The sequence below is a fragment of the Pituophis catenifer genome, unplaced genomic scaffold (assembly GCF_029215685.1).
Source record: "Pituophis catenifer annectens isolate HBS135680 unplaced genomic scaffold, rPitCat1.0.hap2 SCAF_6, whole genome shotgun sequence".
Classification (NCBI taxonomy): domain Eukaryota; kingdom Metazoa; phylum Chordata; class Lepidosauria; order Squamata; family Colubridae; genus Pituophis; species Pituophis catenifer.
Window position 1 is genome coordinate 13,354,248 of NW_027256886.1, and position 288,358 is coordinate 13,642,605.

General features: G+C 40.2%; 1 long non-coding RNA gene across 1 annotated transcript; it reads right to left on the reverse strand.

Annotated features, from left to right (window-relative positions):
* Positions 1–24,908: 24,908 nt before the first annotated feature.
* On the reverse strand, positions 24,909–184,807 carry LOC139318598 (uncharacterized). Its single transcript, XR_011600520.1, has 3 exons — positions 184,743–184,807; positions 183,155–183,336; positions 24,909–25,108 (listed from the first exon to the last, which is right to left on the reverse strand). It is a non-coding gene; the product is annotated as an uncharacterized lncRNA (long non-coding RNA).
* Between the last annotated feature and the right edge of the window lie 103,551 nt (positions 184,808–288,358).

The following is a 288,358-nucleotide window of genomic DNA, read 5'->3' on the forward strand; positions in this document are numbered from 1 at the left end:
GACTCGGTCCAAGGCCCCACCAGCCGCCTGATCCCAGGCGGCTACCAGGTCCTCGGCCGAGTCATGTGCTAGATCCTCAGGAAATGGCCCAAGCTCCATCTGGAACCTATCAGCATCCATCAGGCGCCTGGGGCGGATCCATCTAATTAATAAAGCTTAAGAAAATTGTCAGATTCTGATGCATGTTTTACATAATGTATTGTAGGTGGAAGAGCACACAATGTGCCTTTTAATCATACATTATTGTTTAAGATAATTAATCAGGCTTTTTGGAGTTTAATAAAGGAAATGAGTCATTGATGAGAAATTGGGACAACATGATTTTGGACATAAAAAAGGGAGCAGGTAGAAATGCTGATTAGTAGAGGAGACATAAGCTGCCCAGAGTCACTCTGAACAGCAAAATGGGAAGCATATAAATTTAATTTTAAAAAAATTAATGAGTCAGAAGAAAGAATTTCATGAAATCTTGAATGTGTCAAGGCAAAGGAATGGAAGCTTCACTTTTACTGAACAGCTATTACTCAGCATAGAACAGGGGTCGGCAACCTTAAACACTGAAAGAGCCACAAAGGTCCTAACTGGAAGTCCCCCATTCAATTCTGGAGTGACCAGAAGTCCAGTTCCCCCACCATAGAGTCTCCTCCTAGCACGGCATCCTTTTTCCTCTACCTGTCCTAACTGAAAGCCCTATCAATTGTGAAGCCAACCGGCAACAAGGAACCACAGCAGAGGGATGAAAGAGCCACATGCAGCTCCAGAGCCACAGGTTGCTGACCCCTGGCCTAGAGGTTTGGGGTGAATATCACAGAATGGAAAATTTAATTCTGGAGAATAAATTGACTACATTTCAGGAAGCATTGAGAAAAAGGCAAAATAGCATAAAATGCCTCTGGAAGGCTCTCTTCTTAAGCAAGGGATTCATTTATTAGGTAGATAATGACTCCAAGCTTTCATGACAGTCTCATGAATAAGTTTACCCAAATAAAAGCTTGCAAAGAGCTTGGGGAACTAATTAGGATCAAGCAGTTCCTGAGATGCCCAGTTCAAAGTCCAACTAAACATACAATATACGTACTGAGCCATCCGATAAGAAATATCACCAACCATCTGAACCACAGAGGTCTCCAATGAACAATGAAACCCAATAAACTGAGAAAGAAAGACTGTCAAGCCTGAATTTGATTGGGGTGTGGGGTTGCTTGTATCCTTGGACATCCTAGCGCTAATTCAGCTTGACACAGTTTGGAACTGGAGGGGGATGGAGCCTTCAGTCAAAACATCATTCCTAACTGATGAGTCAGCCACATTCCACCGTCTGGCTGACCGGAGAAGGAGGAGAGATGTCGCTGAGCAACCAGCTCTCATCCTGGTTGGACAATGTGACCAATGTTTCGGAAACTTGAGAAACTGAAAACTTATATTGAAGTGAAAAGCCCGGGAACATAAGCACTGGCTTTTCACCAGTTAGTGCCAATATGATATATCTAAATAAATGTGTACTTTGAGAAACAGGAATGCCTCTGAGTTCAATTTATGATGGATACATTACTTGGAACCTGACAACATCTGGAATTTGTAAGGCTGATCCTTATCTAAGTTATAGTTGCAATCGCGTAGGTTTAACAAGGACTCTTCCGTTTTTAATTGCTCCTTGGAAGGAAGAAATATATAGGAGGGAAAGCCACATCTTCATTTTGTAAAGCAAGATGGTCTCGGTATGTTTGTAGGTACCCTGAGAGCTTATGCACCAGAGACAAATTCCTTGTGTGTCAATCACATGTTAAAGAATATTGTATTGTATTATATTGTCTCTTTGGTAGGTAAAAGAACAAAATCAGACTTTGCTCCTAGAACCTCTTCTCTTTCTCACCAGAAACAGACACAGGCTTAGACTCAATATATTAACTTATGCTTGGCTTAGCTATAGTTTACTGAATGAACCACAACTGTCTGTGTAGATAAGACATAAATTCTCAAATACAATTGGCTGAGTTACATAACTTGCAACTCTGAAACAAACAAATAACCTTATGGCTTAGTGCAACGTGCAGTCCAGGTCAAAGAGTTTCTCCATCTTTTGCCCTTTATATGCTGTTGTCTACTTAAGCTATTCTTCATGAGAAGGGCATTTTCTGACTTAATGGAGCATTTGAATTGTATAAAAGGACCATTTCTCCTATGAGTCCATCTTCGACACGCCTGCAGAGCAGGCGCCATCATACTTTTCCCAACACTGTGTTAAGATAAGAAATTCTCTTAGTTCACATTATCTCCATCAATCAGAGAGATAGCCAGAGGTAAGACCAGAGAAAGATAGAAAATCTTGTAAGGCAAAGAAAAGGGAAGAAGCATGTATATTTATATCCTTACATTTGCACCAAATAATATCAGTTTAGGGCGAAATTGCTGTGATAAACAAAAATAATGCTTTAAACATGAAAATATGCAGTGTGCATGGTAAGAAAATGTAAATATAGTACAAGTTAATATTTCAAAAGTTCTTAGCGTGCATTGCCATATTCTATAGAAGCTATTTCAGCTTGCTGATTCTTCTTTTGTGTGCATTCTGTCCATTAAACATAAAACCTCTGCACTTATTTTCATTTATCAAACATTACACACCTTTAACCTATAAGTTTGTAAGCAAACCCGTTGCTTTCATTTAAAAAAAAAAATATATACCAAAGGATTTCCCTTTTCTATGAAGGAAACAGATGTTGGGAAAGTCTGATTGATTGACAGGTTGATTATATTCATCTATCTATCTGCCTATCTATCTATCATATATTGGCATACTGTTCTTCCAAATAAGTATAAATATGAATAATAATGCTTTAAAATAGACTGTATTGATCACAGCCTAATGTAAGGATTTTACTACATTACAAAACAGACATTGCTAAATTTCACAAAGCCATGATAAAAACAACCCAAATTCTAAGTTTCCACGGTCATACCGCCCATGGTGATGTGATTTAATTTTATGATGGTTTTACTGAAAAGCAGCATTTACTTCCAGTTTCTGGCAAAACCATTTCCATAGGGAACCACTGGTTTACTTAATGACCCTAGTGCTCATTTAATAATCACAACAAAAGGTTGTAAAATCAGGTTAGTCTTGTGACTGATTCATTTATACCATTACAAGTTTCAACTATGACGGACAAGCTTCGTTACAGTCATAACTCAAAATCTACCTGTCTGTAAAGAAGATGTTGACACATCAACTTGCAACAGCTTGGCAGTCTTCCTGGGTAATATAAATGCTTCCATTTGCCCAGCCTTGAAGCATGACCTCTCCTTCTTAATCTTGCTTTAGGAAGAATCTAAAATTCCACGTCTATATCCTGATATATATATTTTTTTTAAGGATTATGTACAGTATTGTATTCAGTGGTGGATTCCTCCCAGTTCTGCCCGGTTCCATCGAGCCGGTAGCGGTGACGATATGACATCACCGAACCGGTTCTGCCCCCCCCCGGGTTATTTTTATCTTTTATTTGGCCCCACCCCCAATCTATTGCTGCCTCCTGAGTCCCAGCTGATCGGCTAGAAGGAAAAAAAAACTGTTTAAACTCTTGTTGTGGGGCTTCAAAGGGCCGCCCTACAGCTGATCAGTGTTAAAAGGCAGTGTGGTGGTAGACCAGTGCCTCCAAAAACAAATGAGTAGACCAGTACAGCTATGCAAGCAGTTAAAAGCCTGGTAGACCAGTACCTCTGCTAAATCCTAAAGAATTGTCACATGACCATCAAGCCACGCCCACAAAATAAGCCACGCCCACAGAACCGGTAGTAAAAAAATTTAGAACCTACCCTGATTGTAATGAATGGCTTCTGAATTTTGACCTCTTGGAAATGTGTTCTATGGTATTACTTTTATATTAGGGTTGGGGTGTCAGCTTTATTTTTGTGGTTAATGATAGGATTTTGCTGCTAAGGTTTCGCTTTCTATTATAAAACCACCACGAGTTTGTTTTTATTGGGACTGAGTGAGTTATAAATGTGACAAATAAATAAATAAAAATAAATTATAGCATCGGTTAGCAAAACCAAGAATTACTAAGGCTCTAAAATGTTTATGCTATTTTATTGATTTTATAAAGGTTTTTATGTTGCTTTGAACTTGGTAGAGGATTATAACAGCATATAATCCATTTTCTGTCCTCTCCATCATCTTTATTTCATTCTTTCTCTTGTTATACTACAATACCAGAATTATTGCTGTACGGTTTCTCCCCCCCCCCAACTCTCTTTCTCCAATATATATATATATATATATATTTGGCTCCCTTGGTCTATTTTGGTCAAATTTCACTTCTCTTCCCCATGCTGCATGTTATCCAAGCAGACACTTTTACGAGGAGTGAAATTTAGCCAAGCAAATGGGGTACTGCAAAAGAATGATCATCAGCAATATTCAAGAAGGTGAGGACACTGAAAGGCAGGAAGTAATTTAGGCTATGATAGTAGAAGAAGAAAAATAAATAACCCAATAGGCAATTTCTTGTTGATTATGAGCAAAGCCTTCCTGTAATGAGATCAGTTATTCAATGTAATAATGTCTCAAAGGAATGCTGAAAACCCATTTCTTCAGACTCTTACAAGGAGAATAAAGGAAGTGATCAAAATTATGCCGGAAAGGATAGAAGTAACCAAATGAAGCTTGAGCATTTTAACTTCCTCCTTCCCTATGATGCTCATTTGAAAGTGATTCCTGATGCTCTCCTTTTAGACTGCGTGAGGACTCCCCTGATGTTAGATTCTCACTGTAATCTGATTTTGTTATTTGTTTATTAAATTTATATACTTCTCATTTCACTATCAAGCAACACTGGGTGGCTTACAATACAGGCAGTCCTTAACTTACGACCACAATTGAACCCAATATGTCAGAGTGCACATAGTGTGACTGTGTGAGACAACCCAGGAGCAAATACAGTAAACAGAGGTTTGTATTTAAATAGAATATATACATACACATACTTTAGTCAGACCTCAAACAAACAGCAATCAGCAATTACAGCATGGAAGCACACACTGAGAGAGATACGCCCCAACAGGGCCTCTTCTTATTACAGGCTCTTAAAGTGATATCAGCTCAAAAACCTTGCTGACTCATTCCCAGTATTACATCATTGTAGCAGCTGGTCAGCTCTTAAATCATTACCCTGACACAAAACTTCTATTGTTAAATGAATTTTGCCCCATTTGACAACTTTCTTGCCATGGTTGTTAAGGGAATCAGTGTAGCTATTAAGTTAGTAACACGGTTCTTCAGTGAATCTGGCTTCCCCATTGACTTTGCTTGTCAGAAGGTCACAAAAGGTGATCACAAGAAATTGGGACACTGCAACCATCTGTTGTGACCTAGGCTTATTAAGTCATTACAATACACAATTAGTCCCAAAAAAACCCTATTTTATTGTAACAGCTGAGAATTACGTTCATATCCAGCTGAGTACCAATTAGTTGCAAAACAAATCCTTTGAAAGAAGTCCTTCGGGATAATCACCAATCTTTATCTTTGCCAAAGGCCTTACTTAGCAAAGCCCCATGAAGTTCAGAAACAAACAAGAGATGTCAACTGGAAACAGAGTTAGCAACGTTGTTTTCCTACAAAAAGCCCAAGTGCCTTTGTTTCTCTTTTAAGCCTTATGGGAGGGGCCAATCATCTTCTGGCCTTATTCCCGAGTTGTCCCTTTTGCTTTAGCTGCTCTTACCTTCTGGCAGCTCTGCGCATGCGTGCACCTGTTCCTCTGCCTCTCTGCTGTCCGACTCTGAGTCCGCGCATCACTCCCAGATGGCCCTGGCCTCATCTCTGCCTCCGACGCAGAGCCCTCATCTAGGCCTTCCCCAGATTCCAGGACTGGCCCATGTTCCTCCCCAGCCTCCTCACTGTCCAACTCCACTGTCAGCTCCGCAGGCTGCTGGCGGACCACAACACTGTTATAAATATGAGTCAGTTGTCAAGCATTTGAATTTTGATCCCATGACTATGGGGATGCTTTAAGGTCATAAGAATGGAAAATGGTCATAAGCCACTTTTTCGATGCTGTCATAACTTCCCAATGGTCACTAAATGAACTTTTGTAAGTCGAGGACTGACTGAAACAAGAAATAAGCCAGCCACAATATCAGCCTACTCTTCTTCATGAGCTATCTTGCCTCTTCTTTCTCCATCCCTATTATCAACTTGTTTTTATTTAGTCTTTTAATTTGGGCAGCCAGTTGACTAAGACAAATACCACTCCCCAACTCCCCCAGGAGATGGAAGGAAAGGTAATGACAAAAGATTATCTGACAGTGAACCTTTCCAGAGTTTCTATGAGTCTACAATATTAATAATGCAATAACTCTCACATGTATTTTTTTCTTCTTCTGGGTTTCTCAGGGCATGTGCGTGTTTCCTGTCGCTCTCATTTAAATTGTCAGCTCTTCTTCTTTTTGGCAGAGACTGCCTCTACAGTACATTTCTTGCTTTCAGCAGCTCTTTCAAAGAAAGCTCAGCATGTGTCTTTTCTCTCCCCCCCTCACATTTTTTTTATTTTTTTACAATCCTGCATTGTCATAAATATTTTGAACAAATGTTCCAGAAGGCTCCCTAGAGCACCAAGGAAGATAATTCACACCAACCTGGAGTGTGTAGGGGTTTTTTTTTCTCTCCCTTCATTATTCCATTCCATAACTATCTCTGGATTTCAAAAAGGAAACTCAATTAAGAGGAAGTAGATATATGAAAGGCAATCAATTATATTAACCACAATTGCAACTTGAGGATATCAAAGGGCAGATAGTAATTTAAAAGAAAAGAAAAAAATGAATGCGACATTAAAAAAAAAATTGTAGTGATGTTTGTTTTTTTTTCTGGGCCCTAAACTCTATAAATTTAATTTCTGCTGTATCCAGTTTAAGGATGAGAATGGTTAAGTGCTTGCTTTTTGGAATACACAGAGCTGTTCCAGATAACAGGGATAAGCACCTTTTCAGTGGTCAGAACCCATATCCTATGGTAACAGTGGATGTATTAATGGCATCTAGATCATTGCCACGGTGGCGCAGTGGTTACAGTGCAGTACTTCAGGCTACTTCTGCTGACTACCTGCAATTTGGCAGTTCAAATCTCAAGGTTGACTCAGCCTTCCATCCTTCTGAGGTGGGTAAAATGAGGACCCAAAATTTTGGAATACACAGCGGGCATTCCCTCTGTGGGGGCTATATGTTGACTCTGTAAACTGCTTAGAAGGGCTGTAAAGCACTGTAAAGCGGTATATAAGTCTAAGTGCTAGTGCTAGTGCTTATTGCTATTGCAGAGAAAATGTGTGCTTTGTGCTGTTCAGGGGAGTTAAAAACAGACTTCAACTAAACCCTAGTAAGACTGAATAAGAGCTGCGATGGTGCAGTAGTTAGACTGCAGTATGGCAGACTAATTCTGTCAACTGCCGGCAGTTCTATTTTCACCGCTTCAAGGTTGACTCAGTCTTCTATCCTGCCAAGGTCGGTAAAATGAGGACCCAGATTTTTGAGAACAATATGATAACTTTGTAAACTGCTTAGAGAGGGCTGTAAACCAAAGTGAAGCAGTATGTAAGACTAAGCTCTATTGCTATTGCTGAGTAGCTTTGGATTTTGAGCCTCTTTGCTTCTGGGACTTAACCATCTTTGGTACTGGATGGGGTTGCACTGCCCCAAAAAGACCCTGTGCACAATCTGCAGGCCCTTGTAGAATTATGACTCCTCCTCAAGGATCAGGTGTCTTTCATGGAAAAGACATTGGAGGCAACATATGACAAGTTCTACAAGGCAATATCTCATATTCATCATATTCACTTGAACAATCACCTATCCAACAAAATGAAATTTAATGTGGAGAAAGGCAAGGTTTTACACCTAGGCAGAAAAAACCAAAGGTACAAGTACATATTAGGCAAGACCTAGCTCAAAAACAGTAACTGTGAGAGGAACCTTGGAGCCCTAGTGGACAATCACTTAAACATGAGTCAGCAGTGTTCGGCAGCAGCCAAAAAAGCTAATACAATCCTAGGTTGTATAAACAGAGACCTAGAATCAAAATCACATGAAGTATTAGTACCACTTTATAAGGCTTAGTAAGACCACACGTGGAATACTGCATTTAGTTTTGGTCACCACATTATGAAAAAGATGCTGAGATTTTGGAAAAATACAAAGAAGAGCAACTAAGATGATTAAAGACCTGGAGACTAAAACATATGAAGAACGGTTGCAGGATTTGGGTTCGGATAGTTTAGAGAAAAGAAGGACTAGGAGGGACATGACAGCAGTATTCTAGTATTTGATAGGCTGCCACAAAGAGGAGGGAGTCAACTTATTTTTCAAAGCACCAGACAGCAGGAGAAGAAACAATGGGTGGAAACTAATGAAGGAGAGTAGCAACCTGGAATTAAGGAGAAACTTCTTAACAGTGAGGACAATTCCCCAGTGGAACAGCTTGCCTTCAGATGTTGTGGGTGCTTCATCACTGGAAGTTTTTAAGAAGAGACTGGACAGTCAGTGGTATAGGATCCCCTGCTTGAACAGGGGGCTGGACTAGAAGACCTCCAAGGTCCCTCTATTCTGATTCTGATCATAAAGTTACAAATTGTGCATAAGCAAGGACTCTGTAGCTCTGGGGTTGCAATCTGTACAGAAGAGGTTTGCAATATCCTCTGTGAAAGCTATCTGAGATATCGCCATACTTAATCATAGAACCAATGTCTACGGTAAATGTCATGGGGTGTGGAGAAGAGGTTCTTGAAACAAGCAGCACACAGCACACAAGGTTTCCCTCTTAACCATATCATTTCCTCCCCTTATTTGTAGCCCTGTAGGATAGAAAAATGTCAGTTTCTCTGAGAGCTTTACTTTCACAGCTAAATAGCTCTGTAAATGGCATCCAGCTAAAGCAAATAAACAAACATCTTCAGATCTCCCTCCCTTCTGTTGTCTGCCATAAAAATGTTGGAATGCAATAAAAATCACTTTATGATTGCAACTGCTCTGCAATTAAGTATTTTCCTGCCTGCAACGTAATTCCCACCCCACCCCCAAGAAGTATATGTATCTAAAACAAGCATGTGAAATCTATGGCTCATGGGTTGCATACGGCCTTGGACAGCTAGCAATGTGGCCCTACAAAATTGTAAACTTTTATTATGTATTTTTATATATTAACTATTAGATATTTTACATGTGGCCCAAGACAATTTCTCTTTACTCAATGTGCCTTAGGCAAGCTAAAAGGTAGTACACCCATAATCTATACCAACATTTCTTAACCTCAACAGATGTGTAGACTTCAACTCCCAGAATTCCCTAGCCAGCTGTGCTAATAACCTAACTTACTATTATGTAGGCTGCTATACTAAACTACACTTGATCAAGAACTTCAAACAAGGTTAGTTGGCAACACTTCAAGGCTAGCAGAATGTTGACCTTTGAATTCTCTTCTCCTTTAGGAATTCTGGGCAGGAAAGAGTGTGGGACCTCTTCCATCTTTGGAATTTTTCCCAATTAGGTTTATCAGTTACAAGTGTAGCTTGTACCTCTGCCGCATTTGACAAAATGCCACACTGGGTTTGACTGTGTCATTCTGTTCCCACAAAGGTCATACCCATTGTCATTAACTCTATGTGGCCCTAATCTTAGGTACTGCCCATGATGGTGAGCCCCCCCCCCAAATAGTGACAAATTGACCAATAAGAAAAGCATGATTTTCTGTATTTTTTTTAAAAAAAAATAAGAAACTTTTTTAAAAAGCTGGTATGTAACCCATAAATAAACTTAATACACTTGGAATGGGAATTTGTGTGGGGGGGGGATGCTGAGAATTAGATCCTCCTCCTATATTCAAAGAAGGTAAAATCCCATTTTGTTATTCTATTAACCCCCACTTCCATTTTGATCACCAAAGTTGCTTAACTCTGGTGTAGTGGTTCAACTGCTGGATTTCAACAGGAAAAACCTGGTTGGAATCTTAATTCAGCCATGACATTCTCAGTGTGATTTTGGGCTAATCGTTTGTACTTTACCCTTTCCTTAGCTTTCAGGAACTAGGATGAAATAAAATGGAGATTAAGCACACTACCCTAATATCCTTCAAAGAAGACATTGATTCCTAATGTAATGAATGATAAAACAGTGAACTGCAGCTTCTCTTTTTTGAGCATATCTTTGATATGTGCAATAACAGTTTGCCTAGTTTTCCTTTTATCAAAATCTTCAAAGAAATTACTGAAACTGTAAGACATATGCAAGGTGAATTGTGGAAATTAAGAGAAGCTGCAACAAACTAGGTTCTCATTGCAAAGTGGATAGCTAAATGTCTACGGAGATTCTCAGTCATCCAGGTCATGGTTGTCCCAAAACTGCTTTTTCAAGAGGCAACTGGACTTTCTGGTTTTTCTTTGAAGATGTTTCGCTTCTCATCCAAGAAACTTCATGAGCTCATCCAAAAAGGTTCTTCAGCTCTGCCTCTTGCCTCTTGAAAAAACACTTTTAGGTTCCCATTGATATGAACTGTATCTGTGAATACATAGATACATTTAAATATACAAATCAATTGTTTGAGGAAAGGCACAATGTATTGATATGAGGTCCTTGGTGTTCTCTGAGCTTGATTGATTCCTTGCAAATGTTTCATTATCCAACTAGGTAATGAATCATCAATGCAATAAGAGAATGGGGTTTGCTCTCTTTTTATAGATTAATGGCTTGCCCTGTCAGCGTTGGAGTGAGTGTTCTTGGTGGCTCCTTCATTAGGCTGCTGTTTACTATTAGCTTGTATGTCTGACTTGGTAGTTCCTTGATTGGGGTGTTGTTTATTGCTTGCTTGCTTGATATGATATTGGGCTAGCCATCTCCCAGACCTTTCTCTGTAGTCTATGATCCATTGCCTGGTGGCTTGTAATGGATGGGTGCCTTTGCTCTAAATGCCTCCAAATATCCTAGATTGAAATAGGCAAGAGTTCAATCATCATTTATCAGCCCAGGAATGGAGACTTATGTCAGGTCTTCCTCGCTAGTGGCAGAAAAGACCTTCAGAAGAGAGTGATTGTCAGTGCAATTTGCAGGCTAAGAGGAGCTTCATATGGTGACCTGATAAATCACCTTGCTGTATGGCTTATAAGTTTCCCCTTGGAACATCAGTCATTAGGAATGATCTATCTAAAGCTACCATCTTTCACAAGCTGTTCATCATCATAAAGATACTTCTGTCATTGTGATGGTTCCTTTTTGACCACAGACCATTGGCCATCTAGTATCATTATTGTCAAGTTTTAACAACACTGGTGCTAGTTACCATAAAGCAAGCATTCCCTAACAGCTGGAGAAAGGAAAATCGTAACATTTATTTTACCAGGTAAGAGTTATCAAGTTTTAAATCCTGCAGCCAGTCAGGGTAGAGGGGAGATATCATTGCTTTGGTAAAGAAAATATTATGTACAAAACAGTTAATTTTGAGTTACAATTGATACCAAACCTAACAAATTTTATTTTCATGGTTCTGAGAGCTTCCAAGACTTGACGTTACTAACCTCATATTTCTATTATTTTGTATGTCACTGTTTTCAAAATGATTGATATTTTTAATATACCCAGCATATATACGTTGTTATTTATTTTGTTCATATACAGGTTTTTGTTTTCCTTTTCCTACCATACAGACAAAAAACAGGGATCGTATCTATGCATGCAACAGAATTAGAATTATATAATTATAATTATAACAGAATTATAAGAATTAGGACTAGAAAAACATAGTGAACAATTTGTAGTTTTAAATTTCAAGTGAACAATCCTATTTTAATATTCAGTTACAGACATTAATTCTTACATGCACAATGTTTAGCTTAGGCTTTTAGGTAGCAATAACTGTTTTGGCAAAATATTGGTTTATTTATTAGATCTATGGAGTCACTCACCTTAAAGACTCTGGTTCATGTACCATAACAACAACAAAAAAGAAATAAAAAATAAACCAAATAGAGAACTACACACACACACACACACACACACACACACACATTATAAAATGGTGATCACAGTAAGAAAACACAAAAACAATCCAAAAGGCAAATCCACTCAAGTGGACCAAAAACTTGGGGGAAAGTTGGGTCTTAATGGCTTTTCTAAAGATGAGAAAAGTTGGGGCCTGTTGGAAAAAGTTGGAAGCTACCCCCACCCCCCCAAAGCATGCTTCCTAGGTCCCTAGAGTTTAAAAGAGGGAATCTTTTACTATGGTAATGTGTGGGGCAGGTTGAGAGAAGACAGTCACATAATTAACCTAGTCCTATGCCTATGTTGGATCATCATCTCTGATCACATCTATAAATCTCAGAATTAGTACACCTCATGAAGTAGTTGTGTTCCATGGAGAGGACAAACTGTGCCCACAACTACACATTCTGCTCTGTTCTAGAACAACTGAAGTTTCTGGATGGCCTTCAAAAGCGGCCCCCAAAGCATCAACAGCAATCATAACAGATTAGACTAAACATACAAAGCTACATCTCAATTTAAACATAGCCAAACTGAGTTTCAAATAATAAAGTAAACTTAATAGAGTCAACCCAGACAAAAAGAAAAGAAAAGAAAGAGTATCTGCAGGACCAGGAGTGTGAAGGCATTTATATATATATATATTAGGAGCCACAACTGCTTGAACTACTGAAGGTAGTGAATGAGATCAAGAGCCTGTTTGGTATAGTGGTTACAGACATCCAACTAAAAGCAGAGAGACCTTGAGTTTTAGCTCTGCCTTCGGCACAAAGTCAGCTGGAGGACATTGGGTGCCTCCATCTCTCTCAGCCCAAATATCAAATGCTGTCATCAAGAGTCAAGATTGACTTAAAGGCACACAAAAAAGAGTGGGTACAATCAAAGCTAAAAATAATTGATGGCACTTATCTAGCGCACTCCAAAAAAACTGGGTAAACCATAAAAAAACCACCCCACTTACTTTAATTAGTGCTTACATTAAAATGTAATTACATTAATTCAATTAGATTAATTAACTGAATTGTAGGGCAATTATTCTGTATCTTCCACTTCTGCCCCATCAAAAAATTAGGCCCAAAATTTTGGTTAGCAGTGGGTGGCACATATAGACCTACCTTAGATGATATATTCCTTGTGTAAGTGATTTGAATCTCTATTATTTATCTTGACCTTTCTACCTCACCGTTACCTACCCATGTAACTTCTAAGCAGAAGAAAGTGATCATGGAGGAAAGCCTATTATCATTCAATGTCTCCTTTGAAAATAACTGATCAAATTGGTTGAAATTCCCATTTTTATTGCTTGATGAATTTTTCCCCTTATGAGATTGAAACCTTTCAAATATCCAGTATTATACTTTGGGGCATGGGAGCAGAAGAGCATTCCCAAAGGATCAATGTTGTCACTACTGATATCTGTAAAAGTCATGCCTTCAAAACCTGTGCTGAATATTACAAAATCCATTTAGATTTTAGTTTAAAGGGAATTAAGGAATACCTCAGGAGGATAAGGACTGGATGGAGGGTTTCTCTGAATTTTACTGCCCAGCTAAAGGCTAAAAGGGGAAAAACATTTTACAGCTGGATGACCAAGATCAAATAATGTGGCAGGTCTAATTAAGCACACAGCTTCTTTTATTGACATTTGATCAGAATGCTAATTGAGATTTCATGCAAAAATAACTGGAGTGAAAATGGGGAAGGAAAATTAGAAACTCAGCTGGATTTCCTGCCATAGGTTTTTTTTTTTTTAAAAAAAAAAGCTTGCATTTTTTAATCTTTTATTTTCTGAAACTTGGATATCAATAAATGTCTCTTTTTAGATTGACTGATTTATTAAAATTGATACCCTACCCAGTTCCTATGACTTCAGGCAACTAGTAGGGAAATAAAAATACCAAGATTTTTAAAAAAAACAAAACAAAACATAATTCAAATATACATTTAAGAGTTAACGTGACCCATGCCACAAGAATTATACCCTACCAAAAAAAAAAATATATCTACTTTTTCATGGCATTACAAACATTAGGAACATAGAGCTGTCAACCGGGAACAATCAGGACCAAATGTTAAATTCCAATTAAGAAGATTTATTGCTCAAGCCTTTACACAAGAATCTAGTCAACTAATGGTCAGCACTAAATTGGTATTAGATAAGAGTTAATTCAAGGAAGACTGAATTTGGATTGCTTGTTAGTTCATGGAAACTCCAGATTGATCCCTCTTTTGACTCCAGCCTCATCCCCTTCTCCTACATCAACCTATATAATTTCAAGAAACCTACCTCTGAAAGGATTTCTTCTAAATCATCCCCTCCCCCTTAATCTGCTATAAACTGAGGCTGATCAAACTAAACATTGGTAATCTTAATCTAAACCATGTTGAGATTTATGGATTAAAATAAATACTTTTTATTACCCCTAGAAACAAGCAAGTCAGAGTAGTGGTGTCAAAATGTTAACACAGTTCTAATCACTTTGTAGTGATAACTTCGTAGGAGCTGGAGTTTCCTTATAGTTTCTGCCCATCACAGTCATAACCTTATGACAGTTATACGTTGGGTCACCCCCATGGCTGACTCAATTTTACAACCTTTTTTGTAGTCATTGTTAAGAAATGCATTAAATTTTGCTGAAAATCGGAAGTAAAACCCATTTTTGGCAAAAAAATTATTGTAAAAATTGGTTATGGATCATGGGATGTTGCAAATAGCCCTAAATGTTGCCTGAATGCCAAGAACCCCAAATGAAGTCAGGTGAACATGGGGAGGCAGCCCATGTTGGAAACTTGAATTTAAGTTATAAGTACTCCCAGGGAGGTGTTAAGAGCAAATTTACTTTAATCAATTCCAATGACCACAAATTTTAAAAAAGGGAGGATAGGGGCTTGGTTTCGTTTTGTTGTTTTGTTTTGTTATATCATTTTTTTCAGAATTCAACTTCCAGATTTTGCAAAGCACCCTTCAGCTGAAAGTCCAGGAGCTTAAGAGAATGAATTTCTACAAAAATTACTTTTCCATAGAGAGAAAAAGCTATCACTCCAAATGCTTGTCCCATTTCTTCAGAATACCAACAGCAGAGTTAAAAAAACAGAAAGATGTGGGCAACATCAGGCCTGGAGATTGGGAAAGGAGCATCCAGTCCCGGGTGAAATCCAGCACGTTCTGACAGGTTCTGGAGAACCGGTAGCGGAAATTTTACGCGGTTCAGAGAACCGGCAAATACCACCTCTGGCTGGCCCCAGAGTGGGGTGGGAATGGAGATTTTTCAATATCCTTCTCCTAGGAGTGGGGAGGGAATGGAGATTTTGCAGTATCCTTCCCCTGGAGTGGGGTGGGAATGGAGATTTTGCTGTATCCTTCCCACCACACCCATCAAGCTACACCCACCAAGCCACACCACACCCACCAAGCCACGCCCACAGAATCGGTAGTAAAGAATTTGGATTTCATCACTGGTCCAGTCCCATTTTCATAAAGATCCAGGCTTCTTTACATGATACATTTTTTCAACATCTGTTCTAAAACGTTCCAAATATAAAAGATACCATCAGAGGAGAAAAAAAGAAAGAAAATATTACAATAATAAGATATCTTGCTCCCAAAAAAGTGGGAGTCACTGTTATTGGTAAGATTTACAGGTCACAATTACACAACAGAAACAAATGTGTGTGTGTGTGTGTGTGGGTGGGTGGGTGGGTGGGTGGGTGGGAGTGCATTTGGGGATTGTTATATGTGTTGGACCTAGCCTTTGGGTGTTAAGTGAATTTCGTTGTATGGGTATACTGTGTATATGTGTACACTGTGTACAATGACAATAAAGTTATTATTATCAGGACTTCTTATTTATTTATTAAATTTATATGCTGCCCATCTCCCCAATAGGGCAATTTTTTGGGGCAACATATAAATTTGGGGAGGGGGAGAAATAAGAAGAAATCTATATGGGAAAAAGTTTTGAATTTTTGTTGTATTTTGGGGAAGTTTTGCTACCTTTTGTACTTGGAGAGATGAGATTGTGGAGCTGAATAAAGGTTGCTTATTTACTATGGGAATGTAAATGATCCTGGGAGTTATTATTCATACTGAATAGTCAGTAATAAGGGCTGAACAGTTTTCAGCAAGGAGAAGGAAATAGAAGAGGAGGAGGAGGAGGAGGAGGAGGAGGAGGAGGAGGAGGAGGAGGAGGAGGAGGAGGAGGAGGAGGAGGAGGAGGAGGAGGAAAAAGAAGTAATAACCCCGTGTAGGCCTATATCCAATCTGCAGGTATTGTGGATCAGGTGACTCTACTTTAAAATATGAACTCATTAAATTACTTCCCTCTTCACAGTCTACTCACACAATTTTCTATAAATCAGATTGCTCCGCTGGAATTTAAAGTACCAAACCATTGACAGGATAATATCTCCAGGTATGCAAGGCGTCAACACAACTTATTTCTGTCCTAATGATAACAGATTTCAATGTGTTTAATATCCCTGAGGTAACGAAAGGGACACTTTGAAGAAATTAATTCCTCAGCCGTTTGTATTCATTCACTGCATTACATTATAGATATCAGACTGGTCATCTGGCGGCAACTCAGCAGCGCTCCTCCATAGTGTCATGTATTTCCATGTAATTTATTTCTTAGAACTAATGACAGGCCTTCTTAAAAGCACATTTTAAAAGGGTGGGTTGGGGATCTTAAACATGCTGTGCACTCAGACAATGAGACAATGATCAATGCAGCAAAGTCTGTGTAATAAATAGTGTGCCATGCCCCTTACCAAAGGTTACACCGCAGTATTTTCACATAGTGATGAAAAGGCAGAGGTATTTTATATATCTATAATCTTTATATATTTATATATATATATACAGAGAGAGAGGGAGACAGAGGGAGAGGGGGAGAGGGAGAGGGGGAGGGAGAGAGAGAGATTTTGTCACGTTTGTTAAATCAATGCCAGAAAACTTCAGAGCTCTTAATTTCACTTTTAACAACAGCAACAACGGAACAATGCTTTTATGCATCCCATTTTGTCTATCCAAAGCTTGATGTGAAATTCCATCTTTCTTATCCAAATCTGAAAATCTCATGGGTGTACTAAGGATTACATTTCTCCCACTTATTTGCTCAAATAGTCTAGCTACCTTAATGCAGGGAAAGACTGGGGTGATGGAAGCAGTCTTTCGGTACTTGAGAGGTTGGAATGGAACGGAATGGAACGGAATGGAATGGAATGGAATGGAATGGAATTGATGCAATGCAATGCAATGCAATGCAATGCAATGCAATGCAATGCAATGCAATGCAATGCAATGCAATGCAATGCAATAGAACAGAACAGAACAGAACAGAACAGAACAGAACAGAACAGAACAGAACAGAACAAAAGAGTTGGAAGGGACCTTGGAGGTCTTCTAGTCCAACCCCGTTTAGGCAGGAAACCCTACACCTCTTCAGACAAATGGTTATCCAACATCTTCTTAAAGACTTCCAGTGTTGGAGCCTTTGCAACTTCTGGAGGCAAGTTGTTCCACTGATTAATTGTTCTAACTGTCAGGAAATTTCTCCTTAGTTCTAAGTTGCTTCTCTCCTTGATTAGTTTCCACCCATTGCTTCTTGTCCTGCCCTCAGGTAGTCACAGAAAAAAGGGGGTTGATTTATTCTCCAAAGCACCTAAAGGCAGGACAAGAAGCAATGGGTGGAAGCTGTCAGAGGGAGATCAACCTGAAAATAAGAAGGAATTTTCTGGCATTGGGAAGTATTAATCAGTGGAACAGTTTGCCTCCTGAAGTTGTGGCTGTTCTAACATTAGAGGTTTGTAGGAAGAAATTGGACAGTCATTTGTTACTAAAACAGGTTACTAAATTAACAACAGCAGTGATTCACTTAACAGCTGTGAAATGGTTGTAAATTGTAAAATGGAGCAAAATTCACTTAACAACTGTCTCAGTTAGCAACAGAAATTTTAGGCTTAATGGTGGTCGTAAGTCGAGGATTACCTGTATATTTTCCCAGTTGTGAACTCAAGGAATAGAGGTCAACCAACTTCTGTCCACCCAGCTGCAGAACTTTTGTTCTATTCCAGATGTCCCTCTAGGAGTCAATGAAGATTGAAACAGAAGCAGTTGTCTATTTAATCTCTGGAGACATTCCAGGAACAGTAACAACAGAATCCACAGATGGCAGAAATTCACTGAGAACATTTTTTTTATGAAGGGTTTAAATTGCCTTTGAGCCTCTCTCATCTTAGATGTTAGTGCATGATAATTGTCTTCATGGAAAATAAAGAGGGGGAGATCTGAAAAATGAATTAGCATTCTAGATAATGTCAGTTTTCCACTGGCTTTACAAATGCAGCTGAAGCCTAGCGACTTCTTTCCTAAAGAAAAATTCCCTAAAACAGAGAATAGGTAACCAACAAGCCTTTAGCTTAGCTTTATATGATACTCAGACTAATTTAAAAGCACTCTGCAAAAGATTAGTGCAGGCTTATGGTAAGATCCACTCTTGTGTTTTTTCAAGCTTGCTGCTTTAAAGGGAGGGAGAGAAGGATGGTAAAAACGAAGCATGAGGAACAAGGCCAGAGAGAGAGAAAAAAAGAATGGGTAACCATTAGTACGTATCCCCCCAAAGTGATCCTCTCCAATCACTGTGTCCTCTGGGCTTACTCATTCCTTATTTCAACCTTGACCATCCTGAGGAGAGATTATGCTTCAAGGAATGGACATTAGTATGCAGCCAGTTTGATGTAGTGGTTAAGGTGCTAGTCTAGAAACCAGGAGTTGGTGAGTTCTAGTCCCATCTTAGACATGAAAGATGGCTGTGTGATTTGGGCCAATCAACAGGGGACTGTGAGTTCTAGTCCTGTTTTAGGCATGAAAGTCGGCTGGGCCAGTCATTCTCTCTCGGTCCAACCTACCTCACAGCATTGTTGTGGTGGGGCAAATCGGTAGAGGAAAGAGTGTTAGGTATATTCACCACCTTGAGTTGCCTGTAAAGTAATAAAGGCAGGATAAAAACCTGATAAAAAAATAAATAAGATTGTCCCTGCCTTAAAAAGCAGCATCTGGTGAAAGGAGGATAATGAGGCCTGGTAGATATGGAATTTAACTCTCAGAATCAAGCTGGAGCTACTGATCTGAGGGGCAATTTTGTAGATTTAAACTCATGATATCATACTTTGGAGCCATTTGCAGAACAGACTAAGTCACTGTCAATTAGCTTCAGATACAATTGGAACTGTACCTTATATCACCTCTATACCTAATTATCACTAATCAATGGACGATATTACTCAGTGCACTAAAATAGGTATAACACAATGAAATTCTGCTGCATTTTTATTGTAGGCCTCTCTGAAGATTTGGGGTTTGAAGGACATCAATAAACTCTTCTTTTCTAAATAATCCAAGTAATTCTCTTTCTTTTTTTCTTTTTTTTAAGGAACTAATGCTGGGATTGTACAATCATCTATAGCTCTACTGAATGTAAATTCACCCATGATTATATGGTTTGATGATTCAATAATATTATTTTGATACAAGCAAGCTGCCCTAACTGAGTCTGGGGCATCATATACACTTGTGAAACAATGAATGGATGAATTAAGGTGAAGAGTGACTAAAACAGCTACTTTACCTCCATTTACATGATCTATTGGACAAAAAGTTGAAGAGTTTAGTTCAGTAGATTAAAAAAAAAAAAACTATTTCCAGATTCAGGGCTGTCCAGGAAGGACTTATTCCAGTCTTGCTCAAAGTACCATATGAGAATTACAAATAATCCTTGATTTATAACTGTTGGATGAGAAACGAAACCTCTTCAAAGAACAACCAGAAAGTCCAGTGGCCTCTTGAAAAAACACCTTTGGGTCAACCATGACCTGGATGACTGAGAATCTCCATAGACATTTAGTCTTTGACTGATTACCAGAATTGAAATCAGAATTCCAGTTGCTAAGCAAGCCAGTTGTTCAGTGAGTCGCACTGAACTTTACAACCTTTTTTAGCCATAGTTGTTAACTGAATCATGCAGTTGCTAAGCAAATCCAGCTTCCTCCATTGACTTTGCTTGTTGGAAATCAGCTGGGAAGATCGCAAATGGTGATCATGTGACCCTGGGATGCAGCCACCATCATAAATACATGCCAGGTTCCAAGCACCCAGATTTTGATCACGTGACTCTGCAGATGCAGTAATGGCTGTAAGAGTGAAGACCTGTTGTAAATCACTTTTTTCAGTGCCATTGTAACTTTAAATGGTTAGCAAATAAATGGTTATAAATCCGTAGATGACTCTGGGCAGCTCTCAATTAAAACATAATAGAAACAATAAAAACAATCAGAATTAAAAACAACAAAAATACTTTTCCTGAGTATTTCTTATGTAGGTTAAATATTGCTGCAGCCACAGAAAATTACTTGATAGGGTACATGAGGAGTTTTGAATGAAGCCCTGGCTTACATATTTGGACCTCTGCTCCACACCATCAAGGAAGTTATAAGAATTGATCTTACATATTCATATCTGGTCCTGAGGATGGAAGCAATCATCCATGCATCAAAGATTCCTTGGCCATTAAAAGAAAATGCCAAGAAATAGCCACAAGGCTTCCAAGACAGAAGAACTGAAGCCAACCCTTGATAAAAAGAAAAAAATCTTTTCCCCACGTACCAGCACAGTGGCAGCTAAAAGAGTACAATCAGGGGTGGGCTGCTGGGGGTTTGCAAGGGTTTGGGAGAACTTCTAGCTAAGATTCTGTGCAGTTCGGAGAACCCCCAATCCCACTCCTGGGGGTTCTCCACTGCCCCTCCCAGGAGTCCCCACGCAGTCCATTTTGGATGCAGGGTGCACGGATGCTCGGGGAGAGCAAAAAATGGGCCTACCAGAAGTTTGGGGAGAAATGGGCCTGTTTCTTGCCTCCAGAGGGCCTGGGTAGGCTGTTTTCGCCCTCCCGGAGGCTTGAACGAAGCCACCGGAGCCCGGGGAGGGAAAAAACACCCTCCCCCCCCCGGTGGTGCAGGAGTCTGACTAGGCCATGCCCACCATGGCCATGCCCACCCAGCAACTAGGCAGAGAACCCCTTGCTAAAATTTTTGAAGCCCACCCCTGAGTACAACGTTTCTAAACTTCTAGGGCACCCTGAACATTTTATTCATTTTATAATATATATATATATTACATATATACATATATATACATATATATATACATACATACATACATATATACATACATACATACATACATATACACACACACATATATATACATATATATATATATATAATATGTTTTTTTCTTCTAGCCAGGTTTTCCCTATGTAACCAAGGTTTTTCTGCTACGTGGTTACGTAGGGAAAACCTGGCTAGAGGAAAAACACACATAAACCCTACGAAGAAGTAAGAAAATATATATATATATATATATATATCTTTTAAAAATCCCTCAGATCTGGGCTGTATCTAAAATGTATTTTTAAAAAATAACCCAGATCTGGGTTGTTTGCAAAGCTGCCAGAATAATGTACAATAAAAAGTAAAGAGCAAGATATATATTAAAACACACAAGACTAATCTGAGAATAATCAAAGCGGAGTTCGTAATTCAACAGAGCAACATTAACTTCAGCTCTGTAGACATTCTGACTTGAAAACAGCCTGATCTTGGTTTACCTAATTATTTATTACATTTTTTTAGAGCACTGAATAACTGAAGAGTCCTAGATAAGTGCAGAGATTTAAAAAAAAAACAGAAGAAAACCAAGATAGCAAGTGTGTGATAAAACCAGAAGCGGAAATAAATTAAGGTATTATAAAATAAAGCTGCAATTAAAACAAGCAACAAGAACAAAAGATGCTAGGAATCTAACACGATCTTTAAAACCTTGGGTAAATTAAATGTCAAGGCTTTCCAGGGATGGGGGAATGTTTCAATTTTATGTTTCCATGGATCCTGAATGTTTGCAAACCACCACAAAGCAGAAATCAGAGTTCTAGTAAATATGGTAAACAAACAAATGTTTAAAAGATGTTTTCTACTCTGAATGTCCCTGGCATAGAAATAACATAGTGGTCAGCTAAACTTCTCTGAAGACAGACAACATGTTACTACTGAAAATGTGTTCTCTCCTGCGACCCGCTGTCTCCCCTCTATTGCTGGGGGAAACCTGTTGGATATCGAAGAATCAATTGATTTCAATCAAAGATCAGCCAAGATTATATAAATCCAAGTAAATAGATCTGGAAGGAGATACTCCTTTAGATTAGAGATCACTGCTCAAAGCAGAATCAATTTTCACCATCCCCAAACCAATAGCCATCATTTATTTAATTTATATGCCCACCCATCTCATTGTCGGGAGATTCATTTTAATGAATTCATTGTGAAAATACAGCCATGAGTGTGTTGTGCTAGTCACACTGGTTCCTTGTTTTCTTACAGGTGCAATTCAAGGTGCTAGTTATGCTAGGGTTATGCTAGACCAATTTTAGAGTATTGTTCAACTGTTTGGAATCCCCACATCTGATATCAGTACAATCAAGCGGGTTCAGAAGTACTTTATGGGAGAAGTCTTGCACTTTTCTGTACACAGTAGAATTCCTTATGCTACTAGACTCAAAATTCTTGGTTTGAATAACTTGGAACTGTGTCTCTTGTGGTCAGACTTAGGTATTGCATAAAAAATTATATGTAGTAATGTTTTACCTGTAAATGACTTTTTCTGTTTTAATTGCAATAATGCACACACAAACAACTGCTTTAAACTCAATGTAAATCATTCTAAACTTGACTGTAAAAAATATGATTTTTGTAATAGAGTTGTCAAAGTCTGGAATGCCCTACCTGATTCAGTTGTCTCAGCTACAAATTTTCACAGTTTTAGTCACAAATTGACTTCCGTGGACCTTATTTCAACTTAAGTGGTCAGTAGAGGGGCTGTGCATAAGTGCACTAACGTGCCTATCGTCCCTGTCATTGTATTTTTATTCTCTTATTCTTGTTCTCGTTTTTGTTTGACAAATTCAAACAAACAAACAAACAAACAAATAAATAAATAAATATCACATTTAAAGCCATACATGGCACAGGACCAGGTTATTGACAAAACCACCTCTCCCTGAGAATATTCTGGTAGGGTAGGAATTCTCCAGGCCTCTTCCCTGGAATTTTGTCATCTAGTGTGACCTCGGAAGCAGAGATGGTATTCAGCAGGTTTTGGCCAGTTCTGGAGAACCGGTAGTGGAAATTTTGAGTAGTTCGGAGAACCAGTAAATACCACCTCTGACTGGCTCCACCCTCATCTATTCTCTGCCTCCCGAGTTCCAGCTGTTTGGGAGGAAATGGGGATTTTGCAGTAACCTTCCCCTGGAGTGGGGAGGGAATGGGGATTTTGCAGTATCCTTCCCTTTCCATGCCCACCAAGCCATGCCATGCCACGCCCATCAAGCCACGTCCACAGAAACGGTAGTAAAAAATTTTGAATCCCACCACTCCTCGGAAGTATGCCTTTTTTCATGACTTGGATGAGCCCCTTCCCTTCTAGCCTTTCAAAAGGCCATTAAGATCTGGCTTTTTACTGACGCTCTGGAATTATATAGGTAGAAAGTATGGAAAGAGGGTAGTTTAACCTTCTGTGGGACACCCCAAGGGGAAGGATGATGGTGCATGTTTTGCTGTTTTTTATTATTGTTTTATTTATTGGGGGAGTTTTTTAGTTGTTATGAGCCGCCCAGAGTCGCTTAAGATGGGCAGCCATATAAATCGTTTCAATAAATCAATAATTAGATGAGGAAAGGCAGCAAGATTTCACTCTGGAGCACTGACTGCCTAACAAGCTAGAATCTGGCTTCTCATCTACCATCCTGAACACATGTTTAATTGTCCCGTTTCAAAATTAAAACTGTATCTATTCTGCTCATTGAGTTCTAACAGAATCCAATCCAAGACTTTGCATCGTCTAAGACCTTCTCTTGATTCTGTGGTCTTCCCCTTGATTATGTGAAGATGCTCTTTTGCTGTTCTGATTCCACAGCTGTGTATTCCCCAACTACTGCTGCTCTAAATCTATTTTACTTGCCCCATTCATCAAATATCAGAGATCCTTGTGCAGCTAAGTCATGTCCATCGATCTCCGAGTAGCAGTTAGCCTCCTGGGTCAAATGAGAAATGAAAATAAATCAAAGAGGGTGACTTTCCTGCAGCCAGCAATAACAGTTTAACAATCCCTTGAATCCCTTGAATTTTATCCCAGTAAGTATTTACTGATCTTAAGCTATGGTACAAAGACTTCTGAAACACCAGTAAATATTATAGTGCATGGAAGGCAGCCATCAGCTTTGGGTAATAAGCATATTCTGCAGTGGACAAAACTGTGAGGAAGGGAGCCAAAGTGATTCAGTCGAAGACTGTAGTATGCAAGAACTTCATGTTACTGTTCCAGTGGATATTTAATTAAGCACTGAGACAGAAAAGCAAAGCAGTTTCCAAATAAACCAACGACATAAAAATTCCGTCTTTCACATGTGTTCAGTACTTATTCTCCTCCTCCTTTTTTGCAGCCCAGTTCAGTTGCCAGCCTGAGAGCAATTCTATCTGAATGGTTTTAAAAAAAATAAAATAAAATAAAATGAGAAGGATATCTATGACAAGGATAGGTAACATTTCTGGCAGAGCTTCCTTAGTCTGCCTGCGAGTCACTTATGTTATCTGCTTGCCAGCTTTTAGGAACAAAATGTTGGACAAGAAAGGCCCTTTGTCCAAACTGTCCCAAATGCAAGCGGGTTTTTTTAATGACTGGCGGTAGATTGCATTAGCTTTTCACTTGAATTTTTGTGTACACACATTTCATTGCAATTCTCATGCAAAAGAGTGCTTTTATTATTATTTTTGCTCATGCATACATGACTAGCTTAAAGGCTTTTGAGATGAGGAAGATGGATTAGCTGACAGTCATTTGTCTCTTCTCTATAAATGAGCTAAATAAACAAGGGCCCACTGTGATGACCTTCAACTTGGAAATATCCGATCCCTAGCTGGCTTCATCTCATCAGATGTTTAAAAAATCATGGAAAGAAGGCCGGAACTGTTTCTCCTGGGTATTCTGGAAAGGAAAATGCAGAAAAGTATACAATATATCATATTGCACATACTAACGGCAAGTAGAATTGTGATAGCACAACATTGGAAACAACCATACACCCCTCCAGATCAAATCATAATTAAAAAAAATATACGAATGTGCAGAGATGGACAGATTATCTATGGAAATGAAGGAGAGGGAGGACACCGAGTACTATTTAATATGGAATAAATAGTATTCCTGGCTGGAGAGTAAACATAAAATTTAAGGGATGTTTTTGTTATGAGATTGAATTGTAAATAGAAATCAAGATAATTTAGATAAAGATATAAGTTTAAGATAGAGATATTTAGAAGTAGAATAGTGTAAAGAGGTTAAATAGGTTAGAGATACTGATGCAGAAAAGTTGTTATTAGTATTGAAATTTTGATATGTTTGTTTTTGATTGTTTATATTTTTTGTTTTGTGTGTGTGTATTTTTTTCCTTGCTTTTTTGTGTATTATGTTTCTTTTTGTACTCCGTATTTTAATCTTTGGAAATTTAATTTTTTTTTTTTTAAAGAATCATGGTGTTTTGTTTTTTTTCAAATCAGCATCTGCCCGAAACTCCTATTTGCTTCCCTTTTGAGCTAGAAACAGAGTTACAACTAGATAACAAAAAATTTCCCTCACTTAACTCAACTGATGGTATTCATTGCTAACAGTCATTCCTGGAAAAAACATTAAAGCTAAGCTAAGAAACAAGCAGCAAATCCCAAACCAGCCAATCTCCAGAGTGCTAAACACAAGGCAATAAACTACCTTTTTAATATAATTACCGTTTTGTTTTGTCTGACATCCAAGCGAATAATTAGAATAGCCACATGTCTGTAGTCGCTACAATCAATTTAGGAATGTAAGACATTATGCCTGATATGACTGTTGCCAAACATTTTCAGATTAAAGTAGTGTTCTTACTACCATTTCAAATAAATTGTCTTTTCACTCCCCTTCCCAAGAAATTAAGCTGAGAAAATTTACCTGAAAAAAACACAGTCTTAAAAGCAAACCATTGTGAAAGAAGATTTTGCAATATCTCCTTGCTCCCAATAAAACGCCTGCAGTATTTGTCATCATGCAGGAAAAGAAAAGTCAATAGCAGGAGAATGAGAAAGGGAGAAAACTATATCAAGGATAAAAAATGAGAAGTCTTAAAAAGCATAGATCTGGGAAACAGAAGGAATATGTAAATGATGACAAGAGCCCAAAAGCAATGAAAAATGCTTGAGAAAACCAAATTGAAAAATGAGCATCAAATAGCACTGAGGATTTGAGTTAATATCAAAGAACATTTTAGGCATAATTATATACTGAACAACTGGCAATGAGAAAGGAAAGTGATGGAGTATAAAAGAACAGGAAGGCTCTTTTTAGCAATTACTTTTGCACCCGTCTTTAAAAAGGGAATAGGGCAGCTGTTTTTTTTTTTTTTTTGGGGGGGGGGAGGGTTGCTTAAAGTATGCAACAGGTTGAGAGATATGAATGAAGGATGGGAGAACAGGAGGGGCTGAAATCCAGAGAGCAGAATGCATACAAGCTTTTGCTCAGCATTCCAGTTGCTAGTTTGCTTATGACCAGTGGTGGATTGCTCCCAGTTCTGTCCAGTTCTATAGAACCAGTAGTAAAATCGGCGGGAGGCTTCACCCACTCGCTTGGATGTCATAAATGATGATCTGCGCATGCACAGAAGCTTCTGTGCATGCGCGCACGGCCCCGTTGAGAACCGGTAGTAAAGGTAAGTAGACCCCACCCCTGCTTACGACTCTTTGGAACGCTGCAATTCTCAGAGAAAATGGTTGCTGCAGAAGCCATACACTCAGTTTTCATCGGATGAGGTCTTCCTCACTGGGTAGTACATAGAGTATTACCAACTTCGTAGAAGACACAAAGATACGGGGCACAAGAAAAACTTTAGAGGAGTTCATCAAGGTTCAGGAGATTTTGACAAGCTTTGACAATTGGCTGAAACCAGCATAATGTAATTCATTGGGGACAAATGCAAGGCCTCACACTTGTGAAAGAAACATCTAAGTATAGGATCCACCCTGACTGCTTTTTTGAAGGACAGATACTGAAGCTGAAGCTCAAATATTTTGATCACCTAATGAGAACAGAGGATTCATTGGAAAAGATCCTGTTGGGAACGATTAGAGGCAAAAGGAGAAGGGGACAGTAGAGGATGAGATGGTTAGATAATGCCATTGACACAACGAACATGAATTTGGCAAACAATGAATTTGGGAGACAGTGGAGGACAGGGCGGCCTTGATGTGCTATGGTCCATGGAGTCATGAAGAGTTGGACATGAGTTAGCAACTGAACAACAAGAACAACATAGGATGCAAAAAGAATTTTGTGGATCACAAGCTGAATATGGGCCAACTATGTGATGCAGCTGCCACATAAAATGTGATCTTAGCCCGTATCAATAAAAGCATTTTATCAAGATCGCTTTTTTTGTTATTATTCATTAATCAAAATGCACCTAGAATATGGGATCCAGCTCTTGCACTGATAAACTGGAACATATCCAGAGGACAGCAGCCAAGATGACAGACGCCCTGGGAGAAATATTTATCAGGAGACATTGATAAGATTATAAGAAGTCACAGATATGTATTCAGGTAACAAGATCTGTACTGTAAGGCAGGGTAAAATTGTTCAGAGTTATTTCAATAGAAAGGGCAAGAAACAATGGGTAAAGAATTAGGGTTTTTTTAATGGACATCAGCAAGAATTTCCTAATGATAAGAGCTGTATAACAATGAAACAGGCTGCCTTATTGAATACCTCTCACTGGAGGTATTTAAACAGAGAGAGGATGGCTTTTTGTTGGGGATGCATTGGGTAGGAATTAGATTAGATAAGTGTTTTTCAACAATATGGACTTCAGCTTCCATGTTGGCTGAGGAATTCTGAGAGAAGTCCACTTTAAATCCATTGCTAAAGTTGAGAAACACTGGATCAAATCCAGGGGTGAAATGCTACCGGATCGGACTGGATCAGTCGATCCGGTAGCGATGATAGCCGGTAGTTTGGAGAACCAGTAGCAATGGCAGCTGGAGGCTCCGCCCACCCGTCCACCCGCTCACCTGCCTCATTCCCCAAATTTGGGGAATGCACCATTCCCCGACTCCAGCCTTGCCACAGAGCCGCTGCCTGCTCGCCCTTCGCCACGCGGTGTATCCTACTGCTCACCTTTGAGTTGCTCTGGTCCACGCATCGGCTACGCAAGCGCACACCCAATCTGCCGCTGATGAGTGAATTAAATAAATGGTGTGCGCTTGCACAGCTGGCGCATGGACCGGAGAGGCGATAGTGGCAGCTCATTCAAGAAGGAGAGTGAGTGACTCTGGTAACTTTTGGGCACTTGCCTTCCCTGACAGCCGCGGGAGAAAGGTGAGCAGTAGGATACACCGCGTGGTGAAGGACGAGCAGGCAGTGGCTCCGTGGCAAGGCTGGAGTTGGGGAATGGTGCATTTCCTGACTCCGGGGAATGGGGCAGGTGGGCGGAGCCACGGGAGAAAGGTAAGGACACGCTGCTTGGCGATGAGAGAGCGGGCAGCGGCTCCGGGGCAAGGCTGGTATCGGGGAATGGTACATTCCCCGACTTGGTTGAGGCAGGCGGCAAGCAGGCGGTGGCCCCAGGGAATGGCACATCCCTGGTCCCTGGCCCCCGACCCAAAGCGAAGAGAGAGCGGGTGGCGAGTGGGAGGCAGAATAGAAATTTAAAAAGTTTTCCTACCGGATTCTGTGGGCATGGCTTGGTGGGAGGGGGGCTTGTGACTGAGTGGGCGTGGCTGTGAGTGACATTGAGTTGGCCATGCCCACTCAGTCACAGGACACCCCCCCACCAAGCCACGCCCACAGAACCGGTAGGAAAAAATTTTAGATTTCACCCCTGATCAAGTCCCTTCCACTGTTTACATTCTATGATTCTATGAATACCTAAACTCAGTCAACTGATTAAAAGAAAGAAGCTGGAGAGAAAGAATGACTCCTTATGCACAGTCACTCAGGCACTCGTCACTTCCCGCCTGGACTACTGCAATGCTCTCTACATGGGGCTCCCCTTGAAGAGCACCCGTAGGCTCCAACTGGTGCAGAATGCGGCCGCGTGGGCGATTATGGGAGTGATGGGGCGCTCCCATGTGACACCCCTCCAGCGCAAGCTGCATTGGCTTCCAGTGGTCTTCCGGGTGTGCTTCAAGGTGTTGGTTACCACCTTTAAAGCGCTCCATGGCATAGGGCCTGGGTACCGCCTTCTGCTGCCGATAGCCTCCCACCGGCCAGTTCGCTCCCACAGAGAGGCACTCCTCAGGGTGCTGTCAACCAGGCAATGTCGGCTGGCAACCTCCAGGGGTAGGGCCTTCTCTGTGGCAGCACCTCCCCTCTGGAACAACCTGCCCCTGGAGATACGTAGGATACCAGATCTCCGTGCTTTTCGCCGTGCCCTCAAAACTTTTCTATTTCATCAAGCTGGGCTGGTGTAACCCCGCCCCCTTAGATATTTTTAATTGTGAATGTATTTTAGTCGGGAAGTTTTAAATTTTGGGCCAAAATTTGTTTAATTCTTTTAAAATTTAAAATTTTGTATTGGGATGTTTTTTATTCTAGGCTGTGCACCGCCCTGAGTCTAGCAGGAGAAGGGCAGTATAAAAATTTAATAAAATAAATAAATAAATAAATGAAAAAGAAAGCCCATTCTCTAATTTATATTCTAGTTGCTTGCCATGTCAGTGTTGGTGGGAGTGGTCTTAAAGGTTCTTTGTAAGCAAGCAGCCCAAAGAACCTCCAAGACCACTCCCCACCAACACTGACAGGGTAAGTAACTAGAATATAAATTGCAAGCAAACCCCATGATGTTGTTACCTAGTTTGGGTAATAAAGTGTCTGTAAGAAAACAACCAACTCAGAAAGCACCAAGATCCCCTCATTATAAACTAAAGGTGTCAACATCCAAGGTACCTTAGAACAGGGGTCTCCCATAGGTCGGATGCATCACACACTGGCCATGCCCACCCCTGGTTTAGTGCAGGGAGGGAAAAGTTGTGATATGTCACATTACGATAACGTATCATTGCAAGTTTGACACCCCAGCCTTAGAAGTTATTCCTTACTCAAGCACCTCTAGACTAGAAATTGAAATTAGATCACCATTCTGGTCATTATCAAGTCAAAAGGCTATAGGAACTGATGAAATACTGTCAGGTAAAAACAATTAGACCCAAACACAAAGAGTTCAATCAGGTGTTTTATTGCTCATGCCTATAACACAGGAATCTTCTCAGATTGGTGATCTGCATCTGGGTCAGATTAGTTAAGGTTCAGTGGCATTCAAGCAGGTGGGGTGGATCAGATCTTATCTTTTTATGCGTGTAAGGATTCCAGACTAATTCCCCATTTCACTTCTCGCCCTGGATTAGCCAGTCTCTCTCTGACACTCACTGAAATATGACAAGCAACAGAAGAGGAATCAGTCAAGGTCATAAAAAACCTTAAAGCTATACCAGCAAATATGGAGAACAACACAGTGGCCAACAGATCAGAAGAGGTTAATTTACATCCCAATATCAAAAACCAGAGACTTGACAGAGTGTGCAAACTATCCTACCATATCCTTATTTTCACATGCTAGCAAAATAATACTTAGGATCATCCAACACAGATTAGAGCTTTATGTGGAAAAAGAGATGCCAGATGTTCGAGCTGGCTTTAGAAAAGAGACATAATTGCTGATGCACGCTGGATAATTGAGAAAGCCAACGAATATCAAAAAGGAAGTCACTATGTGCTTCATTGAATATATAAAGGTCTTTGATTGTGTTGATCATATCAAGCGGTAGAATATTCTTCAAAAAAAATGGGAATCCCAGCGAGTCTCATTGTCCATATGAGAAACATATATGTCGATATTAGTTTCGACAGAACATGGTGAAACATACTGGCTCCAGTTTGATAAAGGATTATGTGAAGGTTAATTACTCATTTATTCAGTCTATATGCTGAATATATATTAAGGGAAGCTGGATTGAAAGAAGATGAGTATGGTTTTAAAATTGGAAGAAGAAACATCAATAATCTATGCTATACCCTGATTGACGAAAATGCAAAGGATCTGCAAGCTCTGGTAACAAAAGTAAAGAAGCAGAGTGAAAAAAAATGGGACTAATATAAAAACCAAACTAATGACAAAGGATAGAAGTAGGCTTAGAATTAGCAATGAAGATATTGAAGTGGTGGATGGCATTTGCATTTTAGGATCAACCACCAAAAGTAAATGAATAGGCAGTCAAAAAATATGCTACAGATTTGGTACAGCAGCCATGAAAATCTTGGAAAAGACATTCAAATACCCTGATGTCTCTAGAGTAGGGGTTCACAACCAGGGGGTGAGAGCACCCCCTGGGGATGCAAGAAAATATTCCAGGGGGTGTGAAAACTTGGGCTTAGAAGTTTCAAAATTATTGTGTATATGTATAATTATATGCATATAATTATTTTTAAGGGGTGCGAGAATATATCAGAAGCATTCTAGGGGTGCAGGATATAGAAAAGTTTGGGACCCCCTGCTCTATGCCTACAAAGATCAAAACCATACAAATTATGGTATTCCCTGTGATACCCTATGGAAGTGAAAGTTGGATTTTGAACAAGCAGGATAGAAAGAATATTGATGCTTTGAACATTGGTATTGGAGAAGACTGCTGATAATGCCGTAGGCAAGCAAGTAACAATAGCAATAGCAATAGACTTATATACCACTTCACAGAGTTTCACAGACCGCTCTAAGCAGTTTACAGAGTCAGCATATTGCTCCCAACAATTTGGTTTTATTTATTTTATTCATCAAATTTATTGGCCGCCTATCTTACCATGTGATAACTCTGATACAGGGGTGTCAAACTCAATTTCATTGAGGGCCCCATCAGGGTTGTGTTTGACCTTGGGGGGTCTGGGGGGGGCACGGCCGGGTGAGCATGGGCAACTTGATGTCACTCGTTGAGGCTCTGTTTTCTTCTGCAACGGCCTCCTGCAGCCCTCTACCAGCGAAAATGGAGTCCGTGGAGGCTGCACGCAGCCCGCCCAGGCTCTGTTTTGGGCCACAATGGCCTCCTGCAGTTCTTTGCCAGAGAAAATGGAGCCTGGGGAGGCAGCACACATTTTTGCTGGCAAAGGCACCATGGGCCGGTCCTTCGCTGTTTCCAGGGTGGCCCCGCGGGCCAGCTCTAAGCACCCCATGGGACGGATCCAGCCTACGGGCCTTGAGTTTGACATCCCTGCTCTAGTAATTCCCTCCCCACTCCAGGGGAAGGATACTGAAAATCTCCATTCCCACCCCACTCTGGGGCCAGCCAGAGGTGGTATTTACCGGTTCTCCGAATTACTCAAATTTTCCGCTACCGGTTCTCCAGAACCTGTTAGAACCTGCTGAACAGCACCCCTGGCAAGAACAATATAATAAAGCTAAATAAAGGGCAAATGTGTTAACTGAAATAATGGCAGACATTCAAACTATCAGATATATAGTTAGTTACAAGCTCAAGATGGCATCTAGAGGTAAACTGCAAATATTCAAATTTGGTTTTGTTAGCTTGATAGAAGGCTTCAAGTATCATTTGACACTATTGTTATAGCATCTTACCCAACCATCTTTAATGGAAATTTTAAAAACCTCTATTACTGATATATATTAGCATATCAATAATTTAAGCAACACTATAAATCACTGGGGAGGACATGGTTTTGGACTGTCTAAATTGTTAGGTTAAAGAAACAGATCAGATAAATCCTGAAGACCTTTTGAGGAAAATGATCTTCAATAATTGATATGAAGGTCAGAAAAATATTTCCAAGGACACATGAGTAAATATATTGAAGCAATTCACAAATATAGAAAGCTTTGTAAACAGCAGTAAAATCTACAAAATCATTTGAGATCTTTGTGTTAAAGTACCAATAGTCTTTGAAGGGGAAAAACAACCTGTTTCTTTCCAGAACTTCTTTATATGTTTATATTTTTAAATAACATCAACAAAGATTGGCTTTAGATTTCTTCAACAATGGCTGGATGATGCTATTAACACTCTATACATCACTATTTGTAGGAGAAGACTCAACAGAGGTAGACTCAAGAGAGGAATTAGCCTGGAATCATTATATTCCCACAAGCGAACTAAGTCTGACCCCCGTTGAATTCTGTTAATTCTTATTGTATCTACTACCAATTTAATGCTGACCATTAGTTGACTATATTTTTGTATGTAGACATGAGCAATAAATAAGCTTAAATGAATCTTATTGTACAGACTTGATTTTTCATGCCTGACTTTGGTAGAAAAGTATAGGGGAACTTATAGGTTTAATGTTTTAATTTCATGCTATCATGACATTTGTTAGAGTTACTTGCAGATGATAGGTAGGTAGGTAGGTAGGTAGGTAGGTAGGTAAGTAAGTAGATAGATAGATAGATAGATAGATAGATAGATAGATAGATAGATAGATAGATAGATGATAGACAGGCAGATAATATAGATATTAAATTTTTATGCTGCCCATCTCACTACCTAAAGATGTCCCTGCTAAGAAGATGGCAGGATGAAAAATTATGTACCTAAGTTACAGGAAGGCAAATTTTGATTAAATGGTAAGAGAAAAACAAAATGGTAAACAACAACACAATGTATTCATATGTCTACCGAGTGGACTCTCTCGCAAACTTAGTAACTTTTAAAATTGAATCTAAGCACTACGAAATAACAGCTGCTCTGTTCTGCCAATTTGGGAGCCTTAGGCTGCTGTCTGGGAGGTTTGGTGTTCGAGAAGTACGGGTCTTAATCTTATTTGAATTTACTTGAACTTGAACTTATGATTCTCTTTCCAATGTGCTCTTTGCTCTCCCAATCTAGTATAAAACCTGAGATTGATTAGAATGTAATGAACTCGGGGAATTCTGGAATTCTGAATTAGATTGAAGAATTGATCCTTCACAAACAGTATTGTGTTAATCAGGATCATTGCAACTGGATAAGCAAACAATTAAATTTTGCTTAGGTTTATCAGGTGGCTGAATTCTGCTAGGCTATGATTCGCTGCTGTAATTGTGGTTTGAGAAGAATGTTCTTCTTGGTTACGCACAACAGAAAATTAAGACAGTTGTTATTGAGCTAAATTGAAGACTGGGAAAAACAAGTGTTGTCACGTTGGAGGAACAGGAAGGATACATGACGAAGGTCAGCTACAAAACAATGCAAATTTACACATTATGGTTAAAGGCAGGATTTGCTGTTTTCTCACCCATTAGCTTTGTGACCTCATCACATAGACAAATCTAATTGGTTACAAGATGATATGATAATCCCTGAGTGGTAGCTGGCATTCTCAGGAGGAATTTTCTAAGTTTAGCATCCATACATATAGCTTTTGCACTACTTCATTTGTACCAAAAACTGAAGCCAGAGAAAGAACATTGCAAATAGGAGTAAACAAATGCATAAAGCAAAGAAACAAAATCAACCCTAAAAGACCTTGTTGTTGTTGTTTCCAATTGTTTTTGTAGGGAAATAGCTGGCACATCCCTACAAAAACATTTTGCTTTCCCACATTTGGAATTCATCAGTCATTCTGACAGGGTGCCATTCTTCAAAGTAATTTGAATGAATATATGAGTTTTAGATTTTGGGGGAAAAAATGCATTAAAGGGCTCTTCAGAGAATATAGAATGCATTGTTTGTTGTTCTGTTTGGGCAATACGAACAATCAATGTAGATATCTGTATCAGTGGTGAAATCTAAAATTTGTTACTACTGGTTCTGTGGGCGTGGCTTGGGGAGGTTAATGTGACTGGGTGGGCGTGGCCAACTTTTTTTTTTCTTTTAAAACCATTTTTTCTACAACCTCTTCGGGGAAGAGGTGGTAAAAAAATGCTTTTAAAAGCCTCTGACGATCCTAGCTGAGCCGCGCGATCATCAGAGGCTTTTTAAACATTTTTTCTGCCAAAGAGATTGTAGAAAAAAATGCTTTAAAAAAAAAAAGCCTCTGATAATCGCGTGGCTCAGCTGGGCATGCGGGGGGGGGGCAGGGATTTTTGCTACCGGTTCTCCAAACCACCCGCCTCCATCGCTACAGGATCGGGCGATCCAGTCCAAACCGGGAGCATTTCATCCCTGGTCTGTATCTGTTTTGCCAAGACAGATAACCAAAGTATGGATGAAATCAAAGTTGGGGGAAGGGTGCATGTGCCCTGAAATGCAAAGCTGCCTATCCTATGTTTTCTTTTCCATTCATTTATCTCGAGCATGGGTCATTTTTTAGACAATCCAAATGGCCTTCTGTGCACATGAAAAACAGTCCAGAGGGACAATTTATGAGGATTGATCTTTGGATTACATTCCATCAAGTCCCTGATAGCAGTCACATAAGTAAATATTCTCCATGGTGATCTGTTCCCAACCTGGTCTTTTTGATCTTCCAATGGTGACCTTGTTGCCATTGTAACTGAGTCTATCCATCTTGCTGCTAATCATCCTCTTTTTCTCTTTCCTTCTTCCTTTCCCAAAATAAGAGCCTTCTCCAGAAAGCTGGGTCTTTTCATAATGTGCCTGAAATAGGATAATTTGAACCTGCTCATTTTGTGCCTCAAGTGAAAACAGATATCTGGTGATACTGGAGATTTTGCAGTATCCTTCCCCTGGAGTGGGATGGGAATGGAGATTTTGAAGTATCCTTCCCCTGGAGTGGGAAGGGAATGGGGATTTTGCAGTATCCTTCCCCTGGAGTGGGAAGGGAATGGGGATTTTGCAGTATCCTTCCCCTGGAGTGGGATGGGAATGGAGATTTTGCAGTATCCTTCCCCTGGAGTGGGATGGGAATGGAGATTTTGCAGTATCCTTCCCCTGGAGTGGGAAGGGAATGGGGATTTTGCAGTATCCTTCCCCTGGAGTGGGATGGGAATGGAGATTATGCAGTATCCTTCCCCTGGAGTGGGATGGGAATGGAGATTATGCAGTATTATGCCACGCCCACCAAGCCACACCACGCCCACCAAGCCACACCCACAGAACCGGTAGTAAAAAAAAATTGAATTCCACCACTGGTTCTTGTTTTATTTGCCATCTTACATGACAAAAAAATAAATAAATAAAATCTGGAGATCTCTCTTGCACACCATTTTTCAACCCAAGTACTCCAATAAAAGCATCAATCTATTTTTTTTTTTAAAGGACCAACATATTGTGGCTGTAAAAAATCTGAATGGCAGGAAAGAGATACAGAAAACGGAGCTCTTTTCAACTACCCAGCAATCATCAGCATTTTCGCAGCCCAGATAGGGTCACCCTAAAGAAAAATGGCAAAAGATTCATTTTCAAATACCATACCACATAAATAAAGTAACAAAATAGTGCCAACCATTTTTCCTGACCAATAAGGCCATGTAGAAAGGTCTATCTATCCTTTTTAAAAAAAGGATAGGAAAGAATATGTAACAATGACACTTCCTATGTCACTGCAATATCAACAGCCTTATTGTGATTTATATCACCCAAGTCCTAGATCCAATTTTCTTTTAAATTTAGGACTGTGCTATCTTTTAAGCATACTTACATCTTATGTGATAGTGATGTGCAAATTGTAATGAATCAGTCAGTGGGGTTTTTTTAAAAAAAAACAAAAACAAAATCTCACAAACACACACGCACATGACATGCACACAAAAGGTTAAGTTAGTAACTCAGTCCTTCGGCAGATTTATTGCAGAAAAGATATCTGGCTGTTTGCATCATAAAAATACTTTTTTCCCCTCCTTGAAAACTGATAAAGAAAGCAATATATGAGTACATGGGGCCATTTCTGTCACTGCGTTAATGCACAATGATTTATAATATGTATTCTGATTTGACTCATCCTTATTAAAGCTAAAATGGAATCAACTGGGGAAATTAATAAGGCTTTTAAAACAGATGCCTGGATACCATCCAGGAGTTACTTTTCTTTTAGAATATTTCATCACCACTTCTCAGTATAATGGGTTGGAAATGGTCTATTTTACACAAGAATTCCACCACCTTTTCTCTCTCTTCGTGTAGCTCACATGCCTGGAAACAAATGAAGATCTTTCTGTTACAAACACTTTAGAGTACCCACTGTAATATAGATATTTAATCCTATGAAATGTGGAACATGTTCCCATAAATCCTTATTCAATTAATTTAAAAGGATTTACATGTCTCCGAAGTGATATTTTCCTTTATGAATATCTTTATTTTTTTTTTAAATCATGGTTTTTGTGAATATGAACAGCTTTATGCTAACCCTGGACTACCGCACCTAGAACATTCTACGTGCACCTAGAACATTCTAGGCACCTAGAATATTCTAGAACATTCACCCTACTGAATGTTGCATACTGGCAACATTCACCCTACATTTCTGACAGTCTTATCCATTTAAGAGGCGCCGTGGCTCAGTGGCTTAAAAGACACTGGAGTAGGTCTATACTCTGGTGGTTCGAGTCCTAAGACCACGTGATGAGGTGAGCTCCCATCACTTGCCTCAGCTCCTGCCATCCTCGCAGTTTGAAAGCAAGTAGGTAAATAGGTACTATTTTGGTGGGAAGGTAGCAGCGTTTCGTGTTTTGCTGTATGCTTTGCACTGCAGTGTGATGTCATGCTGTTCACATCACCATGGAAACATCTTTGAACAGCACTGGTTCAATAGTTTAAAGAAACAGAGATGAGCACCTCCCCTAAACTCCAGTATGACTAGCAGAGTAAAACCCGCAGGGACTCCTTTTATTCATTTAAAGCAGTTTATGTACAGATCAGAGGTGGGTTTCAGCAGGTTTTGGCCAGTTCTGGAGAACCGGTAGTGGAAATTTTGAGTAGTTCGGAGAACCGGTAGTAAAAATTTTGACTGGCCCCACCCCCATCTATTCTCTGCCTCCCAAGTCCCAGCTGATCAGGAGGAAATGGAGATTTTGCAGTAACCTTCCCCTACCACGCCCACCAAGCCACGCCCACCAAGCCACACCCACAGAATCGGTAGTAAAAAAATTTGAAACCCACCATTGGTACTGATCCACTGATTTATCATTTCTATCTTAAACCATTTCTGCTTTTCTGATTTACAAGTGTCTTCTAAAGTCATCCACAGATTGTTATGCCAATTTAAGAATCATAAACACAGGCTTTATATCCTTTCCACAGTGGTGGGGTGATGTTATGAAGATGATACAAGTTGCTAGTGTAGAAATGACAAGAGTGAGAATTTGAATTCATTGTATGCAACTTCTTGTCATGTTGGACATTGGGATAGTATTCCTTCCCAGATCACTTTCTATCTATTGAAAATCAGTGAGACTCTCTTTCATCATTTATCTGAGCAAAACTACTTTTTATTTTACTTTTATTTATTTATTTTACTTTTTCATTTTAAAGTATTTTTGTGGGGGGGGATCTCATTTTTCTAATTCTACTAGCCATGCAAAGGAATGGCTTAGGGCCGGGGTATTTGCGAGACCGCCTTCTGCCACCGATAGCCTCCCACCGACTGGTTCGCTCACACAGAGAGGGCCTCCTCAGGGTACCGTCGACCAGGCAGTGCCGGCTGGCGACCCCCAGGGGGAGAGCCTTCTCTGTGGCAGCACCTGCCCTCTGGAATGACCTGCCCCCTGAGATACGCACGATATCAGACCTCCGGACTTTTCATCGGGCCCTGAAGACACACTTGTTCCATCTAGCTGGGTTGGCTTGATCCCATCCTCTTAGTTTTTTAATCGAAATTCAGTTTTAATTGGGTTGTTTTAAAGTTGGGCCAAAATTATTTAATTGTTTTTTAAAATGTTTTTAAATTTTATATGCTATGTTTTATCCTGGCTGTACACCGCCCTGAGTCCCGCAGGAGAAGGGCGGTATAGAAATATAATAAAATAAATAAATAAATAAAATAAATAAAATGCAATAAAACTAGTGGTATTCACAGGAATCCATGCTCATGAGTAAGGGAGTAAGTCAGTGGCGGGATTCAGCAGGTTCTGTCCGTTTCGGGCAAACTGGTAGCGGCGACTGCGGTAGGCTCCGCCCACCCACCCGGACATAACGACGTCTTATTTAGCCACATTTTTGAGGTCGTGCGCATGCGCAAAAGGCGTGCACACTCATATTTGCAAACTGGTAGGGAAAGTAAGTGAATCCCACCTCTGGAATAAGTGATGGGGCTTATTCCCAAATTAGTAAGTATTGAAATTTTGTCTAAAACACATGTTTAAGACTGAAATACTAAATACTGAAATATTTTGGCTATAAGATCCACTCAATATCGGTTAAATTTGCAAAGGACTACAATAAACACATTTATTAGATGCAGTATGTTTCATGGGGTTGCACTATTATAACAGTTTAAATTTTAAAATAGCCTAACCTGGGAAGGATTTAAAGAAGGAGAAATACTGAATGTAGAAAAAATAAAGCAAAAGCCGTAACGATTTTATATAGGACTCAGGGTTTACAAGCATGTTAGAGTGGAATCACAATTTTTGTTTGTTTGTTTTTCTAAAGCAGATCAGGATTGCTCAGCCAAGTAAGAATCCTGTCAAAACGTGTTTGCACTTGCCTGGATAAGGCCATAGAAGGTCTACACAGACCAGTGTTTTTCAAATGGTGTTTACAAAACAAAAACAAAAAACAGAATTAAAAGATGGACAATATGGCCATTCATTTATTAGTTCTGTTTTTTGCATAGTTTTAATATTTTATTAAAACATCAATATTAATTTTAAAATATTAATATTAAAATATTAAATAGGGGCACGGTGGTTCAGTGGCTAAGACGCTGACCTTGTCGATCGAAAGGTAAACAGTTCAGCGGTTCGAATCCCTAGTGCCGCATAATGGGGTGAGCTCCTGTTAGTTATCCCAGCTTCTGCCAACCTAGCAGTTCGAAAGCACGTAAATAATGCAAGTAGAAAAATAGGGACCACTTTTGGTGGGAAGGTAACAGCATTCTGTGCGCCTTTGGCTTTTACTCATGCCAGCCACATGACCACAGAGACATCTTCAGACACCACTGGCTCTTCAGCTTTGAAATGGAGATGAGCACCACCCCCTAGAGTCGGGAACGACTAGCACATATGTGCAAAGGGAACTTTTACCTTTTACCTTAATATTTTAATATATTTTGATTCTTTTTCTATTTGTTTTATAATCTGCAAACTGCCAGAATTGCCTTACAGGGAAGATGGACAGCATAAAAATTTAACAAATAGATAAAAAAAGAAATATGACAACTTTAAGATGTATGAGCTTCAACTTCTAAAATGCTGGTTGCGGAATTCTGGGAATTGGAACTTTGCAAAGATCAAACTTGCCAAGTTTGAAAAACATCAGCACAGACAAAGCAAAAATCAAAGGCCAGAGTAACGTTTGAGAGATGGGTAAATTAGTCCAGTCACCTGTCAAAACCAGCCACCAATGTCAGTACAGTATTATTGTGAATGGTGAATTAATTTCCTTCTGGCTGATGACTTTTAGCATGGCATGTACTACTATATGTTAATCAGGAGGGACTGTAAAATGATATGTGTGAAGTATAGTATTTTTATCCATTATTTCAAACTTCTAATCTTCCAATATTAAAAAAAATGGGGGGGATTATTGGGTGGCAACAGAAGAACTAGACAAATCAATCTTCTGGCAGTGCTGATAAAAGATGAAATCAAGAATGTATTGTGAAAGGTACAAATCTTTTGGTAAGTTGCGTATTCATTTCTTGCCTAGTACTGGCCCCAATGAAATCATTACTGTTATGAAAGGGTGGGAATGTTCACACAGATTCATTTATCATTCTAGATAGCTACTTTATCCCAGTGTTCGAAAACCAAAGGAATGCATATTGAAATTCAATAATTTTTCCATCTTAACCCAGGATTTAATGAGCATAACTTCTACAGCAGACAGGAAAATAAAAGGAACAAATGTTTTGTTCTTTCAGCACAATTGATTTGTAAACTTATAAGGAAACAGAAGTCTGATGTTCAATAAGCTTGATGGTTCAGGGACCCTGAGCACCCCTTGGAGATGTAGTTATGAAATCAATTCCCCATTTGCTAAACAGGCATATATTAAGCAAGATGTACATTTCTTATATGCAAAAACTCCTCTTGTAATTCAGTTTTTTATACCTGAATTTTCATCTCATCTTTTCACAGCAAAGAAAGAGTATTTTTCAATGGCACTATTTAATTTGTAAAATTTATGTAGGTATCTTTTCAATAGAAAGCAATGCACAATTAATTTTAAAAAAATATGGAAGTCAAAATGATTGCATGTCAAAGCACAGTTATTAAAATTCTCCTGCAAAATTAGCAAAAATCAATCTTTAGTTCTCACTTGAGGCACAAATGCCCAGGTTCAAATTATCACTTTGGGACACACTACTCAAAGATCCAACACCTTTGAGAAGTCCATTATGCTGGGAAAGATAGAAAAAGATGAAAAGGACAACTAGTAGCAAGATGGATGGATTCTATTATAGTAGCAATGGGTGCACCCCTAGAAGAACTGAAGGGCCAGGTTAGGGACAAATGACCCTGGAAAAGGTCCTTCCATAAAGTCTTGACTTAGCAGAACATAATCAATCAAATATCTATGAGACATTTCTTAAAAGCTCTCCAAAGCACTAATATTTACCCAGAAGAAAATTTCACAATGTTCAGTAGGATTTATTTTTTCTGAGTATCTTGCATATATTGATTATTGCCACTTGATAGTGTTATCCTAGGATTTTTAGGTCTCTGGAGATTCTCAGTCATCCAGATCATAGTTATCCAAAAGGTACTTTTTCAAGCTGAAGAAGCTTCTTGGATGAGAAGTGAAATATCTTCAAGGAAAAACATAGAAAGGCCAGTTGCCTCTTGAAAAAGCACCTTTGAGACAACTATGATTTTTATGTTTAACATCTATATGAAGCCACTGGGTGAGATCATTAGTGGCTTCGGGGTGAGATATCATCAATATGCTGATGATTTCCACCCCAGACCATCCCAGAGATGCCCTTTCCATGATGTCCCGTTGCCTGGAGGCGGTGCGGGCCTGGATGGGTAGAAACAGACTCAGACTCAACCCCTCCAAGAGTGAGTGGCTGTGGATGCCACTCTCGGGTTTCAGAGACCCCATCACTTTTGATGGGTGGGGAAAAACTTGCCCCCATTGATAGGGCTCCCAACTTGGGTGTCCTCCTGGATGCTTGGCTGTCCCTAGAAGACCACCTGATGGCCATGAGCAGAGGGGCCTTCGCACAGGTTCGCCTGGTGTACCAGTTGTGACCTTTTCTTAACCGAGATGACCTTCGCACTGTCACTCATGCCCTGGTTACTTCCCGCTTGGATTACTGCAATTCCCTCTACATGGGCCTGCCCCTGAGATACACCCGGAGACTCCAGCTGATCCAGAATGTAGCCGCACGGGTTGTTATGGGAGCCCCTCGTTACTCCCATATAACACCTCTCCTGCGTGAGCTGCACTGGTTACCAGTGGTTCTCCAGGTCTGCTTCAAGGTGCTGGTTCTCACCTATAAGTCACCTACATGACTTAGGTCCGGGATATTTGCAGGACCTTCTCCTGCCTGCCTCTCACCGTCCTGTTCGCTCACATAGGGCTGCTCTCCTCAGGGTTCCGACAGCGAGCCAATGTCGTCTGGCGGCGCCCAGGGGTAGGGCGTTCTCTGTGGGTGCTCCCACACTCTGGAATGAGTTGCCTACTGAGCTCTGGATGGCTCCTGATCTCCGCTCCTTCCGTCGGGACCTGAAGACTTGGCTGTTCAAGCAAATAGGCTGACTCTGATTCTGGGTTTTATTATTTATTAGTTAATTTGGTTTAAAATGGGATTTTGTTGTACATGTTTTTAACTTGTGTTCGCCGCCCTGAGTCCTTCTGGAGAAGGGCAGTATATAAATACATCAAATAAATAAATGTTGACGTAAATTCCATTTTGTTCACTGATGCTTTCTCCCAGACATTGTCAGAGGACTGCAACCAGTCTCTAAAATCACCTCTGTTATCTGTTTATTTTATTAATTTTATAAAACACAGACTCTGAATACAAATTAAGATGGGTAGACCAATAGAACACATTGGTCTATCCTCCTTATAGTCAAATCAAGACAGGAGCAAAACAATCCAACTATGAAATGTGACAGCAGCATTAAAATTGGAGTGCGACAAAACATCACACACAGGGGAGAAATCCAGCAGGTTCTAACAGGTTCTGGAGAACCAACCGGTAGTGGAAATTTTGAATAGTTCGGAGAACTGGCAAATACCACCTCTGGCTGGCCCCAGAGTGGGGTGGGAATGGATTTTGCAATATCCTTCCCCTGGCATGCCCACCAAGCCACACCCACAGAACCGGTAGGGAAAAATTTTGAAATTCACCCCTGATCACACAGTATAATAATCCAATGACTTGACAGCAGAGCAACAAAACAGTCAATCTTACTTCCTTGGCGTGGACATTTGCAGATGGGAAGTAAAGTTTGACACCAGAGGGTTTGCTTAGAAGACCAACGGGACGGCAAATCACTTACAGGACCGCAGGCATAGTTCACAGAAGTTTCCCCATTTGCTTGTAACTACACCACAGTAATATCCAGGCAATACGTACTTATTTTCTCCTTTGTCCCCATCAAACAGCATTTATCTTGTCCTCAGCCCATGAGTGAAACATCTTTAAGTCATCCTCAACTGTCCCGGTGTTAAAGTAACATTTTTCCCTTATCCCAACACTGTCCAAGATAGTTTCAAGGTGAGCAAAATCTGTTAGATTTGTCACCTGTCTGGCAATGATGGGGAACACAAACAACTGAAGGACAACAGGGATAGCAAATGTCTTGCACACATATTGCTTCCTGCCAAAAGAAGTAGGCAGGAAGTCCCTCAGCTCAGCAGTGTCAAAAAGCTGTATGCCACTCTCTCCTCCCTTATTGCTGTCAGGATAAGCTGAAACTAAAATTGCCATAATGCTCCATCAACATGGAAATTATAATCCAGAGACAACCAAAAAGTAATAGTGATTTCTCTTAATATGATTGCAATAGGAAGCATAGTTACAGTCATTCGACCAGCTTGGCATTTCTAGGCACAAATTATGAATATTCTCTTTGATTGATATTTTCAGTAGAAAAGAACTGTGATTTATTTCCTTAAACTTTTTATAAAGCTTTTACATGCCACTTGTACATGTAGACATATAGATCAATTCTATTCCATTTCTGTTTTAATTTGTACTGTTTTTTTTTTAAAAAAAAACCTGCATATTTCAAAACACAGTTTGCACAATGAAGGCATTTATTCTTCTAGGTATGTTTTGTATGTAGATCCATTGCTTAGATATACAGCGATAGAGATGCATAAAAATGTAAAGATAAACCTGATCAGTATATTTAGAAAGTGCCTTAGTAGCAAAGGTGGGTTTCAGCAAGTTCTGACCAGTTCTGGAGAACCGGTAGCAGAAATTTTGAGTAGTTCGGAGAACCGGTAGTAAAAGTTCTGACTGGCCCCACTCCCATCTATTCTCTGCCTACCAAATCCCAGCTGATCGGGAGGAAATGGGGATTTTGCAGTAATCTTCCCCTGGATTGGGGAGGGAATGGAGATTTTACAGTATCCTTCCTCTGGAGTGGGGTGGGAATGGGCATTTTACATTTTATCCTTCCCCTGCCACGCCCACCAAGCCATGCCATGCCCACCAAGCCACACCCACAGAACAGGTAGTAAAAAAATTTGAAACCCACCACTGCTTAGTAGTATCTCAGTGGTTCTCCATTTTGCTGTCCTACAGAACCAAGTTGACGTAATGATTAATGTGCTGGATTAGGATTTAGAAGAGGTGAGTTCTAGTCCTCCTTTAGGTATGGATTCCAGCTGGATGACTTTGGACCACACATTCTCTCTCAGAAAAACCCACCTCACTGGGTGCCTGGTTTTTGGGGGGAAACAAAGAGGAAACATTACATGCACTGTATTATTCTAGGGGGGGGAAATCAAAGGTGAATTATAAATAAATAAAATAAAATAATAAAAAACAAAACAGAGTAAAATTCTAAGGGGAAATCTGAAACTTGTATTTCCAGTGATCTGGGAGCTAATGGTTGTGTTACCTGGCCTGGAGATGTAGGGACATATTTGAGCAAATATGGAATGATTGTGCTGGTTTGTGTTGTTTTCACCTCAGCTCTAAACTTATGTCCACGTTGTCATGTTTTTTGTTTTAATGCTGCTTTTAATTATTTAATTATTTTAATTATTCTTAGCCCACCCTCCCTCACGAATTTGAGATGGGTTGTAATATATATCAAATGAATGAATGAATTATAGAATCAACATTCAATAGTCTTCCTGTGACAAGACTTAGCACCTTCATTATTGTCTAATTAAAACAAAAATCAGAATGTTCAAGGCAAAATTGGAAACAAACAGGTGCATTTTTTTCCTTTTCCTTGTAATTAAAAATACGACCTTATAAAAATATTTATCCTATCTTTATTGTATTTATAAATAACTCAAAATGGTCATTCTGTTTTCCCCACAAAAATAATCCTGTGAGGTGAGTTCAGTTGAGAGACAGTGACTGTCACAGCTGCTTTCATGTCTAAGGTGTACTAGATTCACAATTCCCTGGCAACTGGTCCAAAGTCATCCAGTCAGCTTTTATGCCTAAAGTGGGACTAGAACTCACAGTCACCCGGTGATCAGTCCAAAGTAATTCACCTGGCTTATCCCTAAAATGGAATTAGAACTCACAGTCTCTTGGTTTCTAGCCTGGTGCCTTAGCCACTAGACCAGGGGTGTCAAACTCGATTTCATTGAGGGCCATATCAGGGTTGTGTTTGACCTTGGGAGGCTGGGGTGGGCGTGACCAGGGTGGGTGTGGCCAGTTCAATGTCACTCGTGTTGGGGGCCCTATGGTGGCCCGAGTAATCTGCCAGCGAAAAGCGGCTCCTGAGCTCCATTTCGGCTGTGACGGCCTCTTGCAACCCTCTGCCAGTGAAAACGGAGCTTGGGAGGGCCCCATGCAGCCCTCCTGAGCAACTTTTTCACTGGCAGAGACACCACGGTCTGATCCCTCACTGTTTACAGGGTGGCCCCGCAGGCCAGATCTAAGGACCCCATGAGCAAGATCCGGCCCGCAGGCCTTGAATTTGACATCCCTGCACTAGACTAAGCTGTCTTCAACTTTTTTAAAAATTTCATTATGATGATTTCTTAAGGGTAGGCTCCACATTTCAGGCAGAAATATCACTCCCGGAACAGCCATATATTCTCCAAGCAGAGACCGAATATTCCAGTCAGGCCTGAGAATAAATGGGGACACGAGAGAAGCTGTGGAGAGAAGGGTTAGCCCAGCCAATCTGCAAAAATAAAAATAACTCGGAGTGTTTTATGTGTGCAAGGAGTCAACTGTGCCTACCACTTTCCTCCTTCAAGGAAGACCAAGCTCCATTCTTGTTCAGTATGTAAATGTTAGTTACAGTCTAATGAGATTCTTACAAAATATCCTATTAAAACTAAAGGCCTTGTGAGAAGATGGCACTTAAGACATGTTGCTTATCTTTTCCCCATCAGGGATCCTTTGTGCTTTCTGATGTGTCGCTGGGCTAAATCATCTAGCAGCATACAAATTATCAGGTTGCTTATCAGCACTTCAAAGGGATTAGCACCTGAAATTTAAAAGTATCTCCTTACACTCTCTGCAGCAGTTCACAAAGAGCTCCTTAGCCAAAATGGATACCAAACTTGCCCCATGGATAAGAGAACTGAAATGAACACTCAGGTCTAATTGACTCTTTTTTGCAAAAGAAGAACAGCTAACTAGGTGGGCTTGTGCAAAAGAGGTGAGGGAGGGAAAAAAAATAGTAAAAAGATGCATGATAGGTTTTTTTTCCTTAAGAAAATAGCCTGAGTGAAATCAATAAGCACTCCCAGCTGCTATATCTAACTAAATTAGACCTTCCCTAACCTGGAGCCCTTTAAATCGTCCTATGACAATTTTAATCAATTCCACCAGCATAACTAAATATATGGGAGGCATACTTCAAAATATTCACTACATGGTATTAGCAATTTTTTAAAGGGCCTGAATGCTACAATTTGTAGAGTGTGGTCTATGACTTAGATACAATTTTATGCAGAGGATAGGTATGCACATCTCTAAACCTGTGTCAATATTATTAAAATATTGATCAAATGAATTTATTTCCCCCACCCTTAATCACAAAGTGGCCAAATAATTGGACAACCAGCACTCTACTCCATAAAATCTTGCTGTAGATCTTAAGTGTTATTTTTATCTCCTTTCTTTAGGTTGCTGCTGTTCTTTATGTGGCCAAAAAAATAATAGGGTGCAGACAGATCTGAGAATTTGCAGAAACTCAAAGTACGTTTAGAAGATCTTTAATTGGAGGAGCCCATTAAAGAGAAACACTGTAGTGGGATGACTAGGCTCAAAACCCACCTTAGCCATTAACTCAGTCCATGATTTGAAGCTACCGCATTTATATTATCTCATCCCAACATACCTTGTAATAAAGACATAGAATTTGGGGAGACCTCCATGTATGCAGAGCTCAGCATACAGAAGAAAGACAAAGTACCGGTATAAATTATTGATGACTATGTGCCATCAATGTTGACTATTAGTGACTGCAATGATAGACCTTCTCCAGAATTATCGTACCTCAATTTGGCCCTTCAGATCTTCCATTGCTGCGCTCATTGCTATGCCAATCAATTCCATCCATCTTGTGCTGGTTGTTAACTTTTCTTCCCTTCTACCTTTCCTAGCACTCTGGACTTAGGGAAGCTGTCTTCATGTACTTTGAGCCAAACATTATAATTTGGGAATATTCATTTGTATCTTGAGTGAAGACATTAATTTGTTCTGTGGTCCATTTATTTCCTTGGCAATTGTGGTGAAGGAAAAACATGAGACTAACTGTGAGTAAGCCACAGCTCCAGAATATATGTGCCTACAAACTCAGTATCTATGGAGATTCTCAGTCATCCAGGTCATGGTTGTCTCAAAGGTGCCTTTCCAAAAGGCAAGTGGACTTCCTTGGCTTTTTCCTTGAAAATGTTTCACTTCTCATACAAGAATCTTCTTCGGTTCTTCAGAACTGAAAAAGCTTCTTGGATGAGAAGTGAAACATTTTCACTGAAAGACCAGTTGTGTTTTGGAAAAGCACCATACAGACTCAGTACTTTACTAATCATAAAGGCTGTTCTGAACAAAGGGCAGATATGGATGTTGGAGAAGTAGATTGAAGGTGATAGCATATGCCAGAGGACAACAAAGAGATGCCAGCTGGAATTAGCCTTATTAGCCCTGTATTAACTGCCTCACTCATCCCTATATGCTGCTTGGTTGAAACTCAGCTCATTGCCCTGGATGGCAGAGAGAACAGAACTAGTTTTTTGAAGTAGAAAACCTTAGAGAGAAGGAAGTGGTTAGAGATTACACAAGGAATACTCACACCTAAAGCTTGAAAGACTTATTGAGACTATTGAGGTAAGAGCAGCAGAATAATACTATACAGAACACTCTTCATACTATACATAAATGACCTTTGTGATCATATTATAAGTAACTGCGTTCTCTTCACCAATGATGTAAAACTATTTAACACCACCAACAATGCTTCTACCCTTCAAAAAGACCTTGATTTTATGTTGGAATGATCAAAAAATTGGCAACTCCAAATCAACCAACAAATGCTCTGTCTTACACATTGGCAAAAAGAATCAGAACACAAAATACAAGCTGAGTGGACACGAACTTGTAGATGACCCTCACTCTGTCAAGTACTCATATCAAATGATCTAACTGCCAAAGCCCACTGTAACAACATTGCCAAAAAGGCATTAAGGATTGTAAACCTAATCTCATGTAGCTTCTTCTCCGGTAATATTACACTACTAACCAGAGCATACAAAACATTTGCTAGACCAATTCTCGAATAAAAGCTCATCTGTCTGGAATCCGCATTGCATATCAGACATTAATACAATTGAATGTGTCCAGAAATATTTCACAAGAAGAGTCCTCCACTCCTCTGCTTGCAAAAAAATGCCTTATGCCACCAGACTCCAAATTTTGGCCTTAGACAACTTAGAACTACGCCGACTTCAGTCTGACCTAAGCATAGTACATAAAATCATCTGCTACAATGTCCTACCTGTCAATGACTACTTTAGCTTCAGCTGCAACAATACACAAGCACACAATAGATACAAACTTAAAGTGAACCGCTCCAAACTCGATTGCAGAAAATATGACTTCAGCAACAGAATGGTCAATGCCTGGAATGCACTACCTGACTCTGTGGTTTCATCCCAAAACCCCCCAAATTTTAACCTTAAAATGGCTACTGTTGACTTCACCCCACTCCTAAGAGGTCTGTAAGGGGCATGCATAAGCGCATCAGCGTGCCTACCGTCCCTGTCCTAATGTTCCCTTTATTTGTATTCATTTTATGTATTCAATTCATGCTTATACTTATATATATTATCTAATACGTAATCGACAAATAAAATAAATAAATAAATAAATAAAAATAAGCCTGCTATTGCCAAACGTATTCCTTGATTTGATTTTTATTATGAGTTCTTGGTTTGGACTATTGGGATTCCAATAGTTGGCCACCAGTTTCTGAATGCTCAAGCATATAGGAGAATAAACTTTAGCACCTAAAAAGCTTCAGCGTAACACATATATTGTTTTCTGTGAAATAAATTAATGAAATGAAGTATTGCATGCATTAGGTGTTGATGGTAACTTGCTAAAATATACTGCTAGTATTACATTTATTTCATTAATATATAATGGAGCTAATACACTGCTTTTCTAAACACATTATTTTTAAAATCCCCGAGACTACATCATGATCTATTCAGATTGAATAAGTTCCTTTGGAATTAATATCTTAAGTTAAATCATGATCACAGTCTTGAATTTTATGGCATTACTCCATTAAAAACATATAACAAATTTTAAATGCATCTTGGAAAGGAACAGCAGTGCACAATAATAAAACAAGAGAAATGGAAAGGAATGTATTGAAACATTGATTAGCAATACCCATAAAACCCTCTCAGTTGTTACTCAACCACTTGTCTATGTTTAACTCGTTATTCTTTACAAAGGTTATTTTCCTCTCTGTTTGTTAAGAGACAAATTTAAATTTCCCACAGCCATTGCCCTTTTAAAATCTAGACTAACACCTACACTTAAATTCTATACTTTTCAAAGGCATTAAAATCTTTTCAGTGCGGTAACTATGCAATGAACCATCTTATTTTCTATAGTAGCAACCAAAATGATAGAGAAGCCCAAAAAAGGAACTGAGAGTTGAATTTGTGTAGCAAGTCACAGTGACAGCTGGGGAAAATGGAGAAGTGATTTATAGCATCCTAAAGAAAAAAAAATGCTGCCTTCACAAATTGAGTATCTTCACATTACAGTACATTTACTCTGAAAATAAGCAATGGTATTAGCAATACTTATTCAGTCTCCCTATCTTTATAGTGTAGGATAAGAGCCATGTTAGATGATGCTGGTAAAAAAAAAAATCTGGAGTGCTACTAGCCTCTTTCTGATTTACTTTCTACCTATCTTGATAACTACTGTAATTCTGCAAGTACCAAGTTCAGGTGTGAGTTGGGAGGAAATCTCACTCCAGTGGCCAAAGCCAACTCTCCATTAAAAAGCAACTTGGCCAGGTTCGTAGTGGAGTCTTTGCTTTCTTTGCTTGCTTGGCAGTCACAAAGTTATAAGTTAACATAAATATCAAAATGCATCACTTGACTCATTTCTTCTGTTCTTTAACAAAGAGGAGAAATAATTGGCTTTAAAAAGACATCAATCTTCATAAGCCTGCTGTATGTCAGAATCTATTCTTGTCTATGGATGGAGGACTTGGGGGTACCCTCCAAATATGGTGGAATGATGGTGCTTCGTCTGGATTTTTCTGGAAAATTAAAACTGGTTTCCCAAATCCTCTGAGGCCACTCAGCATTCATTGGGGAGGAATCACAGTAAGTGCCACTTTATATATCATCCTCCATCATCATCATGAATCCTCAATATCATCGCTAGGCAGCAGTGAAATGCACTTACCTTCGGTACCAGTTCGGAAATGTGAGTGTGCACATGCACACATGTGGTAGCGACTGTTCTGTGCATGCACAGAGCCTTCTGCGCATGCGCAGAGGGTAAAAAATGGGACGTAATGACATCCCGGCGACTGGGCGGAGCCTCCCACCACCGGCCCTACCGGTTCATGCGAGCCGGATAGATCCGGCCAGATTGCACCTCTGTCGCAAGGGTGTCTAACTGTCTAAGAAGAATTTTCCTGACAGTTAGAACAATTAATAAGTGGAATGACTTGCCTCCAGAAGTTGTGAATGCTCCAACACTGACAGTTTTTAATAAGAGATTGGACAACCATTTGTCTGAAATGGTATAGGGCAGGGGTGTCAAACTCAGGGCCCAAGGGCTGGATATGGCCTGCGGGATTCTTAGATCTGGCCCATGGGGCCAAAGCAGCAAAGGACTGGCCCACAGTGCTTCTGCCAGAGAAAATGGAGCTCAGGCGGGCCACACACACAGTCTCCCCGAGCTCCATTTTCATTGGCAGAGGGCTGCAGGAGGCCATCATGGTCAAAAACAGAGTCTTGACAAGTGATGTCGAGCTGGCCATGCCCACCCCAGCCATGTCCACCCACCCAGGGCCCCCCAAAGTCAAGCACAACCCTGATGCGGCCCTCAATGAAATCGAGTTTGACACCCCTGGTATAGGGCTTCCTGCCTGAGCAGGGGGTTGGACTAGAAGACCTCCAAAGTCCCTTCCAACTTTGTCATTCTTTCTGTTCTTCTGATGCTTACATTCATGCCAGGTCTGTAAAATGACTGAAATGGTTGGACTGCAAAGATGGAAATGTCATTCCAGTAACTAATTAATATTGAAAGACCATTTTAAGGCCCGTCTTGCTTAAATAAGGGATACCCAGAGAGATCTGCACATGCCTTAGTATTCTCCATATTCCCTGTTCCAGACTTGACTTTGAGAGATGCACTTTCATATTTGCAAGCATCTGTTAATGTAGATAATAAAGATAGTGCTAGTATTCCTTGTTGGGCTTCTTGTGTGAACTATCTCAGAAATTTGAGAAATGGTGAGAATGTGGTTTCAAAATCTAAAAAGTGCCCCCATTTCAAAGAAAGTTGTTGATCCCAGAACTAGATACTTTCAGAAAGTTTTGTAAACTAGATACTTTCAGAAAGTTTTGTAAACCCAAGGCACTGTTACCATGGGTCTATGTTGCACGTGAACTTTCTGCTCACATCCTGATTTTATTTATTTTGATTGATCCCAAAGATTTAAAGGTTAGTGAATTCACTTTTCAGTAATTGTGACCATGGCAACGTTCTGTAACCTCTCAAAGGCTAAGGCAAAGAGAGGGGAGAGAGAGAGAGAGATTACTGCTAACTGAAGCCAGAGCTTTTTGTACAAAAATACACAGCTGTACCCTTGGTTAATTTCAAGTTTCATTGTTCATTGCATGTTTGGGGCAAAGTGACCATTCATCATAAATTCTTTATTTAATTCTCAAACGTCTTTGTGATGGCAAAGGTAACATGACCTGCACATTTTTCTATTGCATGCTATGACTTTGTTTCAGTTGCTTTAGATTTCTGTTTGCACCCTCATCACATCTAGTATTATTAATTTGGTTTTTATTACTACATGTCTGATAAAATAATAATAGGAAAAAATACAGATCGCCACTCAACAAATGACCGGAAAGGCAGCCTATTCTCGGAAACCTGAAGCAGCCTAGGCTTTCAGAGACGTGATTGCCAATATCGAAGTTCCAGATGCCAGAGTCAGCGTATGCAATAATTTTGACAAATGTGATCTCAACCTATCTGAAGAACAGCAGGCTGAAGAAGACAAATGCCACCCAAAGAAGGGGAAATCCAGGTCATGCTATCAAATTACACACACACACACACACACACACACACACACACACACACACACACACACGATTCATAGTTATTGACATCTGGGCTCAGAGAAACAAGAGGATTCAAAATCTAGAACAAACTCAGTGGATAAATTAAAACATCACTTGCCTCCCAAGCCACGCTTCATTATAAAAGTACGAAATTTGGTACCAAGAGATGGCAAGAAAAAAATAGGATGTTCATATCTCTTTTATGCCACCACATGATTATCTACATTTTTGTGACTCAGATAGCTTTCCATATATGTATATGTCATCCCAACAGTACTGTTTTATGCCTAAGGAGATCTAATCATGTAATAGGACTGCATTACTATTATCCTTCTCTCCTTTCCTATTGCCTACTCCTATTGGTATCTTATTGGTATCACTTGTTAGTTGTATCTTATGATTCATGATTGTATCTCATGATTTATGATTTATCACTTTGCTGCTTATGCAAAGTGAGAGCTTATGCCCTGGAGACAAACTCCCTGGTATGTCCAGTCACACATGGCCAATAAAGAATAAAGAAAAATGTATGTGCCTATGTGCATGTCTGTATATACAGACCAGTCAGAAACCATTCAAAAAAGTTGTAATAAATTAATCACCAGTTGAACACTGATTAAAACAAATTACCTGTAAAATAAGCAATAGCAATAGCACTTACAGTATATACTGCTTCACAGTGCTTTTTACAGCCCTTTCTAAGTGATTTACAGAGTCAGCATATTGCCACCAACAATCTGGGTCTTCATTTTACAGACCTCAAGGAAGGACGGCTGAGTCAACCTTGAGCCTGGTGAGATTCGAACTGCCAAACTGCCAGCAGCTGGCAAACAGCAGAAATAGCCTGCAGTACTGCATTTTAACCACTATGCCACCGCAGCTCAAATAAGGCACTTATTTGTGAAGTTAATGGCTCTCCATCAGTATATACAAACTCAAACTGTACTGAAGCTACCCTTTTACCAGCGGTGAAAGCTAGCTGGATCTATCCGGCTTGCACGGACCAGTAGCACTGATGGCAGGAGGCTTCGTCCACCTGCCGGGATGTCATTATGTCCCGTTTTTGACCCTCTGTGCATGTGCAGAAGTCTCTGTGCATGCGCAGACAAGGCACGCGAGCTCACACTCCCGAACCAGTAGTGAAGGTAAGTGCATTTCACTGCTGCCTTTTACACACATACACATTGTGTATAAGAATAAGAATATAAGAATACAAAAACTCTCAGATGCCTTCCTCTCTCTTTCCAACAGACATTTAAAAAAAAAAAACAATAAAGAAAAGGAATACAAGACAGGTGAGAAAAGCTAACTACACAAACAAGTGAACGAAAGAAAAGAGAATTTGCAATGGAATAGGAGAGGTGAAGAAGTCACTGTCATATCTCCAGTTTCACTAAGACTGAAGACGTCAGGGGTTCAACCATGCAGCAGCCTTAATATGCTTTCTTCCTATTGTTAAGTCAGGGAGAAAACACGTTGATATAAAAAGAGGTCCCTTCACAGCCTACATTTCATTATGCCTCAAGAATGAGGCTGGCAATGTTACTGCTCTCATACAATTAAAACAGGTGGCAGTTTCAAAGCAACAATTGGTTACACCTTGGGAGGGCCAAGATTGAGAATTGGACAGGGAAGGATCTGGCAGACTTGCTGAAGACTTGTTGTGATCCACTAGTTTGTTTAATAATTACTAATCGTAGGAGAAATGGTGCATTTAGGAAGAAGGCTTCTGTTCGTCCTTGGAAAACTTAAATTAGGAGTTGAATTTCTTCTCTTCTACACTGAAAGTTCAAGGGAAAATGGATGTTCACTTGTGATATCTGTTAAAAAGATTCTGAGCGTGAAAGAGGGGGTCTTAAAATGCCTAATTTAAGATTATATTATGAGGCAGCGGTCTTATCACAAATCAGTGATTGGTTTAATTTAACTGAGGGGAGAATTTTGAATTTAGAAGGTTATGATTTGTTATATGGATGGCATGCCTATTTGTTATATGACAAAAAAGTGGATAAAGTATTTAAGGTTCATATATTAAGAAATGCTTTGTTAAGGGTTTGGAAAAAATATCAATATAAGTTAAATTATAAGATACCTTTATGGGCAAATCCTAGACATGCAATAGAAAATATAAGTATAGAACAAAAACAGGAGGTGATTACATATAAAGAGCTTCTTATTATGGAAAGGGGGGTAATGTATTTGAAATCTTTAGATATACTGAGAGAAGAAGGTATAATTTATACATGGTTTCAGTATGGGCAACTTCAAGCTAGATGGAAGGAAGATCAAAAAATTGGCTTTGTGCAAAATGAGGAGAATTTGGTAAAACAAATTAGAGATCAAAAACAAATGCATATTAAAAGGTTGTATAATGCTTTATTGGAAATAGATTCTGAGACGGAATTGGTTAAAGATTGTATGATTAAATGGGCACAAAATTTTCAAGAGCCAGTAATGATGGAAACTTGGGAAAAGATTTGGATTAGAAATGTGAAATTTACACAAGCACAAAATTTAAGAGAAAATTTTTATAAAATGTTTTATAGATGGCATTTAGATCCTAAAAAATTATCATGTATGTATTCTAATGTGCAAGCTAAATGTTGGAGATGTGACTGTGATGATGCAACTTATTATCATATATGGTGGACTTGTAGAAAAATCAAAGCATTTTGGATAAAGATTTGGTGGGTGATGCAGAATATTCTTAAAAAGAGACTGAAATTTACTCCACAGTTGTTCTTACTGGGTATAACTACGGACTGTACAGTTGCAGAGACTAAATTGATTCTGAACTTGATAACAGCAGCAAGATTGTTGGTAGCACAATACTGGAAGAAGGACTTTTTGCCTACTATTGATGACTGGATATTGAAAGTAACTAATTTAGCTGAAATGGCTAAAATTTCAGCATATCTGAAGGATCACACACAAGAAAGGTACATACAGGACTGGAGAAGATGGATTGATTATATACAAAATAAGTATCAGACCAAAAAATATCAAATAGCTTATGAATGATTTCTTTTATTTGTATAAGCGTTATATAAGTGACATTAGAAGTATTATGTTTAAGAAATAGGATTTTATATATGGGGGGTTAAGAATTTTTTTTTATATAGGGATGTTAGTTTAATGATTGGTTATGCAATTTAGATTATTGTTAAAGATCAATAGAAATACCTTGTGTTCTGCTCTGGGAAGTTGGGGAGGGGGAGGGGGGGGTTGGGGGGGTTGTGGGGGGTTGTGGGGAAAATATGTTTGTTTTTAAAACTTTTTCAATAAAAAAAAAAAAAAGATTCTGAGCCACCTAAATTGCACCGGAAACATCTTCTGTCCAATGATTTTAGTTTTTTCTGCCCTAGGTGGAAGATAAGCATTCAAAAACAAGACATGTTCTGAAACCACATTTTTCCCCTGGGGGAAAAATGTTGCTGGATGTGTTTTTGCTTTCAGCTTACATATGGGAATATCTCTTGTGAGAGACCTGCATTTGGTGTCTGAGGTTGATATTCCCTTGGCCAAATCATGTACACAAAAAGAAAAAAACAGCTATTCAGAAGAATTGTCAAGGCACGGCACATTTAGCCAAACAGACACACAGCCCTGTGACCAGATGGGAGGAGTAATCAAAAAATTGGAACCCAGCAGATCATTAATCTCTGGAAGATCCTCCTCTATGTGCCATGCGTTGTCCAATTGTGAGATCTACTGCAATGCCTGAGAAAACACTACACCTTAGATTAATATCAGCCCTGACAATGAAATGAAGCCTGTGTCACTGGATAGGTCATTAAGAAATGGTAAGTGAATGTCTTCACCATGTGGAAAGGAAGATGTATGGATGTGTCCTTTAGAGCCTTCCATCCATAGAAACCACATATTTTCACAGATTCTCAATCTGTGTCAGTGTTCTGACCCAGCCTTAGCAGAAGCAAGAAACAGATTCCTGGTCACGATAAAGCCCTCTTTATTTACCTCTTGTGAATTAATGGCATTCACCCACCAAAAAGTCCAGGCAATAGTCCTTCAAAGAGTTAACTGCAATAACAGACCTTATCAGTTCCTTGCCATAATTGCAAGGCTGTGAGCTTCCAGCCAAAAGGCTGCAAATTAAGTTCTGGCAAGCAGTCTTTGTGAAATGAAACGCAATGAGCAAAATCTTCAGAAATACGAACTGTTGTCTTCTACAACCACCACTCCCCTTTCCTTCTATTTATTCCCCAGCCAGGGAGGGGCCATTCAGCATCCACATGTTCTTTCTTCCCGAGTCGACTGTTGCTCTCCAGTGTTCACCTCTCTTAACTGCTCTGTGCATACGTGCATCTGGAACAGGCCCCAGCTGTTCTTCCTCCTCATTCATATCAGCCTCCAAAGGCAGCTGCCTCTCCGGTGGCTGGGAAATGTCGGAAGGCCCTGGCTCTATCTCTGTGTCCGATGCAAAGCATCCAACAGAGCCTTCCCCAGACTCCAGAACTGGCCCAAGTTCCTCCCCAAGTTCCTCATCGTCCGAGTCTGCCGTCAGTTCTGCTGGCAGCTGGCGGGCCACAATACAAAGCTAAAGCTTTTCCTTTCTGAAAGCTGCTTCTTCTGGTTTGCGAATGTAAATGGCCTCTTATCTTTCAGGTAAATATGTTAAAATCCAGATGGATTTTCCAAGGGTCAATTCAGAATTCATGTATCTATAGCTTCCATTGCATCTTTGGCCAACCAGTAGCATCAGTGGGAGATTGTCGGTGACCAATTTCAGAGAGATAAGATCTCCTGCAGAAGAATGGGATTACACATACAGCCCTATTTCCATTGGAGACCAAGAAGCTTTGAGCTGATCAACAACCAAGAAAATAAGCCCTGCTGAATGTCTCCATTCTTCTCTCTAGACCTGCAGCTCCACAGAGCTCTAGATGGCAGGTTCAGCAGGAGTGTTCAAGCCGACATAAAGACATCCAACTGACTGCTCGGAAACTTGAGAGGCTGGAAAATAGCAACTGTAAACAAATCAGTAGAAGATTAACATTGTGCAGCATCCCCCTCCGTGTTGTTACAAAGCCTTCATTTTGTACTAATAGAGTATTATTATAAAGTGGAATACTCAGATGCCACTGTAGGAAAATACCAGCTAACTTCAAGCTGTTGCCTGCGCAGCAATTAATCTTTTGAAGAAAATAACCACTTCCACGGTTTCTCAAGAATGAGAAGCCTAAAGGCAGGAAGAGGACAACACCTGTAGAGAAATATAAGACATAGATGGAGAGAAAGGAGAAGGAGGAAAATAAGAAAGGAAGGGAGAGATTTGGTTGTGTTATTAGTGAGTAGGAATGATGTGCAACATTAGTGTCAGCATTCCAAAGGACTTTTGCCCTTTTGAAGAAAGTTAGCACCCACCCCCTCCTAGAAGAATGAAATGTTTTAGGAAATATTAAAAAGACAGAATATTTCCCCTAAAAGAGAAATAGAATTCTTATTGGAGACAGAAACTCAGCTCCCTGAAGCTCCCTGCCCTCACTAGATATTTGGTGCCCATTGAGGATTATCTATCAGCACAGCTCACCACATGGCACAACCAAGCCCCTTCATTATATCAGCCCAAGGTTCAACCAACCTTAATTCAGACAACCTCAGCTGTGACCCCTGCATAGCCCCCTGGGAGTCTGACAGCCAACAGAATACATGTCCTTGCCACAGGAACAGGAAGCTCAAGTTCAAAGCCCAAGGGAGGGTATAAATAACACTCACTCTTCACTCCGTGTGATCAGAATCACACGTGCTTGGAGGTTCTGCTTCACCACTAAACCATTTTTCCAAGCAGCCTCCATGTTTCCAGTCTCTTTCTCCCCACTTGGAACTGAACCCAGATGGACATTTCTTCCAACATCCTTTAAATGTTTTTTGTACCTTGTGGACTCCTGACATTTGCCTCTACTAGACAAGACTTTTGGCAAGGTTTTGGGATTTTTTTTTTTTTCAGAAATGGTTTGCATTGCTTTTTTCCTAAATCCAAGAAACTCACTCAGCTTCCTTTGTATCTAAGGAAAGGCAAGAACTCAGTGTCTCTTGGTTTCTAGTCTTTCCCAATCTCAGCAACTTTAAGACGTGTGGACTTCAATTCCCAGAATTCTCTAGCCAGCAGCTGCTGGATGGGGAATTCCGGGAGTTGAAGTGCACACATCTTAAAGGTTGTCAAACCTGAGAAAGATTGACCCTAGAGATTCTTAGTCATCAGGGTCATAGTTGTCCCAAAAGTATTTTTTTCCAATCGGCAACTGGGCTTTGTTTTTGTTTTTCCTTGAAGACATTTCGCTTCTCATCCAAGAAGCTTCATGTATCAGAAAGCTTCATGTATCATGTGTCTTATTGATAAAATATACTCAATTCTGAACAAGGTGATAATATTTTCTCTGCTAGTATGTCTGTTTACAGCGTCCTATAATTCATCTGAAGCAGTGGTGGGTTGTCCCTGGTTTGGACCGGTTCGCAAGAACCGGTAGTAAAACCGGTGGGAGGCTCCGCCCACTCCCCCGGATGTTGTCATCAGCAATCTGCGCATGCACAACGATCCCGTTGCGAACTGGTAGTAAAGGTAAGTAGAACCCACCCCTGATCTGAAGTCAACTGAAGTGTGTGTGTATATATCAACTACCAACCGAAAGGTCTTCTGTTTTTATGGGAAGGCAGCTTCAAATTTGAGTTTTTAAAGTAATCCAATATTTCCCCCCATTTTGAGGCCAGAAAAAGAAACAGAAATAATACACTATATTAAATAGGCTAGACATGATGGCAGCAGTCTTATCTAGAATGGAAGGCAAACCTAGGCAATTAAGAACTGAAATATAGTTTTGGCTTTGCTATCTGCCTTATAGTTAAGAGAAGCGAGGAACACTATGTTTTAAGAGGATTGGCTTTGGAAAATGCCATTATTATTATTATTAACTCGCTGTACTGAACAAATGCTGGACAGAAGAAAACATTCATTGTTCTTATTTAGTGAAAACGAATAATTTTTTTGCAGCTGCATACATGGAGATCGCTAAAAAAAAAGTTGCACTGACACCAACATTTTTTTTTTTAGATAAAATAAACCATTTGTGATATACCATCTTAGCTGGCCAGAGTGCAACTTAATTTATATTCAAACACACTGTAGCGCCCATGAGATTACAGCAAGGAGACTGTTACTGTGTAGAATGACTTCACTTTGCAGAATGTGAATTACAAAGAAAACAAACATGCTTGGGATATTATGATTCGTTGTAAAAGCTTATAAGTAATTGCCACCCTATCCTTAGACTCCAAGTTTGCTACAAATTCAATGTAAACTGCATCAAAAACAACTGGAAAAGCATAGCCTGCAAACTGATTTTGAAAATGAGCAATGCTTAGCAAAGACTATGAATTCTTTCACCTAAATTAAATCAGTCTCTTTTACGCACTCTGATGAAATTCTTCAGAAAATGCTGTCACGTTTAATTCCTGCTTTCTCTTCCGCTTTCTCTTTTTCTTCTACAGTTTCCTGAGCAGGATATTTAAAATTAAAATCTATCTCTATTTCAGCAACGGTATTGTGGGAAGCCCCCCATCCCAGAAGAATGAAATGTTTTGGGAAATTAATATTATATTTCTCTAAAGGAGAAATGGAGAAACATGTTTTTAGAGGCAGAAAGCAGCCCCAAGTTTTCCTTAATAGCCCACAGCAGATGCCAGCACTTAAGAGATTAAGATCTTATTGAAAGAGGAAGAAACTATCTAAATAGCTCTATTCATAAGCAAAGCAAATACTGCAGGCAGAAATCCATTCAAGGCAGGATATTTTGAAACGCCTTGCAGCAAAGTTTGACAGCTAACAAAGGCAGAATGGTAGGATTAGAACAAGTAGCCTCTCACCCAAGATCCAACACAGAACCAAAGCCATTAGCCACAATAGGAATTGCCCAACACCCTTTCAGAACACAAGCCCCTTCATTGTACAACCCCCAGAACAGTTCAAACTTCAAAGTCACAGAAACCTATAAAAATCCATCCACAAATTCAACCATTTGTTCAGCTGACCCAGAACCACTATCTTCGTGGTTCTGTTCAATAAACTTCCTTTCCAATCAGCCTCCATTTTGTTTCCAGCTTCCTTCTCCCAGCTTGGAACTGAACCAGATGGATTTCCCTTTCAACAGTATAAACACACTTCAATTAGTAGAAGCACAGATTTCAGGCCTTTGAATATTCTCAGTGCTTGGAAGGTGTACCTGTCCCCAATTTGGATGGCTAAAATCACATTCACAGAGTCCTTAAGCTTGGTATCGCCTAGCCCCGTGATGGTGAACCTATGGCATGTGTGCCGGAAGTGGCACGCAGAGCCATTTTTCCAGGCACGCGAGATGTCGCCCAACTCAACTGCAGCTGCGCATGCGTGCGTGCCCCAGCTGGTGTTTGGGCCTCTGGTATGCATGTGTGCAATTCAGGGGACCCAGCTGGTCTTCAGACTTTCCTGTGCATGCACATGAGAGGACTGGTGCACAGCACGCACATGCACAGATGGCATTTGCAGGTGTGCACTGCGTGTGCAAAAACCATGTGCATGCGCAGATGGTGCGATTGCATGTGCAGCGCACAGTGGGGACGCGCACAAAAGTTCTGCGCATGTGCAGATCATGCAGTTGTGTGTGCAACACATAGGGGAGAAGCCGCACGTTAGCACAAATGGCACGTGGGTGCGCAAAGCACAGGAAGCACGGATCTGTTTGGCACTTGGTGAGTAAAAGGTTTGCCACCACTGGCCTAGCAGCATGAACCAATCATGGCCATTTAATGACAAATGGGACCAGAGTACTTCAGGGACCACCACAGCCCAATCACATCAGCCCGACAGATCAGATCTGGCAGAAAAGGAAGGTTGTGAGTCTCATCAACAAAGAAATGTCATTCAACATGACCCAGGAGGAGCCTTTTCTGCTGAAGCACCTACATACCCACCCTCAAGGTAAGATCCATCCTTTCTCCACGTGAGTTTCTTTTCAACAGTTTGAAGAGTGTCAACATGTATCAGGCATTCACTCCATTAAATCACTTCTAGTTGTGCAGTTTTACAAGACTGATCCAGTCTTGTAAAGTCACACAGTAAAAGGTTCTGTATTGAGGATGTTTCACTGACCCAAGATTTAGTTCTAGGAAGTGGAAGTTAGATTCCATTATGTATTTCACCCATTGAAACATAAATTAAAAATCAAATCAATAAACGTTACATTGGACCTTAAAATTAGCCTAATCCAAAACAGGAAAAAAGAACAGTTATAAAAAGAATCTACCATACAAATTAGAAAGAAAGAAAAAAATAACGTAGCCCAAGAAACCATTAAAACGAGACAGCTGATGTGAGAAAAATGTTGGGCAAGTTTTGATTTTAATTACTAGGAGTTTGAGGCTGTGCCGGACAACCTTCACATTTCATCTATAGTTTATCTCCAAGCTTTCAAATTATATATTCTTTCTACTCCTCCTCAAGCCTTATAAAATTCTATCCGTGGCAAAAAGGGAAAACTGTAACATGCATGAACAAAGGTGATAAGTACCCTTCAGGTCCTGCCTTAGCCATGAAACCCATTAAGCCATTTTTCCAAGCAGCCTTGGGCCAATCCCTTTCTCTCAGCCCAATCCACCTCACAGGGGGAAATTGTGGGGAAATTTTGTTGTGTGGACACATTCACCACCTTGAGTGATTTGTAAAAATAATGAAGGTGGGATACAAATAAATAAATAAATGCACAGTCTGCTGAACATAGTTAACAATGCTTCACGTAAACAGGAAATACTGTGCTAGGTACTTTATTTTTAGGGGTCTCCAACCCACGGGCCGCGGCCCACTCAGAACCAGGCTGTGGAAGTGGCGGAGCTGCGTGCAAGCACTCGTCCACCACGCACACAGAACCATCCACTCCTTCCCCCTCCCGCCAGTCCTCAAAGCCGGAAAGGTTGTAGACTGCTATCTTATTGCACAAATAAAAATGTAAAAATATTCAGCCAAGTGATTATAGCCTAGTCCAACAACCACAGAGCAGAGGGTTTGAGGTTATAATGCACAGCCCCAGCTTCATAATTAGAATATTATAGCATCTTTAGAAACCTAAGTACCTAGCTACAAATCATTTCTTTGCTCCTGCATTGCTTCTTATTGGCAGCTGTCCTAATTCACCTACATGATCTACATCCATCTCCTTGAAATTACAGGGACTAGACTTCAATAGTTATAGCGAGGAGGAGCCATCTAATGAAGCAAACTCCATCTTCTTGGATAGATGGAAGAAGCTGTGCTTAACTGTCTGAGACTGATGAGATAGTGGAGAATATCTCCATGAGGTGAGGCAGTAGCTCCAATAACAGCAACAACAAAACTAGGACCCCAAATTTACAACCTGTAGAGATTATATCTGATTCTGTTCTTTAATATCACAATAACTTAAAATATTTTATTTCCATTGTTCTTGAATGCTGTTGTTAAATTCAGCACTGAAGGAAAGTCTAAAGCAATATTCTCCAACCATATTTCTCCTTACATGTTGGGACAACTCCAAAATTTCAAAGCAAGTGAGTATTTAGGGAACATTTTAGACCCAGAATACCTGGAAAACACTAGGTTGGGGAATGCTAGTTGAAAGAGTACTGACTTTTTTTTTTTTTTTTTGCTATATCATAAATACTGATGCTCAAATTGATCCATCTGATTCCATGAATACATTTTTGGAACTGTTAATATTTGGTGCACTATGGGCCTCTGCCCTTTCCAAACTCTCTGCTGAATTAACTGGAGAAGATTCTTGGAAGTTTCCTTCAATTACGTTGATACTATCTTTGTCAACAGTTCTCAATACATTACCTTCTTTATTCAGGAAATATGTTTACTATAGCTGATTTAATTTATTACTCTTCTCCTGGACTTCTTCCACATACACATCAATCACAATTTCTGCCCCACTTCTGGCTGAAGGCTAATACATTCTCAAAGGATGAAGAGGGGCTTCCATCCATTAAGGAACATTAAACTCTTTTGTCAAGTCCCACAGTACCAATCAGCTGCCAGATGATAGGTCCATTCACAATATTTGAAACAGCTAAAGTTTGTAAAAGTGCCATCTGTCACTTATATCTGCAGCTGGAGAACTCATTAGAGTTTACCAAGCCCTGTTTTTTTCCTACAATTCTGACTCATCCATCTTGGCTTGCATAGATTCACCAAATAAAATCTATAAATGAAATCTATTTATTTGGAAATGTTGGTACCTCTTTATCTGGAAGCACTTTTGTGTGGAGTCCTTGCTCTCTAAGCTTGGTTATCTTCTCACAGACATTTCATTACCCTGCTAGTTAACATTGTCAGTGCTAGTGGTAGTGAGGTTTGCTCTCTGTCTACATACAAATTGCTTGCCCTGTCAGTGTTGGTAGGGGTTGTTGTTTTTTCTTTGATAGTTCCTTGTTTAGGTTGTCGATTAGTGCTTGATTGTTTGTGTGGTGTTGCTCCTGATGTTAATCCCTGCATACACTGATTAATAGTGAAGTGGTGGTCTTTTTAAAGCTTGTCTCTTTTGAATGATGTTTAAATGTTGTTTATCTCTATGTGCCTGTTGATAGCTGATTTGTCTGAGTGCCAGGCTTCCAGGAATTCCCTAGCATTTTCACAAGGGAAGAAGAAAATAACAACACACAACTTTTCACTGGATATTCACATCAGCAGAGGAAATGGCAGCAAAATCTATTGAAAAACCACCCACGCTAAACAAGTACTCCACTGCCAAAGTTATAATCTAACTTCCCACAAGAGAAGCTGTGTAAGAATATTATTTAGTCAAGCCCAACCACGCTGCTGTAGCCCAGAAAAAGGAACAGACTGTCATCTTCCAATGAAATTGTTATCCACACAATTTCATCAAAAAGTGCCTGACCACTTAAACCAGTACAGCATAATCAACACAAACTATGAAAAGGATAGCACTGCCATACATCAAAAATATCTCAGAAACCACCAACAGACTATTACAACTACATATCATTAACCAACTAAACCCTCCAAAACATTGTAAGTAAACCAAAAGACCCAGCAGCCCCAGAAGAAAAAACAGGAGTCATACAGTGTACAGGAGTCATACAGTGTACAGACTGCAGCAGACATTACATAGACAAAGGGCAGAAGACGAGGAGAATGTATCCATGAACACCAACTAGTAGTCAGAAGATATGATGAAAACATCTTAATAACACATGGACAGACTAGCTATACTTTCAATTGGGAAACTGGGTTTCTTCGGCACTGGGATGATATTAGAGCATTTGAAGCAAGAAGGAACATAGCACATCTCCAGTGATTTATTAAAGATGCGGATGAAGATGGGGGCCAGTTGGTCAGCACAGGATTTTAAGCAAGGAGGAGTTATCTTGTCTGGGCCTGGTGCTTTTCCTGGCTTTCGTTTGTGAAATAGACCTTGCGCCTCATTTTCTGTAATCACCAGAGGTGGTGGGCCCAATGGGATGGGGTCAGTTGTAGGAGGCTTGGCTGTTGTTGGTGTGTCTGTGACGGGGATTGTGGAGATAGGTGGCAGTAGTTTTCTCTCAAACATACAGTAAAACACATTCAGGTCATCTGCCAGTTGTTGATTTCCTTCAGCATGGGAAGGAACAGTGGTGAAATCTTTATTTTTTTACTACCGGTTCTGTGGGTGTGGCTTGGTGGGCGTGTGTGGTTTGGTGGGCATGGCAGGGGAAGGATACTGCAAAATCTCCATTCCCACCCCACTCCAGGGGAAGGATACTGCAAAATCCCCATTCCCACCCCACTCTGGGGCCAGCCAGAGGTGATATTTGCTGATTCTCCGAACTGCTCAAAATTTCCGCTACCGGTTCTCCAGAACCTGTCAGAACCTGATGGATTTCATCCCTGGGAAGGAGGTTTGCTGTAACCGGTGATATTTTTAAAAGTTTTCCACATATTGATATTGGAGATATTCAAACAGTGAAGACTTACACATAGAGAATAGCTATGTTTTGATTAATATTTTTGTACAGGAATTCCTTAGACGTTCCTGACAATTCCTTTGCTTCTGGAAAGTAGGAAGTAAGTTCATTGGCTAGCAAAGGCAGCCAGAACTAGTCAAACCCTGTTCTTACTCCGATTCCCTCCCTCCAAACTTCATGGGAAATGAACAACTTGCCGATTCAGATGTTTCTCATATTACAAACCATCTTTAAGAACTAGAGAAGTAGTTTGGCATCATCTAGAGTCTCTGGGGTCGCTCTTATGTTCCTAAATCAATTACTTTTGTAATTGTCAAATTAAAATTAATTGCAACTCAAATGCTCCATTATATCAACCGGCTCTAAATTTCCTGCCATATTCCAGATTCACAGCTGGAGAAAACAGGCAATTGAGTCGCTATTAGCATTCTGAACACGGTTACTGTTTCAGTTGTTTGTTTTCAAATAATCTAATCTGTGTTATCTTTTGCTGGTTATGAACTCCAAAGCTTCGCTTACATCGATTAACATAGCCGATTGCCCTCCTGTCAGGCTTTTATGAGGTTTTTCCTCCACTCTCTGTGTAACAATATAGGTTTGTATTGGGGCTCCAACTGTATACACACTCTTATTTGGAATTCACCAGTGTGTTCTACTTTATTAGCTCAATTTGTCTTCATTGTTATCCTGCTCTGTTGACCAATAACGTATATAGCACCATCTGGTACATAAGCACTAATGAGAATACTTGGGGCATCATTCATTAGTGGATTGGACATTTACAGCTGTGTGGGTAGAAGCGGGACGCAAAGGGGTCCCTATGCCCCCGTTTTAAAACTCACCAAAGACTTCTTATTTGGTAAAATAATCAATATCTTTAACTAGAAATGAGAAATTCCCAAGTCTATTAAGATTGCTGGTAGAATTATAATTCTAAACCTACTATGGGTAAGGTTTCATGCTTGATACCCAGCACAAAACCTTCAAGAATATATTAGGTATGAGGCAGGGGTGGGTTCCACTTACCTTTACTACCGGTTCACAACGGGAGTGCGCACACATGCGCAGATCATCAGTGATGATGTCGGGGCGGGTGGGCGGAGCCTCCCACCACCATTACTACAGGTTCGCAAGAACCAGACTGAACCGGGAGCAACCCACCACTGGTATGTGGACTAGTTCAATTAAAACCACAAATTCCAGGTAGTAACATGTTGTTGTTGTTGTTGTTGTAGTTATTCATGGAAAGGATCTAGCACAGGTCTAAAGACAGAGGACCGTCTGTTCCAGGAGCTAAAAAGACTTTAAAACTCATTGTTTATTCTTTCATATTCAATATAAACCAAGGGAAAGAGAAGTGATTTAAAAAATGTACACTGGAAGGTAAATTATGGGAAAATATTCGTTTGTTCCTTGAGCAAACTCTGGCAGACAGCTGAGGTCTGGGGAATCTGGTGTTCTATGGTCTATGGAGTCATGAAGATTTAGCACTCAACAACAACAAAAATATGTTTGTCCATGTTTAGATGCCATCATTTTTATTTCCCTCATACCTGTCTTCAGACCACAGTTTTTGCGGTCATTCAACCTTCCTCTCGTCATCTACAGTATAATTGTTCTGGCCATATTTTTCATAAAGGTAGTCCTTAACTGTTCGAAGTTAGAATGGTATTGAAAAAAGTGTCTCAGAATCATTTTTCGCACATATGAACGTTGCAGCATCCCTATGGTCACATGATCAAAATTCAGGCGCTTGGAACCCTTTTCATGTTTGTGACAGTTGCAGAATCCTGGGGTCCTGTCATCACCTATGAAACCTTCTGACATGCAGAGTCAATGGGGAAGCCAGATTCACTTAAAAACCATGTTACTAACTTAACAACTGTAGCGATTCACTTAACAATTATGGCCAGAAAGGTGGTAAAATTGGGCAAAACTCTTGCTTAGCAACAGAAATTTTGGGTTCAGATGTGGCCGTAATCGAAAACTATCTGTACTTGGTTTATTTTGTTTGATAGGGTTAGGCTTATTTTATGGTTTAATTTCTCAGATATTTTTATTCCAATTATGGAATAATTTATTTCAATTATGCAGACATTTTTGGTATAATTATAGAAAGAATTGCATAATCTGTTGTCATTTTTTTAAAAAAAATTATTGAATTGTTAAAATAAACTTTTTTCCCAGAAGCAAAAAGTACTATACAGTTTTCCTATAACAGCACCTCTGACCATCCATGACTGAAAGTAGAATTGAATATGTTTAATTTTAATTATTTATGTCCCACTTCCTATTCTTCTCAGTGCTTGGCAAAGATGCCAGTTTTTTTGCATTTGTTTTCAATGATTTGGGTGTATGATTTCTGATTAAATGACTAGGACATTACTGGATGCAAACTTTTTCAATTAGTAACTTGAGAATAAAGTGGAAAACAGCTTCTTTCACAGAAGAAGAAAAAAAATGAAAAATTGTAAAACAATTATCAGACATTTTTAAGTAAGAATCACCCCCAAAATGTCAATTTCTCATGGGGGAAAAAAAACAAGTGTAAATTTTTCACCTTAAAAGTTCCAGGTACGTCTGTTTTCAATGATGAAAAAGAAACCCAATTCCTACTAGTATTGTACAAACACCTTCTACGGATGGGAAGATCTTAGTTATTAGAGAAGGACCCACAACAATCGGTGTCCAGTACTACTTCTAGTCCAATGAATGATTAAGGTTGAATAGGTTGAACATCAGGACCTCTTGTGATTAAATCTCTTTGTTAAAACTATGTCTTCCTTATGATGATTGCAGTTTTAATTTTCCTGATTTCCCCAAAAGTTAGCTGCTAACTTTGAAATCACAACTCTCAGGCTACGTGGAATCTGCTTCCTATGCACATCTCTCATTAAGATATTCAGGAGTTTTTCTAGTTATGATTAATATTTGGACAGTATCTTGAGCTGTAGTTACACAGTATTTTTAAGAAAATAAATCAGTCCTGAAACCTGACTGAGAAAAGATACATGGAGAGATGAACAATGAAGATATCATGCTTAACTCTTAAGGGACAAGGGGTGGGAGAACATAATGCTACAATCCTATCATACATTTCAAGAGACAGTTTCCACTTCCAAGATTAAAATTTTGACAAGCACTGATGTTTCTTTTTCTTCTTCTACTACTTTTATTTTAGAGTCTTGATTTGTACAGCTGACAAACTGTCACCAGCACCATAGGGACATTCTGTCCTACAGTTGTAAGATCACTCTCTGCATTTCAGTGCCTGTGGAGGAGGAGGAGGAGGAGGAGGAGGAGGAGGAGGAGGAGGAGGAGGAGGAGGAGGAGAAGGAGAAGAAGAAGAAGAAGAAGAAGAAGAAGAAGAAGAAGAAGAAGAAGAAGAAGAAGAAGAAGAAGAAGAAGAAGAAGAAGAAGAAGAAGAAGAAGAAGAAGAAGAAGAAGAAATAGTAGTAGTGGTATTGGCTGAGTCAGAAACATAGAGTAGCATTTTTATTTGGGATATACTTATATTTAATAAACAGGAAAAATTCAATCCATCCCTTTATTTTCTTCTATAGAATTAAATGTCTTTCTATTTATTGGGATAGTATATTTTTCCGCTGACCATGGATGATTTGCAGATTGGGGTGAGAGTGGAAGGAAAGATAGGAAACTCTGATTTAATTCACATCAAAATGTAAAATGCCCCCTTTTGGGGGTCAAATCCAGTAATAGCATACTACATTGTGATCTACAATGCTTCCATAATTCCAACTTCCCATGACAGATAACATCATTCACTTTTAAGACCAGGGCACCACCTATAGCTGACTACAATTATCTATACTGATAACCTCTGGAAGGATCAGTGAAGTATATTACCTGTGAGATAGCCAATTAAGGATTGAAACTGCAGTTCCTCCCCAGTAGAAGATGGCTAACTGATAGAACATTTTAACTGGATCCACTCACTGTATTCAGCCATGGATTGTTTTAATGATGGCTTGTTAAATTAAGTCTTACATTGTTTCAATTACATAAGGAACCTGCCCCACTTTACATCGAGGGGGGATGTGTAGAGAGAGTTTCCTCCTTTAAATTCCTGGAAGTCCATCTCAGCGAAGATCTCACCTGGAAAAACAACATGATCCAGGTGGCCAAGAAGGCCCAACAGAGACTCCATTTCCTTAGGGTCTTGCATGAAAATAGGGTGGAACCACAACTGATGACCTCCTTTTACCAATCCACAATAGAAAGTGTCCTCACTTACTGCATCACAATATGGCATGCCGGTTTGACAGCCACAGATAAAAAAACATTACAGAGGGTGGTGAGCACAGCACAAAACATCGTGGGCTGTCCCCTGATACCACTAGATGAGATCGCTAGGCCTCACTGTCTTAGAAGAGTGAGGAAAATTTTCAGGGACGACTCTCACCTTGGTCACCACTTCTTTACTCTCCTACCATCGGGAAGGAGATATAGAAGCATAGCCAGCAGCACAAACAGGCTGAAGAACAGTTTTTATCCATGGGCTGTCAGACTCCTGAATGTGGAATAACATCATAACTATGTAGTATGATGAACTTGCAAGGCCGGCGCAACGTGTAACATTTAATAAAATAGGTGCAATAGGACTGGGTCCTATTGCACCTATTTTATTAATATGATTTATTGAGTTAGGAATTTTCTGCCTTCACTGTGAGTTGTATTGTGTTGGGGGGGGGTGCACTGAGGGAGCTCAACCAACCTCATTGTACATATGTTGTGCACTGACAATGAAGATTTGAAATTGAAATAACAATTGAATACAAATTGTAACGTGGACTTTCAATACTACAATGTAGTTTTAAGAGACAGTCCTTCAGGTGTTCATCCAAGAGTACATTTTGCTGCCTTCTTCATGCCAAATATCTTGCTTTTGATGATGATATTATTGAATTATTCTGTTTTATTCTCTTTCCTGCCTGTCTCTGTAGTGTTAATTACATTGTTTTAAATTATGTTCTTTTTTCCCCCTTTGTCTTTCTTGTGGGAGGTATATCTATTTTAAAAACAAACCAGAGACAGATGGGGGGGGAGGGAAGGAGGGAGGGAGGGAGAGGGAGAGGGAGAGAGAGAGATCTATTTAAAGCTCGACTGGCTACCTACAATTCCAAGGACATGCATGAGATGCTGGGCACGAAATCTTATTATCATTAGCTTTCAAATGGCAGAGAAGAAAATTCGCCAAGTGAGTCCAAATTTAATTTCCATTCTCCTTCCTTGGAAATGAATATCTCATCTTCCTTTCTTACAAGCAGTGAAGTGTTCTTCGAAGCCCAAGGACTGTATTTTTGAATTCTAGAAATGAACTTTAAACTTTCTGATACTGCTAAAATCATCTATCTTGCCCGAGAATAGTAAGGAGGTCAAGAATAGTAGCTCCTCCATTTATTACTGCAAAAAAATTACATAGAAGCACACATACGTAATCCGCATGACTATGTCAATTCTATGAATAGCCAGGTGAGTATCTCTTATTGATCACTGAGATTGCTGAGGATTTTTCAGTAAAGACAGCCTGATTAACATAGCCCTATTAGCTTTCCTAGAAATCTCTTTTGCAGATGATAATAAAAAAAGATTTACTCCCTCTTACAGCTTCTTTTTATGATGTGGGTGGAGAATCTGATGTTGACTGAGGTTCTGGGTCACTAACTAAACTTATTACAAAGTCCCATTGCAATTGCTGTTTCTCTTTTCAGAACTATTTCTCAGCAAATAATAAGGAGCATTTAGCCATTGCTTTCACCATCTCCAAATGGTGAAAATTTCCCTTGAAGTATCTTGGGGTTTTCTGTTAATATTTGGCATTTAAAGACTACCAGAGTGGAATTACAATGAAGCAATATTACAACAGAATAGAAAAGGCTAATGTTTTCATTTGTTGCTTTCATTAACACAGAACAATGAGGTTAACTAACCAGTTGTAATGTCTAGATAAAAACAGAATAACAGAGTTGGAAGGGACATTGGAGGTCTTTTAGCCCAATCCTCTGCTTAAGCAGGTGACCCTATACCAGTGATAGCTAACCTTTTTGCTGCCGTGTGCCAAAAGCGGGGGTAGTGGGGGGGAATTGTGCGCACACGTGCCCACTCCCATAATTCAATGCGCCCTGTCCCCCACACCCATGAGCATGTGACCCCCCCACTCTCCCCGCTTTTGGCACGCGATGGCACAGTGGGGACAGTAGGCCATTTTTTTGTCCTCCCCAGGGTCCAGAGCCTTTCTAGGAGCCTGGGGAGGGTGAAAACAGCCTTGCCCACTCCCTTGGAGGCCCTCCGGAAACAGCCCATTTCCCGACTTCCGGTGGGCCAGGAAGGCCCGAAAATCAGCTGGCCAGCGCACACATGCGTGCTGGACTGAGGTAGGGCAACACTCGCATGCCCACAGATATGACTCCGTGTGCCACCTGTACCATTTCAGACATGGTTATCCAATCTCTTCTTAAAAACCTCCAGAGATGGAGCACCCACAACTTCTGGAGACAAGTCATTCCACTGATTAATTGCTCTGTCAGTAAATTTCTCCTTAGTTCTAGGTTGGTTCTCTCCTTGATTAGTTTCCACTCATTGCTTCTTGTCCTGCCCTCAGGTGCTTTGGAGAATAGGTTGGCCCCTTCTTCTTTGTGGCAGCCCCTCAGATATTGGAACATTGCTATCATGTCACCCCTAGTTCCTTTTTCATTAAACTAGATGTATCCAACTCCTGCAACCGTTCTTGATATGTTTTAGCCTCCAGTCTATTTAAAAATGAAAATTTTTGTTACCAGCAGTTATTGATTTGCTAAACATTTTAGTTGTACAATGTTATGGAGTCTAGAGCTATTAAATAGACTGTTGATTGCCATCCCTGGCTCACTTCAATTTCTTCTAGTATAGTCTCTTTGTGCTCATCGGTTACTGTATTTATCAACATTTTCTCTCTTAATTATATTTTAAAGTGGAAAAAATTTGAAACAATTAGCTAAATATAACACAGAAGATCAGTCTTGTCCAAGGTGGTTTGTTTAGCATATGTCATTTTCAGGAATCTAATGAAGTGACAGGCACATCACACAAGATAGCAGGTTACATTTATCAAAAGCAAACCAGCACTTAATTTTACTCATTATTTAATTTAAAACAGTGAAGCGAGATCTGTACCGCTAAATTCTGCAGCATGTTTATTTTGCTCTCCTTATTCCTGAAAACTCAAGAGATCTTCACGAAAATGGAATAATAATCAAGTACAGTACAAAGGTACTGGTAATAATGAAAAGCAATTTTGATTTCACTCAGAGATTTGTTACAGTCAGGAATCCTGCAATTTGCCATTTTTACTCCAACTTTCTATAACCAAACAATAACAGCTGAAACAAATGACTTTTTTTTAATGAAGGAGAGAATCAGTTTTCTGGCAGTCCTCAACTTACAATTATTTATTAGTGACTGTTCAAAATTACAATGGTGCTGAACAAAGGGACTTACACCTGTACCCAATGTTACGGATACTTTAGCATCCCTACAGTCATGTGATCACAATTTAAGCACTTGGCAATCTGCCCATCCTTATAACTGATCACAAGGTCTACTACTGCTCTACCTGCCTATCTTTCCTCACTGGATCCCTTGGTCCTACTTCTTGCCCAGGTGGATCCCACAGGCCTCGGGCCCACCTCTCATCCAGTTTAATTTCACAGCCTTGGGCCTCCTCCCTGACCCATCATGCCTTGTTCCATTTATTCTTTTAAGATCGCCTTTCAGAAAGAGTGCCCAGGCCATGCAACATATGGTCTTTTACGGAGGCCACCTCTGGAAGTGGCCCACTATTTTCACAATCTCTCAGAGGGCTGTGATTTTCCTAATTCTGTGACCTTCTGAGAGATGGTGCAAATGGTACATGCCTCCAAAATGACATGAGGTGGCTTTGCAGGAAGGCCTTGGATCACATCATCTGGGCACTCTTTTGGAAGAATTTTCTTCAGAAGAAATAATTGGAGCAAGGTGGGCTGGGCCGGGGGGAGGGGGGTTCAGGCCCAAGATTGTGAGACCCAGTGGGGCAGGAAACTATGTAAGGGGTGCCAAAGGGAGTGGAGGAGGCCCTGGGAGGTTTGACATAGGCCTCATCTGAGCTGGGCAGGTTCTGCGGTATAGGCACAGCTCCCCACCTACTCTCTGAGACATCTTATGCTCCACTTAAAGACCACAATGGGGAGAGACAGAATTTAGGGTTGTTAAATGAGGTGATCATCTAGATGGCTCAATTGAAAACAGGATTGATTTATGACCATAATTTTGGGCTCAACCGTGGTCATAAGTCAAAGCTTTCCTGTCAGGTACTAAGAATCAGAAGCACATGTTAAGTTCCAGTTAATCAGATTTATTGCTCATAGCTATACACAAGACTCTAGTCAACTAACAGTCAGCACTAAGTTAGCATTAGATAAGAGTTAAAAGAACTTAAGAGGGGTTGGACTTAGACCACTTGTGGAAACATAATGATTCCAAGCTGATTCCTCTCTTGACTCCATCCCCAGTCTCTGCCTGTTCTTCTCCTACACATCCTGGATATATAACATTAAGTTGATCATCTGACCTACATTTCACACAACAGAGTGAATTTTTAGTAGCATGAGGCCAACTTCTGATTTCCTAAAACATGACAAGACCCTAATGTGAAATCCAATCATTTTCTAATTGATTCTTATTTTTATACCAGTCACCACAGGAGTTTCTGACCGGCCCACAAAATACCAAAGTTCCAAAAGATAATTCAAAAAGTATATATAAAAATACATTGCTTCAGGGGTTAAAGTGATATCCCATTTTCAGTTTTCCAGTTTGGGTAGAAAGGTCATGCAAGCTTTATCTGGATTGCTCTCATAGTCATTGTTAATAGAAATTATTATTAAAGCAAATAAATACTGGTGTTTTGGAATTGAAGGCCATGAAATGGGTCCATGGATGTTAATCTAGAGGAATTTAAAGTGGGGTAAGAATTCACATATGCCTCTCTTAACTCATTTAATGAAGTGCAATATAAGAAAAATTCCATCATGACATTGAACTGGGATTAAACGTACAGAATGGTTAAAGCTAAAGCTGAAAGATAAGCACACATATTGCATTCTAACAAAATCATCTCCTGGAGGACTGCTGTGAATGTGATTTAGCACTGCTGTGGTTTGGTGTGTGTGGCAAATATCTCCAACAAATGGCATCTCTGGAAGGTTGAGAATATATCACACAAAAGCTGCTTGAGTTTTTGGCACAAGATATTTCACATGGGCTGGGATCGCCCATTGAAAAAGGCTGCATTCCTAATATCAACCACTTTAGTTATGGGCCAAAAATAAAACCTCTGAAGCCTAGCTTAAGGCTGGACAGATTTATGAAACAGCCCTTCAAATAACCCTATTCCAAACCATTCCAGATTTCATACATTGAGAGTACTTACACTGAGCTTAGAAAAGACTTGAGTAATCAATGCAACTGACCTGCGGTGTTAAAAAAACAAAGCCAAACCTGATTTCTAACCCCAGTGAAATATATGACAATGAAATAACATTAAATAGTCCTGACAATTTATGACTGGTGTTACAGGGTATGTCTGAGGATGTGAAGGATTTTATTGAACAAGATGGGGCAAAACAACATTGCTGGTTTTTTGTTTTGTTTTGTTTTTTTAAATTGAAAATACCGATAGCAAACACAGCAGAAGCTGTTTTATTTCCAGCTTTGCTTTGCAACCACAATTTGCAGCTTTTAGCTGCTCTCATAGCAATTGACGTCGTATAGCATCACTTTGGAAGAGTGGTGTGAATTACCTGGCCTTTGACTAATGGGTCAGGTCTGATGTGGGATTATGTGGCGAGCATATGACCTCCCACTTGAGTTACTAGATGTTTCAGTGCATCCTGCGGAAAAGGCTACTCGTGTTTTTTTCAGTGGCATACGGATATATTTTATCTAAAGACCCTTCGTTTTATGGCAGGATACATCAGGCAGCAATTTTAATAAATGTCAATCGTTTCTCTGTTAATACGGCATTTTCACATTGACTACAGTTCCTAGAGTATTACAGCCAAGCCCCCAAAGGGGAGGGAAATGTCAAACTCTGCACTGTTTTAGCTTCTGCCTATGTAGGCAAGTATGAATGTGGAATCCTTGGTGCTCTCTGAACTTGCTTGTTTTCTTGCAGATGTGTCATTACCAGGGGTGGGTTCTACTTACCTTTACTACCAGTTCGCATCATGCCCACGCTCTTCTGCACATGCGCAGAAGCTTCTGTGCATGCGCAGATCACCTATGATGACGTCCAGGTCAGTGGGCGGAAGCTCCTGCCGGTTTTACTACCGGTCCTTGCGAATGAGTCCGAACCAGGGGCAACCCATCACTGGTCATTACCCTAACTAGGTAACATCATCAGTGCTAGTAAGCAGTGGGGTTTACTCTCAGTTTGTATTCTGGTATCTCTCCTGTTTGTGTGGGTAGGGGCGGTCTTAGAGATTCTTTGGTCGGGCTGTTTATTGGTGGCTCTTTGGCAGTTTCTTGATTGGGGTATTGCTTACTTGATTGTTTATTTATTTATTTATTTATTTATTTATTTATTTATTTATTTATTTATTTATTTATTTTGTATACCGCCCTTCTCCCAGAGGGGACTCAGGGAGGTGAACAGCCAAAATTAAAAAACATACAAATACAAAAGTTAAGATAATTAAAAAAGAATTAAATCATAGCTTCCCAATTTAAAACCCCCAAATCCATAAAATTTAAAATCCCAATTAAAAACCATTTAGGCTAGGCCGGCTTGGTGGAATAAAAACGTCTTCAGGGCTTTATGGAAGGTCCGGAGGTCCGGGATCAATCGTATTCCAGGAGGCAGCTCGTTCCACAGGGTGGGTGCCCCCACAGAGAAGGCTCTCCCCCTGGGGGCAGCCAGCTGACATTGCCTGACCGACGGCACCCTGAGGAGGCCCTCTCTGTGAGAGCGAATTGGCCGGTGGGAGGTTATCGGTAGCAGCAGGCGGTCTCGCAAATATCCTGGCCCTAAGCCATGGAGCGCTTTAAACACCTTAAAGCGTTGTTGGTGTGAAGTTGACCTTGGAGTTAATCTATGCTGATCTGAGTGCTGATTACTGGTGGAGAGGTGCTTTTGGACAGGTTGATTGTCTCTTTTACATAGTCCAGGGGTGTCAAACTCAAGGCCCAGGGGCCGGATCCTGTCCATGGGGTACTTAAATCTGGCCTGCAGGTCCACCCTGCAAACAGCGAAGGACTGGGCTGCAGTGCCTCTGCCAGCGAAAACAGAGCTCAAGAGGGCTGCATGTTTTGCTGGCAAAGGGTTGCAGGAGGCCGTTGCAGCCAAAAACGGAGCTCGGGAGCCCGTTTGCACTGGCATAGCACTTGGGCCACCACAGGCACCACTGACATGAGTGACAGCAAGCTGGCCACCCTGGCCACGCCCACTCAGCTCCCAGAGGTCAAACACAACCCTGATGCGGCCCTCAATGAAATTGAGTTTGACATCCCTGGCATAGTTATAGATGTCTATTATGTCTATGATTGTGAAAATCATTTGAGCCAGTTTGATCTAGTGGTTAAGATGCCAGGAGACCGTGAGTTCTAGTCCCGCCTTAGCCATGAAAACCAGCTGGGTGACTTTGGGCCAACCCAGCTCATAGGGTGGTTGTTATGGGGAAAGTAGGAGGAGGAAGATGCGTTGGATATGTTTTGCCACCTTGAGTTAAATAGCATTAGCACTTAGACTTAAATACCACTTCATAGGGCTTTACAGCCCACTCTAAGTGGTTTACAGAGTCAGTATATTGCCCCCAACAATCTGGGTCCTCATTTTACTGACCTTGGAAGGATGGAAGGCTGAGTCAACCTTGAGCCAGTGAGACCCAAACTGCCAAACTGCTGGCAGCTGGTGATCAGCAGAAGTAGCCTGAAATACTGCATTTCTAAAAATAATAATGGAAGGAAATAAAATAATAAAATAAATAATAAAATAAAATAATAAAAATAAAATAAAATAATAAAAAATAAATTAAATAAAATTAAATTAAAAAATTAAAAAATAAAATATATAAAAAATAAAATAAATAAAAATAAAAGCGACCATCTAAAAGTATGAAGGCACTGAAAAAAAGTGACTTACAACAATTCCTCGCACTTACAACTGTCACAGCACTCTCCATAGTCATGTGACCAAAATTGGGTGCTTGGCAACTAGCATATATTTACAATGTTGACACATCCCAGGATCTTGTGATTGCCGTTTGTGACTTTTCCAACTGACTTCTGACAAGCAAAAATCAATGGGGGAAGCTGGATTTGCTGAACGACTGTCCGATTCACTTAACAACTGTGTTAAAAAAAGAACTTCATAAAATTAGATGAGACTCGTTTAACAACCAGAATGGAAATTCCGGACCCAATTGTGGTTATAAATTGAGGACTATTGGTAACTGCACCATTCATTTCAGATCAAAACTGTTGATGTTATGAAAAGTGACACTTTCATTATTAATCGGCCAGCTAAACGATTTGTCATATGTTTTGTTGTTAGAATAAAAATGTCACATTCGCTGTACAAACAAGTGGCAGAAAAGAGGAATATGTAAAGATTAAGTTCTATAAGTAGATATATAAAAATGTAAACAATAAACAAGCAATATTATTGAATTCATGAAAAGAAAGGTCACAGGTAGTCCACATAATAAGACCTGCTATTGCTCAAAGCTGCCGCAATTATGGCTGCTGGTATTCATAATTACTAGGTGTCATGAAGCAAAATCAACACGGAGGGTGTGAAAACAGCAAGACCTTTAAGGGGGGGAAAAAGGGCATGCCTCTGAGTCAGAACTCTGAAGATTTTGGTCTTGTGAACATGATGGTTGCCTGTTCAAATCAGGTATGATTCATTGCCAGAATCACAAATTGACTTCATCACAGAGGGTGTCCCAAATATGACACTATAAGCACCGAGGAAGGTAGAAATAACCGTAGAAAGATTTCACCGTCGCTCCGTTTTGCATACTGTGAAAAATATGAATATTTCACATCCTGAGATAAAGACAGTTGGCGGGTTGCCCACAAAAGCAGTCTTGTATCTGTCAGTCTCCCAAAGCTACATGAATGCAATGTTGCTATAGCATTCCCTCATCTGCTTTTGCTGATTTACACAACAGAAATGCATGGCGCACCGCTTTTTTCTTCTCTTCTTTTCTGATATCTTTACAGACAGAAAAGAGCACCTTTGACCTTTCAAATGACAGGAGCATATCATGAATAACCTTGGCTCCAGTCCAGCTGATTGACCCTTGGCTGTTCTTCAAACTTTCTGGCATCAAGAAGTGTATCCTAAGCCACCGCTTAAAAATGGCTGGTTTAAGACAGAAGACTCCATTTTTTATTTTCCTGAAGGTGGCAGCTCATAATGAAGACACAACCTGTTAGTTTTCCCTTCGGCCTCTTCTGAGTCTCTCTGGAATTCTCTCATCCTGAAGTAACAGAGTAACTTGCGGTTGGGTAGGCAGTTTGAACAAGCCTGGAGATCCCTCCTAGCCATGCTTTCCCTGCTGAAGGTAGAGCAGAGAAATCAAAATATATCTGAGAGTGCTGCTAACCCCATTATATTACCTGCCTTCAATGCTTTGACATACAAGGGAGTTAGGATGGAGGAAACACTGTGATCGCCAACCTTCCCACTCCCCCTCAAATGTCTTCCCTGCTACATGTCAAATTCACATAAAACCTAGTATGTTAGAAAAGGTCAGTGAGTACAGCTCCTGTGCCTGAAAGAGTCAGAGTTAAGTTTAATTTCAAAAGAAACACGATGTCAAGTAAAGAAAGGTGGAAAAAGATGGATTGTGCAGCTGGGCATGAATGAAGAAGAAGGCTGCAGCTTCCAGAGCTATTCAAATATATTAAAAGGGGATGTGCATGAAATGGAAAGAAATGTTTGGTTTCAAACCACCCCATTTTTGGAAGTTTTGGCAAAGCGGATGGACCATCACCATTCAACGAAACCCAAATTTAGATTGTTTTGATTGGTCCAAGTTTCAGGTGTTAGAAAAGATGACTAAATAAAGGCTACCCAAACTGGCCAGTTTGATCTAATGGTTAAACTACCAGGCTAGAAATCAGGAGACTGTAAGTTCAAGTCCTACCTCTGACATGAAAGCTGGCTGGGTGACATTGGGCCAACCAGCAGGAGACTATGAGCTCTACTCCTGCCTTAGGCATGAAAACCAGCTGAGTGTCAGGAGCAAATAACCAGAAGCATTCATTTATTTCAAAGCACAGAAGAGTTTATTACTTCTACTTATGCACAAGAATCCATTCAACTGATGGTCAAAGCTGAATTGGTGCTAGATAAGGGTCAACAGAGTTCATGTGGGGGGATGGATATGGGTCTCTTGTGGCAACGCAAGGACTCCAAACTGATGACATGTTTAATTCTGCCTTCCAACTCAACCTACTCTTCCCCTGCAGAGAGGTGACTTTGCACCGATCACCAAGAGACAGTGAGTTCTATCCCAGCCTCAAGCCTGAAAGCCAGCTGGGTGAGTTTGGCCCAGTCACCAATGAATTCTAGTCTCACCTCAGGCATGAGATCTGGCTAGGTGACTTTGCTCCAGTCAGTTTCTCTCAGCCCAACTCAACTCGCAGGGTTGTTGTGGGGAAAATAGGAGAAGGAGTAGGAGAAGTATTAGCCACCTTGAGTTATTTATAATATATAAATAAATAAATTTAAATAAATAAATTAAATAAATAAATAAATAAATAAATACATACATACATACATTTTATTTATTTTTATTTTATTTTATTTTATTTTGAATTTGTATACCGCCCTTCTCCCTGAGGACTCAGGGCGGTGAACAGCCAAATAAAAACATCAAATACAAATATTAAAATACAGTTAAATATATATATATAGATAGATTTGGCCCCATTAATTAAAACGATAAACAAAACAATTAAAAACACTTTAAAAGAATTAGGCCAGCCCGGCTTGTTGGAAAAAGAAGGTTTTAAGGGCACGGCGGAAGGCACTGAGGTCATGGATTCTCCTTATCTCTGGGGGCAACTGATTCCAGAGGGTGGGTGCCCCCACAGAGAAGGCCCTCCCCCTGGGGGTCACCTGCCTGCATTGTTTGGCTGATGGCACCCCGAGGAGGCCCTCTCTGTGGGAGTGCACGGGTCGATGGGAGGTCGTCGGTGGCAGCAGGCGGTCTCAAAGATAGCTAGGCCCTATGCCATGCATACATACATACATACATTTTCACCCTTGCTATAAAGTAACATGGTGCAGCAGCTGAAATGGAGGGTAGAGAGACCCAGAATTGTGAGGGTTTTTTCCCCTGTTATGGAACTCACTGGATATTCCTGAGTGTCTCACTATCTTTCATCTCTACCTCAGTGAGTTGTTGCTTTTGTACAGAAAAAGTAGGAAAAGAAAAGGAACCATGTATGCTATTTAGAACTCTTAAAATAACCCCTGGATGGGATACTATTTTATGATGTAGCTTTTCATTCTCGGCAGCTAGTTTTGTTTTGATTCAATGTCTAATTTTGGAGGTTTTAAGGTTTGATACTGTGATTTCTGTTTAAACTTTGTGGGTTGCTCAGAGTTGCTATAGAAAGGTGGTATCCATATAGATGCAGATAAATGAATTAATAAATGAAATAAATAAATGAAAGCCAGGATATAAATCTAATAAAACTAATAAACAAAAGCTAGGAAAGTATAATCTTTTTTTTAAAAAAAAAGATATCTGATCTTTCAGTATTTGTTTGGAACAAATGGATGATTCCCAGAGATGAGTAATTTGAACAGTACTTTACACAAGAGCACAGAATCCATCTCCCAGATCATGCTCCTATAACATTAGCATTGGGAAGTACCATTTTTTGCTTTAAAAATGCAATAAAATTTGTGTGTTGAGACATAATACATTTATTTATTATTATTTATTTATTAATTTAATTTGTATACCGCCCTTCTCCCAGAAGGGACTCAGGGCAGTGAACAGCCAAAATTAAAAAACATACAAATACAAAAGTTAAGATAATTAAAAAATTAGTAAATTTATTTACTAAAACTCCAAGGCAAAACAAGAGTCGGGACAACTGAATGGAGCTGATCGTTTACTGCCCTTCCTGATGCCATGAGGAGTTTGCAGCAGAAAGTTAAGATCAATCCTATCAATTAATCTCTGAAAAATCAGCTGCCCAAAGAACTGGAGCCAACCATCAGCATTTTACCTGTACAACTTCATATACAGTATTTACATTTTCTTAATGCAAGTCTTCTATTCTTATATCTATCTTGGCCAAAACATACTTAAATTGACCAATATATTATGCAAGACAGCAGCACCGCTCAGCTTTAAATGGATAAAAGCAATTTTTCAACGGAACCCAAAGCAACACCATAGTTTTGTAGAGTGTGGCAATCTATGGAAATCAATTGAAAAACAAAAGAACTTCAAGTCACCCAAATGCTAAAGATCTTGCTCTGAATTCAGATCACAAATGAGGAAATTTGAAAATGTGCTCTCTTCAAGGTGGTCATAACAATCGAATTAAAATGGAAATCTATCAGGCATGGCATACTGTACATTTACATGACATATGTAGAGCCAAAATTAATATGATGGTGACCCTGCAATTACACTCACTCAGATGACTTCTTATAAGGTGGAACAATGGAAAGATTTTGGTCTCAGGTGAAATATGATAGTGAAAGACAAAACAAAATATACGTATTTATTCATCATTGCTTTTGAATCAATTATCTGGATGGATAAATTAATGAGATAAAGTGGAAGCATATATAAAGCATAGAGTAGAATTTTATTTAGTCTATATATATCTTTGGTTAATTTATAAAAGCTTAAACATCCAGACTACCAGGCAGGTTGTGTTCTGCCCCAGCTACAGATCCCAAAGAACACAGCACACACAAAGTTTGTACAAAACTTAATTAACTAAAATAACTCAGTCTTTTTCAAAACAAAGGCTGTTAGTAAACTTTCTTAACAGCCTACAAGAAACCAAAGATAAAGTAATCACAATCTTACTAAGGTTGGCAGAAAGCCCAGAAGCAATTTGCAGAGAATCCAGACGTGAAGTAGAGTGAACTAAAGTTGTTCCCTACAACTTGCTTCAGTCAGCATTCCTCCTTAAATAGGCTAAGGGAATGGCCAATTAGCCCCAAGCCTTACTCTCGAGACCTCCTCCTGAGGAGCCACTCCTGCCTTTTGGCAGCTCTTCACACCTGTGCACCAAGAAGAGGCTCCTCCTCTTCATCCTCTTCACTTAAAGGAGCTTCTGGAGGTTCTGAAGGCCCTGGCTGAATCCCTGCCTCTGGCACCACATCTTCTCCAGCCTCCTCATTGTCTGACTCGAGTGCCAGCTGCACAGGCTGCTGGCGCAGCACCACACCAGCCTCCTCGCTGTCAGAATCAGCTACAATCCACACAGGCCGCTGATAGGCCACAACAGGTTGATTATCCTTTAAATAATACACTTATTACTTTCCTATAAATTCTGATTTAGTGGACCTCGGTTTAGTGGAGAAAATCAGTCTGTACTCTGTAAGTTTCTGTGTATGGACATTTTTGTGCAATTGCCAATTTAGACATGCATAAAATAAGAATATAAAACGCCATTTGGATTTAATGGACACCCATCTTTTCCATTAAATCAAGTTTGCTGTTCTTGAATCCTGCCAAAGGATTTCCCCTCCACTCCATGCCCAGGGAGGTAGGACTTCTGCAGCAGGCTGGAAAAACAAGCTCGGATCTTCATGATTCCTTTCTCTGACCCAGGAGTTCCCATCTGCACATTGAGGGAAAATGTCTGTGCCCCTTCAGCGAGCAGATCTTTCATTCCATCTCTTGAACAACCACAACTGGGAGAGTTGGGATTGCAATCATTGAGCAAAGCAGTCATTTGGGCATCTCATTTAATGACTGCTTTGTTCAATAAACAAAGTTCTGATCCCAATAATGGCCGTAAGTTGAGGACTAAAGGTAAAGGTAAAGATTCCCCTCGCACATATGTGCTAGTCATTCCCAACTCTAGGGGGTGGTGCTCATCTCCGTTTCTAAGCCAAAGAGCCAGGGCTGTCCGAAGATGTCTCCATGATCATGTGGCCAGCATGACTCAATGCCAAAGGCACATGGAACACTGTTACCTTCCCACCAAAGGTGGTTCCTATTTTTCTACTTGCATTTTTTACGTGCTTTCGAACTGCTAGGTTGGCAGAAGCTGGGGCAAGTAATGGGAGCTCACTCCGTTACACAGCACTAGGGACTCGAACCACCGAACTGCAGACTTTTCTGATCGACAAGCTCAGTGTCTTAGCCACTGAGCCACCGCATCCCCTTTAAGTTGAGGACTACCAGTATTTAATACCGAATTGATTTTGTTTAGTCTTTCTCCTAAACAGAACATTAATGAAGCAGCACAGAATCTGGCAGTGTGATTGTTCATAATCAACAGCTACATTGCTAAACAATCAAGATTTACCAAAGAGCTCAAAGCATCAGATAAGGAACTCTATAATTAAATGGAAAAGAGCTTTGCGTGCAGTTATTTCTGAGATTTGCCGTACATATATTAGACACAGGTATTGACTTATCTTATACGAGTTACAAGGCCAACCCTTGATTACTGATATTTAGCCCAACATATGATTACACTTTACAAGTTTATATCTATCTATCTATCTATCTATCTATCTATCTATCTATCTATCTATCTATCTATCTATCTATCTATTATCTATCATCTATCTATCTATCTATCTATCTATCTATCTATCTATCTATCTATTATCTATCTATCTATCTATCATCTATCTATCTATCTATCTATCTATCTATCTATCTATCTATCTATCTCTATCTAGTATCTATCTATCGATCCTATCTATCTATCTATCTATCTATCTATCTATCTATCTATCTATCATCTATCTATCTATCCTATCTACCGTATTTTCCGGTGTATAAGACGACTGGGCGTATAAGACGATCCCCTACTTTTCCTGTTAAAATATAGGGTTTGGGCTATACTCACTGTATAAGACTACCCCTCTTCCAACGCACACCAAATAAAAATTTAAAAATATCAGATTTGATTTCAATATGGTATTTCATACCAGGTTTTTTTCCTGTCACCCTGTCCTGTCACCCATGCAGCCTTGATGAGATTGGCACAGCTTCCCCTCAATGTTGTTAGCACTCCCGTAGCGTCATCGGTCAGCGCCGGCAACTCAGATTTGGGAAGCTGTGCCGATCTCGTCAAGGCTGCATGCCGCTGAATGCTGGACCCATCTGGTTGCTGAGTGGAGCTTCCCCCAGGCATCCAGGTGGATATTACCAACGCTCTGACTTCCCCAGCTGACCCCCAGTGATGGCAAGCCCCAGCTGTCTGGGGAAATGCCCACCTTTGAGTGATTTTTTAAAAAACTTGTTTCCCCCTAGCTTTAAATTAGGATACTAGATGGACAGGCTTTGGGTTGGAAATTATGTCCATGTTTGGTAGTATGTTTACATATTGTTGGTCTTTTATCTTGTGAAGAGACCCAACATTCTGGTCTAGGGTACATATAATAGATTTTTGCAATTGAGTTCCCTATAAATGAGAGGATCAGTGGAAATAAGGTTAGTTTTATTTAATAGGTAACAAAGGCTAATAAAGAGCATTCTAAATATAGTTTATTATTACCTAAACTAGGTTGTTTTATTTCACTGCAATGAAGAAGGTGAAACTAGTTTGCTGGGTTGAACATGTACTGTTTAATGTTGTGCTGGCTGGGGATTATATGAATTGAAATCAAAACACACCTGGAGGATTCAAGTTTGGAACATGCAATTGTAGAAAGTTACTCTCAGTGAAGGTCATCCCTAACTCTAGAAATGTGCATTTGAACGGCTTCTTTTGGAGCTACAATGCCTTTTTTCTCTTGCGGGATGGGCAAAGTTTTACGGAGTGCCTTATTTGGCGATGTGCTATATGAGCAATTGGATAACATTCTCCATACGGTCCTTTTTTTAAAGTACAGCGAGGTAGGCTGGAAGAGCCGAGGAGGACTTGCATGCACGATCGCCTCCCCAAAGTGCCCCACAGCAAGAAGGTCGAAACTGAAGCGAGGCATTTATCTGCTTTTGGTGAAGGCGCTTAGAACCGCTTCTAACGTGGAAGTTTGGAAGCTGGTTCCTTCAACGGATTTTGTTCCCCAATGTATTTCCCCAAGAAATTCTCAGCCTCCAGCCGAAGGGGGGGGGGTTGACTTTGAAACTGGATCCCCTCCTGCGTCTTCGCTTCTGCACTGGCCGATGCCGTGACGAACTTAAAAGAGGTTTAATGAACTACGGCCAAGTCACGGCCTTCCCTTTTGACAGGGGATTTTTTTTCCGGGGGGGGGGGGCGGGGAGAGTGGGAAGAAGCAGCTCCCTGAATAAAACAGATCTGCAGCATCGACAAGCCTGCAGAGAAGTTTGCACCAGAGTGGCAGAGCACTGGGTTAGTTGCCCTTTGCCGAAAGGGAATTGCGCCGGAATGTGACCAAAGAAGAGGCCCTGCAACTGATGAAAAACCCAGGCAAGCCCCCGCGGGAGAATAACTTTTCTTCCCTCGCCGCTGGGCCAGTTGGCGGGCAGAGGCCGGTCCGGCTCCTTTGCATATCCGACCCTGCAGGTTTCAGTAGAGGCTGCGAATAGGCGCGTGAGCTCGTCCTCCCTTCCCCCCTCCCTCCCGCGGCCCCGCTCCTTTCTTCCTGCGGCTCCGGGTCTGCTGCCTGCTGTCACGAAGAACCCGACTAGCTGCAGCTGGGCAGCAGCCGGGGAGGAACAGGAGGGGGCGGAGGAGCCGGGAGCAGCAGACGCAGCCTCCGCGCGCAGGAGTCAGACTGAAGGGAGGAGGAGGCGGAGGCAGCTGCTCTGCGAAAGGCAGCCCTCCGCCCTGGGGTGGGTGAGATGAAGGGGCTTTCGGAGGGAAGGTGGCGGGCAGAGGCCGGTCCGGCTCCTTTGCACATCCGACCCTGCAGGTTTCAGTAGAGGCTGCGAATAGGCGCGCGAGGGGCTGGGCAGGAAGCTTGTCCTCCCTTCCCCCCTCCCTCCCGCAGCCCCACTCCTTTCTTCCCGTGGCTCCGGGTCTGCTGCCTGCTGTCACGAAAAGCCAGGCTAGCTGCAGCCGGGGAGGAACGGGAGGGGGCGGAGGAGCCGGGAGCAGCAGACGCAGCCTCCGTGCGCAGGAGTCAGACTGAAGGGAGGAGGAGGCAGAGGCAGCTGCTCTGTGAAAGGCAGCCCTCCGCCCTGGGGCGGGTGAGATGAAGGGGCTTTCGGAGGGAAGGTGAGTGCGGACAGCCTGGCGGGCTTCTCCAGCCTTTGCCTGGTGGCTGTCGCTCCCCACCAAGACAGACAGGAGTTGCTACTCCAGGACGACGACCTAGACAGCTAGCAACTAAGTGTCGGGCAAACCGATGACGCTATGGGAGTGCCGACAACATTAAGGGAAAGCTGTGCCGATCTCATCAAGGCTGCATGCCGCTGAATGCTTGACCCAGCTGGTTGCTGCGCGGAGCTTCCCCCACCATCCCAGGCATCCAGGTGGATATTACCGATGCTCTGACTTCCCCAGCTGACCCCCAGTGATGGCGAGCCCCAGCTGTCTGGGGAAGTCGGAGCGTCAGTAATATCCACCTGGATGCCTGGGATGGTGGGGGAAGCTCCGCGCAGCAACCAGCTGGGTCAAGCATTCAGCGGCATGCAGCCTTGACGAGATCGGCCCCTCAAAGTTGTCAGCGCTCCCGTAGCGTCATCGGTCAGCGACGGCAACTCAGATTCGGGTTAGAAATCTCTAGCAATGACTAGAGATGGTAGTAGCCGCTCTTACCGCTTCCATCAGTCTGTCAAGGTAGATATTGTAGGCTTATACCCGGCGTATAAGACGACCCCCGACTTTTGAGAAGATTTTCCTGTGTTAAAAAGTCGTCTTATACGCCGGAAAATACGGTATCTATCTAGCTAGCTAGCTAGCTAGCTAGCTAGCTAGCTATCATCTATCTATCTATCTATCTATCTATCTATCTATCTATCTATCTATCTATCTATCTATATCTTAGAATTTTTCAATCCAGTAAAGAAAACAAAAAGATAGTAACCAAAAAAGAATTGAAAAAAAAAATACAGTTATAACTTCTGCGCCTCTTTATTATGTAATTATCATTTTATTATTTTCCCAATCCCTTTTTGGATATAATCTCCAAATAAATAAGTCATCACCTTGCTCAACAAAAAGCCCATATAAGGTTTCCAGTCTTTCAAAAATGTTTTTGTCATGTTCCCCTTCCCCGCCCTAGCTAAACTGGTCGGGTTCACCATTTTGGCAAGTTCAATTACTTTTCTAATCCAGTCTTCCACTATAGGTATTTCGTTGCTTTTCTAATTTTGTGCACATGATAATCTTGCTGCAATTGCCATATATAATATAAATTTCCCATGTTTCTTTTCTAGTTCCATAAAACCCAGTAGGAATAATTCTGGTTTCATTGTGACGTTAATATATATTATCATAGACCGGAATAAATACTACTTCATCTACTGAATTCTGATGGTGGTGATTCCTTTCCCCCATCATTCAGTTGCTGCTGAATATGTGACTAGCCAAGATTTCTCTTTCTGTTCCCTAAAAAAATCACCTTTGATAGTTTCATCCAAAGATAGGTAAGTTGCCTGAAGAACCTCAATGCAGTAAACAATGCACATGGTCCTTTAAAGTCCTGAATGGCATGGATCCAGGTTTTTTGAGGAACTGTCTCATTCCAATGGGACTGACCCACCCTACTTGTGCCAGCAGAAGAGGCGTGTTGCAGGACCTGTCAGTCAAGGAATTTCAGCTAGTGGGGTCCCAAGGAAAGAGCCTTTTCTGCCATGGCTCTTGCCCTTTAGTCTATTCAACCCTTCCTTGACATGAGATCTGTTCCCACTCTTCTGACCTTCCATAAGATCCTGAAGACCTGGCTCTACTAGATGGCCTAGTGCCTCAATAGGACTGTCAGCCCTGGAGGCCATCTTTTTCTTTGGATTTTCAGGACTGCTACATTTAGTGCTGTGGGAAACTGGGAGGGGGGATTGCATGGAGTAGTGGAGATATGTAGCCATAATAACATTCCTTTTTCTGAGAGGCAAGGACATTCGACCTGTACCTGGAGTGGCATGATTGGGAGGCATCTCCAGTTGGGACGGTGCAACAATTGGACCATGTGGTGGACATGTGGGTGCAGGGGAAGGGACTTGGACTTTCTTTTGGGTGGGGAAAACCTGGAAGCTTTCAGATTCGGGTTTCCCCAGATGTGCCAATATGACATCTCTAATAAAATGGAACTTTGAGGCATGTCTAACCTCGGAGTCTTCTTTTGTTGGGGGTGTTACTTGGAACCCTGACAGGGACAGTATCATGCTGAAGCTGGTTGACAGTTTAAGAGAAAATCCCCTCTCCCTCCTCTACAACCTGTTCCCTTCCCTTTCTATCTTTTAACCATGGTTTTACTCTTGATTGTAATTCTATTTTATTGTCTGTAGAAATATTTTTGTTTTATGATTTCATAGCTTTTAATATTGTAAGCCGCCCAGAGTCAACTCGAGTCAATATAGGTGGAAAATAAATGTATAAATAAATAAATAAAACAAATAGTATCCACCAACAATAACATAGAACATAGAATCCTAGGGCTGGAAGGGATTTCAGAGGTCTTCTAATCCAACCCCCTGTTCAAGTTCTTATACCACCCTGGTCAAATGGTTGTCTAGTCTTGAACTCTGTATTAGTGTAGATTTCAGGGGTAAATTACCAAAATAACGGAATAACAGAGTTGGAAGGGACCTTAGAGGTCTTCTAGACTAGACCAACCTCCTGCTGAAGCAGGAAACCTTATACCATTATATCACATGGTTATCCAATCTCTTCTTTAAAACCTCTAGTGTTTGAGCAACCACAACTTCTGGAGGCAAGTCGCTCCACTGATTAATTGTTCTAACTGTCAAGAAATTTTCCCCTTCGTTCTAGATTGGTTCTTTCCTTTCAATAACCTTTCAATAATATGCACCATATACTCTGAAACAATCACATTGCATGGAGAATTACTATCAGCCACCAAACTCCAAGAAAGCAATACTCTTTCTGCTGAGACCATTCCTTCAATGCCATCCCTTCTTGACTGAAACACACATAACTGAATAACTGCCAAGTCCAACAGGAAGCAGGAGAATTTTACTGTCTGTTAAGCACATGCTGCTGAACATGAAGCTTTTTCTACACGCATTTCAAATTTGTCCAAAGAAGGTTTTTCATAATGAAAAAGTAAGCTGTCTTTTTAATGTCCTGGTACAAGTTGAGCTGGGCTCTTTTAGAATTAAAAGCAACGTGACACTTGCAGTCTGATGTTGCTGACGACCTTGGTAAAGCAATGAATACAAATGAGGGATAGGAAGCTGGACTTTTTAACTCCTTCCGAGCTTTGCCAAACTGTAAACTAGAAGAGATTTGTGGAAGACCATTTCCCCCTCAAGTTAATTCTTTTATTGGATCATAAAATACAAATAACGCATTATGGAATACAGATAACAACTGAGTACAGTGGCATTTATAAAATAGGAACTAGAAATTGTTAGCACTGCAATAATTTAGATAAACGTTTAAAGATGAGGGAAAAAGTTGGTACCAATGTTAAAATGTAATGAACATAAAGTTGCTTAAAATGTTCAATTATTGCTAAGCATGACATTTTATAAACGGATATAAAAAGCTCTGCATTATTTCTTGACAAATGTTTCGATCTTTGAGGTTAATACTTAATATTCAAGTCTCTACTGTATCATTTATAAATTTTAAAAGAGAGGAAGAAAATGGGGAAAAAAGAGATGAAAAAAGAATAGATAGAGATTAAATCCCAACTACCTCCTTTCTTTATAATCTGACTACTGTTCAGATTATTTTTATTAACCTTAAAAACCATACAGTAAGTATTTGCATTTGCCTTGCCAGGTGATGAAAACTTACGTGTTTTTTTATATATGCTGTTTTGTTTCCCCATTGCTGTATATTCTCCAGATTAAATTGCAATCAAATGTTGTTGGTTTTGCAACTTTCTTCCAATGTTGGACAAAGTTAATTCTCATGGTCATGAGCATGTGTAAATTATGGTGTTTCTGTTAATATATTCTGGGATTGTATCAAGTAAAAAATAATGTGATTTTTCACTTCAAATTTAATTTCTAACTTCACAGGATGATGCTACATATGTCTTTTTAAAGCTTTTGAGGGATTTTTTTTTTAACCATACTCACTACATGTGATAAAATGTTCCTTCTGTTTCATGGCATTTTCATCATTTGTTACTGTGTGATTTGTCTGTCTTCTAAATTATTGAGTTGTTGTACCATCTGTTAAACATTTTACACCAGGTTTCAATTACAACTTTTGAGTTCATTTTTTAGATTTGGTCCATCATTCTTCCCCTTGTGATGGTGGTGACTGTTTTGCATTTTATCATGTAGTTTTTAACTTGATCTGCCTCTGTATCATACCTGAGTAGGAACTTATATATGCATCCTAACAGACAGCATTGATTTTATATAGATTTTAAATTCTGTCATTTTTGTTATTGTCCCTCCCTCATTCTTATCCTTCCAACAATTTTCAGTATATCAACCATACTGTATTATGGCCTTTACTGAGTAATTCTTATTATGTCTTTAATTTATTCAAGGAGCCTGGGTGAACCATATCTGCATATAAAACTTCATTTTTCTTACTGTAATTATCTCCAAAAGGGGAAGCACTTAGAGATGAAGTTAACAGTGAAATTTGCTAGGTTATTATTTTTCTTATGGGATTTCATACTTCTATCAAACTTGATTTAATAATATAACCTTTAAAATGTTTGTCCTCTTGTATGTTTCTTATCACATATCTATGGAATCTACTGGCATCTAGACCAGGTCCTGCCATTATTGTCATTTTACAATTTGGAATTTTATTCATTCTGTGAACCATTTGTTTTGAGGATACAATTTAAATTTTGGAAGAGCAAGATCATCTCTGTCTTTTGAAACATGTTAATTTTTAAATTTAACTCCAGATCTTTTCCTACTCCATACAGGTTTACTGATAATTTCTAGCCATTCTTATAAGGCTTTCTCTGAGATTTCAAGACAACTTGATGAGTTTAAATAGACGTACTGAGGCAGAACCACTAATAGATCTGATTTACTCAGACTTTACAGCTGATTATAACAATAAACTCTGCATTACACTATCAGAGACTAAAGCTTTGATCCATTTTTATTTGAATAGGAATGTAGAGTTGAAATGAAGTTTTTTAAAAAATGGTTTATTTATCCTACAAGCCACCCTCAATTCCAACAATTTTTGAATCAAGTGGAATCAAGCCTTGGGTTGCTGCTTGTCAATGATTCCTACTTCGATTAATTTTCTAAATTAACTTTACTTGCACATAGTCTGGCAATCTGGCAAAAACAGCTTATATCTACAGAGAGCCTGTGGTTCAGCTTGGAGGTATTTCCCCTTCATCTTTCTACTAGGGAAAGGAAAAGCCACATGATTCTTGTGAAATTCTGGCATTGCAATTAACCCAATTCCAAAAGGCTATCCTTATTAAAAAAAAAAAAAAACAAACACCCAAATTAACTCAGTTATCGAGTAGATAAAGCATCCAAGGTCAATCCCAACGAGACCTTCAAGATACCGAAAGAGAATAGGAGAAAATTACTAAAACCAGTCAGATCGATGTTTGGTCTCAGAGAGTTCTTTATCACTTGTATCTTGGAATATCTCTGATCAGAATAATAAGAGAAATATATAATGTTGCACTTGTTGATAGATTAACTAAATGTGAAAGAACTAATTTGGAGGCAACATGGATAAGTTCTTGTACTCCAACCAGGTTCAACAAATTCATTTGATTTTTAGCAAGCAATGGGAATAATAAGGGTTCAAAAACCTAAACCATGATTCAACCATGAATGTGTACAAGCAAGTCATTATGAGTATATGAGTATGAATAACTACTCATCGTTACTACTCATAGAATAACTATGCCCTGTACAGAAGCAACTCTCATACTAGAAATTCTCAAGATTTATTGTCAGAAAGGTGTCAATATAAAGAACTAATTCTAAGGAGGAAAAGTTAACCAAACTAAAGCAATTAATTATGATGATAAAATCTAATGACTCTCATACCTTTTGGCAGAAGATAATGCAAAACCTGTCAAGAAATCTAGAATGCCATGTATCTATAGCGGCCTGAGTAGCTTATTTCTAACCATTATAAGCACAGACTGATTATGCCAATGTTCTACCAGACCTAAATACAAAAATGTGAGCAAGTCGGCCAACAGTATTTATTAGAGACATAAGGCAATCAATAGACCAAATGAAAATCCATAAAGGCCCCAGTAATGATATTGTACTGCCAAGATCTTCAAAAATAAGCGTAATTTGTGGGCACCTGTACTGGCAGCTCTGTTTACTTATATTGAAAATATTGTTCACATTCGAAAAGAATATGGCTATCTTTGTCCCAATTTATTCAAAGATTTTTACAAAGAGGCTCCAAATTCTTATCAGGTTTATAGTATGGAATACAGTTTGCAAAATGAATGCCAAACACTTACATGAGAAACTTTATGACTGAATAAAAGATAATATTTTAGAGCAGTGCAGCAAGCAAGATTTAGGTAGGTAGAACTTCAGTGGCTCAAGCAATGATTTTATATCATTCAGTAGAGAAATATAACTATGGTTTTAAAATTCCATTTCATAGAACCTTTATAGATGTGAAATCGGTCTTTGATTCAGTCTTCAGAGAGAAATTGATAGCCACTACTAGAGATCAAGAATTCTTACCACTGATAAATACATTCTATAATAACACTGGCATAAAAGTTCAACATGATTCCCATGGCCAAGTACTTGATCCAATTTCTATAACTCAAGTAATAAAAAAAGGAAGTCTCCCTGGTCCATTATTCTTCAACCTCTCCAAAACTAAGTTTCAGAGCATCTTAGTCAGCTGTTGACCAATAATTGAGATAAAGCAAAACTTAGCTGCTTCTTCAACGATAGTCCTTACAAATAGGAACTTCCCCTTTATTAAATGGGTGGCATGGTAGCAAAAGTGGTTAAGATGCTGGGCTTCTCAGCTGGAAAGCCAGCAGCCCCGGTTCGAGAACCGAGTGACACATAACGGGATGAGCTCCCGTCCTTGCTACAGCTCTTGCCAACCTAGCAATTTGAAAGCATGCAAATGCAAGTAGATAAATAGATACCACTTTGGTGAGAAGGTAACAATATTCCACAACTTCATGCTGGCCATATGACTGCAGAAATGTCTTTTGACAGTGCTGGCTCAATGGCCTTGAAATGGAGATGAGCACTTCCTGCTATAGTTGGCAATGACTAGCAAAGTAAAATCCGCAGGGACTCCTTTACCTTTACCTTTTATCTTTGTTAAATATTTAGTGACTATAGCAAGAGTAGTAGCAGTAATAAACATTCCTTCAGGTTATTAGTCAATGAGATCATACATTAGTAAAAGCACAGATAATTAAAAGAAAAGGTAAAAACAAAAATAACTGAAGGTCACAACCTGAACTTCAAGCAGTGATGATTTCCTGTTTTCTCTGGAATGCCATTTTTAAAAAAGAATACACAGGCATGGTTATTGCCAAATTATTGCCTTCTGGTATATTTTGTGAAATCCACCTACCTGTTTATGCACATGATTTGTGATAGGCAAGAAAGAGATTAATAATACAATGCAATTGAAGCAGTGGCCTATCCAGTGTAAATAGTCAAAATATAGTTAAGGTTTCTTGAGGACTCCTGGATCTTGAAGAAAAAACTTCCTATTTACAAGGTTAGATCATCTGATTGTTATCTTTTCAGAACAGAAGATGAAACTATGTAATAACAGTCCCCTCATTAGACTTTCGTGCATCCCTATTTTCATTACCATGGTGCATACAAAAGCTTCAATTACACTTTCTATGCATAGGTAGGCATTTTTACTCAATCTTTTGACTAAATGAAAAAATTAAAATGGAACAAAGATTGTATTTAAATTCCTTTTCTTTAGAAAAGATACCAACAGAAATGATAAAATCAATGAATAATAAGGTAAAAGTAAATGATTTTCACTCATGTTGAATCACCTAGATTCAAAAAGTTAGCAATAAAAAAAAGAAAAATGCAATCAAAAAGCTTTTAATCAATAGAAGCACTTGCTGAGTAAAGATACTTCTATAGTTAAACAGAACTTGACCCTTGGATGACAGCAGTTTATAACTTGACATTTTTTTTTACTTTGCACAAATGTATACTAATCAAGCATATGTTATCTTCCTAGCAACAATAAAGAATGGAACATGCATGAGTTAAAATATTTCTACAAGAAATAGTATTTTAATCCTCATGGATAGTGTTACTGTGATTCTTGAATTTTCCTGTATTATAGCTTCACTAAACACCTGCCATTGTAACTTCATAAAATACACTTCTTTTACTTTTCTTTAACTGGGCTAAACAGGGTATCATAGGGCAAAACCTTTTCAACCAGGTTACCTCAAATAAGCCAATTTACAGAATGCTGGGACCCAATGCCCTGACGTCTTCCCACAAGTCAATGGGGAAACCTGAGAAGCTTGCAGTAGAAAGCCAATGGGGAACCTTGTAGGGAAGGTCAAAAGTTGTTTGGGTAAGTCTCCCTATCTCATGTAATCTCGGCCAAAAGATGGCCTAACAAGTTATGCGTTGCCTAATGCATATTAACAGCGAGGAAGACTTTACTGTGGTCAGGACAGGAAGACCCTGTGAAAAATCGAGGATATTTCAGTATTTGAAGAAGCTCAACAACTGAAGGGTTGGATAGACCAGATGCAATCCTAACTCTAGCATGAGGATCTGTAGTTATAAGTAATGCAGTAAGTAAGTCCACCAAAAATTAGATTTATAAATAGACCGTATGAGGTTTCCCAAACAGATCCCTGCCAGAGCAACCTACCAAAGAAAGGGAACAATGGCAGGTAACCCCATGAAGGTGTCTATCAGCAGAGAATGGCTTCCAGTAGCTGAGAAGTTGGGAGAGGCCATGGAAGCTTCTTGCAGACGGAAACCTCAAAATAAGGTCCTATTAAGTCTTAGTCATGGCTAGTCTCAGCTCACAGCACTAGCAATAGCACTTAGACTTATATACTGCTTCACAGTGTTTTACAGGCCTCTCTAAGTGGTTTACAGAGTCAGCATATTGCTCCCAACAATCTGGGGTCCTCATTTTACCCACCTCAGAAGGATGGAAGGCTGAGCCAACCTTGAGCCTGGTGAGATTTGAACCCAAATTGCAGGCAGCTGGCAGTCAGCAGAAATAGCCTGCAGTACTGCACTCTAACCACTGCACCACGGTGGCTCACCATAGCTCATAGGAAACTATTCTGGTTTATAAAGAGACTATTGTAGAGGGATCCTGCTAGTAAACAAGAGGAAAGCAACCTGAAGAAAGAATATTGCAACTTTCTATAATTAAGATGCCCAATTCATGGACTTTTTCACCCCACTTCCCTGTACTTGGTATGATCCTAAGCTGAATTTTACAATACTTGCCATCCAAATACTATGCTAGATCAAACAGAGCTGAACATTGATGTTCAAATTACAATTAGCAACAATAAAACCATAGAAGTCTGAGGGAAGCAAACTCATTCAGGTGTTTTTTTTAATGAACTCTAGTTAAATGTGGGTCTGACTCAGTGGTGGGATTCAAGTAATTTAACAACCAGTTCTCTGCCCTAATGATTTCTTCCAACAACCAGTTTGCCAAACTGCTCAAAAAATTAACAACCGGTTCTCCCGAAATGGTGCGAACTGGCTGAATCCCATCACTGGTCTGACTTCTGTAGGGTTCCCACTTTTGTTTTACTTCTTATCCAGATGGCAAAAAGAAATAATCAATGCAAAATTGATGGTATGAATGCCATTTATTATAAATTTTCATTTAAGCTTGTCTGCATTAGAGGAGGAGGAGGAGGAAGAGGAAGAGAGGAGAAGGAAGAGGAGGAGGAGAAGAAGGAGGAAGAGAGGAGGAGGAAGAGGAGGAGGAGGAGGAGAAGGAGAAGCAGAAGCAGAAGAAACAGAAGAAGTGGAAGTGGAGGAGGATGAGGAGGAAGAGGAGGAGGAGGAGGAGCTGGAGGAGGGAGGAGGATCCACTAGGCATGGGGGAGAAGCAATAATTGAAATCCTTTGTATCCAAACAAAGTTAAATGTGTTGACAAAGGCTGATGATAGTTTTTGAGTTCTGTTAAAAGGTTAAATAATAACTGTCAAATTAAAAAAAGAAAGAATGGAGGAGTCACTAGGAAAGTTTTTCCACTTCAAAGACTGCATTATATACAGAAAAAGACTGAAAGAAGCGTACAATAAAATTTGTTCAAAAGCATGACAGTGTTCCTTCCCTGTTTGATACACTTACTTGCTGTACAGTAGGATATAAAAGTATAAAAAAGATTGCCGTGGTTGGGCAGTCAAGTATGTAATTGCTAAAGCCAAATAGCACTTAGGGTAGAGGTGGGTTTTTTTTTCCAAGGGGGGGAAAGGGATATTTACCTCTACAGGGTTGCCTGATTGCTAAGAGAAGGGCCTAAAACCTAAACAACAAAATGGACTCTGAATTTATTCTAACGCTAAATCTAGGCAACCGGTTTAAAAAAATAATAATAATAATTGCAATTGTTGAGTGCAAGGGAAAAATTGAAAAAGAACAACTACAAAAAAATAGTTGTTCTTACACAAGAGGCAGGTGCTGGTTTTCTGGTGATTGGGTGAAAAAAAATCCTCTGTTTTTACTAACTTAGATCAAAACTAGCTAGATCAAAATCTAGCTATTTTGCCGCTCTTATCGCGTCATCAGATAACCGCCCAGCCACCCTGTTTAGGGTGACCCGCTCCCTCCTCCATCTGGGAGCGCGGGAGGACCCCTTGCAGGGCCGAGCTGAGGATTTTGTACAGTATCTGGATGATAAAATAACTCAGATTCGGGAAGACTTGGCCGCCGACTGGGTTAGTTCAGACGAGATGACTGAGGCAGGCCTTGAGAGTGTTATCTGGGAGGAGTTCGATCCTGTGGCTCCCGAGGACGTGGACAGGATCTTGGGGCGGCTGAACGCAACCACATGTTTATTGGACCCGTGTCCCTCCTGGTTGGTGCTGGCTTCCCGGGAGGTTACACGAGGCTGGCTCCAGGGGATTATTAACGCTTCTTTGAGCGAGGGTGTCCTGCCGGCCGCCTTGAAAGAGGCGGTGGTGAGGCCTCTCCTCAAGAAGCCATCCCTGGATCCAGCTGTTTTGGCTAACTATCGTCCAGTCTCCAACCTTCGCTTTATTGCGAAGGTTGTTGAGAGTGTGGTGGCGCGACAGCTTCCCCAGTACCTGGATGAAGCTGTCTATCTGGATCCGCTCCAGTCCGGCTTCAGACCTGGGTACAGCACGGAAACGGCATTGGTCGCGTTGGTGGATGATCTCTGGAGGGCCCGGGATAGGGGTTCTTCCTCTATCCTGGTCCTATTAGACCTCTCAGCGGCTTTTGATACCATCGACCATGGTATCATGTTGCGCCGGCTGGAGGGATTGGGAGTGGGGGGCACCGTTTTGCGGTGGTTCTCCTCCTATCTCTCCGACCGGTCGCAATCCGTGTTGACAGGGGGGCAGCGGTCGACCCCAAGGCGCCTTGTTTGTGGGGTGCCGCAAGGGTCGGTCCTCTCGCCCCTCCTGTTCAACATTTATGTGAAGCCGCTGGGTGAGATCATCCGTGGTTTTGGGGTGGAGTTCCATCAGTACGCTGATGATACTCAGCTGTACATTTCCACCCCAGACCATCCCAATGATGCCTTGGAAGTGATGTCCCAGTGCCTGGAGGCTGTGCGGGTCTGGATGGGGAGAAACAGGCTTCGACTCAACCCTTCCAAGACCGAGTGGCTGTGGCTGCCGGCGTCCCGGTATAGCCAGCTGACGCCATCGCTGGCTATTGGGGGCGAATCATTGGCCCCCACGGAGAGGGCCCGCAACTTGGGTGTCCTCCTGGATGCGCGGCTGTCTTTAGAAGGGCATATGACAGCCGTGGCTAGGGGGGCTTTTTGTCAGGTTCGCCTGATACGCCAGTTGCGCCCCTTTCTGGACCGGGACGCCCTACGCACGGTCACTCAAGCACTCGTCACTTCTCGTCTGGACTATTGTAACGCTCTCTACATGGGGCTCCCCTTGGGGTACACCCGGAGGCTCCAACTGGTGCAGAATGCGGCTGCGCGGGGGATTATGGGAGCGACGGGGCGCTCCCATGTGACTCCTCTCCTGCGCGAGCTGCATTGGCTTCCGGTGGACTTCTGGGTGCGCTTCAAGGTGTTGGTGATCACCTTTAAAGCGCTCCATGGCTTAGGGCCAGGGTACTTACGGGACCGCCTTCTGCCACCAGTAGCCTCCCACCGGCCGGTTCGCTCCCACAGAGAGGGCCTCCTCAGGGTGCCGTCGGCCAGACAATGCCGGCTGACGACCCCCAGGAGGAGAGCCTTCTCTGTGGTGGCACCTACCCTATGGGACAATCTACCCCCAGAGATACGAGTGATCTCCGACCTTCGGATTTTTCGTCGGGCCCTAAAAACTCATTTTTTCCAGTTAGCCGGTCTGTCTTGATTTTAGGGTTAGTTTTAAAATTTTAATATTGATTTTAATTGACAAGTTTTAAATTATGGGCCAAATTTATAAATTATTTTAACTTTATTTTTTAACTGTGATGTTTTGTATAGATGTTTTTATCTTGGCTGTTCACCGCCCTGAGTCCGAAAGGAGAAGGGCAGTATAGAAATTTGAATAAATAAATAAATAATAAATAAATAAATAAAACGGAAGTATTTTCTGAAGAAAACCTCAACCCTTGTTGACTGTAAGATGGGACTTTCAACCCAGAAAAAGAATCATTGTCTTAGCAATGGCTAGCAAAGAAGAAAGCCTTTTTGGAAGCCTCCAGTGATGGAGGACTCACAACTTCTGAAGGCATGTTGTTCCATTGGGTTGGTGTCCCTATTCACTACAGGACTACCTGTAGTTCAAATGGTGATGGAAGTTAATGGTAATGCTAGATCAGGAGGTGTCAAACTCACGTCGTTGTCATCATCTGATGTATCACAACTTTTTTCCCCTTCACTAAAATGGGAGTGGGGATGGCCAACGTGTGATGCATCCGGTCCGCAGGCTGCAAGTTTGATACCCCTGTGTTCTGACCTAGGCTTCCCCAAACCACGAAGCAGACTCCTTGTCCTGACAAAAACCCCTTTTTATTAAGTTACTGTGAATTCTTCTCATTCACATCCAGCAAAGTCTTTCAAGGGTGAATTTACAGTCACAGACCTTGTCTGGCTTGGGGAGCTGCCAGGCCAATATCTTCAAAACAAAAGAGTCACGAACCAATTAAGTGAACTAATTGTCTCCTGCAAACTCCACTCCCCTTTTGGTCCTCTTTTATTCCCTCTGGGAGGGCCCATTCATCGTCCACCTGTGGCCTTACTCCCAAGTCAATACTTGTTCTTTAGCTGTTCCCTTCATCTGGCAACTCTGTGCATGCGTACACTGGGAACAGGCTCCAGCTGTTTGTCTGCCTCACTGATGTCTGACTCAGAAGGCAACTGATAACTGGGATACGGCCCTGGCCCCCTCTCTGCCTCCAACGCAGAGCCCTCATCAGAGCCTTCCCCAGACTCCAGGACTGGCCCATGTTCCTCCCCAACTTCCTCATTGTCTGAATCTTCTGCCAGCTCCGCTGGCTGCTGGCGGGCCACAACACCCTGTGCTAGATGGATGATTGTGAAGACCAGGATTGGATATGAGCAGAAAAGTCTCCTCACAGTTTATGAAAGCTATGATACCTGGCTAAGGATGTGAGATGTGAGATACCAGGGATGGTGATCAATTCTTAATCAGTGGGCAATTTATACCGTACGTTTTAAATGAACTACGGCTCCAGAGCCCCTTATTCCCACCTTCTAGAATCTATTTTGACCGTAGTTTCTGAAAACTCTTGGCCCAATTTCTCCCCGTTTGAGGCAGGAAACACACCAATTATAACACAAGTCCTATAATAAGCCTTAAAAAGGTAAAACTCTTCCCAATTCTTACCTAAAATGATTATCCTTCCCACTGTGGTTCCTTGCCATTAAAAGGTTGCCTACTGCTAGCTCAGATGAAAGGCTGCTTGGGTTCAAAGTAATTTCAGGGTTCTAAGTTAATGACCTTGAAGAAGTGAATTGTTGAAAAAAAATGGGCATAAAAATAATAACAGGGAGGTCCTGTTAAGTTTTCATCTCCTGCATAAGAGCAAAAAAAATTGAAATTATTCAATTTCAATTCAGAAAAATCCTAACTCCTGTGTAATAAATTGCTGTCTATTCTAATCGTGGTTAATTTACAATCCAGGATAAAACTTGCTTTGACTCATGGCTTCCCAAATTTATTCTACATATATAACAGGGAATTTTATTCTACAGTGGAAAAGGTGGGGGGAATGCCTCCAACTCTCAAATAACTGGTTTGTGCAAGACTATAACAGCTAACCCTAGCCAACTGAAGTTTTATTAAGCTGCAATTAACTATTTATAGGGATACCTACTTTAAGCAGTATTTGGGAAGGGTTGTAATAGCATGAGATGTGTTTTCCATTCAGTCAGATTCTCAGAGACTGCCTGGGCAAGTTCTTGCAGTTTTTTTGGCAAGGTTTTTTTGGAAGTGGTTTGCCATTGCCTCCTTCCTAGGGCTGAGAGAAAATGACTGGCCAAGTTCACATAGCTTGCCAGGTTCATAAGGCAAGATTTGAACTCAGGGTCTCCAAGTTTCTAAAATGATGCCTTAACCAATACACCAAACTGGCTCTCTAATAGCGAATACCAAAATATAAATTTAATAACTGTCATTTAATGCAACATATTTTTATTAATTGCATCATTTATAATAATGGTACAGAAATCAATGCAGTCTCTTTGACAAAACAAAGCATTTAATGATGAAGTTCAAGGGGCACAAACTTCTTCCCACAACTTAAAAGAAAATTGGAAAGGAAGCAAATTAAAAACATTATTTTGTTGAGATTACAAATAGGCTGAAAGATTTGATGATGAATAACACTACATTCCTTTTATTTCCTTTTGTTTCCAAAGAACAATATGCTCTCTCAATAAAAAAGGAAATTGCCTTGAAGTTTAACGCTTATGAAAGAAGAAATGGAAAAACACTAAATACTGCTCTTAATTGTTTTTTTTTTCCTTTGCCTTGGTAAATTCCTCACTATTCCAAAAAATTATTAAAGTTCTAAATCTAAAAGTTTAACACACTGTCATCTTGATCATTTGCCAACATATAACTGCAAAAGTAAGTAGGATATATTACTGTTAATAAATTTATCATTTGATATCTTATACATCATGTAGCAAAGCTGGATGAAAATTTTGTAGCCAACGCTTCTTCTTTGCAAGGTAGAGTTTTTTGGGTTGTTGCTGGACTTCAAGGAATACATGAGCTTGGCCAGTTTCATGACATCATTGGAGTTGATAAGACCATCATCCTTGTGAAGATGCTTCTGGTCTACCACTAGTTAGTTCTAGTGCTCCTAGCAACTTCCTGGTGACAAGGTAGTTATAATCTCAGAGATGTTGGAAAATTCAGACTGGTGGTCCTAGGGGACTTCAGTATTCATTCTGGGCCCAATTAGGGTAGCTCAAGATTTCATGATTATTATGATCAATCTGACAGATTTGGCAGATTATATTATGGAGTGTTTATTTAAAATAATGTGGAGGTCTTGATATTGGGGGAAAAATGGTTGCGTGATCTTTAGATTTGTGATGGCAAATTTTCCCCGAAAGGATAAAAGAAGATGTTCTGGACAACAGAATGACAACAATAGCCTCTGAATTATCCTGCTGAACGTATAGGACTCTCAGTACCTTTGTGTATTCCTGATCATAGTATCCTCCTGGACTGGTTATTTTGGATGGCTGTAGGAAGCATTCTTCACTAGTATTACTTGCTATCTTTAGGACTGGTCAAGAGAATGGATTTGGATTCTTTTGTTTGGCCCTAGCTTCTGGGATGTGGTGCAAGTAGTCTTTGACTTACAACTGGTCATTTATCAATCATTTAAAGATTGTTGTCGTTAGTTGTGAAGTCGTGTCCGACCCATCGTGACCCCATGGACAACATTCCTCCAGGCCTTCCTGTCCTCTACCGTCCTCTGGAGTCCATTTAAGCTCATGCCTACTGTTTCAATGACTCCATCCAGCCACCTCATTCTCTGTTGTCCCATTCTTCTTTTGCCCTCAATCTTTCCCAGCATTAGGCTCTTCTCCAGTGAGTCCTTCCTTCTCATTAGGTGGCCAAAATATTTGAGTTCATTTAAAGTTACAACCTATCTAAAAAATGGGACTTACAGCTTAGATCGTTATAAAATCAGGCAGTCATATTTTGCAGATGTTACGAGTTATGACCATAATTGGCAAGCTCCTTTAGTCGTAATTCAAGGACTACCTGTATTTTGTAGGGGACCATTCAGGTACCTTCACTGTTAGATTGACATGAAGCAATTTGAATGAGATCTTCAGGAAGTTTGCAACTGGGCACACTATGAGGTATCCAAAACATCCATTAAATACTTTTAATGGCTAATCCTAATGGCTTAGGATTCCAATATTTGATGAAGTGATTCTCCTCAAAATAATTAAAGAGAGGAAATTCAACTTAATATTATATATTTTGAAGAAGCATGTTGTGCAATACACAAAAAAAGGCCCTTCCTTTTTTGTGGCAATCTTGCTATGGAATGCTTTTTCTCCCTCAGACATTTATCAGCAAGTTCTCCTTTCTTTCAAAGAAGGTAGCAACAAAGGCAGGGGGTTCATGATCTTTTTAATCATGTATTTTTAATTCCACAACTGGAAGCTGTGACGGAGTTGTATGCAACATAATGTCACACAAACTTCCTTCCATACAACTTGAAGCTGTATTCTGTGCTGCAAGCGATGATTGATTAAATTTGAGAAGAGGTTTATATGAGATAATTTTGCCTGAAAATTCAAGCCACCTTGGCTCCATTTCTTCTCTGCAATACCAATGGCTTCCTTTCAACTCTGGATGGCATCTGCTGTGTTAATATCTGGTTTGCAAAACATTGTGGACAGCTAGATTATTATTAATCCCTTGAGAATAGATATTTAATTTCAGATGCTTCTTGGAACTATCTGGATTTTTTTTAAATTAGGAATTTGAGGGTTCTTTGTTTTCCAAAGAACAAGGCAGAGAACAATGTTTTATTGTAGCATGCACCTTCCCCAACAATAGGCTGTTGCCCTGGGTTAACTCCACCCTTGTAGCAGTGGTGGATTTCAAATTTTTATACTATGGGTTCTGTGGGCCTGGCTTGGTGGGTGTGGTGTGGCTTGGTGGGTGTGGCTTGGTGGGTGTCGCAGGGGAAGGATGCTGCAAAATCCCCATTCCCTCCCTACTCCTGGGGGAAGGATATTGCAAAATTTTCATTCCCACCCCACTCTGGGGCCAACCAGAGGTGGTATTTGCCGGTTCTCCGAACTACTCAAAATTTCCCATACTGGTTCTCCAGAACCGGTCAGAACCTGCTGGATTTCACCCCGTCTTGTGGGCTTTACAGATTGATGTGGCTCAGTTTTTATAGCAGGTAAAACTTCTAAAGTTTGTACAGGGTTGAACAATCTTGTATCCTTCCAAATGTTCTTGTATCTTTTGGGATTAGATGCTGCAGTATCTCAACATGGTGGCTCTTTTTCTGGTTACTGCCAAGCTTCAAACTCTTCAGCAGTGTTGTTATTGAGCACCTAACCCAAGCTCTCAATACAAGCTCCAGACTGGAATCACACCAAGATATGCTGCTTGTCGAAACTCATTTTCCTGATAGCTGACTGACAGATCTCTGGCTTGCCTGCAATGGTTATAATTGTCAAGGTATCTCTTCTTGCTTTCTTGTCTTCTTGCTGTCTTCTCCTTACCTCTTTTTCTCCTCTACAGCCATGGCTATGACTGAGGTATTTCCCTCAACAAACTGGCAGAGTGGTGATGATGATGGTATAGTAGTGATGGGATAAATGAACGTATTCTTCTCAGGTTACTGAAGCTGTAAAATGTTATGGCCTTTTAGGGAAAGAGATGAGCTAAGCCTAGCCTTGGGAAAGTAGGAATGGAAGGTTATTTCTACCTGGCTGCAGTCACCTTAACTCTAACCCTAACCTTAGGACAGACACTTCCCTCAGCTTCATTTCCTCACAAAGAATAGGGAATCTTCTGGATGAAGAACATGTCTTTGACCAGTTACCCAAAGCGTCTTCTTTTTTTTTTTCAAGGAGGAGGTGCTTTTGAGTCAGTCTTAACTCTTGACAACTGACTGGACAAGTCCCTGCATTTTTCTTGGCAAGATTTCTACCAGTGAATGGACAGAGACAGAACTGTTCTTTTTCCTGTATACAGGTGGTCCTCAATTTAAGACCACAACTGAGCCCAAAATTTCCTGCCTTGCTAGGCAAGACAGTTGTTAAGTGAGTTTTGCTCCATTTTATGACCTTTCTTGTTACAGTTGTTTTGTAATTTGCATTGCCCACTTCTTAGGGCTGAGAAAGAGTGTTATACATTTGAACCTATGAATTAAAAAGAACAAAATAAAAATAAATATTTGACCTTTACAGGGAGGAGTCATAAAATATGGGTGTGGTTGGCTGAAGAAGTCTCATAAGACAGAAATAGTACTATCCCAGTCTCCCATAAGTCTCAGAACAGACAACACAAAATGCCTGATAAAGCCTGAAAGTGGTGATTTGAGATATCACCCCACTATGGCTACATAAACATCTTGAGTTACATAGGAAAAAACCCTGACTAAAAAAGTATTATACATTTGAGCCTATGAATTAAAAAGAACAATATATATATATATATATATATATATATATATATATATATATATATATATATATATATAATGTGTGTGTGTGTGTGTGTGTGTGTGTGTGTGTGTGTATATGTATATGTATATGTATATGTATATGTATATGTATATGTATATGTATATGTATATGTATATGTATATGTATATACACACAAACAATAGAATTACAGTACATTGTATTTAACAATATAGGTATAAATCAGGGGTATCAAACTGAAGGCCCGGGGGCCGGATCTGGCCCACGGGGTGCTTAGATCTGGCCCTTGGGAACGCCCTGGAAACAGCAAAGGACCAGCCCGCAGTGCCTCTGCCAGTGAAAATGGAGCTCATGAGGGCTGTGGGCAGCCCTCCCAAGCTCTGTTTTCGGTGGAAGGAGGCCATCACAGGTTAAAATGGAGCTCAGGAGCCCGTTTTTACTGGCAGAGCGCTTGGGCCACCAGAGGCATCCCTGACACAAGTGACCCACCCTGGCCAATACCAAACCCCCAAACACAACCCTGATACAGCCCTCAATGAAATCGAGTTTGGCACCCGTGGTATAAATATTGTATATGTAAATGTACAATCATGCACAATTTTATCTAGTTCAAACCACCTGAAACTGCCTTATACTAAACCATTCAACTGAATGCATCTTACAAACAGATTAATCTGCCCATCAGTTTCTCCTTTTTTTCATTTATGTTTCTGATGATCTAAATTCCTTTCCACATCAGTTTATGCTTTAAAAAGCCCATGCCAAAAATATATACTTTATTTTCCATGCATATTTCCATTAATACTTTCATTGCAATCACTTTTATCAGGGAGCTTTGTCAGAGAAACTAAAAAAAAAAACAAAACCTGAATATCTGATTCGGTTCACGCATTTGTTTAAGAAATTTACATTATAGAAAATCATGTTACATTTCTAACCAGAATGCATTTTCTCCTCTATCCCAAGGCCAAAGCCTCAGGTAGAAGCCCTCATAAATTACTACAAGAGAAAAAAGAAACAAAATATATTCTCCGTTTTTAAAATTGTAAGAAAAAATAAATTAATTAACATTCATTTGAAGAAAACAAAGTTACTTCTTTTGGTCAGAGGGACTCTAAAGTAGCAAATAATAGAGCCATTTCAATTCATCTATGTATCAGAATTTATTTTTCTAGCGCAATGGCCAGTAATGCTATTAGATCTATTAGGCAATGCCCTCATTATGGCTTATTAATACTGAATTTCTGAACTGCTTCTATAATAGACATCTGCAAAATTCTGTGCTCCTGTCACAAAACATTCAGATGTTCTCTTCTTTTTTTTTTCTGGGATCCATCACTACAACTATTGCAGGGATGCCTGAAATTTTCCAGAAATGAATCCACGATTGAAACACTATGAACCATCTTCCCTGGTGCATTTCGAGACAAAAATGAATTATTCTTCAGAACAATAGAACATTTCATGATGGAACACGAGAGTCTTGAGCGCAAGTACTATTAATTCCGCATCTATCTTTCCGGTATGGCCTATGCATGTAATATATTACAAATCAAGGTGAAATGTGGACTCACTGCAAGAGACCGTAATGGAAAAAAAATTCCTCAAATGCTTTACACTAGGGGTGTCAAACTTCATTGAGGGCTGCATCAGAATTGTGTTTGACCTCTGAGTAGGTTGTGGCCAAGGTGGGCATAGCCATCTCAATGTCACTCATGTCGGGGGAACCTGTGGTGGCCAAGTGCTAAGGCGGGACTTCCCTCAGACCCTCCCTCCCTCTTATTAAAATATCCTTCCTTCCTTCCTTCCTTCCTTCCTTCCTTCCTTCCTTCCTTCCTTCCTTCCTTTCCTTTCCTTTCCTTCCCTCCCTCCTTTCCTTCCTTCCTTCCTTTCCTTCCTTTTCATTCTTTCTTTTTCTTTCCCATCTTTCCTTGTTTTTCTTTGACTTTCCTCTGTCCCTTTCTCCTTTCCTGTCCCTTCTTGGATGCACAAATGCAAAAGGGGAAACATTTGTCCTTTTGTTTTGCTTTTAGTTTGTTTTGCTAGCCTCTGGCAACGTAAATGGAGCCTGGGATGGCTGGCTGCTCTGTTTTCACTAGCAGATGGTTGCAGGAGGCCGTCACGGCCGAAAATGCAGCCCTCCCGAGCACCATTTTTGCTGGCAGAAGCATCGCAGGCCAGTCCTTTCCTGTTTCCAGGGCAGCTCCATGGGCCAGATGTGAACATCCGGGATCCGGCCCATGGCCTTGAGTTTGACACCCCTGCTTTACACCAAGTCAAATCACAAGATTAGATCATCTTGTTCAACATTGCCTCATCTGCATGGAAACTGTTTTTCAATGTATCAGAACCACAGCTTTTGTAGCTGGGCTTTTGTACTCCTCGATTTACGACCATGTTTAGGGACCATTTGAAGTTACAATGGTGATGAAAACAGTGATATGCAGCCAATCCTCACACTCATGACAACCACAGCATCCCCACGGCCCATCAGCCTGATGGAAATATGGTGCTTGGCATCTGGCATGTATTTACAATGGTTGTTGCAGTGTCCAAGGTTATATGGTCACTATTTGGGACCATCCCAACTGGCTTCTGACAAGCAAAGTCAATGGGGGGAAGCCAGTTTTGCTTACCGACTGCAGAATTCACTTAACTTCAAGGTTTTGGTTACCACCTTTAGAACGCTCCATGGCTCAGGACCAGGTTATTTACGAGACCGTCTTCTGCCACCAGTAGCCTCTCACCGACCAGTTCGCTCCCATAGAGAGGGGCTCCTCCGGGTGCCATCGGCCAAACAATGTCGACTGGTGGCCCCCAGGGGGAGATCCTTCTCTGTGGGGGCACCTGCCATCTGGAACGAGCTCCCCCCGGAGATACAGAGGATCCAAGACTTACGCATCTTCCGCCGCGCCCTAAAAACGTTTTTATTCCAACAGACTGGTCTGGCCTAACTCTCCCTTTTAAATTGGGTTTTAAATGTTTTTAGATAAATTGGATGTCTTAAATTTGTTTTTTGAGCCCAAATTATTTAATCTATTTTTAATAGTTTTTAACTTTTGTATGTTCTTTGTATTTTTATCTTGGCTGTTCACCGCCCTGAGTCCTCTGGGAGTAGGGTGGTATACAAATATGATAAAATAAATAAATAAATAAATAAATAAATAAATAAATAAATAAATAAATAAATAAATAATAAAACAACTGCAGCGATTTGCTTAACAACCATGGCAAAAGTCATAAAATCAGAGGTGACTCACTTTAACAGCCACTTTGCTTAACCACAGAAATTATGGTCCCAATTGTGGTTGTAAGACGAGGACTACCTATATTACTCAGAAATACCTGCAATTGAACTTGCTATCTTTTGCACATGTAAGCCAGCTGTGTATCAAAATTTCTCCATACAAGTAAAGAAAGCAGCACATTCTCCTTTTTTTTGCTGGGGCAGCCTTTATTCCTTGGAGAATGCAGGACTGAATTCTTCAATAAAACCAATAAACGCTGTGTCAGGTTTCAAGGTCATCTCAAATAAATTGCATTTCAAACAAAGTCTTTGATGAAAAACTCCCATTTATTAAGCACGACATTCTAACTCTGACTCCATCATAGCCAACACTGACTTCCTGACCCAAAACCCTCCCTTTCCTTTCCCCACTCCTCTGCACTCATTGGCCATCTTCCAAGTCACTCTACCCCTAATCTACTGCTCCAGCTCAAAGGAATTTCTGCCCTCCCATCCTGTCTCCTAGGGGATATTATCTCCAGGGAAAATAAGTAGGTGAAAAGTCAAACGTCCCTTTCCAGATGCCTCCTCTTCTCCTTCTTATGTCAGGACTAGAGTAAATGCAGCTTGAAGTGCTGACACGCTGGCTCATCCAGTCAAAAGCAGTTTGAACAATAAATCCCTTTTGTCTTCATGGAATAAAACAAACAATTTTTTACTATGCATTTTTTCCATCTTAAAATCCAAGTGTTCTGCTAAGTACTAATAAAGGAGAATGTTTGTAGCTCAGGGTTGACCTGAAGGGTCCTTGGTGCTCTTTTCTTGCAGTGCTTGACTAGCACTGATGATGTTACCTAGTTTGGGTAATGAAACATCTGCAAGAAAACAAGCAAACTCAGAGACCACCAAGGACCCCTCATGTTCTGTTAAGTATTACAATATATTCTTTGGACATAGTTGAGAAATGCATATTTACTTAAAAAGACATGTTCTAGCACAATTAAGATCTAGGAGAGTTAATCCAACCAGGAGTATTGCATTGAATGTTTTTATACAAGGCATCCTTATTTTTCATTGAAATCACTCATCAAGCTCTACTTTCAATAACGTGAAAGGTTAGTGTAATGAATAAATCTATTGATCTAAACAAAGGTCCAAGGTGGTGTTTCATGTGTTTCCCTGAAGCTTTTTGACACTGTTTTCATGTGGGTTTTGTGCGTCTGTTTGCTCCTCTCTCCTCATTCCTTTTCATTTTATGTTATGTTTCATTCCCTTTCCTTTCACATTACTTATCTTTATAAGTCATTATGGGAACTTTTGTTTTATACATGCATATATGCATGCATACATACATACATACATACATACATACATACATGCATACATACATACATAAAAGGTAAAGGTTCCGTCGCACATGCTTGCTAGTTGTTTCTGGCTCTAGGGGGCAATGCTCATCTCTGTTTCAAAGCTGAAGAGCCATCACTGTCCGAAAACATCTCCTTGGTCATGTGGCCAGCATGACTAAACACTGAAGGTGCATGGAGCGCTGTTACCTTCCCACCAAAGTAGTCCCTATTTTTCTTAATTGTTGTTGTTGTTGTTGTTAGTTGCAAAGTCATGTCTGACCCATCGCGACCCCATGGACAATGTTCCTCCAGGCCTTTCTGTCCTCTACCATCCTCTGGAGTCCATTTAAGCTCATGCAACTGCTTCAGTGACTCCATCCAGCCACCTCGTTCTCCGCCTTCTTCTTTTGCCCTCAATCTTTCCCAGCATTAGGCTCTTTTCCAGTGAGTCCTTCCTTCTTATTAAGTGGCCAAAGTATTTGAGTTTCCTCTTCAGGATCTGGCCTTCTAAAGTACAGTCAGGGTTGATCTCCTCTAGGACTGACTGGTTGGATCGCCTTGCAGTCCAAGGGACTCACAGGAGTCTTCTCCAGCACCATAGTTCAAAGTTTATATATGTATATGTGTATGTGTATGTGTATGTGTATGTGTATGTGTATGTGTATGTGTATGTGTATGTGTATGCCTTTTGACAGCTCTCCGTGCCTGTGCATCAAGAAGAGGCTCCTCCTCTTTGTCCTCTTCACTTAAAGGAGCTTCTGGAGGTTCTGAAGGCCCTGGCTGAATCCCTGCCAACAACTTAGTTGTTCTTCAGCAGAAATAGCTATCTGGGTCTCCCAGGAAGCAACACAGAGTTGCAGTTTGTCAGCAGAAAAAGGACCCAAGAACTTGTGAATGAGATTTCACAGAACCTAGGGCTGAAGAACAACTAAGTTTACATAGGTAAAACCTGGCTAGAGAGAATATGCACATAAAAGCCTATGAAAAAAGAAAAAAGATACATTATGCCTTTACAGGGAGGATAATTGGGAAGTGGGTGTGGCCCACCGAGGACGCCTTAAGAGGCAGAAATATATATATATATATATATATACATATATAGTTAGCGCCAACAGACTTTTTAAAAGATAATTAAGCTTTCTGTCTTTCTGGAAGTGGCTTAAAGCAGTTGAATATTATTTACTTTATTGTAGGCATAATAAGCAACCTCTTTCAGTTATTTTGATCATGGTATCTGGGACTGGAATTTAAGCTTGACCTAGGAACTAAGGCAGTAGGTTTAATCTAGGAGCTGCTGGGAGACAGAGATAGGAAAACAGCTTTGCAGGGGCAGTGATTACTACAAACTGACATTCCTAATTTTCTGAAAATAGGAAGGCTGCCACCTCATTAGAGGGAACAGTGTGTTATTAGTCTCTTGGCCCGTATCAGCTGTGGAAAATGCCGCACGCATTTCTCTGAGACCAGCTGAGAAATGCTGAAAAATAGGCTGTCAGAACATGATTTCATGACAGAAGGAAAAAGAAAGATTTGTGACGTTCCCAAGACGAGAACCTGATGTGGAAGGTATTGTCCTGTGCAGCAGCCCCACACAGTACAGAGTTAGCTGATGCTGTAAGACATCAGTTTTACCACCATTTTTAATTTAATTAAAAATTAAATTACACTTTTTTAATTTACAGTTCAACTTCAGGCTCCTTGTTAATACTGTTATGTTCAATGCTAAGCCCCCTCCAATTCTACCAAGATCACAAACATTTAACAATATCAAAGTTTTTAGCTTAATCATTCTTTTCCTTTGCTATTCTTTCAAAATCCCAATACTTATCTTCCAGTCAGCAGCAGGGAACTAATCCCCTTCTTCTATTCCCTAGGGTTGTAATCACAGAATCAATGCCAGAGAGAATTAATATTTTTTTTTCACAGTTCCTTTCAACCCACTGGAAGAGTTCTGATTTTGTCCCTGAATGAGTTTGGTTGTCTTAGTCCTTTCTTTTCTTTTTTTTTTGCAATTAACCAGCTGAGCTGTGTATATTTAGGTTGGAAGATTAATTGTTGGAGTTTGACAACTGTAATAATATATGAGAAAGAACATGAGAGACAAACATGAAGATACACTGCCTGGGGAATGGTCAGATAAGAGAGGGCATATTGTAGCCTGCAGTTGGATAGTGGGTAGAATAAGAGGTTCAGAAGATACACAAGTTTCTCGGGCTACAAAGGAGACAGCAGGAGAATTATACTTTCGGACTTGCAGAATTCTGTTAATGTAGTATTGGAAGAAATGTCCATCTGGGTTCAGTTCCAAGTGGGGAGAAAGACATTGGAAACATGGTGGCTGATTGGAAAAGACGGTTTTTAATGGTGGACAGGACCACATGGTTTGAGATCCTGGGCAAAAAGGCACATGGGTGTTTGAGAGAGAAAGATTTATATCCTCTGTTGGGCTTTGAATTTGAGCTTGAATTCTGATTGGTTGTCAGACTCCCTTGGGACCACGAAGGGGTAACTTGGTAGGTTGTCTTTTGAGTCCCAGACTTGGTTGAGCCTTGCTGGGTGATGCAATCTCCCCAGGTGCCATGTGGTGAGTTCTGTTGCTAGATGGGTAGATGGGCTAATCCTATCTTTGCTGGATCTTGGGTGAGGATATTTGTTTATGAATAGACCTAGCTATCTCTTTATCTCTTAAGTGCTGACATCTGTTGTGGGCTATTGAGGAGGGTGAGGGCTATTAATTGTGAGTCTACCTTAAAAAACATGTTTCTCCATTTCTCATCCAGGGAGGTATAATATTCTGCCTTTTTAATATTTCCTAGAATATTTTTCTAGGAGAGGAGTAGGTGCTAACTTCTTATAGTAGCTTTACAATAGAGTAGAAAGAGCTCATTAAAAAACGTATTTCCTGACTGGCCTACCAGGTTGCAAGTTTGAAAACGCAATTCTCCCACTGTCTTCTTTATAGCCTAAGAATTTAGGGAGAATCTCTTCTGAGTCTCTTGCCCTGCTAAGAATTCAGCCGTGGGCTCTGCCCTTTCTTATCTGACCATTCGCCCAGTCTTTCCCAAATAGTATTTCAGCAGTACAGAGAAGGTTGCATCTTTCACTTCTAACAATACAATTACCTATTTCTCTCACTCCCCCCCCCCGCCCTTCGTTCAAAACTGCTGTATTATCATTAGGCAGTAGTGGTGGCATGGGCATATAAGAAATGAAGCTTTAGCATTCTTACTGTTAATTGGCATGTCATAAACCTTGCTTCAATTTCACCTGAAGGATGACTTGCAAACGGAATGAATGTGAAACGAATTCCCTTGTTGCATCAGTGTGCACACTGCCCCTTTTAGAAAAGCCACTAATCTTAAAGATGCATTGTCTATTAGTGCCTACAACCCACATTATCTAATTAGTCATGATGTATCATCCATCATGGTACAATCGTCTTTACAGGACCAGCAAGAAAGGACTAGTGAGAGAGAGAGGGAGAGAGAGGGAGAGGGAGGGAGGGAGGGAGGGAGGGAGGGAGGGAGGGAGAGAGAGAGAGAGAGAGAGAGAGAGAGAGAGAGAGAGAGAGAGAGAGAAAGAAACCCAGATATTGATAGGATTAAAAGTTAGTCACCTTCTGAAATTCACAGCTCATATGTAATGGGGTTGTCTAGCACCTCCCCAGTTTTGGATTTGTTTGTTTATTTTAAGGACAACCAAAGGTTTGGGAATGAGCAAAGCAAGTAGCCATGGCAACCAAGAGTTCTCAAAATTCATTATGTCTTCATGCTAGAGAGAGTTTAATTTTCTTTGTGTTCCTACTGAAAGAATCCTACACTGCTTTAATTGGTCGTTAATAATTACAGCAACAGTGGTAGAGCTGTGCTGCTAATTAGTTAAAAAATATCAATTAAGTAAATGATGGATTCCAAAGGTTTAGAAATGCTGGTTGAAGATTAAATGGCATGGATTGAATAGCCAGAAACTGGCCTGGGTAAGCTTTTATCAGTTGTTTCAGACCTTGCTGAGTTATGAAGGACCATGTATCCCATCCTCATGGCTAATGGTAGATTCTTCATGGCATTGAGATTGGAAATCCGCATTTCCATAAGGCAATCAATCAGGAAGATCATTAACGGGACACAAAACCTCGTCTATGCTGACAACTTTACAGACCAATAACATGATTGATTTTGCCTGGGTAGACATAGAAATAGGATGCAAGTTTGCGGGTGGGGGTGGAAAGGTCTTTAGGCAGTGTCCATCACAAGCAAATGAACTGCAGCCAAGATCTTTCATCACTCTGCCACCAATGCAACTGGCCCAAGGCCTGCCAAGAGTCTAACCTTGATGCTTGCTAGTTTTCTACCCTAAAAGATGGATGTCCCAGCATGTCTGCCGCTGGGACAGATCATGCAAAACCAAAAGGTCATTCTTTCAAGGATCTCCAGCTAAGACTTTGCTGCCATGAAGGTAGGCCCACTGACAGTGCAAATCCCGATTACAAATAGGGGAGAAACTTAATTCCTTTTTGAACAGAACGAGGTAAAGAGGAGGAATGAAATTACTCCATATTTTTTACATTGAATTTAATTCTGTATTGGGGAATCTATCTTGGAGAGTGAACAACAGAGACAGTCCCTGTCTTATGACCACAGTTGGGATCAGAATTTCAATTGCTAAGCAAGGCAGTTATTAAGTGAGTCGTGCCCAATTTTAACACTTTTTTTTTTTTTGGCCACAATTGTTAAACGAATCACTGCGGTTAAATGAATCATGTGGTCATTAAGTAAACCTGGTTTCCCGTTGACTGCTAATCAGAAGCTGGCTAGGAATGTCGCAAAAGACTGTTGTGACTCAGGTCCAAGTAGTTAGTATTAAATACAAACAGTTCTAAAACAAACAGGCTTTATTAGAACAGCTGAGAAGTAACTCATTCTCAGCGTAGTCCAAACTAAATTAAAGCAAATTCTTCAAAACACCATTCCACAGTTTATCACCTGACCTTGGGATAATTAGGCAAACTGCCAAAAGCTTCTCTTGGCAAAAGTTCAGAAGCAGAGGACGCTGAGCAAGATAAGAACCAAGTTTATCAACATTGTTTTCCGGCAAAGAGGCCAAGAGTCGTTGCTAGTCTTTTAAGTCTTATGGGAGGGGCCAATCATCTCTTGGCCTTACTCCCGAGTCATCCTTTCTGCTTTATCTGCTCCTGCCTTCTGGCAGCTCTTCTCATACGTGCACTAGGAACAGGCTCCTCCTGTTCCTCTGCCTCTCTACTGTCAGCCCCTGGAGGCTCCGGAGTCCACACATCACTCCCTGATAGCCCTGGCCCCATCTCTGCCTCCGACACAGAGCCCAGCCTCCAGGACTGGCCCATGTTCTTCCCCAGCCTCATTGTTGTCCAACTCCACTGCCAGCTCCGCAGGCTGCTGGCGAACCACAACATTTTTTTTTAATTTGATTTATATGCCGCCCTTCTACGGAGACTCAGGGTGGCTTACAATGCGTTAAGCAATAGCCTTCATACTTTTGTATATTTATACAAAGTCAGCTTATTGCCCCCACAAACTGGATCCTTAATTTACCTACCTTAGAAAGGATGGAAGGCTGAGTCAACCTTGAGCCTGGGGAGATTCGAACTAGCAGTAATTGCAGGCAGCTGAATGATAATAACAGGCTATTAGTCTGCTGCGCCACCAGGCTCTTCAATGACCATCACATGACCTTGGGTTGCTGCAACCACTGCAAACACATGCCAGTTGACCCAAATTTTGATCACATGACTGTGGGGATGCTGTGAGGATTGTCAAAAGTCACTTTTTTTCAAAAAGTGTAACTTTGAACGGTCGCTAAATGAATGATTATAATATATTATACTACCTGTATATTTGTTGCCTTTGAACCAATACCTGTAGCTTTTTGTTAAAGTGAAGATGCTGGAGGAGCGATGCTTTGAGCAAAATTCATGTTCCTCAGGCAGTTATCCAAGCAGCCAGGATCCAGTAGTAAGTATAAGAGAAAAACTTAATCTAGAATCTAGAACACTAGTCCTATGATAAACAATGGAGCTGTGGTGGTGCAGTGGTTAGAATGCAGTATTGCAGGCTTCCTCTGCCCACTGACAGGAGCTCGAACTTGACTCGCTCAAGGTTGTCTCAACCTTCCATCCTTCAGAGGTCAGTAAAATGAGGACCCAGATTGTTGGGGGCAATAGGATGATTCTGTAAACTGCTTAGAGAATGCTGTAAAGCACTATGAAGCAGTATATAAGTCTTATTGCTATTGCTATAAACATAGAGGGTGTCTATGTGTGTCTGTGTTTTTTTAATTTACATGAGCTTTTTTTTTCTTCAGAAAATAAGGTAAAGGTAAAGGTTCCCCTCGCAAATATGTGCTAGTCATTCCCGACTCTAGGGGGCAGTGCTCATCTCCGTTTCAAAACCGAAGAGCCAGCGCTGTCTGAAGACGTCTCCGTGGTCATGTGGCTGGCATGACTAAACTCCAAAGGCGCACGGAACACTGTTACCTTCCCACCAAAGGTGGTCCCTATTTTTCTACTTGCATTTTGTACGTGCTTTCAAACTGCTAGGTTGGCAGAAGCTGAGACAAGTAACCGGAGCTCACCCCATTACGCGGGTACTAGGGATTTGAACTGCTGAACTGCCGACCTTTCGATCGACAAGCTCAGCATCTTAGCCACTGAGCCACCACGTCCCTTTTTTAGAAAGTACCCTAGCAATAATTTCATCTGTAATGTTCTTTATTTTGAAATAGCAATAGCACTTAGACTTATATACTGCTTCACAATGTTTTACAGCCCTAAGTGGTTTACAGAGTCAGCATATTGCCCCCAACAATCAGAGTCCTCATTTTACTGACCTCGGAAGGATGGAAGGCTGAGTCAACCTTGAGCCGGTCAGGATCGAACTCCAGGAGTGAGCAGTGAGTTAGTCTGCATTATGGCACAATGGTTAGAATGCAGTAGATTTCCTTACACTTTTTTTTAGAGCCAAAAGCTGAGTAGTAGTCTCCGACTTACAAACACTATTGAGAACGGAAGTGTGTTGTTAAGCGAGGTTATTAAATGAATCATGCCTGATTTTACAAGCTCTCGCTGTAATCATTCAGTGAATCACATGATTGTTAAGCAAATGCAGCTTTCCCCACTGGCTTCGCTTATCAGAAGTCAGCTGGGAAAGTCACAAATGGTGGTTGCAGCTATCGTAAATATGCTAGTGGCCAAGCAAATTAGTTGCTGAATTTTTATCATGGAGGGAGGGGGGATGCTGCAGTGGTTGTAAGGGTGATGGCTGGTTTTCAGCACTATTGTAACTTCAAATGGTCATAAGTTGAGAACTACTTGTATCAAAATTTAAGAACAATTCTAGTGCCTCAAATCCACAAGTTAGTCTGGGAATCAGGTCTACTTGTCTTACAGGGGAATTGAACAAAATTTGATTGCCAGCATTATTTATGTTTTGCTCTTATGTGAATCTGAATGATGTAAACATCCTTAGAAAATGGGTAATAAATAGTCCCCTATTTCAAAACAATTCCTGACCTCATGTCAGTCTCTTGGCCAAGAGCCCATCCTGTGAGTTCTCTTGCCTTCATATCACTTTCTTTCAAACTGGTGTTTCAAACAGACATCGGACTATCTCTCATTATAGCTTAACTTATACAAAATCCATACACTTTTCAACATTCCCATTTATTTCTTGTTTCATTCTTTCCTCTACTCTCTCTACTGATTTATTATCTGTGACTGTAAATTTAGATTGCAAATTTCCTGAAACATAAACTTGTAACTTTCTTGTATTGCTTTAACATACTATGTGAGCCCAGATTTGTTGGGCATCTGGAAGCATACAAATTAGATAGATGGATGGATGGATGGATGGATAGATAGATAGATAGATAGATAGATAGATGATAGATAGATAGATGATAGATAGATAGATAGATAGATAGATAGATATAGATAGATAAATAGACAGATGATAGACAGACAGACAGACAGACAGATAGATAGACAGATGATAGACAGACAGAAAGACAGAGATAGATAGATAGATAGATAGATAGATAGATAGATAGATAGATAGATAGATAGATAGATAGACAGACAGACAGACAGACAGACAGACAGACAGACAGACAGACAGACAGACAGACCAAGGTGGATAGATAGATAGATAGATAGATAGATAGATAGATAGATAGATAGATAGAATCATAAGAGAGACAGAAAGAGAAAAGATTAATAGATGATAGAGAGATGATAAATATAGATGATAGACAAGCAGGCAGGCAGACATAGCGAGATAGAGATGCTGCTACTGCTGATGCAACATGATCTTGTATCTTCTCATGTTTGAAGATCTATTTTCCCATTTCCTAAATCAGTCCCGAACTGAACTATTTTTTATCTATCTATTGCTAAAATCCACTTGCCCAATATTTCATAACCTTAATCCTTCAACTAACAACTGCAGGAGAGGCTATAATTTATATTTTTAAGCAATATTGCATAAAGTCCATAAAGATAACTCGGGGGGTCATAGTGGGAAAGAGTTGGGGTACGAGTTGGGAATCTTATTCATACCATACTCTGAGGTTTATCAACCTCCAGATTTTGGATTTATGATGTGATTTTTTTGCAAGGCAATCAGAGAAGTTGCTGTTTAACTTTTCTTTCTTCTGCCCAATTTAGGGATCAATCCCATCGGGACATATCACAACAAAAACATGTTCAGTGAAGATAACTAAATTTAATTACACTGAGACATGTGTTTGAGGTATTTTTATTGCTGGGAAGAAAATTTTGCAACCATGTAAAATCTTACTCCTGATGCCAAGGAGTTAATAAAAAAGCTATTACAATGTATTAGTAGTTTTAATTTTTTGCCCAGGAAGCATGTAAATACTTTTGTTCTATTTATAACATCGTCCAATTTTTAATTATTTTTCTTCCAGTTTTTGTTCCAAAGTTGATGAGATAGAAAAATAAGTAAGTAGTCTGGTAGAAGAAACCTAGTTTTTCAATTGACTTCAGAGGAAAGGACTGGATTTTTTTTTTAAGATTAGAATTAGAATTAGAATTAGAATTAGAATTAGAATAGAATAGAATAGAATAGAATAGAATAGAATAGAATAGAATAGAATAGAATAGAATAGAATAGAATAGTTGGAAGGGACCTTGGAGGTCTTCTAGTCCAACCCCCTGCCCAGGCAGGAAACCCTACACCACTTCAGACAAATGATTATCCACATCTTCTTAAAAATTTCCAGTGTTGGAGCATTCACAACTTCTGCAGGCAAGTTGTTCCATTTATTAATTGTTCTGTCAGGAAATTTCTCCTTAGTTCTAGGTTGCTTCTCTCCTTGATTAACTTTCATCCATTGCTTCTTGTCCTGCCTTCAGGTGCTTTGGAGAATAGTTTGATTCCCTCTTCTTTATGGCAACCCCTGAGATATTGAAACACTGCTATCATGTCTCCCCTAGTCCTTCTTTTCATTAAACTAGACATACCCAGTTCCTGCAACCGTTCTTCATATGTTTTAGCCTCCAGTCCCCTAGTCATCTTTGTTGCTCTTCTCTGTGCTCTTTCTAGTCTCAACATCTTTTTTACATCGTGGTGACCAAAACTGAATGCAGTATTCCAAGTGTGGCCTTACCAAGGCATTATAAAGTGGTATTAACACTTCACGTGATCTTGATTCCATCCCTCTGTTTCAAATAATTTCATAGAACGAGAAAGGAAAATCTTATGTTACATAACTTCATGTCTGAAGGATAACCAGAACACATTACTATATAACTCTAAGCAGAATCCTCAATATTTTTTGTATAAATAGGCATATTCTGAATGTTAGAACATGCTATGGGCCCAACTATCGCCAGATAGCTTCCATGCCCTTTTTTTAACATTTACTTTTATTTATTTGTGTTCTGCCTTTATTATTTTTACAAATAACTCAAGGCAGTGAACATATCCAGCCACCATCCTCCTCCTATTTTACCTATATTTAGGAGATGAGTTGGTTGAGAAAGAGTGAGTGGCCCAAAGTCACCCAGCTGGCTTCTGTGCCTAGAGTGGGATTAGAACTCACAATCTCCTGGTGATTAGCCCCAAAACACCCAGCCAGCTTTCATAATTAAGGTGGAAGTAAAAGTTATGGCCTCCTGCTTTCTAGCCTAGTCCCTTAACCATTCATAGAATGCCACCTTGTTAGGCATGACCAGGCCCATAATTACCAATTTTCTAAGCAAACGGCCATTACTCAAACCTATCCCTTGGGATGGTCAGCCATAGTACCAAAGCACTAGATTGCAACTATTCATTATTTTGGTTTTCCAAGAATCCCAAAGGATCATTGTACAATCCAGGTGTATTATTGGAAACAGATAGTCCTGGAGGATGAGGACTACTGTATATGTACTGCAAAAGTCTGGATGAACACTAGATGGCAGAGAAGGGTTCGATTCTTTTTTTTTTTTTCACTGATGACATCTACTGGTTCCCTGATTTTTTTGCAGCTCACCCTAACTTGCTTTTATGGAATGTCAGCTTTCCATTTAACTCGATTTAATTAAAACTATCTAATTTTTTCATCAGCAGATGGCATAATATACTGATCTTGTCTGGATTAACAAGATAACTAGGTTCAGGTATGCTTGGTACTTGGAAGAGAGACCATCAATGAATGCCAGGGCCTTCAACCAGGCACCCAATTCTGCAAGGTGAATTCAGCTCTTTCTTGCATAGGTTTTCTTACCTTGTGGATTTGCTGTCTCTTTCTCTCTAGCCTTTATCTTTCCCTATTAAACATCCCCCAAACACTCATAACTATAACATATAGGGCTTCACTCGGAACATGATGGCTTGTAGTGAGCACTTGAACAGCTCGTAACCAAATTTCAGTGGTGAGCTGACTGAATACAATTTGTTTAAAAATCCATGAACTTGTCATCGGAGAAGCAGATCTGTTAAATCAATATATTTTAAGGAACTATTCACTCGCTTTTTTATTCCTCTTGAGTGTTGCATTCCCATAGCCATTACAATTTCAGTTGTCTGGAGCAGAAAGAAGAAATGATTCAGAGCCCCACCGATTTCTCACTAAGGCAGCAGCCTATTAAGAAGTGCTTATTAACACCTTCCTTTCTTGAGTTTTCAGAATTATTCTATCTCTGCAAGGACTGCACTGCTAGCATTCTGTCTCGGGGCTAATTTAGATACATTACTGATTTTAAGAACATCAGCCACCAACTAACTCCTGTAGGAGAACTAATACTCCGTTAGGGAGAAGCGCAACATTCCAACAATAGAGTACATGCATATCATTGAATTTAATTTAATTTTTCAATTTCAAAGAATCCCCTATGACCAATTAAATGGATTAGGTAATAGATCAAAAGTTGCCACCTGCACCTACACACGACACATGGGGCTCCCAGTTTGGGGTATGATTCTCTGAAACCTCCATGCTCATTATATTGTAATTTTGGAAGAAAGGGAAACAATTAAAAGCACATAATTGGAGATGATCACAACTACGTTGCGTTAAAATGAAATATAGTTCATGTCAAGAAAATGAGAATTCAGCTGTCCTCCAGACCCAACTCACTGCTTTTTGGGAATTAACACACCTTGGAATGACACACAAAAATCAAGTGCTGACCTCCCATCTACAAAAGGTCATGGCCTCCTACCGTAGAACTTCTCAAAGAGCGCTACCTGGGTATTTGCAGTCCTGGATCCAGAGAAGATGAGTGTGAGCCAGATAAAGTAATAAGAGTGTTGTGGCCTGCCAGTGGCCAGCAGAGCTGGCAGCAGATTCGGACAGTGAGGAGGTTGGGGAGGAACATGGGCCAGACCTGGAGTCTGGGGAAGGCTCTGATGAGGGCTCTGTGTTGGAGGCGGAGAGAGGGCCAGAGCCGTATGCCAGTTATCAGATGCCTTTGGAGTCAGACATCAGTGAGGCAGACGAACAGCTGGAGCCTGTTCCCAGTGTGTGCATGCGCAGGGTTACCAGACGAAGGGAACAGCTAAAGAACAAAGGTCGACTTGGGAGTAAAACTGCATGTGGACGATGAATGGCCGCTCCCAGAGGGAATAAAAGAGGAGCGAAAGGGGAGTGGAGTTTGCAGAAGACTATTAGTCCATTACTTCATTCTTGCCATGTAATGCGGCATCTGAAAGATATCGGCCTGGCCACTCTCCAAGCCTGATAAAGGTCGGTAATTGGGAACTATCTTGAAAGACTATGGGAGATGAAAGACTTTGCTGGAGAAGAATTCACTGTAAATTAAATAAAAGGGGTTTATCAGGACGAGGAGTTGGCTTTGTGCTGCTGGGGAAGCCTAGGTCAGAACGTAGAGTGACCGAGCTTATGTCAACTGTGTTCTACCCAACATTTTCCAAGTTTCTGCTACAGTATACAGTATTTCTGCCAACATCAGCAATAGGGAGCTGCTTTAAAGATGGCTTCTGTGATCTTCCTTTCACTCACAAGTATTGCAACTATCCTGATTTGGTGAACAGAGGTTTGGTACTTGGGTATTAAGCGGATTTAAATAAGAATAAGTAAAAAAAAATAATCTGGAGAAGTTTGTTAAATATTCTCTTTTGAAGGGACTAAGTCAAAAGAAACTGCATAATAAAGCAACTCTTCTTACATCTATTTTGGAACGTGACACCTCATTCAATAATTTATTTACATAATATAAAAATGATACATGCTGTAGACGAAGCAACCTACATTATCCCAAGCAATCCAAATAGAACCAACCATGGCCCAAGTATTCAGAACTGCTTTTCTACATTCAAAAGGCCCTCGTTTCTTAGTGTTTTCCACTTTGCTTCTCTTACGCAGTGGTGGGATTCAAGTAATTTAACAACCGGTTCTCTGCCCTAATGATTTCTTCCAACAACCAGTTTGCCAAACTGCTCAGAAAGTTAACAACCGGTTCTCCCGAAGTGGTGCGAACTGGCTGAATCCCACCACTGGGTTAGTGCATGGGGAAGAAGAGCTTCCTAACTGTTTAGATATGGCAATTTGTCCTACCAGCTTTGATTGGGGTATGGTTTCTTCCTTGTTTTGGGGTGGTGTATTGTTTCTTCATTATTTTTATGTGATGTTGATTCCTATTTACCTGGGCATTGGGTTTTATGTATCTGTCTGTGTTCTTTCTGATTAATCTGGGATGGATGGATGGATGGATATGGAGGGAGGGGGAGGGAGGGAGGGAGGGAGGGAAGGAGGGAGGGAAGAAGGAAGGAAGGAAGGAAGGAAGGAAGGAAGGAAGGAAGGAAGGAAGGAAGGAAGGAAGGAAGGAAGGAAAGCTATATAAGGTTCCCATAAAAGAAAAATAGATTCAAAAGTTTTATCAGGACCATTTAATCACATTTATGAGAGGAAACATGCAAAAATATTTTACAAATACTCAGAGCTGCTTCCCAGTGGTATGAAAAATGTTGAGCTTTTTGAAAAGGTTACAATGCTACTTTGACCATTGCCCAATTTTACAAGATATGGTCAGAATTCAGAATTTGCTTAAGCCTGGTTCACTTAACAACTGCAATGATTCACTGGGGCAAAAAAGGTCATCCAATTGGGCATGCCTCACTTAACAACTGTCCTGATTAGCAATGGAAGTTCTGGTCCCAACTGTAATCATATGTCAAAGACGCACAAAATAGTTAATTTGGCAATATGGAGACTGCCAAAGGAATAAAAGTTTGCTGGCATATTGCGAAGAATGGAATGGAACAATTTCAGCACTGATTCTTAAACCATGTTCCCAGCTGCAGTGGTCGTATAAGAATGGATAACCCTGATTTTAAATTAAAGCACTATGATTGATGTATTGTAAGCACAAGTGACAAATTCTATTTATCATTTTAACTTTAAATGGAGTCATAAAAAATAAAAGTGAAAAAATATAACAAAAAAGGCACAGTATGATTCGCACTTTTTAATGTGTTCTGATTTTCCTCTTCTCTTTAACAATGTATGTGTCTCCACAATTATAATTTTGTTTTGCTTGCTTTCTATTGTTATTAATTAAAAAGCAACAAAATGTAAAGTTTAAACTTTAAATTGAGTAATCAGCTTTATCTCAAAAAAAAAGTCTCAATTTTTAATAGTGACCAGAAATCAGCAATGTGGAGTAATAAATATAATTGCATTTTATTTATAGATTTTAGCATTTGTGTGCATGTGTGTTTGTGTGTATATACATATGAAGAATGGTTGCTGGCAATGGGTACGTCTAGGTTAATGAAAAAAAGGACTAGGGGAGACATGATAGCAGTGTTCCAATATCTCAGGGGCTGCCACAAAGAAGAGGGAGTCAAGCTATTCTTCAAAGCACCTGAAGGCAGAGGAAGCAATGGATCAGAGGTGGGTTTCAGCAGGTTCTGACCAGTTCTGGAGAACCGGTAGCGGAAATTTTGAGTAGTTCGGAGAACCGGTAAATACCACCTCTGACTAGCCCCGCCCACATCTAATCTCTGCCTCCTGAGTCCCAGCTGATTGGGAGGGAATGGAGATTTTACAGAATCCTTCCCCTGCCATGCCCACCAAGCCATGCCATGCCCACCAAGCCACGCCCACTGAACTGGTAGTAAAAGATTTGAAACCCACCACTGCAATGGATGGAAACTAATCAAGGAGGAGAAGAAACCTAGAACTAAGGAGAAATTCCCTGACAGTTAAAACAATTAATCAGTGGAACAACTTTCCTCCAGAAGTTGTAGGTGCTCTAACACTGGAGATTTTTTAAGGAGAGATTGAACAATCATTTGTCTGAAATGGGATAGGGCAGTGTTGGCGAACCTATGGAACACATGCCAAAAGCGGCACGCGAAACCATCCCGCAAGGAATGCGCTGCCTTGCTGGCTCCTCTTCCGCGTTCTGGTGCACACATGTGCACCGGTCAGCTGGTGTACATGTGTGCACCACATGTTGTACGCGCAGGAGCAGCAAAACCCAGAAGAGTGGCGGTTCATTGCGCATGCGCAGGCCGGCACCTGAACTTCCGAGTTTATGTCGCGCACATGCGCAATGGCCAGCTGTTTGTCAGGTGGGCGGGCATCTGTGCCAGAAACCAGAAGTTTGGGTACCGGCTCGCGCATGCACGATGGACTGCCGCTCTTCCTGGTATCGGCGCTCCCACACGCACGAAGGACATAGGGGCTGCGCATTACTCGCAGGATGATTTTGCATGCCATTTCTGGCATGCAGGCCAGCACGTGGTGACGTAAAAGGTTAGCCATCACTGGGATAGGGTCTCCTGCATGAGCAAGGGGTTGGACTAGAAGGTCTCCAAGGCCTCCAAGGTCCCTTCCTGCTATTCTGTTATTCTATTATATATACCAGTGATGGCTAACCTTTTCCGGACCGAGTGCCCAAAGCGTGCACGCACGCATGTGAATGCGTGTGCATGTGCCCGAATCCCCAAAATGCAATGTGTGTGCAGCCCCTGCGCATGCAACCCACCCCACACACATGTGCCTCCCACCCATGTGTGGCAGAGACCTGAAGACCAGCTGGCTGGCAGGAGGCACGAGCACATGCACAGTGGAGCTGAACTGGGGTGACGGCTCACGTGCCATCAGAGAGGGCGCTGCATGCCACGTCTAGCACGCGTGCCATAGGTTCACCATCACGGATATATACTGTATATATTTTTAAAAACCACTTTTTTTCATCTGCTGCACTCAACCCTTGAAAGTTTTTGATTTGAGTAGATTAATAAATGAATGGAATAAATTCCAGAGTGGGTACTGTTACAGGTCAAATTAGAGATGTTATGTGACTTTTTTTTTTTTTTTTTGGCAGTTCAAGAGTTTGTCATTTTAAATATTGAAGACAAATCAAATGAAGAAAAAAAAAGCCCTCAGAAATAATTATGGAGCTAGTTAAATAGTCCCATCCTCGGTAAACAAATATGGGATTGCAACCCCATTTACTGACATCTGGCTGCACTACTTGGATAACTCGGGGAAGCGATGCATTTCATACTTGATTTAGCCCAAATGTAAGAAACTGGCAAGCATGTATTCCCATTCCCAATCTTGCTGCAGAAAATAAATTAGGCTATTCTGATTTCTCTTATCAAATATAGCATAACCAGGATGCTTGAAGAATGCTGGATTATTTCAGCTAGGCATCAGTTATGATCTATGCTACTGAACGCACAAATAGTAGAGGGTGAGGAGAGAGAAAAGCAAAGAGAAGACCATACATAGAAATTCTGTCCATGTCCTCTATAAATAGAGTGAACATTGACAGCACAGCTATATTAGGTCACACCATATCGAATCTAAAAATGCGTAATTCAGGTGAGGAAGATCAAACACCCCAATCCTTAAATATAATGCCTCATCTATTTGCTTTGAAAAGAAATTTTCAGGTGAATGGGTGCTAAAAGGAAGAACATCAAGAGACAGAACCAGGGGTGGGCTGCTGGGAGTTTGCAGGGGTTCGGGAAAACCTCTAACTAAGATTCTGTGCAGTTTGGAGAACCCCCAAATCCCACTCCTGGCTGGCCCCAACCACCCCTCCCCTCCCAGGAGTCCCCCCTCAGCCCATTTTGGATGCAGTAAGTGCACACGGAGGCTTGAGGAGGGCAAAAATCGGGCCTACTGGAAGTTCCAGAGGGCCTCCGGAGCCTGGGGAGACCGTTTTTGTCCTCCCGGAGGCTCAAAGAAAGCCTCCAGAGCCCGGGGGCAGCAAAAACGCCCCCCCTTGCCGTGGTGCAGGAGGCCGATCAGGCCACACCATGGCCACACACACCAGCAACCTGGCAGAGAACCCCTTGCTAAAATTTTTGAAGCCCACCTCTGGATAGAACCAATCGCTGAAGGCTTTTAAGAAGACACTGGACAGCCACTTGTCTGGAGGGTCTTCTTTTTCTATAGGGTCTTCTATAGGGTCTTCTTTTTGAGCAGGGGGTTGGACTAGAAGACCTCCAAGGTCCCTTCCAACTCTGACATTCCATGTTCTATCATGACAACCCCAGAACAAAAGAGAAACAATTCTTTACACAATCAGTTCTTTAAAACACAGTTTAATCATGTGTAATGCTTTGTATTTTATATAAAGAAATGCCAAATAATTACAAAAACAAAATACAAGTAGAACAAACTCATTTTTAGAGAGTCCAAAGGCTGCACAAGACCACACTTTATTCTCATATGGCCTCCCCAGCCTCTAAAAATTGTGTGAGAATGGGGCAAGCTTTCAAGAATAGTTTTTGTTGGGTGTTGGTGAACACTGCCATGTCACCCAAAACATAATGGTGTGTATCCTTTGGCACATGTTTCAAAGGTTTGCCATCGTAACTAGAAAGCCCGTTTTGCATCTTCCTGGAATGCACTCAGTGGTGGGATTAAAAATTTTTTACTACCGGTTCCGTGGGCGTGGCTTGGTGGGTGTGGCATGACTTGGTGGGTGTGACATGGCTTGGTGGGCATGGCAGAGGAAGGATACTGTAAAATCTCCATTCCCTCCCCACTCCAGGGGAAGGATACTATAAAATCTCCATTCCCACCCCATTCCAGGGGAAGGATACTGTAAAATCTCCATTCCCACCCCACTCCAGGGGAAGGATACTGTAAAATCTCCATTCCCTCCCTATCAGCTGGGACTCGGGAGGCAGAGAATAGATGGGGGCGGGACCAGTCAGAGGTGTATTTACCAGTTCTCCAAACTACTCAAAATTTCCACTATCTGTTTTCCAGAACTGGTCAGAACCTGCTGAATACCGCCTCTGAATGCCCTGGATGTAATGCAATCTTTCTGATTTAAGGAAAAGTACAAATAGCTTGCTTCTACTAAAATTCCTTCAACTCAATTTTCAGCTGACCCCTCTCCTTATGTTGACATTGGTTTGGCAACACTGAAAAGCAATTAAACCAGTAAATGCTACAGAAGTCTTCCTGAACAGTGTGAATTGATTAGCATCTCCAGCAGAGAAACTTAATGGGAAATGGTTCTAGAAATAAGGTTACCTAAAGACAGTGGTGAAATCCACTTTTTTTTACTACTGGTTCTATGGGTGTGGCTTGGTGGGCGTGGCTTGGTGGGCGTGGCTTGGTGGGCGTCGCAGGGGAAGGATACTGCAAAATCTCCATCCCCACTCCACTCCAGAGAAAGGATACTGCAAAATCTCCATTCCCTCTCCACTCTGGGGCCAGCCAGAGGCAGTATTTGCCGGTTCTCTGAACTGCTCAAAATTTCCGCTAGTGGTTCTCCAGAACCTGTCAGAACCTGCTGGATTTCACCCCTGCCTAAAGATATCATAAACAATGTTTTACCATGATATTTCCTCTTCCTAGTCCATCTCCAATGAGCTAGCAAAGAGTTGGAAACTTTTATATCAATTCAGGTAAGCCAATACCCAAAGCTGGCAAACACAGTTAATTGTAGCCCTCTTTTTTTTAGAAGGAACCTACATTTAAACCAATTTTATTAAGAATTATGAATAACCTATTCCAGATTTCAATATAATGCTAAACCTCAGTTAATTTAAGTCCCCTTCCTGTTCCAAAATTCTATTGACATAAGAGCTCAATCAAATCAAAAAGCTGAATCAAAATAAAACCCACTTAAACTCTTATTCTAAATGACACAATGGCCAATCTCACAGATTTAGCTAACCCTCAAGCGTAGACGAGACCAGATATTGTACGCTACTATTATTATGCATTAATTGGTATCTAAGGTTGGCTGCTTGCAACAAACAAGCATCAAGACTGGCCTGATCTTCCGTGAATGTGTCCGGTCCCCTTTTAAGGGCCCATCCTCACATCCTGCTAACTGCAACATGAAGATCCCCCTACTAAGCATTTTAAAGGACATATTGTCCTTCAGTCTCATCCTCAATCCACTGCAAAGACATCCTCAGCTACTCAGATGTTAATCCCAACACAAGTTTGACAACATCTCAGTGACAATGTTGATGACATCATCAAGGACTTGATGACTGCCCAATCACTACTCACTACTCTAGGCTGCTACAATAGACATATCCACCCACCACACTCCCTAGGATTTTTCTCCATGCTACAAATTCCCCCATGCCCGTTTTATCTTGGGCCGCAAAAGAGAGAGGCACCTGACTTCCAAGAGGCATCTGCCCACTTAATGATTGACCAGCAGACAATAAAGGACATGCCACGAGTTACACGAGCTTCTTATACATACAAATTTATGTCTCTTTTGAAAGTGTAATAAACATATTTTTTTTTTAAAAAAAGGGACAAACACTGTGGATAAAGCACTCATCCTGGATGTGTTTCCACTGTCATTGTAACACATAGAAGACTGGTGCAGGGTTACTTACTTCTGGGGTTTTCTTATCAGCACCATCACTCAGGCCAAAACTTGATGTTCTGCCACTTTTTTTCTCTCCCTATTCCAAATCTATAAAGGATAATTTTGACAAGCAAAAGTAAAAACCTGGCTTGGACTGTAGTAGACTCTTTTAAAAGACTGTAGACTCTTTTAAGAAGAGACTGGACAGTCAGTTGTCTGAAATGGTATCGGTTCTCCTGCTTGAGCAGGGGGCTAGACTAGAAGACCTCCAAGGTCCCTTCCAGTTCTATTCTATTCTAAGTAGTGGTGTGCAGATTCCAGAAACAATTTGCTTATGGACAGGAAAATACTACCCCATGAATAAAGAGCCCTATATCTGTTTTGCTATGTGAAAGGATTTTTTAAACAGGTAAAGATACTGTAAGATACAGCAATTCCAATATGCAATCTTTTATCTGCAGCCTAGATAGAACACAATCCTAGCCAAATTTCATTGCTTGTCTCTCTTTGCTGCATAAACTGTCCTAAAGATGCATTTGACTCTTTAGCATTCTTGAAACTACTCAGCTATATATGTTAACAATGTTTTTTTTTTAAAAAAAACCATATTTGTGCCACATATATTTAAGACTTTATTCATTTTGATTTTAGTAGACAGCACATCTCTTCTAATAGAGGTGCGCTTCAAGGTATTGGTTACCACCTTTAGAGCGCTCCATGGCTTAGGACCCAGGTACTTACAAGACTGTCTTCTGCCACCGGTAACTTCCCACCGACCAGTACGCTCCCACAGAGAGGGCCTCCTCAGAGTGCCGTCAGCTAGACAATGCCGGCTGGCGGCCCCCAGGGGGAGAGCATTCTTTGTGGGGGCACCTACCCTCTGGAACGAGTTGCCCCCAGAGATACGGCGGATCCCTGACCTTCGTGCTTTCCGAACTGCCCTAAAGACGTTTTTGTTTCATCAAGCCGGGCTGGCCTGACCTTCTCTTTTTAAAAAGAATTGTTTTAAAAATTAGGGGTTTTAATGTAGGGTTTTTAACTATGGGCCAAATTGATTTAATTGGATTTTAATATTGTTTTAAATTTTGTATCTGTGTATTTTATTTGTTGGCTGTTCACCGCCCCGAGTCCCTCGGGAGAGGAGGCGGTATATAAATATAATAAACTAACTAACTAACTAACTAACTAGGTCTTAAAACACAAAGGGCTCTTCCTGCGCTGTTTTTTTTTTTTTTTAATTAAAATGCTGCCTTGCTTGTGCCTGATATAAAGCCAGCCAAAAACTGCAGTAACTAGGTTCAGGAGTCCAAGCTCTCTTTTGTTTGCTGATTTCTTGCAACAGTAGAGAAAATGACCATAATTCGCCTACTGAAATATTAACTAATTTAAGTATTCAGCTTCTTTGCTACCAAATTTAGACTTAGAAACAAAGCTTGGAGAAAGTCCTATGTAATACAGTCTGTTGTTTATTGTTTACAAGTTACCTACCCAAAAATAAATAAATAAATTCTAACAAGATGTATGCAAGTGGCTCCCTCTGGTGCCCAAATCTCTATCAACTTCACAGAGTTCTTATTCTCCCAACTATCTTTCTTAAAGATTGCTTTATGGTAGAGCTGCATCAGACCCACAGATTAAACTAGAAAAGGCAAAAGTGAACTTGTAACCCTGCCTTGATTAAATAAAACAAACAAGAACACCATTTGTAATCGTGCAAAAGAAATATTATGTGGGTATTTGACATTGGGCTTAACTGGAAAACAATCAGTTCCAGTTGTTTTTCTTAATGTACTATCATTTAAACGTTTCACTCTGTTTTGATTTACACTATAAATACAACTTTGTAAAATACAGGACTTATTATTGGTAAAACAACTTCTAATTGGGCGATATCATTAACAATATTAGCAGATGCCTTTTGCTTCTCCATTTCTGTGAATAGGAAAGAAGGGTTGTATGTATGAAAGCAAATGCATTCTAATGAATTATGAATAGCATTGCTCATTTTCATCAGTTAATATTATGATCTCAAATATATACACTCATGACACTGGGTCCACCATATTCCCAAATGATTGGAATCAAGATAGCTATAAACCTAGAACAACTTGGCTTATTACCTTTCAAGTGAAATCCAAAATTCTTAGCTATCACTTACAGAATGTTGTGGAAGTGACATTATGTATATGAATATGAATGTGCCTTTATGACATGCTTGAAATTAAAGTACTTGCAAAAGGAAAGGCTTAGTGTACAAACATTAGCATTACTGTAAAGCTACTGTAAAGTAGCATTACTCTACTGTGGCTCTGTGTTGCCCGAAGTTCTGCCTTTATTTAATTGGCCATTTTGTATTTGTCAGTACCAATGAACAGAAAGAATCTAGGACACATTATATTGGGGAGGGACTACATTGCTGGCGCCATTACCTGAGCATTTTGAAGAATAAGAGCTCCTAAATCTTTTGAAATTCTGAAAGTATTTTGAACGCGTATTTTGGTAGTTAAAAATACATGGTTTCCATAAAAACATTGTAAAATGGTTAACTTAGTGGACATCGACCTGCAGTTTTCTTTAAAAGGTTTTTTTAGATTTGGTTTGTCACTGCCTCATTTTTTCTAGGAAAGATTCAAGTCCAGGTGACTTTGTGTCTAACTCAGAAGTGGAACTCAGTTTCTAATCCGCTGCTTTAACCACTACATCATACTGGCACTCAGTGGGCATGACTTGTTCTGTCCCCGTACCACGCACACACCCAACCAGCCAGCCGAGGGTTAAATAAACTCTTCAAACACTCAACGTCAGTGATAAGGAACTTGGCAGCAACTCCGTGGCTGCCTACCAAGAACTTTTACTCTGATAACACAGACAAAAATACACACAGTTTGAATAGTCCAGTTTGTAATTAAATCCACAGCAAATAGGTGTTGTGTCCGAAGGTGCAAAGTGCCTCGCCAGAGATTAGCTTTGTCCGTCACAGAGTCCGAATGGCCACCACACTCCCTTTTATAGCCTGTGGGGTGTGGTCCAGTGACTCAGTTTAATCTCTGGCACGCCTCCTTTTCTGCTGCGCCTGCTTGTCTCTCCGACGCTGGCGTGGGTCCAACCACAATGTTTCTTCGTCACTATCCGACGGCTCGGAAACACCTGGCTCCTGGCCAATCTCTTCTCCTTCGGGAGACACCTGAGGCATTGCCAGATAGGAGGGTCCTGGAGAGGAAGGCCTGGCCGTCTCCTCTCCTTCATGTTCGGAGCCTTCTTCCTCCGATAAGATAGGCTCGGAGGATGGAGCCACAACATGGCTATTCACAGAATAGCCATCTACTTGAAACCATATTGTCACACACATCTGTCTTTGTGTTTTTAATTAGGCTGTACTCCGCCCTGAGTCCTTTGGGAGAAGGGCGGTATAGAAATAAAATTAATAAATAAAATGAATAAATAAATATTGATATTTCTATCTGAGTTTTCTCTGTTCTCAGAACTGGGCTACAGATACTTAGACTTAGAATAACTTTATTGTCATTTTAGGTAAAGGTTCCCCTCGCACATATGTGCTAATTGTTCCTGACTCTAGGGGGTGGTAGTCGTCTCCGTTTCAAAGCTGAAGAGCCAGCACTGTCTGAAGACATCTCCATGGTCATGTAGCCGGCATGACTAAATGCCAAAGGCGCACAGAACACTGTTACCTTCCCACCAAAGGTGGACCCTGTTTTTCTACTTGCATTTTATGTGCTTTTGAACTGCTAAGTTGGCAGAAACTGGGACAAGTAACGGGAGCTCACCACGTTATATGGCACTAGGGATTCAAACCGCTGAACTGCTGACCTTCTGATCGACAAGCTCAGCATCTTAGCCACTGAGCCACCACGTCCCTTAGTTGTCATTTTAAATGTACACTAATCAGCATACATTAAAATGAAATTTCATTGCATACAGCTCTCAAAGGGTCACCACCTACAATGTACCCTAACCATGACAGAATGAATGAATGAATGAATGAATGAATGAATGAATGAATGAATGAATATGCATATACCCACATACCCACATATATTATATGACACAGTATTATTTATTATACTATTTATAGTCTATGTGGAAAAGGGGGAATCCAAACTATTAATGGAAAAAACATTATTCTAGTTCATATGGCTTTGCAGCATGTCATCTTCCTTTTGAATTGATTTCAAATTAAAACAATATTTTAAAAATACTGTCAAAGGAATTGCCTATGGGAACTCTGTGGCCCAGCAGTGCTACAGAAGAAATTCCAGAAAGTAGGGGAGGTGTTAAATGAATGTTCTCAGGAAGTAGAGAAAGCTTTTTTCATCGAACTTTACTCATGTCTCCATATTTCATCTGGGCAGGTCAAATGGACAGATTTCCAGGATCAGTGAACTAAAGATTTGTGAATACTGAGGCTGAGCTTCTGGCATCCTTCTGAATTAGAAATGGGTAGATGCTTAAATAATAAGAAAGCTAAAATAAATAATAAGGGACATGAAAGATTGAGCTGGAGTGAGGCTGGAACCCAATAAACTTGTTTGTTAATGGAAGCAGGAATAATTTTGGAAGGTGCCAGGAGTTTTTGAAATGGTTTTATTTTTCTTGCTGTTTTTCTTGCTATTTGCAATAGCACCTAATGCCTTCCCAATTGCTGCTGTTTATTTGTTCATTCAGTCCTTCATCCATTCAACTTCTATAGCTGCCCATCTCAATCAATGGCTCTATAATGGCTATTTAAATTAGGGAGAGAGAAAAAGATGGTATTGAGATATCTGAAGTCCTGGTAAAATTAAATATGATATTGAAAAAGTTCAAAAGTAGGCACCATCTGAGGAGTCTAGAAAAAAAATTAGACTGATATCCCATTTTTGCTTTAAGAGTTCAAGACCGTTTACAAGAAGGATTCCTTTTCATTTTCTCCCTACAACAGCAAGCCTATAAGGTTTATTTATTTAGCAAATGGCGATGTTACAATTAGCCAGCAGACTATCATGTTAGTCGATGTCATCATCGTCATCATCATTACAGTGGTGAATTTCAAATTTTTTTACTACCAGTTCTGTGGGTGTGGCTTGGTGGGCGTGGCATGGCTTGGTGGGCATGGCTTGGTGGGGGTGGCAGGGGAAGGTTACTGCAAAATCCCCATTTCCTCCCAATCAGCTGGAACTTGGCAGGCAGAGAATAGATGGCGGTGGGGCCAGCCAGAAGTGGTATTTACCGGTTCTTCGAACTACTCAAAATTTCCACTACCAGTTCTCCAGAACTGATGAGAACCTGCTGAAACCCATCTCTGCATCATCATCATCATCTTAACCATTGTCTATCCACTGCAGGATGAAGACTTTTTCTGCATATTTCCAAGAAATATGGTCCTGAGCTTTCTTTTGCCAAATGGACCCACAGTACTTGCTAATGTTGTCGATCCATCTTGTTTTTTAGGTCTCTTTCATGGATGCCTTGGGATCCATTCTGTGACTGCCTTGGTCTACCTGCCATCAGTTCTTCTTGCTATGTGACCAGCCCATTTCCATTTCAATTCTTTTACTCTCTTGATTATATTGTATACTTTCGTTTATTCTCTAAATCCACGGCTGTCAAACTCAAGGCCCGGGTGCCGGATCCGGCCCACGGGGTGCTTAGATCTGGCCCACAGGGTCGTCCTGGAAACAGCAAAGGAATGGCCTGTGGTGCCTGTGCCAGCGAAAATGGAGCTTGCGTGGGCTGTGGACGGCCCTCCCATGCTCTGTTTTTGCTGGCAGAGGGTTGCAGGAGGTCGTTGTAGGCAAAAATGGAGTTTGGGAGCCCATATTTGCTGGCAGAGTGCTCGGGCACCACAGTCGCCCCTGACACGAGTGACACTGAGCTGGCCATGCCCACCCTGGCCATGCCCACCCCAACCCCCCGAGGTCAAACACAACCCTGATGCAGTCCTCAATGAAATCAAGTTTGACACCCCTGCTCTAATCCATGTGCAGGTCTTTCTGTCTTGGATTATGATGCTGAGAAGGTATCTTTCCACGGCTCTTGATGTCACTCAGGTTTTGTATTGATTGTCAGATTGTGTCTATGCTTCACTGGCAAATGTTAGAGCAGGTTGCACACACTGATCGAAAACTTTTCTCTTCAGGCATAGGAGGAAGTTGTTCTTGAAAATTATGCTTAGCTTGTCGAATGCCTGTCAACCACATTTAACACACTGTTCAATTTCCTTTATTGTATCTCCTTCCATTGGCCAAGGTATATGTAGTAATCAACTATGTCTAGTTCTTCTCCAGATATAATTTTTTTCCTTCCTTTGGTTAATTTATTAAACATAACCTGGCTCATTTTCAGGTTTATTTTTAAGCCGAATTGTTCTCCTGCTTTGTGCAGCTCTTTGTGTCTTTGTAGCTCTTCTGGGTCTTGTTAGAAGAGAACAATGTTAGTACACAGTAGTTATTTGGCTAGTCCATTTAGTTCACACTGGCATGCTTATCCATGGTGCATCACAGTGGATGAACTAGCTCTCCACTAGAAAGACAAGTAGCATTCTGCAGCATCATCTGGGGCCTTCTCTCACCACCGATATCACCTCACAGTCAGCAGTGCATTTGGGCAGGCCTAACATCTTTCTGAAGTGGTACCTATTTATCTACTCGTATATAGCATGCTTTCAAACTGCTAGGTAAGCAGAAGCTAAGGCAAGTGATGGGAGCTTACTCTGCTACACAGTCCTGGGACTTGAACGGCTGAAGTAGAGACCAATTGATTCTTCTGAAGAAAAGACAAGAAAATCATTATTCTGCTCTTTTCTTCTTCTTTTTCTTTCACTAAAGGAAAGCAGGATAAATCCACAACTTTACAGCTGGTGGTATGAAAGAATAATATATTTGAATTCCCCATATTTTGCGGTCCAGTGAAAAAATTAATCTAGTTTAGAGTTTTTGTTTGATTTTAAATGGATTTCTATTTTCTGTTCTTAAATGTTTATTAATTTAAAACAAAAGTATATTTTCAGAAAATGTAACATCAATAAATGGACAACAAAAAATACTGAATTTATACAATTTATACTCATTGTTAAAAGATAAACCATATCCAATAAAATACATTGAGTTATTTTTATATGAAATAAATTATAAATCTTTCAGTTTAGTGCCAACATCTCCACAATATTATTATTTATAAATCATCATCTTTTAACAACCCCATAATCCCTTGTGGGGTAGTCTCAACAACTGAATGGAGATAGAGGAGCGTTTAATGACCAGATGCCCTTTCTATCGCCAATGTTGAGTTTTGGTCATCAGATATATTCTCATTGTGCCCAGAGAGAAAACTATCTGCCTCTACTTAGGAGTAAATAATAATGATGTTGCTTGTCAGAAGATAGAAAAAGGTGATTACATGACCTCAGGGCAATGCAACCGTCATAAATACATGCCAGTTGCCAAATGTCTGAATGTTCCATGGGGATGCTGCAACAGTCATAAGTGTGAAAAACTGCAATAAGTCACTTTCTTCAATGCTGTTGTAATTTCGAACAGTCACTAAACAAATGGTTGTAAGTCTTTAGAGTTACAACCATAATGGATACTGTGCCCATCACAACTCATGACAGTTTTAAATCACCCAATAGTTCACTACAAACCTGTTTTGCCAAAAACTGAAAGTAAATGGCAGGTTTTGGTAAAACCGTCATAAAATGCAGTCATCTGACCATGGGATGTTGCAAACAGCTGTAGATGCAGCCTGGTAGCTGAACACCTGAAGTGTAATTGTTCAGAACTTTGAATTCGGGTCATAAGGGAGGTCCATCATAACTTTAAATATTTACTAAGTGACCAGTTGTAAGTCAAAGACTACCCGGAGAAAACCAGAAAACCAAGGTTTTTTGTTTTTTTTTTTTTAAAAAAAAAGATTTCTTGCTTTGAAGGGATAATTTTTACATATCCCTAAACAGAAATGGACTTCTATTTGGCACAGCCTTACTCCTACATTACTCTGAATTTGACCAAACATTCATCATAGACTTCCTTTGTATACTTTAGTTTGTGAGGCACCTCTTCAGGAAAGAAGCTTGCATTATGTATTTGCAACACAGCTTAGTCCAGTGAGTTGAAGAGTTTTAGAGAGGCTTCTAAGTGCCCTGGAACATGAAAAATAACCAACAATAAGCTCTGCTGAACAGATCTAAAACCTCTTATCTCCTAACAGTGAACTTTCATTTCAATATCCCACCCATTTAACAATATAAATTGTCAATTGGCTATGGAATTCAATTTACTTTCATCCACAATGAAGCCTCTTTTAACTCTCGTTTTCAAATAAATATGCTTAATTAGTAACACAGAGGGCTCTCCCCCAAAGTCTTTTTTTTTCTTCAAGTCAAATCTTTCTCAGCTGGACGTTGGAGTAAATTTAAAGCAGAAAGGTAAATTAATTTTGCAGAAGAAAATGCTGAACACAAAGAGGAAATATGAAACAAGAAGTAGTCAGACTTCAAATGCCACCAACTAATGTGGGGTCCTTAAAGAGTATAATTGCATTATATTTTTATCTGAACTTGTAAATCTACTGAGTGATAGAAGTTAACAGAATGAAATCGTAATAAGACAGCCAAAGCTTCTACATTAATTTAGATAATATTTTATAACTGTTTTTGTCAATGTATTTAAACTTGGCATACAGACTTCAAAAAGAATTGAAGAAAGATCTCTGTTTAGGGAGTTTATGGGTCTGTGGATATTTCTCTTATGTCTTAGGGTACAATTTAAATTTGAATTTAAATAAGCATGCCTCTGATCTCTAGCATAGGTTGAAGCCAAATACTGTATAAGAGTATAATGGAAAGCATTTTTGCTTGAAAGGGTGAAGATAATGCCAGAAATCTAAGTCCCACAAACATGCCAAATTTCAGCACAATGGAATTATTGTAATGAGAAAAATGCAATAATTAACATGGGATTTCAGAATTAACATGGAAACTAAGAATCTTCCATAACTTTCTAAATGGTTAATATCTCCCGAATATAGCAGAACAGAGGCATCTTACACAACACTGCTAAATGTCCCACATTTCTATGACCGAACACACACAGATGTCTTCAGTATTTTGATGTCTTCTGTAGCTTAATCAGGGTTTCCAAGAGAACAAGCAAGGAGTACACATGCATCATAAATAGGGCCCTTTCACATTATTGCTAAATACTTGGCTAGCCAAGACACAGTCATCGGTGGATGTCGGGGGAGGTGGGATGTTTCTGGGGCCTAGCCAGCGAACACAGTCCTAGTATTATCTGGCAGCTGAAGAATTAAGCAGGAAAGTTGTATAATTTAAATTATAGTTTTCGAAATGTTAGACATTTTGGTAACCTAGGTTGATCTATTGATTAGTGATGTTCTTTGATCCTAATTCTGGTTCTTCTCAGTCATGACTGAAGATATTTTGCCTGTTATTTCAAGCATTAGGAATAAAAAAACCCCATGCACTATCTAAACCTGGCCAAGAAGTAAACAAGATATCGCCAGTGACAGCAATAGCAATAGCAATAGAGTTATATACCACTTTACAGTGCTTTACAGCCTTCTCTAAGCGGTTTAGAGTCAGTGTATTGCTCCCAACAATTTGGGTCCTCATTGTACCCATCTCGGAAGGATGGAAGGCTGAGTCAACCTTGAGCCTGGTGAGATTCGAACTGCCAAATTGCAGGCAGCCGGCAGTCAGAAGAAGTAGCCTGCAGTACTGCATTCTAACCTCTGTGCCACCAAGGCTAATAATTCCAAAATGTTATTTCCTCCTTCTTCAAGTCTCTTAATCATAGTTATGGGTTCTGAATGGGAAGTTACTTAAATACGAAGAAACACAACCTTTTTTCAATGTAGAATTGATCAGTCTAATCAGCTGATCCATTGATTAATTAATTGATCCAAACTAACCAAGGAGAGAACTAAACTAGAACTAAGGACAAATTTCCTGACAGAACAATTAAATCAGTGGAACGAGTTGCCTTCTGAAGTTGTGGGTGCTCCATCACTCAAGGTTTTCAAGAAGAGACTGGAAAGACATTTGTCTGAAATAGTACAGGGTCTCCTGCTTGAGCAGGGAATTGGATTAGAAAATCTCCAAGGTCCCTTCCAACTCTGTTATTCTCTTATTTAGTCTAAGGAAGTGTTCAATATCAAGAATATGTACTCATCAACAGGAACATGGCCACAACAATATTATTTGTTGTTGTTAGTTGCAAAGTCGTGTCCAACCCATCGCGACCCCATGGACAACGTTCCTCCACGCCTTCCTATCCTCTACCATCCTCTGGAGTCCATTTAAGCTCACACCTACTGCTTCAGTGACTCCATCCAGCCATCTCGTTCTCTGTCGTCTCCTTCTTCTTTTGCCCTCAATCTTTCCCAGCATTAGGCTCTTCTGCAGTGAGTCTTTCCTTCTCATTAGGTGGCCAAAATATTTGAGTTTCATCTTCAGGATCTGGCCTTCTAAAGAGCAGTCAGGGTTGATCTCCTCTAGGACTGACCGGTTTGATCTTCTCCAGCACCATAGTTCAAAGGCCTCAATTCTTTGGCGCTCAGCCTTTCTTATGGTCCAACTTTCACAGGCATACATTGCAACTGGGAAAACCATAGCCTTGACTATACGCACTTTTGTTGGCAGGGTGATGTCTCTGCTTTTTAGTATGCTGTCTAGATTTGCCATAGCTTTCGTCCCCAGGAACAAATGTTACATACTATTAATAACATCTATTCCACACTTGATTGTATATCTACTTTATTAATCCACTAGAATACTTGGAATCTATGTAGCTGCTGCCAGGATTTCTGGATTGGCATTTAAGATAAAGAATAAAAGATCCATCCCGGGGTCAGCAAAAAAGCTGGTTTACAGATGTCACAAATAAGAGAATTTGGGCTGAATCCAACCAAGGACCACATTTTTTATACCACCATGAGTTTTAATGGATTTGAGTTAATTAGGTGCTTAACCTGAAGGCCTCATAAAGCACTTAGTGACAAAAACATCAAGGTAAGTCATTAAGAAGACAGGTGACTCAAGCACCTGTATGAAGGGAAAATAAGTAGCACCAATATATTTCATTATCAGCTGAAGCCAAAATGGACACTGTGAAGAACACGGTATGTCAAATCCTAAATCTTAAGGGGAAGAGAAACTTGTAGTATTTTACAGCTTAAGAGCTGCCACCCTGCACAATTATTGCAAACCATGCAGGAACATACTGTAAAACAAAACTGATTTTTAGGAAAGTAATAACAGCATAATAATTTTTCAGTGACAAAGGCCTAATCTATAGGAAGATCATCTTATAATAAAAAAGAATAGAGTTTATTTTCAGAGTAGGGTTACTGTAAGCTTGATTTAAAATAAATCTTCTTAGCTAATATGTAAGGCCTGGGTTCCTTTAACCAGGTGCCTATCAGATGCATTCAGATGCAAGTCCTTAATGTCTGGTCAAGGTTGCCACACTCACAAATTAAAGTGTTAGACCATGTGGTACTGCTAGACCAACCCATAGGGAGTAGTTGTTTTCTACATATTGAGTACAGGTAGTCCCTTAGCGACCATTCAAAGCTGCAACCAACAACCATCCCCAAGATACCCATGACCCAGTTCCGAAATTCTGATGTACACCCCACCTGCATGACAGGCACTTAGCAGTTAGCTCACATGGAATGGAATGGAATGGAATGGAATGGAATGGAATGGAATGCAATGCAATGCAATGCAATGCAATGCAATGCAATGCAATGCAATGCAATGCAATGCAATGCAATGCAATGCAATGCAATGCAATGGAATACTTTATTTGACCAAGTGTGATTAGATACACAAGGAATTTGTCGCTGTTGCAGGAGCTCTCAGTGTACATGCAAAGCAACAGAATAATGATCATGTTCATCATCATCATCATCATAATACCAATAAGAGAGAGAATTGAGAAAGATAATAAGAAGGATAAATAATACATAGACATTAGGCAGAACTGTGACAATTAGATGTTCAGCGGAATGTTGGTCTGAGGAGAAAAAGATTGTCCCTGTATCTAGTTGTTAAATTTACGGCAGTTTGCAGTATTCTGCGGTCATATGACCACATTTTATGATGTTTTTACCAAAAACCTCAGCATGTTCACTTTATGGCAGCCACATTCACTTAACTACCATGAAAAAAGGTTGTAAAAACAGGTCTGTGGTGATCCACTTTACGACTTATGACCGTAACGAGCAGGCTTCATTATAATCATAAATCAAGGACTACCTGTACCAGATTGAGGAAAATTGGTGAACAACTTAATTCAACTTTGAAAAGAAAACAGTTCTTTGTTTTAAAAAATAGAATACTGTTTATCTTTTAAATCTTGGAAAGTGAATCTTGAAGTATTCTGTGGAGATTAAAAAAGTGATTCTCAAATGTTAGTAAATTATTCCAAGTTAGATAAAAGTAGATTTTTGAAGGGAATAATGACATGCAAACCCATTATCCAATCACAATCTGGATATTTACATAATGACTTTCTGATGAACAGTAAACATAAATTTCTGATAAACATTCTAGCATCTTTCTGATAAGCATCTGAGTAATAATTACTGCATATCGTCCAATTTTAGTTTCCACAATCTTGCATCATTAGCAAAATTTCACTTTTCCAGTATTGGGCCAATTTTTTTTCCACCTACCAACATATATGTCAGTCAATTGTGATGCTTTTCATTTGTTTTTGTAGAATTATTCCCGATACAAATAATTGTGATTTCAGTTCACATTTTATGTTTACATTTTTTCTGAATGTTTTTATGTACTTCTAATCCTTTTAGACTTTTATTTTTTGCATCATCACCAGATGTGATAAAATGTTCCTTCTTTGTTTAGCACTTCCAACATTTGTTGCTAGGTGATTTTTGTATTGTGTTAACCATTGACAGAGTTACATAATATCTGAAAGACATTTTGTACTAATTTTCCCTCAAATTATAACTTAGATTTTACTGATTATTTCCCTTTGTTTTTCTGTGATGACCTCTTTAAAGTTTTGTAGCTACATTATCAAGCAATTTTGATTTGTTGTTCCATATATCAAGTGTCTCTCTTTGTGGATATGAGCATGTGTGTGTTTGTTCTCCTTGTAGATCTTGGTTTTGTAGAAATGTTTCAAATCTTTTGTCATCTTTCTCAAGGTTCTTCCTTCTTTCTTGAGAATAATTTTTATTCTTCCATGAATCTGTAAATACCTCAAAGGCATATTGTCTATGGAGATTCTCAGTCATCCAGGTCATGGTTGTCCCGAAGGTGTTTTTTCAAAAGGCAACTGGACTTCCTTTGTTTTTCCTTGAAGACATTTTGCTTCTCATCCAAGAAGTTTCTTCGGTTCTGAACTGAAGGAACATCTTGGATGAGAAGCAAATCATCTTCAAGGAAAAACAAAAGGACAAACAAAGTCCAGTTGCCTTTTGAAAAAGCACCTTTGGGACTCAAAGGCAATTATACACACACACAATTTGCCTGTGGGCTGTGTATTTGTGTTTGTGTATGCATGCATGTCTATTATTGATGCTTTTTAATTTTTTTCCTTGTTTAATATATGTTTTTCTTTCTCTTCTACTTCTTGATTCCGTTTAGGTTTTGTTTGTTTCTTTGATTCAGTCATTTATTGTCTTTATTGCTTCATTTTCTTTCAATATTTCATTTTTGTACTCTTATCTTTTTTTTTGCTGCCTTGCTATAAAAATAACCAAATGGAAAAATCAAGAAGTGTTTAAATTGATGACATGAGCATAATTTGGTTTGCAATTAAAATGGCTTTAAATGGGAAAAATAACTTTCTATGGTTGCTGGATTCATAATTTTACAAGAAACATGCCACTCTTGTACTGCGTGATTTTTTTTTAAAGGTGTTGAACTGATTAATCAGGCTTCATTTTTGTTTATTAAATGGCTTTTCATTGATTAATCGCAAATGATTAATAGAGGAAACATGCACACCTAAACAAAAATCTTATTAAAATAACGGCTAATACAGAGCACATTTGTTAAAGTGTGAGAAATGAAATTCCCCTAGAATTGGAAAGTCCTGATGTGCTGCGATTAATGGAAAAGCATCTATCTTATGCCTGAGAACTACACACTTAATCAAAAGTCAGACTGAGGATGCAGGGGTACACGAGCGATGATGGAACAGAATAGAAAGGGGCAAATTTTTCAATTTGTTTTTTTCTTTATTTTCAGTTTAGGGGAGAGTTGTTTTTTTTTTTTTTTTTTTTAAGAAAACTAATTGTGTTAAGCCTACTGCTAGATTAATAAACCTATATTTCTTGGAGGCCAGAAAGAACAAAATATTGTGTTACTCGCTTTCTGTTTTATCACTGAATTTCAGCATGTCATCGGGAGGAAGTTGGAGACAACCGAAGCAGCAACTGCAGCAAACCATAAAGACACCAGGTAAGTGATGACACAATCATGCAAATGTGGTTGTCATGCACTTGTGTTTCAGTGTGTGAAAGAGATATACAAGTATGAAGACATCATCAAGTACTTGTCCTCTGTCAGAGAATTCATGACTGGCAGAGACATGGTAACAAGGTCAGCCAATTAATAGGCATAGCAACTTTGTCAGACAATGAGGACTGTTTGGAAACTGAAACTGGAAGGATCCTGGGCATAGCTGTGTAGCTGTGTAGCTGTAAGTCTGCTGACTGAAACTGAAACTCATCTCTGCTGATCTCTCCTCTGCCTGTTTTTTGCCTGTAATTCTCTACCACATTGGAAGAATCTGCTGTTGGTATTGTATGTGTTATTATGCATATAAAGAGAAGTTAATGAATCCTGCTGAATCAGTTATCTGTGTGTACTTTCTGATGTGATTTCTGCAACAAACTCTTGACATCTTCCTTGCCTACTCCACAGTTGTCCATGAGCTGTAGGATGTCCATCACAAGAGTCCTGGTGGTACATTGGTTAAGTGCAGTATTCAGGCAAACTCTGCCCATAGCCTGGAGTTTGATCCTGATGGGACTCAAGATTGACTTCATCCTTCCAAGGTCGATAAAATAAGGATTCAGATTGTTGGAGGCAATATGTTTACATTGTAAACCTCACAGAGAGTGCTGAAAAACACTATGGGGCAATACAGAAGTCTAAATGTTGTTGCTATCTCTGATGTATAGCAATATAAGTCATGGCAACTATATTTAAGTTATTGGTTAAGCTACTGGTTTTTCAACTTCCTCTGCTCAGGACATCTTTCAATTCTTATTTTTCTGCCCCAAAGTCCTTAACTATCTGCTCAAATTCCTCAAGTTATGACCGTAATGGAACCTGTACTTCATGGTTTAATTTAATTTAATTTAATTAATTCAATTTATATGCCACGCCTCTCCAAAGACTCAGGGCGGCTGAGTCTTGCAACTTATGACAATTGTAAACTAGATCATTCATGTGGATGACCTGATTTTATGAGCTTTTTGTGGTGGTCATTAAGTATAGGCTGTGGTCATAAAGTGACCACCATGGTCATTAAGCAAACACCTTGGTCATTAAGCAAACCAATGGTTTGATATGAGCCAGTTTTGCTGAAAACTGGAAGCAAATGCTGATTTGGGGAAAAACTATTGTAAATATGATCATGTGACCATGGGACACTGTAAACAGCCATAAAATGCACCCAACTGCCAAGAATCTAAATATAGGTGCAGATTTTGGTTGCGTCTTAGTGGCTAAGATGAGAATAGAAGCCACAATCTCCCTGTTTCTATACCAGGACCTTCAGTGGGATTCAAATTTTTTAGTACCAGTTCTATGGGCGTGGCGTGGCTTGGTGGGCATGGCAGGGGAAGAATACTGTAAAATCCCCATTCCCACCCCACTCCTGGGGGAAGCTTACTGCAAAATTCCCATTCCCTCCCCACCCCACTAACCTGCTTTCCAGCTCCATTCTCCTGTGCAGGGCAACAAAAGAAGACCCAGCAGATCAGCTAGGACTCGGGAGGCAGAGAACAGATGGGGGCAGGGCCAGTCAGAGGTGGTATTTACCAGTTCTCCGAACTACTCAAAATTTCCACTACTGGTTCTCCAGAACTGGTCAGAACCTGCTGAAACCCACCTCTGCATTAGACCAAACTGGCTCTTTTCTGTATTCCTCAAAACAAGGCCTATATTATCACACAGTATTTGCTGATCCCGTGGCCTTTGAGTGGCATGCTATGGGCTGAACTACAAAACATACAGTAGGTGGAGTCAGGGCTAAGGTTACCAAAATGAATAAATGTACCAAAAATTGAGGAGACTTTGGTGTTGTCTGAACTTGGTTGTTTTCTTGCATATGTTTCATTACCCAAACTAGGTAACATCATCAGTGCTAGTAGGGAGTGGGGTTTGTTCTCAGTTTATATTCTAGTGCAGAGGTCTTCAAACTTGGCAGCTTTAAGACTTGTGGACTTCAACTCCCAAAATTCTCCAGTCAGCATGCTGGAGAATTCTGGGAGTTGAAGTCCACAAGTCTTAAAGCTGCCAAGTTTGAAGACCTCTGTTCTAGTGACTTGCCCTGTCAGTGTTGATGGGAGCGGTCCAACACTCAAGAGTGAACCTTGTTTAATAGGCAAGTTGAACTGAGGTCCATCATCGTGCAATGATGATGTTACCTAGTTTGGGTAATCTGCAAGGAAACAACCAAACTCAGGGACCACCTAGGACCCCTTCATTTCAACCCTGAGCTACCATTTATTGGTGGCAAAAAAATATCCATACAAGATTTACTTTATCATGCCACCTAGATCCTCAATGTTCAGAGTCAATAGTGAATTATTGAGATGACATTGTGAACTTTACCATTTCTCTTGAAGTTATTGCATTAAGGAGTTTCTTATTACTGCCCTCTGGGTGCACCAAAGATCTCATAATAGCCTAAGGACAAAACCATTTGTGTTAAACACAGTGAACCTGACTGTATTCAGAAGAACAATACAAACCCCTGTTATATTGTTCTTGGTACAGTATCAGTGATGCTGTTTCATGGGTAAATTCAGAATGGTCATTTTAGCCTCCTACTAGCTGTCTTTCTCTTCTCTCTTGATGCATTTTCCTCCTTATAGAAAGATCAGATAAGTTACCATTGAGAGATTATTACTGAGGGACCAGCCTTTCTCAATCTGGTCCCCTCCAGATGTGTTGGGAATTCCATGAGTTCTAGCCCCAGAACATCTGGAAAGCACCAGACTGACGAAGGCTGGAACAGACTGTAAACTCAGGGCCCTACAGCAGTTATACAATGAAGAAATAGTTTAGCAACTGAAGAGAATCTTTTTTATGTCTTGACATATATTTAAACCACCTTTAGGGAGTACTACACTCTCCAAACCATTGCATAATATTTCATAATAAATGCATACTTTGAAAATAGGTTTCATTAAATATTCTTTACAGATACTGAAATGGAAACAAAACTGTTTTGAAATCGCTCCTAAACCTGAAAAAAAATGGGATAATTTTGCATTTTTCCTTGGAAAGGACATTCAATTGCACAGGTCACCAGTAAAAAAAAAAAAAGACTCTGTTCCACTACCTGCCAATTTAGCAACTTAAGCTGAATTTGCATACTATGATTAACCAGCTCAGAAAAAGAGCAAGCAGCTGCATTTATACCTGCCACATTTGGTTGGTTTTATTGTTTTTCTTGTTTCTTTTGACTTTGTTAAGAGTTACATTCTGACTTTTTTGTTCATGAGCTTAAAAACTTCTTCCTTGTATTCTTCATCACAGTAACAATCCTATGAAGTAGATTCAGTTGTGAGAGAGGGACTGGCCCCAAATCACCCAGTTTCTCTGGCTAAAACCATGGCCTCCCCAGTGCCAGTACAATATAGCAAGAGCAATAGTACTTAGATTTATATACCGCTTCACAGTTCTTTACAGCCCTCTCTAAGCTCTTTACAGAGTCAGCATATTGCCCCCAAAAATCTGGGTCCTCATTTTACCCACCTCGGAAGGATGGAAAGCTGAGTCAACCTTGAGCCTGGTGAGATTTGAACTGCCAAACTGCTGGCAGCCGGTGATCAGCAGAAGTAGCCTGCAATACTGCACTCTAACCACTGTGCCACTGTGGCTCTTATCCTAACCATTGCTTCATACTAGGTCACAGCTGAGTAACACAGCATGTTCCATTAACCAAATTAAGCAGTAGGCGTTGTATGAGAACCAAGAAGACTGAAGAACTGTATTTGTTGGCTGGTCTATTAGAGCCCAATATCCCAGATATTCTTGGATGTTTCTCTCAAGTTCATATCTTCCTGAAAATGGTCCAGCCATCACTATTTGGTACTATTCTACAATGCTCAGTTGTTGAGCACTGGAAAATATCCTTTACTTACAAAATTACTTCCAAGTAAGCTCTCCCAGAAGGGCCGCTGCCTGCCTGAAGATGTTTAAACCACAGAGATGGAATTAACTATCTGACATTGTGTGAGTTTATATATCAGGCCAAGTCCTATTTTAACTTGTGAGTCATAAAGATGGGTTCACACCATATTCTGAGCCAAAAATAAATCACATTATCCTTTAGCACAATGTGATAACTCAGCCATTGGGTTCACTGGTTTTATTTTGACCATGATCTGCTGTACAATGTATGATTAAAATACAATATAATGCCATAATTATTTATAAAGCAAAATGGCTAGAGTCATATATCGCACCATGCATAATTCACACATGCATGCTGGGGTAGGCAATAAAGGGAAAGGAACTACAGCTATTCCAGTTGTAAACAAGATATTAAAAGAAGACAATCTCACCCGAGCTAAGGATGTTTTGTCGTGTGTTCAAGACTGCTAAAGAGGAAGCCCTGCTTAATGGATTGCTTGAATCAACCTTTCCCACATGTTTTGAATTGTATTATGATTTCATCATTTAATCAGTCCCAAATTTCCTGAATTTAAATTAGATATTTCTGTTGCTTTATGTGCACTCAAATAAGTCAAGAGCAAAATAAAACCTCAAATTGCTTTACTTTGTTTGAGTGTCCTGCTCTACAGGTTATCTCTTACTCTTCAATTATAGCATAGCTGTAGTTGGAATCTGGGCTTCTATTCAGACTTTATATCAAATACTTCAAAGTATTAAATCATATTTCCACCACTGTAAGAACTCAGATTTTTTGTGAATGTAGACCTCAGACCTTAATCAGATGGCAGTTATGCTAATTAATTTTATTTCAGGGATGTGTAATTCCATGCCAATCACAAATATTTGACCCACACCACATATTACTACTACATCTATCTATCCAATTCATTCAACTTTTTGCAACTTGGCACCACCCAAACATGTTGGAACTGCAAGTCTCAGAAATTTCCTCCCCCCATATATCTGGAGGGCACCAGACTGATAAAATCTAGATTATTGAAAGAATCCTCCATGTATCCTTTTCTCTCTTATACAATGAGATTTATGAAGAAAAGCTGATAGATATTACTCTTCCACGTTTTCCAAATTTGCCATAGATGACTGAACGAAAAAGGAATATTGAGCTGCAATATTGATCTTACCTGTTCCACTAAAAGTCATTGTATATTCTTTACCTGATCCTAAATCTTGCTAATCTGAAAAATCCACTGGTTTTGAAATGTTGAAACAAGGAAATGAATGAAATGAATGAAATAAATGAAAATTAATGATACCTTTTCAGTTCAATCCCTAAAGTGTACAATTGTAGTCTCCCTGCTCAAAATGTAGCTGTATTGTGATAGTTCAATCTAGTGAATAACTGGAACGTAAAGAAGGAATGAAGAGTAGGGAATCCTGGATGCTTATACATTCAGGATTCAAATATGTAGCCCAAACCAGTCCATACAGAAGGGATACAGGGTACAGCTCCTAACAGCTGTCTTTCCTGAAAGATAGCAAGTTTGGTGTAGTGGTTAAGGCACTAGAAATCAGAAAAGCATGATTTCTAGTTCCATCTTAGGCATGGAACCAGCTAGGTGACTAGGTAGTCGCTCTCTCTCAGCCCTAGGAAGGATGCAATGGCAAACACTTCTGAAAATATTGCCAAGAAAACTGCAGGGACTTATCTAGGCAGTCACCAGAAGTCAATGCTGACTCAAAAGTGACTGATCTATCATATGGTTTGATAGGGCTTAATCAAGCATGCAAGTATTGGAAGAAATATCCATTTGGGTTCAGTTCCATGTGAGGAGAAAGACACTGAAAACATGTAGGCTGATTGGAAAGATGGTTTATTGATGGACAGGACCACATGAGGTTTAGGTCCTGGGAAGCTGAACACATGGAATGGAGAGTCAGTGTTATTTATACCCTCTCTTGGGCATTGCCCTAGAGCTTCCTGTTCCTGTGCAAGAAATGTACTCTATTGGTTGCTGTCAGACTCCCAGGGGGCTATGCAGGGGTCATAGCTAACTTTGTAGGTTTTCTGAGTCAAGCTTGGTTGAATCTTGGGCTGATGCAATGCAGTTCCTATTGTGGCTGAATGGCTTTGCCCTGAAGGATAATCCCATCATCCTGGAGCTGAAGGCCCTTTTGTCTTATAGATAGGCTGGCCCAGTCCTGCTGAGGCTATTAAGAAAGGTGGGGGCTGTTTTCCAAGACATGTTTCTCCTTTTCTTGTCCAGGGAAATATAATATTCTGCCTTTTTTTTTTTAATTTGATTTATATGCCGCCCTTCTCCGGAGACTCAGGGTGGCTTACAATGTGCTAAGCAATAGCCTTCATCCTTTTGTATATTTATACAAAGTCAGCTTATTGCCCCCACACACTGGGTCCTCAATTTACCTACCTTAGAAAGGATGGAAGGCTGAGTCAACCTTGAGCGTGGCGAGATTCGAACCTGCAGTAATTGCAGGCAGCTGGTCTTAATAACAGGGTGCTTTAGACCACTGTACTACCAAGGCTCTTTTATAATATTTCCCAAAATATTTCATTCTTCTAGGAAAGGGGTGGGTGTTAACTTTCTACACGAGACATGGAGTAAGACAAAAACAGGCAAGACATAAACATACAAAATGAGATACTGAAACTTGAAGAGAAGGACGCGGCGCCAAAAATAAGCTTAAGTAAGTAATGACCATTGACTGTCATTGATTGGTATGAAATGTCTCCTTCCCATGATGAACCAAGCATGGAAAATCTAGTTTAAATTGTTTTTCACTTCCCCAGCTGGATTTTTTCTTTGTAATTTGAAAAGAAGTTCATAAAAAGTCTAATGGATTGAAGGAAGAGGAGTTGTGTGTTGGACAGGCCTTTATCCAATATCTCATGATACATGTTTGGATTTAATTAAGTCAAAATCCTTCTCTACTTCAGCCATAACAAACATGAATAATCCTTTCCCATCTGGTGAGAATATAGATTAACTGACTGATTGGATATGTAAGGCCACCCAGTTGTCAAAGAACTCAAAGTGGCATGCAAGACAATTTAATAACAATTTAACAACAATACAATAAGAGTAGAAATATCAAATAGCAAACAACCATCCAAGATACACAAAAATTAAAACAGATGTAGCAAATAAGCAAGTTAAGGGGTGATAACGAGGGAGCAAGAACATGTATTCTCACCAATATTAACTTCTAGAGCCAAAATATTGTAAAACTGGGATTGGAATGCCAAACGTTACAGGTTAAAGTGACAGAAATCATTGCTTGCTGAGAAGCAAGCAAGATAAAAATAAGATCTGAAGTTAGAATTTCCGGGTTCATAGACTGAGATTGTGCCTTAGAATGCAGTGACAGAATTTCAATCTCTGCAAACTTATTCTGTAGGTTACAATATCAACTATAATTTCATAGAGATGATGAAGCAATTCATATCTCATAATCATCTTTCTGGACTATTATTTAAAGCCACATAAATATTTCAAGAAAATCTACAAGGAAATTTTCTAGTTAAGAAATTAGTTCCATTGATTAATCATATTCAATACTCAGGTGGCCTAGAGACTCATGTAATGTATGAAGTATGCATTGCTAATGGTGTTTTCCTACAACGAATGATTTGTCAATAATGTTAAATGGAACTCCAACTGAAACATGACATGATGTATTTATAACAAATGACCATATGTAATCCAATACATAAACATCTTGAGCATTGGCTAAAGAATGCTTTAAAGAAGGAAGAAAGAGGAAGAGGAAGGGAAAACTTAGGTAAATATAGAATCTTTTGAACCATTCTTTGGAACAAGCAATAGAAAACATCTCAGGAGGAACTATTGCTCTCCTGATTTATCAGAGAAAGGTCATTCAGATGTTTCTAAGAATAATCTTTGGGTTGTTCATTGTAAATACAAATAAGAGAAAAGAAGGAAAAATATCTCAGTAATGAAGAATGCAAACAAAGGTAGCTAGAATGGAATATAAGGAAGGAATATAGGCTACCACCTATACTTTTTTTTTAGTATTGCAGGAGCTCTCAATATATTATAATGAAAAACTGAATGTTACAGCCTCTGTTTTTATTTAAGAGATTTGCAAATGATTCAGTTTGTATCAGGAATTCAGCAGCCTCTTACTGTTCCTCTTTTAGTCAAAATGTGAAATCAGACAGTTTAAACAGTGCTTCCCACTTGTTTTGTGCAGTTTTTCAGGTGATTTAACTCTCTGCCCAAGCCAAGGACATTGTACTGTCTCTTGGTGCATAAGCTGACAGCCCTCCTTCTTCTTAAGCATTGCATCTTTACATCTAAAGTGTCCTCAGTTCCCTGGGGTTGTCTAATGATACAGAACAAGGTGGCATATGTATTTGTGTGTAAATCACAGCCAAAGATGTATGGTCAAGTGCCATTTACCTTTTCTTGACAAATCCTTTATTACTGAGATTAAAAAAGGTTAACATTTACCTTTGGAGTAGCACAAATCATTTGTGATAGATAGAGCTTTATTAGCTCAGAGATTTTTTTTAAATGGCAATTAAATTCCTTAAAATGTGTTGCCATGAGCTGCTTACAAATAGCCTTGCTATTTCTAGTATCAGAATCTGGGATATAAAAGACAGCATACTGTTTAGGGAACCTAGAATCTATATAGTTGAAAGACCAAACCTAAATCTATCTTCCTTCCTTCCTTCCTTCCTTCCTTCCTTCCTTCCTTCCTTCCTTCCTTCCTTCCTCCCTCCCTCCCTCCCTCCCTCCCTCAGCTCTCATAGTTTCCTGCCATTCCAGCTGAGGGAAAGTTCATTCCAATTCAAAGATTTCTTGCAATGTCAACACTATTTTCTCTCTCTCCCACTTATTCCCCTTGTAAGACAAAGAACATTCCCCAGTTCTGTAATAATACATAAACTAAACTGGGTTGAAATCCCTTTGAGAGACCTGATAAGAGAGGAATTAATGTTCTTTTGAAGAAGAGCCTACATTGGACTGGTGCCTGGTCCAAAATTAATTGATTGACTCCAGTTTCTTCATATGAGTAGGTTAATCTGATAGTGTCTCTCCAAAGCTCACTTTTGAACTAGTGCACATTTATGCAAGTGCACACTATGCTACTGTTCAACTGTTTTGAGGAGACTCACAGGTTTAATTAAACATAACAAAACAAAAATCCCAGAGTTATGCCTAATAAAGAACCTTCAAAGCCATAAACCCTACAAATTATTTTTGACCTAAGACAACGGCATCTTTACTGAACCTTTGCCTCAATTTACTTGCCCAATTCCTCTTAATTTCTTTTTCCTTTTCTTTCATTTCTCCTTTTTTTTCCCCCAGACTGTTACTCTCAAGACATCTTCTAGTCAGTAATATTAGGACTCTAACTCATGAGCATTGATAGTTTTAACCTGGTCATTGAGAATTAATGTAGTTCTGCATTCATACAATACATTGAAGCATAAATTCATAAAAAAGGAAGTCACCAAAAAAAAAAAAACCAACCCTATAAAGGTGAGCATAAAGATGTTTTCCACATATAAGCTTTGGCTCTTTCCTTGATCTGGTTAAGCATGTTGTGTGAACATGGCCACAATCTCCTGATTTTTTTTTAACTTGCCCTTCTCAGAGGTACGCCTTCTTGCTCCCAGAAACACTTGTTCCTCTACCAACACAATCCTCACTGCACATGTTTACGCACCCACTTTATTACAAAGCTGAACACTAAGGCATCTAAAGGTTGCAAAGTATATTACAGAAAGGATGAACATTAAGGAAGGACATCGTTGGAGAAATCATTCATTTTAAAACCAAAGAGGCATAATAAAAAGGAACAAAGTGTGTTGTTGAAAACCAGACAGTGGCCTCTAGCATTTTTTTTTTTTTAGAAAAGAAGCACAAGAGACTTATTTTCTCTACAGATATAGTACACACAAACCCAGTCTTACTCCTTTTCTCCAGCCTTAAGAGGAACCTGCTTTTCTCTTCTCACAGTGCTGAAATTGACTTATAAAAACTGCAGAACATTTCTAGATCACACACAAATATATATAACACAGTTCAGTCCCACTTCCTAATTCTCTGGGACAAGAGCTAATCGTCATCTTCATCTATTTATGATTTTGCACACTCCTCAGGATTGCAATATTTTTTTTCTGAACTGTTTGGGACCAGGAAGTGCTTCCCTCAGAAAAGGGAGGAAAGGAAAAGCTGCTTTATTTAACAGGATAATCCTGGAAATGTTTTGCTTTTTAATGGGGTAATAAGTGGTGGATTTCTGCTCAAGCCTGAATAAAACATCAAAGAGACACAACTCGTAAATCAGGGAGGGAAATAAAGAAGTGGGTGATTTAAGATTCCAGGGGGAAAAACACAATTCAGGTATCAAAAGACCCAAGAGAGAGGACTAGAAAAGCATTTATTTGGAGTAATAAGAATTCAGCCGGAGGAAAAACAGAAGTTATGGGAAATCCGAGTTGCACTGTATGCCGAAATCGGAAAGGATAAGAAACAGGTCCTTCCTTACCTTGACCAATTACTCTTCCTTAGAATCTGATCTGTAATATTTGGAAACGAAGGAAGCCGGAGATCTTTCAACTATTTGGGGGGGTGTTTGCTTCTTTTTCTTTTTAAAGCAAACGCGTATGTTATCTTCAGCACCCCTTGTTAGAAAAGCGATTCGCCAGAAGACCGCGGAAGGTTGATCCCTTAGAATCCAGTAGGTCCCTGCAGGATTTCTAGTGTCTTGAAAGGGAAGGAGGGAGAGGGAATTTGAGAGCGGGGGGGAGAGGAGGAGAAGGAAAATCGAAATCTGTGTCTCTGCCTACAAAAACGGCTGCGGGGATCAATACAGCACACCTCTTCCACCCACCCCGCCATGCACACACATGCACACCCTTTAAAAAAAAATAATAATAATAAATTTTAAAAAAGGAGCGGGAGATAGAAAATTGCAGAAGGCGCGTCTCGCTGCAAAAAAAACTTGGCAAGCCGAACGAATCCAGGGGTTTCCAAGTCGGGCAGGAAGAAAAATTAAAAGTGGCTTTGCGAGGGAGCAGGGCAGGTCGGCGCACCTGTGCGTGGCCGCGTGTAAAACACACACACTCACACACACACACACGCACACTTGGGTCCACGCAGAGGCGGCTTTTTTTTTTTTTTTTTTTTTACCAAAAGAACACCCGAAGCAAGTGGAAGGGAAGGAGGTAGCGGGGGAGAAAAGATCCCAAGGAAGAAAAAAAGGCAGCCGGGATTCCGGTCAGAGGAGAACGGCTTCCCCAGCTATACATTTCCGGACGAATAAACGGGACGCCGAGCCCAAAAGGGGGAGAAAAAAAAAAAAAAGAGCCTTCTGCAACCGGACTGCCTCTCCTCCCTCGCCTCCGCTGCTGCTGCTGCTGCTGCTACCTGTAGACATTAGAGCGAGGCGCGGGCGCGGAGTGAGGCGCGCGCGCGCCCCCGGCTACCCGCACGGCGACCGACCGAGCTCGCAGCTGGGCGAAGCGCGCGCGCGCGCGTCCTCGCGCCCTTTTTTTTTTTTTTTTTCTCCCTCACAGCGGCAGGCAGAGCAGGCACCCGAACAGCCTCCTCCTCTTCCTTGAGCTTTTCCCTAGTCTCCCGTTTTAGGCTCAGAGAGGCCGGGCGCTCCTGCCTTTCAGCCTGGCGGAGAAGTGGGAATCTGTCTCGCGTGCTGAGGGGGGTGGGAGTGGGGCGGGGGGGGGGTGACAGCGCCTGTGCACGCGCATCCCTCCCTCTGTCCTGCCGCCTTTCTCTTTCTCTCTCTCTCTCTCTCTCTCTCTCTCTCTCTCTCTCTCTCACACACACACACACACACACACACACACACACACACACACACACACGGGGGGGGCAGGGTTGGTGGGAAAAGCCCCAACGTCACCTGTGACGTTAGACGGAGTGTCAAAATCTTGTCCAGATGTGGAGATGGAACGGTGGCAGAGAAGTGGGGAAAGGGAAAAGTCCTTGAAGTTTCCTCTGGGGACTTTTTTTCCCCCTCTGTTCAACACCTCCCACCACCACCCATTCCTCTCTTCTACAACCCCCCCCACCCCCAGCTTCAACCTTAAACTATCTACCATGGACCTCACCCCATTCCTAAGAGGCAGGCGTGCATAAGTGCACCAGAGTGCCCACCATCCTACTGTCCCCATTTATCTATATTCATTTCCTTCCTTCATGTCCATGTTCATATTTATACCTGCTATCTTGTACATGTTTGACAAACTAATAATATTAAAAAAAAAAAAAAAAAACTACTCTGCAAGGTCTTATCCCTATTACGGGAAACCAGCTTTGGGGGGTAAGCCCAGGGGTGAAATGCTCCCGGTTCAGACCGGATCGCCCAATCCGGTAGTGATGGTGGCGGGTGGTTCGGAGAACCAGTAGCAAAAATCCCTGCGCACACACACACCCCCACCATGCCCAGCTGAGCCGCATGATCATCAGAGGCTTTTATTTTTACTTTTAAAAGCATTTTTTCTACAACCTCTTCCGAGGAAAAAATGCTTTTAAAAGTAAAAAAAAAAAAAAGCCTCTGATAATCGCGCGGCTCAGCTGGGATCTCAGAGGTTTTTCAAAGCATTTTTTAAAAAGCCTCTCTGACGATCCCAGCTGAGTTGCCTGATCGTCAGAGGCTTTTCAAAGCATTAGAAAAAATGCTTTGAAAAGTTTTTTTTTAAAAAAGTTGGCCACGCCCACCCAGTCACATTACCACCACCACCACCAAGCCACGCCCACAGAACCGGTAGTAACAAATTTTACATTTCACCCTAGGTAAGCCATAGTTTATCGCTTAAATGCAGTGTGACGTCTGGGGAAACTTCTCTTTGGAAAGAAAAGGGTAAGAAATGGGTATAAAACTTTTAAAAAAATGTACAGATAGTCCTTATCTCAGTTCACTTATCGACTGTTCAAAGTTACAGCAGCACTGGAAAAAAGTGACTTATGACCACTTTTCACACTGATGACCATTGCAGCGTCCCCATGGTCACGTGATCAAAATTCGGTGACTTGACAACTGACTCACATTTATGACGGTTGCAGTGTCTCGGAGTCAGGTGATCCCCTGTTGCGACCTTCCGACAAGCAAAGTCAATGGGGAAACCCACCTCTTAAGAGCAGTGTTACTAATTTAAGAACTGCGTGGACTCACTTAACAAATGTGGCGAGAAAAGATGTAAAATGGGGCAAAGCTCACTTAATGAATTTCTCATTTAGCGACATACATTTTGGGCTTGATTGTGGTCGTAAGTTGAGCACTACCTATAATCGGGGAATTTTTCATTGTTAGGTGGCTAGTTATGGATGTGTAACCAAATCGTGGCTTGCTTTTGTAGGAAGTTAGCACCCACCCCTTTCCTGGAAGAGTGAAATATTTTAGGAAATATGAAAAAGGCAGAATATTATATTTCCCTGGATGAGAAATATGAGAAGCACATTTTACAGACAAAGCAGCTCCCACCTTCCTGCCCCCACCCTTTGTCAATGGGCCATTAAGGCTTGGGCCAGTCTATTCTACATAACAAAGATCTACCTCCTTCAGGCAGAGCCATAGTAGGAATTGCCAAAGATGGGATTAGCCCTCTACACAATAGCAGCAGAAACTCACCACATGTGACCTGGGAAGCACATGTGACCATCAGCCAGCAAGGCCCCCACCCCCTGGGAGTCTGACAACCAATCAGGATACTCTTTTGGGGCCCCAAGAAATGCAGAGCCAGAGAGAGCGTAAAAACCCGAGGATTTACTGTATCTGCCCTTTTTCTGTTCAGGAACTCAAGCCATGTGATCCTGTCCACCATTAAACCATCTTTCCAAGCAGTCTCCATGTTTCCAGTGTCTGTTTTCCCCACTTGGAGCAGAACCCAGAAGGATGTTTCTTCCAACACTTTAATTTGTGAATCCTATGAAAGAGGTTGGTTTGCAGTAAGTGCTTACTCGGCTGAACCCACGAGTGCATAACTGGTCCATGTCCAATGTTCTAGGTTCACATGATACATGCGGAAGTATTAACTGAGCATTTTAGCTGGGTTCACACAGTGCACAAAGCAGTGCCCTGCCCCTTTGTATATGACTGCAGTGTGTATGATGGCACATTGCAAAAGTGGATTTTAGGAGATTAAAAGCATGGAAGAACCAAGAGATAGAGACCCTAGAATGAGAGCAAAATGACTGAAGACAAATAAAGTACAACTCCTGTGTGAAAAAAATATTAGAAGGCAGATCAAGAAAATAAGTACAAAACGAAAGGGATGACGATGTAGAAACTGAAAGTAACAGAGTGGAAAACAGTATGTTACTCAGGATCATGTAGAGAGCTACGCTAATGGTAGCCATGAAAAAGGATGCTTGATAGAATGATGAAGTAAAAGAGACCGTGGATGTGAAAAATGTATACAAAGAACCAATGCAAAAATTCTATGGAGAGAAAAGTGATGCAAGGAGCAACAAAGTTGAGAGAATTGGGGAAAATACAATTTCTAATGGTATTAACAAATTGTTTGAGACTGGGAGAAAAGGCTAAAATCAGATCCACCAGCAGAGGGTTACAGTTAAGGACACTTGTTAAACAGGCCATTATGGGAACCCTTCAATGGCTGCCAGGCAGCTACAGTGCAAGCCAAGCTGTGTTTGGCAAATAACATGAGAATATCTTCACCTGACTCAAAGCATTGTTGCTCACTTTTGTTTCAGGCCTTCAACTCTTATTTGGGGAAATCATATGATAAAATGAAAGAGATTGAATTATGAAAGGGTTTGAGAAAATATACAGCAGAAAGTTGGTTGTTAAGAGTAGTATATGATGGACGTGAATTATGCATGAGAATAAATGGTATATGAAGGAGACAAGGATGTGTGATGTCCTTTGGATTTTTTAATGTACAGTATTTTTGGATGAATATATAAGATATTTGAGATGTGTTATTTGGGGACATAAATATATTTATATATACTATTGGTGATGCTATGGAACTGGTTAAATATCTAAATGATTTGTAGCAAACATTAAATACGTTGCAAGTGATGCAAGAAGGAACAAGGATCTAAAAAACTAATATATCTAAAACCAAAATAGTCAGACGGTCAGTCTTGTCCGTCTGTCAGACTTCGATGCTATCTCAAAATAAATGAATTTCCAAACTGCCAATCTTTAAGGAAATCTTCTCTTTATTTGAGCACAGCAACCGGATCATGACTCGATGCGGACAAGACTGACCTTTTGCCCCCCAATCCCTCCCTTTCCGATCCCCAATTCTCTGCTTCTCATTGGCTATTTTCCAAGTCACTTTCCAAACTTCTTGTTTCATTTCACAGGAATGTCTTCCCCCTCCTCATTTCCACGACGACCGGGCTTCAAAGGGATTTAGCAGGCAAAAGTTCAGAGCTTATCTTTCCTCTCTATGCCAGCACTGAGGTGCTGACAATAGTTGAGTTTGACAAAGAAAATGGAGTGAACAATTGAATGTTATACATACATGGCAGAAATTAAACCAAATAGATGTATTTGTACACCTTGGTACAACAGAGAATATGAAACAAAATTAAGATCTGCAATCGTTGGTAGAAAGGTGAGTGAAATAAATTTGCTGAAAATAAGTGAAAATACTTTGATTAAGAGAGTGTGTTTGCCCATTCTTGGGAAGTGTGAGGTAGATATGTCAAAAGAAACATAAAAGTAAACTAAATACAGTGGTAATGGAGAACTTAAGAAATAAGTAAAAAATAAAAGAGAAAGAACAATGGAAGCTGAGCAAATCTGGATTGAACAGAAACCTGAGTGACCTGTAATTTATGGCAGTTCAGGCATCTAGAAAGAATGGATGAGAACTATGGTAAATCGGAAGGAAGGAAGAAGGGAGGGAGGGAGAGAATGTGGAGGAGGGGGATTGAAAGAGCAAAAAACATGAAATGATAGATGGATGTGTTGGAAGCAAAAAGGGTTTGCAAAAATAGAAACGTATAGCCAGGACTAGTGAATGGTGCTGGTATAAACCAGATTTGTCTTTTCCTTTTCCTTTCTTCTTATTTCAGATCTACAATTTCTTTGTCTTACTATATCATACTCCTTATTTTGTGTAATGTTACTGAACCCAAAAGGGAATCGTGTGATATGAGTCTATATGTGTAAGCTGTAGATCATATTTCCCCAAACTTCCCATCAATTGCATTTCACTTTTCCCCTGTGCTAAGGGCAGACCTTGAAGTTAAAATCTACAACATGGTCAGACCGTCAGAGCTGTGGAAGGCCATCATTTCTGCTAGTAATACTTAACATTTGTTTAGTTCACAGTAAACTAAGTTAGTTAAAAACCTAGCATTTACATTCCCACAGTATGCTAGGCTTATTTTAATCGTGATTTGATTGAGTATGACTGTGGTTGATTTATGATTCAACAATGAGTGAACCCAGGAACAAGGATTGATTTAAGTCATCAAGTTATTGAAATTATAAATTATATAATAGGTCAACAGAATGAAACAGAAAGAGATTGCTAACTAACGTTCCCTAAGTTTGGGACAGAAACAAATCAGACATGTTTGATTTTATTTGCTTTTGTTGCATACAAATGATATTTGGACCTGAAAATGGGGAGATAATTTGTAGAACTTGGCTTACCCCAATTCTTTTTATGTAGTTCCCACATTCCTCAGCAATGCCATAGCACCTGATCAGGGGTGGGCTTCAAAAATTTTAGCAAGGGGTTCTCTGCCCAGTTGCTGGGTGGGCGTGGCCATGATGGGTGTGACCTAGTCGGCCTCCTACACCACAATGGGGAGGGGGCATTTTTGCCCTCCCTGGGCTCCAGAGGCTTTCCTCAAACCTCTGGGAGGGCGAAAACAGCCTCCCCAGGCTCTGGAGGCCCTCTGGAGGTCCTTCCTGAACTTCCAGTAGGCCTGTTTTTTGCCCTCCCCAAGCCTCCGCACACACCCTGCACTTACCTGCATCCAAAACAGGCCATGTGGGGACTCCTGGGAGGGGCAGGGCAGGGTGGGTGGGGCCAGCCAGGAGTGGAATTTGGGGGTTCTCCAAACTGCACAGAATCTTAGCTACAGGTTCTCCCGAACCCCTGAGAACCCCCAGCAGCCCACCCCTGTAGCTGATATTCAGTTAAAATTAATCTCAACACTTAAAATTAAACCCAGTTATTAGGCTGTATAAAAAAGAAGAAGTGAATGATCTGTAAGAAAAAAAATAAATCCATTGTTTGCCCTGGACCATCTACTTCTTCTGAATTTGCCTACTTTTGGGAATGCAGACCTTAACATGCCACTCAAGGTAAAACTCAAAAATGGAAAGACATTTCAATCCCCACAATGGATGAATGGCTGGAAAAATTGATGGAGTTAGCAGAGATGGATAAATTGACTGCTTTGATAAAAAAATACCCACACAATTACTTTTGTTTCTACTTGGAAACCTCTTCTGGGCTTTATGCTTTAATTAATTAATAAATAAATAAATAAATAAATAAATAAATAAATAAATAAATAAATAAATAAATAAATAAATAAATAAATAATAAAGATATTTTCCGAAACACCAAAAAGAAACAATGAATGGTAACTAACCAAGGAGAGAAGCAATCTAGAACTAAGGAGAAAGGTGAGAGCCATCAACCAATGGAAAAGCTTGCCTTCAGAAGCTGTATGTGCTCCATCACTGGAGGCTTTCAAAAAGAGACTGGACAACCATTTGTCTGAAATGGTATAGAGTCTCCTACTTGAAATGGGATTAGATAAGACTCCAGGGTCCCTTCCAACTCTTATTATTCTATGTTCTAAAACTATTAGATAATATTAGTGAGTTTATTCCATGTATTACTCTTCTGTAGCTTTCACTTACCTAAGTAGGTGGCAACACATGCTGTAAGCAAGTGATATGATCTTGGAAGACAAGGAGATTCTTCTGTGATTGGTGCAGAGGTGGGTTTCAGCAGGTTCTGACCAGTTCTGGAGAACTGGTAGCGGAAATTTTGAGTAGTTTGGAGAACCGGTAAATACCACCTCTGATTGGCCTTTCCCCAGGGGTGAAATCTAATTTTTTTTGCTACCGGTTCTGTGGGCATAGCTTAATTAGTGGGCAGGGCTTGGTGGTAAGGTGACTGGGAGGGCATGGCTTGTTGGTCAGGTGGGCGTGGCCAAGTCAATGTCACTTCTTTACCCTTTTTTAACCTACAAAACACAACACAACACAACTGGCTCACGCACAATATAAAAGCAGCTGTGCTAGACCCAAAATGTCCCCTACAACAAGCAGGAACCTCACACAGCCACAAAAAGCCCAAAAAACCAACTTTCACACTTTACACACACAAAATTCCACATACAGCTTTGTGAGATTTTGTGTGTTTGTGTAGTTAGAGTGAAACACTACAGAAACACACTAAAACTCAGAAAGCTGTACAAATATTATTTTATTTTAATTTATTTTTTATTTTTATATAAAAGCAGCTAAATTTAAAACTTCCTAAACTTCAAATGGCTAGGTCTAAAAAAAGAACAACTAAAAAAAACCCCAAGTAACTATTTTTTTTACAGCTCCCAAAGGGGAAAAAAACTTACCCAGTAGAACAGGGGTCTCCAACCTTGGCAACTTTAAGACTTGTAGACTTCAACTCTCAGAATTCCTCAACCAGCTTTGCTTTGCTGGCTGAAGAATTCTGGGATTGAAGTCCACAACTCCCTGTCTGCTTGATTGCAGGCAGGGAGATTCAGTTGCTTGCTGATGCAATGGATTGCAGGGATTACAGCAAGGTGTTGCGACCAGCAGCTAAGGTAAGCAAGCTGAGGGGTGGAGGGGGAGGAATTTTTGCTACCGATTAGCAGGCAACTCAGCTTGGGTTGTCAGAGCTTGGATCGTCAGAGCCATTTAAAAGGAAAAAAGTTTTTTTCTTTTACATGGCTCTGGTGATCCAACTGAGTTGCCTAATTAGCAGGCAACTCAGCTGGGATCGTCAGAGCTTGGCTCGTCAGAGCCATTTAAAAGAAAAAAAAGGCTCTGATGATCGCGCGGCTCAGCTGGACATGGGGGGCGGGGGCAGGGATTTTTGCTACTGGTTCTCCCAACTGCCCACCGCCATCGCTACCTACTCGCCCGAGCCGGTCCAAACCGGGAGCATTTCACCCCTGCCTTGCCCCATCTATTCTCTGCCTCCTGAGTGCCAGCTGATCGGGAGGGAATGGAGATTTTACAGTATCCTTCCCCTGCCATGCTCACCAAGCCACGCCCACCAAACCATGCTACGCCCACCAAGCCATGCCCACAGAACAGAACCAGTAGTAAAAAAATTTGAAACCCATCACTGGGTTGGTGCCTGTATAAGAGACTAATTCCCGAACTGTTAGCTAGACGGGGGAGTTTAAAAAGCATTCTGGAAGAAGACAGTGCTTCAAATCACTTCTACAGCACTACCAAGGAAACTGTACAGAGACAGTGACTAGAAGTCAAGCATGACTTCAGGACATCTTCATCTTTCTTCAGATCTCATTGCTCAGAGACTTGGGGTATGAGAACACAATTGGAAAGCTATTTCCTTAGATTGGCATTTCTCAGAGTTTCATTGTGAGCTAAAAGAGCATACATGTATGATTTGCAAAGATTCTTTTTTTAAAGTTATATTTAATAAACAAAAGAAATGTGTAGATTATGGAGTGTGTGTGGATGTGGGTGCATGTGTGTACATCAGTTCCATTTTTATTAAGTTTTGAAGCATTCGTGGTTTTTGAGAATTGATTAGTTATAGCTGCAGGTAAGAAAATCAGTATAATAAAGAGTTAAACATTCCAGCATAGAGTAATGAAAAATCCATTTTTTTATCCATCTGTAATCCATTTTAGGCCCCCTAAAATGGATTACAGCATGAAGATAGGTTTTTAATTTTCTGGTTTGATACTTCAAAGAAGACATCCTGGGAACATGTTGTCTTTTCTTCTAATGTGCTTGTTGGTTCCAGTATGAACCTCCTAAGGTTTAGATTAAAGTAACCAACTGTCCTGGAGCACTAATAAAAGTAGGAGGTGCCTTAACTACCATTTACTAGCCAAGAATGAGAAAATGCAAGGATTATTTGCTTCTTCTTAGGGCCATTCTCTTCATGTCTCTCCATCTAGGCGTGAAGCATCCTTCTGCTGATATTTGGAATGTTCCTATATAGTACCTTTCCTACTATCTGGACCTTCCTAGATCATCTCACATCATCTTATTTAACTTATTTATTAGAAAGTTCTGTATACTTCATTTTTATTCTGCAAGCTCAGAAGCCTAGCACATCCTCCTCTAATTTTTCTTCATATAATCAATAGCTATAGCAATTAGAGCTAATTACAGCACTCTCTGGGTTGTTTACAATGTAGAAGCATTATTTACATATTTCCCCCAACAATCTGGTCCTCATTTTAACAAATCCAGAAGGATGGAAGGCTAAGTCAACCTTGAGTCCCGTGAGGATTGAACTCCAGGCTGTGGGTAGAATTTGCAATACTGTACTTTAATCACTGTACCACCAAGGCTCATGCTAGATAACTTGAGCTAAGAGATCATGACCGGCCCAAAGTCAGAGAACTTCCAAGTCTATGTATTGCCAGTTGTAGTTCAACACTTAACCACTGTTATGAACTAGACATGGATTTTATTTAACTATCTTGGCACTTGACTTCTTCAGAATTTGTCGACTTTGGTATTCAACATGTTTTGAAGCAGAAATCTTGTCCCAGCAGTCATCTTTCTCCCTGTTGTGGTCCGCCAGCAGCCTGTGGAGCTGGCAGTGGAGTCGGACAGTGAGGAGGCTGGGGAAGAACATGGGCCAGTCCTGGAGTCTGGGGAAGGTTCGGACGAGGGCTCTGCATCGGAGGCAGAGATGGGACCAGGGCCATCTGGGAGTTATGTACGGACTCCGGAGCCTCCAGAGTCAGACATCAGAGAGGCAGAGGAACAGGAGGAGCCTGTTCCTAGTGCACGCATGCGCAGAGCTGTCAGAAGGCAAGAACAGTTAAAACTAAAGGGACGATTTGGGAGTAAGGCCTGGAGATGATTGGCCCCTCCCATAAGGCTTAAAAGAGGAGCAAAGGCACGTGGGCCCTTTGCAGGAAAGCAACATTTTAATTCTGTTCCCAATCAGTATCTCTGTTTGATTCTGGACTCCGTGTGGCCTTGCCAAATAGGTCTTTGGCAGCTTGTCAAGGGAGATAAAAGTTGGTGATTATCCCAAAGGACTTCTCCCAAAGGACTTTTTGCAACTAATTGGGACTCAGCTGTGAATGAACGTAATTCACAGCTGTTGTAATAAAAGAGGTTTTTGGGAGTACTTGTGTGTTTTGATGACTCAGGAAGCCTGGATCACAACACTCCCAATAGCCAATGTGCAAAGAAGAACTTGTTGATCTCGGCTGCCTTGTGACTCTCTATATCTTCCAACTGAAATAGCAGATCACATGGTAAGTCAAATGGTTTTGATACCCATCGCATTTGCCACGTCTTCCAGAATGAATTACTGATGAGTATTGAGGTACCACTGTAGACTTTGATAACTTAGTTTCTTTCCAATGTTTAGGTCTGTATTCCCATCAGCCTTAGCCTTCATGACTGATGGCAAGAGACAGGGGGTTTTACTGAAATATCTGAAGTACATCAGGTTATTATCCCTGTCTTCAAGTATCAGTCTTGCAGCAACAGATCTACTGAACTCCTGTTTTAGTACAGCCTTATCCAGGTGTGTTTCTTTCAAATTAACACTTCATTCGCAGCCATCATAGTTATTAAGCACAGTATTAGGAAAATCTGCAAGACAAATTAAAACTCTTAAATTGATTATATGGATTGTGTTTGCATAAAAAATCTGGCTAAAATGTCATTGATTAATTTCTGGCTCTGTATAATGATCTTTGTGTAATTGCCCAATGAGACCTGATGGTTAATGGGATGGGAATCCTTGAGTCTGTTGTATTTGAACAACAAAAACAATCTTCAAGACTATTGTAGCGTACAAGTTGGATCTTAATAAACAGTTTGGACAACAAATTGTAGTGTAGTGTAGTGTAGTGTAGTGTAGTGTAGTGTAGTGTAGTGTAGTGTAGTATAGTATAGTATAGTATAGTATAGTATAGTATAGTATAGTATAGTATAAGGTTAGGATAGGATAGGATAGGATAGGATAGGATAGGATAGGATAGGATAGGATAGGATAGGATAGGATAGGATAGTATTTAGTATAAACTATGTTACTGGAGTTGTTATAATAGACAGCATACAAATCTATGTAAATTAATGAAATAATCCCAATGTATAAATATGATTGGTTGGTTGGTTGATTGATTGATTGATTGCCATGTTAACTCTCAGTTCTCTATGATGATCTGTCCCAACCTGGTCTTTCAGGTCATCATGGTGCACCTATCACCACTCTAACTAACCCCATCCACTTTGCGTGTAAATGTAAGCACCATCCAAAATTACTCTTCACTCCTAAAAATCGATATCAAGACAAATTAGTCCAAACTGTTGTAAGGAGATGAAGAGCTGGAATGGAACATTGTACTCTTTGAAATACGTATTATATAGATCAACCTAGCAATTGTATGGCAACTTTAAAAGAGATCACACTTTAATGCAGTTTTTGTTAAGTCCACAGTACATGTGACATCAGCTTTTCTTAAATCAGAAAAAAAAAAAAACCCTGGTGATTATAAGACTGCCAGATAACCTTTTCATTTAACATTGGGGAAAGATGAGGAGTTTGGATAGGATTTTTCTTCTTTAAGTGCCAATTTGTAATTTCTTTGAAAACAGGGTCAGACATTCCATTTTCTTGAGTGAGAGGATTGATTTGATCCTAAAATGACCTTGAAGGATCTACAAATAAACCAAAGGCATTAACCAAAGAAAATATAGGTACAGATCACTCAAGCTCCAAGTCAATAACCTTCTCAATCTAACCTTCCTTACTAGGTTCATATGAAGTTACAAAGACCCCGAGTACATAACTGGTTCAAGTGTCCTACAGGGAGAAGAAATGATGGGATTTTTATGCAATTTTGGGGACCAAATGTTGATGACTATTTAGCTCATTTGCTGATGAGAAGCATGCTTACACCATGATAGATGTCTCATGGAGAACTGGAATATCTATCAAGCATTCTGGAAGAAGAATAGTAGAAAAATTAACATGTTAGGATGTTGGTCATAGGTGGGTAGCTATATAAATGTTGTAAATATATAAATAAATGATAGGGCACTTCTGGAGGGCACAGTGGATTGGATAGATACAAGGTATCTCCTAGCTCTAAGGATGTAGTGGAATCAATTAAGGTAAGACATTTTGTGCTAAAAGCTTTGACTTCTGTTGTTTGAAGCCTATGAGAATCATTAAGTATTGTACCTTATTATTCTTGATGAATGTGTCTTTTCTTCTATGTACACTGAGAGCATATGCACCAAGACAAATTCCTTGTGTCTCCAATCACACTTGGCCAATAAAAAAAAATTATATTCTATTCTATATATATTTTTTCTCACAGAAAAGACAGCACTGTGGAGTGGGACTCATAAGGCACTCTTCCCTCTTTTAAATAAAAATATAATCTCAGAAATTATTTACAAAGGGCAATGGGAAGTTATTTAAACCACAGATACAAGCCAGGTCTTTAGTCAGGAATCACCATTTTTTTGCTTTGAACTATGTATCTTTCCAAGTCACTTAATTTTGAATCAGGAAAAAAAAAATCTCACTCAAATTCAGGAAGGATAATGAAAAATAATTGCCCATTTTCATATCTGAGGAATGCAGAGAAAGAAAGATCATTACAATCATTATCTCAATTCTCAATAGTCAGAAAATGGAGAAATCCAGATCAACTGAAAAAAAAAATATGTTGTTTCAATCTCTTTCTCACACAATGCCATCAATTTGTGGAGTAATGGAATATTAAGTATTCTAATGACATTGTCTGTTTTACTCTGATTGATCAAAAAGAAGTCGAATATTCTTTGCAACCCAGAATATTATAGAGAGATATATACCTTCTAGAAATTTAGAAAACTTAAAGTGGGGAGGGTATTTGGTGTTTGCTTATTTATGGATTTAATAAGAATAGGCATGTGATCTTTCAGGTGTTAAACTCCAGCACTTGGCAACAAGGACTGATGGGAATTTGAATCCAACAACGACTGAAAGACCACATATAATAAAATATAATAGTATTGTAAAGTTTGAGTTGCTTTGCATTTTAACATTATAGTAAGAGGTTCACACTAAAGTTTTAAACTTTAGGGTATAGTGAGGTTTTTTATATATATAAAACACACTAAGCAGTGTTGGGTTTCAAATCTTTTTACTACCAGTTCTGTGGGTGTGGCTTGGTGGGCGTGGCAGGGGAAGGATACTGAACAATCCCCATTTCCTCCTGATCAGCTGGGACTTGGGAGGCAGAGAATAGATGGGGGCGGGGCCAGTCAAAATTTTTACTACCGGTTCTCTGAACTACTCAAAATTTCTGCTACTGGTTCTCCAGAACTGGTCAGAACCTGCTGAAACCCACCTCTGACAGTAAGAAGAAAATGTTGAATGAATGCTTGGATTCCAATAAAATAATTGATAGGCAACAGGTTAAATGGAAGAGGATCAGAGGTGGTATTCACTTACTTTCACTACTGGTTCACAAATGTGAGTGCACCCCACCTCCGCGCATGCACACGGCCTTCCACGCATGCGTTTTGCTCACGCACGTGGCTTGAACGCATGCACGTGGATTCAGAATGTGCTTAAATAGGATGGCATAATGTCGGGACAGGTGGGTGCACCCGTGATTTCCACTACCAATTCAGACAAACTGGTCTGTACCGGCTGAATACCACCTCTGAAGCGGATAAATAAATATTGCATAGGGAAATGCAAACCATTGAGCTGTATCTTCCATTATTGCATGACATAATAGAATTCATATAACCTGTGTTTATGAGAGCTGCAGAGAGTTTCAGCTGCTCCTCATAGGGAGACTGCCAGAACGAAGGTTTATTATACAGTCAACTTATGCAGTTAAGCAGCTGGGAGTTGAGAAATGTTAACCAAACTCATAGCCGAAATGCAGCCTATATGGACACAAGTTACACACAAGCATCACTTTCTTAAACACTTTTGGATATAAATAATTTACAATTAAAGAGAGATTTTTGGGGTGGCAATAAGATAATTAGACTTGGTTAGTCAATATTCTATCTCAGGGGTGTGAAACTCACGTCGTCATGGTGGCGTCACATGACATATCGGGACTTTTTTTCTCCTTTGCTAAACCGGGTGTGGGCGTGGCCAGCCCATCCAGCCCATGGGCCGGAAGTTTGACAGCCCTGTTCTATCTGATCTGAAGGGAGGATAGAGCTTTAAAAACGTTTGACAAAAAGCTTAACAAGTGGGTGTGTGAAAAAGTTTCAAATGAATAAAGGGAATAAAGTTATTTTGAAAGGCTTTTTTATGAATGAAAGTGATTGAATAAATTGGAATGAAAATAAACAATGAACTGGACCTCCATGGGATTTTTTTGTTTACAATTTTTTTAAAATTATTTTACAAAACAAAAAAATAAAGGTAACATGAGCCAGACTGTGACTATTGAGTGCCAATTGAGATGAAAGTATTAAGGAAACAGGGAAAAAGAACGGGGAGTGGGGGGAGAGAGAAATTCCCTTGCAATTGTAACACTTTCCCTTCTGGATTACAAATTTAACTACTAGAAAAACAACAAAAAACAGCAGAGGGGAGGAAAGGATCATTAGAGCAACCTACAGAAAGAGAAATTACATCAGATTTACGTCATAATATGTTACCTGAATCACATGATACTAAATTGATTAATTCACCAGATACTAAATTGATAGCTTTTGAAAAAAAAATGGATGAAAGACTTGTAAAGATGAAAAAAGGAGATGAAAAAAAATCAAGAAGATGCTAAGCTCTATAAAACAAATGTTTGTAGATGTAAAGCAAATTAATGACTATGTGGAGATTCTGGAAAATAAGATGGAAGTTATGGACTGAAAGTTGGAAAGACAATTAGATAATTTGGCAGTACTGGAACTGAGAGGGTTAAGGTTAGGGTTAGGTTTTTGAGCAATTCTAGAGGATTATGCACTGGGTTCTATTCATAAATACAGAAACTTCTAGAATACAACTGCTTCTTTAAATATGGAGAGGGTAGGATAATATAAGTAATAAATTAGACCTTTGAGGTTCTGTAAACCCAATCATACATAATGAGACTTCCTTCTGAATAAACAGATAAGTTCTATACATTTTCCCCACCCATGAATTAAGTCCCCGAACTCTAAAGAAAATCAAAAGTCCTGTTTGTTGCTAAGTGACAGCACACATGTTCTTAAACATGTTTTTTTCTCTTCTTCATGCATTAATCTCGTCTCCTTTTCCTTCTGTCCAACAGTACAGTCATATATCAGTTTAAGTGATGAGCTCGGTTAATGAAAATTGAAAAATGTGACAGTTCAAAATATCTGTTAAACATTTGCATAATTCAAAATGTTTTCAGCTGTAGAGCAGGGTGGACTGTGATCAGAGCTTTCTGTGGTTCACAGGTTTTGATAGACAAACAGTACAAAATATTACTTCAGATTTTTTTTAAAAAAAAGATAGACAGTATCTAGTTTTGATTTTCAAGTCACAGTCCTCAGTAGAACCAGCAAGATTATTTATGGCTAGAGAAGCCAAGTTATCTCTTTTCTCCATTTCAAGAAATGGCCTGCTTGTGATTCTAAGCTGTAGAGTCAGTGGTGGGTTTGCACCGGAAGGTTTTGTGAGTTGACATAGTGGTTGTTAAGCAGGAACTACCTGTATAGGTTTATTTATTTCTACACCTTGCCTATTTCTGAATTTAGACAATTTCCCCTAAGTAATAAAATTATGGCTTCCATGCATTTCAACTCCACCAAGCCTTCTTTTGTGTTGAGTGGACAACACCCACATCTCATCTTCTTCTAGAGCACAGGGTTCTTTTCTGTTGTATGTTTTGGATTTCAGGTCAACAACAGATGTAACAACAAATTAACAGAGTTGGAAGAGACCTTGTAGGTCATCTAGTCCAACCCCCCACCCAAGCAGGAGACCCTACATTATTTCTGACAAATGGTAGTCCAATCTCTTCTTGAAAGCCTCCAGTGATGAAACTCCCACAACTTGTGAAGGCAAGCTGTTCCATTATAGTCAACAACTAACAAGCCTTCAGCATTACTCAATCCAACTCAGGTTTGCTAATTTTTCTTTATTAAAGCATAAATCTTCAATGGTCAGAATTGTTTAGGTTCATTGTAATTGTCAGTCCTCCTTCCTAGTGTTCTTTTGAGAGCGTAAAATTCCACCTCTGTGCTGGCTAGTATTTGTAAGTAGCTCTCTCTCTCTCTCTCTCTCTCTCTCTCTCTCTCGCTCTCTCTCTCTCTCGCTCTCTCTCTCTCTCTGTTATGCAGAAGCTTCCTAGGATTGCAGCTTCCTGTGCTTCTCTTTATTAGCAAAAACTAGCACACAGCATTTGTTTGGGTTTCTGCGTAAATACATGAACAGCAAGCAGGAAGCCTTGGCTGCACACAAGCTGTCACAACTACCATTTCTGCTCATGGCAAACTAACTTCAAAAGTGATTCATGATTTGTGCATTGATGTTTTACATACATTTCATGCCTACTGAAATGGCCCTTCCTCTGGGTCTTCTCAATTTAACAATAATTGGGACTCTGCAGAATACTGGGGTGGAGAGGATGGGGGCTGTCCGGATTTTTTTTTAAAAAAAAAAGATTCCAGCTTCCAAAATTAAAATCAGATCTATATTTTCTCAAGAGATAAGGCTTTGATCATTGGTATCTATCCACAATTTGTTATGGTTATCCACAATTTGTTATGGTGCAGATTTGGGAATGCAAGTAGCAATTATCTCCTATTAAATGTGTGTCAAATATATACACGATAGAAATTTCAGAAAACTAATGGAGAAATGAGTGGCACAGTGGCCTAGAGATGGAGCTCTCACCTCAAAATCAGGAGCCTGTGAGTTCAATCCTAAATGGCGGCAGCTATTTGTTTCTCTGGGCACAATGTCTGCTGTGTACTCCCCATAGGCATCAGGAAGGGCATCCAGCCAGTAAACACTTCAGTTACCCCAACACCCCAACTCCACCCTGATGCAAAGGATTACAGGGTTGTTAAAAGAAAAAAAAAGATAAATATTAAATATACTTCTCATCTTATACAATTAAGGCAGGCCCCTTATATTATAGACATAAATGCCTAATATTTCCTTCCTACTGTCTTTGATCAATCTCACTGCCAGATTGTTATTTCTCCCTCACAAAGATTTCTATTTCCTCCCCAATACTTGCCAATATTTGTCACCTGAAGCACTGTTCCCATGATCTTCCTTCTTTCTGCAAAATGCTCTTATGTTCTTAAACATATTCAAATCTTATGCCAGGAATGTTATGAGCTTTGATCCTTGGTTTTGTTTTCTAAAAACTGTGGTGCCATGTTACTGATATTTGCATATGCTTTCAAGCCACTGCTTCTTCTAGGAGATTGTTGCCTTGACTTCAGTCCAATCTACAGCCAGTCATATACAGTTCCCTTTAGGTCTCCTATCCAGGTATTAATCTGGTTTAATGGTATTTAGGTTTTGGAAGTCAGCCAAGGTCAAATAGGTACTGCCATCTAGCAAGGCACTCAGTTAAAGAAGCTTTCAAGTCAACCTCAGTATTGTCTTTTTGGAGAGAGACACAGTACAGATAGTCCTCAACTTACAATCACAATTGGGATCAAAATTTCCATTGCTAACAAGGCAGTTGATAAGTGAGTTACGTATGTATCAGTGGTGAAATGTAAATTTTGTTACTACCGGTTCTATGGGCATGGCTTGGTGGGGGGGGGGGGCTGTGAATGTGAATGGCTGGGCATGGCCAACTTTTTTTTTACTTTTAAAACCATTTTTTCTACAACCTCTTCGGCCAAAGAAGTTGCCGAAAAAAATGCTTTTAAAAGCTTTTGACCATCAGGCAACACAGCTGGGATCGTCAGAGGCTTTTAAAAGCATTTTTTCTACAACCTCTTCAACTGAAAATGCTTTTAAAAGCCTCTGACGATCCCAGCTGAGTTGCCTGATCATCAGAGGTTTTTTATACTTTTAAAAACATTTTTTCTACTACTTCTTTGGCCAAAGAGGTTGCAGAAAAAATGTTTTTAAAAGCCTCTGATGATTCCAGCTGAGTTGCCTGATCGTCAGACGTTTTTTTTTTTTTTTTACTTTTAAAAGCATTTTTTTGGCTGAAGAGGTTGTAGAAAAAATGCTTTTAAAAATAATTTTAAAAAGCCTCTGATGATTGCGTGGCTCAGCTGGGCATGGGGAGGGCAGGGATTTTTGCTACCGGTTCTCCGAACCACCAGCTGCCATCGGTACCGGATTGGGCGATCCTGTCCGAACCGGGAGCATTTCACCCCTGGTATGTATATATGTATATGTACTGTATATGTTTATGTGTGGGTGGGTATACATACACACACACACATATATACACACTCAGACACATAGTTTGGGATGTTACAACATTTCATGCACACACTATTTCATAATTTAAAATACTCTGTGCATGTTTTAGCTTGCAAAATAGGAAGAAACAATACATAAAGGGACTATATGAACTCACAATATGAGAGAATGTGCATGTTTGAAGGGCAGTACTTTTCTAGTGATATTGTATTTAAGAAATATCAATATTTTTCTTTCTTTTTGAGAACAGAGCTAGAAAAGATGATAGTCCAGATGGGTTCCATTGGTAATTAAAATTTGGAAGGCAGTTTGATAGTGAAAAAAGCAGTGTTCTAAAATAAATCATATGACTCTGGTATGCTATTAACTCCACATAAATAAAATGCTTCTAATTAGGGAGAAATGACAAATTCATTTGGCCCAAATTTCTACTTTAGAAGAACCAAAAAGGACGCAATATTCTAAAGTCTGACATTTACAGAATATAGTTTCATGGTTCATAATTCCAAACATTTTCATGCACAATGTATGTGTATATAAAGTTGCACAGAAATGGATTATATTGGGGGGGAAATTAGCAGCTTAAAAAAAAGAGAAATGGAACAAAATGAAATGGGACAGATGTGCATACTCTGATAGTGACACCATGAAAATGAGCCTAAGTGAAGTGCATGTAGCATTCTGAGTAAACAGATTGAAAGGAAGAGCAAACTTGAGAAAGTCAGGGATGGAAGGTGGTGATAAGATCTTCAGAAAGAGAGAAGTGAGAGGTTTTAAAAAGCAATAGATATTTCTGGATGGATATGGAAACAAGAATGATTTTGCAAAAATAGAAAATGGAGAAGTATAGTAATTTCATACTATAAATAAATAAATAGATAAATAACTTTATTGTCATTGTACGTGTATACACAGTATACCCATACAACGAAATTCACTTAACACTCAAAGACCAGGTCCAACATACATAACAATCCCCAAACACACTCCCACCCACCACAATTCTCCACCCCTAAACCACCCAAACATCCACACAACAGACCGAGTAATACTGTCCAACAGCTCACTGATGGTGGCCCTTAACATACTATACCACATCGCATACCATTGCATGCCACACCACACCACACCATACCATAGTAAATGTGTCAGAGTGCGCACAGTGTGACTATGTGAGACAACCAAATACAGGAGCAAATACAGTAAACAGAGGTTTGTATTTAAATAGTGGTTTTATCTACAAAGAATATATACATACACGTACTTTAGTCAGATCTCTACATGGGGTTCCCCCAGGGTGCACCCGGAGGCTCCAGCTGGTCCAGAACGCGGCCGCGCGGGGGATTATGGGGGCGACGAGGCGCTCCCATGTGACACCTCTCCTGCGCGAGCTGCACTGGCTCCCGGTGGTCTTCCGGGTGCGCTTCAAGGTGTTGGTGACCACCTTTAAAGCGCTCCATCGCTTAGGGCCGGGATAGGGCCTTCTGCCACCAATAGCCTCCCACCGCCCAGTACGCTCGCACAGAGAGGGCCTCCTCAGGGTGCCGTCCGTCAGACAATGTCGGCTGGTGACCCCCAGGGGGAGGGCCTTCTTTGTGGCGGCGCCCACCCTCTGGAACAACCTCCCCCCAGAGATACATACAATAACAGACCTCTGGATTTTTCGTTGGGCCCTGAAAACCTATTTATTTCAACTAGCTGGGCTGGCTTGAGTTAAATTTTAAATTGATTTTAAATTGGGTTGTTTTAATTTACGGCCAAAATATTTAATTATTTTAAACTGCTTTTAAATTTTGTATGTTCTGTTTTTTACTCTGGCTGTTCACCGCCCTGAGTCCTATTGGAGAAGGGCGGTATAGAAATGGAAATAAATAAATAAATAAATAAATAAATAAATAAATAAATAAATAAATAAATAAATCTCAAACAAACAGCAATCAGCAATTACAGCACGGAAGCACACACACACAGAGAGAGAGTTGCCCCAACAGGGCCTCTTATTACAGGTAAGTAATATCAGCCCCAAAATCTTGCTGACTCATTCCTAACATCATCGTAGCAGCTGGTTAGCTCTGAAATCATTACCCTGACAAAATGTTGTAAATTAGTTTACATATGACTTTCTTATTTTTTATTTATTTATTAAACATGTATGCTGCCCATTTTGCCTAGAGGCAACTCTAGCAATAGCAGGAGCACTTAGACTTATATACCACCCCACAATCTTTACAATGTCAGCATATTGCCCCTTACAATCTGGGTCCTCATTTTACCGACCTCGGAAGGATAGAAAGCTAAGTCAACCTTGAACCCCTCAGGATCAAACTCCAGACTGTGGGCAGTGTTAGCCTGTAATACTGCATTCTAATCACTGCCCCACCTGGGCTCTTAGGTGGCTTACAATAAATAAAAACAACAATATGAAACATTTAAGCATTAAAACAACAAATAGTAACATTAAAATTGGTTTAAAATTGACAAAGTTGAGAAGGAAGGGAGCAAGAAGAACACGGGGAGGAGGTGGAAGACTTATCCTAGTCCAAGGGTGTTAAACTCAATTTCATTGAGGGTCGCATCAGGGTAGTGTTTGACCTTGGGGGGCCGGGGTAAGCGTGACCAGGGTAGGCATGGCCAGCTCGACGTCACTTGGGTTAGGGGCACCTGTGGTGGCCCGAGTGCTCTGCCAGCAAAAATGGGCTCCCGAGCACCATTTTCAGCTGTGACGGCCTCCTGCAACCCTCTGCCAGCGAAAACAGAACTCGTGAGGGCTGCCTGTGGCCGGTCCTTCGCTGTTTCTAGGGCAGCCCCGCGGGCCAGTTCTAAGAACTCCATGGGCTAGATCCGGTTCCCAGGCCTTGGATTTGACACTCCTGTCTTAGTCCATTAAAACACCTCCAGAGTGCCTCCCCATTGGGCCCCAGGCCAGTTAGCAGAGCAAGATCTTCAGGCCATTTTGAAAGGCCAGGAATGTAATTTACTTTAATGTAGAGAGTAAACGATTCACCTCTACTCATTTTTGCATCTCCTTTCTTGAGAAGTAAGAACTGGAACCTTGAGGTGTCCTGCTGTTTTAACAACTGGACCTGTTCATTTACAAAATTTTGAAGAATGACTCTAAGTGCAAAGCAGACGTGAGGTTGGATTTACATAACATGATAGCCCAGGGTAAAAGGATATTGGATTGTTTGGATTTTGTCCCACGATAGTAACTCACATATTATTTTGCTGTCATGAACTAGACTTTTGCAGTTAGCTGTAATACTGTAGTATTCATTTTGGGGGGTAACAACACATGAAATGAACACAAAATGATTTTTGGTTCATCACAGTTAAGCATTTAATATGTTCTATGAGTCCAGCCTAGAATTGATTTGATAAATAGAATGACTGATTTGATCGATAGAGTGCCTGAAGAACTCTGGACTGAAACTTGTGACGTTATTAAAGATGAAGCAAACACAAATACCCCAAAATGCAAAAAGCAAAAGAAATCAAAATGGCTGTTTTCTGATACACTGAAAATTATAAAGAAATGAGAAAGGTAAAGGTAACAGAGAAAAAGAGAAATGCAGCTAATTAAACACTGAATTCCAAAGATGAACAAAAGACATGGAGTCATATCTAAACAAGTAATTGAAATAAATTGAGGATAATTTCAGATTTATTACAGGAAGGACAAGAGAGTTTTTGATTCAGAAATAAGCAAGATAAAGAGCAAAGAAAGTAAAGATATTCTAGAAAAAAGATGGCCTGTATATATAGATTTTTTTTTAAAGATCCTCAAATAAAGGATATTTACAAAGATGTTATTTTGATTGGGACCCACCAAGAGTTTGATATAAAATAGGCAGAGATTTGTGAAGATGACAAAACTTACAGAAATAGATAAACTATTTTTTCTTTATTTAAAAAGGGAATAAATCTTTTTTTAAAAAAAAAAAATAAAAGATTAGAAACCCTTTATGACTTTTTACTGAAAACGGATAAAAATGAACTAGTTTTTTTTTCTGGATTTACCAACTAATAGGGTTGAATATCAGGAGAAGGGAGCCATGTTAAATAATTTAGAAGAGGAGAAACAGCTTTAAATATATTTATATTTGCTGTAAAGTAGATTGGAAGTTTTCTTTCTTTATCTTTGGTATCTATTGTTTTCAACGCTGTCTTCTTTATTTTTATTTCTTTCTTACTCTATTTCCATATTGTTTTGCAATTATCTTTGTAAAAAACATTATATACGTGTGTGTGTATGTATACAGATCACAGGTGGTATTCACTTACTTTCCCTACCGGTTTGCAAATGTGAGTGTGCCCCGTCCATGCATCCACCGGCCTTCTGCTCGTGTCCTTTGCTGGCATGTGCGCCTTCCACACATGCACCCATCCTCAAAAATGTGCCTAAATAGGGTGGCATAGAGCTGGGGCGGGTGGGCGGGCCCACTTACGATTTCCGCTACTGGTTCGGGCGAACCAGTCTGAACCAGCTGAATACCTCCTTTGATACAGATACAGATACAAATCCATATTGCCCTGAGTGCAGGGGTGAAATCCAGCAGGTTCTGACAGGTTCTGGAGAACCGGAAATTTTGAGCAGTTCGGAGAACTGGCAAATACCATCTCTGGTGGGAAGGGAGATTTTGCAATATCCTTCCCCCAGGAATGGAGAGGGAATGGAGATTTTGCAGTATCCTTCTTCTGCCACACCCACCAAGCCACACCACACCCACCAAGCCACACCCACAGAACTGGTAGTAAAAAAAAGTTGGATTTCACCACTGCCTGAGTGTGTCAGGATAGAAAGAAAAACACCACTTTGGACACCGAAAACCTTTGCAGAAGACAGGCAAGAAGCAAGCTGAGGATAACATAACGAGTGATCCCAGACCTCCGGACTTTTCGTCGGGCCCTTAAAACCTATTTCTTTCAGTTAGCCGGGCTGTCCTGATTTTATGGTGGGTTTTTAAAATTTGAAATTGGTTTTGAATTGAAATGTTTTAAATTATGGGCCAAACTTATTTAATTATTTTAAATCTATTTTAACTTTTGTGTACAAATGTTTTACTTTGGCTGTTCACTGCTCTGAGTCCGAAAGGAGAAGGGCGGTATAGAAATCTGAAAATAAATAAAAAAATAAAAAACATCATCTGTCATTGTTATGCATTTTGCCCTCCTGAAATGGTAAGTGGCCCATCCTGCATCAGGATGAACAGGAAGTACAGACCAACGCTGAGCTCAAAACTTCAGAAGGTTAGTGAGAGTGTCAAGGAAATCAAGAGTTCCCTGCCGCTTAGGAGAAAGACTATGAAAAAGAATTAATATGCAGAGACACTAACAGTATTGTCAAAACCATGCTATTTTTTTTTCCTCCTAGTAGGAGCATATGGTTGTGAAGGATGAACCAAAGAAAGGCTGAACAAAGGAAAATTGATGCATATAAAATGCAGCGCTGGAGGAAGTTGTCCAAAAATAGCTTGGACTACAAGAAGCGCAAATCATTAACTACTAGATGAAGTAAACCCAGAAAGCTCACTTATATGGAAGTTCTTGTATGGAAGCTAAAGCTTAGCAAGGTATTTTAGACATTCAAAGGAAAGGCACAAGTCAGAGCCGAAGAGCTCTGCTTGCTGCTGGAAAAAAAATGGAAGGCAACTGGAAAAGAGACCAACCCAAAGCAAGGTGACTCCATTCAGGTAGTTCTCGACTTACGATCACAATTCAGCCCACATTTTCTGTTGCTAAACGAGACAGCTGTTAAAAAGTGAGTTTTACGATCATTATGCAACCTTTTTTGCCACGGTTGTTCAGTGAATCACTGCAGCTGTTGAGTTGGTAACATGGTTATTAAGTGAATCTGACTTTGCCATCGACTTTGCCTGTCAGAAAGTCATAAAAGGAAATCACATGAGCCCGGAACACTGCAGCCGTCATATATATGAACCAGTTGCTAAGTGTCCAAATTTCGATCAGGTAACCATGTGAATACTGCAATGGTCATAAGTGTGAGAATGTTCTGCCCCAGCTACGGACCCCAAAGAACGCAGCACACACAAAGTCCGTTCAAACCTTAGTTTACTAAATCAGCCAGTTTTTACAACAACGGCTGTTAATTAACTGCATTAACAGCCACCAAGAATTCAAAGAATAATACTGAAAGCTTATTGTGGTTGGCAGAATGCCCAGAAGCAATTTGCAGGAAGCTGATAAGATAAGCAAGACAAGACACGTAGGTATGTGAACGGAGTTGTTCCCTGCAAATTGCTTCAGTCGGCATTCCTCCTTAAATAGGCTAAGGGAGTGGCCAATTAGCCCCAAGCCTTACTCTCGAGGAGACCTCCTCCTGAGGAGCCACTCCTGCCTTTTGGCAACTCTGCATGCCCGTGCATCAAGAAGAGGCTCCTCCTCTTCATCCTCTTCACTTAAGGGAACTTCTGGAGGTTCTGAAGGCCCTGGCTGAATCCCCGCCTCTGGCACCACATCTTCTCCAGCCTCCTCATTGTCTGACTCAAGTGCCAGCTGCACAAGCTGCTGGAGCAGCACCACACCAGCCTCCTCGCTGCACAGGCTGCTGACGGGCCACAACAGAGAAATGGTCATATGTCACAATTTGCAGTGCTATTGTAACTTCAAATGGTCCTTAAATGAAAGGTTGTAAGTTCAGGACTACCTATGCTACCTATCAGCTTCCTAAACTAAAGGGGCAGTTATTGGCAGACAGTCCAGATGACATGATGTCCACAAGTTCACGAAGATTCAGAAACAATTGAATATAAAGGAGTGATGGATAACCTTTTCCGGATCGAGTGCCCAAAGTGCAGTGTGCTCGCGCAAATGTGCACGTGTGCCTGAACCCCCAAAATGCAATGTGCATGCAGCCCTACGCATGTACCCCACACTCCGTGCTTGCGCACACGCCCCCCCACACACACCCATGCATGCACATGCAGCCCCCTGCACGCTCCCCGCACATGCGCAGCTGGCCAGCAAGAGGTGCATGTGCATGCGTGCCAGAGCTGAACTGGGGCAACGGCTCCCATGCCCACAGAGAGGGCGCTGCGTGCCACCTGTGGCATGTGTCCATAGGTTCGCCATCACAGATATAAAGTATTCAAGGAATTATGGTGACAAGAATCTATGAGAGAGAGGGAGAGAGAGAGAGGGAGGGACGGAGGAGGGGAGAGAGAGGGAGGATGGATGGATGGATGGATGGATGGATGGATGGATGGACATATAGATAGACAGATAGCTAGATAGATGCATGTATGATAGATAGATAGATAGATAGATAGATAGATAGATAGATAGATGCATGTATGATAGATAGATAGATAGATAGATAGATAGATAGATAGATAGATAGATAGAAAGATAGATAGATAGATAGATAGAGGATTCTTTATTGGCCAAGTGTGATTGGACACACAAAGAATTTGTCTCTGGTGCATAAGCTCACAGTGTACCTACCAACAGCAAGTAACGTCATAGTTCATTATCATAGTTACAATGATTATGTACAGTACAATTGTGACAAAACTACAAGTAGAACAACTCCCTCTGATCTGGAGCCTTCCAAATAATTAAGATCCACGCTTCCCTAATATTCAGCAGGTATAATCATGACCATGCTTGCTTGAGGATTGGATGAGCTGTAACTCATCAAATCTGGAAGCCAAATATTTAGGAAAGGTACCAGAGAGCATTGCTTCAGTTATGGAAATTATGGAGAATGTTGTTTTTTTTTTTTAAAGAAACCCACAATTTTCACTCCCTCATCCTTACTCAGTTTTAATTAATCATAAAAAGCCTGTCAGAAAAGGTAATGAGCCCGCCCCTATTATAATAATTTTAAGTTATCCAAAATCCCCCACTTTTGCACAGGATATTAAAGGAATCTGACCATTGTTGCACAGACACAGCAATGTCACATACCCACCCACGTTTTAAAAGGAGATTCTGATCCATACAATTAGTAAAGAAGCATTCAAACCCAGGTTAAATAAAGGTCTTAAGGATATGAGTACATTCCTGACGGAGAAAATTCTGACGCTTCCTCTGAAATATTTTCTATTATCACATTGCTTATTTCCATATCTGAGAATCCTAGACTGACAAAATGCAAAGGGGAGGTTTCTGACTGTCCTTAGATTCTGCCTGACATTATTATTCATGCTTTGTAATTGTCTTCAGTGAATTTGTACTGTTTTCATCGCTTCCAGTACAAATGATACAGGGAAAATCTTTGAACATACAAAGCAGTGTTCTTCAACGCTTTAAGATGTGTGGTCTTGAACTCCCAGCGTGCTAGCTGGGGAATTCTGGGAGCTGAAGTCCATACATCTTAGAGTTAAGAAGCGCTATTTAGAGAATGTCTGAAAGTATGTGAGTAATAATGCTGTATTTTTTTTTTTTATGGAGGAGTAGAGTTTTGGTCTCCTTACTGAACACAAGAGCATCCAGACTTGAATATATGACTGTATGACTGTAATTTTGTTGCTTGTATCCTTACGATTTATATTGATATTGTTTCCTGATTGCTAATTTATACCCTATGACTATCATTAAGTGTTGTACCTTATGATTCTTGATGAACGTGTCTTTTCTTTTATGTACACTGAGAGCGTATGCACCAAGACAAATTCCTTGTGTGTCCAATCACACTTGGCCAATAAAGAATTCTATTCTATTCTATTCTATTCTATTCTATTCTATTCTATTCTATTCTATTCTATTCTATTCTATTCTATTCTATTCTATTCTATTCATCTTGTTATAATCTCCTTGGCTTTTCCTGTATGTGTTAAAAAAGACAGAAAATACTGCCCACTGGTTGTTCTAATTGGAGTAGAAATTATTTTTGAGGTCTCAAGGCCCAGCAAGCTTCACCACAAGTTAACTTTTTATTTATTTATTTATTCACTTTTTTATTTGATTTATATGCCGCCCTTCTCCGGAGACTCAGGGCAGCTTACAATGCATTAAGCAATAGCCTTCATACTTTTGTATATTTATACAAAGTCATCTTATTGCCCCCACAAACTGGGTCCTCAATTTACCTACCTTAGAAAGGATGGAAGGCTGAGTCAACCTTGAGCCTGAGGAGATTCGAACTAGCAGTAATTGCAGGCAGCTGAATGATAATAACAGGCTATTAGTCTGCTGCGCCACCAGGCTCTTCTGTTTCCTTCATGAGTTGTGACAGGATAACAACTCTAACAGATGCATGGATTTGGCGTTTTGAGCTGAAAAGATTCCAAAATTTACCCAGCATCATTGGATGATGCAGCAAATCAGTTATCCCAACCTATTTTGCTTAACATGATTTATAATTGGAATGTATTGCAGAATGCAGGTCAGCCTAACCTAGGGGCAGAATTTATGAATCGCCAAATTAAATGCAGTATTCCATCCATTGGTTTTGGTCCATGGGCTGAGCAGAGAAGTCAAATTCCAGACAAGCCACATGGTATAAAATTTTTACTATGCCTGATAACTTGGATCACACAGAAGAAGGCAACCTATTTTTGGGGGGAGGCTCTTATGTTCTTCCACTCCACCTCTGTGCCTCACTTTCTAATCCCTTTTGCAAAATTACTAACTTATTAAAGTATTTCAAAACAAGTTTGAAAATGCTGGGTGAGTCTGCCTTCAAGCCTGAATGAAAGAAAATTCAAATTTAAGAATTTAAGTGAAATCAGCCTGGCAATGGCAGCATTCACTCGCACAAGATATTAGCATTTGTGAATCTAGATCGGACTTTTGGGCAGAGTCTGGGGCTATGGGAAAGTCATTCTGGTTGGGGAAAACCAAGCCATAGTCTGAATCTTTTATTTTTGAAATTAAAATTGATAGAACCTTCTTCTTCTTTTCAGTAGCCCTCCTCACATGTCCATAATTGTAGATTCCTTTGTACGATACTGGCTATCAAGGCCCAAGATGGGGTCAAAGGCAGGGGTGGGCTTCAAAAATTTTAGCAAGGGGTTCTCTGCCCGGTTGCTGGGTGGGCGTGGCCATGGTGGGCGTGGCCTAGTTCGGCCTCCTGCACTGGGAGGGGGGGCATTTTTGCCGTCCCCGGGCTCCGGAGGCTTTCCTCAAGCCTCCAGGAGGATGGAAACAGAGCTCCCCAGGCTCCGGAGGCCCTCCGGAGGCTGGAAGTGAGCCCATTTCCAGCCTTCCCAAACTCCTGGTAAGCTCGTTTTTCGCCCTCCCTGAGCCTCCGAGTGCACCCTGCACTTACCTGCATCCAAAACGGGCTGCATGGGGACTCCTGGGAGGGGAGGGACAGGGTGGGTGGAGCCAGTCAGGAGTGGGATTTGGGGGTTCTCCAAACTACATAGAATCTTAGCTAGAGGTTCTCCCGAACCCCTGCAAACCCACAGCAGCCCACCCCTGGTCGAAGGTCTCATCAACATTTGCAACGGTTCTACTTCATTTATCTATTTACATTTTTATGCCGCCCATCTTTCCTATAAGGTGATTCAGGGAGGCATTCATAAGTACTATGCATTCTGTTTGCACTTGCCCATTGAACACACTATTCTAAAGGGCATATGTGTAAATAAAAAGCAATGGATGGAAACTAATCAAGGAGAGAACCAACTAGAACTAAGAAGAAATTTCCTGACAGTGAGAGCAATTAACCACTTACCACTTAGCTTCAGAAGTTGTGGGTGCTCCATCACTGGAGGTTTTCAAGAAGAGATTGGACTGGCATTTGTCCGGCATGGTAATGGTATGGGGGCGGGGGAGTCTCCTGTTTGAACAGGGGGTTCAAGACCCCTTCCAACTCTGTTTATTCTGTTAAATAATTAATAGTATGTTAAATATTGACTCTCCTTAGGAGGGAGATGTGGGAATTCCTTTCCAAAATAGTGTGTGCAGAAGATGGGAAGAGCTCGTCTTATGTGATCAGGCTGTCTTTTCCTGTCTTTACATTTGTCATTTGCTTGCAGTTTTCACCTTTTTTACCTTCAAGAAATCAGACGACTGGGCTATGTTGCGTGACCATCTCATTTTATTCCCAAACTTGTTCCTTTAAGATGCAATGGTGCAAGTGTGCACAGAGGCCTATTGTTTTGATGTTAACGAAAGGGAAAGTAGAAGTAGAAGGAAAAGGAAAAAAAAACAAAGCAAAAATGCTTTCTCCTTTGAGCACAGCTTGCAAAGTGAAGTAATCTGGCCTGTCTTTCCACCTCCACTGACAATTGTAAAGTATTTTTTTTTTATTCTCAGTGAGAGAGGGGGTGGGTGGGAAATATCTCTTTCACTAATAGGAAGAATTTGGCCAGGCTTTTAAAAAAAATGATAACTATTGAATTGCAATTTTCAAAATGTTGTCACTGTGAATCAGTGGTGAAATTCAAATTTTTTTACTACTGGTTCTGTACCGGCTTGGTGGGCATGGCTTGGTGGGTGTGGCAGAGGAAGGATTTGCAAAATCTCCATTCCCACCCCACTCCAGGGGTTATTGCAAAATCCCCATTCCCACTCTGGGGGAATCCTCCATCCCCACCTCACTCTGGGGCCAGCCAGAGGTGGTATTTGCTGGTTCTCCGAACTACTCAAAATTTCGGCTACCGGTTCTCCAGAACCTGTCAGAACCTGCTGGATTTCACCCCTGCTGTGAATTTAAATTTACCTTTCCCATCTGAGCAGAGTGCAAGGAAATAATAATTTAAAAAGAAAACTTCAGACTCATACAGGGAAGTGCAGTCAGCAGTGGTAAGAAAGGTAGAGAAGGATCTTCTTTGTACTTCTGTCCATTGCATTCAGATCAGAGATGGGTTTCAGCAGGTTCTGACCAATTCTGGAGAACTGGTAGCAGAAATTTTGAGTAGTTCAGAGAACCGGTAGTAAAAATTCTGACTGGCCCCACCCCCATCTATTTGCTGCCTCCCAAGTCCCAGCTGATTGGGAGGAAATGGAGATTTTACAGTATCCTTCCCCTGCCACGCCCACGAAGCCACGCCCACAGAACCAGTAGTAAAAAAATATGAAACCCACCACGGATTCAGATGCTTGGCAGCTGGCATTAAAGAGAAGCAGATGGGAGCCATTCACGAACAAAAGAAAAAGAATTTCCTGTACCAAACAACATTTTTGTTTTGAGAGTATTTTTGTTCGGATGGTTCATCCAATATTTCTCCTGTCTTTATGCGTTGTTGTTGTTGTTGTTGTTGAGAAAACGATGCTACAACTGTCCATTTACTTCTTTGCTATATTGTAGACTGCCCAATAACCCACAAATGGGGCAAAAAGGCAGTTGTCCTCACTTTTACCTGTTAATTCAATTTATATTTCAATTTGATGTAGAATTTTATCTGGTTATCCTAAGAGTACCAAAAGAGCCCAGCATTCTTTTATCCTCCAAGTAGGTAATAGGCATCTGAGGTGATACAGTTAACAGTGGACATGTTTCCAACAACCCTATCATGTAGGTTATCTGAGAATAAGCCAGATTTATCTCCCAAACTTTATTTATGTACAGGAAGTAATGTAACTCTCTGCTCTGCCCATAACAACCCTGTTGATCCCCTTAAATCAGTGTTTCTCAAACTTGGCAACTTTAAGATGTGTGGACTTCAATTCCCAGAATTCTCCAGCTAGCATTCTCCCAGAATTCTGGGAGCTGAAATACAAACAGAAGATAGGCTTAAGATACAGAAGGATCTTGACTAGTGGTGGGATTCAGCCAGTTCACACCACTTCGGGAGAACCGGTTGTTAACTTTCTGAGCAGTTTGGCAAACTGGTTGTTGGAAGAAATCATTAGGGCAGAGAACCGGTGGTTAAATTACTTGAATCCCATCACTGATCTTGACAGACTTGAACATTGGGTGCAATCTAATAAAATGAAATGCAATGGTGAAAAAAATAAGGTTCTACATTTAGGCAAGAAAAACCAAATGCACATATATAGTATAGATGGTATCTCACTCAACGGTAGTAACTATGAGAGGGATTTTGGCGTCCTAGAGGACTATCACTTAAATATGATCCAGTAGTGTGCTGAAGCTGTCAAAAAAGCCAAAGCAGATCTAGGCCATATAAACAGAAGGATAGAATCAAGATCACATGAAGTATATAATTGAGGCAAATTACAGATTTATATTATTTTGAGAAGAATAACAGATTTCTGCAGTGCTGGTGTTCTTGGGATGTGGAAGATGGCCTTTAATTGAGCGGACAGGAGCTTTCTATTGTGGACTCTTTGAAAAATGGATTATGTATATGTTGAGTTATAAGGCAAGAGAACTATGGAATTGGGGCATGCAGAAGATCTGGTTGTTACCCTAACGTGGTGGTTGGAATTAATAATCTAGACAAAAGACACTACAGAAGATACTATATGGAATATAAATATAAAGTCACTCGGGTGGATTTTTATATATGAAAACACTTATTATTGATGGGGGCAGATGGTAATTGAAGATACTGAATATTCTGTTGGAAGCAGAACTTGATGTTACCCTAACATGGGTGATGGAATTAACAATCCAGAAGATACTATATGGATTACAAACTTAAAGTTATTTGAGGATTTTATTTATATATGGAAATATCTTTTAGTGGTGTGGGCAGAAGAACAAAGATATTAAAAATATTATGTATGGTAGACCTGTAGGAAAGTGGGTGGAGATAGGTTAGGCTACTGATTGTTTAGTTTAGGAAAAGGGATGTTATGGGGGTGGAGGAAATGAGTAGATTATGAGTTGAATAAATGCCAAATTAGGATTTATTATATAATTTTATAGCTGAATGTTGCTTTGAAATGTATAGTATAGGGGGGATATAATAATAATATTAGAAAGAAATGGTTAGCATATGGGGGGTGGTGTAAAAGGATGGTAAAGTATTATACAATGTGATATCAATTTGGATTTTATTTTGGAGAAGCCAAGGGGGGAGGGGAGGGGGAGGGGGGGGTTAGGGAGGAGGGGGGCAAAAAAGGGGGGAAAATCTGTATTTGAAAAACTTTTTCAATAAAAAAGAAAAGAAAAGAAAAGAAGATCACATGAAGTGTTAATACCACTTTATAATGCTTTGGTAAGGCCACACTTGGAATATTGCATCCAGTTTTCGGTGCCACAGTATAAAAAAGATGTAGGGACTCTAGAAAGAGTGCAGAGAAGAGCAGCAAAAATATTTAGGAAACTGGAGGCTAAAACATATAAAGAATGGTTGCTGGAATTGGGTATATCTAGTTTAATGAAAAGAAGAACTAGGGATGACAAAATAGTGGTGTTTCAATATCTCAGGGGTTGCCACAAAGAAGAGGATGTCAAGCTCTTCTCCAAAGCACCTGAGGGTAGGACAAGAACAATGGATGGAAACTAATCAAGGAGAGAAGCAACTTAGAACTAAGGAGAAATTTCCTGACAGTTAGAACAATTAACCAGTGGAACGACTTCCTTCCAGAAGTTGTCAATGCTCCAACACTGGAAGTTTTTAAGAAGAGCTTGAACAACCGTTTGTCTAAAATGATATAGGGTTTCCTGCCTGAGAGGGGGTTGGATTTGAAGATCTCCAAGATCCCCTCCAACTCTGTTATTCTATTCTAACTTCTTAAAGCTGCCAGGTTTGAAAAACACTGCCTTAAATTCTTCCCCTTCATTGATTTGGAGAAGAATTTTAAGATTCACATCTATGAGCTTCCTCAGTATCATTCAGGCAAAAGCTCAGTTCAACCATTATGGATTTTGCAAAATCATACCACTTATTTCTGTATTTACATTCTATTTATTGACAGCCTCAGAAGGAAATCTATAAAGTTAGCGCATTAGGTATAACATTATTACAATTAATCAACAAACCTTTGGATATGAAATTTACTTTTTGTAAAAGATATATGAACGGGATGCTCTCCATTCAAAAATAGGAAGTGGAGCCCAATGGTTTTGAATACTCAAATATCAAAATTTCCAATGAATTCTGGAAGAATACCTGCCTGAAGCTTTGGACACCAGTGTAGCTAATACGAAGCTGGATTATTAATAATTCCATTCAACATAAAAGAGATTCCTATATTTTTTCTTTAATAATAGCAATAGCACTTAGACTTATATACCGCTTCACAGTGCTTTACAGCCCTCTCTAAGTGGTTTACAGAGTTAGTATATTGCCCCCAACAATCTGGGTCCTCCTTTTACCCACCACGGAAGGAAGGAAGTCTGAGTCAACCTTGAGCCTGGTGAGATTCGATCTGCCAAATTGCAGGCAGCCGGCAATCAGCAGAAGTAGCCTGCAGTACTGCACTCTAACCACTGCACAACCGTGGCTCATAATGATAACAAATAAAAGATATAATAATAATAATAATAATAATAATAATAATAATAATAATAATAATAGGTTTAGATTATTGAAAGTGCTCAGGCCTGTAACATTGTATTTTCCATGCTACAATTCTCCCAACATTTCACTGTATAGGGAAAATTTGTGTCAACCTACCAAATATCTTGTCAACTCTTTTTGAAATAGCTTCAATTGCATCACAGGTCATTTTTTATTTGAGCAGAGAGTTGTCTGAGCCCTGAAAACAATTTTATTTTTTTGGAGGGAGGGGTGTTATTGCTGTTGTTGCTAAGCAGGTGCAAATTCAGGAGACAAAGTAGAGTGCTCAAGAGAAAATGAATGCAATTGCAACTCTATAGATTTCAAAACAATACTGCCTTGGCAACGGATAGCACATGTGCCAGTGATATTTAATTAAGATTCCCAGTTTCTTAAAAAAAAAAATTGTTTATTTCTTTACATCAAGCCCAATAATGAGCAGAGAAGACAAAGCAGCAAATATGGTTGCACTCACAAAATCATAGATTATTAAAAACAGGCTGTGCAATTTGAGGAACATCAGAAAATAACAGAAGCTATATCTAGATCAGTGGTGTTAAACTGGCGGCCCATGGGCTGGATGCATAATGCACAGGCCACGCCCACCCCAGCTCCATGAAGGGGGGAAAAATGTGATACTTCATGTGATGGCAACGTGATGCCGTGAGTTTGTCACCCATGACCTAGAAAAAATCAAAGCAAATTAATAGGAAACAGTCTGAGGTTTAAATTATGTTTGTATCATCAGTGTGAGCCACAGCAAGTCTCAGTTATATATTTAGAAAGTGGTTGGACAATGGACAATGTAGTGGTTCAAACACCACCTTTGACATAGGAGACTAGAGCCTGAATCTTGACTGGTACCTATCTCACCAGAGCCTCTAACACTTCACCTGCCTATCTGAAATGTGAGAATGACATGAAGTAGAAGAGTTATGCTGCCCGACATCGCCCAGATTAATGAAGTCCATGTGAAATATTGGGGAACCAGGACAATCTGAAATAAGTGGGCTACTGGAACAAACCATGTATGGATGAGACAAGAGAACCTCAAATTAATGGAATTTACAACCACAGATTTAGTGACAGGAAATACATGAACCATATGAAGCAGTGGGTTTCGACTGGTGTTACTGCTGATTTGCTTCACGCACGTGTTTTGCGCACGCGTGCTCCAGTGGTGGGTTGTCCCCGGTTTGGACAGGTTCGCAAGAACCAGTAGTAAAACTGGCAGGAGGCCCCACCCACCACCCTGGATGTTGTTATCAGTGATCTGTGTGCGAGTGAAGTGAGCCAGCTATGCTGGCTGGAGAATTCTGGGAGTTGAAGTCCACAAGTCTTAAAGCTGCCAAGTTTGAAGACCTCTGCTTTAAATAATAAATAGGTGCTCCAATTTTTGTAAACTCTGGTTCATACATTTGAATATAGGGTAGACAAACTCATTTCATGTTCTCTTGCTTCCATGCTTATAATTTCAAATTTATTCATTCTCTCACAGGTATGCAGTAGTATGCAATTTTTGACAAGTTCTTATTTAAAAAAAAAACGCTAAACAATTTTCCCTATCTTCTCCATGAGCATAATACAATAGGTAGTGATACTGTTAGTATGGAGAAGAATTTATATATATTTTTTTTATATTGCTCCAACTTTTTTAAATGAAAAGCCTAAAATGAGTTGGCAAGGCAATTCAGCCTCACACAAAAAAAACACACAGTACAAGGACTCACACCTAATCCTTTCAGGGACACCCACTATTTTAAAGCAGAGTTTTTGTTACTTGGCAACTTGTGTGGATTTCAACTCCCAAAATTCCCAGCTTATCCTTTTTAAAACAAGGTAAGGTAAGGTGAGACGAATCCAGTACTTCGGATCGCAAGAATTTATGTGAACAATAGTAAGCGAGGAAAAGAAACGAGTGCAGCTTGGCATACTTGCTGACGATAAATTTCAGAAATTCCAGATGCAAAATTAATATGTGATTCATACTTTCAATAGTTTGCTGCGTGTACAGTGGGTGTTGAAACAAGAAAGACTTTAGATCCGATTTTTGCAAATATAAATATAGCGTTACAAATGTAATGATATAAGGAGCTAAGTAACTCCTTACCTGCTCATGCTGCTAGAGAAGGCATTTGAAAAGAAAGAAATATACCCAAAGGTTGACCTGTCACTGTAGCTGAAGGTGATTAACAGACCCTGAATTTGAAAGTAGAAATAGTGTTTGCAGCATGGCTTGTTTCTACATTTCCTCCTAAGTTTTCTCATTATCTGCTGAGAAAGGAAGATTGTAGCAGCACTATATTAAATGTATACTAAATGCAATAATTCTTTTTTAAAAAAAGTTTTTTTATTTATTTTTCATTTAAAAAAATATAAGCATTTCATCTCTCCTGTGTGTCATCTGGGTACATATATTTCTGTGCAACATCCTTCCACAAATGATATACATTGAACAATTATACCTTGTGTAACTCTTCATTTCCTTCATAACGTATCTTCTAATAAAAATACAAATACAATAATAACATTAAACACGATTATTCTCATCATACTCATGTTATCAATTGCCATTTTATTCTTATCTCTGTCTTAATGTATTTTCTATTTTTCTTATTGTCTTCTTCCTTTATTTCCAATTTCCTTTTTTATTCTCTAACCATTGGTAAAATGCTTCCCATATCATAATAATCAGTTTGTTCTTTCTCCTTAATTGCTAGTGTTAGTCTATTCATTTCTGCACATTCTAATATTTTCCTAATCACCTTCTCTTCAGTAGGAATCTCTTCACTTTTCCAATATTGTGCAAATACAATTCTAGCTGCTGTTTATACATGAATAATTAAATATATATTTTCTTTTGATTGATTAATGCAATAATTCTTCAATAAGCAGGCCCTTCGCTCTTGACAATTTTTGCCTTTTGCCAAGTTAGCCAATCCTGTTTCACCAATATCTCTGTGTATACATGTTTTAGAGATTAATTATTGCCATCAGATTGGTGTCAAATGTTAGTGACCAGATAGATTTTCTTCATGCATATTTTACAAAACAGGCCTAGAAAACAAAACGGCTGAATAAATGGCTGAATCATAATGAAGGAAAGGCAATTGTTTATTTATCTATTTTGATTTAGTTTTATTTATCAAATTTATTGGCCACCCATCTTACTCCGGGGTAACTCTGAGCAGTTTACAATATTAAAAAAGTAAAACTACATAACTACAAGACAAAAAAAAATACAACATATAAAATACCACTTCAGATCTGTTATACAGGAAGTCCTCAACTTACAAACAGTTCATTTAGTGATTGTTCAAAATTTCAACACCACTGAAAAAAGTGACGTGACCGGTTTTCACACTTCTGACTGTTGCAGCCTCCCCTTGGTCATGGGATCAAAATTCAGATACTTGGCAACTGACTCAGACTTATGACGGTTGCAGTGTCCCTAACCCAGGGGACAGCAACCTGCAGCTCTGGAGCTGCATGTGGCTCTTTCACCCCTCTGCTGCAGCTCCCTGTCACTCAAAATATGCATCACAACTGCCAATGTGTGACACCCGCCGGTATACAATTTAGTGAGCTTTTCAACCCCCGCTAGGCCAACCATGGATAAATCCAAGAAAAGAAAAATTTCAGAAGAAAACAGAATGTTTACTTCAACTACATATGCTAGTTTTGTGGCTGCTCAAGAAATAGTTAGGCACGGGAAGGGTTTTGTGGCTCCCGGTGTTTTCTTTTCTGTGGGAAATGGGTCCAAATGGCTCTTTGAGTGTTTAAGGTTGCAGACCCCTGCCCTAACCCTAACCTTATACAATCTTACAAGCAAAGTCAATGGGGCAGTCAGATTTATTTAACAACCATGTTACAGTGATTCACTTACAATAGTGGCAAAAAAGGTCATAAAATGAGGCAAAATTCACTTAACAAATGTTTCACTTGGCAACAGAAATTTTGGGCTCAATTGTGGTCGTAGGTCGAGAGCTACCTGTACTGGAGGAGGTTATCTTAAATTATCATTTCTCTTGGATGACATCTATTTAATATCAAACCTGATTCGAACCAACTGTTCAGAAGTGATTATGTCATTTCCAGAGGTGGTATTCAGCCAGTTCTGACAGGTTCTGGAGAACTGGTAGCGGAAATTTTGAGTAGTTCGGAGAACCGGTAAATACCACTTCTGATTGGCCCTGCCCCCAATCTATTCACTGCCTCTCAAATCCCAGCTGATCAGCTGGGTCTTCTTTTGTTGCCCTGCACAGGAGAACGGAGCTGGAAAGCAGGTTGGTGGGGTGGGGAGGGAATGGAGATTTTGCATTATCCTTCCCTTGGAATGGGGTGGAAATGGAGATTTTACAGTATCCTTCCCCTGGAGTGGGGTGGAAATTGAGATTTTGCAGTATCCTTCCCCTGCCACGCCCACCAAGGCACACCTACCAAGGCACGCCACACCCACCAAGCCACGTCCACAGAACCGGTAGTAAAAAAAATTGAATCCCACCACTGATCATTTCACAATTGATTATTGGAAACATTCACCTGGCAATTATGGAATGTTTCCAATCCAATCAGAATTCATTCATTCAGTCTTCTATTTGCCGGAATACTAATAAATGGAAAGAAAAGATGGAAAACATGCTCCCAATAAAACCAGTGACATCCTTCCACACTGACCCTTATACCTTTCCACCTGAAGCAGACTTAAATTGATGAGAAAAAGTGCCAGGGAACAAGGAGTCAACAAATGAAACAACTCCATTTCTTTTCTTCCAGGATTCCAAGTACTTGATGGATCTTCTATGAAATCTGAACAGGCAGCTTAATACTTGTAACAGATTTTAGGCTATATTAAACTGAAAAGTTCAAGTCAAAACTTGAACTCAGCTAATGGTCATTGTGTCACCAAGTGGTAACTGAGCTGAAATGAAGCATCAGTTTGTTCTTTGCTTCCAATTCTTGCTTCTTCTTTTTTTCCCCCCCATCAGATCTGCAGGGTAATTCAGTGATACAACCTTTTCACTGTTATCTCAGTATGCAGGGCATAAAATTATGGTCTTAAATTACAGGAACACGGATTTCAGTTAAATGGGAGGAAAAGCCATTTGATTAGTAAAAAAAGGGGGTGTTTCCGGTGGGAAGGGGCACTCTTTCTTGGTTATATTCGAGCAATGTTTAGATAGACACCCGTCAAGGATTAATAATATAGATCCCTGCATTCTGTAGAGAGTTAAATGTGATGGCTGAAAAGGAGAATATTTGGAGCTCAGGGTTGAAATGAGGAGTCCTCGGTGCTCTCTGAGCTTGGTTGTTTTCTTGCAAATGTTTCATTACCCAAACTAGGTAACATCATCAGTGCTAGTCCAATGATGTTACTTAGTTATCCGGTAATGTTACTTGATGACTAGAACTGATGATGTTAGCTAGTTTGCGGTAATGAAATGTCTGCGACAAAACAAGCAAGCTCAGAGAATGTTGCACCAAAATGTGCCTTGAAATTTTTCTGGTGTTTGCATCAGTGGTGGAATTCGATTTTTTTTTACTACCGGTTCTGTGGGTGTGGCTTGATGGGCGTGGTGCGCCTTGGTAGGCGTGGTTTGGTGGGCGTGGCATGGGAAGGATACTGCAAAATCTCCATTCCCTCCCCACTCCTGGGGGAAGGATTCTGTACAATCTCCATTTCCACCCCACTCCAGGGGAAGGATACTGCAAAATCTCCATTCCCACCCCACTCCAGGGGAAGGATACTGCAAAATCTCCATTCCCACCCCACTCTGTGTTCTGCCCCAGCTCCGGATTTCCGAGGATATTGACACACACCAACAGTCCTTATCAAATTTATTAAGTAGCAAGAATAAACCAAAGTCCGGCAAAGGTTGGCAACCAGCCCAGAAAACAAAATACAATAAGACTTTTCCAAAAATGCTCTGATGATAATTACAAGTTGTTTCCAGCAAGAAACTTACTAACGGTGTGTGACTTAAATAGGCTAAGGGAGTGACTCAAGCCTTACTCTCGAGGAGACCTCCTCCTCCTGAGTAGCCACTCCTGCCTTTTGGCAGCCCTGCGTGCCCGAGCATTGAGAAGAGGCTCCTCCACTTCACTCTCTCCACTTGAAGGAGCCTCTGGAGGTTCTGAAGGCCCTGGCTGAGTCTCTGCCTCTGGCACCACATCCTCTTCAGCCTCCTCGCTGTCCGACATGAGCGCAGCTGCACAGGCTGTTGGCGCGACATCAGACCAGCCTCCTCATCGTCGGGATCAGCCACGATCTGCGCAGGCTGCTGGTGGGCCACAACACTCTGGGGCCAGCCAGAAGTGGCATTTGCCGGTTCTCCGAACTACTCAAAATTTCCACTACCAGTTTACCAGAACGTGTCAGAATCTGCTGGATTTCACCCCTGGTTTGCATGCAATTTCCTTTTTGCTGCTAGTTTGGGTTGATGAAATGTCTGTAATAAAACAACCAAGCTCAAAGAGCACCAAGGACCCTTCCTTTCAACCCTGAGCTACAAATATTCTCCTTTATTGAAAAGCCTGCTTCTAACACTGCGGTCCCATAATGACTCTTAATGTTGTGCCAAAATGTCCCTTGAAATTTTTCTGGTGTTTGCATGCAATTTCTCTTTTGCTGCCTTATTGTCAGGTTGCTTGAGAATTTCTTTCTAATTTCTCTTGCTGCAGTCTTTTTTAAATTCATGTTATTGTGGGAAGTAGGGGAGTGCTGCTGTAATTGCTTTATTATTATTTCTTTGGTATGTACGGTCTTCTCATATTTTTTAAAATTAAAACAGATTTAATGTAAAAAGTTAGAAGGCTTGGGAAGCCAGGAATGTACCAAGGGAGCTACTAGTAAGCATAACAATTTCTCTGGTTTGTAGAATAGACAATGAGTCAGTTTGGTCTAGCGGTTAAGGCACCAGGCTAGAAATCAGAAGTCCATGAGTTCAAGTCCTGCTTTAGCCGTGATAACCAGCTGGACTTTCACTGTGTCTCAGTCCAAGCCACCTGACAGGGTTGTTGTGAGGAAAATAGAAGGGAAAAAAAGTATGTTGGATACAGTATGTTTGCTGCCTTGAGTTCTTTGTAAAAATAATAAAGGTGGGAAATAAATATATAAATTGCTTTATGTTATGCATCTTTCTAATACTGAAGCTGTTCCCATATTTTCTCTTGCATTAAATTGTATGAGAACCGGTAGGGAAAAAAATAAAAAGAGTTGCTCTTAGTGCCATTAATTAACTTAGAAAGAATTTTAAGTTCAATCGGATTTATTTCTAGATAAGAAAAGCTCTTTTGGTCAGAACCTCCCAGATAATCTTGTAATGCTAGAATTTCCAGCCTAGCCATTGGGATTCAACCCTTTGAGGTATTAAATGCTCTGTGAATTGTATGCTTTTCAAAAATGAAAATAATCCCGGAGATAGCAAAGATAAGTAGCTGTACTTTTTAAATCTATCTTTTGTCTTGAGGGAATGAACTGGTTATGTTTCAAACTGATGTGTTACATGTGGATCTTTGAAAGCACAACTACCTGTGCTGTATGTGAAAAATTGTCATTATTCTTCTTGTTGTCATATATTGATTTAACCTGTTAAAGAAGGATACTCTCTCTTTTCAATTGAAATCTTCAGAGAACTTCCCTCCCCCATAAAAAAAAAACAAAAACAAATAAACTAACCAACATGCTTATCTTGGTTACTGAATGTTCTTGGTGTAGTACACCGAACGATAAATTAACCAAGTAGCCATCTAATTTGAATAAAGACCTAAGATTAAATCTACTTTAGGCTGCAGGTTGTTGGAATATAGTATCTAAGTTTGTAACTGACCTAGTTAAAAATATTGAGTGTCATCACATATTGCATGTACATGCATTAGGGGACATGGTTCTTGACATCCTGGTCTTGAAAATGCCATAGAGTGTCAGACATTTTTTAATGTAGATTAGATGGGACATCTGCAGAAGATAGAGGACCATGATGGCGAACCTATGGCACACGTGCCATAGAGATGGCACGTGTGCCATCTCTATGGCATGCAGAGCCATCTCTCCAGGCATGCAAGTCATCGCCTTTGCTCTTCCAGGTTCCGGCGCGCTGGCCAGCTGGTCTTCACGTGGGTGCACTGGGCGGCTACTCTTCCGATTTCTGGTGAGAGACGACCTGGTCTTCCAGTTTTTGGCATGAATGCACATGCGAAAACCAGCTGGCCAGTGCGCATGCACGTGCCAGAAACCGGAAGATCATCTTCCTGGCGTGCGCATGCACAACAGGTGGCTGCTTTTCCGGTTTCCGGCACGTGTGCACACGCGCTCCTATTTCAGCACTTGGTGCCGAAAAGGTTCACCAACACTGATAGGAAGTCTCCTGTTGATCCTAAAATATGCTGAAACTAGGGTTGCCAGGTCTGCTTCCAAAAAATAGCAGACAAGCCGGGGGGCGGGGGTTAAGTAGTAAATTTTTTTTAAAAAAATTTACAATTAAATTATATATTTTCTTACAAACATTTTAACATGCCATTTTAGGTCAGTCGACACAAGCTACAATACATTTTAAAAATGTGAACTGTACATAATTTTATAATATATTTTTATTTTAATCTCATCATTAATTTTTTCAGAGAATCGAGTTCAATGGATATTCGATCTTTGTCTCATTCTAACTTATGAAAAAAAAGACAAAACGCGATTCTCCTATCCTTATTCTCTTAGACTGTACAGCTTTCGATTACATACCATTTCATCATAAAGCTTTTGGATAAAAAAAAAGTCCACTATTTTGTGAAAAAAAATAGTGAACATAATGTGAAAAAAGCGGACTGTCCGCTCAAATAGTGGACACCTGGCAAGCCTGAAACCAAGACAGATTGGATCCTTTTGTGAAAATTCTTTTTCTAAGGATGCCTGTGGTTCCCTAACCTCCAGAAAGAATGAAAATAACAAATTCAAAAAGTAACTCCATGAATCCAGCAAAAACCTCAAGGTTGCAAACACTGCACAGAGATCACTAAGCTTGCCCATAATCTTGGTTTAGTTCCCCAGTAAATATTTCATTGTTGGTTTCAGGAACCAGAGACATCGATGTACCTACAAACAACTCCTTTAGTACCCATCTGGCTTCCTAGACCATCTAGTTCCATGATGGTGAACCTATGGTACGGGTGCCACAGGTGGCACGTGGAGCCATATCTGTGGGCACATGAGCATTGTCCTAGCTCAGCTCCAGCGTGCATGTGCGTGCCAGCTAGCTGATTTTCGGGCCTTCTGGTCCCACCGGAAGTCGGGAAATGGGCTCTTTCCGACCTCCGGAGGGCCTCCGGGGCTATGGGGCTGTTTTTGCCCTCCCCAGGCTCCAAGAAAGCCTCTGGAGCCTCACGAGGGTGAAAATCGGGCCTACCGGGCCCACAGTGCCATTGTGTGCCAAAAGCAGGGGGAGTGGGGGGTGTCACACGTGCATTGAATTATGGGTGTGGGCACGCGCACACGCAACCCCACTGTGCTCCCCCACTTTTGGCACACGACGACAAAAAGGTTAGCCATCACTGGTCTAGTTTTTCTTTACATTAAGTCATTTTTTTTAATTTAAAAAAGTTTGAGATGATCGTATGTACCAAAACAATATGCTAGCCTCCCACATAGTCTCTTTTCAAAAGTGCCTCTTGCTGTTAGGTGGACTTCATAGATTTTTTTAAAAAAAGAAAATTATAGTGATGGATAGTTGCAACCAGTGCTGTGTCCACCTACTCCAGAGAAGGGACAGGCTGATCAGAAAAGAGTGTTCTGGAGGCAGCAAGTTCAATCTAAACTTTGTTACGAGTTAGCAAAGTGTGAGGTGTGGTAGAATTCTGCTACACAGCCTCAAGCTGCTGGTGATAGGTTATTAGACAACCTATGTGGCTGTGCAGCCAAACCCTACAACCTCATCATTCTTCCAATATGTGCGGAGGGTTGTGTGAATCCTTCCCCAGGCTAAGGCTAAATAATTCTTTCTGAATGGTATGACTGGATGGCAGAAAATAGATTTCTTAATGATTTTCAGTCATAATCAATTATATCTGGCTCCATACTGTTTAGCAATAGCAGTAATTTCCCTTACTCCAGATACTGCTCAAATTAAGACATAAGAACCTAGCAGTAAATATCTGTGTGTGTTGAAAAATTAATACTAAAAAAAAAAATTCTAGTTGAAGCTGCAATATAGGAGCGGAAACTTGAAAATCTCCATTCCCACCAATCACTACAGAAAATCATACAGTCTTGACTGAACATGTGACTTGTGCTGAAGTTCAGAAAAAAAATCCCAGTTTAATGAAGGTCTGTTTTATCACTCTTCATGAAAACTATATACAATGTCTTAGGACTCCTGGTTTTTATCATTCTTAGATTGCAAAATAACAAAGAATTTACATTTTCAGATTTCTTTACTTTGGTAGCAGAGCGACTGCCCAGAATGATTTATTCAGTACTAGCAGATAACCTGGCATTGCCTGGGTATTTATTTATCCCAATCTTGTATTAGACAGGAAGAGCAACTTCACCCTGAGCCCTGATTTCGGTGAGAATTAGTTAAAAATATGCCATATTTCATTTAATCCTCCAGGGAAAGATTGAAGGCAAACGAGATCCAGGCAGAAGAAGAACATCATGGCTTCAAAACCTAAAGGACTGGTTTGGACAAAACTCAGCAGCACTTTTTCGTGCAGCTGTTGATAAAAATAGGACCACCAACATGTCTGATGATGGGTATGGAAGAAGAAGAAGAAGAAGAAGGAGAAGGAGAAGGAGAAGGAGAAGAAGAAGAAGAAGAAGAAGAAGAAGAAGAAGAAGAAGAAGAAGAAGAAGAAGAAGAAGAAGAAGAAGAAGAAGAAGAAGAAGAAGAAGAGGAGGAGGAGGAGGAGGAGGAGGAGGAGGAGGAGGAGGAGGAGGAGGAGGAGGAGGAGGAGGAGGAGGAGGAGGAAGAGGAGAGGGAGAGGGAGAAGGAGAAGGAGAAGGAGAAGGAGAAGAAATACAATTAAAAGTTTAGAGGAAGGCAAGGATGATTAAACATTGTTAAAATTAACAATGGCTCCAGGGTATCAGCCAGCCCCATGATGGCTGTGTGCTCCTCTGCGCTCCCCAAGCAAGGCAGCAGAGTCATATTTTGATTCCTTTTCGGAAGGTCAGGAGAGTGGGGGCTTGCCTCACCTCCAGGAGGAAAGAATTGCTCTGTGAAATTGACTTCACTTAGATCCCCGTTCCATAAACATTCACTCCCTACTTTGAAAGAGCCACAGGTTTCAGCAAGGGCTACTTTTCATGGTCCTGAACTTCCAAGAAACCAAACCTGAGTGACATACTTAGGATCTTGGACTTTCACATCCTAAGCTTTCTTCTATCAACTCTTATTACATCATTTTTTCCCCTTTCCTTGCTTGGACAATAGACTCCCTGACAAAGTAGAATACCAAGCTGTTAAACTAAAAGATGGGGTGGGGGTGGGGAGCCACTGAATTAAGATAAATACTTTCCTCACCGCCTCAATCCTTGTAACTCACAGCATATGAAGCTCAATGCTGTATTATTCGCTCTTCCTCCTGAGAAACTGAATAGCTTTGAAATCACACAAGCTGTCAGACATTTCTCCGTGTGATTGGAATCCCCACCTACACCCATCACTTAGACTTTTCTCTGAGCCTTCAATTAGTCATGTTTTGTTGAATATGTATAAGAGCTGCTGGTGGGATGGGGTGGGATGCTAATTGCTCATTATTCCTGCAGGTCAGTTTTAAGCGTACCTGAACCTGAAGGTTAGCCAGGCAGTTGTAATAGTTTTCAAATGATCATAGTCTTTTCGGTAATGATAACTGCCTACCTCCAGCTCAGCATGGAGTAAAAGTGAACAACAGTATAATATTAATAAGGTGGGAGAGCCAGATTCTTCATAATCAGTCCTGTAACTCACTATATCAACCCAACCTCCCACGAGACAAGTTGTGTAAGAACAGTATTTAGATGAGCACAAACACACTGCAGCAAACCTGAACATCAGAGATAAGAAATACATCACCTATACAGCATTATCCAACAAAATGGATATCTGCATAACTTCATCAAAAAGTGCCTGACCATTCAATCCAGTATAGTACAACCAACACAAGCTGGAGAGCACTCACATACATCAAGGACATCTCAGAAATCACCAACAGACACTGGCAACCATATGGCATCAGTGTAGCACACATACCAATTAAAGCCCTCCAAAACATTTGAAGTAAACCAAAAGTCCCAGCAACCCCAGAAGAAAAAACAGGAGTCTTTGACAACATACAGTGTAAGGACTGCAAAAGGCATTATATAGGACAAACAGGCAGAAGACTAGCAGAGCGCATCGATGAACACCAACTAGCAGTCAGAAGACATGATGAAAATTCCTTAATTTCACAACACATGAACAGACTTAACTGTAGTTTCGAAACTGTGATCATCCTAGACTAAGCTTGGAACTCTGACAAATCAGCCATCAACAAGCACATGGACACAAACATCTCTTGATCTATATATCATTCAAAAGAGACAACCAACAAGCTGAAAAAGGAACAAAACCCCCAAAATACCTCCCCACCTCAACACCCAGATGAGCAGAGATTTACACCAAGATTAACATCAGACCAACAAACAATAGCAATAGCACTTAGACTTATATACCGCTTTACAGTGCTTTACGGCCCTCTCTAAGCAATTTACAGAGCCAGCATATTGCCCCCAACAATCTGGGTCCTCATTTTTCCCCACCTTGGAAGGATGGAAGGCTGAGTCAACTTTGAGCCTGGTGAGATTTTAACTGCCAAATTGCAGGCAGCCGGCAGTCAGCAGAAGTAGCCTGCAGTACTGCATTCTAACCACTGAGCCACCACGGCTCAACAAGAAATAAATCAAAGAACTGCCAAATAAGCTAACCGTTAAACAGCCACCCAAAGAACCAGCAAAACCACTCCAACCAACACTGCCAGGAACCCACTAGAACAGGGATGTCAAACTCAAGGCCTCGGTATTTAGATCTGGCCCATGGGCCCACCCTGGAAACAGCGAATGACCGATCCACGGTGCCTCTGCCAGTGAAAACAGAGCTTGGGAGGGCCACACACGGCTTTCCCCAAACGTTGTTTTCGATGACGGAGGGTTGCAGGAGGCCATTCCAACCAAAAATGGAGCTCGTGCCCGTTTTCGCTGGCAGAGTGCTCGGGCCACAGGTGCCCCCCCACATGAGTGATCCCAAGCTGGCCACGCCCACCCTGACCATGCTCACCCCGGCCCCCTGAGGTCAAACACAACCCTGATGCGCCCCTCAATGAAATCAAGTTTGACAGCCCTGCACTAGGATATAAAAGGAGAGCAAATCCCACTCCCTCCTAGCACTTATAATGTTACCCTGTTTGCATAATGAAATAACTGCAAGAAAACAACCTACTCAGAAGCCCCAAGGATCCTTCATTTCATCCCTGAGCTTACAAATATTCTCCTCTATCCAATGTGTTTTTATTTTGATATTACCATATAACATGATATTACCATGACAAGTCTGCACAGTTAATATCCACAAACTGAATTGTGATCTCCATATTGTGTACTGAAGCCTCCAGAAACCCTGACAATTCCACTTCTTTGCAAATCCAAGTGGGTCTCAAACAGAAGATTTCTAAGCTCACAGGTCACATATGAGTCTGTAACCTATGATTGGTGAGCCGCCCTGATTGGTTTAAAATTGTTTCGGAGATACTTTGTATTGTTCCAAACGGTATTAGCAATCTTGACTTCGAGTCTCCCTGGCAGACTATAAATCTTCACCTTTCGGAAGACTGCAGCTCATTTCAGAACAGTCTATATGCCATTCACTGGGGCCAACTGGCTCACTAGACTGAATCACAATTTATTGGCTCAAGATCACACACAGGCACTGGTTCAAATTTTCTCGACAACCTAATAGAGCTTAGTATATTTTCTACTTTGACGCTCATCATGAATTGCAATAGCAATAGCATTTAGGCTTACACCACCACCCCCCATAGTGTTTTACAGAACTCTCTGTGTGCTTTACAATGTAAGCATTATTTGCACATTGCCCCCAGCAATCTGGCTCCTCATTTCACTGACTTCTGAAGGATGGAAGGCTGAGTCAACCTTGAGTCCCCTCAAGATCGAATTCCAGACTGTAGGCAGAGTGCCCAAAATAGTGTAATTTAACCATTGCACCACCAGGTCTCTTCAGGATTCGGCAAGAACCAGAATGCATTACATTTTCTGGACAGTGAGAAAGTTTGAATGGAAGCCTCATGATTTCTCATGATTCTCTCCTAGATATTTTGTCCTAGATTTCTCGGGAGGCCACTTGAGAAATCCTTATATTGATTTTCTTTCCATGGAACTGTTGATGGCAAAGTTCATGAAAGAGTCCTCCATGATTGATGCCAACAGTGGCAGCCCAGAATCATTTCCTTGTTTCATTTTTGGTTGGTAAACTGCATTTATTTAGAAAGCCTTAATGATGTTAATTATTTTTGTTGGCACACCATGACATTTCAAGATGTTCTATAATGACTCGTGAAAGAGACTGCTGCGTGCTTTATAAAAGCTAAGAGATGGCTGATATTTTTCAGTGGACGCTTGGATGTTTTAAGGGCATTGGTTTCCAATTTTCTGTGATAAAGTGACATATATTTTCTGGAATTCTGCAATGTTTTAAAAACTCTCGCTTATAATTCACCTCTTGCCTGCTTTGCACAATGTGTACAATCATGAATTATCTGCTAACCACAGCACAGTAGCTATAGACAGCCTCTGGGCCTCACGTAAATCGTAGATTGATTTTATACAATGGTGTCTATGGGGAAGGGTTCAAACAAGTTAAGAAGATGTGCGCAACCATGGAATTGAAATCCCATTCTTTTTTATGGGGATCATTTTAGACCAAAAAGAGGTGGACTTTGATTGCAAGTTGTACTACCATCTTGACTTTATTTGACCACCTCCCTGTAGATACCCCTGATTTTCATTTGAGGATTTGCTCAATATTGAATTTGGGTGGCAAAAGATTAATTTATGGCGGTGAGATTTTTTTAATAGTTTTGATAGAGCTATGGATGATCTCTCTCTCTCTCTCTCTCTCTCTCTCTCTATCTCACTCACTCACATGCACACACATACACACACCAAAGTGAGTGGGCTCAAAGTGTCTACATTCTCCTCCTCTGATGGCAATTTGCCATACTTGCTGCAGAGCACAAATACACTACTTCCCACAAATGGGAAGTAGACTGCAAATTCTGTGGAATCTGGAAGCAACAACATTTTGTGGTGTGTGACATATGCATAATTATACATAATATTCTTTAATCATGAGACTGAGTTCCAAAGCATAGATGAGCACATCTGTCATTCCAGATGTTCCATATTTGGGGTGTATAGACTTATTCCTCTGCTTTTTCTAACTACTCCTACCGGTAGCCTATATATTTCTCTTTATAGGCCTTAATCCTGTTGTGTTTCTTAGTGTCAGAATCTGCATCATAGCTTTGTGAAACACATTTTTTCCATAGCGGGAGAAATCATATTCATGAGAACCCTACACTCATGAAAACCACACAGGATGTCACCACCACACATCCACGCAAAAAGCAAACCCACACCGATCAGGCACGACCACAAACCAGAAGCCAGACCACAGCTGCATCATTAGCCACTTTAAACCCCTCCAATCCATACATGAAGCAAACTGACACCCATCATGAAGAGGTGGCACGACCACGAACGCAAAGCCAAACAACAGCAACGCAGCTCACCAGCTCAAATCCCCCTGCAACTCAGACTAACCCGAGCACAACCAAGCCCCCACCCAAACAGAACACCCCCCATCCAATCAGAGCACAGCCAACCCCCCATCCAATCAGAGCACAGCCAGGCCCCCAACCAATCAGAACACACCTCCACCCAATCAGAACACAGCCAAGCTCCCACCCAATCAGTTCACACCCCCACTGGCAGTTAAAAGGAAGAAACAGCTGCGACCACACACACACGCACACACACACACACAGAGAGAGAGAGAGAGAGAGAGAGAGAGAGAGAGAGAGAGAGAGAGAGAGAGAGAGAATGCTAGAGGGTGTTACATTACATCATATCAATTTTACATCCATTTTTTTCTTTTTTCTTTTCAAATCATAAAAGAATTTATAACAAAATTAGAGTGGGTACCAAGGAAGTGCTTGAAGGTAGAAAAAATATTCTGGCAACTACACTAATGCATGACATCCATAACGGCAAAGTACATTTCTAGGTATATCTGCAACCTATTTCATGTCACAAAAAGAAGAACCTCAAAAGAAGAAAGACCAACGCTTACCTGGTCCATAGGGAGTGCAAGCTACTAGAGTTACTAACCCCAGCTGCACAAGCTCCTTTTGCAATTTCATTTTTGTATGCACAGGTAAGCATACAGCCGAAAATGGGTTTTAGCTCTGGACTGAGATAATTAATTATCTGACAGCAGATTAATTAATACGGACAGAAGATGCAATGTAATTTATCTGCACATTTCAGGAAATCCTTGATAAAGCTCCAGAAAACAGATCGTGCATAAACTAACGTGTCCAGAATTTACTGCAATGAACAAAAGGGATAAAGTAGATAGAGAGGAGTTTAAGATCATTTTAAAATGCAAAGTACTTCTATCTTGATATAAAATGTGTATCAATCAGGGCTGTGCAGGAAAAGAGTTTTGGAACAGGCAAAAGGCACCTATGCAGATCTTCAACTCCTTAAAGTAAATGCATCTATTCCAGGGATTACAGCGTAGCTTCAGGATAACCACATAACCCCCAAGAAAAGATACCACAGCTGTAAGAAGCCAGGAGAATGCCCTCACAAAGCCAACAAGGTACTTTTTGGCTTAACAAAATGTCTAGTGTATTACACAGCAAGGCTCCAGAGAGAATTGCTGGGCATATCTGTTGGCATCATACTGTCCTTGCCTTGAAAAATAGGAACGTCACTATGAAAAAGCAGAAAATGGGCTGGATGCAAAAAAAGAAAAGAAAAGAAAAGAAAAGAGAAGAGAAGAGAAGAGAAGAGAAGAGAAGAGAAGAGAAAAGAAAAGAAAAGAAAAGAAAAAAAGAAAAGAAAAGAAAAGAAAAGAAAAGAAAAGAAAAGAAAAGAAAAGAAAAGAAAAGAAAAGAAAAGAAAAGAAAAGAAAAGAAAAGAAAAGAAAAGAAAAGAAAAAAATAGTGCCACAGTTTTGTTTGGGAGAATAGATGGTGGTTACAATAGCTTCAGATTGTTCAATTTTCAGCAGGAAGGAAATAGAGAGATAAACCTTCTTTCCCAGAAAAGTGATCTTAATCAGAAATGGGATTACTTTTTTTTTTTAGAAGACTCCCAGATATAAATTCAAGTAGACCAAGAATCATATCAGTCAATGTAATTTTAGTCTCTGTGGCTTTATATTGCTTTCGGAATAAAAGTCAGAACATCTTAGAACAGTGTTTCTCAACCTTGGAAGCTTGAAGATGGGTGGACTTCAACTCCCAGAATCCCCCAGCCAGCGCTGCTGGCTGGGGGGGATTCTGGGAATTGAAGTCCACCCATCTTCAAGCTTCCAAGGTTGAGAAACACTGTCTTAGAATATCCACTGTCAGGGATCAATACTGGAAAACCAGTATAGTTAGTCCTCAATTTACCACAGTTCATTTAATGACCATTCACAGTTACAATGGCACTGAAAAAGTGACTTGTGACTGGTTTTCACACTTATGACCATTTCAGCATCCCCATGGTCACGTGATCAGAATTCAGATGGGTTGGCAGCTGACTCATATTTATGACAGTTGCAGTGTCCTGGAGTCATGCAATCACCTTTTGGGAACCTTCTGGCAAGCAAAGTCAATGGGGAAGCAAGGTCCACATAGCAACCACGTTACTAATGCAACAGCTGCATTGATTCACTTAGCAACTTTGGCAAGAAAGATCATAAAGTCAGGAAAAACTCATTTAACCACTGTCTCGTTTGCCAACAGAAATGTTGGGCTCCGTTGTGGTTGAGGACTACCTGTACTATACTGACCGTAGTTGTGATCTTAGAGCCGTGGTGGCGAAGTGGTTAGAATGCAGTATTGTAGGTTAATTCTGCCAACTGCCAGTAGTTCGATTCTGACTGGATCAAGGTTGACTCAGCTTTCCATCCTTCCGAGGTTGGTAAAATGAGAACCCAGATTGTTGGGGGAAATATGCTGATTCTCTAAATATCTTAGAAAGGGATGTAAAGCACTATGAAACAGTATATAAGTGCTATTGCTATTGCTATCTTCTTGAAAGCAACTGATAAGTAAGTGTGTTATGCCCAGTGATGGATTTAAAAGACCTCTAGTTTAATCTAGCTCCTTTGCTTTTAGGAACTTCACATGTAAACAAAAGGAGGATTAGTCTATGACCAAATCTATCTGGTAATTTGGTGCCTCTTCAGTCCTGGAGCTGGTATATAACCACCATAACTAGAATAATAGAATATAAACCTTTAATGGGATTCTAGTTTAACCCCCTGCCACTGAGGAAATCCAATTCTACAGCATGCTAAAGAGATGGCCATCTTGCTTCTGTTTAAATATTTCCAATGAAGGAGAATCAAACATCTCCCCGTTTCATTTTTTTGTCAATTGTTTCTTGCTTTCTGGAACAACATTGAGAAAGTCTTCCTGCCTTCAATCTGGCAACATAGAAACAGCCTAGAACTAAGGAGAAATTTCCTAACTTTGAGAACAATTAACCAGTGAAACAGCTTGCCTTCAGAAGTTGTGAGTGCTCCATCACTGGAAGCTTTTAGGAAGAGAGTGGACAGCCCTTGTCTGAAATGGTATAGGGTCTCCTCCTTGAGCAGGGGGTTGGACTAGATGACCTCCAGGTTCACTTCCAACTCTGTTATTCTGTTATTCAGATACTTGAAGACAACTATCAAGTCTTGTGCAGTCTTCTCCAGACTAACCCAATACTTTTGTCATTCCTTGTAAGATTTTTCCTTTCAGGTTCATTAGTTTTGTTGCTTTCCTCTATATATACTCCAGGGTGTCAGTATTCTTGGTGACCATTACAGAATAGAGGGGGACAATCACTTTTTAAAATTTTATTTTAATGCTATACATCTATTGTTGCAAGTAGGGTTGGGTCTGCTTTTGGCAACAATATGCACCACACTGTCCATGACTTCTCAGAGTGCAGATAGAGGCTCTGAGGTACCCTGTTTCCCCTAAAATAAGACATCCCCTAATAATAAGCCCATTCAGGCTTTTGAGCGCATGTGCTAAAATAAACCCCCCCCCCCAAAAAAAGCCCTCCCCAAAAATATTTAAACGCATGTGCAGCCAGTCCCCGTCATTTCCTCTGGTTAGGGTTAGGGAGACAGAGCTGGAAATCAGGTAAGATGGCAAGAGGAGCCCCATCTTGCTCCACATGCCCCCCAAATAATAAGACCTCCCCGAAAATAAGACCAAGCACTTATTTCAGGGTTCAAAAAAATATAAGACAGGGTCTTATTTTCTGGGAAACACGGTAGTATTTGCACTTCCGTCATCCCTCTGCAGTTGCCCTTATACATTAAAAGTAGTCCTTAACATCTTATAGCATCAGTCATCCATAAAGAGAACCTTCCTATATCTTTTCCAGTTCTCTAATATCCTTTTCAAGATGGAGTGGCCAAAGTAGTATACTCCAACCCCTCTTGCTGCTTTTATAGCAGATTTTTTCAACATTGCAATATAATATTAGCTTGCCACATCTCACTATCGTTGCTTGCTTGTTGACATTTTCACTGAGCTTTCTAATAACATTCTAATACCATACTATTCTTTCCTGAGTACTGTAGTGATAATTTCTGGGGTCAAGAAAAAAATCAGCTGAATTAACTACACCATTAGCTTGACATTCTTCAAGCCTATCAATCAGTTGTATTTGGTAACAATTATGGATGTTAAGGCTGACTACATATATGTACCAGATCTTGCAGAGTTTTATCTATGTTACCATTCAACCCATCTCAAATTTCACACACATGATGGGTTTTTTTTGCTTCCTATGATAGAAACAAAGCTTCCTAATTACCGTATTTTTTGGAGTATAAGACGCACCTTTTTTTCCCCAAACAAGAGGGCAAAATCTGGGTGCATCTTATACTCAGAATGTAGCCCCGCCCAGCTTCTCAAACGGAGGTTTCAGAGGCTGAAAAAAGCATCAGAAAAGAAGCTTCAGTAAAGAAGCCTCCAAACAGAGCTTCAGAAAAAAAAAACCCAAACAGCGCTTCAGAGGCTTTTTTTCTGAAGCTGTTTCAGAGGCTTTTAGAGGCAGAAAAAAAAAGCAAAAAAAAGGCAAGGCACAGAGTTCACAACCAAGGAACCTGTTGCTAAAATTTACCTCAGAACAGCTGATTGGAGGTATTCCGGGAATCCAATCCACCTGCCAATCAGCTTTTTTCTTATTTTCCTCCCCAAAAACTAAGGTGCGTCTTATACTCTGGTGCATTTTATACTCCGAAAAATAGGATAATAAGTTTCTTTCAAGTTTTGCTGCCAACTATAGGGAAGTCCAATATAAATATGATTACACACAATTCATACAAAACTTGGTGGCCTAGTCCAGTAGTTTAAATAATCATTTAATTGTTGATGCTTCCCTGATGGCACTAGGTGTCTTTTTTATTTATTTTATTTGTTTTTTTTTAGCATATGGCACATGTTAGCCAGGGATCACCAAAGTGCCTCTGTGAAAGGAATTGTTTTGGATGGTGTTATCTCATCCGCGTGATGCCTGAAAATCAGTAGGCAATCAGGGGAGGCTCCTTTCTTGTCCCTGCATGGTTTATTCGCTCACGGGAATTGAGCTGCTGAGCTGCCGACCTCAGTGCAGCGCACGCTCAGCATCTTACCATGTGAACCACCGCGTCCTCCCCCCGGGGGGGAGGGATGTAATTTGGTGTAAGACAACCTGCCATAGAAAGCTTCACAAGACATGGACAAAGTAAAAGAGAACCTGACAAAGAAAAACCTTTGCTTATTAAGGAATATACAAAGAACACATATGTATGTGTATGTATCTATGTATGCATAAATAAATAAAATCTGTATTAAAAAGTAAGCTCCAAGACCATCTCCTCTATTTTACATGGAATACCTGGGAATTGCAAGTCTGGCATTTTTTTTTTCCTCCTTAGGAGTTTGGTTGATGGCAGAAATTTCTTTGGTCTTAGATGAAGGATCATTCAACGTGTGCATGCTTCCATTACAAAAGTAGTTTCTGATTTCAGGTTCCTTGAGGGCCTCATTCTTTAACTCTGAAAGTTGGCAAACTACCAAGCTCAGAGAACACAAAGGACTCCACCACTCTCAAAGTGTCAGCCCAGAAAAACAGACCAGTGCCCTGTAGGCCAGGACTATTGTAACAGTTATAGTAACAGAATCTTCTATATCTGACTCAGTGGTGAAATGTAAAATTTGTTACTACGTTCTGTGGGCGTGGCTTGGTGGGGGAGGTAATGTGACTGGGTGGGCATGGCCAACTTTTTTTTTTTACTTTTAAAAGCATTTTTTCTACAACCTTAAGGGGTTGCATATGTTTTAATATGTTTTAATATTTGTATTCTATGTTTTTTATCTTGGCTGTACACCGCCCTGAGTCCTCAGGGAGAAGGGCGGTATATAAATTCGAAATTAAATTAAATTAAATTAAATTGCAGGAAAAAATGCTTTTAAAAGCCTCTGATGATCAGGCAACTCAGCTGGGATCGTCAGAGGTTTTTAAAGGCATTTTTTTTCCTACAACCTCTTCAGCCGAAGAGGTTGTAGAAAAAATGCTTTTAAAAGTAAAAAAAAAAGCCTCTGATGATCGCGTGGCTCAGCTGGGCATGGGGGTGGAGGCGCAGGGATTTTTGCTACCGGTTCTCTGAACCACCCACCACCATCACTACCGGATCCGACGATTTTGATCTGAACCGGGAGCATTTCACCCCTGATCTGACTGTGTTTTCCTCTCCCTTGATTTTCACATGGAAGAGGGAGGGGTTTGTCTGAGGAATCGTCTCACATTATTTTCTTGGCCTGGGTTCAAGCCATATTTACCTGACTGTTGCTTTAGTAGTGGCTGTCCCCCTATCCTTCAAGGCCATTCCTTATGCCTCTATAGAAAGCAAGGGAAGATGAATGTATACAAACAGACACACACACCAGTGGTGGTATTCTGTCGGTTTGAACTGTTTTGGGTAAACTGGTAGTGGCAGCAGCGGGAGGCTTCGCCAACCTGCCCAGACGTCATCACATTGCATTTTTGACGCTCTGCGCATACGCAGAAGGTCTTGCGTATACACGGAGGTGGCGCGTGCACTCACATTTGCAAACCGGTAGCGAAGGTAAGTGAATACCACTACTGACACACGAACACACACACATACATATATACATTCTTTTTATTGTCAACCACTAAAAGGCTACAGTGTTGGAGGTGTGCGAAACTGAATCAAAACACTCAGTAAAATATTTTAATAGCTTTTACTCCTATGAATGCCAACAGTCCTTCACTGTGTCAAGAAGAAAAGGCATGGCCAAAACGAAGTTTTTCTGCAGTTCCGCTGAGGAGTTATGAAACTGGTTTCATCTGAATTGTTTAGAAAGAAAGGAAGTGTCTCAAAGAATGAACTGTATGCAGGCACTTATTTGAATAGGCAATTGAATTTTAAACAAAACACAAAAGTAAAGAACTATAATTTAGCAGAATAGTTTGCAATGGTTGTGACAGTTCTAAAGGTTACCGATTCATTTTAGGGTACAATTACCTTTATATGATATCTGAAACCAGGATGCCAAAAGTAATGTTCTATCTCTTTTAATAATGATTCACCGAGGTTTACTGGGAAAGGCCTTAAAAGTGTGTCCTATCTTATCTCTTAATAGAATAGGTCTCCTCCTCCTAGGAGATTCATGTAAAGACCTTTGGCTTATCTGCTTTTTGGTTTTTCTTAGGAATGCTGTGTCCAGGGCCGGATTTTCCTATAGGCTAACTAGGCTTCAGCCTAGGGCCTCAAGATCAAGAGGGGCCTACATTCAAGTTGTTAGCAAAATTAAAATTACACTTTCACTATAGGTGAAAGGGCCTCATAAGTGGAATAGCCTAGGGCCTCTTTTCATCTAAATCCGGCCCTGGCTGTGTCTTTTTACATAATCAATATCCTTCTTATATCTGGTACAGGGTGGGTTCTACTTACCTTTACTACCGGTTCGCAACGGGGCTGCGTGCATGCAGAGAAGCGTCCTGATGACATCAGGGTCGGTGGGCGGTTGCCTGCCGGTTTTACTACCGGTTCTATAGAACCAGTCCGAACCGGGGGCAACCCACCACTGATCTGGTAGCCAGAAATGAACCTGGTAATTAACTAAATTCTAACCAGAGCAGCTGACAGTTCTTCAGGTAGTCCTGACAGGAAACCGAAACCAAAACCATGAAAAACTGACACTGCCTTTATTGTAAAGTGACAGTAACAGAATCTTGCAAGCATGGAAGTATTTCTCTTTTGTCTTGCCTTTGCCATGCCTTTACTTTCCAGAGAACTTGGGAGACACGCTTCTGGGATCTTTTCCTCACTTCTATTCTTTCTGTAGGCTGAGATGTCTCTTCTCTGGCTATTGCCCTGGCCGTGGCTCTTCCTCCTGTCTCCCAAGGTTATTCTCATAGCCCGTTACAAGAACAGATAAGATGAACGTTCTGCTGAAAATTCTGTAAATGTACACAGATGTACAAATGTAAAAAGAGCCTTGGTAGTACAGGGGTTTAAGGCACCCTATTATTAAGCTTATTAAGCTTATTAAGACCAGCTGCCTGCAATTACTGCAGGGTTCGAATCTCGCCAAGGCTCAAGGTTGACTCAGCCTTCCATCCTTTCTAAGGTAGGTGAAATGAGCACCCAGTTGTGGGGGCAATAAGCTGACTTTGTATAAATATACAAAAGGATGAAGGCTATTGCTGAGCACATTGTAAGCCGCCCTGAGTCTTCGGAGAAGGGCGGCATATAAATCAAATTAAACAAATTAAACAAATACACAGCAGGAATTTAATTTAGGATTGACTTTGGATCCTCCTGCCTTTGTTCTCCTGAAATGCCTCCTTGGCTCTCCCAAAGCCTTGAGAAAGCGCTTTGATTTGCTCCCCGCCCCCCAAATATGGAAGAATGATCCAATTTTACATAAGCTTCTTGCTTTTAGGATGTAGGATGCTTTTGACCATTAGCTGACATCAGGGGTGAGTTCTACTTACCTTTACTACCGGTTCGCATCGCGCCCGTGCACTCTTCTGCGCATGCGCAGATCACCTATGATGACATCCGGGTCAGTGGGCGGAGCCTCCCATTGGTTTTACTACCGGTTCTTGCAAACCGGTCCAAACCAGGGGCAACCCACCACTGGCTGACATGTGTGTGGGTGTGGGTGAAATTTTTAACAAAGTAAAAACACTTTTTAGCAAAGAAATATAGAAAAAAGTGAATATATAACATAGGAAACAAGAAACTGAAAAAAAGGAGAGGAGAGGGGAGGGGAGGGGAAGGGAGGGGAGAGAAGAGGAGAAGCTTCTATTTTTTTTTTAACAATGCTTAAAAATGGATTTATATTTTACCGTCTTTCTATAAGATTACATTACAGTTTCCTTCTTTCCATAATATATCCTTTCTAACTAGCAAATCCATAAAGAACAACTTCATTTTTTTTGTTTCTTCAGCAAAAATTCCATTAGTGATTTCCAGTCACCAATAAATGAGGTTATTGTCCTTTCTCTAAGCGGACAAGTCAATTTTGCCATCTCTGCTAATTCTATCATCTTCTCTTAACATTTCTCCATTGCGGGTATTTTAGAATCTTTCCATTTTTGTGCATACAATAGTCTCACAGCAGTTATCACATACAAAAGCAGTGTTCCATAGCAGTTTTCTAATTGACTATTGATTAGTCCTAGCAAGGAAAGCACTGGTTTCTGTTGATTGTTGATCTTTAACATTCTTTGTGTTACTGTATCTCAACCCAAAATTTCCTGGCTTTTTGACAAACTCACCATGCATGATAAAATGACCCTTCATGCAGTCCACATCTCAGCATAGATTTGAGGCACCTTTATATATCCTGGATAATTTTTCTGGAGTCATACAGTATACCAATGGTATTTCATTTTATAAAAGTCCTTTTAGGTAATAGCATAATGTAAATTTTGTTCCTCCTAACCATTTATTTTCCCATTGTTCCATCAGCATATTATATCTAGAGTTCTTAGCCGATTTTATCCTGCGTACAGTCTGACTTGCTTTTCTTCTATTTCAATTTCCAACAAAAGTTTATGCATTTTAGCAATTACATAATCCAATTTCTAATTCTGTCTTCTGCAGTTCTATTTCAAAGGTCCTGCTACCTACCTTGAATCTTTCTCTTAATCGTGCATATGAAAACCACTGAAAACTAACTCTCCTCTTCAGTCAATTGCTCTCTTGGTTTCATCTTATATTCTCTGTGGTCTTGTTCCAACAGCTCTCAATATGTTAACCATCTCACTTTGCCTGCTGCTTCTTTTCTTTAAAATGCTTCTTGTGCTGAGACCCATAAAGGCATTTTCAGGCACAATCTGGGTTCACAGTCTTCTGATTTCTAAACCATGACCATGTATATCCATGATGGCAAACCTATGTCGTCCCAGTTCAGCTCTGCCGCGCATGTGCGTGGGGTGGGGCATGGGTGGGGGGTGAGGCATGGGTGGGGGGGCATGGTGGGGGCACGGGACGCAGGCAGGGGCATGCATGCATGCACAGGGGTGGGGCACATACACAGGGGCTGCATGCACATTGTATTTGGAGGGTGTCAGGTTACGAGGTCATCTCAAATAAATTGCATTTCAAACAAAGTCTTTGAAGAAAACTCCCATTTATTAAGCACGACATTCTAAATCCGACTCCATCGCAGCCAACACTGACTTCCAGACCCAAAACCCTCCCTTTCCGTTCCCCACTCCCCTGCACTCATTGGCCATCTTCCAAGTCACTGTACCCCTAATCTACTGCTCCAGCTCAAAGAATTTTCCCCCTCCCATCCCATCTCCTAGGGGATATAATCTCCAGGAAAAATAAGTAGGTGAAAAGTCAAACATCCCTTTCCAGACGCCTCTGCTTCTCCTTCTTATGTCAGCACTAGAGTAAATGCAGCTTGAAGTGCTGACAGAGGGTTCGGGTGCACATACATGCTTTGGGCACTTGGTCCAGAAAAGGGTAGCCATTACTGATATATACTATATTAAGGGTATCAAACTTAATTTCATTGAGGGCCGCATCAAGGTTGTGTTTGACCTCAGGGCCCTGGGTGGGCATGGGCAGCTCGATATCACTCATGTCAGGGGTGCTTGTGATGGACCAAACACTCTGCCAGCAAAAATGGGCTCCTGAGCTCCGTTTCTGGCTGCTATGGCCTCCTGCAACCCTCTGCCAGTGAAAATGGAGCTCATGAAGGCCATGTGAGGCTCTCCCAAGCTCTGTTTTTGCTGGCAGAGGCACTGCAGGCCGATCCTTTGCTGTTTCCAGGGCAGCCCTGTGATCTAAGGACCCCATGGGCCGGATCTGGCCTGCAGGCCTTGAGTTTGACACTCCTGCACTACACTAATCCAGCTTTTTACTTTATCGCACCATAAAAAGCTATGTCATCCAAACCTCAGGTTGAATTATATGCTTCGAATTCTAAGATCCTTTTATTTCCCAGATCTTTTATCCAGACTAAATAGCAGGTTTCAAAATACATTTTTTTTAAAAATCGGGCAATCCCAATCTTCTTCATTCCTTTGCATCTTGAAGGATTTTATATTTAACCCTTGTATGTTTCTCTTGCTATACAAACCTAGATTTATCATTCTGCCATTGCTTAAATGGTACATTGTTTGTCAAAATCGAAATTGTTTGAAACAAAAACTTCATTGTTTTCGCTAATACATTCATTTTATCACAGGATTTTTTTCCTCAACCATGACAGTTGTGATTTCTCCCATTTTAGCATGTCCTTCTTAATTTCATTCCATGTCTTGTTTGTTCTGAAATGACATACAATTCATTTTAGTCATATTGATACCCAATTATTTCACTTTTTTCTTACTCTTAAGACCAGTTTTCCCCCCATCAACTCTGTTGTTCTTCCACCCTCATAATTTTTGTTAACAGCTTTGTTTACTGATTTTTTAAATTTTAAATCCAGTTAACACATGGAAATCCTTTAATTTTTCCCATTAATTATTGTCTCTATTTAACACTTCCAAAGCTAAGAGGAACAACAATGGAACAAGGAAAATCCTTGTTGAGCTTTTCTGTATCTCCCAAGGTTTTGTTAGTTTTCCATTTACAATTATCGATGCCTTTTTTGAAGTATAAATTTTACATATTTAATAAAATTCCAAAGTCCATAGCTTCTAAAATTTTAAACAAGAAAACCCAATTCAAATTGTCAAATGCCTTTTCTGCATCTAGAAAAATCAGTACAGCTTCTGTGGAGATTCTCAGTCATCAAGATCATAGTTGTCTCAAAGGTGCTTTCCCCCCCACCAAAAGGCAACTGGAGTGTTCTTTGAGGAAGAAGAAGACATTTTTGCTTCTCATTCAAGCAGCTTCATCAGTTGTTTCATCAGTGCTTCATCAATGCAGCTTGTTTTTCATTATGTTGTTCTAAGTATTCCAAATTCCCAATACATTTCTAATAATCAACTCTTTTGGGGGTAAAAAATTGCATTGATCTTCACTGTATATGACTTACATTGTTCAATAATGATATCTGTTGGTAATGTTTTGATAAAGTCAGATCTTGGTCTAAGTTAGTCTTTAATGCTATATTAGTCTCTATTTAACTATCTAGTATCTTTTAATCCTATAAAACAGACTTCAGAATTTGGCCTATCGTGAAAGACAGAGAGAGATAAGCACTTAAGTAGCATTAAAACCTGATTACGCCTTGATTGGTAGAACACCAGGAAGATGTCGGTTAGACTGGGAAGTTAAAAAAAATCATGGAAGAATTGAGTGGTAAATCATTTCTATATTATTGCCAAGAAAACCATGTGAATCTGTCAATGTAGTTTCTATATGTTCCCTTTTTGAAGTCACTCCTAAAATGGGATGACTTCCAACAGTAAATGTAAAGTCATTTTTTAAAAAGAAAACTATTAAAACATATTTTTTGGAAGAAAAACTAACATCTGTCCTGTTAAAATAGCTCTGATTTATTTTGCCATTTCAAAGTAAAAAGCTAAAAAGCTTGATTTTTGAGACACATATATTCTACGTTAGTGTAATCCCACTAATTTCCATGAATTGGCTTTTGATTTTTGTTGATGCACATTTTAAAATATGTGAAGCAAATATGACAGAATCTAATTCCCACTGTATATTCAGTCTCCATTTTGGGGAAGAATTGGCATAGATATGTAAAAACTGTTAGATCAACTGTTAACTTGAGTTGTAGATACTCACCAGTAAATATATTACAATCAGTCTCAACCTGAAAGAACTATTCTGAAAATTCCTACAAGCTGAGAGTTTTATGATAAACATTCCTTATTCAAGTGTAATTATACTATGTCTTCTCCAACTTGATGCATTTCCAAGTTTTACATCTGCAAACAAGAAAGTCAAGTTCTAACATTAAATGCAAAGTTTATGTACACCTTATGTCCTGTTCCAGGCCATGGGCATATGCACATAGGAAATGGTTAACTGTTTCATTTGGCACAATTAACCCCCAGCATTCCTCAGGATCTCGCAGGAGTGGTGTGGTGGCCTAGAGGTGGAGCTCTTGTCTGATAATAAGGAGGCTGTGAGTTTGTTCCTAGGTAGAGCCAGATATTTCTCTCTCTGGGCACACTGAGAATGTATCTGCTGAACAAAACTCTGCATTGGTGACAGGAAAGACATCTGGCCAGTAAACACTCAGCTCCATTTAGTTGCCCAGACTCCACCCTGTAAGGGATTATGGGGTTGTTAAAAGAAGATGATGACTCCTCAGGATCTCACAGCATGTGCACAGGTCCTTGCGATAAGTCCCAATTGTTGGGCAACTTGGCAAGATTTTCTTCGAAGGCCTCAGTCTAGCGGTAGCAAATCTGGATGGCCAGAATCAAAGCAAGGCAAGTTGCAGTCCTTTCTGTACTGAGAGGAGCAAGACAAGTGGACAGTGGGAGAAGACAAAAAGCAGCATGACAAGATGACAATACATAGTCAGGCATGGCAGATACAGGCATGATGAAGGCAGCCACAGCACCACTGTCAATGAGTGGCTGAGAAACAATGATGGCTTAAGAGCAGACATGACCAATCAAATTTCAGATGGTTGTTTCCAACACTGGCTAATCCCTCAAGCCTGGTTAAATAGGTGCTGCCTGGTGTGCCTCATTACAAAGAGCAAGGCTGCCTCCTCATGAATAACCTCGCTGAGCTACTTTGTGCCTCCTTCCCTTAAATCAGGTGGCGGCAGCAACTCCCCCTTGTCAGTGCAGACTGGCTGTAGCTGCATCTCCTGCCCAGGCTGCGTGGGCTGCTGTTCATCATTGGCCCACGCATTGGCCCACGCATCTCCGGGGCCTCCTGTGCCACTTGGCCTTCCTCACCTATCCTCAACATTCCAGGTCTGGGCTCCTCTGAGTTGCTGAGTCTCCATATCCACCTCAAACTTGTCACCTCCCTCAGATGTCTCTGGGATCGACTCCTCATCTGAGTCATCATCCAAGGAGGCCATCACACCCTAGGGATTTGCTTGAAAGTTTATCATCTTGATAGCTTATCATCCATGAATGTTTTATTTTCCACAAAACTTCAATATTTCATATTATTTTGTTAAAAGGGTTGTAATCTGGTAGCCTGTCATCATCATCATCACTATTGGGCATATGTATGTGTGTCTTCAAGTCAGTTTTGAGTCCTGGTGACAAGTCTGTGGAGTTTCCAGGCAAGATTTCAGAAATGGCTTGCCACTGCCTCTTTCCTGAGACTGAGAGAAAGTGACTGTCCCAAGGTCAACCAGCTACCTTTGCGCCTAAAGCAGAACTAGAGCTCATAGTCTCCCAGTTTCTAGTCTGGGGCCTTAACTACTATGCTAACTGCTACATTACACCATTACTACACCAATGACTATACTACATCCTAACTACAACAGCCACTACACTACCTTCATCACTACACCAACGTTGCATTATCATCATCATCAATATTACATTGTAATATTTTTGTCCTGTTTTATCATCCATCCTAAAGGGTGATATAAAGCCTTCAGTATTAAGCAAAGGATATTGGAAAATAACATATAGTTGAAGAAAGTCAGACACAATGCTTCAGCTACAAGCAAAATATACATGTGAAGAGAGCTGGAGGGTGATTCTTTCTTTGCATCAGCATAAACACCTGCATCAGCTCACCCCTCCCACTCAGGTGGATGGGAAATGGTCTGATGAAATGGAAGGAACGAAATGTCAAGCTAAGCATTGGCCAATCTGTGCCTTAACTGGAAACGTTAAGGCAGTCGCAATGACGTTAAGGAGAGTAGATGAGGAGAGACAGTTCAGTACAAATAAGCTGAATGGGCTCATTTCTTCTTCCCTTCTGCAAGGATATAACTTCACTTTGTTCCTTTCGGATGGAATAGCTCCAAGAAATGGATGATAAATTGAGTATATAGGTGAGAAAGCTCTGGTATTACCAAAGCATCTTGTTTTAAACGTTTTTTGGAATCAGCCCAGATACACTTCCCACTCTGATGTTGATTTTCCTGCATTTACAAAGTCAGCTTATAACTCTCTTTCATTCTCACATTCTCATCTCCTCTCTCCCTACTTGTGAAGCAATATGTCCAAAATAAGAATAATAATAATAACATAACTGGGAAACAACTATTATTTAAAGTGGACCACTTATGTATCACCAAGGAATCAGCAAACGAGAACAGAAATATCCATATAATGGGCTTATTTATAGGAGTAAATGCTCATTTGGGAAAGAAAAGAACTCTATAATTTGAAGTAAAGTAAAATGTACCTTTTGGCAACTTAAGACTCCAGTTTTCCCTTCTTAAAGTTCTTTGTTTTTAACCTAGATCTGTGCATTTCTCATGAGATGGCCAGCTAGATAAGTTAAATAAAGAAATTATTAAAACAGAAGATGTCTTTATGCAGAGGGCTGTGTTTGGATGAAAACAATTGGGTATTATATCCCTGGCAGATACATATTGGAATGAATGCTAATAAATATATCTCTTTGATCTCTCTACCTCCGATGAGAGCAAATAGGTGTACTCAAGGTGTATTCTGATGTAATCAAGGCAGTTAATAAAATTTAAAGAACAAATAGAGTTTCTAAAAAATGAAAAAATCTAATTTAACTATGCTACACTAAACTAAAGATGCATATCGCCATCTAAAGCTCTAGCAGAAGCAGCAAAGGATTAGAATGATTTAAAAATAAAACGATAGTGCATCTTCGAGTTATAGGAGTTTTTTCTTACAGTTTAACAGCATCAGATAAAGATGCACTTTGCACGTTTTAAAAGGTAAGCCCATCCTCTCATATCTTAGGTTGCATTAACAGAGAGATAGACTCAAGATCACGTAAAGTGTTAATACCACTTTAAGGCCACACTTGGAATACAGCATCCAGTTTTAGTCGCCACAATGTAAAAAAGATGTTGAGATTCTAGAAAGAATGCAGAGAAGAGCAACAAAGATGATCAGGGGACTGGAGGATAAAACATAAAGAACAATTGCTGGAATTGGGTATGTCTAGTTTGATGTAAAGAAGGATTAGGGGTGACATGATAGCAGTGTTCCAATATCTCAGGGGTTGCCACAAAGAAGAGGGAATCAAGCTATTCTCCAAAGCAACTGAGGGTAGGACAAAAAGCAATGGATGGAAACTAATCAAGGAGAGAAGCAACCTAGAACCAAGAAAAGATTTCCTGACAGTTAGAATAATTAACCAGTGGAACAACTTGCCTCCAGAAGTTGTGAATTCTTCAACACTGGACATTTTTAAGAAGAGATTGGACAATGATTTGTCTGAAATGGTACAAGGTTTCCTGCCTGAGCAGGGGGTTGGACTAGAAGACCTCCAAGGTCCCTTCAAACTCTGTTATTCTATTCTAAATAATCTAATTTTTTCCTACAATTTTAAATAACAAATCCATGATAAAAAATCTATGACCATTAATTATCCCCCCAGAAGACAAGAAGCAGATAAGGCATGAATAGTCTTTCAGTCAGCTGATAAGCATGCTGTCTATACATGAATTTCTTGGGTGGATTCAATTTATTCTACATTTAGAGCCATCAAAGCCAATAATGATGGCAAGATCTTGCAACATTGAATTCCTTCATCATGTACTATAAAAATAAGAATATAAGTATGAGAAACACGTTGTCTTCTATCTGTCATGCAAGAATCTGCTAAATTCCCTCCCAAGAGAAATACAATTAACTCTTTCACTGTCACACTTTCAGCAAATGGTTACAACTATTTTGTTATTGTCAATCTTTTCACATTGTTAAAAAGGTGCTGTCTAGTTTCAACGCCACAACTTTTAAAATAAATTCTAATTTATGTTTTCTGAATTATATATCATCTACATAGTTCATTTTCAATTAATATCATTGAATTTGTTGAATAAGAGACTAAGAAAAAAAATCGAATAGTTGTTATAAGTGCTAATTATGTTTTTATGGAAATTAGAAACAGTGAATGTGCCACAAGCTAAATATTTAGTGATGGAAAAATCATAAGGCAGGGAGAATTTGCTTCTAACATTTAAAGACTCTATGTGGGAGAAGAGCAGAAATAACTATGTGGGCAGAGTTAAGCGCACCATAAGCTTAGAGTCATTATGTTCCCACAAATGGTCTAAGACCAATCCTCTTGAATCCCGTTGACCCTTATCTGATGCCAAATTAGTACATAACTTTAGTTGACTAGTTGATTTCCCTGCAAACAGGAAAAGAGGTCATTCCTTCTTTTCTACCAGTGTTTGAAAAGAAACATTATTTCCACTACAGAAAAGAAAAAATAGCATCCCAAAGTTACAGTTTGAGGACATGGTACTTTCATCCTTTCTCACTAACAAGTTTGGGGTCTTTGCAGAGTGGACAAAAAAATGGTGGGCACACCAATGAAACACACAGAGAAAAAGAAGGTGGCTTGTATCACAGGCTTGTGGCTACTTTCTGGATTTTTATGACTGTTCCCTGAGAACACTCCTGCCATTAACAAATCTCTTTGCAAAAATTGACCCAAAAGATTGATTCAATATTATATGAACCAGTGGGATTCAAATAATTTTAATAATTAATGCCATAATAACCAGCTGGGTGGGTGTGGCCATGGTGGGTATGGCCAGAGGTGTGACCAGCAGCACTCGGCCTCCTGCACCCCCTGGGAGCAAAAATAGGCCTCCGGGGGGGGCAGGAAATGCCGCAATCTTCTGTGCCTTATTTTTGGCCTAGTAGGCCTCCCTGCAGCTCCTGGGAGCAAAAACAAGCCCCCAGGGGACTCCTGGAAGGAGCAGGGAGGGAAGGGGCCAGCCAGCAATTTAACAACCGGTTTGCCCAAACTGTCTCGAACCAGCTGGATCCCACAACTGATATGAACCATCTAAAGGTGGTTATATGATTAACAGATCCCACCTCCGCTCTACTGTAAATCTCTTTCCCCCACTATTCTAGCAATTTCTTTCTGAATTATCATGTATCTTACTGTTTTAATCTTTTATAATATTGTTTTTGTCAGCGTTCCAGAAAACCCCAACTCCGAGTAAAGACGCGGAAGCAAGCATTTTCCAAAGTTCTCTTTACTAGAATAGGTAAACTGGCACATCTGGGAAAACCCGAATCTGAAAGGTCCGGGTTCTCCCTCAGTAAATCAAAAGCCCCAAAACCATCCCCTCACTCCTCAGTTGATCACATGCTCCAATCCAGCGCTCCATGGCTCAGGACCAGGGTACTTACGAGACCGCTTCCTGCCACCAGTAGCCTCTCACCGACCATTTCGCTCCCACAGAGAGGGGCTCCTCGGGGTGCCGTCAGCCAAACAATGTCGACTGGTGGCCCCCAGGAGGAGAGCCTTCTCTGTGGGGGCACCTGCCATCTGGAACGAGCTCCCCCCGGAGATACGGAGGATCCAAGACCTACGCATCTTCCGCCGCGCCCTAAAAACGTTTTTATTCCAACAGGCTGGTCTGGCCTAACTCTCCCTTTTAAATTGGCCTTTAAATTGGCTTTAAATTGGGTTTTAAATCTCTTTTAGTTAAATTGGATGTTTTAATCTTTGAACCTAATCCTAAATTATTTAATATTTTTTAATAGTTTTTAACTTTTGTATGTCTTTGTATTTATTTATGGCTGTTCACCGCCCTGAGTCCCTCGGGAGTAGGGCGGTATACAAATATGAAAAATAAATAAATAAATAAATAAATCAACGTCCGTCCCATCTCAACTCAGCACTCCGACCACTCCTTCTCCAGATGCCGGATCGCCCTGACCTTGACCGACAGAAAGAATGCTATTATGTCTACAAACAACCCCTCTACTAAATCCCCCCTCCTGCTTTCCCACACATGAGAAGGTGGCAGCATGGAAGCTTCTGGCCTAATATGGCTTCCAACGCTTACAATTTTATTGTAAGCTGCCCAAAGCTTCAGGACAGCATGCAGCAAATAAATTTAATAAATAATAAATATGATGTGTATATGAAAGGATAATTGATCCTGAGCAGAATTTCTCCTATAGATTTACCAGCCCTTCAAGGTCTACCAGACAAGAAACACCCACTGTAGGTAATAACACTACCTTTATGGTAAGATTGCAATAACAGTAATTTGCAAGTCTAAAGTATCTTTTTCCTCTTTTATTTTTACTCTCCCCAAAATTAGGGAAGGTTCTTTCTGAGGTTCTTTTTCCACCACTCCTTTGGAAATCAGATTTCATTTGCCAGACATTGTTTAGGCTGTGGTTCTTCCTCCTTTCTCCCCAGGTCATTCTCACATACCATTGCAAGATTTCTTGGCATCAGAATGAAATACAACTTCTCCCTATTTCCCAAAGATTCAGTCTTAACTAAAAGCAAGCACTACAATGGAGCTGGGAAGTAGGCAATATCTTTCGAGACCTTGCCACATGCTTGAATGTCAAATATGGATTACGATTTTGAGTGAATTAATGCATCAGAACACATTATTAGACATCCATTTACAGGCTCAATTTATCTTGGAAGACTCCGTACACAACATAAGTGAGAAAAGCCATTGCTGATCCTAGAGCACATACCCTATTAACCTCAGTTGTTCTCCTGAATAGTTAACACTCTTCAAGCCAATTGATACAAATGCAAAAGATACATGCACAAGCCCTGCTTATCTAACTGCCAATTAATTTAGGCAAGGAATGGCTTTGAATGTTAAACATATTTACTGGAGATAAAGGAATAAGGGTGGGGAATAATCTTTTTCCCCTTCCCCTTTCCCATCCTCCAAGTCTCTTAGGGAGCATTTCACTTCTGTTGTCAAGTTGTTGCTGAGATACTAGATTAATAATTTTGAAGGGGGAATATTTTACATGCCTTCTACCTGACTGTCTACTTGGACCCTTTGAACTATTTACATGTGTACAGTTAAAAAAAAAAGCAAGGCTTTGAAACAACTCTCTTGTTTGCTACAGATGATATCTCTAAAAAGTAGGACTTATCTGCTTAAAATTTAAATTGAGATGGGCAAATCCTTCAAGGGTTTAATATATGGTTTTCAGTCCTGGAAATAAGAAAGGAGATTTGCACATTTCTAAAGCATTCCAGATTCTCAGCAATTAATTAGCATCACCACATTGTATGAAGGTGTTTGTCCCAGTGCCCCAACTCTGATGATATTACCTAGTTTGGTAAATGAAATGTCTGCAGGAAAACTACCAAACTCAGAGAACACCCAAGGTCCTACAGTTTAACCCTGAGCTACACGTATTCTTTTATCAGTGTTTGCCCCAACACTATAATATGAAATACTACATAAATGTAGCCATCAACACTTCTCCAAGTAACAAATCGATGGCATATATTGCTTTTCTCAATTGTCTAAAGAAGGCAATAACTGCAGGAAATGTGATACGATTTCAATAACATCAGATGTATTATGCTGTTTTTATTGAAGTTTCTTTGCTTGCTGATTGGGAGCCAACCAGAATTCTATATAAGATAGGTGGCTATATAAATGTTTTAAATGAATTCCTGGAACCATTGAGAACATTCTATTTAACATATGCTCACTTATGCAAAATAGACGGATGTATTTAGCAACAGGTGGGATGGAATGTGCATCTGGAGAAGGAATGTGTTGGGAAAGGGCAATCTTGGTGTCTCAGCAAAAGCACTGTGGTTTCCTATGGAAAAGGCAACACATTCCAGAGAGAAGCATAAAATAAGAGACTGCCCAGTCCCAAATTAGATGGAGGAGGGAGAAAGAGCTTCAAGGAAGCCATATGTTAAAGCTTTAGTCTGGCAAGATTCTGTCTAATAGGTGTAAGATAATAAAGAATTGCACTTGATTGAATCACATTGTGGCATCTTTGGGCTTGAGCCTGATAACAGAAACGTTCTTTAAAAAAAAAAAAAAAGTTGGGAATCTCCTCCATGGAAAATGTAGGTGTTAAGCTTTATTTAAGCTCAACATAGTTTGTTTGACCTTAATTAAACAAGGACATAGTGTCTGATGCAATCAGCTCATGGTTACATCGTTATTGCATATAACAGAGCTCTTCCATTTACCTTACCAATAATGTCGTTAAGTGGATTTGTGTGTATTCCATCTGATGATGTTTTAAAATAAATAACATTTTTAAAAAATAAAACTGCATCTCTAAAGATGTGTTCTACCTGACTTGATGAAGATGGCGAGTGACAGATGATGGTGGGGATAAACAGACAAAAAGGACGTTAAGCTAGGACCAAACCTTATTCTGAACAGCCTTACACTTAAGGAGATTCAGGTCTGCTTTGAAATAGTGTGAGAGTTTTCAAAGTAAGAAATATCATAATTCAAGCTTCAAACTGAGATAAACTGTCTTTGGAGGAACATCTGACGGCTGTCGCCAGGGGGACCTTTTGTCAGGTTCGCCTGATTCGCCAGTTGCGACCCTTTCTTGATCGGGATTCCATGTGCACAATCACTCATGCCCTCGTCACCTCTCGCCTGGACTACTGCAACGCTCTCTACATGGGGCTCCCCTTGAGGAGCACCCGGAGGCTCCAACTGGTCCAGAATGTGTCCGCGCGGGTAATTACGGGAGCTGCATGGCGCTCCCGCATAACACCGCTCCTGCGCAAGTTGCACTGGCTCCCAGTGGTCTTCCGGGTGCGCTTCAAGGTGTTGGTTACCACCTTTAAAGCGCTCCATGGCATAGGACCTAGTTATCTCCGAGACCGCCTTCTGCCACCGATGACCTCCCATCGACCCGTGCGCTCCCACAGAGAGGGCCTCCTCGGGGTGCCATCAACCAAACAATGCAGGCTGGTGACCCCCAGGGGGAGGGCCTTCTCTGTGGGGGCACCCACCCTCTGGAGTCAGCTGCCCCCAGAGATAAGGAGAATCCAAGACCTCCGTGCCTTCCGCCGTGCCCTTAAAACTTTCCTTTTCCAACAAGCCGGGCTGGCCTAACAAATCCTTTTAAATGATTTTAAATTTGTATGTTTTTTAAATTTTTGGCCAAATTGAGATATTTCCTTTTAATCTGTTCTTAATGTTTATATTATGTGTTTTTATCTGGCTTCCCAGGAAGAAGGGCGGTATATAAATTTGAAGTAAAATAAAATAAAAAAATAAATAATTGAAGAAAAATGTGGAACATATAAGTGGAAGAACTATATTTTATGTAGAAAATATCTAATATAGGCCTCTTCAACCCAGCATTGTTTTTCAGGTATTAGACTTCCATCATTCCCATCACCAGACCAAATGTTGATAATGTGAATTGTAATCTACCGTATTTTTTGGAGTATAAGACGCACCTTTTCCCCCCAAAAAAGAGGGTGAAAATCTGGGTGCATCTTATACTCCGAATGTAGCCCCACCCAGCCTCTCAAACGGAGATTTCAGAGGCTGAAAGAAGCCTGTGAAAAAAGCTTCAGAAAAAAAGCCTCAGAAACGAAGCTTCAGAAAAAAAGCCTCTGAAAGGCTTTTATCTAAAATAATATGGCAAGCAACAAAAGAAGAATCAGTAAAGATTCTAACCAAACTATGCTAACAAATCTGGAGAATGACACAATAACCAACAGATCGGAAGAGGTTAATCTATATACCAATACCAAAGAAAGGAGATTGAACAGAGTATAGATAGTCCTTCAGAATAAAAGCCTCTGAAAGAAGCTTCAGAAGAAAAGCCTCTGAAACAAGCTTTAGAAAAGAAGCCCCCAAACAGAGTTTCAGAGGCTTTTTTTTCCTGAAGCTCTGTTTCAGAGGCTTTCAGAGGCAGAAAAAAAAGTTTTTTTCTGAAACAGAGTTTCAGAAGTTTCAGAGGCAGAAAAAAAGCAAAGCACAGAGCTCACAACCAAGGAACCTGTTGCTAAAATTCACCTCCGGAAACAGCTGATTGGGTGTATTCCGGGTGGTCGATCCCCCACCAATCAGCGTTTTCCTTATTTTCCTCCCCAATAACTAAGGTGTGTCTTATACTCCGAAAAATACAGTATTACATCTGAGGCAAGCAGAAAAGGGGCTAATATTACATTCTGCCATTCAATTAAAAAGCAGAAAATAGCCAATAATTTATTTAACAAACTTGGTATCATTATGGTAGTTAGATTAATTGATTAATTGATGGAATTTAGATTCTTTTTAACACCATGCTAATATTCTGCTTCTACTTTTAACACATACACATACACAAATCAGTTCATACAATGTTGTGATGCCATATTGGGATTTAGAAGGGCTTAATATATTCTGTGAAATTAACCATTTTGATTTGATTAGTAAACCTTGGCTCAAAGCTTTGTACACCATGTGGACTCAGCCTATTGTTTTTATGCAATGAATGGTGGCTAAGCAACATTTAGCATAGCCTAATGCCCAAAATGGTTTCATTAATAAACCATGATTAAGAAAGCCATGACTCAGAATGATGTGTGTTCACGGTTTATAATCTATTTGTACAAATTTCAGGTGGTGCTATTGCTATTGCTATTGCTATTGCTATTGCTATTGCTATTGCTATTGATAAGCCTTAAACCTTTGAATTTTCTCATAGCATAAACCAAAGTGCATTATTTGTCCAAAGTACAGTCTACCCCAAATCTTTCTTGTGAAGATCTAAGGATCAATAGCTTTCATTATGCTGGATGGAAATTATTTTGACGCAGGCCTTAAGCAATTTGGTTATACAACAGCAGGAAGAACAACAAGGTAGTTCATCTAAGCCTTTCAAAGCTTGCATTTAGTGTCCTTTCAGACAATTGTTCTTTAAACAAAATGGCAAAGTACAATTCTGCACAGAATTCTGTGTACAATTCTGTACAGAAGTAATATTATGATCTAGGAAAAGTCACTGCTCTTAATCCTGAGATCAATGGGGTAAAAAAATTAAGGCATTCATATGGGGCTAAAAGGGTTTTCCCCATAACATGCATTTTCACTGTTACAAAAAAAGCAGAGAAATAGACATATATTTTTTTATGTATTCCACTGCTGAAAAGCCAGCTTTTGCAAGCAGCTAAGGTTCTCAACAGAAACATTTATCTAATGTTTCATTACAATTAATCTTCACCTTAACATGATCTGGAAAAAAAGGAAAAATGAATACTTTCTGAAAAACTAAAGAATATTAACAAAACTTCTCAATAAACTTGAGAAACAGAAGCTGGTGCCTAGTCCCTTAGTTACTTGCGCCGTGCTGGCCCAGTGGTTAGAATGCAGTACTGCAGGGTACTTCTGCTGACTGCTGGATGCCTGCAATTTGGCAAATGGACTCTCACCAGGCTCAAGGTTAACTCAGCCTTCCATCCTTCTGAGGTGGGTAAAATGAGGATCCAGATTGTTGGGGGGCAAGATGCTGACTCTGTAAATTGCTTAGAGAGGGTTGTAAAGCACTGTGAAGCGGTATATAAGTCTAAGTCTATTGTTATTGCTACTTGGGGCAGGGCAGCTACATCCTTGGTGTCCATAAAGGCTAGCTGTGATTGGTAGTTCCTCCCAGTAAAATGTCCTTTTGGGTTTTTTTATGCTAGTCAATAATCACCAGTCAACTTTTGAGCCTGTCCAGATAAAGACCTGAGAGGGAAATGAATGTGAACAAGACTCTTCGCTCTCAGTACTTTTCATAGAGCTGGATCTCATACAAATTCTTTAAAGGGAAGACCTCTGTCTATTCCACTTCCTTCCATCTGGGAAGATAAGGACTATGAGCAAGGTTGTGAAAGACATCCACCTAACAGGAACATAGTTGTGTGGCACCCTTAGTGCTCTCTGATCTTGGTTGTTTTCTTGCCGACATTTCATTACCCAACCATGTAACATCAGTGCTAGTATTACCCACAGTAACAGTGCTACCTACCTGGATAATGAAACCTCTGCAAGAAAACAACAAGCTCAGAGAACACCAAGGACTCCATAGTTCAGCCCTGAGCTAAAGATATTCTCTTCCATATGTGCATTGCTCTCAACTCATCCTGTGATCCAGGGGTTGGTTCTACTTACCTTTACTACCAGTTTGCAACAGAGCCATGTGCAAGCGCAGAAGCATTTTGATGATGTCGGGTTCGGTGGGCGGAGCCTCCCACCAGTTTTACTACCGGTTCTATAGAACCGGTGCGAACCGGGGGCAACCCACCACTGCTGTGATCAGATATCTGGATTCAGTTTGAAGAAACCGACACTCCCTTCCTCCCCAAAACTCTGTTAAGTTCTTTCATGTCTCAAATTTATAAAGAAACCAGAACAAAAATTACAAATACTGGGGCAATTTATATTTCTTTGGTTTCTTTAATTTAACACTCATTATGAATTACAAACCGAACACCAGACAGAGTTTTTTTAATAAGGAAACATTAATCTATATCTGTTTTTCTTTCATCCATGCAAATTGGAAATATCCTGCTCACCCAGATCTAGGGAATAAGACGCTTAGTGAAAAACATTCTCGTTTGCAGTAATGAATGATCATGAAGTCATTTGGTTAGCCATAAATGCAATGTGTGTGTTCATTCATGTTTTGTGCCCACGTATCTATCTTAATATGTTTTTTTTTCTTTTTCGTGAGTTCAATAGAACTTTAAAATGATCCATCCATCAGACAAGGAGTAAAGGGTTGTTTTGTTATTATATAAATCACTATATCAAAAAGAATCAGCTTATATGAAACTTCTCTTTTCATATTACATTTCCCAAGAAATTTGCTGAGGTAGTAGCTCCAGGTCAACAGTTCCCAACCTCCCCATTTTTGCAGGCCCATGACCTCATCTTCAAAAACTTATAGTATGTAGACCATCACGTGAGTAAGCTGCTTTGACACATTCTCACGTCTATACGTCTGTTGAAATTCACTTATCCAGCTTTGAATTCCCTCATTTTCATTGCCAACTGCATTAAATGCATTGGTTCTTCGTGATGTTTCATAAAGGGACCCCTGTTTTAATATAAAGAATATTATACTGCAGAACGCTGTTTCTGAAGGAAATTGCATTAATAATGTATCACTGTTTTTTGTATGAAAGAGGCAGCTGGGATTATATTTGTTTTGTGTTACTGTTATTCCGTCTCTCCCACACCTCCAATTCACCTAAACTATCCTTGTGGACCACCAGTAACCTAAAAACATAAATTTGGAGCACTGCTCTGGGCAATAAAATAAGAATCAAAGAGGCTAAGCTGAAATCACCATAACAGGCAAATGGAGGAATTTTACTGTTAGCAAGATCCCATCTAGTCAAACATAGTATAAGAATTAAATTGTTGGATAAGAAGTAAGGAGACTTAGGTTCAAATTCTTCAAGTTGCTTTGGGCTAGCCTTATTTACCATATTTTTCAGAGTGTAAGATGTGCCTTTTTCCCCCAAAAAAGAGGATGAAAATCTGGGTGCATCTTATACTCTGAATGTAGCCCTGCCCAGCTTCTCAAACGGAGGTTTCAGAGGCTGAAAAAAGCATCAGAAACGAAGCTTCAGAAAAGAAGCCCCCAAAAAGAGCTTCGGAAAAAAAAACCCCAAACAGAACTTCAGAAAAGAAGCCCCCAAACAGAGCTTCAGAAGCTTTTTTTCTGAAGTCTGTTTCAGAAGTTTCAGAGGCAGAAAAAAAAAGCAAGGCACAGAGCTCACAACCAAGGAACCTGTTGCTAAAATTCACTTCTGGGAACAGCTGATTGGGGGTATTCCAGCTTTTTTTCTTATTTTCCTCTGCAAAAACTAAGGTGCGTCTTATACTCCGAAAAATACGGTATATATTAGGAACAGAAAAATGGCTGGTGGCAGGCTTGGTTCGAAGTTGACAATTACCTAATGGAATTATTGCTTTGGGAAACATAAGAGTAGGGAGTATTGCTGAGTTTAAGCTTCTGAATGAAATTTGGCATATGAGCCACTCAGAGGTGGTATTCAGCCGGTTTACACTGGTTTGGGCGAACCGATAGCAGAAATCATGGGTGGGCTTGCCACCCACTCCGGCTCTATGCCATCCTATTTAGGCACGTTTTTGAGGCCAGGCGCATGCACAGGAGGCAAAGCACATGCATGGAAGGCTGGGCACATGTGCAGAAGGCGCATGGGGTGAATCGGTGGTAATAAAAAGTGAAACCCACTGCTGGAGCCACTCAAGAAACCTTTTTTTAAATGATTAGTACAAGATCTCAACTTCTTAATATGACATTCTTCTCTCTTTAATATCCTTACCCTATTGTAAAATGGATGGCCAATAAAGGAAGAAAGGGAGGGAAGGAGGGAGGGAGGGAGAGAATAGATGAGATAGAGATAAAAATGATAGAGATAGAGACAGATGATAGATAGATAGATAGATAGATAGATAGATAGATAGATAGATAGATAGAGTATGGTATAGATAGATGATCTCAGAGAAAATATGTAGTGGCCATTGGTGAAACATGCATTTAGCCCAGGAAAACAGGAAAGCATGAGAAAGAAATTCAAGATTGCCACACTTTGACTGTCTTATAACAGGGAGGGGAGGAAAAATAGTGTCAATATTCTGTTAATATAATCTAGATCAATAAAATTGAGCTCTAAGATTTCTAGTGTTTCCTGATGCAATATGGTTTTATTTAATTTCCTATTGTTGGATGAAGCAAGTCCCAGTTTAGCACACAGTGGCAAGTGAATTTGACCAAAATCTGCAAGAGTTCCATGAAACAATGGAGCTGCAGTTATTTTGTTGTTGATGTGCTGATGCAACAATTCTTCCTATTGCTATAGTTCCTTTCACGACTCCCAAGCTTCTTGTTGGGCAGCAATGCTGCTTTCTTCTGGAACTCTGCCCTGATTGACAGCTCCCCTGCCTCACCTAGAAATAGAGTTCCCTACCTTGTAAACTTTAATTTAGAAGAGACTTCTATGAGCAAAAGACCATGCATCTTCATGGTTTTATTATCCACAGGGATTAAAGAAACAGTGTTTAGGCCCTATGAACTGGCTGTCAGTTACAAAGAAAGAAAAAAATATGAACAGCAACAGTAAAATCAAAGTTCATATATCTCTCAATGAAATGCATGTAAGATATTATTAATATTTTCTTACGTGTATAGGTATTGGGGAACAGATTTAGGAAACATCTTCATAATCCTGAACATCTGGATTATTATTGCAACAACATAAATATGCATTCCTAGAACCTACAAAGATCTAAATGGGGCTATACATATCATGTCTATCAAAATATGAGAGGAATCAGAGCATTACTTAACATGGGACTTATTGTACAGATGGTTAGAAAACAGGTGCAGAAATTAGTAACTTAATAACAAAAGAAGATTGACAAAATAGAAATACATATAGATATATAAGGCCACACTTGGAATACTGCATCCAGTTTTGGTCGCCACGATGTAAAAAGGATGTTGAGACTCTAGAAAGAATGCAGAAAAGAGCAACAAAGATGATTAGGGGACTGGAGGCTAAAACATATGAAGAATGGTTGCAGGAACTGGGTTTGTCTAGTTTGATGAAAAGAAGGACTAGGGGGGACATGATAGCAGTGTTCCAATTTCTCAGGGGCTGCCACAAAGAAGAGGGAATCAAGCTATTCTCCAAAGCACCTGAGGGCAGGACAAGAAGCAATGGGTGGAAACTAATCAAGGAGAGAAGCAACCTTGAACTAAGGAGAAATTTCCTGACAGTTAGAACAATTAATTAGTGGAACAACTTGCCTCCAGAAGTTGTGAATGCTCCAACACTGGAAGTTTTTAAGAAGATGTTGGTTAACCATTTGTCTGAAGTGGTGTAGGGTTTCCTGCCTAAGCAGGGGGTTGGACTAAAAGACCTCCAAGGTCCCTTCCAACTCTGTTATTCTATTCTATTCTATTCTATTCTATTCTATTCTATTCTATTCTATTCTATTCTATTCTATTCTATATATAAGCATACTGTATATACTATAAGTTATATTACCATTGGACTGTACTCGACTATAGATTAAAGTGTATAGAGTGACAAGTGTATAGAGTGTTATGGTATAACTATGAGAATAACGGTTATAACTAGGACATATAAGATTATGTATATTTAAAAGAGACTACATTGTATAATTATGAGATCAATGGTTATAATCAGGGTGTATAATACTATGTATATTTAAAAGAGAGTTGATACAAAGATTACATTGTTGTTGCAGAAATGGAAACGTGATGTATAATAAAGGAAAATGTATAATAAAAAATAATATTTAAAAAAATGAGATTTGAAGCTCTAACTTTCTTTTCATCATTCGGGATTTTAAGAGTTCCCTCTTGTCCATTCCTCCAATGGCAGGAAAACAGGAAATAATTTATAATGCAGTGTTAAAAATCCTGGTGACAAAGGCCTTCCTCTCTATTTGAAGTCAGAGAGAGTCTGTGCCCATAGAGTGGGGTGGAGAGAATCCCAGGTAATCATGAAGAGGTTTCAAGACCTTGTGAAAAGAGGAACTACTCTCAAAACAATACTCGCTGCAGCACTAATTCATGGTAGGTAACAGCAAGCTAACTGATGAAATTGGTGATAAATGATAGTTAGAAACCTCGGAGCGATGAGGAGCTGGAGGAATTCAAAGGTCAAGTTCCATGCTTGATAGTCATGGGGGGAAAAAATCCTGCTGTTTCACTACAGTTTATCAAAACAGTTAGCAGAGGAATAGAACCTGTAACTCTCTTGGTGATCTTATATTAAATCTCCTGGATCTTTGTTCATCAACCTGATGGAATTTGGAGGTGGAGTTTAGGAGAATCTAGAAGATCACAGTTTCCCCATCCCTTCTTAAAGACATATTGTCAGATCCCTATCGTGATGCTGCCATTCTTCAGGGGAAGGGGGCATCCTGGATATATTATTTAGTTTATTACTTTCTTCCTTTATATCCTTCACAGCCTGTACCCTATTGATTTGTAACCTTTATCCTGACGCCTAGGTGCCCTGAGATTTTTCTCACCTTTTGGGGAATGTAATGGGAGGGAGGGCCACAAAAGCCAGCAGAGTATGACCCTGAGAAAGTTCCCTTATCAAATTTTCAGGACGGCCGTTACAATATCATCTCCACACCTGCGGATTGGCTGAATCCACATTGGACAGAAGGGAGGGGTTTCTAATTCCTTTATCCTAACTGAATTTCTTGAGGGAATTCAGAGTCTGCTTTTCTTTCATCTTGCTATCACTCCAGTTCAATAAAAGGTTCCCTTTGAAATGCCAAAGTTTCAAGAGTCTTTACTTTTTTGAATGAGGAGGAAAGACCTGATCTTACACATATTGGTGTCTGGCAAAATGTGGCATTAATGGGATTTTAGATTTCAATATTGTTAGAGGAGTGATATTAACTGTTTGACAATGCTGTCCTGAAGTATCTCCAGTATTTTCTGATTTCTGTAGAAACACACAAATACATATTATCTTCGTTATTTGCAAGCATTTTTATACAGCACTTCAACTTAACAGCAGATCAATTTATGTTCTCTTTCCGGCCAGGTTCACTGTTTCCTCATTGTACTAAATACTAGGACGTACCATCTAACCGCAACCAACTAAATCAACTTTATATTATTTTTACACCTTGTGATCAGCTACTCAGCATTTTGCTAGCCGAAAAGTCTCCTACTTTAGCAATGAAATATTATGTGACAATAAAAATGTCAGGATGTATACATCTCGGGCTCCCCAGTTGTAAAGAAAATTCATGCCCATTCTGAAACTGGTATTTTAAAAGGTCTTTGGTGGGGCATTCCAATTTTACCCTGCTGGCTCATTTGGTGTGGTTACCAATGGAATTATTGGATAAAAGCATATCATTCCATTCTATCAATGAGACCTTTGTTGCTCATATTTCAGGAAATTCTGAGCATCAACGAGCTGATGCCAAAATGAGAAATGATTCTTGTTATAAAGGTTAAAAATAGCAGCATTCCATGGGGTGTGGCGGGAGGGCATCCAAAAATATAGGACTATGGAGTAAATAAAAAAAAATCAATGCACAGCAGAAGCCTTTGTTGTAGGAGTGTGATATATGATTGCAGCAAGCATTTATGTGTATGTGTATGTGTATGTGTATGTGTATGTGTATCTATAGGTGTATGTCTACGTCTACAGTAGTGGCCAAAATTGTGAAAAACTTTTGGGAAAAGTGTATTTTTGAGGTTTGATGGCTAATAACACCACTTTTTTTTAGGGGGGGGGAGTTTCAAGATAATCATATTCCACTGCTGGAATGGCCTAGGAATAGCCCAGACCTTAACCCAATTGAAAATCTATGGAACCGACTAAAGAAACTTGTTAGTCTGAAGCGACCCAGCAATAAAACCCAGCAATCTTTCAATCTTGGTTTCACATTATAACAGCTGCAGAACTAAAAGACTTGGTTCACTCCATGGGAAGACATTGTAAGGCCATAATTCATGCTAAAGGTTACCCAACTAAGTATTAACTGACATGGGGATAATTTTTGTATATCTCATTTTTTCTATGGTGGTAATTTTTGTATATCTCATTTTTTTCTGCATGTTTCACTTTTATTCTTTATCCTGTAACTGCTATTCTAATAGCAAATCCTTCATAAAAGTTATTGCATTACATTCTTGATTAAATTATCTTTCCATTGATATATAATTTTATGGTACTACTCCCCCAAAAAATGGTGTTATTAGTTAGTTTTAGAAAATACACTTTTCCCAAAAGTTTTCCACAATTTTGGCCACTACTGTATGTCTATGTCTACATTCCAGTAAGGGGCTAGGTTTGTTTGGAGCGGGGAAGAAAAGAGAAAAGGAGCCTTACTTGTCTGTTATCCGGGAAAACTCTTTTATCTTGGGTTGTCTTGGCATTGTCGCAGCCATGTTGTCTCCAAGAGAGCCTGTTACAATTTATTGCTTGACTATCACAGGTCTATTAAAAAACACTTACGCTGAAATTATGAAACAAAAATTATAAACTGACAATGTCTGTATCCTATAAAGAAAATCTGTATAAAATGTTTTACAGATGGCACTTGCCACCAGCCAGATTGGCAAAGATGTTTCCCAATACCTCACCAACGTGTTGGAAATGCAAACAGCAACAGGGAACATATTACCACATGTGGTGGTCCTGCCACAAAGCAAAACAATATTGGAGTAGAATCAGATCACAATTAGAAGAAATAACCAAACAAAAGATACAGATGAGGCCAAAAACATTTTTATTAGGAATACTCCCAAGATCATACCAAAAAGAAATACAATATTTAATTATCCATATTACTACAGCAGCAAGAATAATCTACGCTCAGAATTGGAAAAACCAATATGTTTTAAATCTCTTTAGCTCCTCCTGCCCCAAAATTACAAAGCATTGTACAATTAACTACATGAGTAGTATTGAGCAGGGGCTCCTTTGTAGAGACGTATTCTGATGTTAGTGAAGAGTTATGATGCAGTTGTATGACATCGGAAGCCTTTGCATAGGGAATTGAACACACAAAGTTTCCATGCAATCTTGAATTTAGCCAAGCTTCTTGGCTAAATCAGAGAGGGCCCAGCAGAGGGTTGCAGAAGCCAATCTTGGATGCTGTTTTTGAAAAAATGCTAAGCTAGGTCAGACTTGATTAATATTGAGACTTTGGAAAAAGTTCAGAGAAGAGCAACTACGATGATCAAAGGCCTGGATATGAAAAGATATGAAGAACAGTTGCAGGATTTGGGTTTGGCTAGTCTAGAGAAAAGAAGAACTAGAGGTGACATGATAGCAGAATTGCAATATTTGAGGGGCTGCCACAAAGAAGAGGAGATCAAATTATTCTCCAGAGGACCAGAAAGCAAGACAAGAAACAATGGTTGAACACTAATCAAAGAGAGAAGCAATTTGGAATTAAGGAGGAACTTCCTAACTGTGAGGACAATTAACCAGTGGAACAGCTTGCCTCCAGAAATCATGGGCGCTTCATTGCTGGAGGTTTATTAAGAAGAGCCTTGGTAGTACAAGGGTTTAAGGCACCCTGTTATTAAGCTGCTTAAGACCAGCTGCCTGCAATTACTGCAGGGTTCGAATCTCGCCAAGGCTCAAGGTTGACTCAGCCTTCCATCCTTTCTAAGGTAGGTGAAATGAGGACCCAGTTTGTGGGGGCAATAAGCTGACTTTGTATAAATATACAAAAGGATGAAGGCTATTGCTGAGCACATTGTAAGCCGCCCTGAGTCTTCGGAGAAGGGCGGCATATAAATCAAATTAAAAAAAAAAAAGAAGAGACTGGACAATCACTTGTCTGAAATTGTATAGTTTCTCCTGCTTGAGCAGAGGGCTGGACTAGAAGACCTCCAAGATCTCATCCAGCTCTATTCTATTCTGTTGTAATATTTGGATGGATGACTATTAAAAGATCCCAGAACTCTAGGTTAGAAGGAAATGCTGGGTTAAAAAAAAAAAAGATAATGACATACCACTTTCATATTGAGCTTATATTAAATGTGCAAGATATTAGGGTAGCATAGTAGAGAAGTAAGGGGAATATGAAAGAGGTGTTGAATACATTATTCTCTCTGATGTTGATCAGAATATTAAGAAGCATCACAAGGATGTAGAAATGTGGGTGAAAAAATAACACTGCACTCCTAGGCAACTCATGAACACCAAGAGAAGGATTTCTGATCTACAGATAGTCCTTGACTTGCAACCACCATTGATCCCAAAATTTTTGTTGTTAAGTGAAATATTTGTTAAAATGAGTTTTGCCTTATTTTTCAACCTTCCTTGCCACAGTTGTTAAGTGAATCACTGAATCACAGGTACTATCCCCGGCTATTAAGTGAATCTGGCTTCTCCATTTTCTTTGCTTTTGACAAGAGGGGAGCCCATGCCCTTGAGACGTAGCAACCGTCATAAATAGGAACCAGTTGCCAAGTATCTGAATTTTGATCACATTTTGATCATGGAAATGCCGCAAAGGTTGTAACTTTTGTGGAAAACCAGTCAAAAGTCCCTTTTTTCAGGTTGTAACTTTGAATGGTCACTAAATGAGGACTATCCATATCTTGAAAATGAGGTGGAAAAGCAGACACCTTTGTCACCAAGGAAAGAAAGTCTCGAGACAGCAGAAGATAGATTTTAGCGCATATCTAAATCATGCCTATCTCATTGATCCTACTTATTTATATTCTCAGATTGCTATTCAACATGTGTACACCCCACTGTCTTACCTGGCAATATGAAGATTCCCTTACATATTTATGAGCTTTGATTACATTGGCATGGCAATTTCACAACCATTATTTCTTGAACAGATGACTGGGTTCTAACAACTGCGATCCTTTCATACTATTTGTCAGCCCTGGAGGCCATTTTTTTCCTTTGGATCTTTAGGGCTGCCACATTTAGTGCTGTGGGAAAGTGGGAGGGGGGGCTGTATAGACTTGGTGGAGATATATAGCCATAACAACATTCTTTTCTCTGAGAGTCAAGGACGTTCAACCTTCAACTGGAGTGGCGTGACTAGGAGGCATCTCCAGTTGGGATGGTGGATTGATTGGACCTTGTGATGGATATGTGGGTGCAGGGGAAGGGACTTGGACTTTCCTTTGGGTGGGGAAAAACCAGGAGCTTTCAGATTCGGGTTTTCCCAGATGTGCCAATATGACATCTCTAATAAAATGGAACTTTGAGGAACTGCTTGCCTCGGCATCCTATTTAGTGGGGGATGTTACTTGGAACCCTGACATCATCATCATCATCATCATCATCATCATCATCATCATCATCATCATCATCTCTTTTATTCATTAAATATGAAACTCAGTCAACTGGACATTTAAAAATGTGTCACAAATACAATTGACTGGTGCTAATGGTTGATACGGGTTGCTGCCAGCATCCTAGGTATCAACCAAGTACCTTCTTAAGATGTATGATGTTCCAAGTAATGCAGTTTTTTGCAGTTCCGCTGGTGTTATTGCAGGAAACTGCAATTTGCTGACGTATGTTATAAAATTCTTAGACATGGTAACAAGTGCCCCAATGACAATGGGTATCACTGTTACATGTTTCATCCATGGCCGTGTAGTTTCGATGGCTAGGTCTCAATATTTCATGATTTTTTCCAGTTCTTTTTCTTCGACTCTGGCATCTCCTGGTACCACGATGTCAATAAATTGTGTGTTTCGGTTTTCGACAACTGTGATATCTGGCATGTTGTGTTCCAAGTGACGATCCGTCTGTATTCGAAAGTCCCACAAGATCTTCACATTCTCATTTTCTATAACCTTTTCCACTTTATGTTCCTATGACTTTTTGGATACAGCAAAGTTGTATTTTTTACATAATGACCAGTGGACTAATTTAGCAACTCGGTCGTGTCTAGCTTTGTAATCAGTTTGTGCGATTTTGCTGCATTCACATATTAAATGTGAAACAGTTTCAACTTTGTTGTTCCAAAGTCGACAGTTTGGATTGTCGGTGGATTTTTGTATCTTTGCTTTCATGGCATTAGTTTGTAGTGCTTTGTTCTTGAGCAGCGAGTATTAAACCTTCCATTTCTTTTATGATGGTTCCCATCTTAAGCCATGCCCATGTAAAGTTGTCATCACATTTTCCTTCAATGTTTTTCAAGTGCTGTCCATACAAAGCTTTGGTTTTCCATCTATTTAATCTGTCATCCAGCTGTTTTTCCTTATATTTTGTCGTTGTTGTTGTTGTTGTTGTTGTTGTTGTTGTTGTTGTTATTATTATTATTATAAAACAGGTCAGATATAACTCTTAGTGTCTCTAGAGTGCACTTCACTTCTTAAGCAAATCTGCAGAATCACTCAGATTGAAGGACAGAACATCATCTCCTTTAAGCTGGCAAACTTCTACACCTTCCCAGCCATTCTTTCCATGCTGAGCAAAATCTAACATCAGTGAATATATCTGAGGGTTTGGTGAACAATTAATTAGCCGTTGTGGAAATCTCGAAAGGTTTTTTTTAAAAAAAGCAATTATTTCTGCTTTCAAACAAAATAAGGCCTTTAATACCATAAAGCAAAACATTGCAACTGGACATGCATTTTTATGTAATGGGTTGGTCTGATTGCTCGTTCTTTTTTTTTCATGTAGAAGCGAGTGAGAAGGCACCAGAAGGGACTATGGGAAATTTATGCTGAGCCATTCACTTCTCTTAGTGAAATTTAGATCCTTGCTAAAATGCGTTTGAAACGAATCCTTCAGCTTCTATTAATGTCTTATATTGACTCATACTGTGCTGTGCTGTGCTGTGCTCAGGAATTTGCAGTCTTTAAGAGTTAGTGTGTGTTTCCGTGGTGGTATTTAGCCGCTTCTATCCAGTTCAAGAGAACCGGTAGGGGCGACTGTGGGATGCTCCGCCCACCCACACAGATGCCATGACATCCCATTTTTCCATCTTTTCGAGGTTCTGTGCATACGCAGAAAGCTTTGCACATGCACGGAAGATGGCGCGCACATTTGTGAACTCTTAGGGAAGGTAAGTGAATACCTCCCCTGGTGTGTTTGTGTGTGCCGTGGAGTCAGTTTTTGATTCCTGGCGATTGCCTGAACTAGTCCCAGCAGTTTTCTGGCCAAGATTTCAGAAATAGTTTATTATTGCCTACTTCCTAGGACTGGGACTGAGATTGGCCAAAGGTCCCCCAACTGTGGGGGGAGTCTAGAAATAACCGTCTCCTGGTATCTAGCCTGATGCTTCACCCACTACACCAAAGTGCTTTCTTTAACTCTCGGAGTTAAAAGATTAGTGGCCTTCACTTAATGAAGAAAAAGTGATAAATTGGAAAAGGTGAGGAATTGGAAAAGGAGAGAAATTGGAGATTTATGGTTTAAGTTGCAAAGATGCCAAATGAGCAAAATTATAGCAGATATGGTAGACTGAAGACTGTGTCAACTCGCAAAGCATCTCTGGCCTGCTCTCAAGTTGCCATAGGCCAGGGGGGATGGGGAACCAGTGAAACTGCACAGCAGCCAAAGACAGATGTACATTCCACGCTTATCTCTCTCAAGGCTGTATCCCAGGGTTACCTGCAGCAGCCAGAAGGGATTGACCTCTACAACCCGCGAAATTGCTTTGTTGGTGAATATGATTGATGACACACCCTGGGGGGAGGGGGGAAACAGGGTCATAATTGGAGCATAAATTAGGTAGGGTCAGAGATGGCTGCACTTGGGAATGTGCCGACATGAAGCTCCTAATAAATAACTGGATTTCTTTTGAAGCTTGGCTCGAGACTTAATTAGGGCAGGAGTCGGCAACCTTAAACACTCAAAGAGCCTCTTGGACCCGTTTCCTACAGAAAAAAACACACCAGGAGCCACAAAACCTGGTTGGGCGTGGCCAAGTCGATGTCACTCACTCCCACCCAGTCACATCACCACCTAGCCATGCCTACCCAGCCAGAAAACTATTCTCTATGTCTCTCTCCCCCTCTCCCTATCTCCCCCTCTCTCCCTCCTCTGTGTCTCTCTCCCTCTGTATCTCTCCCTGTCGTCCCCTCTTTCACCCCCTCTCTACGTATCACTCTGTATGTCTCTCTGTATGTCTCTCTGTATGTCTCTCTGTATGTCTCTCTCTCTCTCTCTCTCTCTCTCTCTCTGTTGTGTGTGTGTGTGTGTGTGTGTGTGTGTGTGTCTCCCTCCTCCCTTCAGCGACCATCCTCCTCCTCTCTCCCTCCTTTCATAACTCCCTGGCTGGCTGTGACTGAGCCAAGAGAGTTCACATGCACAGGGAGACTTCAGCCTGAAGTGGCAGGAAGCAAAGTCTGCCTTATGTGCAAATGTGGCACCAAGGCAGGTACAGAGCAGCTTCACTCCTGCACTCTCCGGCAACCCTCTTCACCCTCCTCCTCTCAGGAGGCCCGGGACAGCTGTGGCTGAGTTGGGAGCTATGCACGGGCAGGGAGACCCTCCTCAAACGAGCGCCAAAGCTCAGGAAAGGTGCCCGCAGGGTGGGCAGCAACTCGCTTAAGGAGGGTCTCTCTGCATGTGCGCACACTCCTGGCTCAGCCACAGCCGGCCAGGGGGTTACGAGAGGTGGAGGGGGGAGGAGAGTGCTGGAGTGAAGCTGCCCTGTACCTGCTTTCACGCCACATTTGTGCATAAGGCAGCTGCTTCACTTCCTGCCGCTTCAAGCTGGAATCCAAAAAAGAAATAAGAGGGGCAGGGAGAACCAGTGATGGGATGGGGAGCTGCTGCAGACGGCCCAAAGCGCGGTTTGTGGCTCCAGAGCCGCAGGTTGCCGACTCCTTAGGGCATCTGTCAGAACCCTGACAGGTTGTTTGCTTCTGTATTTTTAATCTGGGTATTGACATCACACGACAGGAAATTATGCCATTGGTTTTAAGAATATAAGTAGACTGACTACTATATCTAGTCTAATCAAATATAGTCTACTCCACTATGAACACGTTACTTTTGGTTTGGACTCAGCAAGTTTCAGAGTGAAGTTGATTCTCTCAAGTGAATGCTTGATTCAAGTCAGATCTTAGTTACTCCTTATGGGTGATGTTGGCCTGGGATCAGATCCTCTTGAGATGTGGCTATCAACTTCTTCCCATGTTCTTTTTAAAAATCCTTTGCCTGCAAACCTTCCTGATGGTATGACAACATCATAAGAGAAGCTGGCCAAAACATTTCAGCCCATTTTTGGGAAAAATGGAAGGAGTTGAGAATGATAAAGGATGGATATTTGTCTTGCAATGGTTTTTAGCATCTATTTTCATTCCAGTTTAGCTTTTTGAGGCAAAAACTTGCTCCACTGAAATTTGGTTCATTTTGCTTTGAACATGGAGCTTCCCAGCATGAGGGTATATGTACCCCTTAGTTGAGAGTCCATACAATAACCCCTTGGTCATTTTTCCTGTTCTTTTGCTCTTTTCTCCTCCTTCTTTTCCTGTTCATTTCCTCTTCCTTTCCTCAGTCACCAGCAAAGAAAGTTGTTTTTCTTCTTGGCAAACTTGTTGCCTTCCTTAGAAAGTGTGGGTACCTTGTGGAATGGAGCTGCAGTTATACCTGGCCTATTGAGGCCTTTGAACTATGGTGCCGGAGAAGACTCCTGCGAGTCCCTTGGTCTGCAAGGCGATCAAACCGGTCAGTCCTAGAGAAGATCAACCCTGACTGCTCTTTAGAAGGCCAGATCCTGAAGGTGAAACTGAAATACTTTGGCCACCTAATGAGAAGGAAGAACTCACTGGAGAAGAGCCTAATGCTGAGAAAGATTGAGGGCAAAAGAAGAATGGGACCTCAGAGAATGAGGTGGCTGGATGGAGTCACCGAAGCAGTAGGTGTGAGCTTAAATGGACTCCAGAGGATGGTAGAAGACAGGAAGGCCTGGAGGAATGTTGTCCATGGGGTCGCGATGGGTCAGACATGACTTTGCAACTAACAACAACAATTGATAGCTCAGAGGACTTCTGGGTTATCATATACTTTGAGAATAAGGAGATACAGAGGCCAAACCAAATGAGAGAGAGGGAGGTTGGAAGGGAGGGAGGGAGGAAGGGAGGGAGGGAGGGAATGGGAATTCCAAGGAGCAACAGGAGCTCAAACTCTGCCTGTCCACCAGCCTTTGTGCAGAGTCAAGACCATCCCTTGAGGACATCAGCAGATCCAGTTGTCATTCATCTTCTATGATAGGCTGTTCACACAATAGTTGCTTCACATTGCCGTGGGTCTCAATTTCTCCTGCAGAGACAAGAAGTACTATTTTTGTGCTCAAAAACAAAAACCCTGAGTAAGCTGTTCAAACCCAACACAGCTGTCCTTAATGGAAAATGATCTCACTTGCAATAAACGATAAATGTCAGCCAAATCAACATCCGTAAAAGGAAAAAGAGCACATTTTAACGTAATTAAACAGAGAACTTTGATCCCGGGGTGGGGGGGGGTGGGGGTGGGGTGAGCAAAAGAAAAAAAAATTCATCAATTAGTCTGACAGGTATGAAGAACATCCTGTACCGGACATCAGCTCAAGCTGTTTCATTCCTTTGCAATTAGGGGCGTTTCCTCTGTCTTTTCTGCTGATGGTTAGCTTGTCTCGATAGAAGAAATGTTAGGATTGCGCAGAATGAAGGTGAAGGAGTTGGAAGTGGGTGGATTGCAATTAAGAAGTAGATATTATGAGCTACAGAGAGAGATTGCTATTACATTTGTTTCCAACAGCCTGGGAGGTTCTGAAGTTCAAGGTAGTGCAAAAGTGCGAGCTGAACTCTTCCTGAACCACAGTACCTGCTTGTATGTATTTAGTCTGCCTATATTTAAAGGACTGGATAATGGCATCGTTCGCACCTCTCATGTAATTTATATTAATTGCTTCATGTACTGACCTCGGGTGCACTTTCTTTCTCCCTCTTTCTGTTAAAAAAATAAATAAATAAAAGAGGAACACGGTTGGTTTGCTGTTTCATAACAACTTGTTCAGGCTCATCTTTAGAACAGTTTGCTAAGTTCCTCCTAGCTGAGCAACGGCATATTTGAGCAAAGCAGAGCTTTGTCCCATGGAGGCAGCGAGCAAAGTGCCAAGTTAATTCTCCGGTGTCCCATTGGGATTCTGTTCTTAGCTTCCTGCTGATGTATCTGGTGCGCTCCCTGATAGCATCTTCTGCAGGTTCATTCACTCGTTGACAGCAATCTGGGCAGTGGTGGGATTCAAATAATTTAACAACTGGTTCTCTGCCCTAATGACCGGCTGGGTGGGCATGGCCAGGGGTGTGACAGGCAGCACTTGGCCTCCTGAACCCCCCTGGGAGCAAAAATGGGCCACCGGGGGGGGGACATGTCACCCCCCCGTGCCCCATTTTGGGCCTAGTAAGCCTCCCTGCAGCCTCCTGGGAGCAAAAACAGTGCCACACCCCCATGCCCCATTTTGAGCCTAATAGGCCTCCCTGAAGCCTCCTGGGAGCGAAAACGGGGTGAATGGGGACTCATGGAAGGGGCAGGGTGGGGCCAGCCGCAATTTAACTACCAGTTCACCTGAACCAGCACGAACCAGCTGAATCCCACCACTGAATTCCGGTCTATTTGTTGCCCAAATTACATCACCCTTTATGCTTAGAGTATATCATCTCTTATCACTTTTAAGGCATCAACAATTGTTGAGTCCATGTGTGTTGCTCTCCTGTATAATGAACTATGAATTCTAGGTGGCAGTTAGTCAGGGAGATTTTGGACTGGCTCTATCCACCCCAGGCTGCTCATTGATTTCCCTGAAGTAGGAGTAATCCAAATGACAGATGGCTAGGGTAAGTGATGGAGCACAAGGATTCCCAATCCGGAAAAAGGCACCAGTGGCACATAACATGACATGTTGATCACCACTGACAATCTGGAACAGGAATGAGCAACGTGGCCCCTTTACAACCTGTGGACTTCAACTCCCAGAATTCCTGAGCCAGCCACGCTGTTGTAACCATGCGGGCTAGGATGTCTGGGAGTTGAAGTCCACAGGTCATAAAGGGTCCATAATTACCCACTTCTGATCTGGAATGTAAGACCAGACCTCTTCTAGATTGAATAATAGGGGATATTATTAGTAGATATATTGGATATCTTAAATAATGGATGCACAGTTTTGAAACTAAAAACAATAAGCAGGCCCTGGAAAGTCTCTTAGAATGGCTCCGGCCCTTTTTTTCATCTTTCTAACAATCCTTTAGACACCCCAATTGCTACTCCTGTGACTTTGGGAGTCCCCTTTCCTTCTTCCCAAATACCCAAACCATAACTCTCTGTCTCTAATTAACGTATAACAATGGGATGGGTTTACCAGCAAATGGAATTTTAGAATTGACCTTAAACCTCTTATTTTTGTTTCTTTGCTTGTTTCTTTTGTTCTGCTTTTTTTTTTTTTTTTTTTTTGGCACCACTGGGAATAGCTTTGAAAGGGAGTTAAGCATGTTTAAATCACTCGTCAAAAATTTACCTTCCCGCATCTTTAGTTGTAAGGTTCTCTAGGTCAGGGCTCTCCAACCTTGGCAACTTTAAGCCTGGAGGACTTCAACTCCCAGAATTCCCCAGCCAGCAAAGCTATCTAGAATTCACAGGATTGAAGTGCATTATAAATAATATATAAATAAATGGCAATTTTAAATATTCTGCATTTCCCAATGTGATAGCATGGTTTGTGACATAGTCAGTCAGATGTTTAGGTTGTATTTGGCATTTTGATGACCCTTTCAAGTCCTTCCCAAAGATCTGGGATAGGTACAGACAGTTGCATGGAATGGCTTTCTGCTTGAGCAGGAGGTTGGACTACTGGACCTCCAAGATCCCTTCCAACTCTGTTATTCTATAAATGATGCTGTTTGAGGGTGTTAAAGTATAGCTAAATGATGTAAGCTGTTCCAAGTAAAGCTACCTTTTGCAATTGACTGATGGTGATATTGTCAATGCCAATGATGTTCCAGATGTTTGGGGATTGCCTATTACTATTGGTGCAATCTGTTTCCTTTTGCCATAGTTGTTCTATTTCTACTTGCAGGTCTTTGCATTTTGTTATTTTCTCCAGTTCTTTTTCATCTCTTCTGCTGTCCCACCTATTGCCACATTTACTATCCAGGCTTTTTGTCTTTCTTATTGACACTGGGGTGCTATAGGTGGCAAGTGCTTATCTGTTCAGATCCTAAAGTCCAGGAGCACTTTAGCTGCTTCATTTTCTATTATTTTGTCTATTTTGGGGTTCTACCAATTCTTGCTTGCAGGCAAATTGTATTTCTTGTAGGTCTTCCAATACACCAGATGTTGTTGTTGTTGTTGTTGTTGATTATGATTATGTGTTTGTCACCTTGTTTTATGTTACCTTGAATCACCTGTAATTAGTTAGTCTTCCATATTCAGAGTTTCATGGGTTTTTTTTTTCACGGTGTTAATTTTAAAAAAAAAAAGGACCCTGGTCAAGAGGCATTTTCTAATCATAAAGATTGTCTGTACTTGAAGAATGAACCTTTGTTGCTGATTATGCCTCTAGTCTCTTATGGAATGCCACCAATTTCTCTCAGAGCTCCATGGCGTTTGAAAAACCCTGTTCTATATCAAGTCCAATCAAAATAAATACATTAATAATCAGTTTTATAATGCTTCAACCTCAAATGGGGAGGTTAAATTGGAGAAAAGGTTTGGTAATTATTCCTGAGATTCTTAAATTCAATCTGAACAGTCTTTTTTGGTTTTAGACATAATAGGCACCCTGCTGATGCTTGGTCAATGTAAAGAGGTTTTTTTTTTTTTTATCATCTATCATGATCCAACTTATCTATTGAACTCTTACATAAGACCAACAAGTTTTCATTGGAGCTGCTATAAAACAGAGAAACTCTAGATCCGTGATGGTGAACCTACGGCACGCTTGCCATAGGTGGCATGCAGAGCTCTCTCTGCAGGCACATCAGCTCCATCGCACATGTGTGTGTGCCTCCCGCCAGCCAGCTGGTCTTCAGGTCTTTGCCGCGCATGTGCAGGGGTGGGACCTTGCCCGATCTCCACACGTTTCCCCCCCCCCAGTGCAACCTACTTTTCTACTCCTTTTCTGCTGCCCACACCAACTTGGAAGCCAAAACAGGGTGCCGTGGTGTTGCGTGAGCCCCCCAAATCCAGTTTTGGGCCTGGAAAGCCCCCTGCACCAACCTAAAAGCCAAAATAGGGCGCAGGGAGGTGGGGCACATGCACGGGGGACATGTGCACATGCGTGGGGGGTGCTCATATTGCATTTTTGGGCTTCGAGCACACATGTGTGCATTTGCATATATGCGCACGCGCTTTGGGCACTCTGCACCAAAAAGGTTACCCATCACTGCTCTATATCCTAGATAAGTAAAGCTTATTGAACAAAGTTCTCTAGATGTACATCCTAAACTACGTAGCTAAATGTCTATTGAGATCCTCAGTCATCTGGGCCATAGTTGTGCCAAAGATGTATTTTGAACAGGCAACTGGACTTTCTGATTTTTCTTTGAAGACATTTTGGTTCTCAGCCAAGAAGCTTCTTCAGCTCCAAGGGAAAAGCACATTTGGGTTCTCTAGAGGTATAAATCCCACTTGGCAGGTCTTATCATGCAGATAAAAATACGAATTAACCTTTCCCACCACCAAATTCAGAAATTGGGTCGTGACCATAGAAATCACCTCTTGCAAAGAATATTGGGTTCTTAGGGAACAGTGTGAAGGAAAATAAATGACATTAATATAAAATGACCGTAATCCAATGTCGTTGACACCTGAACAAAATATTTTTGCTTGCAATAATGCAACTCACTGACTTGTCACTAACTCCTTCCCCATCCTCTCTAGACAATTGCACAGAGTAGTGAAAGTTCAGTTTTCTTGAGGATGTGAGTGAGTCAAAAAATACCATTTCTTTAAGTGCTTTGTGTTAGTGCGCTGCATATCACCTTTTCCCCCCTACTAGTCCCTTCCTACTAGTCCCTTCCCCCATACTAGTCCCTTCCCCCCCTACTAGTCCCTTCCTGATTTGAATTTTGTTTCATGAAAGTCTGCCTTGATTATTTTTGCTCCTTGACAGTGTCCCATCCAGATGTGCTGTCCTTTCAAGATAATAAGTTGATCCTTTTGGCCTTTGGAATCCTGCTGGGTGAGTAGAATTGTGCATTCAGTCTACTTATTTGTAACAGATTAACTGCAGGAAAAAGAAAGGTGTGAGAAGACAGGTGGTGGAATTAACCGCCTCAGGTCCCAAAGATCATAGCTCTATTGTCTTTATAATATTGAAAACAGCCTTTAATACCACTCATGTATGCTTGTCAGACAAAGAAGAGATACATGTGGGAACTCCACATCACAAAGACCAAAGGCGGTATTCGGCAGGTTCTGATCAGTTCTGGAGAACCGGTAGCGGAAAGTTTGAGTAGTTCAGAGAACTGGTAAATACTATCTCTGACTGCCCCACCCCCATCTATTCTCTGCCTCCCGAGTCCCAGCTGATCGGGAGAAAATGGGGATTTTGCAGTAACCTTCCCCTGGAGTGAGAAGGGAATGGAGATTTTATAGTATCCTTCCCCTGCCAGGCCCATCAAGCCACGTCCACCAAGCCATGCCCAAAGAACCAGTAGTAAAAAATTTTTAATCCCACCACTGACAAAGACACAGAACACAACAAAAGTGGTTTCAGCCTTTGGTCATTTATCCACAGATCAAGTGACAGATTTAATTTAATTTAATTAATTCAATTTATATGCCGCCTTTCTCCAAAGACTCAGGGCAGCTTACAATGCATTTTTAAAAAAAAAACCATTATAAAAACATTTAAAAATTAAAACATTAAAACCCATTCACACCATTCATGGTCGGATCTCACAAGATCGCAATAGCGAGATCAACGGCCCCAGGCCTGCTGGAAAAGCCAAGTCTTCACTGCTTTTCGGAAGGCCAATATGGTGGGGGTGGTCCAGACCTCAGGAGATTTAATTTAATTTAATTTAATTTAATTTCCAATTTATATACCGCCCTTCTCCCTGAGGACTCAGGGCGGTGTACAGCCAAGATAAAAAACATAGAATACAAATATTAAAACATTTAAAAATATATATAAATTTTGGCTCGAAAGTTAAGAATCACAGACTAATTAAAAGAATTTAAAAAATTTTAAAAATTTCTTCTTAAGCCAACCCGGCTTGCTGAAAAAGATAGGTTTTCAGGGAACGACGGAAGGCATTGAGGTCCTGGATTCTTCTTATCTCCGGGGGCAACTGATTCCAGAGGGTGGGAGCCCCCACAGAGAAGGCCCTCCCCCTGGGGGCCACCAGCCTACATTGTTTGGCTGATGGCACCCTGAGGAGGCCCTCTCTGTGGGAGCGCACGGGTCGATGGGAGGTCATCGGTAGCAGCAGGCGGTAACTGGTTCCAGAGAGCTGGGGCAGTCACAGAGAAGGCCCTCCCAGAGAAGGCCCTCCCCCTAGATGGAATCTACAAGTGTGTCAAGATTCCAGTATTTATCTGCATTTAATATAATACTGTGTAGCCAAATAAAGTTATTTGCAGATATGATGCACCTAGCACAAAGGTTTATTTTGGGCAGCATCAAACTCAAGCTATTTTAGACCCTCTCCTTGTCAAAATGTGAGATTGATGTGGGGTAGAAATATAGAACCTTGCTCTCCCATCAACAGCAGAGGAGGAAAAGGTGTGAAAAGAACAAGGAGCTCCATGAAGCTTAGCATGCTGAGAAGTTTCAAGGAAGTTGCCCCAAAGAATAAAGGAATGGAAGACATTGCCTTACCTCAACTTGACTTCTAAATCCAGTTTATTGGGATCGATGGTGGCTCTGTATCATGCAAAAAGGTCTAAGGCAGAGGTCTTCAAACTTGGCAGCTTTAAGACTTGTGGACTTCAACTCCCAGAATTCTCCAGCCAACTATACTGGCTGGAGAATTCTGGGAGTTGAAGTCCACAAGTCTTAAAGTGCCAAGTTTGAAGACCTCTGGTCTAAGGATTCGTTTGTTATAACTGGAAATGGCAAACATTGAACCTAGGACATTTGGCACAGAGGACATTAAACTCAAGTTTAAAGTCAGCTACATCTCAATCTCGAAAGATGTAAACATGGGGAAACGTTTTGGAGTAGCATTCAGTGTTGTATTTTTTTAAAAAAACATTTAATATATCGATTCCATGGAAGAAACAAATTTAGTTCTTTATTTTTATTTATTTATTAAATTTATTTATTTTACCATGGGCTAACTCTAGGCAGCTTACAATGTTAAAAAGATAAAAATATACAAAACCTATAAGATATTAAGATAACTTTTATTTATTCGCACACCCCACCCCCCTTTGTGGGCACTCTGCACACATTAAAAATGAAATTTTGTTGCCTGCCCTCAAAAGTGTACATACACATAACACACCTATAGATATGCTATACATATGTATGTATATACTGTAAAGGTAAAGGTTCCCCTTACACATATGTGCTAGTCATTCCCGACTCTAGGGGAAGTGGTCATCTCCGTTTCAAAGCCGAAGAGCCAGCACTGTCCGAAGACATCTCCGTAGTCATGTGGCCGACAAGACTAAACGCCAAAGATGCATGGAACGCTGTTACCTTCCCACCAAAGGTGGTCCCTATTTTTCTACTTGCATTTTTTATGTGCTTTCGAAATGCTAGGTTGGCAGAAGCTGGGACAAGTAACGAGAGCTCACCCCATTATGCGGCACTAAGGATTCGAACCGCTGAACTGCCGACCTTTCAATCGACAAGCTCAGCATCTTAGCCACTGAGCCACCACATCCTTATGTATGTATATACCTACACCTTAACATATAAGTACATATAAATATGAATCACTGTCCATCTTGAAACATAGCGGAAAGAGGAAGCTTGAGAGTTCAGAAGATTGATACTGTATAGAACAAAACTGTGGCTGAATCTGGATTTTCTGCTTCAGATACCACGAAGCCCTCTCCCAGGAAAAAAGGAACAAGGAAAAAAGGTTGTGAAGAGGATTTGTAGCGTCCCAGACAATCCTGTGGACCCTGGTCAAGCAATGCTTTTCTGCCATCCTCACCATTCTCTGCATCGCCTTCTGAAGCACAATATACACAAATGCAATGTTTATTTGTATGCACCATACAGGCGTGTCAAACTCAATCTCATTGAGGGCTCATCAGGGTTGTGTTTGACCTCAGGGAGCCGGGTGGGAGTGGCTGGGGTGGGGTGAGCATGGCCAGCTATATGTCACTTGTGTCGGGGGTGCCTGTGGTGGTCCCGGTGGGACTGGGGAGATCCATTGTCTCCAGGGGAGGAAGGCGAGACCAGGGAGAGCACCAAACTCTTGTCCTCCAGAGGAGCCTCGCCGTCCCTCTCAGGCAACACAGAGGACCCCTGAATGGTGGCGCAGGCTGTCCAGAGCCCTAGGCAGCAGAGGGCAAGCAAGTTTGTTTTGCTAGCACTCTGCCAGTGAAAACGGAGCTTGGAAGGCACTCCGTTTTCAGCTGCAACGGCCTCCTGCAGCACTGTCAATGAAAACGGCCGCCACCAGGTTGTAGATCGGTGCCCGGTCAGCCTAGGCTGGGCCGAGGCACTGTGGGCCAGTCCTTTGCTATTTCCAGGGTGGCCAGATTTAAGCATCCCGTAGGCCAGATCCAGCCCTCGGGCTTTGAGTTTGACACCCCTGGTATACACGATTCAAATAAAATATTATTAAAATACAAATACTCAAGCCTAACTAAAAAGAGGGTGGGGAGGGTGTAGGCATGTAGGGTGTAGTGGAGGGAAGGTGGGATCTGTTATTAATCTATCAACCAGCCCCAGTGTGAACCCCCACCCCAAGTACAGAAAATGATGGGTGGGTAGAATTTAAGTAGGGGCTTCGCTTGCACTTAATCCTAAATATATTTATTTGAAAGCATACTCCAGAACTGACTGTAATTGATCTTCAGTATATGCCTACTAAGCTGATCTTAGATGTAAATACTGTGTTTATCACATTTCAGCTTTAAAGTGTATATTTGCAAAAAAAGAAAAGAGGGCATTCTGCTACATATGATTATTAGTTTTTTTCTGGCCATCGCAATTCTGTATCTCACAATTAGTCAGGAAGCGCGCTTCAAAATAAAACACCAGATTCTTAAAGTATGTATTCATTTTATAGAACAACAGAGTTGGAAGGGACCTTGGAGGTCTTCTTGTCCAATGCCCTGCTCAAGCAGGAGACCCTATACCCATGATGGTGAACCTATGGCATGCGTGCCACAGGTGGCATGTGAAGCCATATCTGTGGGCACGCAAGCATTGCCCTAGCTCAGCTCCAGCGCACATGCGCACACTGACCAGCTGATTTCCGGGCCTTCCGGTCCCATCAGAAGTCAGGAAACGGACCGTTTTCGGCCTCTGGAGGGCCTTGGGGGGGTGGGAAAGGCTGTTTCTGCCCTCCCCAGGCTCCTAGAAAGCCTCGGGAGCCTCGGGAGGGTGAAAAACAGGCCTACCGGGCCCAGCGTGCTATCACGTGCCAAAAGCAGGGTGAGTGAGGGGGAGGTTCACACGTGTATGCGCGGGGGGCCGCATTGAATTATGGGTGTAGGCACACACGTGTGCAGCCCCCCCTGCGCTCTCCCCGCTTTTGGCATGCAACAGCAAAAAGGTTAGCCGTCTCTGCCCTATACCATTCAAGACAAGTGGCTGTCCAGACTATTCTTAAAAGCCTCCATTAATGGAGCACCCACAACTTTTAAAGGCAAGCCGTTCCATTGATTAATTGTTTTCACTGGTAGGAAAGTTCTCCTCAGTTCTAGGTTGCTTCTCTCCTCGATTAGTTTCCATCCACTGTTTCTGGTCTTTCCTTCTGATGCTTTGGAAAATAGGTTGACCTCCTCTTCTTTGTGGCAGCTCCTCAAATATTAGAACCCTGCTATCATGTCTCCCCTATCATGTTCTTTTCACTAAACTAGGCCATTCCTGCAACCATTCTTCATATGTTTTCGCCTTCATCCCCTAATCATCTCGGTTGCTCTTTTCAGCACTCTTTCCAGAGTCTCTGCATCTTTTTTTATAATATGGTGACCAAAACTGGATGCAATATTCCAAGTGTGGTCTTACCAAGGCATTATAAAGTGGTATTTATTTATTTATTTATTTATTTATTTATTTATTTATTTATTTATTTATTTATTTATTGGTTTGATTTATATGCCGCCCTTTCTCCGGAGACTCGGGGCGGCTTACAATGCATTAAACAATAGCCTTCATACTTTTGTATGAAGCTTAGTAGGGCTTTTGGTCCTCATTTTACCTACCTCGAAAGGATGGAAGGCTGAGTCAACCTTGAGCCTGGTGAGATTAACACTTCACATGATCTTGATTCTATCCTTCTGTTAATGCAGCCTAGGATTGGGTTGACTTTTTTAGCTGCTGTCGCACACTGCCGGTTCATATTTAAATGATTGTCCAGTAGGACTCCAATATCCCTCTCACAGTTACTGCTATTGAGCTGGGTTTCACCTAATCTGTACCTGTACATTAGGTTTTTCTTGCCTAAGTGTAAAACCTTCCTTTCTTACTTTTACTTTCCCTTCGTGTTTCTAAATCCAGTTAAAAGCCATGTATATATGATGATAAAAAGTCTTTTGCAGATTATTACTAAATAAAGGATCATCCATATAGTTCTATCTACAGGACAATGACTTCTTTTCACCGAAGTTATTCCAGTCCTGCATGCTGGCCAGTTTTGGTATATATATTTAGTGAAATATTTCTGCTGTTAAAAATCTGACTTGGATGCTAATGTGCCATTCAAATTTTATTGAAGGAAGTTGAAAGCAGAGATTGTCATTGGAAAAAAGATCAATCACATCTTTACTTTTATTTTATTTTAAAATAAGAAAGGGGCATTAATGTTCAGCATTGTTAGGAGTGTCTAGCAGCCAGCAAATTAAGTTATGGATTTGAATCTGCATTACGAACACTAAGAAATCCAATTTGACAAGGTAACTATTAAGACTTTGTTGTGAATAGAAAGCCAATGAGATATAAGCTGATCTTTACTTAACAGCAGTGGTGTGATTCAACTGGTTCACACAGGTTCACAGGAACCGTTTGTTAACTCTTTGTGGAGTTCTGCGAACCAGCTGAATAGTCAAGGCTGCCTGCCTAATGATTCCAGTAGCTCACACATACCTCAGACAATTAACCAAAGGAAGGGAAAAGAAAAAAAAGAAATAAGCACGTAGCCATTTCCTCAGCAGAAAAATTCTAGTCCCTGTAAAACTCAGGCTTAAAGTGCAAGAGAGTTTTTTTCCCCTTCTCTCTCCCTTCAGTTAATAGCTCCACCCCGACAGCCAAAAAACATTTAACAGGTGAATACTTAGTTGCGATAACAAAACCACAGGAATGCAGTCAGCACAGAAACAATTGAAATTTACAGATCATACAGATTAACAGAGTTGGAAGGGACCCTTGTAGGTCATCTAGTCCAACCCCCCATCCAAGCAGGAGACCCGACACCATTTCTAACAAATGGCAGTCCAATCTCTTTGTGAAAGTTTTCAGTGATGAAGCTCCCCCAACTTCCAAAGGCAAGTTGTTCCATTGGTTGATTGTTCTCGCTGTCAGAAAATTCCTCCTTATTTTTAGGTTGAATCTCTCCTTGTTCTTGACCAGATTAGGCCAGGGATGGAGTTTTAAAAATGTTAATACAGAGATTAAATATCTATAAAAATGTAAGTAATAGTGAAAAGCTAGAATTAAACAATTTGAAATTAGACAAAGGCAGGATATATTTTAATGAGAATTATAAGGATTGAAGGATTGGAAAAACAACAATATGAATGGATATACATTAAATACTTGAAAGAAATTATGATCAATGCTAGAAGTGCATATTGAAATATGAAATTATTTTTTTTTAAAGAGGGGGGAAGGACCATGTCTTCGATTACTAGAGTGATAGGAGAAGGGGGAAAAGGGGGGCTAAAAAGATATAGAAGAGAGGGAAAATAGTAAAAATAGATATTAAGATGATATAATGCATGGAAGAACTATGAGAAGGTTTAGAACTGAAGGATGATAATAGAAGTTATATGTCAGTAAAATTAGAAATGAAAATGAAATGTAATTATTAGGAATAATATTGTTATGTTTATTTGTATTGATTCCCAGATATCTAACCATTCACACAATGAGATGTATAAAAGTAAAAAAAAATAAAAAAAACTTTATTAAAAAATGTTAATACAGGAGAGCAGGAGTTCCTCTTATGTCTTTTTAAATACACTTTCTAATTAGCAGAATTGATTTTATTAATTTGGAATAGGGTTGCAATGCTATTTCTATGTTTATGTATTTTGATCCTGCATTTTCAGCATTTAAGAGTTAGCTTTCAGTATTAGACTGTAAATATTTCAAATTACCTTGTAACTGTGTTGCTTGTGTGCGATGGAATACCCACAACTTCTGAAGGCAAGTTATTCCATTGTTTAACAGAACTTTGTACTGACTGTACGTGTATGAAGATTCTCATGGTTGTCCCTGTTCTGTCCCCAACCCCATGCACACACACCAACAGACGTTCAGGAGTTAAAGACCAAACCAGCCGGCAAAATCCTTTTCCTTATGATAACGGAACTTGGCAACAACCTAGTGGCTGCCTGCCAAGAGTTTATTATTTACAAAGAGGAGATAAAAGAGGTGCTTTTTCAAAAGGCAGCTGGACTGATGTTTTGCTTCTCATTCAAGAAACTTCTTCAGTTCTGACTGAATGGTGGAGAATAGGAAGGAATTATATTTTTTGCAGTCATCTGGTCGTTAGCACTCTCCCTGAGAGTCATTGAAGCCACTTGGATGAGAAGTTCCAGGAAGGTTCCACACCCATTTGCACTATTGCTAAAATTGCTAAAATCATTCCTTGAGAGCAATGGTCAGACTGGTCACTTACTAAATTATGGCCTCTGTTTTCCTTCACTAGAGAGTTTGGGGAGAAAGGTATCAATTTTGTAATCACACTGGATCCTTCTACATTTGGTGGAAATTCGGATTTTGCCTGCTTCAGAAGATTCACACTTTGATTTGAATATTTTTCAAATCTTTTGAGTCACCCAATTAGTACTGGGTTTGCAATTGGATTGGATGTGATAATAACATATCTCCGGAGAACCATTTATGGATGAATAAAATATACTTCCTAAAGTGATATGAAATAAGTGGTTTCAAGATACACTTTTTACATTTCAAACCATTTGCTTTGATACAGGGAATTCATGTTCAAACACACAACGTCTTCCTAACTGCAATGGTCAGATATTCTTATGGATGGATCCTCATGTGCTGTGTTCATTAGTGAAAGATTAATGTGTATGCATTTGAATTGGAAATCTTATTAGCAAAGGCCTTGTAACCAATATCAATGATTTTTTTTCACTATACATACCTGTTTCCTGAACGTTACAAGCTGCTGTCCTTGGTCCTGAAATATTGGTCTCAAAGCTTAGTATAAGCCACAATGTGTTCACAACTGAACATAATTCTCCTATCAGTTGAACCTAACCCAAAGTTTTAAGCTACACATTTGTAATAAAGTACATCAAACTATTTTTAAAAATATGGGTAATCCTTGAATTATGACCACAGTTGGCTTGTTAAGTGAGTCATGCCTGATTTTATCTTTCTTTGTCACAGTGATTAAGTGAATCATGCAGTCATTAAGAAACTCAATAGACTTCCCTCATTGACTTGGTTGACAGAAACCAGGTGAAAAAGTTGCACACAGAGATCACATGACCCAAGCATCTAAATTTGACCATGTGACTATGGAGATGTTGTGATTGTCATAAGTGTGATAATCAATTTTAATGTCAGCATCTCAGCGCTGACATAGAAAGGGAGATAAGCCCTGAACTTTTGCCTGTTAAATCCCTTTGAAGCTCGGTCTCTGTGGAAATGAAGAGGGGGGAACATTCCTGTGAAATGACAAGACAAGAAGTCAGGAAAGTGACTTGGAAGATAGCCAATGAGAAGCAGAGAATTGGGGATCAGAAAGGGAGGGATTGGGGGGCAAAAGGTCAGTCTTGTCCGCACGAGTCATGATCCAGTTGCTGTACTCGAATAAAGAGAAGATTTCCTTAAAGATTGGCAGTTTGGAAATTCATTTATTTTGAGATAGCATCAAAGTCTGACATTTAAGTCATCCCAAAGGTGTTTTTTCAAAAGGGAACTGGACTTTCCTTGTTTTTCCTTGAAGACATTTTCCATGAACTGAAGAAGCTTCTTGGATGAGAAGCGGAATGTCTCCAAGGAAAAACAACGAAAGTCCAGTTGTGTTTTGAAAGAGCAGCCTTGAGACAACCATGACCTGGATGACAGAGAATCTCCATAGACACTTTTAAGTCACTTTTTTCAATGCTGTTTTAACTTCAAGCAATCACTAAAAGAATGGCTGTAATTATGTGTACAATGAAAACTCAATACCTAAACTAAATTCAGTTACTTCTATAAATTATGATAAAAGTGTAAAAATAAAAAATAATAAAAATGCTATTTTCCAGAATTTGGGCATATTATTAAAAAGGAGAAAAGTTATTGTAAAATTGCTCTCATCCATCCTGAATCCTCTAGATGTGCTGGATTTCATATAGCATTTTATAGCATTTTCAGGCAGCAAAAGATTTGAAATGTAGCAATTGGAGTCCAACACATCTGGAGGGCATTAGAAAGTTGCAGTATATATTTGATCATAGGCAATATTTAGGCATGAGTTATATTAACAAATTTAAAGCTGCCTTACCCTAGGAAATCCATAAGTGTGGGAAGGTACATGGTTGGATCAATATTATGACAATCACAGTTCAGTTCAAACATCTATCTGGATTTCCTGCTCAATTACTGGAAAAATTCAAGGCCATATATACAATTAAAGCATTTGTTATATTTCTTTTTTAGTCCTGATGCCTTAGCAGAAGCTTTGAATGAACTGAAGAAGGAACTTATAGAGTCTAAATGCTGTCCAATTTTAAAAAAAATACAAAAGGACATTAATATCCAACAAGTCTGGAATAAAAAATTAAATGTGTTATATACTGCAGCATTACAAAAACAATTATTGCAGGTTCTAAGCAATGCAAAGTTTTAATATATATATATATATATATATATATATATATATATATATATATATATATATATATATATATATATATATATATATATATGTGTGTGTGTGTGTGTGTGTGAAAAACACTCACGCAGCATCATGAAATCTCCAGAACCATAAAGCCTACAAACTTGAAATTTGGCATGTATGTTCCTCTTGGCTTCTAGGTGCTCTCTTGGAAAGGATTTTTCAAGATGACCATCAGATCATTAGTATTTCTTAGATTATTATTAACACACTGATGCTAAGGAGTTAGACATTCTACTCCCCCTCTCCACCTGAAAATAACTGTTCCAACTGCCACTTGGGTGTGGCCAGCACATGACTCATCTGACCTGTGAGCTGGGAGTTTGGAGAGGATCAGTGGGGCCAGCCTGAGGGAGAGAAGGGGGAGAGGAGAGGCTTCTGTGCGGCACGCCTGAGAGAGGAGAAGAGAGGAGGGGAGGGGAGGGGAGGGGAGAGGAGAGGAGGAGAGGAGAGGAGAGGAGAGGAGAGGAGAGGAGAGGAGAGGAGAGGAGAGGAGAGGAGAGGAGAGGCTTCTGTGGGCAAGCTTGAGGAGGGAAGGGAAGAGGAGAGGCTGATCATAACTACTCATTAATTTTCAAGCTGTAAGTGTCGCTTTATCAAGCCCGATCACATCATTTCGTAGCGGAGCACGGTTATTCAGCTAGTTATATGATAAAGGTCTGGTTGGTTCAGAAAATATACCAGTGGATTTCAACAAGTATTCATAAATGGTTAGCTTGTCTTTTTTTAAATGCTGCTGGTGTAATAAATTTAAAGGAATACTGTCAGGTGTTTGTTTTTTACATGTCCACAATCATTTTTAATTGATTATTATTGCTCTGATAAATCACATAATGGGTGTCCTTGCTCCATGTCTTCTCCCCGGATGAGAGGAATTATTAATAAGTCCTTGTGCCTGTCTTTACCATAGATGGATGTTTCTTAACCTTGGCAACTTGAAGATGTGTGGACTTCACTTCCAGAATTCAAGTCTAAGCATCTTTTGGGAGTTGAAGTCCACACATCTTCAAGCTACCAAGCTTGAGAAAAACTGCCATAGACTGTTTTCTCTTTCAAAGGCTTTCAAATGGACCGCTGTATGAAGGCTTTTCTATCTGAAGATCTATTCCAGGGGTCGGCAACCCGCGGCTCTGGAGCTGCATGTGGCTCTTTCATCCCTCTGCTGCGGCTCTGTCACCACAATTTTCAGATGTGCTTCTGGAGAAGCATGGTGTGCCAGAGGAGACTCTATGGCAAGGGGCAGATTTTCTGGTTGGCTCCACAATTGATAGGGCTTTCAGTTAGGACAAGTAGAGGAAAAAGGATGCCATGCTAGGAGGAGACTCCTCTATGGTGGGGAAACCGGACTTTTAGTCAGCTCCAGAATTGAACGGGGAGCTTCTAGTTAGGACCTTTGTGGCTCTTTGAGTGTTTAAGGTTGCCGATCCCTGATCTATTCAAACCAAATCTTTCACACAAAAAAAATAGAAGGGCCATTAATTTTTAGGCTCAGGCTGGCTTGCAGCAAATTTAGCATTCATGCTAAATGTCTACTTATCATCTTCTCGTTATGGAGAAATCTATTATGCTTCTATTTAAACTAAGGTTGGATCCAGGCTACTCATATTTAGAACAATGTCAATATCTCTTGACATTAAATCCAGTATATGCTAGCTCTGGATCCAGACCTTACACATCTAGACTGAAGGTACATATTTGTCCTCTTTTTAGATGATGTAGTATTTGGAAGCGGTAGCGATACATCAGTGGAGAATTAGGATTCACTGAAGCTATTTTGCTAAAGAGTCTAAAAACTCCTGAAAACAGCCCGAGCCAAATCTGGTAGTAATACCAAATAAATAGGGAAAAAATAAAAAGCATTGTTGTCAATCACTGCCTGGCAATGAAGTTCTCCAAATGAATTACCTCTATGCCTCCCTCATCATTCTGTGGCATTCATTGGCACCGATCAGTGTTTGATATGGGCATGAGATCAATTCTTGCAATAACCGTCATCATAACATTTAGTTTCCTGGCTTTATCTCTCTTAACCGGTGGAATAGACTACAATTCATTCTGTTGCAAAGATAATGTTTCAAACAACAAGGGATGATCCCCCAAAACAGAATGTGTGATGAACCTGGATTATCTTCCCATCTGCTAAGTGATTTATGCCAAATAAGAAGGTGAAGCTAGGATTTAAGCCCAGTCAATTGCCATTCTGGTTCGGCTTTACCTAATCATTCTCTCTCTCCTTTTCTCATAAGTGTCTATGTGTGTGTAGTAGGGCATTAATATGCTAATGTATGGAGTAAGAAAGACAGGAAATCTTGATTAAATTGTTTTATGAAACAGAAGGGAAGATGTTATCATGTTTTTTTAAAAAGATAAGTATAGAAAATGTTTAGGTTTATAATGAGCATTTTAGCAGATGTTCATTATTATCATAATCCCTTCATGGGCATGATCAGTGGTGAAATCCAATTTTTTTTACTACCGGTTGTGTGAGCGTGGCTTGGTGGGCATGGTATGGCTTGGTGGGCATGGCAGAGGAAGGATACTGCAAAATCTCCATTCCCTCCCTACTCTGGAGCCAGCCAGAGGTGGTATTTAGCGGTTCTCCGAACTACTCAAAATTTCTGCTACCAGTTCTCCAGAACCTGTCAGAACCTGCTGGATTTCACCCCTGGGCATGACCAATTACACAATTCAGGTAGATCAGGTGCCATGCAATTACGTGATGCACATGTAAAAAGGACCTAAGGTGGAATGGTAAAACCTTTCCAGTTACAGTAAGTGAAAAAAAAGGCCAGATCCTCCATATCTAGACTGGTTCATACTCCAAGAGTCTTCAGAATAATCATTGTAATTAAGACATGACAACTGAGAATTCATGGATCCTGAAACATGTTTGTTTCACTTCCATCATCTATGCTCACCAAGGATATAACAGTCTTGTCCAACTTTGTCTATACATAGTGTTCATGATGCTGTATCTATGAATTATAAACACATGGAATAAGAGGTCATATCCCACATGGCTGTAACTTGTTGAATAGCTACTTCTTGCTTCATGGTCACAGAATCCATCCATCCAACATCCATCCAACATCCATCCAACATCCATCCATCCATCCATCCATCTCTCTCTCTCTATCTATCTATCTATCTATCTATCTATCTATCTATCTATCTATCTATCCTATCTATATCTCTGTCTGTGTTGTGGCCCGCTGGTGGCCACCAGAGCTGGCAGCAAAGTCGGACAGTGAGGAGGTTGGGGAAGAATATGGGCCAGTCCTGGGGGCTGAGAAAAACTCGGATGAGGGCTTGGAGGCAGAGAGTGAGTGAGACAGCAGTAAGGCAGAGGAACAGCTGGAGCCTGTTCCCAGTATACACATGCGCAGAGCTGCCAGAAGACAAGAACAACTCAGAAAGCAGGGTCGACTTGGGAGTAAAGCCACATCTTGGAGGTGATTGGCCCCTCCCTTAGAAACGAAAGAGGAGTGAACAGGAGTGGGCTTTTGCAGGAAATAATTCATTTGTTCCGTGACTCTCAGAAACTCTGTGCCAAGGTTTACCTTGTACTGCATTTGGAAACTAGTTACCTGGCAGCTTTCCAACCAAGATAAGATCTGTATTGATAAATATTCCTTTGAAAAACTGTTTGGACAGGCCTTGCTGACTGTGAATGAAAGGAATTCACAGTCATATAAATAAAAGAGGTTTTGCTGGGACCAAGACTCTGCCTCCTGCTTTTTAAGGGAGCCTAGGTCAGAACAGTCTGCCTGTCTATTATTTTTACAAATAATGCAAGGTGGGGAACATATTTAATATATCTTCTTCCTCCTATTTCCCCCTCAACAACAATCCTGTGAAGTAGGTTGGGCTGACACAGAGAGGGACTGGCCAAAGGTCAGCCAGCTGCCTTTCATGGCTAAGATAGACTTCAGGACTTCATGGTCTCCTGTTTTCTAGCCTGGTGCCTTAACCACGAGACCAAACTGGCTAATATTGTGAAGGTCTTCAAGTTTATGTCCTTATATGGGGATACAGCAGTGAGAGTAACCTTCTCCCTCCCCAAATTCATGAATATGTTGCAAAGACAAAATCTAGTACCCTAAGAAATCAGGTCAAATGAAGGTTTAGGTCTCACTCCCCATTAAACATGTTCTGTTTCGTGACAAGCATTATATCATGTAGCTAATTCCACCAAACACTATATGAAGAAGTGTTTATTTTTATCTGCCCTGTATCTTCCACCATCCTGTCACCTTATGAGGTTTTTTTTTAAATATTAAAATATTTTTTAAAAATATTAAAAGGTTTTAGAAGCAGCTCTGGTATGAACTGTGAACAGGAATATGAAAAGTTAGCTTTGATGGTCTGAAAATATTTTCCTTCATCGTTTACCCATTGGTGTTGCTATACAAGGCTGTAGTGTGAACCTGTGCAAATTTCAGCTATAGAGTAAAATGTAATCCTAAAGTGAAACTGGAGCCGTTTCAGATTTAAATTGGTTTAGAATTAATTTTCTGGATTGCCACGCATTTTGAAAAGCTGAAGAACTGAAAAAGTGTCTCAGAATGATAAGATCAGTTACAAGCTTGTCTGATGTCAAATGATTATGCTCAGCACCTACTTCTTCTTGAGAGTTTAGCAAACCAAATTGTAGTTGCTGTGTTATCATCAGTTGATAGCATTAGAAATCAGTTCTGGGCATCATGATTATCATGCAAGCATCTTCCCCATCCAGGCACTAGAAATTATCCAGTGCCTTTTTTTCTTGCACTTTCTTGGTGGATCGTCTTTCTGATTTCCTTTAGGTTTGTGGTTTTTACAAAAAGATTGATTTTTATGCTGGTATGTGCTCTTGATTGACCATATCACTGCAGCATCTCACATAGTTTTGGGTAATTTGGCAAAGTCTATTTTTGAGGATTAATGCCTCAATTGAGTGGAAGCATAGCTTTAAAATGTGTATCTTTCTTCTTTGAAATGTGTATCAAATTGCCTTGTCTTTCTCCTCCTTGTAAGTGGATTGCTGATTTTTCAGGTGTGCGATGCTTCACTGAAGCTTTCTATTCCCTGTTCTAAGGTCAGATTTGACTTTGGGGAGCGTGTCACAAATAATAGTAGGTATTCATCATGCCAGATTTGCCCACTTTATCAGAATGAGGTGCTCAGCTCAGCTTTTTGTGTATTTAAACTGGGGGTTGTAACACAAGATCAGATAGATAGATAGACAGATAGACAGATAGACAGATAGACAGATGATAGATGATAGATAGATAGATAGATAGATAGATAGATAGATAGATAGATAGATAGATAGGACAGACAGACAGACAGACAGACAGATGATAGACAGATGATACATGGATGGATGGATGGATGGATGGATGGATGGATGGATGGATAGATAGATAGATAGATAGATAGATAGATAGATAGATAGATAGCAATAGCAATAGCAATAGCAATAGCAATAGCACTTAGACTTATATACCGCTTTACCGTCCTTTATAGCCCTCTCTAAGCAGTTTACAGAGTCGGCATATTGCACCCAACAATTTGGCTCCTCATTTTACCCACCTCAGAAGGATGGAAGGTTGAGTCAACTTTGAACCTGGTGAGATGTGAACCGCCAAATTGCAGGCACCGGCAGTCAGCAGAAGTAGCCTGCTTTACAGTGGTTAGAGTGCAGTGGTCACCATGCAGTGATAGATAGATAGATAGATAGATAGATAGATAGATAGATAGATAGATAGATAGACAGACAGACAGACAGATATGTAATTTTTTTAAAAGCCCAAACTTGCAAGATAATCAAATCTGCAAGCTTCCTGTGTTCTCATGGTTCTCAGAGCCATTTAGAATTTTTAAAACTGAAGTATTAAATATGTAAATGAGAAAATTATTTTGATTATCTTGTTTTTAAATTCTTCTTTGTCACCTGTAAGATAGAGCAGAAAGCGGAGACAATGCTTGGCAAGATTGCCTTTCGTGACCCAAACAGCCACTTCTTGCTTCGTATTTATCTTTCATTACCAACCTCATTCATTGTTGTGCTGTTGCTATTTTGCTCCCTCTGCCTCAACATTTAGACTAAATGTCTCAGTAGGGGAAAAAAAAAAAAACTTCCAAGAATGAGAAGTTGAAAGCAGTAAGATATTTTGTATGTGTACAGAAACACAAATGCGTACATTCCCTTTCTTGATTTTATACCTCCTCGGTGTGACTCAATTTGGAGTCAAAGACTGCAGGATTTGGGATGTCTTTCTTGAATGAAAATAAGAGAAACACTCTTAAAACATAAGGGATTAATCAAAAGCTCAGGACAAAGTTCAATTTGATTTCAGTTAATAAGCTTGCTCCCCACCTATGTATTTAACAATCAATTGATTTACTAGCTGGTGACTAATTAGCTACTAAAGTAGGATCTGGATTTTATGTAGGGTGTTAAATTTCCCAAACAACTTGGACCCAGAGTGCCTAATAGACAACTTTCACTGTTATGTATGTACCAGGGGTGAAATACAGCAGGTTCTGATAGGTTCTGGAGAACCGGTAGTGGGAATTTTGAGCAGTTCAGAGAACCGGTAGCAGAAATTTTGAGTAGTTCAGAGAACCAGCAAATACCTCTGGCTGGCCCCAGAGTGAGGTGGGAATGGAGATTTTGCAATATCCTTCCCCCGGGAGTGGGGAGGGAATGGGGATTTTGCAGTATCCTTCCCCTGCCATGCCCACCAAGCCACGCCCATCAAGCCACACCACACCGCGCCCACCAAACCATGTCCACAGAACCGGTAGTAAAAAAATTTGGATTTCACCACTGGTATGTACTCAGCCTCTGAAATTAGAGGCAGGTGTGTTGGTACGCATGCCTACAAATACAGAATGCCATCCTGGGGATACTGACATTTTGGCCTTATCTGTGGTGGCTACTGCATTCTGGGAATTCTTGCCTCCATGAACTTACTGAGTCACCGATTCTATTGTCATGTATTTTAGATGTTTCTTGAAGATCCATCAAGCTTTTTTTTTTTTTTTTATGGGAATGTTGGGTGATTATTTTTGTTTTGGAAATTTGGATTCAAAGGGCAAAATGTGATTTGAAACACCTGTAAGTATGCATGTAAGCTCTATTATAAAGATCTTAAAGCAGCTGTAGTCTTTCCTGAATTCCCATAAGTGCTTCCCACAACTGATGCACGACCCTGGAAAAAGATGCTCAAGGACTAAGATGTTCCTAACTGGGGCTGTTTATTCACCCATTTATCCACCTGCCTAATCCTAATTTTTATATCAATTTTATCTAATTGTATACTTTATATTTATAAACTGATGCTTTTATAGATGATGATGTTGATCATCATCGTCATCATCATTTAACAACCCCATAATCCCTTGTGGGGCAACTGAATGTGTGAGTGTTGTCAATGCAGAGCTTTGTTCATCAGATATATTCTCATTGTGCCCAGAGAGAGAAATATCTGCCTCTACCTAGGATCGAACTCACAGCCTCCTGATTGTGAGTGTCAGCACTTCAACCTGCATTTACTCTAGTGCTGACATAAGAAGGAGAAGCGAAAGCATCTGGAAAGGGACGTTTGACTTTTCACCTACTTATTTTCCCTGGAGATAATATCCCCTAGGAGATGGGATGGGAGGGGGGAAAATTCCTTTGAGCTGGAGTAGATTAGGGGTAGAATGACTTGGAAGATGGCCAATGAGTGCAGGGGAGTGGGGAACGGAAAGGAGTGTTTTGGGGCTGGAAGTCAGTGTTGGCTTCGATTGGAGTCGGGTTAGAATGTCGTGCTTAATAAATAGGAGTTTTTCTTCAAATACTTTGTTTGAAATGCAATTTATTTGAGATGACCTTGAAACTTGACAGTGAGGTGAGAGCTCCACCTCTAGGCCACCATAACACGATGATGATGATGATGATGATGATGATGATGATGATGATGATGATGATACATTAAAATTAGAAATTGACAGCAACTTTTAGAAAGATTGATGTCTAAGAAGATTCTCAGTCATTCAAGTCATGGTTGTCCCAAAGGTGCTATTTCAAGAGGCAACTGGACTTCCTGGTTTTTTCCAGAAATGGGCAAAAAACAACAATATAAATTGCAGCCAAATGATTGCAGAACACTCTAACTGATTGTAAAGATGGACCGGTTGCCAAGCGCCCCAAATATGGTCATGGGTCAATGAGGGTGTGTGCCCAGCATTGTAATTTCAGAACCGGGTTATAAGTAGCTTTTGGTGAGAATCTTTCTTAATATTGAACAGTTGCTAAGTGACTGGTCATTAAGCAAGAACTACCTGCATATTCTCCCTTTTTTAATGGCTGTGTATTGGGCTTTTGTTTTTAATCTACAGTATATGCTGCCTTGTGTTACAATGAACTGGGTGGCCCTAGAAAATGATAAATAAGTACATAACCTTACAACCCACCCATTGCACCAAAATCCCTTTCTCTTTTGAAAGACCTGTTGAAAACCATCCTTCACCCAATAAATTGAACAAGAACTACAGGGAGTGGGTGGGCTGGAAGCAAGCCGTTTCTATTTTTGCTAAGCTCTAATATTCTACAGAGGAATTATTGAGTCTGTCATCCACACCTCTATAACTGTCTGGTTTGGTTCTGCAACCCAACAAAACAGACACAGACTTCAGAGAATAATTAGAACTGCAGAAAAAACCATTGTTACCAACCTGCCTTCCATTGAGGACCGGTATACTGCACGAGTCAAAAAGAGGGCTGTGAAAATATTTACAGACCCCTTGCATCCTGGACATAAATTGTTTCAACTCCTACCCTCAAAACAACGCTATAGAGGACTGCACACCAGAACAACTAGACACAAGAACAGTTTTTTTCCCGAACGCCATCACTCTGCTAAACAAATAATTGCCTCAACACTGTCAAACTATTTACTAAGTCTGCACTACTATTAATCTTCTCATCGTACCCACCACCCATCTCCTTCCACTTATGACTGTATGACTGTAACTTTGTTGCTTGTATCCTTACAATTTATATTGATATTGTTCCTGATTGCTTATTTGTACCCTATGATTATCATTAAGTGTTGTACCTTATGATTCTTTTATGTACACTCAGAGCTTATGCACCAAGACAAATTCCTTGTGTGTCCAATCACGCTTGGCCAATAAAAAAATCTATTCTATTCTATTCTATTCTATTCTATTCTATTCTATTCTATTCTATTCTATTCTATTCTATTCTATTCTATTCTATACTATTCTACTCTACTCTACTCTACTCTACTCTACTCTACTCTACTCTATTCTATTCTATTCTATTCTATTCTATTCTATTCTATTCTATATTAAGCACTTGCATATTCTCCTTTACAATCAAAGCATAGAATTACAGAGCAGGCACAGATTGGGTAGTAACTTGTACATTTGAACTTGCCTCGACTGGAAAGAGAAGGGTGCGAGCATTCCAAAGAGAAGTCATAGCCCTGGGATTCACTCTGCACTCGGGGAAAAACCTCTGAGCTTATCACACTTTGCATGCTGGGGGGAAAAAAATCCCATCGTTTACTTTCCCATCGACGTCTCCAGTTCAACGGCTTTGCCAGAACACTTGTGAAGAGAACATTCACGGCTGTTCCGTGTATGCTAAGACCACTGTTGAAGATTTAATAGCCCTGGCAAATGTCCTCCTCCGACATCAGATGCTATTCAAGCAGTTCTGGAAGATCTGCACAGAGCCCTGGTTTTAAAACCCACACGTCTCATTAATAATTCATAAGTTTGTGACGCCCGCTTCCTACTTGCATCTGGTGGGTAATAGAACAGAACAGAATGGAATGGAACAGAATAACAGAGTTGGAAGGGACCCTTGTAGGTCATCTAGTCCAACCCCCTGCCCAAGCAGGAGACCCTTACACCATTTCTGAAAAATGTTAGTCCAGTCTCTTCTTGAAAGCTTCCAGCGATGAAGCTCCCGCAACTTCCGAAGGCAACTTCTGTTCCATTGGTTGATTGTTTTCATTGTCAGAAAATTTCTCCTTATTTCTAGGTTGAATCTCTCCTTGATCAGTTTCCATCCATTATTCCTTGATTGACCTTCGGGGGCTTTGGTAAACAGGTTGACCCCCTCCACTCTGTGACAATCCCTCAAATATTGGAACACTGCTATCATGCTATCTTAGTCACATACTCCCTCCGCACTTACGACGACAAGAAGCTCTCATTCGGGAGTATAGTAAGATCCTGTTAAATTCCTCTCTACCCATACATGGATACATTCCTGATCTCTTAAGATGCTGATTAAAGTCAAGAAATCCACCAATCTTGACAGCGCATAAGTTGATCATCAGAACACCACACAAAAGTGGATGGAGGCGTGGAATAGCTGTTCCCCCCAAGATGTCTCCGAGCATATCAATCCTAGTAGTATACCTCCAGGATTTAGCCTACCCCGACATATATGGGTGACATATAATAGAATTAGAACAACTCATGGGGTGTGTGCTGACTCCCTGTATAAATGGGGAAAGACACCTTCAGCACAATATGATTGCGGGGCCCCTCGACAGACTATCCAGCACATAGTAAGAGATTGCCCTAACAGAAGGTATCCAGGAGATTCTAGGGACTTCCTCTGCATAACAACGGCAGCTACTGACTGGATCTCCAAACTCGACATTAAACTTTGAAATGTTATTTCTGTTTTCCTTTTAGGTTTTCTTACTGCTTTTTTATTGTTTTAATTGTTTTAACCTGTAAAAATGAAGTGTTTTAATGCTGTGTGTGACCAGCCATACGCTAAATAAATAAACTGCTATCATGCTCATAGGGAATTACAGATTTGCATTAGGACTGTGACCAGTGGGTCTTCAGCATGAGTGAACAGTTCTACCTATAAATAACAGGTTGCCCGGATGCAGAAATGTAACCTATCAAAGAGAAGTGTACTACAGATGTCTTGCCTTACAGAGGAAGGTTTTTTAATTGCAGGGTTTTAAAAAACACACAGTCTGCTTTCAAAGACATGCTTTCTTCAAATAATGGCCCAAGGGAGCAGGGTTAAGATCAAAAATATTGCAGGTAGTCCTCATTTAGTGAATGCAATCCGTTCTGGTGACACAGTCATTAAGCAGAACACGCACAGAGACAAACTCTGCTGATAGCACTGGTTGCTTCTGTCATTCAACTATTTTTCTCTTGTACAGTGCCCTAGGGATTCAGCCAGTTCGCACCTATTCGGGAGAACCGGTTGTTAACTTTCTAAGCAGTTCAGAGAACCGGTTGTTGGAAGAAATTTTATTTTGTTTTTTTCCACTTTACAGGGCTAATCCTGTAAGGAAGGCAGGAAGGAAACATTCTGGTGTGTTTTTTTTTTATTGCTCTGCTTACAGAAACTGCCTCTCTGGTTAACCCTTATTACATTGTAACAGCTAAGGCGAAGCACCATCGACATGAATGATGTTGAGTAGGCCACACCTACATGGTCACATGACCACCAAGCCACGCTTACCCAGCTGGTCATTAGGGCAGAGAACCGGTTGTTAAAATATTTGAATCCCACCACTGGCCCTAGGCCTGACCCTTTATTCCCTCACCCCTTTTAGTCTGCCTCCTCGTAGGACAAAGAGATACCTTAAATAAGTATCGCTTCTTGTACTGCTTTTCTTCAGAGTATCACAAAATACTAACTGCAAGTTAACAAGTTCAGTTCTCTGACCTTATTTCCTCGATTAGAACACCTGCAGCAAGCTGTCCGAAACTGACTAGACCTTAATCAGTTTCACACTGGAAGCTTTTATTGTCTTAAATGCAGACATTGGTTGCCTTCACTCTTTCATCACCCTCCTAATGTCAAGCCCAAAGCTGCAATGGGTGTATTACTTGGAATCCTAATTTCAAATAGTTGCTATCTGAGTCAGTCATTAAATGAGGACTCCTTGTATAGAACAAGAGAACAAGCTAAGCATTTAGAAAGCAGGATGAGTCAGTCCAGACATCATCTGATTACAGTCTTTCTCTTAGCCATAAAAACTTAATCCTGCTTTGCTGTAGTACATCAACTTTTTGAGAAAGTTGTTTTCTATTTTCTTCCAAAGACTCATTCCATGTACCCTTCTTTATAAATTCCAAACTGGAATTTATGCCAAACTGGGTGACTTCACTTCACTGACTTTTTTTTTTAATCAATCACGACAAGGTACTTATGTATCCATAACTTCATCTTCTAAGTCTGATTTAAGTTAGTACTCAAACTTGTTTGATATGATCTACAGAATCCCCCCACCACTTTGCTTCCCCTCCTTCCCACTGGTACTGTTGTTGAGCAAAAGGAAACATAATTCCAGATGGAAAAGAACATGTCAGTTAAAAACCTGTTCTTGTTATTTCTGATTGTGGTATAAACATACAGTCATGATTGTGTCTGTAAGATAGATAGATACCTACCTATCTATCTTACAGTCACAATCATGACTGTATACTTATACCACAATCAGAAATAACAAGCAGAACAGGTTTTTACAGGTAGGTAGGTAGGTAGGTAGGTAGGTAGGTAGGTAGGTAGGTAGGTAGGTAGATAGATAGATAGATAGATAGATAGATAGATAGATAGATAGATAGATAGATAGATGGGTGAAATCCAGCAGGTTCTAACAGGTTCTGGAGAACCGGTAGCAGAGATTTTGAGTAGCTCGGAGAACTGGCAAATACCACCTCTGGATGGACCCAGAATGGGGAGGGAATGGAGATTTTGCAATATCCTTTCCCCAGGAGGGGAGGGAGTAGAGATTTTGCAATATATTTCCCCCAGGAGGGGAGGAAATGGAGATTTTGCAATTTCCTTCCCCTGCCACACCCACCAAGCTATGCCCACAGAACCGATAGGGGAAAAATTTGGATTTCACCCCTGGATAGATAGATAGATGATAGATAGATAGATAGATAGATAGATAGATAGATAGATAGATAGATGAATGATGGATGGATGGGTGGGTGGGTAGGTGGGTAGACAGACAGACAGACAGACAGACAGACACCGTAGATGATAGATAAATAGATAGATAGATAGATAGATAGATAGATAGATAGATAGATAGATAGAAGATAGATAGAGATAGATAGATAGATAGATACATACATACATACATACATACATACATACCGTAGATACCATAGACAGACACCGTAGATGATAGATAGATAGATAGATAGATAGATAGATAGATAGATAGATAGATAGATAGATAGATAGATAGATGATAGAGATGATAGATAGATAGATAGATAGATAGATAGATAGATAGATAGATAGATAGATAGATAGATACCGTAGGTACCATAGACAGATACGGTAGATGATAGATAGATAAATAGATAAATAGATAAATAGATAAATAGATAGAAGATAGATAGACAGAGATAGATAGATAGATAGATAGATAGATAGATAGATAGATAGAAGATAGATAGATAGATAGATAGATAGATAGATAGATAGATAGATAGATAGAGATAGATAGATAGATAGATAGATAGATAGATAGATAGATAGAAGATAGATAGATAGATAGATAGATAGATAGATAGATAGATAGATGATAGATAGATAGATAGATAGATAGATAGATAGATAGATAGATAACTGTAGATAGATGATAGATAGACAGAGATAGAGATAGAGATGCACACAGACATGCACATATACTATACACATGCTATATGCATATGAGTGTATAGGTAGTCCTCTACTTACGACCACTATTGCGCCCAAAATTTTTGTTGCTAAGTGAGACATTTTTAAATGAGTTTTGCTCCATGTTATGAACTTTCTTGCCACAATTCTTAAGTGGATCACTGCATTTAGTAACCTGGTTCTTAAGTGAATCTGGTTTACCCATTGACTTGGCTTGTCAGAAGGTCACAAAAAGGTGATCACATGACTTTGGGACACAGTTGCCAAGCATCTGAATTTTGATCACATGATCATGGGATGCTGCAAAGGTCATAACTGGAGAGAGAGGGAGGGAGGGAGGGAGGGAGAGAGGGGGGGACAGAGGGGGGAAGAGAGAGAGAAAGAGAGAAAGAAAGAGAGAAATGGAAATGGGCTGGATACATAGGAAGAAGAACTGATGGCAGGTTTACTAAAGCAGTCATAGAATGGATTCCACTTGATAAAAAGTGGCCACGAATGAGACCTAAAACAAAGTGGATCAACGACATTAGCAAGTATTGTGGGTCCAATTTTTTATTTTATTTGTCAAGAACATATTAGGTAATAAGTATGACCATAGATTGGATACATAAAATAGATAGAAATAGAGGAAACATTAGGACAGGGATGGTAGGCACGCTGGTGCTCTTATGCATGCCCCTTACAGACCTCTTAAAAATGGGGTGAGGTCAACAGAAGACAGTCTTAGGTTAAAAGTTTGGGAGTTTTGGGAAGAAACCACAGAGTCAGGTAGTGCATTCTAGACATTGACCACTCTGAAGTCGTGTCTTCTGCAATCGAGTTTGGAGCGGTTCACCTTAAGTTTCTATCTATTGTGTGCTTGTGTATTATTGTGGTTGAAGCTGAAGTAGTCATTGACAGGTAGGACATTGTAGCAGATAATTTTATGAGCTACGCTTAGGTCATACCAGTGGTGGGTTGTTCCCAGTTCACACCGGTTCGCAAGAACCAGTAGTAAAAATTGGTAGTAGTTCCGAGAACCAATAATAACATTGGCTGGCCACACCCCCGAACCAGTCCCGAGCCCAGTCGCTGCTCACTTATCCCACCCACCTCATCAGAGGCTTTTTTTTTTTTTTTTTTAGTTTTCAAAGCATTTTTTCTACAACCTCTTTGGCCAAAAAAAATGCTTTTAAAAGTTAAAAAAAAAAGCCTCTGATGATCCTGTGGCTTAGCTAGGAACGTCAGAGATTTTTCAAAGCATTTTTTTTACCACCTCTTCAGCTGAAGAGGTTGTAGAATAAATGCTTTGAAAAGCCTCTGACGATCCCAGCTTAGTTGGCTTTTCAAAGCATTTTTTTTCTGCAACCTTTAAGGTTGTAGAAAAAATGCTTTTAAAACTAAAAAAAAAAAAAAAAGTTGGCCACACCCACCCAGTCAATTACCCCCATCACCAAGCCACGCCCACAAAATAAGCCATGCCCACAGAACTGGTAGTAAAAAAATTTAGAAGCCACCCCTGGGTCATACCAAAGGCGGTATGATTGGCAAAAGAAAGTCAGGACCTTATTGGTTGGAAAAATGTGGAAGAGGCCCTGCAGTGGATAAAGAATGGCTAAAATGATGATGGTATTATATAAACATACAAGCACATATCTATACTTAACCTCTGTTAAATAAAACAATTTGTGTGAGAGAGAATGATGTATGTGTGTACACACACACACACACACAGAGTATAGCCACAATCATTTTGATGTACACCTTTTTTTTTCTTTGAATGTATAATGCTGAAATCCTTAAAAAAAATTGACACGAAGGGCATCTGCTAGCCCCTCTTTAACGATGGCACAGATAAATGCAACCGAAATGACTTCTCTCTGCATCAGAGATACCACCTGTTCCGCAACCAAAGCCAGTTACAAATTATTCAGTATGGAAATGGATGGATGCTGAAGTGTTGTGAGCATTCTGGAGAGCAGGTTCTAATCTAAGCAACAATTTGTGAAGCAGGTTTGATGGCTGTTAACAGAAAAGATACTCATATACTGGATATATATTTGTCAGGCATAAAAGACCACATTCACACATGAAGGACCAGTTAAACTGATTTATTGCTAAACAGCTTGTGTACAGGAATCTTCTCAACTAATGGTTAGCACTTGTTAAGAGTTAGATAAGGGTCAATGGAATTCGTGTTTGTGTATGTGTGTATGTATGTGTGGTTGGATTTAGTCCACTTGTAGCTACATAGGGATTCTAGGCTGATCTCTCTCTTAACTCCAGCCTCAGGTTCTGCCATTCCTTCCCCCACATCATTTTAGTGATAGGCAAAGCCTGGCACAGTATGGCAAACCTTTTGGGCTCAGTATGTTAAAAATTTGGAAAATGCCTAACTGGACTCTGCTCTACACACACCCCAATATGATTTATATATTTGTTTATTTTTTAAAAAATACAGCCTAATCATGTGTGTGATCCCCAGAATCTGCCTTACTCCGCTTACCACTGTTCTTCTTCTCTTGACAGACTCCTGAGGCCTACCTGAGGCAGCTCCAGGTTATACCAGGTCTTTGTTCATGAAGTGGCTTTGGAGAATGTCCTTCCGTGGCCTCTGCTGCCTCAAAAAACCACAATAAAGCAGGCCACATTCACACAGGATTTTAGGAATTTCTAGAGGTGGAGCGAGAGCACAGTCTTGTCATACAAATTCTGGAGGCCACACAAGAGCAGACACTAGGGGTGAAATCCAGCAGGTTCTGACAGGTTCTGGAGAACTGGTAGCAGAAATTTTGAGCAGTTCGGAGAACTGATAGCGGAAAATTTGAGTAGAACAGGCAAATACCACCTCTGGCTGGCCCCAGAGTGGGGTGTGAATGGAGATTTTGCGGTATCCTTCCCCTGGAGTGGGGTGGGAATGGAGATTTTGCAGTATCCTTCCCCTGCCACACTCACCAAGCCACGCCCACCAAGCCACACCATGCCCACCATGCCAGAACCAGTAGTAAAAAAAAAATTGGATTTCACCCTTGGCAGATACCATTCTCACGCAGCTTCTGCAGTTCCAAAAATTATGCGAGAATAGGGTGTACTTTCAAGAATAGTAATTCCATGTCATGAATGCTGGTATGTGACCCAAAACATTGTGGTGTGTCACCTTTGACACACATGTCATAGGTTCGCCATCACTGTTCTGGCATCCAGCTCACTAACCTACCAGAAGAAGAGTCAAACAGATATAGATATAGATCAAAGATTTGTTCTTTGAGGAAAAGCAATGACTCGATTTGTAATGGATGAATTACTTGAAGCCGGACACTTCGTGCATGTGTGCCTGGAAAGTAGAAGACTGGGAGCTCAAATTAATAATTTAAAGAGCGGGCAGAGTGATAAAGAAGGGGCAAAAAATAAATCCTTACCCTTCTATCTTGGTGTTTTTCAAACTTGACAACTTTAAGGTGGATGGACTTCAATTCCCAGAATTCCCCAGCCAGAATGAAAAATTCCCAGAATTCTAACTGGGGAAATTTGGGAGTTGAAATTTACACATCTTAAAGTTGCCAAGGTTGAGAAAGATTGCAAGTCTTTCTAGGCCTTGCAGCAGTGGTGAAATCCATTTTTTTTTTACTACCAGTTCTGTGGGCGTGGCTTGGTGGGCATGGCAGGGGGAGGTTATTGCAAAATCTCCATTCCCACCTCACTCTGGGGCCAGCCAGAAGTGGTATTTGTCGATTCTCCAAACTGCTCAAACTTCCTGTTACTGGTTCTTCAGAACCTGCTGGATTTCACCCCTGCCTTACAGATCTCTTCGGCTCGGTGCTGGAGTGCCTTAGATTTACACCTCAAACCGAAATAACGTATCACCCTGACTCTGCATTCTTTTCTCCTTAGAGTTGTTCAGTATTCTGCACTGTGAGATTTAAACTGCTTTGTTGAAGTCTATCACCCAAAGGTTATCACCCAAACAAAGAAGTAAATAGCCAATCAATGGCAAGAATTTTAGACTGCAATCTGGAATAAACTCCATAGAATTGGCAGTTGAGTTCTCTTCTGAGTTACAGGCATAAAACATTACCCTGATTGAGACATTATTGATTGACATCTGTTTTAGATCTGCATATGGAAATGGCAGGGGGAAAAAAGCAGCTCTTAAAGCAATGAAGGTGTAACGGAAAGTAAAAATGCAGAAACAGCATTTATCTAGGCTGTGCGAAGCTTCAAAGGGGTTGCTTGGAATTAATGAACCTTTGACTGGATCAACCCATCCGAGCTGATTTGTGCATCAAAGCAGAGGTGGCTTCAATGCAGCAAATCACTTCAGGTGACTACAAAGGGTTTGGTAGCCTTTGAAAGAGCTTGGCAGATTTAATGGCTTTTTTCCTGCTTCAGTAGGGTCAGTATGGATGCTATACAGTGAAGCAAGTTCATTTCCATATGTAGAAAAGGTGTGTTGAGCAGTGTGATGGGCTCTCTGATATTGACTATTGACCATTGAACTTCTGGGGGGAACAGCAATGTTAACATTTATTTTATTTTATTTATTTAGTTTCTCAAACATATATGAGATAACAGGTATAAGTATAAACGTGGACATGAGCACATGAAAGAAGTACAAATAAATGGGGATAGTAGGACAGGGAGGTAGGCATGCTGGTGCGCTTATGCACGCCCCCTTATGGACCTCTTAGGAATGGTGTGAGGTCCATGGTAGACAGTTTAAGGTTAAAGTTATGGGGATTTGAGGAAGTAACAATGGAGTCAGGTAGAGCATTCCAGGCATTGACCACTCTGTTACTGAACAGAGTATTTTCTGCAATCGAGTTTGGAGCAGTTTACCTTGAGTTTGTATCTATTATTTGCTCGTGTATTATTGCGGTTGAAGCTGAAGTAGTCATTGACAGGTAGGACATTGTAGCAGATAATTTTGTGTACTATGCTTAGGTCAGACCATAGGCGGCCTTTGGTTTGACTTTCTCAACTCAAGCTTGTAGCCAACCTCAAACTTCAATCCTGCTATTTCTTCTACTAATGAAAGGAAGCAATTTAGTTTTCATCACTCTGAATATCAGTTCAGATTTGACAGATGCAGTATGTACCCTTGTATTAAATTCTATAATTAAAATATGCATGATCTCAGTAAGAAGTAAAGGAGCCAAGCTAACATCCATAGGTGTTGGCCCATACACACATCCCAATTCGAAAGGGCAAGTCAGTGGTTAGTCTTCCAAAAGTTCTCCAGAAGAAGCCAAGATTTCCAGTATGTCCTACTTGCTATGGCATCTCTATCAAAGCCAGCAATGAGGAGTCTTTCTCAGAAAGGGCCAAACTTGCCCAGCAAGTAGGCCAAATTTCCCAGGACTCCAGAAAACAAGGGACTGAAACAGCAAATTTCACTACCCTCCAAAACAAATCAATGCTCATTCTTCAAAGTCTTCTCCAGAGGCCAATCTTCATCAGCTTGTCACCATACTGAAGATTGGAGACTATCAATCAACTCTGTCAACCTGCAGGGCCAAGTCAAGTCTGACAGCCTAGATAAGCAAACAGAAAAGTTAGGGTTTGTCTAAAAATATATATCTTCAAAAATTTTAAACTTAAAATTGAATAAGAACTTTCTGTACTGCTTCCACAGAACTTCCACAGAACAATCAGAAGACTGTTCCATTGTCTTTCCTCAGCCTTACTATTTCTGACTTACGGAAAAACTGGAGGAATATTTCCAAAATTAATTACAGTGGGGGGAAAATGTATTCCAGAAGTTTACCCAACTAAAAGTTGTCAACATCAATGTCATCTAAAGAATCTACCATCTCTGCTATTTTCGTCTTCATCTGCTAAATAAATAAATAAAGGAGCGGTAGGCATTTTGATTCTTCCTTTTATTGAATTCTTCCTTATTATAATTTATGGACAAATCTATTTTTCAAATCAAATCTCAAAGCAGCTTGAGTCAAATAAGCTTGAATTCTGAAACTGCAAACTGGAATCCCATCAAATCTTGACTGTCCAACCCACATCAAAGAAACAATTATTTCTACAAGTCTAGCATTTTTCTTTCCCTCATTCACAGTTCCTGTGTGGCAGTTTGAACATACATGGAGTTCAATTCCCAGAATTTCCTAGCAATGTTGATTTAGAAGAAAGGAAGCTGTGATCCTCTAGATCAGTGTATCTAAACCTTGCCCACTTTAAGATGTGTGGATTTCAATTTCCCAAACTGCTGGTTGGGGAATTTGGGAATTGATGTCCACACAATTCCCTAATTGTGTAACACATATCAGTTGGGAAACACTGATCTAATTCTTTCTGGATTCCAATTTCCCTCGCCTATAATTATATGTTCAAATTAAATCAGTTTTAAGATTTTAAAGATTTACCAAAGTGGCAGTCTCTGAAGCAAGGAATTTCATTTCTTTTCCTTTTTTTTTCTTTCTTTTTAAAAGTGTGATTCAATTAACCAGGCACCTTTCCAATCAATCAAAATAATTTAATACTTGCAATTCTATGCAGGCCTATTCATCAGATTTCTCTTTAAGAGCAGATCATTTCTTCCCCGCAGACTGCTATTTGGGAGAAAGAGTGGGGAAAATCAGAAAAAAGACAAAGGGGGTGCTACAGAGAAAATGAGTTGCACTATATCAATTGCTTCCTTTAGCCTCACCTACTTGGTAATCCCCCAAATTTCAGACTTGGATACAATGGGATTTCCAGATTTTATAAGCAGAAGACTGGCCTTAAACCAGGAGTGAAATCCAGCAGGTTCTGACAGGTTCTGGAGAACCGGTACCGGAAATTTTGAGCAGTTCGGAGAACCAGTAGCGGAAATTTTGAGTGGTTCGGAAAACTGGCAAATACCACCTCTGGCTGGCCCTGAATGGGGTGGGAATGGAGATTTTGCAATATCCTTCCCCCAGAAGTAGATAGGGAATGGGGATTTTGCAGTATCATTCCTCTGAAGTGGGGTGGGAATGGAGATTTTGCAGTATCCTTCCCCTGACACGCCCACCAAGCCACACCATGCCCACCAAGCCACTCTCACAGAACCGTTAGTAAAAAAAATTGGACTCCACCACTGCCTTAAACTAAGGAATTTAGCAAGTCAGTAGCATTAAATTGTTTCTTCTTAGCTTGGCCAATATTCTGGACTTTGATTATAAACTGCAAGGTCAGGAAAGGTTTGACCACTGTTTTCCTGAGAGTGTATAAACTAACTAAATGGTGCCCAGGAGATTTATTTGGGTCATGCTGATGCAGAAAAAAAGTGAGCCTCTCGGAGGGTTTCTTTTTTAAATGTAGGTATTAGCTAACCACAGGAAAACATGGGGAAATTTCCATCTTACAAAACCCAATTCTCAGAAGTCGTGCTCTGAAAACACTGGTTACTCGAATCTTTTATTACATGGTTGCCCATTGTTCATCAGGATCTTCTTTTTAATCATCTCTCTTTGTAACCGTTTCTAAGATAGATCATTTTGATGTTTTATTTTTATTGTTGTTAATTATTATTATTAATCTTGCTATACAGTAGTGGCCAAAATTGTGGAAACATTTTGGGAAAAGTGTATTTTATAAAACTAGCTAATAACACCACTTTTTTTTGGAATAGTACCATAAAATTATATATCAATGGAAAGATAATTTAATTAAGAATGTAATGCAATGACTTTTATGAAGGATTTGCTATTAGAATAGCAGTTACAGTATAAAGAAGAAAAGTGAAACACATAGAAAAAATGAGATATACAAAAATTACCAACATAGAAAAAATGAGATATATAAAAATTATCACGTCAGTTAATACTTAGTTGGGTAACCTTTAGCATGAATTACAGCCTTACAACATTTTCCCATGCAGTGAATCAAGTCTTTTAGTTCTGCAGATGTTATGTGAAGCCAAGATTGAATGATTGCTTCTATTAACTGGGTTTTATTTCTGGGTTGCTTCTGACTAACAAGTTTCTTTAGTTGGCTCCATAGATTTTCAGTTGGGTTAAGGTCTGGGCTATTCCCAGGCCATTCCAGCAGTGGAATATGATTATCTTGAAACTCCCCCCCAAAATTGGTGTCATTAGCCATCAAACCTCAAAAATACCCTTTCCCAAAAGGTTTCCACAATTTTGGCCATTACTGTTCGAGAGCCTGTTTTTCACTTTCAAAACCTTGCTCAGTATTTAATAGTATGGCATGTGCAGATGTTAGGGTTAGGGTCTATATTTTGTAAGTGGTTTGCTCTCCAAGCTTGTTTCAATTTAGTTTCTGAACGTTTTGTTACCAGACTAGGTAACATCCTCAGGAAGATTGTCTTGTCCTATTCTCCTTAGCTTATAAATGTCCTGTTTGCCAGTGTTGTCAGTTGGTCATTTGGTTGGTTGTTCGTTTGGAGCTATATTTAAATTCTGAGCAGCCGACTGGTTCTTTTGTTGATTGGTAGAACAAAGATTGGAGAGCAAACCACTTATGAAATCTAAAACCCGAGCTGCAAATATTTTCTATTATTTCAAAAGCTTCTATATTATTAGACAACATTTCCAGATTCTACGAAGTAAGTAAATGTAAATGTGTAGAGAGATTCCTCAGAATGCCTCATATCACTTCAGGAAAACTCTCAGAGGTGAGATCACTCAAATCTCATATTCTGATGACAGTCTGAGGACTTCCAAAAGAAACTGGAATAAAAGACGCTGGTAGAATTTAGGGAGAGTCACGCTTATGTCTCTTGAAGCTGCACAAGAACTCAAGGCTAGTTCCCTACTTGATCCTACCTACCTGCCTGGCTGGCTGGCGGAGAATTTGCCAACAGTCCCAATCCCAATTCATTTCCTGACCTATACAATCTGTTCCTGTTACTAAAAGCACTATCATTTTCCTTTTCATCTATCTACTGTACATCAATAAACAAAGTTCATTTCAGGCTTAGGTACCGTGAAAGTTACACACGGACCTCTTCCATTCTGGCCCAGATCTAAAGACTCTGTCTGACATTTGTGGGTGAGTTAAAAAGCCAGATGGTAAAACTATTTGACATGGAGATCCTTTGTTTTATTCTTGGAAGAATCTTTTCTAATTATAACCCCTCGCTGCCTTTCAATGAGACTTGGGGGAAGGTGGGTTGCTGCTGTATAACCAGGATTACTAATAACCACTACAGCCCTAAATGTCCCTGCAGGATCCTTTACACTAACACTACTATTATTTTCCCTCCCTCAGGGACTTTCCTTAATTCCATATGACTCACACTGACCCCCTAAGTATTCAAGAACTGATCAGCCAGAAATAAACCTGAACTGAATGAAAATCCATTCAGGGTATTGCTGTGCTCCCAAAATTATATAACCTTTTTACATGCAAAGAAACCATAGAAATCATTCAACTGAATTTTGCCCAGGAAAAGGGAGGAGTGAGATCTCAGGATTTCACTTCGCTATTATTCTTTCTGGGTTTCTTTCTTGTCTACAGTTGTTTGTTCTGTTCCTTTCTTGTAGCTACTACAAATGGCAGCTGGGAGTAAAAGAAAAAAAAATACGGATAATCAGTGGCATCAGATTCCTACTTCACTCACTTTGGGATGCTGAGTTGAATACTGAGATAGGAATCTACTGATAAAAAGCTCCAAACTTATGGCTACAAATTGATACGATTATTTGTAATGTTTAATTCCTCATAGATTCAGCAAATGTCCTTGTCCTTTTACCTTTAAAAGTTTGTTGATGGCAAATGAAGTAGGTAATTTTTTTTGCTAAATCTGCAAAGTAGAAGATTGGGGTTTCCAAACCTCATATTCCAGAAGCTTCTGGGTATTTTTATCTTTACACTGGAGAGTGGTTTGGTTGTTCTTTCGGATACTGCCCATCATCCCTGCCATCTGAGGGAGAAAGCTCTGCTGCCCATCTAGTCATTAAAAGTTAAAAAGGAAAATATTTGACAAAAATCAATAATGCCAATCTCTCAGGGTTTCTAACATCAGAGACAAGATAGAAATTTGGGTATCCTTTCCTTCTTCAAGACAAAAACCAATTTCACAGAAGGTATACAAAATTAAACTTAAATATACAAAAAAATAAAATGTAAACAATCTTTTTAAACATATTATTTGTCCTATATTTTCTTTAGTCACATTTATTTTTCCATCTTGGGAATGCTTTGGTACAAATAGAAAATAAACATATACACAGTGTAAAAAAAATAATTATACCATTGCTACCTGCATAGTTATACAATCATATACATCATACAGTATATTTGCCCATAATTTATTTTGGCAAGGAAATGTTTTAAAAATTCTATTAATTTTGAAATGTGCATATCTGATTTGGGATGGCTCATTGGTTAAAGATGCTGAGCTTGTCAGCTGAAGAGCTGACATCCTGGGTTCAAGACCTGAGCACTGCACAATGGGGTGAGCTCCCATTATTTGCCTCATCTCCTGCCCAGTTTACGGATTGAAAGCATGCAAATGCGAGTGTCAACCCTGAAGCTGACCTGACCGAAGCCATTTTGGAAGCTTCAGTGTTGCCACACTGGAGCTGAGGGATAGGGAGGGGGGATTTTAGATAGCTGGGATTTTGTAGCCAAAACAAAATACTTTATCTTGGGAACCAAGGACACTCTCACACCTGGTCAGAGGAAGGTGGAGTGATGTCACAAGGCAACTAGACAATGCCGTGATTGGACCATGTGACTGATTGTTTTGAGAAAGTAACAAACTTTTACTTTTAATTAGGTGAAAACCATGGGAACCTTCAGAGTCGGTTTTCACCTGATCTGTGCCAATATGATATATCCAATAAAGCTATTCTTTGAGGAATCTACCCACCTTGGAATTTTGCTTGCTATGGATCTATTACTTGGAACCCTGACAGCAAGTAGATTAATAGGTACCACTTCGGTGGGAAGGTAACAGCATTCTGTGCACCTTCTGTGTATAGTCATGCTGCCCACATGACCACAGAAATGTCTTCGGATAATGCTGGACTCTTCAGCTAAGAAACAGAGATGAGCACCATCCCCTAGAACCAGAAATGAGTGGACAAGGGACAACTTTACCTTTTACCTTAGTGTTACACAAGGATTCCTTTAGTGCTGAAAAAAAATCACATTGTTTTATACTTTAGCACAGTCCTTCCCAATCTGTTGACATCCAGATTATACTTTCCATCACCCCCAACCATATCGATGAAGAAAGGTGGCTGGGCCTGAATTAGAACAGAAAATTAGGAAACATTATGACCTTGAATGAGATCCACATTTTTAGGGTTGTATATGACAATGTGCTGTCACTTGCTTTTCCTAAACCAAATTAACATTTCTGCGTATTCCCATTTCATGGCTCAATAGCGTGTGAATAGAATTAACAATTACCTTTTAAAAAGTGCCCATGTAGTCACTCATTTGTTCTTTTTCTTCCACTCATCTTAAAATAAAGTATAAAAACTAAACTAAAATGAAAACTCAGAAATGAATATCTTAAAATACACTGCTGCCAAAAAATGGAAAAGAAAGAAGAAAGAAAGAAAGAATTTAGAACCAGGCAGGTGTGATTTCTAAGAGGCACACAGGTGTTGGGAAATGTATTGGATTCAAAAAGAATACACTGTTAGTAGTCTGCAATTTATGGCCCTACTGTCAGTGATTCTTAGTTGTGCACTTCTTTGTAACTTTCTGGCATGGAAGAAAAAAATCAGTTCATCACATTCCTGATTAATGTTAGTGGCATTACCATCATTTGTGTCCTCACTAAAGTATCAATAATCTTCCCAACCTCATTTACTCCTCACATTCCCATTAATTCACAGCTTTAATTGTCTGCCTTGACTGAAGGATATGTAAATGTATATTTGCTGAGCTGCAGCTACGGTAACCAAGGTTTGCTTAATGTGGAATTACAGAGCAGGGAAAATTTTTTCCCCCTTTTGACTTCAGAATCACTGCCCTAAACTTTTGCTACCAAACTTGGCTACTGGGATGACCGTCTAATGTCCCATTACTGGAACTATTGGTTGTCCATGTCTTTCCATTGATGGCGCTGGGAATCAGAACGAGTAGAGACATGAATAAGGACATCATTCCAATTATCTACCAAATTCCAATTGAAATTTCTGGTTACTATTACACATCAATACATGGTGAAGTTTCAAACTTAGCTGATGAAATTTCTATGTGGTAATTAAATCTCTGGTGTCCATATTTATCTTATCGTATCATATCTTGCCTTCTCTTCTCTTCTCTTCTCTTCTCTTCTCTTCTCTTCTCTTCTCTTCTCTTCTCTTCTCTTCTCTTCCCTCCCCTCCTCTCCCCATCCCATCCCATCCCATCCCATCCCATCTCATCCCATCTCATCCCATCTCATCTCATCTCATCTCATCTCAATTTTATTTGTATCCCACCTTTATTATTTTAACAAATAATTCAAGGTGGTAAACATAGCCAACACAACTTCATCCTCCTATTTTCCCCACTACAGCAACCCTGTGAGATGCGTTGGGCTGAGAGAGACTGACTAGTCCAAAGTCACCCAGCTGGTTTTTATGGCTAAGACAGATCTAGAACTCACAGTCTCCTCCTTTCCAGCCTGGTGTCTTAATTACTAGACCAAACTGGCTCCCATATCATATACTGGAGGACAATGCTATGTTTTGGATGCAGGATACTGGTGGTAGTGAGTTAGAAAAGATTTATTCAAGAGCTAACATTCATCTGTTTGACAACTGAGACATTTTTGGACAGGTGAACTGAAAACAACTTGATTTTGATTATGTGTATGAGTGTGTGTCTTCAAGGCAGTCTTGACTCCTGCCAACTTTCTGGACAAGTCCCTGCAGTTTTTGGGTTTTTCAGAAGTGGATTGCTATTGTCTTCTTCCTAGGACATGAGAAAAAGTGATGGATCCAAGGTCACCCAGCTGGCTTTCTGCCTAAAATGTACTAGAACTCCCACTCTCCTAGTTTCTAGCCTGATGCCTAACTGGCTTCTTGTATTTCTTTGATTGTTCCTTTTTATTAGGACTATTAATATTTCTGTGCTGATTTTAATTAAGGAAATATTGGTGCTTATAAAACATTTTCTTTTTGATGCTATTGAATTCTCTCACTTACGCTAAAGTTCTCAGCTACTTTATCCTTTATAGCACCCTAAATAACCAGTAGCCTAGTTTAAAAAAAAAAAACAAGCAGCAAAAATAATTCAATATATGTCATAAAATGTGTGTGGCTCTGAATACAAAAAAGGCATACTGACTTATAACAACAGTATGCTAAGATACAAAATATTTGTCCTTAGCATCTTTTAGAATAGGTAGGTAGATACCTTTAACTTTTTTAATAGGCAGGTAGATATCTTCACCTACTTTGATTGGGAAAATAAGCCTACTGTCAGCTTGTTTGTTTGAAAACATTTATACAGGTAGTCCTTGACTTATGTCGACAATTGGGACCAGAATTTTCATTGCTAAGCAAACCAGTTGTTCAGGAAGTCATTCCTGATTTTATGACCTTTTTCCCATAATTGTTAAGTGAATCACTGCAGCTGTTAACTGAATCACGTGGTTATTAAGTGAATCCAGCTTCCCCCATTGACTGAGTTGGAAGCCAACTAAGAAGATGACAAATGATGATCACATGATCCTGAGATGGTGCAGCCATAATAAATACGTGCCAATTACCCAAATTCTGATCACATGATCTTGGGGATGCTGCAACAATTGTAAGTGCAAGGACTGGTTGTAAATCATTAGTTTTTCAGTGTCGTTATCCCTTTGAATGGTTATTGAATGGTTTGTAAGTTGAGGACTACCTGTACAGCTGTTCATCTTAAACTCTATGCAGCAAACAGTACACATACAAAAATTATTAAAAAAAACTCAACTCAGGGAAAGGAAGTATAAATTGACAATAGCAACTACATATAAGGAAAACTTGCATAAAATGTTTTATAGGTGGCACTTACTGGCAAGACTAGCCAAAATGCTTTAAAACATGTCCGCTAAATGTTGGAAATGTAATCAAACTCCAGGCACATATTATCACATGTGGTAGACATGTCCAAAAGCAAAAAAAAAATGGACAAAAATAGATATATGGTTGGAAAAAATGTTAAGGCAGCATATAGACTACAAACCAGAATTATTTCTGTTAGGCAGAATACCAGAAAAATATGATAAAGGGAATGTACATTTAATATTACATGTTTTGACAGCAGCAAGAATTGTATTTCTGCAATACTGGAAAAACAAAAAAACACCCACAGTAGAAGAGAAATAAAAAAAATTAGACTGTGCAGAAATGGACAGACTAACAATGAAGATACAAGAAAAAGAAGACACAGAATATTTTCAAATTTGGAATTTATTTTATCAAAGGTTGGATAATAGAGGTAGAAATTAGGAATTTAATATTGCTATGTAAACAAACTGATCGAGACAATATGCTGTCCACCAAGCACTGTATACAAAGAGAAAATATATAAAAAAATTTTTTTTAAATATCTTCAGCCCAGTTCTCAGGCTTTTTATGGAAGTTTCAATGGAAATAGTCTGCCAGAAGTTTTATTGATGCCCTACAATTTTTGTTCAGGCACAGTCAGGATTTTAGGGATAAAAAAATCAGCAGTAATGAAAACCTTTGTGTCAGACCCAAAGAATCAGGACCATTGACATGATTTCATGATAAATAACCTATTGAAACCTTTACATATGAATCTAGTCAACCAATGGTCAACACTAAATTTGCACTAGATAAGAGTCGATGGAATTCAAAGGGACCTGGGCTTGGAGCATTTATGAACATGTAACAATTCTAGGCTAGTTCTCTCTTGACTCTGCCCCCAGGCTCCGCCCCTTCTTCTCCTACACTTTGCCCCAGCAGCATATGAAGTTCCTGGTTTTTATGAAGATGTTTTGATCAAACCTGCTTGATAAATCAATGAAATAGAGACCTGGG